This window comes from Capra hircus, chromosome 21, assembly GCF_001704415.2.
Source record: "Capra hircus breed San Clemente chromosome 21, ASM170441v1, whole genome shotgun sequence".
NCBI classification, from domain to species: domain Eukaryota; kingdom Metazoa; phylum Chordata; class Mammalia; order Artiodactyla; family Bovidae; genus Capra; species Capra hircus.
Window position 1 is genome coordinate 32,343,968 of NC_030828.1, and position 278,642 is coordinate 32,622,609.

Below are 278,642 nucleotides of genomic sequence, written 5' to 3' on the forward strand. Positions count from 1 at the left end.
GGGCTTAGGACTCCCCTGGGGGTCTAGAGCCCCGGCCATCCAGGCAAAGCTTGTGGTCACCGCTGGGCAGCTGTCCTGGGCTAATCCTCTGGAAGTCCATGTAGGTGGCCCACCCCTGGCATGCCCCCAACCCTGACCCCATGGAGATCGCTTAGGAGCCCTGCCCCCCACAGTGAGATAATAATGACCATAATGAGAACAGTCACCCACACATGTGCACAGCGCTTTACAGGTTACAAAGTGTTTCACATACATCATCTCATCAATTCCTCACAACAGCCCTGTGAGGTAGGCAGGGCGGGGAGTAGCGTTTCCATTTATACAGATGTGGCAGCTGAGGCCCAGAGAGGGCTGATGATCTGTTCGAGGCCACACAGCAAGTTGGCAATAGAGCTGGGACCAGAGTTAGGCCTCGGTGCCCGGCTCTCTCCACTGACTGTGTTATCCTCCAGAGGATCCCAGCCCCTGTCCAGAGTCTCAGCCACACCCGAGCCAGGCCCCCCTGCCCCCTGGCAGTAGTGCTGCCTGGCAGCTCAGCAGACAGGCCCTCATCCTCACTGGGCAGCCCTGTCCCCTCCACCCGCTCTCTGCAAACAGCCAGCCCAGAGCTGGGCCCAGACCCACCACCCAATCTGCTCCTGGTGACTGCCCTGGCAGGGTGAGCAGGCAGGCAGGTGGGGCTGGAACCTCCTTCCCTGTTTTCCTGAGTGATCCCTCCCCACAGGGGAAGAGAAGAGAAAGGAGGGAGAGGAGGAGGAGGAAGAGAAAAAACAAGAAATTGAGTTGGAAGAGGGCCCTGGAGCAATCAGGACGTCAAAAGTTTGCATTCCGACTAGCTATAGGAAATAGCTTTTTTTTTTCTCTTTTTATTATTTCAAGTTTTCATAAAAATCCATAATTATTGAAACCCAAGTTACAGAGGAAGTTCGTAACTTTTTTATTGAACTATTGACTGTGCCGCATGTTGGTTCGTCAGCTTCCGACTCCAGTCTGTCAACGAGTGCCCCTGTGTAGGTGGGGTCCCCAGGCCTGGACTTCTGAGGTCCTGGTAGGAAGAGGGCAGGCGGTGATGGCCGGCGGGGGCAGCAGGGGACGGGGTGGGAGGGAGAAAAAGTGTGTGTGCAGAGGGGTCGGGAGGAGGTGGGAAGGACTGGGGAGCCCGCGGAGGGCGGCCAGGCCCCTCCCCCTGCCCGGCGCGCCCGGGGGTCCCTGCCCCCCGCCCCGTCCTCATATCATCTTCATGTTGAACTTGCGAGGCGCGTCGGCGGAGCTGATGCCTGCGTCCGACTTGCGGGGCACGTACTCAATCTCGATGTTGTGCTTTGTGTTGCCCTTGCCCCGGCTCCAGAGAAACAGCAGCACCAGACAGAAGAGGACGACGCCCAGGAAAGAGATGAAGCCCATGGTGGTGGCGATGATGAGGGTCTTGATGTCGAAGGGGAAAGGCACGGTGGCGCGGGTGCTGTTGGCCTCTCCCTCGCCCGGCTGGTTGGAGATGAAGGCGAAGGTCTTGTTGGGCTGATGGGGCCAATCCGGCGAGTAGCTGCGCACATGCAGGTGGGCAGGCATGGAGTCGTTGCCGCCCGCGTTGGCCGCGATGCACAGGTACGTGCCGTTGTCCTGTACCTGGGCGTAGCGCACCTCCAGAGTGCCGTCGGGGAAGACCGTGAGCCGCCCGTTGCTCTTGGCCGAGACCAGGTGCTTGCGCGGCGAGAGCCAGAGGATGGCGGGCGGCGGGTCGCCATCGGCCCGGCACACGAACTGCACCGTGTGGCCCTCGTCCACGAACACCTGCTGGGCCTTGCGGTCCCGGATGCGGGCGCGGCGGCAGGTGAAGTAATTGGGCAGGAGCACGTCGGGGAAGTCCTTGAACTCCTTGCCCTGGACGAACTCGGGCGTGGCACACGTGGGCTGCTGCCGGTTGAAGTTGAGCCGCCAGCGGCGCCGGAACACCCACAGGAGCCGGCAGTCGCAGGCCAGCGGGTTGGAGTCCAGGATGAGGGTCTCCAGGTTGCCCACCGAGTGGAAAGCCGACTCCTCCAGCGTGGTCAGCTGGTTGCCGGAGACGTTGAGCACGCGCAGGTAGTTGAGGCCGCGGAAGGCGTAGGGCTCCACCACGGCCAGCTGCCCGCCCACCAGCTGGATCTCCTGCAGCCTGAGCAGCTCATGCAACATGGAGCCCTCGATGGTGCTGATGGGGTTGTAGGAGAGGTTGAGGAAGCGGAGATAGACCAGGTGGCGCACGGCCAGGTAGGGCACAGCGGTCAGGTTGCAGTGCGTGATGGACAGGGACGTCAGGTTGAGGCCGTAGAGACAGTTGGGAGTCATGGTGTCCAGGTAGGGCCAGTGCGAGATCTCCAACACCTTGAGGCGGTACAGCCTCTTGAAGGAATAGTCCCGGATGGCATTGATGTTGAGGTGCCGCAGCCGCAGGACGATGAGACCGTGCAGGTGGGACAGCGCCTCGGTGGGGATGGAGGTCAGATTGCATTTCTCCAGCGTCAGCTGCTCCAGGCTATTGAGGCCGCTGAAGGCTCGGTGGGAGATGTAGACGAGGTCGTTGTCGCCAACTTCCAGCGACTTGAGGTTGTACAGGTCCTGGAACATGTAGTCCAGCAGGATGACGATCTTGTTCTCGCTGATGTCCAGCTTGGTCAGGTTACTGAGGCCGGTGAAGACGCCCAGGGGGATGAGCTTCAGGCGGTTGCTGCGGAGCCCAAGCGTCCGGAGGTTGAAGAGGTTGTTGAAGGCGCCGGGCTCCACGGCGCTCACGATGTTCTCGTTGAGCTCCAGCTCCTCCAAGTGCGGGAAGCTGGCAAACTCGTCCTGGTTGAGCGTTTTGATGCGGTTCTTGCCCAGGTCCAGCAGGCGGGTCTCGGTGGGGATGCCTTCGGGCACCGCCACGAAGCGCTTCCGGTGGCAGAGCACCGCGCGGTCCTGGGCGGAGCACTCACAGCGGGGCGGGCAGCCCGTGGCCGAGCCTGACAGCACCGAGCCCAGCACCAGCAGGAGGATGGGCTGCCAGCAGGCCAGGAGGGGGCTGGGCATGCTCCTCGCGCCCCCCGCCAGCATCCTCTCGCTCACCTGCGGCCAGGAGCAAGCACAGGACAGAGGAGGTGGTTAGAGGACACTGTTCGTTGGTTCCCCGCCCGGCCGTGTGCCCCTGTGCCCTCCTTCCCCGTCAGGATGTCCCTGACCCAGAGAGAGAGGCAGGGGTCCAAAGTGGCATACAACACCTGTCGGGGTTGTCAACACAGTGAGGTCCAGATACCCAGGCCAGAGGAACTCCTGCTGTTCCCTCCTTGCCCCTTACCCTGCCCAGAGCCCTTCTAAAGGACTGTCCTACATCCCTGGGATCCAGTGGCTTCATGGAAGGGGTGAAGTCACTTCCGGTGATCCTGGAATTGGCACCCTAGGCTGTATCCACCTCCTTTTCATTTTACATTTATAGGCAATGGGACTCCCAGCATGCATCCCACCCCCTCACCTGGCACCCTGAGCTTCAGCCTCCCCTGGTGCTCATCAGAGATAAAGCTAGACCTGCTGAGCTGCCCTCAGGGCTCACAGAGGGGCTCAAAGGGGCTCAAAGGCTGAGCCCTTTAGGAATGGCCAACAGACCAGCACATCTGGGCCTCAGTTGGGAAAGGGCTTCTGAGGCTACTGGGGTCCACCCTCTTGGCCTTCAACCTGAGCATTTCCAGGCACAGAGACCATGGCCCCCTCCCTATCAACAATGTGCTGAGCCAGAAGCCAAGAACGCTGGGCAACCAGCATACCCAGTGGTTCCTGCCAGTGTCTGTGAGTCTGCTCCCCATGGGGTTTCTGAATCAGTGGAGGGCACCCCCTTCCAGAAAGCCAGGACCCAGCCCTGAGGCCTCCCCAGGGAACCTCTACAACTCTCAGTCCTCCAGGTCCCCATGGTGACCCACCCAGGCTCCTGAGCTCAGGATCCTGCTCTTCTTTCCTCCGGGAATGCCCCCACTCACGTGTGGAAGCCCCATTTTCAAGGCCTAACTCAGAGTCCACTGCTCTGAGAAGCTTTTTCTGATGCCCAGTTGGAAGTGTACTTCCCTCCAAAGAACACCACCCCCGCCCCCCCAACGAGGCTTCATCTGTCTGTCTCTCCAGGTTCCAATCACTGCCTTCCGAGTACCAGAGTCCTGTCTGATGGGGGGGCAGTCAGACCCCCAGAGCCCAGGACGGCGCAGGCAGCCCCACATTGTAGCACTGGGGATGGGAGGCTTCTTACAGTTGGGTCCTGAGGAATGTGCAGGACTTGGGTGGTGGTGACTAGGGAGATTCGCTTGAGGAGAGGCTGCAGGTGGTGTGAGTGAGGGTTGTGCGGGAACTCACCCCCCAGACACAATTACTCTCTCCTCGTGAGTTCAGAGGCCATTAGCTCCCACTTCTGCCCAGAAAGCTCTTCCCTCCTCTATCTCTGTTCCACCCCCTGGGAAATTGGCCCAGCAGAGTACTTAGGGGGTTGGGAGGACTAGTCTGGACTCTGAACAATAGAGGTTAGACCAGATGGTCTCTGGAGTCTGAGCTGAAGCCCTTTTGCTCATGGAGTGAAGATCCATCCCACCCAGCCTGGCACCCTCGGGGCTCTGCTGCCATCCACACAGCCCACACCCATGACCCGGAGGGGCCTCACTGCAGGAAGGGGATGCTCCGGCAAGCAGGGAGGATCCCATCTCTGCCCCAGCTCAGGGCCTCTCTCGTCCCTCTCCCTCCAAGCTCCTCCCCATGCCTGCCCACAGCCGCCACTTTTAAAGCTGCAGGTCTGCCACCCACGCTTCAACCCTTAAGGCAGCGGGGGCTTGGAGAGCTTGCGGCTGCCCCAGGACTCCCAGCCAGTTGAGGAGGCAGACTGGGGGCCAGGACTCTGCTCTGTCAGACTTCAATGACACCAGCCACTTCCCAGTGCTCCAGGGTCTCCCAGGACTGACAGGCGCTCCCTGGTTGTTGATAGACTAAGTGACTGATTAACCAGAGAGGGTTCCTGGTGTCACCGACATGTTATGAAATCTGCAAGGTTTTGTTATCCTCAAGGGCTTTGTCCACCGCCCCCACTTCCCTCATCCCCTCTCATTCTCTCTCCAGAGTTTTCTGTGGTTTGGCCTCCCCCACCCACTCCCATCAGGCCATTTTCCACAGTCACACACGCTCCAATGACCCACCAGCAAAGCAAACATCCTGGCAGACGATCAATAAGTAATTGGGATGGCAGCTGGGGCTGGCGTGGTGTGAGCCTGGGGACCAGGAGAGGTAAATAGGACTTTTAGCACCCGGCTCAGGCTCAGATGTGGGTGGGGTGGGGGCTGCTGGAGAGGATGCCAAAGAATGAGAATTGGGGCAGTGAGTGCACAGGGTACGTTGAGATGTTGCTAAGACCCTCATGACAGACAAGAATCTGGCATTGAAGACCCCACCGCCTTGTCTCAACCTACCCATCTCCCTCTTCTTCCACCATTCCCCCCAGTGAAGCCACCCAGGCATCCCAGCCTCATCCTGTGCATTCCTGCCTCTAAGCCAGCTCCTTTTGGAGATCTCTCCCAGCCTCCCAGCCCCAGCAGCCTTTGTGACATCCACCCCAAAGGCCACCTCCTCCATGAAGCCATCCTTGATCTACTCAATCAAAAATCATCTCTTGCCCACAACTCTGAAGCACCTTACATATATTAGTAATGACATTATTTAACTGATGTATAACACATCTCATTCTAAAAATGATTTGAGCCAATGGCCAGCAAAATGATATTACAAGATGATAAGAAAATAAAGCTAAAGGAGGCAAGCCAGTCAAGAAAGAATGCCACAAAATCCTGTGTAATGGTAAAAGGTTGGAGCTTCCTAGTGACCTGGGCAAAGAGGGAAATATGCTCCAAAGCTTCAGCACTTGACACCTCTCCTGTGTCATATGTTTAACACTGGGTCAAACCCGCATGGGTGCTTTTGTCCCACCTGCTAAGACTGTAAGGTGCCTGTGGGCAGATGGTGTGTCTGCAGCCTCAGGTCAAGGTGTGGCACAGAAAAGATTCCACTGAATGTTCTCTGGAGGGAAGTGTGTGTGCATGAGAGAGTTTTTGGAGGGGCTGAAGTCACTCTGATGAGGCTGACCCTGGAGCGGGTCCACTGAGCAAAGAGACACCTGGGGGATTCAAATATGTTGATAAAAAGCTGGTCAGCATTGCCCTGGGTGGCAGGCCTAGCAGTTACACCCACAAAGGAATGGACAGTTCCAGAAAGACAAATCCTCCGAATTGCCTCTTGCCTCACCTTTTGTGTGTGACTATACTGGAAGATGGGGACACTGAGGCCTAGAGGGGCTAAGATGGCTTCCCACGCTGGCACAGCACACTGGGCCTGGTCTCCCCATCTAACACCCCCGCGGGGTCCCTGTCGTCAAGGGATGCTGGCAGGCTGGTGTCTGAGGGGGTCACCAAACCTGCTGAGTGAGCAATACGCTGCTCCCGCCTGCCCTGGCACCATCAATCCTGCTGGTTACTCTTGCAGCGGCCCAGGAGAAGTGTTTTATACATTTTAATCAGTGTTTTATTTTGGATCCTTGCCCCCTGAGGGGCTTTCCACAAGGGCAAGAGTTTAAAAATTGGCCCAATAAATACAAAGGAAATGAACATGGAAGGCTGGCAGGTGGGCAGGCAGAGGAGAGCCGTGCCCGGGCCACAGCACACAGAGCCCACGGCAGCCTGTCTGTGTCCTCCCAACCCCGTCAGACCTGTGCTGCAGAGGGCCGCCTGCCACTCACGTCAGGGGCAGATGTGCCCTGGCCCTCTTGCTCCCCACACCAGCCACTCCACTGAGTGCCCTGGAAGACTCCTCCCCTCTCTGCCTTTTCCCCAGCTGTGCAGCACGGGGGTGGGGGGCGAGGCGTGGATGCCAGGGTTCCCTCACATAAGTTGGATCTTCTCCAGCTAGAAAGTCAACATCTTCAAACCCATGTAGGGAATGAAGAGCAGTAGGGGCTCAGACCCCAAAATGCAGCTCTATAGGGGCTGGAAGGATCTATCTGAGGGTGGCATCCCTAGCTGGGGCCTCCCATTGGGGCTGTTCCCCAAAGGCTCTGTGCTAGCTCAGCTGGTAAATACCCCATCTGCAGTGCAGGAGACCCCCGTTTGATTCCTGGGTAGGCAAGATCCCCTGGAGGAGGGCATGGCAACCCACTCTACTATTCTTGCCTGGAGAATCTGCATGGACAAAGGAGCCTGGCAGGCTACAGTCCATGGGGTCACAGAAAGTCAGACACAAGTGAGCAACCAAGCACACATCCCGGGGCTCAGGGTTGGAGGGAGCAGCTGCTGGAGACTGAAGTGGCATGGGATGACCCATGGGTGGACTTGGAAAACCCCCGAGGGAGGTCAGGGGTCATTCTGTCTCCTAAGGCAGCATCTGAGGCCCCTGGGGGTGTGGGCATGCCACTACCACACATGCAGCGTGACCCGTGGAAACTGATCAGACACCTGCACTTAGAGAAGGGGTGGGACTAGCAGCTGCAGGCCACCTGCTACAGGCCAGGTTTTAGGCTTTATCCACACCATCTTAGAAACCCTCCCCCAGCGTGCAAAGAGATGCCTCGTGTCCATTTTATAGATGAGAAAGGTGGAGGCTTCCAAAAGGGAATACATCTGACTCTGACTTGGCTCCAAAGCCAGGAGGCAGCAGAGCCTCCTGTTCCTGCGGGTCAGGCTGCCTGTGCCAAGTTACCATGAGTGAAACAGGAACTTCTTTCAGACACACAGGCCAGACCAGAGCAGGAGGAGGAGCGGGCGTGTCCCAGTGCAAGGCCAAGAGAAGGCACTGGAACTTAGGTAGCTGAATATAGGTACATCTGTGCCCATGTGTTGTGTGCTTACTCAGTTGTGTCAGACCCTTCACAACTCTGTAGACTGTAGCCTGCTGGGCTCCTCTTCCATGGGATATCCCAGGCAAGAATACTGGAGTGGGGATCTTCCCAACCCAGGGATCGAATCTGGGTCTCCTGCATTGCGTGGATTTTTTTTACCCGCTAACCCAGTGGGGTATGACCTTGCCCTTTAAATCAGACAAAGCCCTTTCCCCAACTTTCAGAAAATGGTATGTTGAACACACTGAATTTTTTCAGTGTTTCCCCACCATACCATTCTCCTTTGCCTGCTGCCACTGTCTATGCTAGAATCTCACCTAATTTGGGGTCGACTGCAGCACAGAAGGGAAGGTTCAGTTATTTTTGGTTTACGGTATCAATATTTCATGGTGTTCCCACTCAGTGTTCCTCAGGGACCGCAGGGAAATCCCCAGCACACGCAGACATGAGATCCCTCACCATGGAGGTGCCCACTGCCTCCCCAGGATGCGTGGCCCCCTGGGTCCTCAGCCTGGCTGTGTGACCCAGGGCAGCTGTGGCAAGTTGCTCCCTCACCACGGAATGAGGCTGTTATGTACCCTTTTGTCTTGTCCTGCCACCCTGCATTCCTCAGGCTGGGTCTGCAGCAGGAGGGAGGGAGGAGGGAGACAGACCTGGGACAGGAGACTGAGGGCTTCAGAGAGGCTGCCTTGGGCCCCGCTCAGCTCTACTCCCCTTTCCTGCGTGCGTGCTAAGTCATGTCCGACTCAGTACAACTTCATGGACTGTAGTCCGCCAGGCTCCTCTGTCCACATGATTGTCCAGGCAAGAGTACTAGAGTGGGTTGCCATGCCCTCCTCCAGGGGATCTTCCCCACTTGGGGATCGAACCTGCATTTCTTACATCTGCAGCATTAGCAGGCAGGTTCTTCCCTGGTGGCTCAGACGGTAAAGCGTCTGCCTATAATGTGGGAGACCCAGGTTCGATCCCTGGGTCGGGAAGATCTCCTGGAGAAGGAAATGGCAACCCACTGCAGTACTCTTGCCTGGAAAATTCCATGGACGGAGGAGCCTGGTAGGCTACAGTCCATGGGGTCACAAAGAGTCGGACACGACTGAGTGACTTCAATGTCAGTGTCAATGTCTTTACCACTAGCGCCACCTGGTCAAAAGTCCTGGGCCATGAGCACATCCTGTTTCCACCACCACAAGGTGGGTCAGTTACTCAGAAAGGGACTTATGCAGGGTCACTGAAGGTTGGAGGCAGGTCAAGGTCTAGCTTCTTCGTGACTTGCCCTGTCCCCAAATCCCTGCCTCTCTGAAGTCCCTTCTTTGCTTTCAGCTCCAGGACACAGAGTAGCTGGATCCATTTCATGAAATGATAGAGCACATTTGTGGTGAGTGTGCCCGTTCAGAGGCAGCCATGACCACGTAGCTGAAAGTAGGGTAATGTGGGGCTGGAGTGAGGCCGCACTGTCCTGGAGCCTTGTCCCACAGCCGTGGTAGACTGTCTGCCTATGCTTGGAGGTCTCCCGCTCAGCCTTCAGAATCCAGCTCAGGGTGTTTCACCCCAAGCCACTCTTTGCAAGTCCCCAGGAAGAAGGGATCACCTCCGGGAGGGGGGAGTCCCTCTGGATCTCGGGTGCCCCCCACCAGACCCTGCTGATGTGCCGACCTCTGTCCCTTTCTCCCTCTGCTGGAGCTTCTGCTGCACCCCCCCACTTCTGGGTCCCCCAGATGGACAGTCCACAGTGCAGGGCTGAGGCTGATACAGCTCAGGAGTGCCAGGCCCAGCTTCAAGGGACAGAGGACCTCCTGCCCCCACCACAGCTGCTGGGCCAGCTTCCCAGGACAGCTCCCAACTCCTGGTCTCGGCTCTTTATAGAGGCCTCAGGGAGGAGGTGTCAGGCTGAAACCCAGACACATTCCCACCGGCCAAGTCGGGGGCAGAAGGGGTGGCATTTTCAGCCAAGAGAACGGTGAGGGCAAAGATGTGCAGGGTGGAGGCAGCTGATGTCCTGGAACCTTTGAGAGCAACTGAGGGCTCCTAATTGCTTCTCTCCTACCCCAAATCCTGACCCAGGTCCCTGGACTCCTTTTAAAGATCCTCCATTCTGCCTTTCCAGGGCTAATCCCTGCTGAGGTGTGAATGGCTGATAATGGCTTAAGGTGTGAGCTGCTAATGGGGGGAACTAGGTCTTCCCTGGCCAATCTAATCCTGCAGGGCTCTGCTGAGAGCCAGGGGAGGGCAAGGGTTGCCTCCCGGCACAGGGGGGTAGGGACACAGGAAACTCTGAGAGGAGGGGTGAGCACCCAGGCTGAGCTCTGGCAGGAGAAATCAGGACCGACTGAGGCTGGCGGGCAGGCAGCTGAACCTCAGCTGTGCATCCGTCCATCTGTCTCCTCCCAGGCTGGGCAGCCCACCCTTTCCCTCTCCCTCTCCTCTTTCAGCTGCCACCCCCCTGGGAGAGAAAAATCAACCTGAAAGAAAATTGAGGTCATGTCCTTTGTCATGTATAATTCTTTATTTTCCTCTAGCTCTTGGTTCCAGCAAAGAGTTGCTGGGCCCCCAGTGTGTGTGTGTGTGTGTGTGTGTGTGTGTGTGTGTGTGTGTGTGTGTGTGTGTGTGTGTGTGTTTGTGCAGGCACCTGTGTGGCCTGTGTGGGTGTTTGGGCCTGTAGTCCCTCCTCCCGCCACTGCCACCAGCCCCATCTCCCAGGTACGCTCCCAAAGGTGCTCACCTGGCCTCTCAGCCACAGCCGGGCTGGAGGGTGCTGCCTGGGCACAGTGTGGCTGCCTGCCCATTTGCTAGGGCAGCTGCCCCTGTATGGCCCTGGGCAAACACTGTGCCACCTAAGGGAGGGACGCTCCTGCCCACCCCATCGCCTACCCCTCCAAGCACAGCTGGTCTCAAGAGCTGCCAGCCTTCCGGCCAGCTCACAACCCCAGGCCATTTGCGGGATAAATTATGAATTTTAATTGTCAGGGCATTTTAGTGTTTAAAGGCTTCTATATATAGGCTTTGCCATCCCGGAGCTGCTGGCTGGGTGGGGAGGAGCCAGGGTGAGGCAGGGCCACTTCTGGGTGGGCAATGGTCCTGGGCTCACAGGTCCCTAGCTGGGGCTCTGGCCAGGGCACCCTGCCCTACCGTGTGGTCTTAGGTGAGTCCTGGACCACTCTGGACTCCACCTATCCTTCCACAGGGTTGTTCGGAGGTGAGAGAGCCAGCCTGGGGGTGGCAGGAGGGAACCACTGATTCTGGGAAGCGTCCGTGTTGTCTGCTGCGGGCCTGCCTGAGTGGACAGCACTCGTGGTTGGCCCAGCACTATCCCAAAACTGAGGAGGGGCAGGCAAGCACCCATGTGGCGGCCTGATGGGGCCCAAAGAAAGTGCAGGTCATGCACCCCCAAACCTCCCTTCTCATCTCTCTCCAGGCCTGGATGCCCACTCAGACCTTTGGGGACAGGAAGGTGCCCCCGAAGGACCTGGGCCCCCTCCACCGCCCAGGCCAGGGGCCCCTTGGGAGGTGCTTAGCAGACACACCTCCAACCCGGCTGTGTGGGGCACCCAGGGCCCTCTCCCAGTGCTCCAGTCTTGGAGGTTTGTATACCTTGGGAACATCTCAGGCTGGCGCAGTTCAGGCATTGGAGGTCTGAAAATCAGACAGTCCCTCCCTGGGAGGGTCACCAGCCTTGCGTTTGAGAGAGTGGGGAGGTCACAGCCTGAGAAACCCAGGGTGGAGATGAGAGAGCTGAGGGAAGTGGTCGATCTAATGGTGGGGTCTGAAGGTCAGAGACCTCATAAAAATGATGATGACGACGACGACGACGACTAGAAAAGCCCAGCACACCAAAAGCCCTAAGAGAGGGCTGGGCATTATTCCAAGTACTTCACCTATGAAAATTAATTTCCCCTCACCACAACCTGCTGAGGTAGGTCCTGTTATTGTTCCCACTGTGCAGATGGAAAAGACAGAAGCACAAGGAAGCTGTGTAACTCGCTCAAGGTCACAAAGAGGTTCTGTTGGTCCTGACCATTCTCATATACTGCCTCTCTCCAAATCAGGTTCAGGGCTGCTGAGCTACACAGTCACGGGCAAGTGGCTTTATGTCTTGGGGCCCTAAACCCATTTAGAAAAGGGAAGGGCAGGGTTGAAACTGCTCTCACAGGACTGGGGGCAGAGACTTCGAGAAGGAAGGGAAGAGACCTTTATATGCAGCACAGCAACTACACGCTTTGCAGACTGACCCACCAACCCTCACCACATAGCCTATGATGGAAGTACCACTAGCCCCATTCTACTGATGAGGAAACTGAGGCTCCAGGACATTAATTCAGCTGCCAAAGGTCTCTGAGCTTGTCTAACTCAAGAGGCACGACAACTCTAGAGACCATCACTCAAGCGAGGAAACTGAGGCCTGAGAACATCACTGACTTGTCCAAGGTCCCACAGCACCTCAGGGTCAGGGTTAGGGAAGAGGCCCAGCCTCCTGACGACAGCCACCTTCTCTCCGCAACACCCTAGCCTCTCCATTCATGGTGTGGCCAGGTCAGGGACAGATGAAGTTTTGCGTTTATTCTGCCCTGGAAAAGACTTAAAAACCACCCCCCAGTACATCATAAACCAAGGTCCAGTGAGGTATTTATAACATGGGACAGGCAAACTATAAATAAAAACCCTTGCCTTTTCTTGGCACTGACTGTTCAAAGCCCTCTCTGTTCAACTGAATCTTGGCCAACCTCTTGCCAAAGTCTATTTTCCCAACCCAGTATATATACTAATTTCAGTATCAAGTTCTGCCCAGTCACAACTGATGCCATCACCTGGCTGTGTGTTCATGAGAAGCCCAAACTTGGGAGGGCCCGGGCATCTCTGCAAATCTCTCAGGTTGCAAAGCAAGAGGGTGCAAAGGGCCCAGTGCAGGCCCATAGGGCGGAGCCAAGACCCTGCGTGGAGTCAGAGAGGAGGGCCATTCAGTTCAGCGCATGCGCACTAGGCTGCTTCAGTCCTGTCCGACTCGTTGTGACCCTATGGACTGTAGCCCACCAGGTTCCTCTGTCCATGGGGATTCTCCAGACAAGAACACTGGAGTGGGTTGCCATGCCCTCGTCCAGGGGATCTTCCCAATCCAGAAATCGAACCCCTGTCTCCTGTGGCTCCTGCATCGCAGGCAGATTCTCTACCACTGAGCCACCGGGAAAGCCCCATTCAGCTCATCGCGGGCAGATTCTCTACCACTGAGCCACCGGGAAAGCCCCATTCAGCTCAGTACAACAAATCAAATGGAAGATCAGAAGGCTCAGCCTGGAAGATGTGCCTCGGTAGATAATGAGTGAGCAGACTGTCATGAGAGGTATGCAAGCAGAGACTGTGGACCAGAGGCACTGCAGGAAGTCTTCTCTGCTGGGCCCACACCTCAGCAGCCCCTCTTAGGTCTGAGATGCCCCCACCTTACACCCTAGTCAAGAGAGCTGACACGGCCAGGTCCCCAGCCTCATCTGCAGCCCCATGCTGGACCAGACAGAGGGAGCCTGCTGCCCAGGCCCCCACCCACTCCACTCCCAGAGCCATGAGCAGGTTCCCCGCAGAGGGAAGCAGAGGAGGTAGTAGAGAGAGACTAATTCCCCGAAATGGGAAAAAATAGAAAAACACACACACACCACACACCCTAATAACATGTAATAAGAGGTTGGAGACGAGGAACAATGCCCTGGTAATGTCACCCTGGCGGCAATCAATTTGGGTGTCACATGAAATAGGCATAATTATTCCGCCAGCCCCATTGCTTGTCTCTAACCAGCTCCAGGGGCCCAGGCCCAGGCGGGGAAAGCGGTGCGGAATCAATTGTTGGTGCACCAGGCTGGTAGAGGGAGCCGCTCCAAATTAGCTTGCCAGCCTCGCGCGGCTTAGCCCCTGAGGGCAGGCAGGGGCTTGGGGGCCTTGCAAACGCCCAGGAGCCACCTTGTTCAGCCATCCCTCACTTGCTCAGTGGGCAGGGGCAATCAGGGAGGACTTTCCAAGGAGGTGGGAACGGAGGAACACAGATACATGAGTTCGTTCCTCGGGTCACCAAACTCTTACTGAGCACTCAGCCAGGCCAAGCCCCACACCAGATGCCAGGGGTCTCTCAGGGTGCTCTGCATTGTTAAAATGATGAAGCAAACTCTCCCTCTGCCTCCCAAGCTGGGACCACCCTGCCCATCCGGTGGATGAACACAGTGCCGCCAGGATTCCTTTGGCTCTAAATCTGCAGCGACTTGAGCGCTCCCTGTTGCTCCTTCATTCTCACCCACTGGGGAGAACTCCCTGACTGTTCTTCCCCATCCCTGAGCTCAGGGTTTGTACGGACAACATCTCAATACCTGGGGAAACTGAGGTGCAAAGGGAATAACTGCTTAGTGAGCATCCATTACACACTGGCTGTTGCCTATCTCAACCCCCATTTCATACACTAGAAACTGTGAATTTCAGGAATGCAAATCAAGGCCGTAACATAAAATCATTTTACACTCATTCAATCAGTAAAATCCAAGATGTCTGGGACGTCCCTGTAAGAAGGCGTGTGCTCTGCAACAAGAGAAGCCGCCACAGTGAGAAGCCCTCGCGCTGCCACGAACAGCAGCCCCCACTCACCAAAACTAGAGAAAAGCCTGCACAAAAGCAATGAAGACCCAGCACAGCCAAAAATACATGAAAGATTTTTTTTTTTAAGATGTCTGGCCATATCGAGTGTGGGTGAGTGCAGGGAATAATGGGGATACTCATCTCCTGCTGGGGGAGGCATTAATGGCCCAACCAATTTCGGAAGCACTGCGGCACATTTCCTAGTAAAGCTGACAGTGAACACGACGTATAGCCCAGCAATTCTGCTCCTAGCTGTGTGCCCCCAGAGATGCCCTGCATGTTGTCTCAGGGAAGGGACCAGAAAGTTCACCGTGGTATTGTTTGTAAGAGCAAAAAGGGAAACAGCCCACGTGCCCATTAATAGAAGAAGGATAAATATACTGAAGAATAAATGCAAGCAACAGAACATTATGCACCAGTGAAAATGAATGAACTACATCTATCATTATTTGCAACAATATAGATGAAGCTTAGGCATACAACTCTGAAGAAACAAGCAGATTCCAGAGGATGGCACAGTTTCATGTTCCTTTTACAGAGCTCAAAAATAACTAAAATGGAACAATTTCTGTATATTAGACTATGATTTTTAAAAGGCAAGGGAATGCTAAATAGATCATTTAGGGTAGTGGTTACCAAGGGATGAGATGAGAAGAAACACAGCAGATGTATATTGTTACTAAAATGGTAGTGTTCAGGTTGGGAGGAGGGTCATGATATTCATTATATTAATAGTAGTAGTAATACTAAATATATTAACTAATTAACAGGCCATGCCTGCACCAGCGAGCAAGAGTCCCAGACCAGAGGTCAGGAAGAAGGCATTCTAGACTGAGCTCCATGCTTGTAAGCTGGGGATTTGGGGGCAAGTCATTCTGCCTCTCTGGCTCTCCATTTTTTCTTAGCTATAAAATCAAATCTCTGTACCACCTACAAGGTTAAGACAGAGAGTACATCACTGACACTAGGAGTAACTAGCAGTTCTGGAGAACTTACTGCATACTCTTCTAAATGCTTTGCACATATGAACACACATAGTTTTCATAATGGCTCTCTGTTATCCTCACTTTATGGATAAGGAGGCCAAGGCCCAAAAGATTAAGTATCAATAACTTGCTCAGAGTCATAGAGGTAGGCAGTGGGAGGGCTGAGATTTGAACCCAGGCATCTGCTTCCAGGGACCAAACTCAACAGCCTCACTCACGATAAAATGACATTGAAGGAACTGAACGCACACAAGGAGAGGACTGTTGTCAAAACAGCTCCACTGGGTCCACAGAGCCCAAGGATAGTCACTCAACACAGAAGCAAAGGGCAGCATGCTTCAAATGCATTTGGAAATGAACTTGCCTTCCCACACTCTTTCTACCAAAAAGCCGTTCCTGGTTCTAGAATCCTGCTCTTTATGTCTCTGCCAAATCTTCTACTGCCTCAAGAGACACCCAGCCCCTCTGTCTTCCTGGAGGACCCCTGACTGCCACGGCCCCCCAGGAACAAATTCCATGAGTACCCACATGTATTACTAAATGCCCTGCTGGGGCCTCCCCAGCCCTGCCTGGGGCATCCTTGACGTCCCCCACCTCTGCCCTGCCTGGGGCACCCTTGATGTCCCCCATCTCTGCCATCCACAGGCTGAAGATACTGTGTCTCCTTCGGGTGGTTTTGGCCACCAGAACCAGCTGCTCCCTGGTGCCTCCCAGAATCTTCCCTATCCTAGAGGCCAGGCAGGGGAGCCCTGGGGCTGGGTACAGGATTGCCCAGAATGTTCAAGGCAATCCATGGGGGCCATGGGAGGGTCTAGTCCAGAGCAGAGCAGGCATCTCAGCCGGGATGTGCAGAATAAATGTATGGATGAACTGGTGCAATATTAGGTGCAGACCAGGTACTGTGGGTGACTTGGGGAAGAGGGTCAGTGATGGGGAGCAGTCAGGGAGGCTTCCTAGAGGAGGGGCCGGGAAAAGAGAAGACCTTCTAGGTAGAAATGCTGAAGCAAGCCAGGTGATGGGGGGATATGTAAAGGGACGGGTGAGAATGGGACAGAGAGCCATCAGTAGGTAGCCATCAGGAGGCGGGAGGTCCCTGAGGCTGGAAGGCCACCAACCTTCCACAGACTGCTACACACTCGAGAGCTAAACTAAGAGACCCCAGCCAGCAAAACCAAGGCTCTGGCTCTGAAACCACCACCTATGGCCTCCCTTGCCCTTCTCTAGCCCCATAGGACCCACTTCCTCAACCCCATGTCTGACACACTGCCTCACGCTTCCTCGGGACCCTGTGCAAATCACTGCACTGTCTCATTTCTCAGCAGGAATGAATTTCCCCACCCTCCAGACCCAGTCATCACCCGCTCACCATTTGCTTCGGTGGCACCCAGAGAGCAGACCAGATGAACCATCACTGGTACCAGGGATCCTGTCTGGCTTTATGCTGAACAATGACCCACCTCACAAGACTTTTTTTTTTTTGGTATCCAGCTGGAATTTGGGTCTTAGAAAATAATATCTAGTATAGGAAAAATGGGTGCTCAGAGGCAGAGGATGGAGAAACTGATCCCTAGGATCAAAGAAGATTACTGCAAGGGTAGGGTGGTCTCTCTATTGCCCTCGGCCCACAGACTATGATGCCTTGGCCCTGAGCACCCAGCCATCCCCCCAAAACTGGCCCCTTGCATTGGAAACCCACTCTAACTCCAGGCACGGGGGAGTACTGCCGCCTTGACCAAGCCCTACCCAAAGCCCACCTTACACTTAAACTGGCAGGGAGTGGGAGAGGGGGCGGAGACAACAAGAATACCACAAGGAGCCCCAGGAGGGGCCGCTGGGTGCTGCCCAGTGCTCCTATCTGGGTTCTGAGGAGTTCTTAGCCTCACCCTCCTGCCCCCTAATCCCTGTTTCCCACCTCAGGCCGTGGGGAGAAGGCAGGAAGGGCAGGCAAGCTGTCCCAGCAGACTGGGTGCTGGTGTCTCCCCAGAGGTGTGAGCACTCAGCCCCTCCTGGCCACACAAGGACAAAGGGTCTGGGAGCAGCTGACCCTCCCTTCCCACACAGCACTCCTCGCTGGGTGTGGGGAAGCCTGGATGCCCGGACTTATTGCTCCCTGGGCATGGGAGGCACCGGTGCTGAAGCCATCGGCATAAGGACCAGCAGGGCTGAGCCGGAGCCACGGGCCAGGCAGGGCTGCGCACCCTCCGGCCCCGACAGCACAGGAGGGCTGAGGGAGGGCTGGCTGGCAGGGAAGGGGCTTGCCCAGATGGTACTGCCCCCACCTCAGGGCTTCCTGCTCTTCCACCCCTCCAGGGCAGAGCTGCTGCCAACCTCCCAGATGCCCCAACTCCCCCACCCCGACCCCAGGACCTCTGAGAACAAAGAGGAGATGCCGGTACAGCCAGGGCTGGATGGATCTGGGCTGAGACTCAGGGCAAGAGACAGGAGGGGACTGCCCACTGGGCCTGGCCCCACCCCTCCTCTACGTGGGATCCGCCTGGAGGTGCCAGGGGAGTAGGAAGCCCACAACCCACCTTACAGAGGAGGGGGGAGAGAAGGAGGCCCCTTCCTTCTCAGCCGGGTCCTACCTGCCACCAGCTGTGCTTCAGAATGAAAAGTGGGGCAGGGGGGAAGTGAGAAGCTGGGGCTGAAGACAAAGGGGAGGCCCCTCAATGGTTCCCAGGTCCCCCTCAACCCCAACACCCTCTCCTTCATTCCTCTAACCCCCGGTCTCCCCTCTCCTCCCCCTCTCTGGGCAGGAGCTGGAAAGGGGCTGCTCCTAACCATTAGGGGAGCCAGGTGGCGCCCAGCCCGGTACCGGTACCCGTGAAGAAACCTGGTCCCTGACCTGCATCCACCAGCATCCACAGGGGTGCCTGGAGCAGGTTCGGGCTGCCTGGGGGTGTCTGGGGTCTATGGCAAGAGGCAGTCACCCAATGCTGAGCAGGGGGCTTACCTTCCAGGACGCCCAGTGCTCAGGATGGGAGGAGGGACAGAGGACGAGCAGGACGGGGACCCCTCCCCAGCTCCGGGGTCCCAGCTAGCCAACCTGGAATCTGTTGCCTTGGGAGGAGCGGGAAAGCTTCATTTCTGAGGCTTCAGGGGTGCGGTCAGATCTGAGCCCCCGAAGCGGGTCTGGGAGACGCCGGGGTGCCCCAAAGACCCAAGAGGGCACAGCCCGGGCCGACGGCGGCCCCAGGGGCGCTCGCCGCGGGGCTGCCTACTCGGGGCTGGGCCTCGGCCGCCGGGCTCACCTGCATTTCGGGCGCGCCGTCCGTCCGCTCGGCTCGGTCACCAATCGCATGTCTTCCTCGCCGGGCCCCAGCCCCTGCCCAGCCCCCTCCTCCGTCTCCTCCTCCTCGCCCGACACCTCCGCCCGGCAGTCCACGCGCCCTCGTGGGGCTAGCCGTCCGTCTGTCTGCCCCACGCGGGCGGGAGCCAAGCCGGGGCCGGGCAAGGGCCCGGGAGTGGGGTGGCGGGAGGCCGCGGCCCCCGCGGGCGGAGGGGCGGGTGCGCTCAGAACGCGCGACGCGGGATCTACGAGTCTAGTTCTGCGCCCCGGGCCGGCCTGGAGCCGCCGCCGCCGCCGCCACCTCTGCCGCTGGGGCCGGGGTCGAGGCCGGGCGCGCTCCGCAGCGGGGCCGGGGCCAGGGCTGAGGCCGGCGGGCAGCGGCCGCGCATGCTGCTAGGAGCCCCGCGTCTGGAGAGGAACCGGAGCAGCGCGGGTGGGGACTCCGCGCGCTCCGGGACCGGGACCGGGACCACGACCCGCCGCCGCCGCCGTCGCCGCCTGCGCTGTCGCCGGCCGCCCGCTCCGGCTCCCGCGCCGGCTCCCGCCCGGGCTCCGCGCTCTGCCGCGGCGCGGGGAGGGAGCGCGAGCAGCGAGGAGCGAGCCAGGGAGGGAGGAGGGACCGAGGGAGGGAGAGAGCGAGCGAGCGGCGGGAGCCGGGCGGGGGAGGAGAAGGCGCGGCCGCAAAACCGAGGGAGGGGGGAGGTAAGGTGGGGAGCTCGGCTCCTTTCAGAGAAGGGGGCGGAGAGCGAGGAGCGCCCCGACCACCGCCCTGCTTGAATGGGGCAGCGAAACTGACAAGGGGGAGCGAGCTAGGGACGCGTCAGCCTTGGGCTGGGGGATGGGGGGGCGGGGGGGGGGCGAGTAGCGTCTCCGTGCTCCAGCCCAGCATACGGCCGCGCCCCTCCCGGTCCAGGCCAGCGGGGCCCCGGGGAGTCCCATCTGTGGTCCTCTTGGGTGTGTGTGCGCACCCTCGCGTGTGGCTACTTGCGTGTACGTGGGAGCGCGTGAGTGTGTTCACACGTGTTCACTGGGGTCACTGCACACTGCCATGGGGAACCGACACACGTACGTGAACCCGCAAGGTTCCCCCAGACCAGGGTTGTTTGGAGGACGGCGTGGGAAGGGTCAGGCCAGGAGCCTCAGTCCTGCCTGCGCCTTTTCCCCTCTTCTCGGAATTGTTTGCGCATCCCCGGAGAGCCTACATCCTGGCGGCCGGGAAGCTCCGGGAGACCCGGGAGAAGGCGTGCTAGCCCCGCGGCTCTACCCGGAGCTAGGTCTCGCGCCCTCTTTTGCAGCCTGGGTCCCCGCCCAGCCTGGCTTCCTGTCCAGCAGAGGGCAGCAGACCGCTAGGCCGCGGGCACTGCACCCAGAGACCAGCAGAGGGCAACGCAGAGCCTCAGGCTTCTCTTGGCTGTTCCCTGTACCGCTCCCCAAAGGTCCAGGGGATCCGGAGTTGAGGCGCATTCTAGAATAGGCCCAAGGAATGGGACCACTCCTCAAAGATCCAGGTCCTCCTCGACCGGCAGATACAGAGAATCGGCTGGTGGAGGTGTCTAGGGAAAGCCTGTAGAGTGGGCCACGACCCTTGGGACCTCACTTTCTTCCCCATGGATCCTGACATTCACTGAAGTTATCTGGCTAGCACGGTGGGGCCACCAGTGTCCCCCTACCCCCAGCACCATCTTGCTTCTCCACTGTTCAGCCTCACACACAGCCCAGAGAGTTGCACAGACCTGTTCTAGCTAAACAGAGTTTGGGTCCTTCTCAGGCCCATGGCCACACCACAGCTCTGAACAGTCCTGTCTGGAGAGCAATCTGCTGTATTCCGTGTCCATCCACATCCTAGGCCTAGCTGAAGCCCCTCCTAGCAAGTGAGGACGCTGTGCTGTGCACTCTGCGTTCATCCTCCAACAACCCTGGGAGGAGGCGCTGTGGTTCCCCCGTGACATAAAGAAGGAAACCCAGGCTCAGAGAGGTTCTGTCATTTCCGTGCGGTCGAACAGCTAGGAAAGCCCGGAAAGGGAATCTGAATCGCCTTCCGGGGCTCCGAGTAAACCAGCAGGGGGCAGGCTCCGCAGAGGGATCAACAAAAGGCGGGAGGGGAAGAGAGGAAGCGACACAGGAGTCGCCTTCCCTTCAACAGCCCAGCAGGCGACTCCCCGGCCCCTCGACTCCGTGCCGCCTGGACCCCCGTCCCAGGCTCCCCAGCTCCCCCACCCCGGCTGTTTGTGAGTTACCCGCGAGCTCCCGCCTCCCGCGCCGCCTCCTCCCACCAGCCCGACAGGAATAGACGCGCTCTAGCTCCTGCGTAAAGGCTCTGCCAGGCACCCGGCGGGCGCTCAGACCCGCTGCGGGGCGGGGGCGGGGGCGGGGGCTATTCCTGGTGCGGCGACTGACGCAGACACCGCGCGGCCAAGGCTTCTATCCGCCCCCGACTCACCTGCTCCCCGCCTCAGTGATCTCGACGGGGAAATGGGGGGGAGCCCACCGCTCCCGCCCCCACCCCCCAGGTGCTGGCTGAGGAAGTTGTGTCCTGGGATGAGGTCTTCTGGGGCCCACAGTTGTCCCTCTAAACCTTGGAGGCAGCAGGGACGACGAAAATGCTGTGTATATCCGAGAAACTGCCCCAGAGTCTTAGTTCTCCACGTGAACGGTATCCAAGCCATTTACCCCTCCGTTTCGCTAAAAGAAATGACCCCTCCCAGCACTCCTTACCTTATTCCACCAGTGGAAATGATGGAGAAGGGGAGGCTCTGGGGGGAAGTATTTAGAAAAAGACATTTTTGAAGGTCTAGCCTGGACCTGGTGAGAGTACACACCCCTGGCTTTGTCACCGGAGACCCCATGGGGTAGAGGGACTGTCACTGGGAACAGATATCTTTCCACTCCTATCTCGTGGGGTGATCCCCAACACAGTCCCCTTAAGGACACCAAGGCCAGGAAGAAGGTGGATTAGGAAGGCCCAGTCCAAGACCCAGAGACCATGCCCTGTAGCTTCAGCTGAAGAGTGTTCACTCACACCTCTGAGCCTTGGTCCTTACTGGTCCACCTGCTTAGCATGCCCCATCCCTGGTTCCCACCTGCACTGCAAGACCAAACTAAGACCATTTGCTTCAATTCCTCTACTCCTCTGGCTGAAATGCCCTTAGAGGCATGAGTCCAGTCCCCTCCCTCTCTGTCCTCGGACTAGGAGCTCCCAAGAGCAGGCCTGAGACAGCAGGTCTTACGGGTGGGCACACAGCAGATCTCAGCTTCAGGGTGAAAACTCGGCAAGTCCCAGTCACCCAGGAATTGATGGCTGGAAGGAGTCAGCCTGCTGATGCCTGAGTGCTCCCAGCAAAGTGGAGAAGATGGGGATTTGTCAGGGGACTCAGGGGGAGGGGCGGGGCCTCTAACATTTATAGAGCTCCTACTGTGAGCCAGGGTCTGCTGTACTTCATCTCACTTCAAGATGGAGATTGCTATCCCCATTGTACAGATGAAAAAACTGAGGCTCTGGGAGGGCTAATCACTCGTCCAGGTTTATTCTGTATAAGAAGTAGAGCTGGGCTTTGAAGCTTTGTGTGTGTGGTGTCAGAGCACAGCTCTACTCTCCCCACTCTGGGAAGCTGAGCGGACAGGACCTAGTGCCCCGTGGCACAGGCAGGAGTGGGTGGCACATATTGGCCTGCCAGCACGCCTGCTTTGTGCTGGTCCTGCCCACTTGCATCCCAGCAGCTCTCAGGGTTTTACGATGATGATTATTTCTGAAGGCACTTGAAATTAATGACAGCTCTAAAATGGCGGGGACAGTGGAGTCATTGCTGAGACCTCTAATTAGTAAGAAAAACGGAGGAGACCAGGAGCTGGGGAGGCAGGTGGGGGCTGGGCAAGTGGCACTGGGCATGAAGCAAGGCTGGGGAAGTGGGTTGGGGCCAGCACCTAGCCAGAGGTCCCTGTGGAGCAGGTGGACACTGTATCCCATTGGAGGCCACAAATTTGATTCTGAGCACTCATTCATTTGCTGGGTCACCTTGGAGGGAGTCACCGCCCTCTCTGGGTGCACGTCTCCCCAATTATGCAATAAGGAGTTGGCCTGGGGGGTCTCTAAGTTTGGGGGGTTCTATGGGGAGAGTGGAATGAAGCTGTAAGAGGGGGCTCCTTGAAAGAAGACCCTGAGTCCCTGGAAGGCTGAAGCCCAGAAGGTGAGGGGCAGGGCCCTGTAGCCTCCAGGAGCCACCTAGAAAGCCTTCCATGTTGGGGTTGCCAAGACTGCTGGTGTAATGAAGTCCTGAAGACTCAGGCTAGAGAGAAGTGGATCAGGAAGTGGCAGAAAATCCATAGGTCAGAGCCCTGTGCTGGCGCAGCAATGGAGGGGGTGAGGGGTGGGGTGACACCTGAGGGGGCTGGCAGGAAAGTTCTCTTTAGGAGGTAGGCCTGGAGCTGGGACCAGGGTTAACACCTTCCTGCTCTCTCCTCAGCCCTTCCCTAAGAGCCAGAAGGGACTCAGGGACTCCAGGGTCCCACCTAGACATGTAACAGAGGGTCTGGCTGAGGTACCTAAAAGGGAAAGGACTTACTCAAGGCCACTTGTCCAGGTGCGCCCTAGCTCTCTGTCCTGCCTGGGGCAGCTGGCACGCAGGGGACTTATTTATACAGCGGCTGGCTCAGTTGGATAAGGAGATGTGCTGGCTGACACGGAGGGACACCCACCATGGGTAGAGGCTGAGGCCAAGACTCCAAGGGCAGGAATGTGAAAAGCCCACCCTCCCTTCCTTGGGGCATCCTCTTATTTATCATTAACAGCTTTCTTAGATCCTTAGACATGAGACCCATTTCCTTGAATCCTTTCACCCACTCCCCTTCCAAGGCAGGGCACTGTGTGGCCCCCTCCTTCCAGAAGCCTGCTCTGAGCCCCTCTATCTCCCTCTCTGAGCTGGCCTTTGTATCCTTGGGCGCCTCTCTAAGCCTCAGTCCCTCCTCTGTAAGACTGGGCGGATCAGTAGGACCATTTCATGGGCTGGTGTGAGGATCTCACGACAATATGCAGATATCCAAATCCGCAGATGTCCAAGTCCCCTACAGCTGGCCTTCTGAGTCTGTGGATGTGACCTGTGGATATGGAGGACTGAATCTACGCCCTATACTTGCCTCTGGGCCTGGCACTCAGTAGGTGGTTGATAAACCTAGGTACTTTTGATAGTTATTATACATACTGTTATGGCTGCGCTTTGCCTCCTGACCCTGCAGCCCGTCCTCTGTAAAGACAGGGGTCTACCTTCCTCCTGACCCTTCAGCCCATCCTCTGTAAAGACTGGGGTCTACCCTAAGGTCCCTTTCACATTCCCATCAGGAGAAGCCTGGGCCGAGTTCCTTATTCTCCAAGAATCAGGAACACCCTGAAGGCAGAGATTGATCTTGTGTCTCCTCCAGTTTCCTCAGAGAGCCTGAAGCCCAGATTCCAGAGAGTCTGGGGTGTGCAAATTACACTCAGCTGAAATCCATTCATCAGGAAGAAGCCATGGGTTCCTCTGGAGAAGGGGGCCACGGCATGGAGGGGGGTGGGCATGGATACTCTTGAATCCCCAATTCTCACCTCCCCTCATCTCAGGGGCCTCCATCACCCACGCCTCCTTTGGAAATATTCCAGCATCACTGACATTCACTTATCTAGAAACAATGTGGGCAGCAGCCTCCACTAGTTGGAATTGCGCTGAGAATCGGGGGAGGCCAAAGCCTCCCGGAGAGCCCACGGCAGGAGCCTGCAGCACAGATGAGGTCCTGGGACTGCCCCTCCTCAGGCTGCCGAGCTTGGCGCCTGGCTGCTACATCCATAATGGCTGAGATGCAGGAAATCTGTCTGAGGCCAGTCAGTGACGGGGCTCGTCAGTTCACCCTGAAGTCCCTCCAGGGGAATAACTCATGTTCCTGACCTTGAAGTTAGCTCTCCTTGAGAACACAGGGAAGCTGTGCACTCCATTAAACACACACACACAAACACACACGCATGATATCCAAATGATTAAATTGAGAGCAAAAACAAAAAGCAAATATAAAAAGTAGTTTGTATAAAGGGACACTCCCTGGCTCTTTGGGAATCTAGGCTCCAGGCTTGGCAGAGCGACTTCTCCCAAGAGCCTGGGCTTGGCTGTCCCTGCGGATCATGTCAGGGGGAACTCGAGCTAATGTGTGTAAACAGACAGCACTATTAGCAAATCCATTTATTAAGCACTTGTCTTGAGTTCTGTTGTGCAGGAGACTTGTTTATTAACTTAAGTCGGAACCTGTTATTAACTTAAGCCAAAGGCAGCATGGCAGCTCGGAAAACGTTCAGCCCCAGAGCCAGGCAGCCTTGAGTTCGGGTCCTGGCTCTGTCTCTAATTGCTGTGTGATCCTGGGCAAGTCACTTCGCTTCTCTGAGCCTCAGCTGCCCTGTAATAGGCAGCTCCTAATGTCCCCCAGTGGTCCCTGTATTCTGGTATTCCCCAGTCCTGGTGCAGTCTCTTCCCCTCGATTGTGGGCTGGATTAACTGACCCACTTCTAGTGAACAGGATATGGCCAAAGGGATGGGATGTCACTTCTGAGATTAGGTTACAGAAAGGCTTCCATCTTGGGTACCCTCTCTCCATCACTTGCTTATTCACTATGGAAAAGGCCAGCTGCCATGTTACAGCTGCCCTGCTGAGAAGTGTAAATGGAAAGAAACTGATGTCTCTAACCTAACACTCCAGGAGGGCCTGAGACTTGCCAACAGCCACGCAAGTAAGCTGGAAAGCAGACCCTCCCCGAGTCCAGCCTTGAGATGACTGAGGCCCTGGTGGACACCTTGGCTGTATCCTTGTGAGAGACCTTGAGCCAGAGGTACCCAGCTAAGGCTCACCTGGATTCCTGACCTACAGAAACCATGAGAAAATAAATTGTTTGTTGTTTTAAACCTCTGTGTTTTGGAATGATTTGTTATGCAGCAAGTGGAGATAACTAATACATGCTTCATCTGTCAAGTGGGCATGCAAATTCCTTCCTCCCAGTATGGCTGGGGGCATTGAGATAATGCAGGAAAAGTGCCTGCTGCCAATCAAGGTGAAGGATGACACAGCATGAGGTGGTTATCTAATAAAGTTGAGGAGATGCGCATTCTATGACCCAACAATCCCCTCCTGGGTATACAGCCTGGAGAAGCACTTCCAAGGAAGACAAGCACAAGAAGGATCCTAAGGGTAGTGTTTGTAATAGTGAAAAATCGGGAATCCCCTAAAGGCCCATTAGAGGTAGAAGGCATGAACAGAGTGTGGTGTACCATGAATGGAACACTATGCAGCCTTCAAAATGGACAAGCTAGAGCCACACTCGTCAGTGTGGGTACGCTCACAAACAGAATATGGAGGAAAAAAATCAAAGATGGTGCCATTTCTAGAAGGTTTAAAAACAAGCCCCAAACCCTATAAATGATGTATGGATATCTCTATATATTTTTAAAAGCATAAACAGACACATAAGGATGATCAAGCCTGACTCCAGGGGAGTGTTACCTCCAGGGAGAAAGGCAGGGAAGGTGTAGAGTTGGCCTGAACCCCATGCTGACCATTTACCATGAGCACAGTGGATCTAAGTCACTCACTGAATCCTTTCCACAGCCCCATGGGGTCCATTCTATTATTCTTTCATCTTACAGAGGGGAACACGGAGGCACAAGGTCTTCAGGAGATTTTCCTGGAGTCCAGTGGGACACCAGGACTTGGTTCCTCACTTTGTCACTAAACGGAGGGAGGCCACATTACCTCTCAGGCCTCAGTCTGTTCTGTAGCTTGGGAGAGACTTGCCTCTGCCTCACCCTTCCCAGGTGTGGATTGGGATGCTGGGAAAGTCTTGATTAATCAATCTGAAATATTTGCAGAAGTCCCCATGAACCAAGTCTGGGGCTGGCTAGGAGAGACTAAAAACAAGGAGGTATGGATAAGAGGGGGCTTCCCAGGTGGCTCAGTGGTAAAGAATCCACCTGCCAGTGCAGGAGATGCAGGTTCGATCCCTGGGTCAGGAAGAGTCCCTGGAGTAGGAAATGGCAACCCACTCCAGTATCCTTGCCTGGAAAATTCCAAAAGCAGAGGCCCCCTAGCAGACCACAGTCCATGGAGTTGCAAAGAGTCGGATGTGACTAAGCATACATGTATGCACATGGACAAAAGGAGGTGTGAATAATATGGTTCCATTCAACACAATTCAGTTCAGTTCAATTTTGCACAGACTTCATTCACAGACAGTTGTTGAAGTTAAGGAATATTGCTTGAGCACCTACAATATGCTGGGCCCTATATTAGGTGCTTTCCTAAATTAGCTCCTGCAAGCCTCAACCACAATCCAGGAAGGTAGGAACTATCATCCCCATATAATCAAGGGGGTGAGCAACTTCCCCAGGTCACACAGTAGAACTGGGGTTGTCAGGATTTGCCCTCCCTCCACCCTTGACCTGCCCTCTGCTTGGTATTAAGGGCATAGATGGGAAGGGTACAGGCCTCACTGCCCTCTGGGGATTCCGGCCCAGACCAGGAGGGCCTGGAGGAGTTGGGAGGAGAAAGAGATGTGTGTGGCTGGAGCAATCAGGACAGGTTTCCTGGGAGAGGGAGGGGCAGTTGCTTCAGTGGGCTCATTAATGGTGAAGCAGGTGAAGGCATTCATGCGTCCATTCTCCCATTCATATCCTCAGTTAATGCTGCAGCTGTCTCTGCGCACCAGTGCCCATGATCTCCTGCACAAGACTGCACAGCGCCATCTAGACTGAGGTGGGGGATGCACGGGGTGGCATGCACACCCGAGCAGGGGCCAGGGAGATGGGACAGACAACCAGGAGGTGGTGAGGGCTGAGCTGAAACCAGAGTGAGTAAGGGGTCAACCAGCAGGCAGAAGGTGGGGGATGGGACTCCAGCAGAGAACACCAGGGGCAAAGGCAGGGCCCTGGGACGGTAGGGAAAGACAGCCGACCCCATGGAAGCCAACAATGACCAAGGCGGTTCCAGCTCAGCTGAGAAGAGGCTGGGGGCTGAGGCCGCCACCATCTCTCTACCAAGTAGGGAGAGTGTCCGCGTGCTGGGTTCTCTAACCAGCTGGCTCCCCATGCCAGCTCAGCCCTATTGGACAGGCAGGGCCCCTCTCCAGAGGGATTAAGAGCAGGCGAGTTCGAACCATAACGGCGCATGTAATTACGTGCAAAAATGAAGGAGAGCGTCTTAGTAATTGATGGTGGGAGACAGTAAATATCAGCAGAGGAACCCGGCTGTATCGCCGCCCGTCCCGTCTGGCTGGGACCCAGGGCAGCGCCTGGCCACTAATATGCCCATAAATTATTGAAGTTATAAAGAAGAAAGCAGGTGTCATGTCGCACCCATAAACAGCTTGTTAGTTAAGACTAACGAAGGGGCAGACTGCCGCTTGGCATTGTGTGGGCTCCCCCCACAGCCTCCCTGACTGCAGAGGGAAGATGGATGAGGGTGGGTGTGGAGAGAGAGGAGGAGAGACTGGCCGCCCCCTCCCTGCCCTATCCAGCATCCTGACCCACTGTGGAGTCAGGTGGTCCTGGGAAAGAGAAGAGGCCCACAGACGTAAAGAGCCCCCAGACGGGTTATGAACTCCCCTCACTGCAATGTACAAGCAGAGGCTGGACCAAATGTCCAGAGGACACAGAGGAGCCAGAAGAACTCTGAGGTCCTGCCCAGTCTGACACACTGAGGCTGACTGGGGTTACTGGGAAGAACTGGATGCTGGGGCCAGACACGCAGGGTGCACATCACAGGAGAGCCACCTGCCGGCTGTGTGACCTTGGGCAAGTCACCCACCCTCTCTGAGCCACTTCCCATTCACGCTACCTGGGCCTAGCCACGCCTGTCTTGGTGGTTTGTGGGGAGGATCCTAGGAGCATATGTATGCAATACTCTGGGTGCACACAGGACGCCCCCTCTACCTCCCTCGACCACCCCCACCCTGACAGGGGCTTCTAATTAGATCAGGCCTAATGAGGCTTCCCTCTGCCAGGCTCTGTTTATGCTTCATTTAAGGCCTGCAGGACATTAGGAGGAAGAGGGAGACAGCTGATGAGGGGAAAGGAGTCCAGCTGCCAGGGCTTGGCCACCCCAGGCTCCACCACACACAGGGCATCCCCACCCCAGGGAACAGAGGAAGAAGATGGGGGATACTCCGGGGCCAGAGAGAGAGAGGGAGAGACCTCGGGCGAGGTCGGGGGGGCAGTAGGAGGGTAGGAGGGCGGTTGGGAAGGCAAGCATTTTGGCTCCTGGATGATAAAGAGGTTGAACCTCACTGTCTCTCACGCTGGGAGGTCTGTGGTCTCCAGAATGCTTCCCTCCAGGGGGTGCAGCCAGTCAGCCTGAATGGGGCACTTGGGAGCCCACGTTGTGGTCAGCTCTGCTAAGGGCCACACAAGACAAGAGGGCCTCCTTCCTGGGCCTAGGGAGGGTACCCAGGAGAGGCAGCCAGATCCCCCTCCATAACCTGCATGAGAGCACACAGGGAGCTAAGGGCAGGCCTGACACCTGGGCTTGGCTTCCAGCAGCAGAAATACCCCCAGGAGAGCATTCCTTCTGTCACTGGTTTCCTTCTTCTGGAGGAAAGAAAGGAATCCTGAGAGTTTCTATCAGTTATGCTGTGGGCTGGGTCTCTCCTCCAGGGGTCCCCTCTGCACCCCATATCTTATCTGGTGCAGGACTGCTCCGTCCCACCATGGCCTGCTTTGCAGATGCAGAGAGAGGCATCGTCACTGCCCAAGGTCACACAGCAAGTCAATGCTGATGCCTAGAGCCAGGCCCTCCTGCCTCTTCCCACACCTGCTGGGCTTAGCCCTGGAGGAAGTGGGAGGCTTGCACTGTCACACTGGGTGCTGGGCACTGTGCTGTGACTGTTGGGATGCCAACACTCCGACAGCCATTGTGGTGTGGGGTTCCCAGGAGCACTCCTCCTGCCTGAGGACGCCCAGCCCCAGGCACCTGCTTATCTACCTACCACCTGCCCAGTGGGATGACAGCCAGCTGGCCTGGACAGAGAGGAATGGAGGCATTTTGGAGGGACGGCTCTTGGGGCTGGGTGCTCACTCAGAACCTAAGGACATCTGCCCCTACCCCAGGATCACAAAAGCCAGATGTGGGGGGAGCTGGAACATGTCTATCTGGTTTCAAAGTCTGCACCAAACTAAATAGGCAGAGCATATAGAAGGTGCATAGAGTGGTTACAGGCTGGTGTGCACTTTTGTTGGGTGGTGGGTTGATCAGGTCAGCCCCTCATGGCTCCTGGAGATCCGCACTGGTCCCTCCTTGACCGCTAGAGGGTCTGTTGCTCTATCTCTGTCTCTCCCTCCATCTCTCTGGCTTACTCTCCTTCTCTCAGAGGGTCAGGGAGAGAAAGGCAGGCCAGACTCCTGGGCCAGTGACAGGCGGACGTGACCATGCCCCCTGGTTGGTGCTGGGAGCTGAGGAGTGGGGAGTAGGGAGGTTGCCCGGTCTGGATTGGGGGGTGGGGCGGAGAATAGGGCTGTCCAGGGGGTCAGGGGAAACACAGGGTCCTGGCGGTAGGACTGAGGGCTGGGCCCGAAGGTGAGAAGGACCCTCTCTCCTGCCTTAGCTAGGTCAGACCTTGATAAGGACTGCTGGACTGTCAGCAATAGTCAGGTTACACGGAGGGGAAGAGAGGCTCACTGGGGAGGGTTGGAGGGTGGACACACAGGGAGGACAGGAGCCTCAGGTCTGCGGCACCTCCTCGGGTCTCTCCTGACAACGTGAGCTGCACGCCCTTCCCTGCCATTCTTGAGTGTGCTGTCCACCAGTCATAGCACTGACATCAGGGAGGCTGGGCCCATGGGAGGACGTACCCCAAGTACCATGGTTGAGTGTTTCCACCCTGAGAGGAGCCACAGCTCTGGCCCAGAGGCAGCTAGGACCAGAGGAAGATCACAGGTAGGGTGTGAGAAACCCAGGCATCCTTTCTGAGAGCCTGGACCACCCCCAGCAAGCCCCCTGGGCCTTTTGCCCTCTTATCTCCTCTCCCTCTAGAATGGGATTGGGGAAGGGGATGATATATCTGCAAAGAGGGATATGGGTGAATGTGATGAGTGGAATAACCTTCTGGAACAAGGAGCCCTCTGGGCAGAGCACTTAGGCAAGTCATTTCACCTGTTCCAAAGTATCGTGAGGATCAAATGACATAACCCATTCAGAGCCCCGGCATAGGACCCAGTGCCACGATCAGCCTTCAAGAGAGTGCACCGCTGTGATCATGAGTCTGGTTGGTGCGGCAATGTCTGCTGTGTGTGTATCCAGTCTTCTGGGCTGTGGTTTTATCATCATCATCATTACACCCGTGCTGTATTGCAGATCTGTTCGGTTTGTATCACTGTTGAATGTGGTGTGTCATTTCGGTTATGTATGTCAGGGTTAAGTGACCTGAACAGGACTTTTCTGCATCTCCCCATTTTCAAAGCCCCGTCAGTCCACAGATGGAAAACACAAGTCCCCATTCAGGGTTTCCGGCTGTGCTGGAGAGGAGGAGCAGAAACTGTGGTCTACACCTAGATCGTGCCCATCCTCTCGATCCCCTCTCTGCCCATGTTGTCCTAGAAGCCCACCTCCCACAGCTGGCTGACCAGAGCCTGAAGGGCGGGTGAGTGAGGGGCATATGCTGGTTCCGGGAGACCTGAGTGTCTATCTGCCCTTCCAGGCCTGCTCCCTAATGTGGCATTTCTACAACCAGGGAAATGAGGGTGGCACTGAACCTGTATGAATGACACCAGGAGGGCAAGAAAGAACCCAGCGCAGGAAATGGCCCCAAAGCAGGGCTGAGGCCTGGCTGACTTCTCACTGGTCACTCCTGAAGCTGGTGGACACAGTGCTGGATGGTACCCTCAATTCCTTCAGCAACATGTGCAGAGGGCATACTGTGCCCATTTCACAGATGGGGAAACTGAAGCTCAGAAACAGGAAGTGACTTGTCCTAGTCAGTGGAGCCAGGAGTAGCAGCCAGGTCTGGTGACAGTCACAGAGGTTTGGGAATGGAAGGAAGACACTCCAGTTGGAATCTTTTCCAAGGGGTAAATGATGTGGCTCAGGCGGCAGCCTGAGGTGGAGACATCTAGAAGGCCCCAGACAAAGGGGGGCCCCCACACTGAACCAAAGCATGGGCTCAGATGCAGTGTGTTCACACCACCTGCTGGGGTGTGAAAACCAGCCATAAATACCTGCATTGTCGTGGTGCTCATCAAGCAAGTGGGAAGAGAGGCCTGGTATGCCCTCAGGAAATTTCCCAGTGACTCACAGACTTGTGGACCCCCCTCCTTGGCACACCCAGACACTCCTTGCATAAGCACATCCCCTGAAACTGGCTTGGCGGGGAGCCTCCTTCCTCCCCCACCACCCACTTCGCAACTCAGGGGACTAAGGGGTCCACAGTAGGGTGAGCAGAGGGCTGACCCTGAGGCCTGATCTGTCTCACTGCCTCTCTCCCCAGAGACAGCCCAAGCAGCAGGTGGAGGTGGTGCTCATCACTACTCATCCCGCCAGTGCCCAGCTCTCTCTCCCCACCCTTGAACTTGGCAGGGACAGCTCCACATTTAGTTAACATGCTGGAGGAGTGTGTTGGGGTGGAGGGGTACCTGCACAGCTCATGGCTAAAGATAAATGCCAGCGAGCGTCTGAAGTGTGGGAAGCGCTGTGAACAATTTCAGGCCCTCCCATCCCCCTGGCAGGTTGGTCCCTCCAGCTGCCTCCCTGGCTTTGCCCACACCTGTGCTCACTACACAGCTTCCTGGCCCCCCAAGAGAGCAGGCTCCAGACCCACTTTAGAAGGGCCAGCAAGTCCTCCCTTAGCCATCAATTAGCTCTGGGAAATGGAGAGTGAAGAGAACAGTTCAACATCTTGCTGCTAATTCTCCCCTCGTAGCGGACATTAGCCTGTCCTCCTCAGTGGATCCCAGGAGCACAGGATCCCAAAGGGCCCCCTGACACTTCCTCTGCTGCAGGAGCCAGGAGGCCCCAGAAGAGCCTCAGCATGGCTGACGCACGAGTGCCTGAGCAAGCCTCAGTTTCCCCATCTACAGATTGGCATGGTACTGCCAAGCCTGCCTGCTTCATGGAGGGGACAGTGACACCAGAAGGGCCTTGGAGGTGTGACAGGGCAGACACCCACCTCCTGGAGGGGCAAACGCACCTACGCCCCCGGTAGTCAGTTAAGGCACAGCCGGTTCCTGTCTCTGCTTTAGCTACATGTCAGGGAAGCGTGTGTGAACCACGGACCCCACCCAAACACACGGCCCCCACCGCTACTCCAGCACATGCCCGTGTGCCGGCGGACCCAGGTGTGAGCACGACGGCACGCCCCCACCTCCACCCCTGGCATACATGCTGGCAAACTCTGGTTCTGCCCCCAAAAGGAGTCCTGCTTCCCAGCGCCCTGCTGTCATGGCAACCAAGAGAGCTGAGTCAGGGGCAGGGATGAGGAAACAGGAGCCTGGGGGAGCAGACTGGGCTGCAACTCACAATCCACTGAGAGGTCAAGGGCTCCTTCCCGCCTCTCGCCTCTCTCGCTGCTCCCAATACAGGCCACACAGCTCTGAGCACGTGGAGCCCAGGCAGGAACCTGCAGTTTCCCCCACACCGCGGTGGGCCAGAGCAGAGCCCCGCAGGCCATCTCTCCTGGAAACAGACCAGTAAAACCCACATTCAGGGCAGGGTCTGAGGGTCAGCCCCTGGCCCAGATATCTCCCCATGCTGAGCCTGCCATGACCCTTCTCCGTCTCCATCCCCACCGCCTGCAGTTCAAGCATCAGGTGTCTTCCCTGGGGTCTCTATCTCTGTCCTGGGAGCACCCCAGGAAGGGCAGGGACTTTGATAGTCACAAGAGATGGGGCTGGGATTGGCGGGCAGCCAGGTACGGTGTGCTCCTCTAAATGAGGCCCCAAAGAGAGGCAGGCCCCACCACAGATGGTGGAGAAGGATAGAAATGCCTAATACTTCCTGAGCGTTTACTCTGTGCCAGGCATCAGGGCCCTCCTGTAATCTAGGCATTCACTCATTTCCTACTCTCAACAGCTCCATGAGGAAGGTGTGCCGAGTAGCTCCGTCTTACAGGTGAAGACACAGAGGCACAGAGAAGCACAGCAATTTACCCAGTGTCGTAGGGAAGGAAGTGGCACCCCGGCACATTCCAGCACAGAGTGTGAAGACTGGAGAAGGCTCTCAGCTGGTTGGGTGTGTGGTGGGGGATCTAGAATTCATTTGTCTAACTGCCTATTTTACAGGTACTAATGCTGAAGCTGGGAGGAAGGTTTCTCTTGCAGCCTCCCTGGTGGGAGTCTAGGGCCAGGTAGGTGCCTGGCTGAGAATCAGGGCCCCTGGAGCCTCCCAGACCAGGCCTCTGCTATGCCCCCTGTGCTGTCTTGCCCCCCACAGAAGGCACTAGGCAGCCAGAGCTGAAAGGGTCCCAGTTTGTCTGCCAGGGCACAAGCCAGTGGAGAGGCAGGCCCAGCTCACGAGAGGGTCTGACACAAGATGAATAGTGATCAGAGCAGGAAGGGAGGAGAGAAGAACCCCAGGGAAGGGAGGAAATCCCAGGGGTCTCCCTGGAGGAGGTAGTCTTTCAGGAGTGGTAGGATCCTGACCTTCAGAGAATAGAACAGACATTCTAGGAGGAAGGAACAGTAGGTGCAAAGGTGTGAAGGTTGGACAGGGTGTACACAAGGCCCATGGAGTAGCCACAACTGTCCAGAATGGGGTCAGAGTCAGAATATGGTCAGAGGCTGAGTAGGAGCCTGAGAATTCTTCTCCAAGTCCTCCCTCCTCAGCACCGAGGGCAATGTTTAACCCATTGATGAGATGTGTCCTTTTCTAAAAGGCCAAGGGGCCCAAGGGGCTCCCTGAAATTGAGCAGGAAGACTCACCAAAAAATCCCAGTGTTAAAGATCAGAGATGGCTTCTTCCATTAGAGCCTGTGCTGGGGCGATGACAGCCTCGCTGAAGGACGTTCCAGGCAGCCTGAGACCAACACTGGCCAAGCCTTGATCCACTGTCTGCCGCCATGCCCCAAGCCCTCTCTCCTTTGTCTGTTTTGCCTACCACTCCCTTCCATCCCCCCTCCCTCCCTTCTTTCCTTGTGTCTTTCTATCATTGTTCCTTTATTTTATTTTCAGCCCTCAGCACTTTTCCTGAAAAAGAACAGCTGGGCTGCTGGAGTCACAGAGGAAATATTTTTTTGACTACTTTGCAGATTCCCCTTCTCTATGAAAACTGACGCCACCATTGCTAACTGACAGGTGGACGCTGAGATATTTATTTCCTTGTCTCCTTCTTTCCTTTCCCTCTCTGGGCTCTGTTCCGGGGTATCTGGGAAAGACAGGGCAGTCACACAGCAGTAGGAGGAAAAGGGTACTAAGGGGTAGAACTTTGGCATCGATGGGCAACTGGGGCCCTCAGTAGCATCATTAAACCCATTTTACAGGTGAGGAGACTGAGCCCCAAGACCACCCAGATACAACAGTAATTACAGTACCAACACTAAACACAGAGCTGGTATTTAAGGAGCACTCTCTGTGTGCCAGGTACTGTGGTAGACCTTTCACATGCAATGAACCAATGAGGCAGATACATTACCGAGCCCATTTTACAGAGGGGAAAACTGAGGCTCACAGGGAAGTCACTAGGCCAAGGCCACAGAGCTGGACCAGTAGAGTGGAATATCCCCCCATACAACCATGCCCATGTTCATTCTGCCAGCTGCAACCCCCGGCTGCCCTCCAGATGGCTGGTAATGGGAGAATCGAGATTTGAAACCACATTTGTCTATATTCTCATTCCAAAGCTGGACTCTACTCCATGCTGATTGCTGTTGCCAAGAAAACATTAGACAGCAGTTCTAATTAGAGAATGACCTGGCCTGATCCTGACCCCAATCTGATTCCTGAGGCTAAGGGGTCCAGACGTCCAGACCAAGCCTGGCTCAGCCTCTGACCTGCCCTCTCTGGACCTCAGAGACCCTGCTAAGCGGGGGAGCCTGGACAGACTGAGCCCTGGGTAGCAACACGGGAACTGGGGCCGAGGCCCCCCAGGACCATGCTGAGCAATGCATGCCTCCTTCCCAAGGGCCCTTTTGCTCTTCCTCTTCTCCAGGGCTGGAGAACACAAGCAGGCCCCTGCTCCTCTGGGATTCTAATCTGCTCCCTGTGGCCAAAAGACTCAAGGAGGGGACCACAGGAATCCTGGCCTGGGCCTCAAACCTGCTGGTACACAGCTCAGCAGCCATCAGAATCTTGCACACACATACCCTGGGGCACCCCCGTAAGGCCAGGAGCCCTTCAGCTCTGCATGTGTTACTGTGGGTCCTGATCTGCGTACCCTCGAGTCCAAACTTAGGGACAGTGCCTTTAAGACACATCCAAGGAATGACGATCAGTCCTGCAAGCTAAGAAAGGCTGTTTGGATCAGAGCTGGCAGTAATATAGGAGAGCAGCCTGTGTTATCTGCAAACCCGCAGCCCTCCTTGGCCGTCCAACATAAATGTGTTTAAATAGCAACACAGATGTACATGTCAATGGGAATGTTCTAAGCTAACGTGTGGCTGGTGTAAATGTTCATGACTTCAAAGTAAACATGATAGGTGGCAATGCTGTGTTCAGTGTACATATCCAGTCTTTGGTAAGAGAGAGGGCTTCGTGAAAAAAAACGTCTAGTTGATGTGAGATGCACACGTGGAACCAATGGTAATGCATGTGTTCACATAGATGGAAGGTTAAGGCAGATGGGACTGACTATCAGAGATGGAAATCATGGTAAGAAAGGGTGGTACAGTGAGAGCAAAGCCCCAGGGGCGCGATGTGGAAAGGAGAGAAGGATTCCAAGCGGGGCTGAGGGTGCAGAGAGAGGCAGGGGGCAGTGGACTGTAGCCCTGGGGTCAGGGTGGAGAGCCTGCTCAGCTGGGGTCCAGACATGGCTGGGGAAGGTCTCCAGCGGGAAGACAGAAGCCAAGGGACCAGAGTGCACTGAGGGGACCTTGGAATCCCGTGTGCCCGGGTGGATCCTGGACCCAGCCTGGGCTCCCACAGGCTGCCCCGCAGAGAAGAGCAATTCCCAAGACTGCTCATGACCAGGCAAGCAAGACCCTACTAAAGGGACAGTGGGGAGGATAAAAGGGGGGCATCCTTCCACGACCACCCCAACCCTATCATCCCAGGGGGTCGATGACAGAAAAATAAAACTAGACTGTCAAGAAGTCTTAGCTCCAGCCCTAGTCTACCACCAGGTAACACTGGTTAGTGGACCTAAGATCCCAAGCCTCAGTCTTCCCACATGAACAATGGAGGTTGACAATAATTTTAAATATCCAAAACAGGCAAATCTACAAAGCCAGAAATTAGATTAGTTATTGGTGAGAGACAGGGGTGTCAAGGGGAGTCAACAGATTTGTGGCTTCTTTTGCTGGGTGGGGTGGTCAAAGATGTTCTAAATTTAGTTTGTGGTGATGGTTGCCCAACTACACGCGATACTTAATTGTATACCTTAAATGGGTGAATTTTACAATATATGAATTATGTCTCCATAATTCACACACAGTAGTAAATAATTCACACCATAATTCACACACAGTAGTAAAGAATACGCCTGCCAGTACAGGAGACGCAAGAGACATGGGTTCAGTCCCCGGGTCAGGAAGATCTCCTGGAGAAGGAAATGGCAACCCAGTCCAGTATTTTTGCCTGGAAAAATGCCATGGACAGTGGAGCCTGGTGGGCTACTGTCCACGGGGTGGCGAAGAGCCCAACATGACTGAACATACACACACACACACACACAAAGATAGTTCAAAATTGATTGCATAAATAAATAAATGGACAAATTATTTCTAAAAACAATGTTATATATTGAACATATTTTGTAATAAATATACTAAAGAAAAAGAAAAACAATGGAGAGTGTACTAATACCACCTGTGTGGTTCCCACATGAGATAGGATGTGAAAGGGCTTTGCAAACTGTAAAGTGATGCGTAATGTGAGGTGGAGGAGTCCTGGGCCCTGGGGCTTTGCTGTTGATTGACAAGCCCCAGGGAGGCCAGTTTAATGTCTCCATGGTGTGTAAGCATGTGCACAGCATGTACATGCACGTGTGTTTGTATGTCTTTAAGACCTGAGGTTCTCTGAGACTCTGCCACAGGGTTTTGAAGTGAGGGGGAAGAGAAGGAAGTGAAATTTCAGGATAATCTTAAAAGCGGGAAAAAAAAATTATTACGTGTCAAAAGGAGTGGAGAGGCTTAAATGGCTCCCAGGTGGGACACAGAATAAAACAGTCTTTGCTTTTATTTTTCGATTGTCTCCACGCAGGGAAGACAGGCAGAGGGTCGTCATAGCAACCCTGGGCATCCGGCAGGGGGCAGCCTGGACGCTGCAGGTTTGTCTGGGTTGAACAGGGTGAATCAGCTCAGCAGACCCTGGAGGATGGGGCTGGGTCCAGCCCTGTACCTGTGTCCTGGAGGCCACCAGTTCCTCCTCTTCTGGGGGCCAGCACAATAGGAAAAGGACAGAAAGGAGATCCCTCATGGTAGGGCCAGTCCAGGTTAAGCCTGGGAGCTGAATCTGAAGGTGGAGAAGCCTCAGGATGGGGATGGGATGAGATGGGTGGCTGAAGGCTTGCCGGGGCAGTAAGGGAATCCTATGTGGTAGTTACAGAGGGGAGAGGCCATGCATGGCCAACAGATGATTGAACAAGGATTGGAATAAGTGTTGGAGGGTCCACCCTGGGTGCTGGAATGGACAGGGCATGGTGTGGAAGCTGGTGGCTCTCCCAACCACCCCTGAGCCTGTGTTAATGGAGAAGTTATCATTTTAGAGGCTAGGTCTAGAGTGAATTTGGCTCCAAAGGTAAGGGTCAGACAAGAGAGAAATGGGGAGAAGAAAAATCCTGATTGGAGGGACTTCCCTGGTAGTCCAGTGAATAAGACTCTGAACTCCTAATGCAGGGGGCCTGGGTTCGATCCCTGGTCGGAGAACTAGATCCCACATATACAGCAACTAAGACCCAGCGCAGCTAGATAAATTTTTTTCATTAAAAATTTAAAAACAATCCTGATTGGAAAAAAAAAAGTAGCTATGGAAGATTCATGCATCTGGGTACATACAGAGGCCACTTTTAATGGAAATTTGAATTGGGGGAAAGAAAGAGTCCTACATTTGTGAAAAATAGCTGGGAGTTCACTGCCCCTTTCACTGTGTATTCCTAGTGCTGACATTCAAGAAATACTTTTTTGAATAAGTGAATGAATGACAGAGGTCTGACTGAATGGTGTTCAGAACACTGCACGCAAGCTCTAAGGAGGCAGTTGACACCTTCTCTCTGATCATTTGCAGGCTGGTATTGAAAGTTAAGCAGCAAAAGAAACCAAGCTGACCTAAAAATGCAAATGAGGAGGTTGCTGGCCCAGGAAACCAAAGGAATCTGAGCATCACGTGGCCCAGGGCACACCCAGAGCATCTGGCAACCTAAACTGGGGAAAAGTGGTCACCATTCCTTCTTAACGCCAAATGATAAAAACCCACATTTGTATCAAGTGGTGATTGATAACAGTCCATTCCTACCAAGAAAGTACCACATTGTGCCAGGTGTTTAGGCTTCTTTAGGTCCTGCTTGGACTTCATAAACCACGGTTCTGATACACGTGCCAGTCTCACAGTCTGACATCCTGGAAGTTACACTTGCCAAACAGCTTCAAATGAAGAGCACACACATAGGCAGTGGGAAGCCTTTGATGGGTAAGTAACTCCAGTTAGTGGAAATGTAGATTCTGGGGGCATGGCCAGGGCGGACCCCTTCACCCAGTGACTTTTGCCGCAGTCTTGTTTCAAAGGAAAGAGGCTTTGCAATAGTTTGGGGCTTGGGATCTTTGGATCTCCAGGTTTGGTCAAGCCCTCAGGGACTCTCAACTGAAGGCTGAGCAAGGGTAGCCTTGGGAGAGAGTTCTTGGGAGACCAACAAGCCTTGAGAGACCTTTCGAGCCCAAGAAGTCAAGAAATGCCTCAGAACAAGAAACCTAGAACCCATTTCCCATTCATGACAGAACCCTGCTCCCTCTACTCACCAAGGAACCGTTCCCCCGGTGAAGGCCCACATGGCTTCTGAAAAGCAGGCATGGCATCAAAGGGCATGAGCACACCTCACGGACCCACCAACTTTGGCCAAAACTTGTTTTCTCTGTGAATCAGGGGATCAGTGGGACAAAGCATCCTTCAAAAAGCCACTGTGAGGACTGAATAAGACAATGAATACTCAAGAGCTTCATTCACAGTAATATGAACCAAAGAATTACTAGTATTCTTGTTGCTGTTATTGATTCACTGGGTAGAAGGGGGTCCCTTCCCACAGTCCCTGGAGATTCAGAAGCCTGTCTGGGCCTTCCAGCAGCATCCCTGTTCTGAACTATGAAATCTTGGCTGACAGCTCTTCTGTCTTCCTGAACAGCCCCAACATCTCTTGCCTGTGGCAGCAGCTGGGGAAATTGTGTGTGTGTTGCTAGAACATCGGGAAATCATGTTTCTCCATGCAAAGATATACTCCAGGTGACATCTGTCACTCACATCCATACCAGACGCACCCCACCTCTAAGCTACGTTCCTGCTGTTCTCCACCTAGAACCTGCTCCAGCTGAGTGGTTTGAGGTCCAGCTCCAATGCCTCTTTCATCAGGGAGTCCTCCTGGATTTCTCCCAGCCCAGCAGTGGTCAATGCCAGGATCTGGGAGGAGAGGACAAGAAATCAGGCTCAACCTATAGCCTGTCTGGTTGGTGCCATGACCGGTAACCAATGAGCCCCTGGAGGGAGTGTGCCTCTGCCACACCACCTGGTCTTTGCCCGCTTACCTGCCTGTCTCTCCCTCTGACTGTGAGCTCCTGCAGGGAGGGCAGGGTCTGACCTGCCCAGTGAATATAGGGTGAGGAGAAGGGGAAGGAAAAGCCCCCTCTTTCCCCAATATAGCAGGAAATGCTGGTTGGTAAAGAAGCTCTCAGAAACCGGATGTCAGAGGTAGGTGTGGGGACCTAAGACAATCCCTTCACTGGAGAAGACTCAGAGCCAAAATGAGAAAGGGACTTGCCTAAGGTCACACAGCCTTATGTGGCTGTGACTTAGGACCCAAGCCCAAGTCCTAAGTCACTGTGTATGCCTACTGTCCCCTACTTGCCCCCAGGCCTTGGACTCTAGGGCCTCCATCCAGGGAGGGTGGCACCTTCCTGTGTAATGAGGGAAGGTACTGAGTGAGAGGAGGGGTCCTTAGCTTGGTGGGCCACCCAGACCACCCCAGGCCTTCTCCATGTCAAATGCAACATTTGTTGAACAGAATTGAATTTACTGTTCGATTGTAGGAGATGTAATTTGATCTGGGTCTTATGAAGCCCTTAATAAAGTCAAGGTATTACTGTTATCTCCTAATTTTTTTTTTTTTCATGTGTTAAGAGCACTGGACATGAGCTTGAGCAAGCTCCAGGAGATAGTGAAGGACAGGGAAGCCTAGCGTGCTACAGTCCATGGGGTCACAAAGAGTCAGACATGACTGAGCAGCCAAACAACACAGCCTCTTCCTGCCAGCCCACTCTTCTTGATCCTGAGAGCCCCTCTATACACTGCTGCTTCTCCACAGCATGGCCACACTGGGTCAGGCCTCTGCTTGGGACAGGCCCTCTTCCAGGGTCGGGACCATATGAACTCATCCCTGTGTCCCCAGCAAATGCCAGGGATCACGTTCAGAATGACCACACCAGTGGCAGCTGCCTTTAATGAGATGTGCTCTAGCCCCTGGGCTATGTGCACATCACACAAATCCTACAGGGGAGGGATTATGAGCCCATTTTACAGAATGAGGAAACTGAGGTTCAAGAAGGCTCACTCAGCAGAGGTACTACAGGCAAGAAGAGTTGGATCTGGATTCACAGCCAGGTCCCCAAAGCCTGTATTCTTAACACATTCACCCCTCAATCCCTGACTAGATGGGTGGGTGGAAACCATCCTCTCCTTTCAGCTCCCCCAGCCCTCCCAAGCCTCATCTCCCACCTCCTACCTCTGCACCATTTCCTGTTCTCCAGGCAGCCCTCCACACTGCCCGGGCAGCGTGGAGTCCACCAACACCCAACGAGTCTGTGATGCACTCAGGTTAGACGGATGCCTGCCCCTGACCAGGCGTGGGGCCCGAGTCTTCTGCCCACGTCTGCCCCAGTGTACCTGTCCACATGGGAAGGCTCAGCAGACAGGGATAAGGGTGAGGAACCCAGAAAGGGCCCGAGTTGACCCGAAACCTCGAGCCGGGCACAGGGTTGCATGTTTTAAGGACAAGGTTTACCCAAGGCCTGCACAGGGGGTCAGAGGGCACGCCAGGCCTCCTGTGGCCCAGGGACGAGCTCTGCCAGGACACAGAACCCTGATCAACCCTCCGCATGAGCTCCCACCCTCTTGCTGCTGCCTCTGTCTTACTCCATCTCTCCCTCCTTGCCTTTCCCACCCCCTTCCCCTGCCCTTTTTCCCTTCCTAAAAAACACAGAAAAAAAATGGGATTCAGAAGCCTACACCGCCTGCAAAGTATGGTTCAGCCTCCCCAAAAGAGGAAATGCCAGCGTGCGGGTTCTCATGGCAACCCCAGCTCCTCCCCGCCCAGCCGCCCTGTGCCCATATGGTGAGATGCGCCATGGCGCTGACTCAGCCGGGCCTTGGGGTCCCGGGCCTAGGCCTCAATGTGGTCAGTGTTGGTCTATTTGGCTGCCTTGGCCACAACCTACCCTCCTGAGCAAACAAGACCACCTCCTATAGGGACTCTTTGGGGGTGCTAAGCCCTACCCAGGATGCAGGCAGGTGGGGGCAATATTCAGGAGCTGCTTCAGCCCGAGAATGGGAATTCTGTGATCTGATGCAGCCTTTGAATTCTGTTTTTCAACCGTCAAGGCAGAACAGAGTGGGCTGGTCAAACAGGGTCAGAGGGAGCTCCCCTGCCTCCCCCTTCCCTCTGCCTTTGCTCCCCTGGACATTAGAATTTCCATGTCAGGTGTGGAGGGATGCAGGAAGCAGGATGACCTGGAGAGGGTTTCCTTGGTCCTGGCAGCCGTGCCCCAGCTACTTGCCCCCACCCCATTCCAAGCCACAGCACGCCTGCTGGTCTTGGAGCTGTGGAATGAGGAATCAAGGCTTGGGCCCTTGCCATGGCTAAGCTGCCCCAGGGCTCTGTCTGCTCGTGTCTCTAACTGTTCCCCATGCCCAGAGCAGCTCCTACCAGCTTCCTGTGTGGACTCCTAGTTTTCCACGCCAGTTGGCATTTTCATGGCTAATGAAACGGAAGCTAGTGCCAGGCAGGCTTGGGGACAGCAGGGCTGGCGGCTGAGAAGCAAACCTTCCAGGGCCTGGCACCCACGCTGCTTCCTTTTCCAGGGCCCTGCAGGACCAGACAAGCACAGCGGGGCGGCGCAGGGATGTCCAAGTCCCTGGTACTGCCTGGATCCCCACCTGACTTGGAGCAGCTTCCCAGACCTCAGTCAGCCCTAGGTCACCTTCAAAGATCCACCCTGGCTGGGTTAGGTGTAGTGGGAGTCAACTGGGTGACCCAGGCCCCAAACCTGAGGGGAGTGAAGGCTGGGACCCGCTTAGTCTGGCTTCAGGTACATGGTTCCCTCTGCCACTGTGGGGCCATCCTCCCGGAAGCTCTAAACCCGAAACTTGCCTGTCTTGATCCTTCCTGTATCTTCTCATTTCTAATCTCTCTCCCCATGTCATACACATGTCTATGAGTGTCAGAGTCAGGACACTCAAAGGGGCTGCAGCTGACCCTTAGGTGCACACAGGTGGGGCCTAGAGAGGACCAGAAACCGCACAAGTTCACACAGCAAGTCTGAGGTCAAGTTAGCCCTGAAATAGGGCCCCTGCCTCCCTGCTCAGGGTCTCTTGGAGTATCAAACTGCTTTCTCTGATTCTCCCTCTTGGCTGATGGGAGGAAAGGGAGGAGGGAAGGACGATGGATGGATGGATGGATGGATGGATAGATGAGTAGATGGATGGGGGTGCTATGGGGAGTCGGGAGCAGGGATCCAGGAACAGATGGGCTTTGAGGCTCCTCCGCAGGGGCTTGGGGGAGGGGGAGGAGGCCTAGAGAACCTGGAACTGTTACAAAGTTGCGAGTTAAAACATTCTTCACACTCCCGCCTCCTTTACTGTTCTGATGCACCAAGACGTGACAAAAATGTGTCAGATTTTTTAAAAACCACACACATACACAAATGCCAGTCCCCATCTCTGCCGCCCGCCCAAGCTTGGGCCATCTGTTCCCCGGGGGTGGGAGGGGAGTGGAGCTTGGCAGTCGGTGTCAGCCCTCTGGCCACCCCCAGCCCTGGGTCTGGACCAACAGCCTGGCCCAGAAACGGCCCTCCGGTAATGGCGGGACGTCTAGGAAGGTGAGGGCTCGGACACTTGGCTCGTCCCCAGCTGTGCTGGCCCACCCTCCTGCCAGACCACTGCCACCTCTGCCCACCCTGGGGTCCAGTGCACGCACAGCCCCTCACTGAGCTGGGCACTGCCCCTCCTCTCCAATGCGCTATGTTTGTGTGCACAAGGTCTGGGAGACCCCCTCATGATGTATATAAGAAACTGAGGCCAGAGAGGAGGAGAGGCTTGCCCAGGTCCGAGTGCATCCCGTCATTCATTCATTCAATGAATGAATGTCTTCCAACAGAAGGGTGGTAAGGACAAGAAAACTGGTGGGCCTCCTGGCAACGGCTGGAGGTGAATCAGTGAGATCAACCATCGCGATGTGTTCTGGTTTTGGCACTAAAACTTCTGCATCCTGGAAATGCCTCGGTCCCAGGTAAACCGGGATGACTGGTCACCTGGTGGCCACTTTAAGATGGGCATACATGCGTGCAAGCATGCTCAGTCATGTCCGACTCTTTGTGACCCCCATGGACTGGGGCTCCTCCGCCAGGATCCTCTGTCCGTGGGGTTTCCCAGGCAAGAATACTAGAGTGGGTTGTCATTTCCTTCTCTAGGGGATCTTCCCCACCCAGAGATCAAACCTGTATCTCGTGTGTCTCTTGCAGTGGCAGCTAGATTTTTTACCACTAGCGCCACCTGGGAAGCGCTGGGCACGTATGCGCTGAGTGCAAACATAGGGACTCAGTGTGAGGGTCTGAGACTCTGAGAAAGAAGGGGCAGACTCTAGGGGGTGGGGGAGTAGGCCCTGGAAGGGAGTAGGGGTTTTACGTGGTCACAGAGTCAAATTTTACAGTGGCCATAGAGTCAAATTAGGGAGCAGTTGGTGCAAAGGTTATAGCCTGTACAGAATTTTTTTAAAAATTCATCAAAGGAGAATTCCCTGGTGGTCTGATGGTTAAGAATCTGCCTGCCAATGCAGGGGACACGGGTTCATTCCCTGGTCCAGGAAGATCCCCCATGTGGGGTGGGGGGCAACTCAGCCTGTGCACTGATAACCTGTGCTCCACAAGAGAGGCCACTGCAGTGACAAGCCTGCGCACCTCAACGAGGAGTGGCTCCCACCTAGAGAACGCCTGCATGCGGCAACAAAGACCCAGCGCAGCCAAAAATAAATAAATGTTTAAAAAATTCATCAAAGCTGGAGACACAGGCTCGGGTATGTGAAGCTGGCAGGGACTAGATCTTGCCAGGCCTCCGAAGCTTCCCGAGGGAGTGGGGACTTTAGCCAAAGAGCATCAGGGAGCCACTGAAGGGAATGAAAATGTGAAAAAATGTGTTAGTTGCTCAGTCATGTCCGACTCTATGTGACCCCATGGACTGTACCAGATTCCTCTGTCCATGGAATTCTCCAGGCAAGAATACTGACGTGGTAGCTGTTCCCTTCTCCAGGGGATCTTCCCAACCCAGGGATCAAACTCAAGTCTCTTGCATTGCAAGGTGGATTCTTTACCATCTGAGCTGCCACAGAAGGGTATAATGTGGGCTTACTGTGGTCAGATTTCCAGGTAAGAAGCCCAAAGGCCACAGTTGGTCAAGCCCCTGTGGAGGGCCCCAGAGCACCCCCCATTGCTGTGCCCACCCCCAAATGTAGGAGAGTCTGGCCATCCTTCAGGGCCCAGCCCAAATGCCAACTCCTCTGAGAAGCCTTCCCTGCTTGCCGAGAGAAGCAGGGGCAATCATGCCCTACTCTGGTCTCCTCCAATCTGAGCATCCCCAAGTCTGGGTCCCAAGGGAGCCCTCATCACGGTGGCTACCCTGCCAGCTCCCACACTTTGTCACACTAGATCCTCAAAACCACCTGACCAGATCCATTTCCAGGTGTGGCCAAGGAGGCTCAGAGAGGGGAAGTGGTTTGTTTAAGCCCATACAGCATTTGATGGTTGAGGTCAGTTCAGAACTATGTCACTTCTGTCTAAATTCAGAGTGCCCTGGGGCCCTGCCCACAGCAGTGTTGTTGGCAGGGGTGGGGGGCAGTGGGGAGTGAGAAACAGAGGATGATCAGCTATCTTCCCCTGGAGGAACACATGAGTGGTCATCACCAGGGTAAGCTGGATAGAATGGGCTGTGGGGCGTAGTATCTGGGTATATGGGAAAAGCTGGCCATGGCTGGGAGATTTATAATGGAAGTCTCCCAGATCAATTACTGAATTACCAGGCAATCTGACCTTGAAAGCTTGCAGGCAAGAAAGGCTGGAGTAAGGTAAGGAGGTAGCCTGGGAGCAAGTGCTCAGCCTCCTCCAATAGGGGAGGGGGTGCCCGGGAGAAACAGGAGACTGCCTGGTAGAGAGGGAGAGGGGTAGGGACTGAAATGCCACCACCGTCTCACACTCGTCTGTTGAAAGTGGTGAGGTCCTTGTCAGAATGCGATCAGCTCTCCTCGCCCCTCACTACAGAGCTCATCAGGGCATCCTTCTAGATAGGAGGAGTCCTCCCAGTAAGTTTCTCTTCTCAGAGCCTCTGTCCCCCCACCTACAGAATGGGGATCCTGTCCCAGCTCTACCCACCTTATAGGGTTTGTCTGAAGCTCATGTTAAAAAGTCCAGCTTATAGATGGGCTCTGGGGCACGTGCAGCCTACAGTAGAGTCAAGAGTGCAGCCATGGGAAACGTGGAGGGGTTCAGAGACGATAAAGGATGTTGCATTTGGCTTCTCAGGGGGGCCATGTGATGACCCTAGGCACCAAGGGCCTTTCTAAGGGGTGCCCTGAGGTTCCTGGGGGAACCTGCTGCCAATCCTGGAGCACCAGCCTCCCAGCATCTCCTGGGAGAACCCTGAGCCCCCAGGGAGCAACGGAGACTCTCTTGCCCTTGTAAGGTGACCCCAGGTGAATGCCTGACACAGTTTGCAGTGCAAACAATTGGACTCTCTTCTGTGTACTGAGTGGGAGGTAATCCCTGTACAATGGGGATGTACTGGTACTTCTCTGTATAACTGGATGGGGTTTGGAGGAGAGAGAGGTTTGCTCCCACTCCTTCATTCTCCTCCTGCCCCTCAACACTGTTCCCTTATCTTTCTACCAACAAGAAATTCATTTGGGTCAGTAGATTAATTATTAATAAATGGCTTTATACTGCTTTTTAATACTCATACAGTGTTAACAATAGTGCCTGACCCACAGTAAAAATTGAGTGTTAGTGATTATTATTGCTATTACTATTATTACAATTACTATAGTGCTCTACTGTTCAAATTCAAGAACCATAGGCAGGATAAACTGCTATCAGTCACTCACACCTTAGTATGAATTAGTTCAAAACCATCTTGCTTTCCTGCTCACCCATCTAAGATCAGCTTCTCTTAGGATGAGGATAAATTTGAAGCTTGTTGGGAGGGGGGCACATAATAAGAAACACCTGGGCCTTGAGCATCAGATTTCAAGGTGAAAATGCCCAGGTCTTCCTAGCCTGGCTAAGGGAAAAAAATTTGAGAGTGAGGGGTGAAAAGCTCTCAGGGGCTGAAGAGTGTCCCTAGTTCTCAAGTAAACAGGGCATCTGGTCTGGGATCAGGGAAACTCACAGAGGAAGGGGTGAAATGCTGCCCAGAGCACAGGTCTCCTCTCAAGACAGGCAGGGGGGAAGATGGGGGGCTCTGAGCTGTGCCCAAGCCTGGTTGCCTGCTCACCACCACTCTGGGCACTGCAGGGGGAGACTGGGGAGATGGCGATGGGATGGGGGGGGGTGATTACAGGCAAACAGAGTGGAAAATGAAGCCCTTCAGATGGCAAATGAGTTTAATAGAAATGAGATGGGCAGAGGCTGTGATAAGAATGGCAATGCTGGGCAAAGGTGAGCTGATTCTCAAACAGGTCCGGCTAGGAAAACGGAGGGTGGGGGAGGTGATCAGCTTCACCCTTTGCCCTGAGGGGCGGCCAGGCTGCAGGGGCCAGGGTGCACACCCCCACACTCACCTAGAACCAAGAAGGCATAGGGACCCACAAGTAGTGGGGTGAAGTTAAAACATGAGTGACTATGGTCAGACTTGCAGAAGAAGTTCTTGGCCAGCACAAGGCACCAACTGGGGAGTCTAGTGTCCTAAAGACAAGTGTCTGCCTCTCTCAGAGGAGCTGGTCCCAGCTCTGCCTCAAGGCATGAAGCAAAGCCCGCTTTGCTGAGAGTGTTAACCTGTGGGAGACCCCTCACCAGGAGCAGGTCTCTGTCCCCTATGGGCAGGCACTCCCCCTCCTTATCCACAGGTCTTGGGAAGGCTTCCTTTGGGCCTCAGTGTGTGCATCTGTGAAATGGGGATAACAGTGTCCACCCTGCCAGGCCGTGCGAGACTCCAAATGAGACACAGTGCAGGTCACTGTCCATTCCCAGCTGGGCTACCATCCGTGAGGGCAGGGTGGAGACAAGCCCTTCCGTGGCCCAGGGGCTTAGACATCGTTTGCCAGGTGAGCTGGTGGTCACACCTTCACACCTCTCTAGATCCTGCACCCACTTCCTGGCTGACTTCCCTACCCTCTGCTCCTTTCTTCCTCCCATCCTTCCTGAAGCAGGCTCAAAAAGCTGGCACAGGGCAGCCCTCACCACATCCGGGCACAAGTCAGCCCTCTGCCTTCACTGGGCCTCAGTTTCCATCTGTACATGCTGACCCAGAGGTTCCTGTAGACACTCCAAGGGCCAATGGCTCTGGACAGGGAGAGGTTGTCCCAGATTCTGCCTCAGTCTTCATGGGTCATTTCGACCCAGGACACCACACACTGCCCAGCTCTCCTCCCAGCCGGATTCTGCTTGGGCCTCTGAATGGAGGTGAGAGGAAGAAGGCTGCGGAGGACCAGGAGCTACTTCCAGCATGATAACTATTAACGGGGTTGGCAGATTGAATTATACCTTTTCCAGTTCCTTACCCTATTGATCCGAGAGGACTCACATGTGTGAGCGGGCATGTGCACCCAGCCCGTGGGGCTCTGGGGGCTCCAGTGCATGTGCGGAGTCAGTCAGCTTTGCAAATGGATGGTGTGCTGCCAGCTCGGACCCTCCAGGAGGGAGCTAACCTTGCCCCCAGTGCCCCAGCATGAGGGGTCCTGAGCATATGCTTGCTGCTTGGCCTGGCCAGGGCCACAGGGAGCAAGGGAAGGATGGGCTCCGGCATGGAAAGAAAGGAAGAGAGATGGGGCTGGCTGGGGCCCTTGGGAATGAAGGAGGAGGAAACTCTTCTCACAGTTTCTCAAGGAGGGGGCAGGCTGTCCAGGAGCCTAGATGAGGCCACAGGGACCCCAGTCTGAGAGAAAAAAAACAGTCCTGCTCTGGGGCCTATCTGAAGAGGCCGTGCAAAACCCTGCTCTTACCTCTACCTCTCAAACCCCTCTGCACTCCACCCTCTCTTCCCTGACCCTCCTTAACTCCACAGCCAGGCCAGTGTTCCCCTGAGTCCCCCTGCCTGGGAGTCTTCACTCCACAAGGGGCTGGTGAGTCAAGGGAGGCCGGCCACCCTCTCCATGGCCTCAAACACAACCCTTGGAGCTCCTAAAGATGGATGGTCTCTGGTTCCATATTTCAAAAGAGGTTCTAAGTCCATGAAGCAACTCCTGAGCCGTCCTGTGCACACACATCCAATACAACCACACCAGTGACACCAGCATTTCAACAGCCAGCCCCCACATGGGACATGTGTGTGCATGTGCGCTCAATGGCTTCAGTCATGTCTGACTCTTTCAAACCCCATGGACTGTAGGTTCATTTGTCCATGGGATTCTCCAGGCAAGAATACTGCAGTGGGTTGCCGTGCCCTCCTCCAGGGGATCGTTCCAACCCAGGGATGGAACCCGCATCTCTTATGTCTCCTGCATTGGCAGGCGGGTTCTTTAACACTAGCACCACTTGGGAAGCCCACATGGGACACACGTGTACACTCTGAAAAAGACAAGCAGTGTAGCGGGCTCTGGGCCTGGAGGCTCTCAGACGCGCTGAAGCCCCTGCAGGCAGGCTGCTTGCTCTCTCCCCACACCTGGTAGGTTAGGAACTGGCCTCAGCGGGAAGCTGGGGGTGGCTGGGGTCCCTCCTTCCACCTGACAGCCCTGTCGAGTGTCTCACCTGCGTATATGTCATATCCGGAGCCTAAGGCTGACCCAGGGGCATTAGGAAGTCCTTCCTCCATCTAGCCTAAATCAAATCAATTGTCTGTCCTTTCACTCAACAGATATTCTTGGGCAGGCACTGAGGACCCAGTGGTCACGCCCTGGCAGAAAGAAGGAAAAATCTCCCGGGTCACCTGAGAACTGTGTGCTGGGTGCAGTAAGGAGGAAGTGGCCTTGGTGTCTCCAGGGGTGGAGCGGGGAGAAGGTGTCCCGAGGCCCTGGGTGACTTAAACCATGGCAATTCCCCAGGATCCAGTTTTCCCAGCTGAGCAGGAAATCCCCCTCCATCACTCTGCCCCTAGTCCCAAGAATGTCTCTCTGACCTCAAAGGGTGTGGCAACTTAGGTCCTGTCTCAGACACTGACTAGCTGAGTCCATCCTGAAATGGCAGTAATATCCTTAGCCGTTTCTCTGTCCACTTTCTCTTGGAAACTCCTTTCTACCCCTGAGGCATCCTACTCAGACTCCAGATCCTGCAGATTGCCCCAAATTCTACCACTAGGGTCCCTCCTCTGTGTCAGGCATTCTTTACATGGGGTTGCGTGAGTCCTCAGTTGTGTCTGACTCTTTGCGACACCCTGGACTGTAGCCTGCCAGGCTCCTCTGTCCATGGAATTCTCCACGCAAGAATCCATTGCATGGTTGCCATTCCCTTCTCCAGGGGATCTTCCCAACCCAGGGATTGAACCCAAGTTTCTTGTGTCTCCTGCATTGGCAGGTGGATTCTTCACCACTAGTTACCTTGGAAGCCGCCTATATGGGGTTGCTATTAGATAAGCCCCAGCTCCAGCCAGGCCTCCCCGAACCACTCCTCCCCTCATCCCCAGACCCCAGGGGCTGAAGCTGGAGAGTCAGTGGGAGATTGCCTCCATGCAATCAGCAGAGGCTGACAAAAATGAACTGTGAGTCCCGGGGCCTGGCCGGGGAAACATGGAGGCTAGAATATGAGGTCACCTGGCAGGGAGACCCAGGGAAGGCCCACAGGGCCTCTGGGGCAGGACTGAAACAGGCCTCAGCCTTCAGACCACAGTCTGAGTTTGCAGTGCTGAGCATCTGCTGGGAAAGGTGGGGAGATGCCACGGAGCTCTCCCTGGGAGACTGACCCAGATTTCTCTCCCTCTCGCTCAGCCACACAGGAACACCGGGTATGAGCGTGTGTGTGTGTGTGTGTGTGTGTGTGTGTGTGTGTGTGATTCTCAGCTCTGGCAGGCAGAGGGGTGGGAAGGGAGGAAGCTTGTTGAAAGCTCTGCGAAATGAGAGAGAAATCCTCCCCAAATCCCTTGCTCTGTCACTAATAGCTAAAATATGCTCTTACAACAAGGTGCAAGGCCTAGAGGACTCCGGCCTGACCTTGCCCCCGGGAGCTGCTGGCGCCCCAGGCCTGGCTGTTGAGCTGGCGACCAGGCCTTGGGTGGTCACAGCTGAGCCTCCACGCCACCCTCTGGCCTTCCTTTCTGGGCGGTGTCCCACAGGTCCCACGGATGCTGCCCTGGAAGTTAGTGAGCTCCCCGCCATGGGGCCTGTACAAGCTGCAGCGGGCAGATACTTACCTGTCAGGAGCCCATGACAGGCACTTAGAGATGGGTGGGGAGGGAGCAAACACAAAAAAGAGCTGGATGGCCCCTCCCAGTCTGAGCTGTCCCCTTGATGCCACGCCTACTCACAGTGCCTGTCCCCAAGGGATTGGACCTTAGCACCTGGGGGTGGGCCCTGTGAGGGGGAGGGCCTTGTGAAGGGGCGGGCCTTGTGAGGGGGAGGGCCTTGTGGGGAGGGCCTTGTGAAGGGGGCGGGCCTTGTGAAGGGGCAGGCCTTGTAGAAGGAGGGCCTTGTGAAGGGGTGGGCCTTGTGAAGGGGCAGGCCTTGTAGAAGGAGGGCCTTGTGAAGGGGGCGGGCCTTGTGAAGGGGCAGGCCTTGTAGAGGGAGGGCCTTGTGAAGGGGTGGGCCTTGTGAGGGGAGGGCCTTGTGAACGGGGCGGGCCTTGTGAAGGGGAGAGCAGAGCCGCCCTAGGCCCCCGAGACCCAGCCCGGGCAGGTTGGGGAGCTTTCTGGCTCGGGAGTGAGGATGAGGGTCGTGGGGGGGCTGCTGGCTGTGGCCGGGGGCTCTGGTGCACACATACACAAAATTATCCTGCCAGGGTCACACTCCTTCAGACATACACACATGATGTACACAGAGACCTGAGTGTACACACAGAAGCAGGCTGTACACTCAAGCATGAGTTGCTAAACCCGTGGACCCACCAAGGATATGTTTGGTTCCCTCCTGGCTATGCTGGGCCCCCTGAGGCCTGTGAGAGAAAATTTCCCCAGAGACTACTAGGGGCTCAAGCTAAATCCTTGAAACCCTTTCCATGGTAAGACTCGAGACGGAGGCCTCCTCCTCAGCCACATTCTAGACTCCCTGCCTGACCTCTGACCTCCACAGGCCCTGCAGCATCTCCTCTCCAGCCAGGCCTTCTCTGCACCAAACAAGGCTCCATCCTGAGGGCCACCCTGGCTCCATCCTGAACCCTGAGAGCTGGGGTGTCTGTCCTTGCCAAGAACTCCAACATCCCACTGAAGCGTGTTATTGCTGTTCAGTTACTCAGTCGTGTCCGACTCTTTGCCACCCCATAGACTGCAGCACTCCATCCTTCACCATCTCCCAGAGTTTGCTCACACTCATGTTCATTGAGTCGGTGATGCTGAAGGGTGAGAGGAATGCTATGCTCACCTACTGCTTGTGTGAAACCCTGGGTGTGGCCTGCCACTGTCAGGCCTCAGTCTCCCTTCTGCCCATTAGGACTGACCAGCCTGGGGGTGCTGCTGGGAGGACTGGAGATGTGCAAGCGTGGATGCCTCCGTGGTCATGGGCACCCTCCAGGCCAGCCGCAGCCCAGAGCACCTAGTTCCTGAGCCCAAGACGACCTCCCCGCATGGTCAGGGGATCCTCTGTCCTCATACACACCCGCCATCCCCTCACCATACCTGTGTGCACCACCACCCCTGGATGCTGACCCGTCCACACCTCACCCTGCACCAAGAAGGAAAGGAGAAACGCTGAGCCTCCCTGAGGCTGGGACCATCTGCAGAAACCCTGGTCTCTGTCCTCACATGCCCTGCCATACATCTCTCCAGCATCTGCAGGGGAGACAGCGTGCACCCCCCTTCTGACAGAGAGCCCTCCCCCGTCTCCACAGCCAGGCCCACCCGGTATTTTGTAATTGAACTCCTCACCTTTTCCTGAATCTGCCCTCCTCTCTCAGACTCATAGCCTCCACACAGGCTGTTCCTTTGCTGTGATGACCTTCTCTCTCTGTCAGTCTGAAAATGCTTCCTTCTCCTTAATGAATCTTTTCAAATATTTCCTCCTCTGTGCAGCCTTCGTGCCTCAATGTACTTATACCCCCATGACACTCTGGCACTGCCTCCATGGGGCAAGTTTCACCTTGCACTGGTCAGATGTGCCTAAGCTCTTGTCCAGACCAGGCTGTAGGCACCCCAGGGCACAGCCGGGACCTGCACTCAGCATGTTTAAGGCCCTCCAAAGGGCCTGGCACTCAGTACCCAGGACTCAGCAAGTATTTATTGAATAAATGAATGGGCAATGTGAGCATGTGGACATCCTTGCCAAGGCCCAGCATAAGCTGAGACACAGCTTTGAAGGTCTCTTTTGAGGGGGGCAGATTACTTTAGGGAGTCTTGCAGTCAGACGCTGGTCCCTCATTCAGCAGACACCACCAGCAGGGCATACGATGCAGGAAGCTCCATCGTCAGAGAGTGCGCAGTGCCCTTGGGAGCGAGCCTTGGAGGGGAACCATCTGCCCGACGCAGAGTTCAGAAGAGCGTGTTGTTGCCACCACTACCCTCATTTGCCAACTATGAGCCCCTCCTGCAGGGAAGCTATGGCCCTGCCTGCCCTAAGCTCATGAAGGAGAGATGCAGGTAGAGGAAATGACTTGATGGGCTAAAACTCGAAGCAGGAGAGGGTGGCTTGGGAGCCACACATCCTGGTTCACACTGTCCACCACTTAGCAACCCCGTGATCTTGGGCAGCTAGCTTAATTGCCTTGCATCTCAGTTTTCCTCATCTGTAAATTGGGGATGCTATCTGTATTTATTCCATAGGGTTCCTATGAGGATCGAAAGCTTACAAGCTGCTTTTAACAGTGCCTGGAACAGAATAAGTACCCAAGGAACAAGAACAGCCACTATTATTTGTTTCATCATTAGTTAGATGGCAACCCACTCCGGTACTCTTGCCTGGAAAATCCCATGGATGGAGAAGTCTGGTAGGCTACAGTCCATGGGGTCGCAAAGAGTCAGACACAATTGAGCAACTTTACTTTCCCTTTTCACTTTCATCCGTTGGAAGCAGCCCCAGACTAGGGCTTCCCAGGTAGCGCAGTAGCAAAGAATCTGCCTGCCAGTACAAGAGACACACGACATGTGAGTTCAATCCCTGGGTCAGGAAGATCCCTGGAATAGGAAATGGCAACCCACTCCAGTATTCTTGCCTGAAAAATGCCATGGACAGAGGAGCCTGGTGAGCTACAGTCCATGGGGTCGCAAGAGTCGGACGCGACTGAGCATGCATGCAGACTAGGCATGCAGAGAACGGGCAGGCTGGCAGCAATGGAGTTGGAGAGATGTCTAGGGCTGAGGAAATCAATCTGTTCAGAGGATGTTTGGTGTGGCTTTCTCTGCTCAAGGAAGCAAAGGATCTAAAGAGATCTGGGCAGAGGGACCCTGAGGGAGGTAAAGAGGGGAAGGTGTCAGCGGATGGATAAGGAGGTTCCTAGGGGTCTGGGAGTCCTCATGTCAGCTCTTGTGTGACATACATAGATGAGAGGAAGTGTGCCAGGCCCTGCAGGAAGGGGTGGTGCACGCCTTGCCTAGGAGGCCAGCATAAACAGGGAGATGCAGATCTAAGTGTGGCAAGGCTCAGGGTGGGAGTAGGGGGCATTCTTCCACCTGGAGGAGAAGGGAGAGGGCTGAGGAGCTGCTCTCCCACCTCTGGCTACCTGGGAAGTCCTCCTGGAGGCTTCCTGAGCTGTGATGACATTAGGCTGAAGCTACAGGTAAAGGGTTCACACACAGAGAGGAGAAGCTAGTGATCTTGCTTGAAGCCCAGGTTCACTGTGCAACTTCAGACATATATATATATATATATATATATATACACATATATATATATATTTTTTTTTTTTTTGCCTCTCTGGACCTCAGCTTCCTCATCTGTCAAATGGGTACATTAATTTCCCAGGGGGTGTAAGCCACTATATCCTCCTAGCCATCCTGGTAGGACAGGGAGGGGCGGAGGGCCATGGGGTGAAGGGGGCAACCTGGAAAGTGAACTCTCTTGGGATATATAGGATGAGGAGTACTCTAACAATCTGTGCTCAAGGAGAACAAGTGCCTGGGGAGGAAAGAAGAGCTGTCGACCTTCTGCTCAGCCCCTCCCTTCTCCTTCTCCCTACCTAAGAGCCCGCTACACACCATCAGCCATGTCAGTGTGACATTAACTGGCTGATATTAATAAGCCGGAGCTCCTCCACTTGCCTGCCAGATTGAGCCTCAGCCGTGGAAGAATTGCTAATTACAGCCACAATAAAGAAATATCAATGACGGACATCAATATTATTGCCTCTTGTGTCCCTTCCTGTTGATTTGAGATGTCCAGGGCTGACAACATTGAATGATGACAGAGGGGAGGAGGACTCCACGTGGAGAAGGGAACACCCTCCAGTTTGATTCATTCATTAAACCAGGCTCTGTTTCCTCTGAGCAGGGTCCCCTTTACCAAGGGCTAGGGCCAAAACTGCAGGTAAAGGGTTCATACACAAGGAGGAGAAGCTAGTGATCTTACTTGAAGTCTGGGTTCACCAAGCAACGTTAGGTATGTCCTTTTGCCTCTCCAGACCTCAGTTTCTTCATCTGCCAAATGGGTACAATAATTCTAATCCTGCCTACCTTGTGCAATATCGAGGAGTGACTGAAGTGCAAAAGCAAGGGTTTAGAAAGGTGACCTTCAGTGCAAATACAGAGGCTTCATGGGCCAGAGGAGACAAGTGAGATGAGGGTTAGAGGCTCAGGGGCCCTAACAAAAAGACAGACGTGTCCCAGTTCAGTGAACTCTCAGAAGCAAAGGTGCTCCCCTGTGGCCTCACTCAGAACTCCAAACAAACAAGCCAGAGAAAAGAGAGGCAAAGCTTGACTCACATGTGCAGCACACCAGCTGCGACCTCTGAGCCCCTAAGCTTGGGAAGACTTCAACGCTTTCAGTCCAAACCCAAGACCCTGAAGACTCCCAAGGCGGGTCACAGACAGAAGTCACACACAGCGTGGACTTCCACCCACCAAGAGGGTCCCCTAGGCAGCCAGCCTGGAATCAGAGAACAAGGCACAGCAGAGAAGCACCTTCAGGGACAATCTGGACAGTGGTGTGAAACGCACTGTCTGTGCCAGGGTGCATCTCAGATACAGGCGTGTGTAAGCACACACACTCAGAACACACATGCACGACCAGGTTCACCAATGAATGTGCAGAGGCTAAACAGGCAAACACACTCCACGCACACCACAGAGACACATGCACGCAGCCTGTCTTAGGCCCAATGCCAAGCTTCTTCCTAGTCCATGGAAACCTCTCCCTGTAGAGAAGGAAATAAAAAGCCCCATGCGGCCTTCCAGGCTCATGTGGCCTCTCAAGCTGTGGCCCAGCCAAGCAGCAGCGATTAGGTGGCTGGGAAACGAAGCCCAGCATGGCCTGAATATTTCACGGGAGATTTTGCTTCACAGAAAATCCCTTCTTTGCTCCATGCATGTCAGGGTATAATTACCCATTAGGTAGTGGAGCAGAAACCTGGGAAGATGTGCGTGCAGCTCTGAATCTGGGTCCCTCGCTCTGCCTTGCCTGCGGGCCTGGTCCAGCCTGGTGGGGCCCAGCCTCCCTCTCACCCGCCCCTGAGGAATGCCATTTGGGACACAGGGTGTCCTGGCTCAAGGTCACCTCCATCCTATATTCTCAGCCTCTGTCCCTAGCTCACAAAGGGACAGATCCTTTTGCCCACACACTCCCCACCCCCGGCTCTCTCTGTAGGGGCTTAAAACTGTCTGGCTTATCTCACTCCCTCATCTTTCCCCTTCTCCTCTCAGTCCATCAAACTGTTTGCAGCTCCCTGGACAAACAGAAAAGACAGAAAGGAAAACGAAAACAGAAACAGAGAATGAGAGAGAGAAGATAGAGAGGAGGCACACACTAGAGGAAGAAGACAGGGCCCTCCAGCTGCTCCCCGGAGTGCTCATCCAGCCCCTACCTCACTAAGGCTCAGCCAACAGAGTGGAGAAAGGGGAGGGGGCTTCAAAACTCCATACTTTTGCTTCCCACAGGGAGCACTCTTCCTCACTCCTTTTCCCTAAAAAAAAAAGGTCCACTCAGCTTAAGTTAAACTCAGGTGGCATCTTCTCCAGGAAGCCCTCCAGATTCCTCCCCAGGTGAGGAGGCTTCCCTGGTTCCTACAGCCCCCTGTGTCTCTCCATCACTGTTCTGTAGTCAAGGGCTGGAAGCTTAGATGCCTACAGGGCCCAGAGAGGAAATAACAGTGAGCAAAGGGGTGTAAGTCATGCAGTCAGGAGCTGGGTTAAGACTTGAGAAGGAGAGAGCACGTGGCCTGCCTAAGGCATCAACACCAAGTCACTTTATGGCCCAGTGATTCCACTCCTGTGGAAAACCCAAGAGAATGGAAAACATGTCCCCACAAAGTCTATGACACAAATGTCCACAGTGCCAGTATTCCTAATTGCCGCAAAGTGGAAATATCTAAATGTCCATGAGCGAATGAACAAACACAATACGGAATATCCGTAGACTGGAATATTATTGGGCCATAAAAAGGACTGAAATACCGACACACGCTACAACATGGATCAACTGAAAACATTCAGTTATGGGCAAGAAGCTAGTCACAGAAAGCCATCTCTTGTATGATTCTATTTATATGAAATGTCCAGAATAGGCAAATCCATAGAGACAGACAGAAGCTTAGTGGTTGCCAGGGCTTGCCGGGTGGAGACAGGAGGAGTAACTGCTAATGGGTACAGGGTTTCCTTTTGGGGTGAGGAAAATGCTCCGGAATTAGACAGTGATGATGGTTGCATAATCTTGTGACTATACTAAAAAAGACTGAATTGTACACTTTAAAGTGGTCCGTTTTATGGTATGCGAATTATATCTCAATGAGAAAAAACAAATGGTTTAAAATGGAACAAAACACATCCATCAGCCACATCTCTGGCTGGGGCCTCCAGATTTCAACTTCTAGTTTATACATCTGTCTGCTCTGCAAGAATGGGGAGTCGGCCCTACCTGAGGCCGGCCCCTCAGTGGTCCCCAGAGCTGGCATCCCAGGGGCAGGCACTTGAGCCACAGCAGTGACCACAAGAGCATGTGAACGCAGGCCACACTTCATGTTTCACACAACCTCCCTCAGAGGGCCCTGGTCCAGTCACTCAGGCAAGGACCACTGAGGCCCAGATTCAGGGTCGACTAAACCAGGGTCACACGACAAGCTGGAGACAGAACTTTGAAGCCAGGCCTCCCAAGCCAGTGCAGGACGACCAGGGCCGCTGGTAACCAGCTTCTGGTGGACAGAGGAAGTTGGACACAAAAGCATGGGCATCTCTGCCGCTGCGTCCTGCCCAGGCCTCAGATTCAAGTTTAGCCGCCGGATCTGGGCACTGCGGTGAGCCCCCTGCTCCTCGCTCCTCTGTCGGCACCACCCCCCAGGAGCCCACAGCTACTTCCCACAAGTCCTAGGCACGGCCAGCACCGTGACCTAGACGTCCAGCCCTCAGAGGCCTGGACACGTAGGCTGCCAGGGGCAGAAGCTGAGCCTCTTGTAGAATGGCCTTCTGGTGTAGGATGACCAATGACTCCCAGACTGAGAAGTGCTAAACTGGACAGTCCTGGGTAAAATGGGACGGTTGGCCACAGTGCCTGAGAGGTCCATCTCCTTTCTCAGTCCCAGGGCGGGTCGCAGAGCATGGGGGCTCCTTTCTTCAGAAGCCTTTCTCCCCTTCCTCTCATGCTCACTTTCTCCTCATCTTGGCCATCCTCCCTTCCAGAACCATTCATCAGTAGAAAGGAGTCCTCTCTCTCAGCTTTCCCTTCAGGTCCCTCAAGGGCAGCAGGTTCCTGGCACTAGCCCCATGAGCCCGTGTGTTTGGGGAGATGCCCTGGGGGCCACTGGGTGGACAAGAGGAGAGGCTGGGGTGAGGCCGTTTACTCCTCCTTCAGTCATGGCCTCCCTGTGAATTGTCAGCTCCCAGAGGGCAGGAACCTTCCTCTTGTTCAGTTCACAGATGTGCCTAGTCTAGACAACTAGGTGCCCGCTTGCTGAGTGAACGACTGGGTCTGTCTTCCATTCCAGGCACTCCTACAGTAGATTTGAACCGCTAAAGAAGGCTTCAGGTGGCCATGAAGTCCTCCTCCTTCTGAGCCCTCATACCTCCCAGCCACCCCTTAACTCACTGACAGGCCCCACCCCTGGCACCTCCAGAGACCCCCAGCCTTCACTCCCATAGGGCACCATTCTGGAGTCTCTCTCAGGCCTGTTCTTGGGCACCAAGCTCATTGAAGTCTGCCTTCATCACTATCTGCCCCCTTCTGTGAGGCTCTCTCCCCAGCTGAGCCCTGGAACAACTTAGGAGGGGTGTGCAGCTGAGAAGGAGGGAAGAGCTAGGGATCGGCCCAACTGCAGGTTGCCCAGGACCTGGGTCATCCTCGAGATGGAAAGGGGTCCGGGTGTCTCAGGGTCTGTCTGCCAGCACCTGGGTGTGAGGCCAGGGCTGGCAGAGGAGAGGAGAGGAGGGGAGGGGAGGGAGGGAAAGGGAGAGAAGGGACAAGACAGGGAGGAACAGGGAGGATGAGGAAGGAGCTACTCTCAGCCCCGGAGTCCCAGGAAGGCCGAGTCAGAGTCCAGCACACTGATGAATGGGCGGGACAGCCGGTTACACTTTGACACAAACATCCCCCAAAGATGCAGATCACCGCCCTGCTGTTCAGAGTGAAGTAAAGGGGGAGAGAAGGTCCTCCCAACCCTGTTCATACAGTGACCTTGAGCCTGGTCACAGGGTGCCCACGCTGTTCACACAAGGAGCCCCAACTGTCCTCCCACACGAAGCCCAGGCCCTGGTCCTGTAACTCTCCTCACGCTCTGAGCCCGAAGCCTGCTCACACGCTGAGCCTCGACCCCCTCGCACACAGGGATCCTCCACCCTCCTCACACAAGGGGCACCAACCCTGGCCACACACTGAGCTTCGGCCCTCCTCTCACACTGAGCCCCGACATTCTTCAAGCGGAGAAACCAGACGCTGGCCACAAACGGAGCCCTGACTCGGGTCACACACTGGCCCTTGGCTTTCCTCAGGCATGGAGTCCTGATCCTGGTCACACAGGGATGTCCCACCCTCCTCACACAAGGGGCACCAGCCCTGGCCATGCGCGGAGCACAGCCCCTCACTACAAGCTGACCCCTGAGGTTGGAGCCCCGACCTCCTCATGCATGGAGCCCTGACCTTGATCACAAACTGAACTCTGTCCCTGGTCACACTCCAAGCTGACCGTCATCACGTGCTGAAGCCTCTACACAAACAGAGTCCCAACCCTCCTTACGCAAGGAGCACCAGCCCTGGCCACACAGGAGCCCAGACACCAGTTACAAATTGAGCCCTGAACCTCCTCACACATGGAGCCCAGACCTTGTCACACACGGAGCCCTGACCCAGAGGGCAGACTGACGCTCAAAGATGCGGAGGAGGTTCCAGCAGCATCAGCCATTCATCTCCCCCACTCCTCAGGCCTGGGTGACAGACATGGTGTCTGGGCATCTGAGACAGATCTCAGCTCTGAGTGACTGTTGGCAGCTGGTGCCCAAGGTGGCTCATGGTGGCTGATTTCTTGACCTTCTCAAGACCAAGACTGAGCAGGTGACAAGCTCCTCTGTGTCCAGGACACAGCATGTGTCTAGTAGATACCAGGTCCTCTAGGAGCCCCAGCCCCAGGCTTCCATGGCAAAGCTGCCATGCCCATCCCTTCCCCTCCCCAGCCCAGCAGAGCTTGCTCCCTTGCTCCTCCCCATCCCTTCCCCTCTCCACAAGGATCCAGCTCCACCTCCCTCTCTTCCAGGAAAAAGCTGTGAATTTCTAGGTACCTGTCCCTCTGCCTTCCCCCTTCCCTCTTCCCCTCTCCTGGCCTTCCCCAGCCCACATACACATGGAACAGGCCCCCATTCAATGTCCTCAGCTGACTGTCAGTTAATCCCTGCAGAGGTGTTAGCTGATAATTAAGACGTTAGCTGAGAACTTAACATGTGATTCCCTGCCAGGAGTATTTTGGTTTTAACAGGTTGCTCTTTGAAATGGGAAAACCTTCAAGACCCAGCCAAATGGCAGACGGGGGATGCTGGGGGGTTGGGGGGTGGATATTTTGTGCCTGGAGCCCTTCCAGCCTTCCTGAAACCCACTCTGTCTCACCTCCCCTGTCATGGGGTGGACAGAACTCAGGCATCGGAGCTGCCTCCCAGGCTTTCTCCACCTCCTTAGAGCTGATGCCACTGGACACGTGATGAAACCTCACTGAACCTCAGTTGCCTCATCCATAGATGGGTTTATAGAATACCAGCCGTGCAGGACTGTAACAGCACACAGGAGGCCCTCCACCCTCCAGAACCCACATCATCCCCAACTTCCCTTCGCTTCTCCCTTCCACACCTCTCACCTCCTCACACTCTAGCCCTAATCAACAGCCAAGGCTATTCTCTGAGCCCCTCACCATCTTTCCCCAGGCCACAATCAATGGAAGCAAACAGCAAGGCCTGGACAGACATGAGATTGTGGGGACATATGTCAGATGATGGGAAAGGAGCTTCAGAGCAAGGAGAAAGGACAGCTCACTCAGTAAACAGTGTCCAAACAACCGGCTAGTCATTTGGGGGAAACTGCTTAGATAGCTATTCTCCAACCACACCCATAGAAACATTCTGAATGAACCAGAAATTTAAATATTTTTAAATATTATGCGTGCTGCATGCTCAGTTGCTTCAGTCTTAACTGACTCTTTGCAACCCTGTGGACTGTAGCCCGCCGTGAGAGCTCTGTCCATGAGGTCCTCCAGGCAAGAATACTGGAGTGGTTGCCATGCCCTCCTCCAGGGGATCTTCCCGACCCAGGGATGGAACCCGCATCTCTTACATCTCCTGCATTGGCAGGCGGGTTCTTTACCACCAGCGCCACCTGGGAAGCCCCTTATATATCATAAAGAACTAGAAAACAACATAAGACAACTTTTCAAAACTTTTCGGTGAGTAATGCCAGAAACTCTAAAGGAAAATAGTGATGGACTTGACTGCAGGGCCATTTCAAACTTTTAAGGGGTTAAAATAAAGTTCCATAAATTGAAATGACCGAAAAACAGCCACAAAACTGTGAAAAAAAAATTGCAATATATGGCAGGTAAAGGGTTAAATCTCTCATCCTCTTATAAATCAATCTGCTCTTGCAGGTCAATAAGATGCATTTCACACACCCTCCCACCAAACAAGGTTGCCTGTGACCTCCCCACGGCTAATGCATGATCAATGTTCAGCCTGCATTGTCCTCGACCTCATGCTTGAAACATGTCCTGCCCCTGGCTTCCAGGATAGTATACCTGGCTCTCTTCCACCTCACTAATTGCACCTGCTTAGTCATCTTCTCGGTGCCTCCTCAGCTCCCTCGCTTCAGACCAAAGGAGGCTCCGGGACAGGGTCTCTGGTCCTTCTCGTTTGTACCTATGTGCTGTGCTTAGTCGCTCAGTTGTGTCCTCCTCTTTGCAACCCCAAGGACTGCAGCCTGCCAGGCTTCTCTGCCATGGGGATTCTCCAGGCAGGAATACTGGAGTGGGTTTCCATGGCCCCCTCCATGGGATCTTCTCAACCCAGGGATCGAATCTGGTCTCCCACATTGCAGGCGGATTCTTTACCATCTGAGCCACCAGGGAAGCCCAAGAATACTGGAGTGGGCAGTCTATCGCTTCTCCAGAGGATCTTCCCAACCCAGGAATCCAACCAGGGTCTCCTGCACTGCAGGCGGATTCTTTACCAGCTGAGCTACCAGGGAAGCCCTTTGCACCTACACTTACTCCCTTCATGCTCTTATCCAATTTCATGCTTTATGCTGATGACCATGTATTTGTATCTCCAGTTCAGACCTGGGCCCTGAACTTCACCCCCATATCCATTTCTACTCAGATGTCTACTAGCATCTCACACTTCACCTCTCCACAGGTGGGGCCCACCTGGGCAGTTGCACCAAGCCCCACACTCAGCAAGATCCCAGGCTTAGTTTAATGCTCTACTCTCAGCACTTTGAAATTCTTAATATTATTTTTTAAGCAAAAGGCCATACATTTCATTTAGTTCTGGCTCCCACACATCATGTAGCCAGTCCCGTCCATAGCTGAGCTCCTCTCCTCCCCTACATCAAACCCACTCTTCTCAATCAACTCACTCTGCTCTGTGGATGGCAGCAGTCCCATCCTTCTCCCTACTTGGGCCAAAACCTTTGGAGTCACTGTTATGCATTGAATGTTTGTGTCTCCCAAAATTCGTACATTGGAACCCCAACTCCCGCTGTGCTGGTGTTTGGAGGTGGGATGTAACATGGGTTAGATGAGGTCCTGAAGGCGGGGCCCTCATGATGGGACGGGTAACCTCATAAGAAGAGGAAGAGATACCAGGGCTCAGTCTCTCCGTGTGCACACAAAAAAGTCACATGAGCACACAGCGAGACGGTAGTCATCTACAAGCCAAGCAGAGGGTCCTCGCCAAGAACTGTGTCTGCCAGCACCTTGATCTTGGCCTTCCCAGTCTAAAGAAGTGTGAGAAATAACTGTGTGTTGTTTAAGCCACTCAGCCTATGGTATTTGGTTATGGCAGCTTAAAATGACTAAGTCAGTAATCTTTGGCTCTCTCTCTCTCTCTCTCTCACATACACACACACACCACCTCATCCAGTCTGCCAGCAAATGCTACTGGCTCTACCATTAACATGTACTCAGAATCTTTTCTCTTCTCCCCACTTCCATCAAGACCCCCTAGTTCAAACCCCACCATCCCTTCCCTGGATCATCACAACCATCTACCGCCTGATCTGCCTGCGTCCATTCTGGCCCCCTTCAGTAGCTGGAGTGATCTGGCTAAAATGAAATTCAGATTGTGTCATACCATGATTCAGAACCTTCCATGTCTCCCTGCTTTCCCCACTTCATTCCGAGGAAAAGCCCAGGCCTTAGGGTGCCCACAAGGCCCTGTGAGGTCTGGCTCTTGATCCCTCGCTGGTGGCACCCTCCACTCTCTCCCTCCCTCGCCCTGTTCCAGCCACACTGGCCTTCTCCCCGAGCCCTGAACAGGCCAGGCCTACCCCTAACTCAGGGACCCAGACATATGTGTGACTCATTCTCTCGCCTCCTACAGGTCTTTTCTTTACTGCCGTCTTCCAGCGAGGCCTTCCTGACTGCCATAACCAAGTGTCCCGACACTTCTCATCCCCACCCTGCTCACTTTTCTTCTCATTAGCACTTAGCACTCAGCACTCATACACACACTAGATTTCACTTGATTATCTGTTTTTCCTTGGCTGTCTCTCCTTCACAAGAGCTTAAGTTCCACGGAGCAGGGATTTTGTTTTGTCAGTTTCGTTCAGTTAGGTCCCTAAACAAAACAGTATCCAACACGTGGTAGATGCTCAATTAATGCTTACTGAATAAAGGGACAGATGAATAGAAGAATAAGCTGAGGATCTGACATGAATAGGCACTTGATAAACAGGCAAACAAATTGAAATGGCCAAAGAATACACACAAATATGCCCAATCTCATCGGTGATCAAAGAAATGTAAAATAAATCAGTTTTACCTACCAGGCTGGCAGGGATTTAAGTGAGTGATAATGTCAGGGTGGCAAGGGTGAAGGGACAAGGCCTCTTGTACATGGCAAGTCAGCACAAGTTTCTGGAGGTTGATCTGGCCTGTGGGTCAAACCTGGAAATGTGCGTGCCCTCTGACCCAGGCAGTCCACTTCCAGAAACACCCCCAAAGGACCCGAAGCACAAGTGTACACAGATGTAGGAATTGGGAGGTTCCCTAAGTGAAGTTTATAAATAACCAAACACCAGAAACAATCTAAATGGCCCCTGACAGGATTAATAATTGATAACATAACTTAAAGACTATCCATACAATGGGCGTAAAAGGAAGGGAAGAACACTAGAATGATCTAGACAATAATATTAAGTGAGAAATCAAGCGACAGGGCAGTGTAACTAGTATGATAGTTTTTCCTTTTAAAATATGTTTCTAAGCACATAGAAACAAGTCTGGAAGGATATGATATATGGAACTAGTTAGCAGTGGCTAGCCTTGGCAAGGAAGAGATTTTGGGAAGAGCGTGAACTGCGTGCTTTAGATACCTCCACAGGGACTTCCCTGGCGGTCCAGGGGCTAAGGCTTTGCCTTCCAATTCAGGGGATGTGGGTTTGATCCCTGGTCAGGGAGCTAAGATCCCCATGCCTCACAGCCATAAAGTAGAAAGAATACTGTAACAAATTAAATAAAGACTTTAAAAATGGTCCACATTAAAAAAAAATCTTTAAAAATTATCTACATTGTTAGATCAATAGGTAGATATAGGGAACATATTACCTTAATAGTTGGAAAAATTACTCCACCTAAGGAGAAAACACATCCCTTGTCTCCCCAGTGCTGAAGGATGCAGGAATAGGACATTCTAAGCCCTCATATCTGGCCCTGCCTCATCCCTGTTACCCCACCCACCTCCATCCCCACCCCCCAGCACTCTGGGTTCCAAGCTCACAAAACAATTTTCTATTCCTGGTTCCTCTCACAGCTCCACACCAGTCTCACAGCTCCGTTCACAGGCACAAAGGCCCAGCCAACCCCACCCAGTGACCTCCTCAGTCTGAATTCTGCTGTCAGAGAGCCAGAAGGGGGAAGACAAAGACCCCAAGAGCACCCTTCACAGCCAGCCCTGCAGCCTCTAGCAGAAACCCCAGGTCTCTGCCCCAGGGACTGTTTGCAGGACCTATTGACTGTGGCCTGAGCAGGCTTGACCGCCCCTGGCTCCAGGGCCCCCTCTGTAGGCCATGGACACAGCTGCTCTGAGGGTGTCACCATAGGCCCAGCAAAGCGGGGACTGAACAGAAGAGGGGGCTGGGGCTTCAATATGAATCAATAGAATCATAGGTCCCATGCAATATTTGGGACATACTTATGCTGAAAAATGATCTGTTGTCTTTCTGAAGTTCACATTGAGCTGGACATCCTGTATTTTTTCTGGCAAGCCTGGCTCCCACCGCATCCCAGCTCTTGATCCCAAGCAGAAAGCCTCTACTGGGGCACCCAGGAGCAACTGAGAAATATCCTTTCTTGGGCCCAACGCTGAGGGATTAAAAGTGATTAAAAGTGAGCAGGGCTGTTCTCGGTGCCAGAAACAGCGCCTCTGCCCTGGGGGTGTCCTGTAGACAGCAGGGACTCTCCGGAGTAAGAGCCCCCACTCACAGAAACACACACACCAGGCGAGTGAAGATAGCAGCTCCGGCAGGGAAAAGCCAGTGACAGCAATGAATGAGAAGCCTCAGAGGCAAAAGCTCCCACTGCCGAAAGAACTTGGCAGGTGTGTACCACGAAGGATCGATCCTTAGCCAGCTGCAGACAGCGATATGTGGGAGCCACACGGGGGCCTCTCCGTGTCTCGGGGACGAAGCCTGGCAAGCAGGGGTTGGTGCTGAGGTGGCCCGCCTCTTGGAGGTCTGGGAGCTCCTCTCCAGGGGGCCCTGCGGGGGTCTGGGGGGCTTCAAACCCCACTCCATGCGCCTCCCCCCCATCGCCCCGACAGGGGCTCATCCACCCAGTGCCAGGGGACCCTACTCTTAGAGTCCTCCCACCCGTGCAGAGACACAACAAGGGAGAGCCCACCTCCATCTACCCCTACCTGGGTCAGACGGCTCCGGGAGGCAAACAGCCTGGCCTCTGGGGGCCGGGGGCGTGGGAGGGGGAGCGGCGGCCTGTCCGTCTCGGTCCCAGCATGCACTGCGGGGAAGAGCAGGGAGGTGAGCGCGGACAAAGACTGGGCCTCTGCAACCCGGGGGTGCCCAGCTCAGCGTGCGCCCCTGCCCCCGAGCAGATCCTGACCCTCTGCCCCCGGGGGCTCAGCGCTGCCTCCCACTTCAGCGAGGGGCCTTCTGCCACCCGTCTCCCTGCTATCTCCCGGCTCCTTCGAATAGTCCCTGTCCAAACCCCTCGCTTCACATCTCACACTGTCTGCAGTAGGTCAGGCCCACCTCGGCAAGTTTTGTTCAAAACACACACACACACACACACACACATATACACACACACACGCAGTTCTACGTCATTTTTTCTGAGGTTCCCTCTGCTACCCACCAAGCCTGTCCCCTGCCTCCTGGAAGCTTCACCTCCATGTCTTCACCTCCAGCACCTCACCCCAGCATGGCTGGCCTCTGCCCCACCACTGCGCACAATACCCTCTGCCAGGATCCCCACTGCCCAGGCCAGTCCTCCTGTCCCAGCTGCTGGGCCCCTGGCCAACTGACCTCTCCCTCCTGTAAGAGGCTCCTGACCCACACTCCCCTCATTTTCACCACTCCTCCTCACACACGGCCCCCAGCTGCCATGTCCCGTCCTCCCCTCCATTCTCCTCCCTGGACCACCTTGTCCACACCAGTGTTTCAGTCACCCTCTGTCCATGCCCCCCAGGGGATTCCATCATGCCCAGAGGAGAGTCGAGGTCTCTGACCTGTGTCCCGCCCTCTCCTCCCTCCCTCAGCTCCAGCTGCAAGGCCTGCCCTGCAGCACACCCCGCTCCAGCTCCACAAAGGCCTGGCTCCTCCCCAGCCAGGTTCAGCTCAAGGCACCTCCTCAGACAGCCTTCCCTGACCACCCTGCACAGGAACCCCTCCTTCCCAGAGTCACACTACCCTGTGTGGCTGACGTGTCATTCGGTGTTCCCTGTCTCAACAATCCCACGGTGAGCTTTATTTCCAGTCAGGTTAATTGTGGTATAATTTACTTGAAGTAAAATTTACCCTTTTTTAGATAAAGAATTCTAGGGAGGATGTGGAGAAAGGGGAATCCTTGTGCACTGTTGGTGGGAATGGAAATTGGTGCAGCCACTATGGAAAACATTACCGAGGGTCCTCAAAAAATTAAAAATAGAACCACCATGTGATTCAGCAATTCCACTTCTGGGTATATAGCCAAAGGAAATGAAAACACTATCTCAAAAAGATAGATGCACTTCTGTGTTCACCGCAGCCTTATTTACAGCAGCCAGCACGTGGAGACAACATAAGTGTCCATCAGTGAATGAATGAATGAAGAAGGTATGAGATATATACATATACATCTAAATGATAGAATTATTCAGTCAGAAAAAATAAGGAAATCCATTTGTGACAGCACGGATGGACCTTGAAGGCATTATGCTAAGTGAAATAACTCAAAGACAAATACTGTACTGCAGAATCTAAAAAAATAGAAATAAAAAACTAAACTCTTAGGAAAAGAGATCACACTTATGGTTACCAGAACCAGAGGGTAGGAGGAGGAGGAATTGCAGGAAGGTGGTCAAAAGGGCTTCCCAAGTGGCACTAGTGGTAAAGAGCCTGTCTGCCAATGGAGGAGACAAAAGAGACTCTGGCTCGATCCCTGGGTTGGGAAGATAACCTGGAGGAAATGGCAACCCACTCCAGTACTCTTGCCTGGAGAACTCCATGGAAAGGGGAGCCTGGTGGGCTACAGTCCATGGGGTTGCACAGAGTCGGACACGCCTAAAGCAACTTAGCACGGCACAGCAGGGTCAAAAGGTACAAATGTCCAGTTACAAGATAAGTATGTGCCAGGGACAAGCACAGCATGATGACTGTAGTCAGCAGTCTGTTACACACGAAAGTTACTAAGAAAGTAGATCCTCAGAGTTCTTATTACAAGAAGAAAGCCTTTTTTCTTCTTTCTTTTCTTTCTATATATCTATATGAGATGATGGATATTGGGTGGTAATCATTTCACAATATATGAAAATTAAACCATCATACTGTACACCTTAAATGTCTACAGTGATATATATTGATTATTTCTAAATAAAACTGGAATAAACTTTACACTTTTTAGTGCACAGTTCTGAGCTTCGATGGCTGTATATAACATGTAACCACTACTGCAATTAAGATAAAGAACAATTCTATTAACCATCCATATCTGAAAGTCTCCATGAGTTGTCCCCTTTGTAGTCAATTCCCCCTATCCCTGCCTCTCATAACCACTGATCTGTTTTCTGTTTCTATAGTTTTGCCTTTTCCAGAATCTCATACAAATGGAATCATCCATATGTAACCTTTTGAGTCTGGCTTTGTTCCTTTATCAAATAATGCATTTGAGATTTACCTGTGTTGTTTCTTGTACCAGAATTTCATTCTTTTTTTATTGCTGAGTAGTATTCAATTGTTTATCCATTCAACAGCTGAAGGACATTTGGATTTTTTCCAATTCGGGGTGATTATGAATAAAACCACTATAAATATTCACATACAAGTTTTTTATGAACATAAGTTGTTATTTCTCTTGGGAAAATACCTAGCAGTAAGATTCCTTGGTTATACAGTAAGCATATTTTTAACTTTACAAAAAATAGCCAGACTTTTTTCCAAAGTGACTGTACCATTTTTCATTCCCACTAGCAACATATGAGAGTTTCAGTTACTCTGTACCCTCACAGGCAGTTACTGTTGTCAATTTTGTGAAAGTCAATGTTAGAGATAAGCAGTGGTATCTCATTTTTTTGGGTTGGGGGGTGGCTATCAAATCCAAGTTTATTGGGGGCATTTGTAGAATTGCTTTAACTCTCATTGTCATTTTGATTTGCATTTCCCTACTGACTCATGAAGATGAGTGGTTTTTTTTTAATGTACCTGACTTTTGTTTTAGTGCCATCACTATCTGAAAGTACATCTTGATTGAATTCTTTCTGTTTATTTTCCATTTCTCCCATCATATGTGAGAGCAGGGACCATGAGATTTACTCCTGCAGTATCTGGAACGGTACCTGGTGCTGGATAATGGTGGTGATGATGACGCGTTTACAAAGTCCTGATCACACGCCCAACACTACTCTGAGTGCTTGACAAATACTAACTCATTTAATCCTCACAGCCGCCCTAAGAGAGACAGATGCTATCCCCACTTTAAAGAGGAGAAAACAGAGGTAGAGAGAAGCAATTAACCCAGAGCTAACAAGCCGCTGAGCAGAGCTTCAATCTCCGGTGTGCTGGAGTCAAGAGTCTGGAGTCATGATCAGTACAAGAATATGGCCCATCGCAGTCACATTTGCTGAAGGAATGAAAATGTGGAAGAAAGACAACTTCAGTCCAGCGTTCCATAGCCTGAATATCTGTGTCCCTTTCAAAATTCATAGTTGAACCCTAATCCCCAATGTGATGGTATCTGGAGGTGCAGCTTTGGGGAGGTGATTAGGTCATGGGAGTGGAGCCCTCATGAACAGGATTAGTGCCCTTATAGAAGAGACCCCCGAGAGCTCTCTCGCCCCTTGTGCCATGTGGACACACAGTGAGAAGAGGGCATCTATGAACCAGGAAGCCGGCCCTCACCAGACGCTGAGTCTGCCAGCACCTTGATCTTGGACTTCCAGCCTGCAGACTGTAAGACGGCAACTACAGTTGTTTATAAGCCACCCAGTTTCTCTGGTATTTTGTTACGTAGCCCAAACAAAGACGCAGGGGCTTCTAGATGCTACCTCTTGGATATTTCCCCTCCAAAGCTGAATTCATTCTCACTCTCGATTCTACTTCTCCTCCTAAAAAATTCATTTTATGTTGGTATTGCAAGCAACCAATAGGGACAAGTGGGGTGAGGTTGAGTCAAACCTGGAGCCTGGTGGTGAAGGGCCCAGGCCTGCCAAGGGGCTTATTCCTTTACAGGGACCCCTCCTCAAAGCTTTTCCCACCGCTCCCTCCCACACACTTGGGGCCTCCCCAGGCGCAGAGAATGAACAGGAAGTCATGGCCTCGGCAATTCAGAAATCCTTGCTCTGAGAGCATCCCATAACATGAAACCTTTTGTCCAGACTTCACTTCTCACTGCTCACTGAATATCTGGCACATTTCCTCCATCCCCTCTCCCCAACAAAATGTCCCCACATTTCCTCAGCCCGTTTGCAGGTAGTTGAGACCATATGAGACGTTCTAGCCAGTGGGCTGTGAACAAAGATGACATGTCACCTCTGTGCCAATGCATTTAGGAGCCCGTGTGCACCTCTTCCATTTCCCCTCCTTTGCCACTGTGGTCAAAGAAGGCTGTGAGTTCCAGGGGGCAGCTACCACATGGTTGAGCTTCAGCCTGGGTCCCCGTGTGACTAAATGGACCAGCTTCTGCCACCCTCTCCGCTTCCCACATCGGTCATGTACTGTGAATTCATAGGCTAAAAGAAGGGAGCCTTGTCACATTAAATCAGGAGTCGCCAACCTCCAGGATCTAATGCCTGGTGATCTGAGTTGGAGCTGATGTAATAACAACAGAAAGAAAGTGAACAGTAAATGTAATGTGCTTGGATCATTCCCAAACCTTCCCCCCACCCTCACCCCGGTGGAAAAATTGTTTTCCATGAAACTGGTCCCTGGTGCCAGAAAGGTTGGGACTGTGGCATTAAATCACTGAGAGTTCAGAGAGAGCTTATTAGTGGAGCACTCCTCTACCCTCCCTACATCCCCACAGCCACATGGGGCATATGGTTTAAGAACACGTTTGGAGGACTTTCTGGGTGACAGAACTAAGCTCCATTTGGGAGCCCCAAAATAACTAGGATTCCCATGAGAGATGGAATGACTTCAGTTCCCAAGTTGAAGGGTTCCCTGTGTTTACAAGGGAAATGGGGGGGCAGTTCCTGGCCCTTCCACAGGATCCACTAGCAGGACAGTCCCCACCTGGAGAAGGGAGGTGGCAGCTGAGTCAACTGGGAGCATCTTTTTGACAGTGAGGGCCTTGGTCCACGTTCGAGGACTTGAACTTGACTTTAGAATAAAGGCTGGTACATCTTGAGTTTTATCTCTGACTCAGCTCCCAGAAAGGCCCCTGAACTCCAAGCTGATTGGTCCTGGATGGACAATTTGGGGTGGGGGAAAGTGCAGGAAAACTCAACCAGGGCCTTGAAGCCACAAGCAACAATGCGCTGCAGGTTTAATTGTAGATTTATGTTTTGAAATTATTGGAACTCTACTTTGGCAATTATCATCTTAAATGGTGTGTACTCCTGTGGGACAACACAGGGAACAGGGGGAGGAGGCAGCCCTTCAAGATGACGGCAGGAGGCCGGCAGAGGACCTAGGAGGAAATCCCTTAGTTTATATAGGGTCCCTATGACTTCTCCCCTTTTCCAAGAAGTAAGATCTGGCTGCCATAAAATACACTGCCTCTGCTACTCACACTCACCCCAAACTGGTACAATACAGCTTCTTTGAGGCCAGTAAAAGGACTCTTCTTGAGAATGAGTGCTGGGTGCTGGTGTCAGCACTTGAGTATGTGCACCCAAATGCCCGTGGTTTCAAACTGACGCCAGGGTAGATGCAAACTGCAGCACCGCATGGCACCCACAGAGGTGCTGGGGTGGGCTGGGGGTGGGGACTTGGGTCAGAGGCAGGGGTGGGGTTGTTTAAAGTGAAGAAGCCCCTGGAGCAAAGGCAGGCTCTGTGGACCCTGGGGACCTGGGGACTGGGGCTTCCAAAGCAGCGGTCATGAAGAATCCTCTCTTGGAGGCTTTGGGGTTGGGGGCCTGGAGTTTTTGGTGTAGCTGGTCTCTGAGAAAGACTGAAGTGAGTTTTGCCATCCCTTTCAGTTAAGAATAAAAGGGTGTGACTGATACAGTATAACTGAAAACTAAACCCTACAAAGAAACAGGTAATAACTGCTCCATTCTTTACCACAAGCGTTTATTTACTTGGGGGCTTATTTTGATGATGAGAAATTCATAATGATAAGTTCAGTGATTTCGGTGAGCTTTTTGGCTTAGGAGAAAATTTAAATTGGGTCCAGACCCAAGGTTTTACCCCAGTTTGCATACCTTGCCCCCACCCTGATGACCGCAGGATTTGCTTAGACATGCTAGCACTGAGGAACCATGCCCCAAATGTGCTGTGCTTTCTCCTTTTGTTTCCTGCGGGCAAGTTTCCTGACCAATGATGCTGAGAATTACTCATCCTGGGGTCAGGGCTCCAGTGACGGCTTGTGGTCAGAGTAGAGATTTGGCTGAGGTGGGGTCAGCTCAGCCCCCTGGCTCGAAAGCACACTCGAACATCCCCACTTGGGGACGAAGGGGTTTTAGGCTTGGACGTTATGGTCTGGTACCCAGGGACCCAGGCAATGTTGGGATGGATGCACTGGCTCATGGGAAATGCCTGACTAGAACTGCTTGGGGGAGGATTCCCTGAGCACAACATGAATCGTTTTCCCCTGAATGGTTTTTGCTGACTGACTGGGCTTTAATTCACTGTCTGCTAAGGGTTTGGGGGCTGAAAACAGAGGACGACGTTTCAAAGGCAAATAAGAGACGTTCCTGTGGGGAACGGGGGGAGAGCTGGCACACACGAGAGAGGTGGCAGGCAGAGGGAGGACGGGGGGGTGGGAGAGGGTAAAGGGCACGGACATCCCCATCTCGTCACCGTCACCACAGTCAGCGGCCCGGAGAGCTCAGCCCTCGCTGTGCTAGGTACTTCCCACTCGCTAACACATTCACTGCCCACCAGCAACCTAGGAGACGCGCACCGTCACTGTCTGCATTTCTTTCAGTAATTTAAAAAAAAAATTATTTATTTGGCTGCACCAGGTCTTAGTTGCAGCACGTGGGGTCTCCAATCTTTGTTGTGACATGCGGTATCTTTAGTTGAAGCATGTGGGATCTAGTTCCCTGACCAGGGATCGAACCTGGGCCCCCCTGCATTGGGAGTATGCGGTCTTAGCCACTGGATCACCAGAAAGTCCCACTGCCTGCATCTTCAGGATGGGGAAACCAAGGCACAGAGAGGGGCAGTAACCTGCCTCATTTGGAATGAGGCTATGTTTCAAACCCAGGCAGTCAGGCTGTAGCACTCATCCTAAGAGTCCCTGATGAAGCTGGGTTGGTCAGGTTAGACATGAATGAAAGGCGCCTCAGTGCCACTGGCAGGAATTCTGTCTGTGGGTGGTCGGATCCAAGTTGTCCAAAAAAATCCACTTTCTGCCACTAGTCCTGTGACCTTGAGTGAATTACTTACACTGAGACTGGCTCCTTACCTGTAAAGTGTATTTCATATGACAGTAGAGATTACAGAGCACGTGTGAGTGTGTGTGTGTCTGTGTGTGTCTGTATGTATGTGTGTTGCCCTTGTACAGTACTTGGTGAGAAAAAAACTTCACAAAAAGCAGACACCACCCCCCTACTCCCTGCCATGGAGCCAGAACACAGATATGCCCATCTTCAGAGCTTCTAAGCATGTACATGGGCATGCATGTACTCACATGTATACATGTGTGTATACTCATGTGCCCATGTGCCCCTGTTATGTGTGTACTCGTGTGCCCATGTGTCCCTGTCATGTGTGTACTCGTGTGCACGTGTCCCTGTCATGTATGTATACTCATGTGCACATGTGTCCCTGTCATGTATGTATACTTGTGTCCCCATGCACGCCTGTCGTGTGTGTACTCGTGTGCACACATGTCCCTGTCATGTATGTACTCATGTGCCCATGTGTCCCTGCCATGTGTGTACTCTTGTGCACATGTACCCCTGTCGTGTGTGTACTCATGTGCATGTGTGTCCTTGTCGTGTGTGTACTCGTGTGCCCATGTGCCCCATCATGTGCATATACTCGTGCCCCCATATGCCCGTCTTATATGTACTCATGTGCACGTGTCCCTGTCGTGTGTGTACTCGTATACCCACGTGCCCCTGTCATGTGTGTGTACTCATGTGCATGTATGTCCCTGTCATGTATGTACTCATGTGCCCATGTGTCCCTGCCATGTGTGTACTCGTGTGCCCATGTGACCCCTGTCGTGTGTGTACTCGTGCCCCCATGTGCCCCTGTCGTGTGTGTACTCGTGCCCCCACGTGACCCTGTCATGTGTGTATTCGTGTGCACATGTGCCCGTCGTGTGTGTACTCGTGTGCACATGTGCCCCTGTCATGTGCGTATACTCGTGTGCACACATGTCCCTGCCATGTATGTACTCATGTGCCCATGTGCCCCTATCGTGTGTGTACTCATGTGCCCGTGTGCCCCTATTGTGTGTGTACTCGTGCCCGTGTGCCCCTGTCGTGTGTGTACTCGTGTGCCCATGTGCCCCTGTCATGTGTGTACTTGTGTGCCCATGTGCCCCTGTCATGAGTGTACTCATGTGCACACGTGTCCCTGTTGTGTGTGTATTCGTGTGCACATGTGTCCCTGTTGTGTGTGTGCTCGTGTGCACACGTGTCCCTGTCATGTATGTACTCATGTGCCCATGTGCCCCTGTCGTGTGTGTACTCGTGTGCCCATGTGCCCCTGTCATGTGTGTACTTGTGTGCACACATGTCCCTGTCGTGTGTGTATTCGTGTGCACGTGTGTCCCTGTTGTGTGTGTACTCGTGTGCCTGTGTGCGTGCCCGTGTGCCCGTGTGCCCCTGTCGTATGTGTGTGCTCATGTGCACATGTGTCCTTGTCATGTGTGTACTCATGTGCACATGTGTTCCTGCCAAGGGGAGCACTCATGTGCATGTGCACACATTTCCCTTCCTCTCCCATCCTTAACTCAGGCTGGTGGTGGCATCAGCCACGTGGTCCCCAGCCAAATACCCAGACATCACTCGTGAGTCCCTTCTTTCCCTCTTCACCCTCACGTTCCCTCACCATGGTCAGCCAATGCCTGAATATTTCTCAATCGCATCTTCTCCCAGTTCTCCCTCACCCCCACCCCAGCCAGCATGCAGTCCCCACTCCACCCACCCTACACACAGTGGCAACTAGAATGACCTTTCCCAATCGCAAATTTTACCTCACCCGCATGCTGCTTAAAACCCTCCCAAGAAGCCTAACCAAGCAGGATGTAAAACTTCTGAGTTTCACATAAAGCCCTAAAGAGAAGCCTGACAGATTTGCCTGAATAAAGATCTAAAGCTTCTCTATGGCTGGAGATACCATAAACAAAGTTAGAAAGATAAATGGCGGACTAGGGGAAATATTTCCAACACACAGACAAAAGTTTTAAAATCCCTAATATACTAAAAGCTCCTTCATACCCATAAGAAAAAGGCAAAAAGAAAAGAAAAATAGGCAGCGGATATGAACAGTCAATTCACAGAGAAGAAAATACAAATGGCCAATAACCACATGAAAAGTTGCTCAGCCTCGCTGGGAAGAAGGAAAGTGTGTTGAAACCACAGTGAGATGTTTTCCTGGACTGGCGAAAATTAAAAAGCTTGATAATGTTCAGTGCAGAGGGCAGCTGGGTAAATGGCTCCCCGCAGATATCAAGGGTGGGAGCAAAAACTAGACCAACCTTTTGGAAGAGCAACGTGACAGTACCTATTAAAATTTAATAAGCATACCCTGCGCCAGGGCAACTCCACACCTAGAAGCCTATCCTACAGAAAGGCTTACACGTGTCAGCCAAGATATATATACGAGGATGTTCACTGAAGCATTATTTGCAAGAGTGAAAAATTGAAGGCAACCTAAATATCCATCAACCCAGGCCTAGTTACATAAATTTCATTATGGCCAAACAATGGAATATTAGGCGACGATTAAAAAGAACACGGGAGATCTGTATTCCGTGACACTGACAGATGCCCACAGCACCCTGGGAAATGAAAAATGGAAGTCGTAGAGTAATGTGCATAATATGATTCATTCCTTTTCTTTTTAAAAAGATAACACACAATAAATACGTTTATAAAGGCACAGAAAAAGTTCTAGAAGGAAGCACACCAGATCAACAACAGTGGGTCCTCGGCAGAATGAGATTTAAGGGCAAAGAAGGAAGTTTCTTAACAGGACGCACTTCTGTATTGTTTCAGTTTTTACATGAGCAGATATTGCTTTTGTGGTTAAAAAGGAAAAAGAAAAAAAATACCCCATCCATAGCCGCTCACTGGCTGTGAGACAAAGTCCAAACTCCCCAGGTGGCAGCTAAAGTCCAGGACACCGCCCCTGTGCGCCACCAGCCCAGGGTCTCCCACACTCCCTTTCAGGTCCCCAAGCCAAGCCTTGGTCCCTGCAGTGCTGTCTTCCCACAGCGTCCTTTCCTGCCTTCCACGTCTCATCTCTCAGGTGGCTCCTCACCTACCGCCACCTTCTGGAAGCTCTCCCTGAACACGCCCCACACCCTGCCTCCACTCTCCCGGCAACGGTGGCAGCCAGCATCCAGGGAGCATGTGTGCGTGTGTGTAGGGGCTGTGCTGTGTGCTTTACTCCGTATCGACTCCTTCAATCCTCACAGCAACCCTAGGAAGGTGTGTCATCACCTTAGTTAATGCATGAGGAATCTGAGGCACAGAGGGGTTAACCAACTTGCTCAAAGTCACACTGCCAGCAATCAACAGAGCCAGTGAGTGGCGGTGCCAGGCAGAGCATGCGTGAGGCCCTCTGCCCGCACTCAGCACCCAGGACCTATACCTTCCAGGCTCCCAGACTTGCCTAGGAGTCCCGAGTTGGTGGGTGGGTGAGGTGGGGGTTTGTCTTGTTCCTGCCCCCAGAACCCGGGCAGGTAAGCATACACAGGGAAGTCTGCTGGGGTGACAAGCCAGCTCCCAACATCAACCATCCATTGCTAAAGGAAGCAGCTGGTCTCCCCAGTGGGCTGGGACCAGCTCAGCTGGAGGCTAGCTGACCTGGGACTGCTGAGGAATGGCATGGTTTGTGGAGGTGCAGCCCCTCCCAGGACGAGGACCCAAGCTACTCCCTGCACACCTACTGTGTGCCAGGCCCTTAGGGCTTACGGGCCAGGGAAGCCAGGGGCCAGGAGACTGCTCTGCCCTCCACGTGCTGTGATGTCAGACACATGAGCCAGGAGCCAGAGAGGGGGACAGTGGGATGGTGCTCAGAGGAGCAGGGGCCTGGCTTCTGATCAGGACAAAGCAGACGGGGGTCTCTGTGAAGTGGCATCTGGGCCCAGCCCCAAAAGATGAAGGGGGATCTGGGCAGATGGAGCGGGGAAGGGAACTCCAGGGGGCTGGAACAGCTTAAGCAAGGGCTGGAGGTAGGCAAGTGTGGAGAGCTCTGGGGAAGAGTGACTGGTTTTGGCTGGAAAACAAGATAAGTAGGGAAGCAGCAGTGGATGTGGGGGTGCGAGATGCAAGGAGGGGCAATCTGAAGCACGTGGACTGCCTAGGACCGGAACCTGTCAGGCAAATCCACCTCCACTGTCAGCTCATGACAGTGGCCTAGTTCCCCACCTCGGTGCCCTCACCTATAGAAAATCATGCAACTTCCAGGACTGGTGAGAGAATTAAACTAGATGGTGGTTTGCAGCACCTTGAACCTGGGGAGGCGGGGGAGCACGTCTGGTGGCGGCACCGTGCTGGAGGAGACAGAGGCGGCTCGCCCGGGGCATCGGCCTTTGTGATGAGAACTGGTATGGGCATAGGCCCCTCAAGGCCCCCAGCCCAGCAAAAGTACTCAAATACTAGCCTTGTGTTTAAAGCACAAACTCCAGGCAATGTGATTTCAGACTCTCTTCTTTCTTAAAGAGACGTGAGAGGCAGAGCCTCACGATACTGAGCAGGTCTCTACCCCTCTCAGGGCCGTAGTCTCCCCGTGTGGAGGGTAGGTGACAGGTTGGGTGGTTTCTCTAGGCCTGGTTATTCAGAAGGGGCTGAGCCATGGAAGGAGGGAAATGGGCCAGGGTTGATGGCAAGGAGATGTGGAAACCCAGAGGGATGGGATTCAGAGACAGGAGGGTCGGGGATGAAGGAAGCAGAAGACACTCCTTCCTGGGCTAGTCCCCTAACCAGCCAAGGGCCTCCTCACACCCTCTACTCCACGGCCCACAGCCCCCATCAGAGCCCAGGGGGTATTCACTCACTTGGGGGTGAGGCTGGAAGAAGTGGAGCTCCATCCTACCAGGGCAAGTTCACTCCTGGGAACAGCAGAAACAGCGATGGGTGGGCCAGGAGGCAGGAAAGACCTGGGGTCATGCCCCACTGGGCTACTTCAGGCTGACTGCCACTAGGCAAGTCCCTGCCTGGTTCCATTTCCTCTTCTATGAGATGAATAAATATGCTTTCCTTGTAAGTAACATTATTACCCTGGGGCCCAGCACACCAGCAACCTTCCTCATAGGTGAGCTCTTTGGTTCACCAGAAGCTGAGCAGGACCTGGGGGAGTCTCAGCCAGCACTGGGAGTTGGGGGGAATCACTCACCCCCAGGCACCCCCAAGACCCCCATGGGTGCCATCCTCCTCATCGCTCACAGGGACCCCGTCTTAGCCTCCCCACTGGCCCACCTACAGCACTGCCGCTGCCCACCTGCTGCCAGAAGAACTCTCTAAGTGAGGCCCACCTCGACTCTGATCACTCAGCTGTCACTGTTTGCTTGTCGCTTCCCCCACCAGCCCTGTGGGCAGGAACTACATCTGATTCATCTTGGCCATCGCAGAGTGTGGGGTCTGGCACGAGAGTCCTGCCCACAGGCAGCAGAGCTCGCAGTGGGGATGAACAAGCAGGACCATTCACCCCTCCCACCCCAGCACCTGTTACTCTGTTGAACATTCATGACAGTGCTGGGTTCCACGTGGGGCTGGGGGCAGAGCTCAGTGTGGGACCATGATTCAGTCTGTCCGGGATCAGGGCTCAGTGGGGTCAAAGTTCAGTCTTCTAGGATCAGGGCTCAGTGAGGGGCTGGGGTCAGGGTGCAGTGAAAGACGTCTTCTGCCCTCTATCATGAAGGGCTCAGGACTTCTCCCAGCCTTACTCCCTGCTTTGAAAACAACTTCTGTCCCTGGAGTTCTGGGGCCTATCTTGAGTCCCCACCCTGCCCACGCTCTACCCAGGCTATGCTCTACTCCAGGCAGCCATGGAGTGGAGGCAACCCATACTCACTATGCCCAGCCACCACCTGACTCCCGCAGAAGGGGCTCAAGGTGGGAAGTGCTTCCTTGCATCCCTAACTGGCCTTCAGAAACGCAGCAAGGACAGTCAGCCTTCTGGCCTGAATGCATTCCCAAGCCAAGGAGAAGTAGTTTGGGGTTAGCTCAGGTTTTTCTATTAGCCACCCCACTGTCCCCACTCTATTAGCCTAGATGATCCAGTGCCAGTGGAGGTAAATCCAGGTCTGGCTGAACATGCAGGCAAAGGTGTTGGCTGGTACATGGCAACGAGATGTGCCATCCAAAGAGTTCCTCCTATCACAGTGCCTGAAATCCTTTGTGTTCCTTGCTTGAAGTCAGTCTTGTTGACCCTCCTCTGAAACCTCCATCCTGAATCAGTTTTTAGCTGGGCATGGGGACTGCCAGATCCCTCAGCCCTAGGTGACTCGGGTCTAACCCAGGCCTGGCACTCACAGGGCTCAGAAATGGGAGCTGAATCAGGGACTGGCCTGAGTGGGTGTCAGAGTTTGGCAGGAGGCTGCCCGCACCCCTCAGCACTCCCACCCACCCAGCCAAACCCTCCATTCCCTCTGCCTGCTACTCCCAAGCAGAGGGTCAAGTTGGTTTGCTGGAAAGACACATGGTTCTCATTTTAATTAATTAAAGAAAAATCTAATCACTGCATTAAACTTCTCATTACTCCACTTGAATACCCGTTAAGTAAATTTAATTACCAGAGGATTGGGTTTCCCAGCCTCTTTCATTAGCTTCTGATAAGATGGGGGAGTTGGGAGGGAAGGGGATGGGAAGCAGAACAATGGCATTCTCAACCCACAGAGGGCAAGGTGGGCAGTGTACTGGGGCTACTGTGGTCAGGCTTTGGTATCTCCCTGAGGACACGCTTGGTCCTGGGCGTGGGGAGACCCTCCTCCCAACTGACTCTAGAAAGGAAAAGGCCTAGAATTTGGATACAGTCAGCGCTGAATGCTTCATTTACAGCCACTCTTGGTTATTTATACCCCACCTCCTTCTAAAAGAGTTTGAGGTTGCTAAGAACAGCACAAGCTGAAAAATAACAGGAGAAATCAGAACAAGGGAAAGATGTGCGAGAGAAGAAGAGGAAGCCCAAGCCAAGGCTGCTGAGCTGCTACATGCCGCAGCATCCTGAGCACTTATCAGAAGGAAGCTGCAAACCAGCTACGAGCTTCCTAGCAGCCAAGACAAAGAGAGCAACACATTTAGGCACTAAGGTCGTAACCAACAGAGTATTCATAAGGAAATGCACACCAAACCGTGGTCTTTCCATCTATAAAAAGGGCGGAGCTTGAGCATGACTTAAAGGAAATGACCATTGGCGGAAGCAGTCAGCAAAGGTTTCCTAGAGCAGGAGGGATCTAAACTAGGCCTTGAAAAAGAGGATGGGGCAGACTCCATCTTTAGTAATCATTTATTATTTGCCTTCCCCAGTCGGAGGCATCTCCTTCCTGCCAGCAGGACTCTGAGTTTCCTTTGAGAAGCTCAAAGGAAGCTTCTCTCTCATTCCTGGTCACATGGTTGGGGAAGGACAGACCCTTACCCCAGCCCACCCTCATTTCCTATGTACGCAATTAAAGGATCAGGATTATCTTAACCTTGCCAATAGGGCCCAAGAGATTTATAGTCACGAGACTACAAATCCCAAGTCCCAACTCTAGGACTTTTGTTTGTTCTATCAGAAAAGCAGGTTTTGTCTCTAGCCGAGACTCCAGATTTCAACCTGGTAGCCAGTAGCCCCAGAAACTGCTGGCACATCTTATGATTACATCATGTGAAAAGCTACTAGGAGTGGAGCCATCACCAAAAGAAAGAAGCAGAGAATTACAGACAGAAAACAGCTCCTGGTCACATTGTTGAAGCAGCCGGATCAGGCCCTGCCTGAAGCCCAACTTACCCCCAGGCACTTCAGTTACATGAGTTGATAATCTCATTTTATTGGAAAAAGATTTTTGTTACTTGCAACCAAAGGGATCCTCATAGACACAGTGTTCGGAAAGGTATCCTTACAGTTCCAGAGATGGAGAAGGCTCTGGCATTCCCAGGAGCCAGGGAATGGGCAGGGTGGGTGTGCCACCTACCGTGACTGCCACTGTGCCCCGCTGAGTCCTGAAGCTTGAGGAGTCACTTCGGTGCAGGCTGGGGAGAGGAATAGGCTGGGGAGTGGGTCCAGGAGCTGGGCAGGGACAGAGCCCCGAAATGCTGGTAGGAAGCAGGCTCAAAGCAACCAGAACATGGCTGTGGAGTCCCTAGAAAAGAGGAAAAGCAAGAATGAGAAGTATGGTTCACATGGGGGACATAGGGGCACAGGGCATCAGGTGGACAGTGGTCACACCTTTACCGAGGTGAGGCCAGAGTCAGCCAAGTCTGTCCTCACTTCCTCACCTCTTGTATGTGGCCACTTGCCCCTTGACTGCGCCCTCACCCAGAGTACCTCCAGGCTGCGGAAGAGCATCTGCAGGAGCCCTTCCCTCTGAAAAGAAGGGAGGATGGGGGAGGGGTGTGCAGACATGGCTGGAATCCATGTGCTATCGCCAGAGTGTATGTGCCTGGTGGCAGGCGGAGGGCAGGGGAGCATCCCCCTCAAGACTGGACTCGTTTCTCACAGCTCCTCTTCCAGTGAGTGCCCAGAACCGGGCCCGGGGCCTGAGGCAGCCAGAGCAGGACAGAGGTGAGTGAGGCAGCTGTCTTCTTTGACCGCTGGTCTGGACTTCTAAGTGGCTTCCCTGGTGGCTCAGATAGTAATCTGCCTGCAATGCAGGAGAGCCAGGTTCAGTCCCTGGGTCGGGAAGATCCCCTGGAGAAGGGAATGGCAAATCACGCCAGCATTCTATGGGCTTCCCAGGTAGCACAGGTGGTAAAGAACCCACCGGTCAATGCAGAAGACATAGGAGACAAGGGTTCAATCCCTGGGTCGGGAAGATCCCCTGGAAGACAACATGGCAATCCACTCCAGCATTCTTGCCTGGAGTATCCCATGGACAGAGGAGCCTGGTGGGCTACAGTCCATGGGGTCACAAAGAGTCAGACATGGTGAGTCTGATTGAGGAGTCAGGTTGAAGCGACCTGGCACACTGGGCTGCTAAAAGAGTCCTAGGGAGGAGAGCGCTCAACCCAAGGGAATGAATGGCAGTGTTCCGGGCATAGGCAGAGAGCGACGTAGAGCCTCTGAGTGCCTTCCCGTCAGAAGAAGCGGAAACCATCTACTCTGCCTTCACACCGGCCTCCTTTGGGCACTGACCCAGCTTTGGGGGGCCGTCCCTCAAGGGGGTGATAAACACAGTCTTCCCCAGCTTCTCTGAGGCCAAGTGGCACCTTTGGGGAGGGACAAAGGGTGGAGATATTTCAGACTCAGGACACTGCCTGAGGTCCTGCCTGTTGGAAAGTCACTAATCCTCTTTATCCCTTCATGAGTCCTCTGATCTAAGGGATACTGGCTTGCTTCTTGGCTCCATAAAAAAGGCACAACAACCGAGATCCTGCGTCACAGAACATTCAGCCGACTGGGTCTCCAGAAACATCTCTAGACCAGTGCAGTGGAATTGAGCTTTCTGCAATGCTAGGTGTGTTCGATACCTGTGCTGCCTGATATGATAGCTGCTGGCCAAATGTGGATGTTGAAATGTGGATACTGACACTAAGAATCTGATTTTTTCTTTTCTTTTATTCATTTATATTTAAATCTAAATAGTTACATGTGGCTAGCTGCTACCATATTCGATAGTACATCTCTGGACCAACACTTGCCTAGCCCCTGGCCCCAGTGCTATGCGTGCTCAGTGGTGTTGGGCTCTTTGTGACCCCATGGACTATAGCCCGCCCAGCTCTTCTGTCCATGGAATTGTCCAGGTAAGAATACAGAAGCGGGTTGCCATTTCCAACCCAGGGGTAGAACCCGCGTCTCCTGCGGCTCCTGCATTGCAGGCAGAGTCTTTCCCTCTGAGCCCCTGAGGAAGCCCCGCTGGTCACAGTACCCAGAGAAAACTGAGGTCCAGAGGGGAGACAGGATTTGTCCAAGGTCACATAGAGAGTGGCAAAGGCAAAATCTAGAACCTAACTCTTTGGACTCCTAGCCCCAACTCTCGATAGCACCCACTGCCCTTCCCATGTTGGGCTCATGTTCTCCCATGCTGATCAGCCCCGTCACAGAGTCTTGCAATCCCACAAACCATGCTGCTGCTCCCAGGACAGGCAATCAGGCCACCTTTGAAGGGATCATCTCTCCCAGCCACTGCTGCTGGCCCATCCCTCAGGCCCCTAGTCAAGCAGCCCCAAAGAATATAGCTGGGGAGATCATTCATCAGAGAGGAAGTGCTCTGGGCACAGAGATGTTCACTGCAGGGTTATTAATAACAGCAAAATGCTGGAAGCTGCCTAAACATCCCACAATAGAGATGACGAAGTGCATCATGACACCGGTGCTTGATGGAATATTATACAACTGTTAAAAATGGTAAACACAGACTAGTAGCAGCACAGAGCAATGCTTACCTAACAATACTGAACAAGAAAACAGAAAGTGGATGAGGGTGGGGCGGGGTTGCCATGGTGTACAGGGCTCTGTGCTCACCGAGCCCACTTATATCTGTTATCCCAGCCTGCACTGCAGCATGACAACATCCAGAGTTCATACCCATTCTAGAGATGGAGGAGCTGAGGCTTCAGTAAGCCACCCACAGCCCTGGTGACGGGGGGAGGGAGGGCTTGAATAGGGCTTGAACTCTTGATTTCTGACTCTAAGGACAGACTTCCACAGCTGTTTCTTTGTGCCATGATGGGGACGTTAACTTCTGTCCTCTCCTTTTTATTTATTAACTCAGCTATTTAACAGATACATTCTAAGTGCCTTACAAACGTGGGCTCATGTGATCTCTACAGTAGCTATAAGAGGTAGCAATTGATACTCTTTTTTTTTTTTTTTAATCAGGAAACTAGGGCACAGAGGTCAAGGGTCACTTCTACTTCCCACATGTTCTACAAGGTTTCAGTGTTGTCTTCACAGGAGAAGGGCAAGGTGACAGGGAGGGAAGAGCTGTTGACTTGGAGCAGTAGAAACACAGGCGTATGTGTGCAAGCACAGGTGTATGTGTGCAAACACATGTGTGTGTGTGCAAGCACATGTGTGTGTGTGCATGTGTGACCTCCCTTTCTAATTGCATGGAAATTCTTTCTTGTAGCAATTGAAAGAAAAAAGTTCCAGAAATAAAATATTGTACCAAAAATTATTTACAAGCACAAACACAAAAATGAAAACCTACTCAAAATTAAAGCTACTGATACATCCAAGAGACTGTGAATGCAATCCAGCCCCTGGCAGCCAAGCTCATGTCTCCAGGCTTTCCTGCCAATTTCCTGACCCCGGACTCTTCCCTCCTGCCTGGGTGAGATCCTCACCTCAGAGGGCAGCGAGGAGCAGCCCTGTGTGCAGGTGGACTTCAATAAACACCTCCCAGAGCCCTCGGCACAACACAGCAGGCCAGCAGACAGACTTCAGAGCCCGAGCTGCCTGCGGCACTACTGTCACTGGCCAGGGCTGACCTCGAAAGGCCAAGTCATCCAGGCCTCTGCCTCCAGCCCCAGGCAGCCCCATTCCACAAGTGGAACAACCGAGGCCACCCAAAAGGTAAAAGACCTCATCAGAGGTCACACTGCTACTGAACAGGGGAACATGTGTGTCCACGTGCCTATGCGTGCATACAACCCACACGTACACATGTCTCCCGTGTTTGCTAAGTCACTTCAGTCATGTCCTACTCCTTGTGACCGCATGGACTGTAGCCCGCCAGCCTCCTCTGTCCATGGATTCTCCAGGCAAGAACACTGGAGTGGGTTGCCATGCTCTCCTCCAGGGCATTTTCCCCACCCAGGGACTGAACCCTTTTCTCTTAAGTCTCCTGCATTGGCAGGCGGGTTCTTTACCCCTAGCACCACCTGGGAAGCCCTGTGTATCTCCCATGTGTGCGTATAATTAAAATATCTGCTGATACTCAGCTTATACACATACCACACACAATGATGATTATGTTACTAACTGCTACCATATCCACAGTTGTGTTTCTATTTCTCCTTTACATTTTTCTGTTATTTTTCATTCTGTCACCAGATACTTACGAGCACTTACTATGTACCAACTATATTATAGGTGCTGGAGATTAATTGGGGTGCCCCTCACAGGGATGGGGTACAGACGATAAGCAAATAAAGAAACAAGATAGTTCCAAAGAGTGACAGGTGTGGTGAAGATAAGCCTGGGCACGTGAGAGAGAGTACCTGGGATGGGGCTCAAGGGTCCCTCGAGTGGGAGGATCCAAAGAGGCCTTTCTGCAGAGGCCACATCTGAATTTACACCTGGACAATAAGAACTCAGTCAACCTAGAGCAGCAGGAACAGGGCAACGAACAGAGTGGGGAAGGAGACTGGTGTTTCTGAGGAGCAACAAGCCGTTTGGCTCCTAGAATGAGATGGGCAGAGGTGGGGCATCTATGGAAAGGAGGCCACAGAGGGAGGCCGGGCCCTGAAGGCCAAGGTAAAGCTTCGGGCTTCATCCCTAGTGCAATGAAGAGTCACCTGGAAGCGCTGGGACGTCTTACTAGTTGTGAAAATTTCCTCCGGGCTGCCGACTACAGGCTGGATTGAAGGGGAGCAGGCCCAGGAGCAGGGGACCCGTGGGCTGGCTCTGGCAGTTGCCCAAGACAGGGAGATGTGCCTTGAGCCAGGGTGAGGGAGGGACTAGACAGCTTGAGGATATATGCTGCTGCAAACACAGCTCATCAGCAGTTGGTTGATGAGCTGGATGTGAGGAGGTGGGGGTAAGAAAAAGGAATCAAGGATGACTCCTAGATCCTCTAGCACGGACACAAACTGCTTTTACCACCAGACCCCCCCACGAAAAAATTTTAAATAACCGTTAAAAAATAACAGCAGATGAGCCACCATGAAGACCGCCACCCCACACACCCCGAGTCTCACACACCCCAGGGTGCAGCTTTCTTTCCAAGCCCCTGCTGTGTTTTCTGGTCCTGCATGTGGCACACAGGGTGGGGAAAGAGATTGGGTCCCACCCTCAGGCTGGCAGGAGACAAGATTATCCAAAAAGACAGGACAGGGCAGGACGGGGGAGGGGGTAGAGGGGACTGGTCCAGAGCAGGTTTTAAAGAACATGCTGGCTGAACCTGAGACGCTCTAGCATGGGGCATGGGACTGGGGAGGCAGGGTGCAGCATCTGGGAAAAGCATGAGTTTGAAGGCAAGACCATCCTGGGTTTAAGTCTCGGCTTCACCCTCAGCTCACTATGGAACCCTGAGTAAGTTCCTTTGCTTCTCAAGCCTCAGATCCCACAATCCTCCCACTCAAAGTTGTGATGAAGACTCAGTGAAGTGATATATGTCAAGAACTGACATTTATAAATATTAGCACCTTTCCCCTTTTGTTTAAAAAAGGGCTAAAGAAATCAATTTAAGCTTAGACAGGTAAACTTACATCTATCCCAATCAAGATTCTGGAAGTGCTGCTGAGAATGCCAGGAAAGACAATGGTAAGTGTCAGAATCTCATGACCAAAGAGTCTTGTGGGATAACTGCACGTCCTCTCTTGGCTGCTCAAAAGGGTGACACGCACCCCAGCCAGCCACAAGTGAGGCCCTCATACATCCTTGTCGATGAGACAGAAGACTATGGGCTGGGCTTCTCGGTGGTTAGCTATATAACCAGGTCCGACAATGTGGGGTAGTGAGGCGGACTGGCCCCTGGGATGGAATCTCAGTGGCATCAGCAGGGTTGTTCCTGGAACAACCTTTTTTGCCAGAGACTACAGACTAGGATGTGGGCTCCCCCAGTGGCTCAGTTGGTAAAGAACCTGCCTGCAAGGCCAGAGACCCGGGTTTGAGCTCAGGGTCAGGAAGATCCTCTGGAGCAGGGCATGGCAACCCACTCCAGAATTCTTGTCTGGAGAATCCCATGGACAGAGGAGCCTGGTGGACTACAGTCCGACTCACAAAGAGTCGGACACGACTGAGCGACTTTCAACTTCAGAGACTAGGATGGAGCTTCAAAGGGTAGCCTGGAAGGGTCAATTAAGTAGTCAGGATCCCCTGTTCAAAGCCCTCCACTTAGCCAGGAAGGGGTCAAAGTGGACAAGAGAGGGTTGCTAGGCCCTGGCTGAGTTCTGTGGGTAGCTCCAAGAATGGCCAGGGAGTTGTGGCCTCTGTGGATCCTGGTGGCCAGCACTCGTGGGGGCTGAGTAAGCCAATCACTCCAACTCTGGAGATGGTGCAGCCATGCTCCATCATGAATGTACCTGTCTAGATGATTTTGGATAAAGTTAGGTCTGTTCACAGGGGCCTGACAGGAAGACATGGGCCTGAAACCCATGTTCCCTGGGGAAGCCTCAAGGGCCTGGTCAGGACTTCAGGTCCCTGGCGCTGGCATTTCTGGGCGCAAACAGCAGTGCTAGGCCCAGTGAGGAAAGATTCCAGGAAGAGAGATCTCTCTTCAGCGTGAAGAGTAGTGACGTCTCTTTCCCTTGGGGCATGCAAGCAGAGGTCTGGAGAACATATATGCTGGGTAGGCATTTGCACTAAATGTGGGGGTTGCTTTCAGCCATGGGGTTCTTTAATTCTACTCACATGTGAATCAGGACTAGATTATGCGGATCAAAGAGGGTGTTACCGAGAGTGAAGGGAAGGCAAGATAATGCCCAGAATAATAGTTATTATTATTACTACATTATAGATCACCAAACATTCCCATCTATTCTCTAACTCCATCTTCTGCCCATCCCAGAGGCACAAAGGATGATTAACCCCATTTAGCAGATGTGGAAACTGAGGCCCAGAGAGGGAATGTGACCAGCCTGATGTCCAACAGCATGTCAGCCCTAGACTGAGGGGCCTTCCCCTCCTGAATTCCAGTGGTTATCTCACCACTCCTGCCGCAGAGGAGGAAGAAGGAATCTCCCCTCCAACCAGGGCTCCTGTCCATTTGCCAAGACTCCCCATCCCTGAAGGTTAGAGGCTCTCTTTGTGCACCCCCACAAAAGACCTTGGAAGGGAGTCCCAGCCCAGAAGGTGTCTCCTCCCAGGTTACATGTGTCCTGCTCCCCGCTCCTTTCCTCTCACTCCCCTATGGTCCTGCCACAGCCCTTTAGGTTGGTTTCTTCAGACCAGATAGAGGACCAGACACTAGGCTTTGCCCAGGAATGAACTCAAGGGGAAGTGTCCCTCCTGCTCAGCCTTGTTCTTCACCTCACACCTACACAGGCAGCTTGAGACGGGAGAACCAGAGTCCACCTTACCAGGTATCCCTCCAGAATACCGTCCCTTTTCCAAGCCAGAGGGTCAGAGAGAGGGCGTCTGGGCAGGAGACGTGACAGTGTCAGGGAGAGGGGAGACTGGGACCACCGAGGCAGGAAAGCTGCCACCCTCTGTACCACCTCATGCCACATCATACATCGAACCCCAGGGTACTCTTGTGAGCCAAGGAGCAGCATCTCACTTTACAGGTGATGGAATGAAGGCTCAGAGAGATTAAGAATCTGCTCTAATTCAAAATACTAAATTGAACAGAAACAGCCTGTAAGTTCTAGAGCCAGGATCTGAATCCAAGACTGGCTGATTCTAAATACCCTGTGCTTTCCCAGGCTCCCTGCTGCCTCCACAGAAGTGCAAGGAAGCTCAAATAGGCAGCCTGGTGAGCAGATGAAAGGGGGGCAATGGTGGCAGAGAGAGAAGACAAGACAAAGAAAACACAGAGATCAGCAGGGACAGACGAACTGACAAGAGGACCTGCAGGGGCCAGAAGGAGGCGACTACAGAAGCCCCCATCTTGATCAATGAAAGGCCCCCAAGTGCCACCTCTGCAGCCATCTGCTGCTCCAATTGAGCTACTGGTCTTCCCTAGGTCCTCCACAGGATGCCCAGGTCAGAGGAGCAGAAGAAACCTCCTGTCCTGGGAGCACCCCATCAGTGAGGGTGTCAGGTCAGATCCCTGGGTCAAGGAGGTGGGCAGAGAAAGAAAGGGGCCAGTCTGTCCCTGGGCAAGGCCCTCAGCCCAGCTTCTGTCTGCCCATGCCAGCCTGGAGGGTCCAACTGCCCCGACCTCCCAGTAGGTACAGCATTCCTGCCGGCCCCACGCGTCTGGAGGAGCATTCTGGGCTAGCCAGGTGTTCCCGAGTCCCGCTGGCAGCCGAGCACAATTGGTCTGTCCCCAGAGCATGCAGGGTTTAGCAACAGGCTCTCAACTGAATATTTAAGAAGAAAATTACCCCTCCTGTTTTTTTTTTGCTTTTTCCTTAAGAGAGAGAGAAAGGGAGGGAGCAGGAAGCCAGCAAAGGAGGGAGAGGGAAGGAGGGTGGGAGAAACCTACCGCATCTCTGCAGTCAAGGTCACAGGCATCGTTGTGGGGCAGTCGCGGGCAAGGAGCCTTTAATCTGGGAGTTCAGGCCGAGGAAACTAAACGCTGGAAGCTGGAGTACATTACTGCCCTGAATGATCTGTCGGCTTCTATTAGGCTAAATATCTCTGGATAATAGGGAATTATCCTCTGAAAAGGCAAACTGCCGGCCTCTCCAGGGAGGGGGCGCGGTGGGAACCTCTCATCGTGAGGGCTAGCCCACGGTGGTGGCGGGAGGAAAGAACAGGCCCAGCTAGGAAAGCCGCCCCCCATCCCACACCCCCTCCCGGAAAAGTCACAGTCACCAGCTATGCGAAGCTTGTGGCGGGTGCCAGCACCCCGCCCCCTCCTCCCCAGACTCTCCCTCCACTAAGGAGTCTGAAAAGATGCTAGACGTGGGGTCGAGGCCAGACAATGCTCCTGACACCGGGTGACCCTGGGTGAGTCCCTGAGCCCCTCTGAACCTCTGTTTCCCTGTCTGCTAGATGGAGCTAATAATACTCACCCGAAGGCTGTGCTGTGGGGAGGATGAAGCTGGCGCCCAGCCCGGCACAAAATGGGCACCCAGGACAATTCTGCTCACGCCGTTCTGCCCACTGGTGAGGACCTCCTCTTCCTCCCCCCCGCCTCATCCTCACTGGCCCCTGCAGGGCATCACCGCCTCCATCCCATTCTGCCCACTGTGAGGACCTCTTCATCTCCTCCTTCTCATCCTCACTGGCCCCCTGGGGCACCACTCCCTCCACCAGGAAACCCTCCCTGACCCTCACCCTTGGGAATCTCCTACAGCCAGAACCCCACCTCCTGGGGTTCTGGGCTCTGCCAGCTTCCAGTGGTGGTTCACATGTAGCCCTTCACCTTCAGGGGTTCCCTCTGAACAGGACAGTATTTCTGCCTTCCCATCCTCCCCAAGCCCTCTCACCCGCATGACTGGCACTCAGGACTCTGCTCAGATGTGCAAACTAGGGCTGGAGGAAACCAGGATCAGGCATGGACTGGGTCCATGGAAGGGCATCACTCGTGGAAACACATTCAGCACCAGAGAAGCTGAGCCAGGAAGCCAGAAATTCCAGAACATGAGTCTGCAATGGCAGCCAGACCATCTGCAGGCTGGCCAGGGCACAAGGCAGGGCTGGGCCAGGTCAGAGAAGCATAGCGGTGGGACTTAGTACTGGGTTCCTGGCACAGTACTGAGGCCCTGGAGGTGCTCAGGCCAGGAAGGGCCTTAGGTGTCAAGAGGAGCATGGCTGACCTGTGCGGGGAGAGGAGAGGGTCAAATGAGTAGCTGGGTGTGGAGCAGCGACATCCCGCTGAACATCATGGGTGCTCATGTCCAAACAACACTGTCCAACCTTGTCAGTTCAGTTCAGTTCAGTTCAGTCACTCAGTTGTGTCCAACTCTTTGTGACCCCATGGGCTGCAGCACGCCAGGCCTCCCTGTCCATCACCAACTCCCAAAGTTTATGAGTTGGCGAAACATGAGTTTCTGCCCATGAGTTTCACCAACTCATGTCCACTAAGTCAGGGATACCATCCAACCACCTCATCCTCTGTCAACCCCTTCTCCTCCCACCTTCAGTTTTTCCCAGCATCCAGCTTTGTAAAGTCCTTTAAACCCACTAGTCCTTTGATCTGCACAGCCTTCAGGTGAGGGGACAGATTGTGCGTGCATGCTAAGTTGCATCTAACTCTTTGTGACCCTATGGACTGTAGCCCACCAGGCTCCTCTGTCCATGGGAGTCTCCAGGCAAGTATACTGGAGTGGGTTGCCATGCTCTCCTCCAGGGGATCTTCCCGACCCAGGGATTGAACCCACGTCTCTTACATCTCCTGCTTTGGCAGGCGGGTTCTTTATCGCTAGCACCACCCGGGAAGCCCAAGGGGACAGTTCAGAGATCACTGTTAGTAGTTCCTTAGTTCCTTCATTCAACAAGAATTTGCAGAATGCCTTTGTTCCAGGCATTGTTCTGCCTCACTCAACAGAGGGGAAACTGAGGCCCAGAAGTGCTGCCCAGGTAGTTCCATGGCCCCATGGAGCAGGCTGAAGTCCAGGCTGCTGTCAGTCTCCATTAGCAAGAGGGGCCACAGGGCCTCTGCTATAGCCCCAGAGACTGCAGGAGTGGTCGGGGATGCCCATGGGCTGGGAGACCCAGAGAGCCTCTGGATATGGGGAAGGAAGCGGGCCAGACGCCAGACAGGAGCTGTGGAAAGGGGAAGCCCAATGGTGGGTGAAGGGGGATCATGGGTGGGAGCAGGGAGGGGCCTCAGTCTGGAGTGAAAGCACCTCTTCCTTCACGGTAGGGGTGGGAAGCCAGAAAGTGTGAGGGGAAGAAGGGAAGTTCACGGTGGAGGGTGCTGATCTCTGTGGGTAAAGGCTGGGGACAGGGCAGCAGAGGCACAGGCGAGGAATGACCAGGCCATCAGCCCCACCCGAGGAGAGGAAGCATCATGCAGGCAGGGCCAGAGGGTGGGGGTCAGGGGTCAGAGTGGGCCCATCAGGAGGACCTGGATCCTGGCTGGGTCCCCTAGATGTCTGAGCTCTAGGGTAGGAGCAGAGGGCAGGGAATCCCAGCAGGGAGAAGCAGTCCCCATGACCGCCCTAGTGGGTGCCCCACCCAGTAGCCTCAGGCTGCCCTGTGCTCCTAGGGGACTGAGAACCTCCCTGGGGTGTGGGCTCCCAAGGGCCCAGGCATGGGAAAAGCCCAGAGCAGGCTACATGCCTCCGGATTCTCCCTGCCATTGAAGGGAGTCCCGAGCCAGCTCAGGAATGGCTCTTCCCCCTCCGTTCCTCGAGCCAGCCCATCCGCTCTGAGCTGTCGCCAGCAGGCTCCCCACTGCCCTGGGCCTTCCTCTCCTCACGGGTAGACTGAGGCGGACCTCACTCTCAGTGGCCAGCCAGGTCAGGAGAGCACTGCCCAGTGCCCGGATGCACACACAGTAGGTGCGCACCGATGACTGGCCCTCCTGCAGTGGAGCCTCTTCTAGTCCTCATAGCACCCGCAGTGCCTCGCACGCACTTGCTCAGTTCACTCTCACTGCACTTTACAGCTAGCCGGCTGGTAGCGGTGGAAGGAGGTCAGAATTCTGCCCACTGGACGCCATGGGGAAAGGGCCGAGAGAAAGCAGGACAGCACGGGGGGACGTGGAGACGCCCCGGGGAGCAGACGTGGGGGTGCAGCAGAGGCTGAGGTCGCTGGGGCAGCATTAGCACTCCTTAATAATTCAGTAGGCAGGGGAGTGAGGGCGGCGGGGATGGGGTCCACCCAGGCGGAGGGCCCCAGGGCAAATGGGCCTCGCAGGCCCCAGGCCTCCTCATGGCCCCCAAGCCTTGTGAGCTGCTCCTCCAACTCACCCTCCCACCTCAGAAGCTACCCCACTGTGTGCCAGGCCCCACCCAACCAACAAGAGCATTGGAGAGAAACTGAGACAAGTCAGAAGGAAGACCCACTTCTGGGGAGGGGCAGAACCTGGAAGGCTTCCCAGAGGAGGTGGCTTTTCAACTGCTCTGGGTCTCACCTGGCTTTTCTGTGAAGTAGGACTGTATACTCCTCCCCCTCTTCTTACTACTACTATTGTAACTACTACTAATAAGTATCTGGGGCGCTCATTTCATGCTAGGCTCTGTGTGAACACTTTGTGCCCAGTGAGATTGAGGTGGAGCTGAGGCCAAGCCCACCCCCTCCTAGCCTCCCTTTGGCTGGACCAGCTGGTGGAGGGTTGTCTGAGGTCTGAGCCTTGAGTCAGCTGGAGGGAGGTCGGTAGGCAAGATGGGTGTCACTAGCGGCCAAGGTCTGTGAGTTGCCCCATGTTGTCAGCATAACTCCAAGTGAGTTGGGTTGGGGGGAGGGGGTGGGGGAGGGAAACTTCCAGAGCCAGGTCAGATGCAGCAAGTTCAGAGGTTACACAATGACCATAGTGGCAGTTCAGTTTGGCCCTCCCAGTGTTTAAAACACTGGTGCTGAGTACAGCCTATACCTGCCACTTCGGCCTAACCATCTCCCACAGGACCAATCTCACCTACATGCCAGCTTCCAGAAGTTCTCTGCTCTGAAGAGGCAGGGTGGGTAAACTGCACAACAATGCTAGGCAGTAGGTATTATTGTTCCCACTTGATGAGGAAACAGGTTCTGGGAGATTATGTCCCTTGCCCAAGGTCACAGAAGGGAATGGCCAACCTGGTACTCACACCTAGGACTATTTCTAATGAACAAGGAGATGCCAAAGGCTAAAAGGCTCATAGGGCTGAAGTCAGAGGGTGTCTCAAGCACAATCAGTAGGCCTGGGAGAGGCCTTTGAGGGGTGAAGTCTTCCTGGTTCCCCTCCCAGTGGCTTCAAGCTGTCCACAACCAGGACTCAGATGGTCTGGCAGTTTGAGAAGATGAGGAGCTAAGAGGCAGGGGATGGTGAAGGAGACCTCTCGTGGTGGCTTCCAGCAGCCATCTGCCTCACCCCAACCCTGCCTGAAACATCCATCTCCCTGGTGGCCTGATGTTGCCAAAAGGGCTTGAGAAGGACTTTTTTATGAGGCTGGGCTAGGGGGCAAAGTGTATGGTTAAAGAGAGATGAAACTCAGCCCAAAGATAGAACAAGATCACCAGTGGACTAAAGCTAGTAGCAGGGGATGGGAGGGGGTGGTCAGGAAGGCCCAAGGGAACAGGCCTCACGGTGCCTAGACTCCCACTATTAGAGCATACGTCCTTTGAGTTCCCAGGGGTGTTTGGTTTCCATAAGGATTTGAACCAGGGGGAGGCACCATCTAAGAATACCAGCAGTGCGGAGTAGGGCTCTGAGGTTATGGCCCCCCTCCTCTATTGACACACTGTGTTTCTTGGCACATGTGTCTTTCCCACTCTACTCCCCAGCTGCCCCATCTGTAAGATGCCCAGGCCTGAAGGCTGAGGGACACAGAAGGGGAGTGGAAACACCCAAGACCAGCAACCCCTCCCAATGCCTGTATCAACTAGACACAGGCTCCATACTCAACATAATCCTCTGTGGTCTTTCCTTAGCCTCTCAACAATATTACGACATAGATATCAGTACTCCCATTGTCTAGGGGAGCAAACTGAGGCTCACACAAGAGAAAGGACTCTCCGAGCCTTCAGGAAGAGCTTCAGACAGGTCCTACACGTGCTGTTTTGTTCAGCACCCTGAACAGCTCCCAGCCACTGCCTTCTTTCTGGGCCACCACCTGTCAGCCCCAACTCTCTCTCTCTCTCTCTCTCTCTCTCTCTCACACACACACACACACACACACACACACACACACGCACTCTTAGATATGTCTGCTTTTCCCAACTCCCTCATCCTATACAAACTTCACCTAGCGTTCCCTCACTGCTCCAGCCGCATTGATCTCTCCTGGGCTCCTGGCATGGCTGTGATTTGTGCAAACAGCATTAGGACCCAGGTCACTAGTTCTTGCTCCCTTTTACTTCTCTGACTTGAATCTCATAATCTCAGCAGCAACCTGAGGGCAAGGAACTATCTCCCTCTCTCCTTTCTTTGCCACAGTCTGGGCACACAGAGGGGACTTGTGGAAATCCACTGACTTTGGATCGGATGTGGGTGAGAATTGGCTGATAAACTCTAGGCTCATCATTTTACTTCATTTATTAAGTTTCAGGTTCCCCAGCTGGGAAGAGAGCTGATCCTGTCCATCTCACAAGCCTACTGTGGTTTACACAGAGAGTGCAGATAAGCCATGCGAGGAGCTGCTACCCCCATGACAGTGTGACTACCTGCTGACACTCTCTTAAATACCCTCCTGGGACCTCATTCAAGTTATGGACCACTTCCCCCCTTGAAATATTTCAAACGATTCACAAATAGATGGATTCTTATCACTGAGAAAAGTCTGAGCCTAGCAGACAGGTCAGGGAAGCCCAAAAGAAAACGGCTGGTCCGGTGCTCGGAGGTCCACTATTAGAACTGATGCCTTTGTGGGCTCATGAGTGTTCAATTGCCACAGTGGCTTTGAGCCTGAAAGCAGAAACGCCTAGGGATATTGACAGTGGAGGTGGGGTCCTGGGGTTCTGGTCCCTCTTCTTTACTAACACACTATTACTTAGTACAAGTGTCTTCTCCTCCCTGGCCTGCAGCATGAAGTATCCAGGCATACAGGAGGTGAGATGGCCCTCTCTGCATCACTTCCTGGAAGGACAGGAGGAAAATGCCTGTAGGAGTGATGTCAGAGTGCTGGGAAGGACCTTCCAAAGCTCTCAAATCCAGGACCATGATGCCCAAATGCCTCCACTAGGATTGCCACACTCCTTTATCCTCTAACAAAGACTGAAGTCAAACTCTTGGTCTCTAGGGGACCCAGTAGACAGATGCTACCCATTCCCAGGCCCAGTGAGGACAGGCCTGCCTGCATGCCTTGGACCTTGGAGAAGGGTCCCCTCATTTATCCTCAGGCCCAACTGACTTATCCAGGGAGCTTCAGCCTGAGAAAGGCTGAACTTACACCCTCAATCTAGGTGGAAAAGAGAATAAGAGTCCATGGGAGGCCTGGGCAGGAAGAGCTCTGCTGCGGCCCCTTCTCTGGACCAGGAAGGGATGCTGAGGGAAAGTGGCGGGGGGAGAACAAAGAGTTCTATCCTGGCTCCACCACTTAACTAGCTGGCTGACCCCAGGATGTTGCTTGACCTCTTTGAGTTCCACTTTTCTAATCTACAAAGTGGCGGAATAATCATACCATACAGTGTCCAGTAGTGGCAAGTTCTGGAGGAACTGTGACCAGATTCTTGGCCAGGGTTTTGGGTTTTCTCATATCAAAGCCCAGAGTGGGTGACATCAGCTATGGACACGTAAATAACATGCCCCATGGGGGAGATGAGTGCTGAAAGCTCAGAGGAAGTATGGATAAGATGGGTAACCAAACCCACCCCAGCAGGGTTCTCCCTAGAGAATCAATCTGAGTCCTGGCTCTGGACACACACTGGGCCCAACCCTGGTTACGCTGAGCCTTGAACCAGAAACCAGCCACTGCAGGCAGTCACCACCAGAGGCTAGTGCCATAGTTGGCCCTAGGGAGGGCTATCAGACCCCCATTTTCCTGTAGAAAAGCTGCTGATAATCTTCCGTCGAATAACCTGGCTCATCCCCAGTGGGGAGGGGGCAGGGGCCTGTGGGCTCAGTGTCTGTCCCTGGCCTTTTGCCCCTCTGTTCACATCGTCCTCACCCCTTTGCCCTATGCCACTGGCTTCTGTCTAAAGATGCACCCCACATACCCCAGACCTGTTTCCATCACCCTGGCCATGTTTCCTAGGCCCCCTGACCAGTTTTGTCCCCTGACCACAGCCCCACAACCCAAGCCCTTGGTATGTTTTGCCACTCTGACCTCAGATGGTGGAGATCCTGGGATGCTTGTGGGAAAAGGCCCCTGGTCTTATCCACTCACTGGACATCCTGTCCAGGTGGGGAAGCTGAGGTCACTGGGGGTGAATGGCAACCCCAGGATTTCCATCCTGGTCCAGCACTTTTTTACCTGGCCCTCTGGCTGCCAAAGGCCTTCCCTTCTCTCAGTGGCCCCCCACCCAGCCATCAGAGGAGGGGCCCCAGCAGATGGGGGTCAGGAAAACCCCAAGCCCCCTCCCACATCCAGGCAGGCAGCAGGAGGTGGCAAAGCATCACAAAGCCACCCTGTCCCGGGCTCCTCTGTCCTCAGAAAGCCCCAACTTGAGGTTTATTTTGGACATCCTCTCAGGCTGAACAATTGAAGAACTTTTCCAGATCCTCCCTGGCATAATGGGGCCACAGGGGTGAGTTGCCCCCACCCTTCCCAGGGCAGCTGAGGCCTCCTGGCCCACAACACTACAGTGTGATACTAGGCGGGACTATGCATCTGAGCGCAGACCTGGCCCCAGGGGAAGACCAAGGTGGCAGTGTGGGAAGACGACCTGCCCACCCAGGCTGACTCATCCTTTTGGGTAAAGCACTGCCCTACTCAAACACAAGACTAGGCAAGGGTGGGGGGTCCCCTCTAGTGGTGATGGCTCTGGGTTCCTATCCTGGCTCTGAGTACTACCAGCTGTGTGGCTCTCTGAGTTTCAGATCATTCATCTGTAAAATGGGGATGATAAGATGTCAGTCACTTGGCTGGTACCATGACGATCCTGACATCCTTGCCATCTCCCTCAGGATGTCCCACAAACCCCTCATCCTTCATCTTTCTCCAAGTCTGCTCCCCTACTCTTATGCTCTTGCCTCTGTGAATGTCTCACCATCCACCCAGCTGTGCATTCCAGAAACGTGGGAGCCCCTGTGACTCCTGCCTGACTCTCACCTCATCCCAGCCAGCACGAGTGCTCAATGGATCTCCAATCCAAACTCCTCTCTGCACCTCCATCCCAGGCCAAGCCCATCACTGTCTGCTGGGCAGCCACCCTTTGTCATTGTGCCTCTCCACTCTGCTCCCCATCTGCTCGCAGCCAGTAAGTTAGATTATGTCCTTTTCCTGCTTAAAACCCTCCAGCAGCTTCCACTTCCTCTTAGAACAAAATCTGCCCACCTTCCTGGCCATAGTCCACAGACTCTGCCTGACCTGCCCCTGCCCACCTACCCTGACCCACCTCCTCCAGCTTTCTTTCTCCTACCCCATAAGTTTCCTCCCAGCTTCTCAACACACCAAGGTCCCCCCACCTCCTGCCAGCATGGAAAGGTCTTCCCCGCTCCTTGCACACAGCCCCCTCCTCTTCATCCATCCAATTAAGGGGTGAGACACCTCCTAAAGAAGCCCTCCCAGATTACCCTGCCTCAGGGAGCCTGGAGCCTTCCCCACCTCCATATTCTCTATTATTCTCTTATACCACTTGTCACAATTTGCAATTATACATCTATGTGTTTGTTTACTTGTTTATTATCTGTCCCCACCCCAACAAAAGCTGTGAGCTTCACAAGGGAAGGGGCCAGAGCTGCCTTGCTCACCCCTGGATACCCAGAGTCTGGCCCTAGTTAGATGCCCGACAAATAGGAATCCCCCCTGAGGTCCATCACCCCAGAGCCAATCAAAGAGTCCACCCTCCCAGCTTCCTCAGCCAGTTCCCAAAGCCATATCTGGAGTCTCAGAAGAGGACTTGGCAGGCACAGACCCCCAGAAAGGCAGGATTCTGCCTCCCTGGCTGGTGCCCATGACTGCAGCTATGCCAAGACACCGTGAAGATCCCCTGCAGGGAACAGCGCAGTGAGGGACACAGCAGGGCAGGACCTGCGGCTGTTGAGACTGTGCCAGGGGCTGGGCATTCTCACAGCAAACCATCTCAGCAGGCAGCAAGCAGTGGGCGGGCATGTGCCCACATCTGATGCTCCAGGAAAGAGAGACGAAAAAATAATCCAAGCTCGCCCCTCTGACTGTGCTTTCTCAGTGTTGGGTCCTGGCAGGTCCCTGAGCCTGGCCCCACCCACAGCAGCCTCAGCCAGGTGAGCCTTCCGTGGAGCACACCCCCCGCAGCACCCAGGCTCAGGACAACTTGACCTGGGTTCGAGGCGAGGAGTGGCCACGTGTGATTGGGTCTCACACACAGGGTTCTCAGAACTCAAATCATGGAATTAGATCAATGTGACCTCTCCTGGAAGTGCTGGCAGGGCAGGGAGTAAATGGCATCTGTGCCCAGCATCTGGGGTCCAGGCATCTCCCTGATCCCTTCAACATCCTCCTACATGGGTCCTCCCCCAAATTCAGATTCCCGTCTTCCTGCCAGCAGGCCGTCCAGTCACACTTTCGCATCTTCCTTCTTCCTCATCTCTCTCTCCGGATCTCATCTTGATCAAGTCCCACTTCACACAGGAAGCACTCCTGGACCCCCCGGGCCCAGGGAACTCCTACAGAGGCAGCCCTCTGCTCCCATCACTGCTCCTGTAGGTGAAGGTTGGCACCCCTGGGAGACAGGGTGGAGACCCGGTGAGCAAGGTGGAGGCCCGGCAGCAAGCAGGGCCACGCGTGTGCTGTGAGTCCAGCTCCTCCTGCTCCTTAGCCAGTTGTGCCGTTCTGAAAGGAGAGGGGCGGGAGCAGGCAGGATCCCTGCCCCCAGGATGCGCTGGTCTGATGGAGACCTAGCTGCAAGGTCCAACCCTGCTGTCATTCAATCATTAAGCAAACCTACACCAGGCTCTGGGCACTTCTTGGGCGCTGGGGGTACCAAAGTGAATAAACCCAGCTCTGTTCCCTGGGCGACTACTGGCAGAGAGGACCACACAGTAACATTCCTGCACGCTAGCCTGTTCAGGGACCCCGAGGTCCTGGGTGGTGCACCAGCACGTGGAGTGAGCACTCTGTGGTTGGCAGTCCAGGATGCTGAGGGGGCCGCCTAGCCCAGACTGGGAGGGCTTAGGGATCTGGGAGACAGACGCCCTGGAGGAGGGTGTCTGTGCTGAGATGCAGAGTGTGACAGAGGCTAGGCAAGTGGTGCAGGGAGGGTCTCAGGCAGCTGTCTCTAAACCCCAGGAGCCTTGTCCTGGCACTCAGGGGCCTCCACACACAGACTCTACCCCCCAACTCCAGATCACCAGGCCTATGGGGGAGGGAATTTGGTCTCTTCAAAGCTGTCCTAACACTGGCGCAGCAGCTCCCCTCCCCAGAGAGCCACTGTGCCAGGCTCCACGGACGCCACTGACATTTCCACATGCCGCCATCTCCCGGCTGTGGCCCACCTAACTAGTCAGTGGGGACCAAGGCGGTCCCGGGAGACTCCCAGAAAGCTGAGAACTGAAAAGTTCAGGCTGACACAAAGCTCCATGGGGGGCAGGCATCTCCAGTGAAGGGCACCCTGATGGCCTCTCCCCCCCTCCCACTGCAGCTCCTCCAACATGGTGCCAACCTCAGGGCAGGGTGAGGCTGGAGAAGTGGCCCAGGCTGGGCCCAAAGCTCTGGCCTGGGCATGGCTGGGAGTGGGGGCCAGGAAAAGGGAAGAAAGCATCCCTGAAACCACCCCCAAACGCGCACACACACACCCCTGGGCTGCAGGTGTATGAGAGAGGAGAGCCACCCCCACCAGGACCACTGAGCGATGCGGCAGAGCCACTCTTTAAGTCAGCAGGGCGGCCACTCCGTCTGGCATTAAGCAGAGGAGAGAGAGAGAAGCCCCCACGCAGCCTCTTCTGGGGAGGGAAGCAGTGAGGATTCAGTCCCCACTACACACCAATGCCAGGCGTCCACATGGCCAGCCATGCCCATCTCACCACACCCTTAAGCAGAAACAGTGTTGACCATTCTGCAGGTGAAGAATTTAGCTCAGAAAGGTCATGTGACTTGCCCACCGTCACACAGCCAGGAAGAGAGGGGCTTAAAATTAGGTCAACATAAGCAGAAGGGGTTTTAGCCAGACACAGAAGAAAGTCCCCAACAGTTGGAGAAAATTTCATCCCAGGAAGATGGTCCCAGGAAGGCTGGAGCCCCTTCTCAGGAGGCTGCTGGGGAGGACTGGGCGAATGGCTGAGGGCAGGGTCCTATCCCAGTATTGACCTCAAGGGTTCCATTCCACAGTGATTTTCTTGGACCACCAGGCAAGTTTCATCAATCTCCTGGAGGGTAGGCTCAAGAAAAGCTGGGAAGCTCCTGAAAATGGCTGGGGGAGGCTCTAAGCACAAGGTACCCATCCAAAGCTGCCTCCCCAAGCCCTGGCCACTCTGCAGCTCTGCTCTCTCCATGGGGGGCTCTGACTCCCCTGAGGCCACCAACAGAGACAAGGGTGCCCAGATCCCAGAATAAGAGGGACCAGAAAGGATTAAATGGGGGAAAGGAGGAGCTCACCCCTAGTGGCCAAACCAGCCAGCGGTGAACCCTGTCGGGCCGTTTTGACAGTGCTGGGCACCAGCTCATCCAGAACCTCCTTCTTGTGCAACATAATTACAGTTCTCCCTCTGTAATGAGATGGTTCTTAAAGGCCGTTCAAAAGGAATTTCCTATAATGAGGTGAAGGGGTTTATAGTATTATACATCAAGGCGGCTGCTAATTGGTGGGACCTGGGCTATGTCCTGGAGTGCAGTGATGGGAGTTCCATGTCTAAAGACGAGGAGAGCAGGGGGAGGGACGCCAAACCCTGGGAGGCAAGACGGACACTTTCCTAGAAACATGCCTGCAACACCAACAGGTGTCCTAGAAGAGCAGACAAGAGCCCGGGAGGCTGACAGGGCTGCAGCTGGACAGGGGGGAATCTCTGGGGTAGGGTCACAAGGGTGGGTTCAGGAGAAGGAAAATGAAGGTCCTGGTTAAATTGTGTCCCAGATTCATGTCCATCTGGAACCTCAGAACATGGCTTTATCTGGAAACAGGGTAATTAGCCACTGCAGACGTAATTAGCTAAGATGAGGTCACACTGGATTACGGTAGGATCTTGCCCAGTGACTGGTGTCTTTATGAGAGGAGGGAATTTTGGACACAGACCCACAAACAGGAAGAATGCCCTGTGAAGATGGATGTAGAGACTGGAATGATTTTTATACAAGCCAAGCAATGCCAAACAACCACCAAAAGCTGGAAAAAAACAAGAAATTTCCATCCCTAGAACCTACAGAGGGAGCAGAGCCCTGCCAACGCCTTGATTTCAGACTTCCAGCCTCTCAGTTCAGTTCAGTTCAGTTCAGTCTCTCAGTCATGTCTGACTCTTTGCAACCCCATGAACTGTAGCACGCCAGGCCTCCCTGTCCATCACCAGCTCCCGGAGTCCACCCAAACCCATGAGTCAGTGATGGCATCCAACCATCTCATCCTCTGTCATCCCCTTCTCCTTCTGCCCTCAATCTTTCCCAGCACCAGAGTCTTTTCAAATGAGTCAGCTCTTCGCATCAGGTGGCCAAAGTATTGGAGTTTCAGCTTCAGCATCAGTCCTTCCAATGAACACCCAGGACTGATCTCCTTTAGGATGGACTGGTTGGCTCTCCTTGCAGTCTAAGGTATTCTCAACAGTCTTCCCCAGCACCACAGTTCAAAAGCATCAATTCTTCGGCGCTCAGCTTTCTTTATAGTCCAATTTTCAGAACTCAGAAAATAAGTTTCTGTTGTTTTAATCCACTAGGTTTGTGGTACTTTGTTATGGCAGCCCTAGGAAATTAATATAATGACCATTCTAATAACTGCAACTATCCAGCGATTTAAAAGGCAGCCTCAAAAGATGATGAGCACCCCGCCTCTAGAGGTGTGCAAGCCAAGCCAGGAGTGTCCCCATCTCCCCCTGCACTCTGAACAGATGCTGGGGCAGCTTCACATTTAGTCCCCCATCTGACCTCACTGTATGAAGTCCAGAGTGCTGGAGGAAAGAGCTCTCATTCCCATCCCCGGATTTGGAAACTGAGGCTGAGAGAAGGTAAACAACCTGCTCAGAAGCACAAGGTAGCCAGTCAGTGCTGACAACAGGCCTGGAATCCTGGAGTCCCCAGTGCCAGTCCTAGGCTCTTCCAGGCTCATGACCCTGAGTCTTCCTTCTGTGCCTCCCCTGTCTCTAGATTCAACTGCAGTTTAAAATCCTGAAAGGCAGAGAAAAACCCATGGTTTCCCAGGACCCAGGTGTTCCAGACTGAAAATGGAACACTGCTGAAAGCCTGGCCCAACTCTCAACAGAGGCTTCCAAGCAACACTGGCTGCCCACTGCGTCCTGGGGCAGTCACCAGCCCCTCACAGCATCTGGCTCAAGGAGGCGCTACCCTGGCCCACAGACCGTTACTGAGCACCTACTACATGCAAGGCCCTTGGCACAGTGTGGGGTGGGGGTGAAAACCAGGGAAGGCAGGATATTGCATCCCCTTGGGGACCCAGAGTTCACGTAGATCAGAACACCCAGCAAGATCTCACAGGGTGTCCCCAGACCAAGTGTGACCTCAGAGTGGACATCCTAGGCCCTCTCCTGGGGCCTCTGAAGAAGGCAGCTGAAGGATGGGAAGCGAGAGTGTGGCGTTCTCCAGCTTCTCCCAGGCTCCGAGCGCCGGCAGGCTGCACCGCACTCCCACCTGCGCCTGGCGCTTGGCTTGGCTCCGTTACCCCAGGAGCTAGAGAACGGCGCGGAGGCCCCCAGCTCTGGCACCAAATGGAACATGAGCGCAGCCAAGCTCACCAGCCAGGGTGGCCTGCTCTAAATGCTGGCTAATTGGCGCTGCACGGCGGAGGGACAGAAGGAGTGGGCTTTGAAGTCACCTGGTGTGACTTGCCCAGCGGGAACAATGGGCCACCCAGCCCGGTGAAGAGTCTCAGCTCTTTCTAATTAGGTGTCGCTTTGAACACGGAGGCCTCAGATTAATGAGGTTTACGGTGCTCAGTTTCACGGCGTGGCGGGCTGCCGCTGTTCTCTGATCGCAGTTTGATGCCAAAACCTTGTTCTCTAAATCAAAGCTTCTCCCAAAACTCTGCTTTCTGACGTGCCTCGGGTTTCTGCAGGGTGTCTCTGCCAGGGAGCTAAAAGCCTTCACCTCCATCACATCACTCCCAGTGCTGGCTTTTGTTTCGCTGAAGACTTCACAGGGCCGTGACACCTCCCACAGCCCACCTGGGAGGGTCAAGGAACGGCCGGGGCTAGCCCCGTTTTGCACCGCTGACTGGCCTGCACACCCCCAGGGGCCAAGAGCCCCTACTCCGGCCTGCAGGCCCCTCTGCCTCAGCTCTTGGCGGCTTCAGGCGTGCTGGGCCACAGAGAATCCACTGGCCAATTTCCCGCTGTTGGCATCTGTTCACAAGCCTCAGGGACATCTGGTTCACCAGTCTTGGAGAAGATTGAGACATCGTGGGAGCCGGCCTGCAAGGCCTCACCACCCCCCCCCCCACCACCCCCCACCTCTTCTGCTCTAGCAGAAGCCTCCTCCCCACCCCCGCTCTGGGCCTTTGCTCACAGCTCCTCTCCTCTCTCTCTCTGGGAAGGCCCCCCTCTCTCTAAACTCGTAGCACCCTTCAAATCCAAGCCCCGCCCCTTGCTCCTCCTTCACCACCACAGTCACCAGACCTTTCTTTCCCCTTCTGAGATCCTCCAGCCCCACATTCTCGTCACCCGGAGCAAGCGTTTCTTGCTGTGTATTCCATTGTTTAATGCTACTTCCTTGGCTCATGATTTTGTCCTGCCTCCCCTGTGACACTATAGCGTGGGGACAGGAACAGTGTCTATGTCACCTCGGTGTCCCCTCCACAGGAAAGACTGGCTGATAATAAAGAGCCTATCCTCCCTGGGTGCTCCAGAATGCACCTAAAGAAAAGATGCTATCCTGCCTCAGTTTCCCCATCTGCCAAATGGGAACAAGGCCCTCACCCTGCTTCCTTCTTGGGGCTGCTGGAGCATCCAGGCTGACCCTGACAGAACCATGTGTTTGGGGAAAGCGAGGCAGTGCAGTGGGTGGGGTATGCCTGGAGCAGGGGGACGGGATCTGGCAGGGATGCTAGGGACCCCTGGGGACTGGACAAGCCAGTTTCTCGCTCTGAGCCTCAGTTTCCCTAAATATTAACAAGGTTAGCTCCAGGACTCACATGATGCACATATTAACTCATTCAATCCTCATGACTACCTGTGAAATATATACTGTTATTAGCTCCATTTCACAAATGAAGCAAGGCCCAGAGAGGTTTAAAAAGCAGCTTACTGGTGGGAGGAGGCAGAAGAACTCAATTCTACGCAGCATGCTGGCTCCTGAACCTGCCTTCTTCACCACCGCACTGACTGTCAAGGAGGCTTCAGCTAAGCTTCCACAGAGCCCATCATTTCTGAACTTGCTTAACCTCTCAGGCCTCTGTTTTCCCATCTGAGGGATGGGTATACAGTGACATTTATAGATGGCTTCTGCTAGGCCATCTCTCTGCAGGCTGAAGTGCTCCCCACTCCTCTGAGCCCCTTCCAGACCTCAGCTCCAAACCTCTCCCACCTAGAATTTTCCTGCCCCTTGGATGCTTACCCTGTCAGACTGCCTCCACCATCGCCTCCTTCCACCTTCCTGGCCACTTCTCCTCATCTGCTGAGAGGCTCCCATCTTCCTCTGAACCTCAGCCCTTGTCATCCTCTAGGTGACCTCCCCATGCTAGGGATGACCAACGCTGAGGTTCCCTGTTCCCAGACTTCTTGCCTCCAGTGACCTTTGGCCTCCACATCTGCCAGCTCCCATCCTGGGCCACAGCCGGGCCCTTGCCTCCAACACAGCTTCCGGTCAAGCCTCCTTGCCCGGCCCACCCGTGCCTCTCCTTAGCCGTCTTGCCACCACTTTCCCATCACCCTGAGATCTTCACACCTCCCTCATTCTCTCACTGCACTTCTGTCCTCACCCTCTTTGTCTAGTTTGAGTTCCATGATCCATCAGTATAATAAATCCCTCAAACGCATTGCCTGCCTCTCTCCTTTGGCAGTACTTTCATGAAACCTGTATCTGGAGAAATCCAACTAGCACCTTCTGGGCACCTAACGCTGAAAAGCCAAATGTGTTTGGAGAACATGAGCCTGCCATGCACACTGTCCTCTCTGTGAGCTCAAAATCTCAGACCTCGAGTGGTCCCAGCACTGCCCAGCAGTCCCAGCTCATGTCCTGGGCTGGCTCTCCTGCTCTCCAACATGGCCACGTCTCCCCTTCCCCACTTGCCCCGTACCTCCCAGCTCTGTCTGACCTGTCATAAAGCACCAGGTGTGAACTCCCTCCCTGCCCACTGCAGATTCCAGAAGCCCACTTTCTCCTGCCTGTACCCCCTCTTCCTGCTTGAGGAGGGGCCATGCTGCCTGTCAAAGGTCCAGTGCTCCACTTGGACTCTGAGCCCATCACTTCTGGGCCCAGGAATTTGGCTCCCCGACTAAAGTGTCTCCTGGCATCACCCATCTTATTATCTATTGGATCCACCATCCTCCCCCATCAGCAGTCATGTTCTGCTATCTCTTGTCCTTTAAAAACCCCTTTCTTAATTATGCTGAGTTTTTTAAAAAATTCAATCTCAGACGATTCTATAGTGTATGATTCCATTTATATAACACTCGCGAAGTAACAAAACTACAGAGACGGAGGATAAAGTAGTGGGAGCTGCCGGGGAGGGACCGTGGGGAGGGGTGGGGTGGCCCAGGGAGCCTCATGGTGATGGAACAGTCTGAATCTTGACTGTGATGGTGGTTACAAAATTACACATGCACTGCAATCACACACTGCACTGTAATGTGTAACATCACGACGTGTAACTGATCAGTTACACAATTAATGTGTGACTGATGCGTGCATGTTCACACACATACACAGACAACTGGGAAATCTGAATGAGGTTTATGACTTGACCAATGTCAGTGACCTGGTTTGATATTTGCTGTGTATTAGAGTCACACGGAACACCACCACAGAGGGCAGTCCAGTGGAGGGGTAGCCAGGACTCACCTAGACATTCTTTGAATTTTCCTGTGACTCTCTCCTCTCCAGCCCCCACGCCATCCACTGTTTTCCCCCTCTTCACAACATTTCTAGGCAGAGCCAGCTACACTCTTTCTCCCTTCTCTCTCCAGCCATTATCTTCAACCTACTTGAAATTGGATGCATTCACCCCTTCATGACACTTCTCTCTTCCCATCCTGGCCTCCTTATTGTCAAAAGCAACAATCTCTCCATCTTACCCACCCTCACAGCACCCTCAACCATGGCTGTTTTCGTCCTTCTGTTTGGAACCCTCTCTTGGCTTCTGGGGCTTCCCTCATGGCTCAGCTGGTAAAGAATTCGCCTGCAATGTGGGAGACCTGGGTTCAGTCCCTGGGTTGGGAAGATCCCCTGAAGAAGGAAAAGGCTACCCACTTTGGTATCCTGGCCTGGAGAATTCCACAGACTGTATAGTCCATGGGGTCGCAAAGAGTTGGACACGACTGAGCGACTTTCACTTGGCTTCTGAGATGCCACCATCCTGGCTTTCCTTGCTCTCCAGCCCTGCCAGCCTCCTATGCTGACTCTTTCACCTCCACCCACTCTCCATGCAGGTGAGCCTAGGCCCCAGACCTGGGTCCTCTCTCTCCACCAGCCAGATCTCTTCCTGGGTGATCTGTGCCTTTGTCCACAAACTCCACCTATAGCCATTGGTCACCGGATCTCCACCTCCTGCTCAGTCCTCTCCCTGATCTCCAGCCTTGTGAACCCAACCATCAGTGGACAGTTCGGCTTCTGGAGGTAATCAAAATGAAACTTCCATCTGACTCCTGATCTCAAACCTCATCTGGTCCTCCCCATCTCACAAGTCACGAATCAAGGAGACCCCTTGCTTCCATCAGGTCTTTCTCCCAGTTCTGTGTTTTTTTTGGAGGAGAGACACCACATGTTCTGTCAGATCTTAGTTCCCCAACCAGGGATTGAACTGGGGTCCTCTGCAGTGAGAGTACAGAGTCCTTAACCACTGGACCAGGGAATTCTCCCAACTCTTAGTTCTGCCTCCACGATGAGTCTAAAATCATCTTCCTCTCTCCATCTCCATGGCTACCACCTTGGCCCAAGCCTCCATCACTTCCCTGCCTTACCCTCCTACAGCAGCCAGAAAGCGCTTTAAAAATCATAAATCAGATCTGTCACTCCCTGGCTTAACCCATCAGGAGCTAGCTGGTCATCGCCCCTTAGAAAACATGGCAGTTCCTCCACACAGCCAGGGTACCAGGCCAACACCCTCATGTGAGACCCCCTCCGTCCCACCACACAGCTGCCTCTTTCACACCTGAGAGGGGCCTGGGCCCTACCCCACAGGTGTCCCTATTCACCCCATCACTGCACCATCAGCGATTTCAGATCCCCTGTGTGCTTTTATTTTGTTAGCCTCTTCCTTTCCTGCCAGCATGAGAGAGTTTGTGCATGAGTACCTGGCGCATGGTAGGCGCTCAGTTGTGTTTGTCAAGTGAATGAGTGAGAGCTCCCCAGTCTCTGCGCCCCCGGCAGCATCCTCTCTCCCCTGATGAGGCTGCCTCGCCTGTGCATGGGGGAAGGTGCACGTGCCTATAATATCCACACGATCCACTCTCCCCAAAACAGTAACTGACATCCCGATGACTCGACAGGATAATTCCCCCACATCTTGCTGGAAGCTGCTTCCAGCGGTAAAAGTTTGCTGTTTTATGGCCCCTAGAAGACATCAGCGATAATGGGCTAAAATTATAACCTAGTACACTCATCTGTTTAAATACTCTTGGAAACTGAACACTCCAGGCTGAGCACTATTCTGGGTTGCCCTGGATGCTAATGGGGGGCCTGGCTGTGTGGGACACACAACGTCCAGGGCAGGGTATGAGCCTGTTCTACAGGGCGACTGTGGTCACAGGTGGAAGGCGGCGGTGCCGTGTACCACATCCGGTACACTGCAGGCACTCATTGTAGGGCCCTTCCCGTTACTTTCCCACGTCCGTGGGACACCGGGAGGAAACGGTGGAGCCTGCTCTGCGTGGGCCCACCAGGCAGGGCGGGGCTCAAGGGGTGCAGGGTGCCTGAGGGATGACATAGAGCAACTGGAGTTGGGCTGAGGCTGAGCACCACGATTAGAGTGAGTGGAACCCTGTGAAGAGGGCGTGAACTGTCCTGAAAGGCAGTGACCTCCTGTCACCGCCGGTGCCCAGCGGAGTAGGACACTGTAGGGGATGGTGTGGACCGGCTGCCTTTCTCCAGTCTTGCAGCGCTGGAACTGGAGCCCAAGCGGAGTAGCGCTCAGGATTAAACAGACACCTATTCAAATCCCACCTCTGCCACAGTTCGGGTGACCTGGGGCGAGTCCCGTCTCAGGGCTCAGACGCAGTTTCCTCATCTCCACAGAGAGGTAACATGCACAAGATGTCTGCAGGTAGTTAGCGCCTACTAAATGTTCGTCCTGCCCCTCCCTGCTTCCCTAGAATCAGTGTGAGCACAGCCATCTGGGCCCTGGGGCTCTCCAAATATTCTTCCTGCCCTGGCCCAGTAGGTGCTCAGGTCCACCCATATACCTGGATCCCTAGCATCTACCTGGGGAGAAGGCATTGGCACCCCACTCCAGTACTCTTGCCTGGAAAATCCCATGTGCGGAGGAGCCTGGTAGGCTGCAGTCCATGCAGTTGCGAAGAGTCGGACATGACTGAGCGACTTCCCTTTCACTTTTCACTTTCATGCATTGGAGAAGGAAATGGCAACCCACTCCAGTGTTCTTGCCTGGAGAATTCCAGGGATGGCAGAGCCTGGTGGGCTGCCATCTATGGGGTCGCACTGAGTCGGACACAACTGAAGCGACTTAGCAGCAGCAGCAGCAGCAGCATTTACCTGGACCCCAGCACTGGCACCACCTCCTCCAGGAAGCCGCCCCAGGCTGCTCTGATAGGTGCTGGGCTCCTCCCCACTTGCAGGCTGTGGTGCCCACTGGGTGTTGGAGGCAGGTGGGTCTGGGCACATGTGCCTGCTGCATCACTGGTATCTCATGGTCAGTGGGTTGGGGGAGGAGAGTGAGTTCTGGTTGTGTGTGTTAAACAATTACGACAGCAAACATTTATCAATACACTGCACTTAATATGTACCAGGCACTTTATAGGCAACTAACCCATTTAATCTGTACAACAAAGTTATGAAGGAAGCGCTATTTTATCTCTGTTTTACAGATTGGGGAACTGAAGCTCAGAGAGGTTCAGTGACCTATCCAAGGTCACACAGCACTGAATGACAAAGCCAGAATTGCACCCAGGCAGAGTCGGTGTGCCTAACCTCCGCCTGTACCATTCACCCTTGCAATGCAGATGTGGGTTCCCCGCTGTAGGTGCTTTCACAAGTCCTGCAGAGGGTCAGAAGCCATCCCAGGTGAACAGTGGTGGGGCCTCGTGACCCTGGAGGCCAGGACACATACATAAATACTCTCACACAGACTTCCATACGGATGCAGGCATTAGTGAACACGTGTATACTCATGCGCACAAAGGTGTGAAGAGCCATCCCTACCAGTCCCGTTGCCCAAGAGTCTCTCACCTCTCCTCTCCCCACGTCACCATGGGTGGGGCAGTCACAGGGGGAGTCGCAGACACTGCCCACCCATGGTGTCAAATCTATCCTCGATGTTAAAATCAAATCCTGCTTGGTCCCTATGGTGAGATTTATTTATATTGGTGGAAGCTGGAGGCTCAGAGAGGGTTGGACACTCCTTTTAGGTCACACAGCAAGTCAGGACAAAACTAGACTAGTGCCCAAGCCTAGAAAGCTCTCAACGAATGCATTTTCACACCATCCTGGGGTCCCCTCCACAATCTCTGATTCCAGACATCTCTATTTCTGCTTGCTTTGAACAGGACATAAATAATAGAAATGAAGAGAAGACAGAAGAGAAAGAGAGGAAACAGAGGCCAGAAGAGAGGAGAGGAGGGGAGCAGCAGGAAAGTCTGAGCAGTGAGCTGCAGGGGCCAGGCTCAGCTCCCCAGCCCTCTTCGCCCACCCGCCCGCCGCCTGAAGCTGCCTGCTTCCGAGAGGAGCGCAGCGAGGCGGGGGTTAACTCTCTGCCGTGGAGCAGAAAATGAGGTTCCAGTTATTAGTTGATTTATTGCTCTGTCCTCAATCTGCGCTCAGGTCCTGGAAGGAAATGTTCCACTCGAAAGCATTAAGCGTCTTCAAAGAGCAGAGGCATTAAAAATTGAAATCATAAAATAGACGCGTAAATACAGTGGAGGTGAGAGGGGGGCAGCCCCCTAGGCAGGCTGAGGTGGGGGTGGCAGGCCCAGGTCCCAGTAGGCCTGTGGGGCCACCACACTCAGGCAGGAGCCAAATGTGTTTACAGGGGCGAGGGGCTGTTCCTGCCCAGAAGGGGCGCCCCCGCCCTGGCTCACAATGCCTGAGACCCCTCCATTAGCATACCACGTCCTGTGTGGGGGGCAGGGAAATTGTCCTATCTTTGAAAACACATTCCCTCTCAGGAAGGGGACAGCCCCGAGGCCTGTCAGATAATACTGGGAGAGAGACAGGAGAGGGGAGGCAGTACTGAGCTGACTTTTATCATAGCCAGTGTGTTGGCAAAGGCAGGGGCAGCCCTGGGAGGCTGGGGCAATCGCAGCTCCTCTGGCACCTGGCTGCCCTGTGGGAAGGGAGCCCCAGCAGACAGGCCCCCCAGTCCCAGGCCCTCCTCCGTGTTGCTCAGACCCCACTGCACATCCAGGGCTTGGCTGGGCCATGTGGGGACCAGCCTACCCCCAGTCACGGCTGGGCCTCGGCAGGAATGGCCACGGAGGGTCCCTGCTCTGTCTTCAGCCCATCTGGGCAGCGGAGTCACCGGCCAGGTTATATAGCCCATGCTCTCTCCACAGAAGGGCAAGGGGGCCGGAGAGCCACAGCAGGATCTGAGCCCCACCTAGAAGGATAGCATCTCCAGTGTCCCCAGTGGGCCAGCTCCCGGCACGGTCCACAAACACATGTACACACGCACCACTGGGGCAGATTCTGCCACCGACAGCCTTTGTGATCCTGATCACAGAGGAATGGGAGGGGGCCCTTGATAGCAGAAATCTGAGTTCTGGGCTGGGGTCCTCCACGGACGTGCTGTGCGGCTCTGAGCCTGGCCTTGCTGTCTCTCAGCCTTGACTCCTCACCTCTGTTCTCCTGGTCCTATCTCACTCCCTTCCAGCTCAGCTTCCCTGGAGGTGAGAGACAGGTGTCACCCCCACCTCCACCTCTTCCTTCTCATCCTCTGTCCCTCCCTCACTTCATCTCTCAACCTTGTACATCAACAACCACCCCCATCTCATTAGGGACCCTCCCCGTGCCCCTTACCCTCCAGCTCACCCCACTTCCATACTCTCCCCACTCCCACCCACCAAGGCCAAGTGGGAGTCACCCCTCAGCTCACCCCTCAATTCTAGAACCACCCCTGGTCCAAGCACCTCTTTCCCCTATATATAATTTTTCTTAATTGGGAGCTCATCAATTATCCCTGTTTTCCCGAGGAAATAAACAGCAATTAGAGAAATAAGTGGTGTTTTTATTCTCCGGGATACTCAGCAGCACGAGGCCCCATCATCCCCACCCTAATGGCCAGCCCAGTCGCCTGCAAGGTCCACTCTCCCGCCCTTCCCCACATCCATCCCCACATGTGTGTGAGCAAAGGGCCTGCCACCGGGCCACCCGGCAGCAGGTTGCCTCTTGGAATCTGTGTGAAGAACCATAAATCGCTGAGAAAGGGCCTCTTTCCCCGTGCAACAGAAGGTTAGAGTGTTTAAAGAGAGCAGTGGAACTGTTTTTATTAATCAGAACTGCTATAAAGAAAGCATTTTAATTAACATAATTATCCCGATTGAGAAAAGCAGTCCTTACTCCATAGATACTTTTCAGACTAAAGATGCAAGCTGTCACAATCAGTCATAATTAAGTAAAGCGAGCCTTTTTTTTTTTTTTTTTCTCTCGCTCCCTTCCCCTCTTGGGCAACCGCTCCTCCCTAGGTTAGATCTCAAAGTAGAGACAAGGCAGGTGTCACGCCTTCCACGGGGTCATACTCTCACAGCCCGGCTGCCTCTGGAGTTGCATTTCAGAGAGGGTGCGCCCCTGGTCAGTGGGCCCTGCACCATGACCCCCTCTCATGCCTGACCTCAGAAGGTTCTCCCCACTTCCTTGGGAAGAAAGGAGACAGACCCATCTCCAGAGGCATCCACCTCAACACCCTGCTGGATGACAAGTCCTAGAGCATTGTTTCTCCCTGACACTTGCGGGGACTTTCCTGGGCCAGCTGACCCAGAAGGAATAATGGAGGAGGACAGACAGCCAGTGGGCACCCCAGACCGTCACCCTGGTCCAAGCCACCAGCTGCTCCCACCTGGATGCTCAGCCTTCACCTCCTACCTCTCTAATCTATTCTTGACTCAAATTCAGACCATTTCGCCACATAACAGCTAGAAATCTGTTCATACCACAAATCTAAGTGTATAACTCCTCATTCCAACTTAAACCCCTTCTTGGGGACTTCCCTGGTGGTCAGTGGCTAAGATTTCAAGCTCCCAATGCAGGGGGCCCGGGTTTGATTCCTGGTCAGGGAACTAGATCCTGCATGCCACAACAAAGAACTAAGATCTAAGACCCAGCGCAGCCAAACAAATAAACAATAAATATTTTTTTAAACATCTTCATGGACCTCACAGAGGCCTGGCCCTGCCCGCTTCAGCCACACCTCCCACCATACCTCCCCAGTGTTCTCCACTGCACCCACACTGGGCGTTTCCTCATCCTTCTCAGTTCACGTGCTATTCCCTCTGCTTGTTGCCCTCATCCCTCCAGCCAGCCCCGCCCACACTCTCAGCCCTCCTGTTCGTCCTGCAGTGCCTAGCTCACGTGTCACCCCCTCGGTGAAGCCCTCCTTGACCTCCAGACCTGATCCATCCCCTCTTAAACCCTCTCACAGCACTGCCTCCCCGCCCCTTGCTAGTGTGTGCGCGGTGGCCTTACAACAGTGCTGTGATTCTTTATTTAGCTTTAGTTTCCTCTGTTCAACTATAAACTTCAGAAAGCAGCCAGACACTTTATTGTTTTGCTTTGTTTGACAGTATTCCTGTTTGTTCACTGCTGTGTCCCCAGCGCCCATGACGGTGCTTGGCTTGTGGTAGGTACTTAAGAAATACTCATAGAAGCAAAGAAGGAAGAGAAGGAGAGGGAGGAGAAGCAAGTCCTGGCTCAGGGCACGCTCCGGTAGACTGTCACAGCCCCTGTCAGATGAGGGCATTTCAAGGAGGATGTAAGGACTGCTGAGGGCATTTTGAGGAGGTAAGGGGTCACTCCAACAAACTATGAAATGTCCTACGTCCCTCATCCCATCTCAGCATCACTGCCGTGCTGTGCTGTGTCACTCAGTCGTGTCTAACTCTGTGCGACCCCATGGACTGTAGCCCACCAGGCTCCTCTGTCCATGGGATTCTCCAGGCAAGAATACCGGAGTGGGTTGCCATGCCCTCCTCCAGGAGATCTTCCCAATTCAGGATCAAACCCAGGTCTCCCTCATTGCAGGTGGATTCCTTACCATCTAAGCCACCAGGGAAGCCCTTGAATGCTGGAGTGGGTAGCCTGTCCCATTTCCAGGGGAATCGTTCCGACCCAGGAATTGAACTGGGGTCTCCTACATTGCAGGAGGATTCTTTACCAGTTGAGCTACCAGGGAAGCCCCTCAGCATCATTATTCTCCTTTTACAGAACTGGACACTAAGGCCTAGAGAGGCAGGATCAAGGTTATGGTGAACCAGTGCAAGAGTCTGGGCCTGTCTCGGGCTCTGAGAATGTCTGTGGGTACAGTATTCCCCTCGGGCTTGAGGGACTGAGAACTGCTAGGAGCATGTCTTAGGATGTGTGATCTTGGACTTCTCAGCCCATGTGAGCCTTAGCTTCTCCATCTGTGAAATGGGCAGTCTAGAACACGTACCATCCTCTGCCTTCTACCCATGACCCCTACTCCCATTCAGCTGACATCTAACACCCCCAAAGCTTCAGACCCACCCTCCTCCTTCCCCTGAAGAGCCAGAGATACTGACAAACACACCTGCTCACCCAGGACGTGCCACCCTCCATGGCCACCCAGGGAGGGTGACGCTGGGACCCTGCTGCTACCCAAACCAACACCTGCAGTGTGACACGTGCGTAGTTGACACCACAGGCGTATTTTACCCAGACATGCTGCTGTTTCCTCCCTGAAAAGGTGCTTATTTTTTAGTACCTCTTAAATAGGAGACGCAAAGTGTATTGTCAGCGCTTTTTAAATGGCTTGTTAATGCCCCTGTAAAGCTCAGCGCTGGCCAGAGGAAACAGCTCACTCCTGGCCCCGGTGTGGCCTGAACTCCCTTGCAGTCTGCACTCTGAGTAGCACCCGTGCTGAGCCCTGCTCTGGCATTGCCAGGAACTAGACAATTCCCAACAAAAATATGCCCAGATCCCTACTAAGGCCACAAGATTCAGTAACCCTTTGGGAATGGCTGGGAGCAGACTTGGACCCTGACTGGTAGAAAAACAGTGGAATGAGCATGGGCTTTGTAGTCAGGTGTCCTGGGTTCAAGCTCCTTCTTGGTCACTTACCAGCTGTGTGACCTAAATCCAGTTACCAAATCTCTCTGAGCCCCAAGTTTCCTCACCTACAAAACGGCAACGCTAACTCCTGCCTCAGGGCTTTTTTGAGGAGCGAATCAGGTAATAAAAACCAAGTGCCGACTAACATAAGATTTTCAAGGTATAATGGCTTCCCTGGTGGCTCAGATGGTAAGGAATCTGCCTGCAATGCGGGAGACCCGGGCTTGATTCCTGGGTGGAGAAGAGCCCCTGGAGAAAGGAACAGCTACCCACTCCAGTGTTCTTGCCTGGAAAATCCCACGGACAGAGGAGCCTGGCAGGCTACAGTCCATGGGGTCGCAGAGTCAGACACGACTGAGTGACTAACACTGTCCCTTTCTTTCAATGGCATTATGGTTATGTTTTTTAAAGAGTCCTTACCTTTTAGAGATATACCCTGAAACATTTATGGATAAAATTATACGATGTCAAAATAACCTAGTGGTGGCGGGGAGTGGGTGGGTACGGAGGAAACCAGTCTGGTCCTGAGTCCACGCTCCCTGATGAGTATGTGGGGTTCAGTAGCCCCTCCACTTTCAGACAGGCTGACATTTTCACACGGAACCATCACATAGGCATCCAGCCAGCACGTGTTCATTAAATCCAGGGGCGTGCTCTCCCAGCCACTGAAGCCTTGGGCCCCTTGCAGAGCAAGGGCCAGCAAGACAACATAAAACACCAGGAAGGAGTGTGGGGTGGGAAGATGAACCTTCACAGGGGTATGCCCAGAGGCTCCTGCCATCCACAGAAGGGGAGACAGACAGGTGAGGGGTCCCAATAATCCAGAGACAGGATACCCTGGGAGTCAGGCAGCCTCTGTTTAAGGGACCCAGGGACCACGGCTTTCCCTCTCTAAGCTCCAGGTTCCCATCATCATAAGGGGGTGGTAACACCCCACCCCACTTGACCGGTCTGACCTGCCCAGGGTAGCAGGGGCCCAGCCTGAGGCAGGTGCTTAATCACTCTTGGACTGGCCCCGCCTTCCACAGTAAATTTAAATACAACCACCTTTAGCTACTGAAGCCTGGGGTGGGCAGGCCACCTTCCTACTGGGTACACTGATGCAGAACTGATAAGAGCCATCTCGCTCTCAGGAAGCTCCCAGGGATAATGTCATTTTGTAAACTACACTGCACCCTGCAAAGCCTCAGGAAATGGGGCAGAGATGACTCTAGGACTAGGGGAAAAAGGGACTTGGTGCAGGAAAAAGGCAATAGTAATACAGTAGTCATGTACCTATGTGAGAGCTGGATCATAAAGAAGGCTGAGTGCTACAGAATTGATGCTTTCAAACTGTGGTACCAGAGAAGACTCTTGAGAGTTCCTTGGACTGCAAGAAGAGCAAACCAGTGAATCCTAAAGGAAATCAGCCCTGAATGTTCATTGGAAGGACTGATGCTGAAGCTGAAGCTCCAATACTTCTGCCACCTGATGTGAAGAGCCGACTCATTGAAAAAGACCCTGATGCTGGGAAAGATTGAAAGCAGGAAGAGAAGGGGGTGACAGAGGATGAGATGGTTGGATGGCATCACCCACTCCACGAACATGAGTTTGAGCAAACTGGGAGATTGTGAAGGACGGGGAAACCTGGCATGCTGCAATCCATGGGGTGGCAAACAGTCCGACAGGACTTAGCGACTGAACAACACCAACAATAACAATAGCAGCAGCAACAATAGGGCCTGACTCACTGGCACCGGGTCACAGGCTTCACCTGCACCTCTCCGACCCGCCCCCCGCCCCGTACCATTCTCCCCACTGGAGCCGAGGAAATCGAGCTGTGGAAGATGTTACAGCAAGAGCGGGCCGAGCCAAGCCCGAACCTGCCACCCAAGCCCAAAGGCCAAGAGGGCGAGAAGACGCTGGGGACACGCGATCACCCCAACGGGCCATCAGCGAAAAGTGCCCAGGCCGGGAGCCTGTGGCCCCACTGAAGCCAGCCCTCTCCAGGCCTCCGTCTCTTCACCTGCGAAATGGGGCCAGGGAGACCCCAGCCCCACCTAGCGGGCACAAGGGGAAGGCGGCACGGGTTGGAGAGGAGGCCATATCTCGAAGGTTCCTGAGGGAGCCGAGGCGGCTGTGAGGTAAGTCGGGGCGCGGGGGCGGAAGGCGAGGGAACGAGACGGATCTCTCTCAGGCTCGGGCGCTGTGATATTTTCCCCGGGTTATATTTTTAGATGGACTACTTTCTGGCCCCTCCCCCTGCCTCAGTAGGAGGAAGAACACCGAAATAGCTGGGTGTGCGTGTCTGAGCAGCTATATATAGTGGGCACACACCCTCACCCAGGGCTTCTCCCACTCACTGCCCCCGGAGCCGGAGCCGGGCGGGGACGGTGCCCTCCTCTTGCCCAGGGTCCACGGAGTCTGCTCGACTGCCCTGGCTCCCTCCAGGCACACCCCTCACCCCGGGACACGCCTGCGCACGTGTACACACAGCCAGACACACATCCCCAGTGGCTGCCGGCTCGGACCCGTCTCAGGGGGTCATTGGAGAAGGCCCAGAGCAACTGGCAAGCCCCCTCCCTGGGAGGGTGGGTTGGATGAGAAGAGTAAGCAGATGATTTCCAAAAACCCAAGTGTAATTCTCTCGGCCTGGGGTTTGCTGGTCTACAGACCGCCATCAGGCTCCTTTCTTGGACTTGTCAAATCTTTAGACTCTGTCACTTAGCATCCTTAGCGGAAGATACATCTGAAGTCAAACACATTCCCCCAAACACGTCCATCTGAGTTCTCAAGTTTGGATGGGGAAACTGAGAGCTGAAGCTCACCAGCCAGTCAGAGCCACTAGCAAGCTTCAAGCTCACCTCTCTGAACTCAGCTGCATCATCAGTGGAGTGGGGCTACGGCAGGCTGGCTCCCACCTCATGGGCTACTGTGAGGCGTGAATGGAGTGAGGCACATGAAGCCACCATTCTATAATGAGAAAGGGGCCATGAGCTCCCAAGGGCCAGGAAGAAACCCACAGTCTCCCTTGGCCAGAGGCCCAGTGGGCCGGGCTCCAGCCTCATGGCCAGGGACTGGTCCATTCCCACCCCACATCCTAGCCTGGCAGGTCTCCACCTAGCCCACAGCAGGTGCTTCCCAGATGCACGTGGACCCGGTTACCACCTACCCTAGAAGAGCCTGAGATGGCATCCTGGCCTCCTCTCTGCCCTCCCACTGGTCACATAAGCCATGGTAGAGGGTCAGGGTAGGAGGATTCACCCTCAGGACCACCCCCCTCCAGATAGTGGGGCTCCTCCTCAGTGTCTGAGGCTGATTTGGGTGTACCCAGTCCAGAGGCAGGCCTCACTGGACTTAACTGATTTCTTGTGCCAGGACCTAAGCAGGACAAAGAGCCCTGGATGGGGAATTCAGTGACTGGAGGCTGAGTCCTGGATCAGCCATGTGCACTTGGGGGTATCAGATTCCCCATCTACACAGGGCAGGGAGTGGACTCGTGGCCTTTGGGAACCTTGGGATCACAGTCCACTCTGAGCACAACTGACTTCCCACAGAGAGACTTACAGCCATCATCTTGCTGAACCCTCAAAATTCCCCTAAGGGAAGGAAACAATGGTCATTTTTCAGATAAAGAAACTGAGGCCAGGGAGGGGAAAAGGCCTGGCTGGGTCACACAGAAAGCTGGTAGCTCCATGGGCAGCCTTATCAGAAGTGGAGCCTGCACCACCAAGCCTGGGGAAGCCAGGACACCTGGGATGCCTGTGCTAAACCACTGGCTAGCAAAATTCCCAACCATGTGCCAACGAGGGTGTGTGAGCCGGCTCCAGCATGGATGGCACTGCTACAATGTGTGTGAAAGTGCCCTGTCCCCTTCTTATACCCATCTTCTAGTCATTGTGCCCAGGTTCAGAACTTCATTCTTCTATCTCTAAGATTCCGTTTGGTTTGGTGGGTTTTTAGCCCAGAGCTTCCAAGGTGAGAATTGTCTTTTGCTGGCAAATGTGGGATTGTGTGCCTTCACTAAGTCATCAGAAGATTGGGGCAGAATGAGGCCAAGGCCCTAAATACCCCCCCGGGGACCTTCTTCCCACAAACCAATATCTGCCATGGACTCCTTGTGTCTCTGATCCTGTCCATTTCTCCTGAGTACACTGCGCCCATATCTGTCCCATCACAGAGCCCCAGAATTCACCCAGAGGCCCCAGCAGCCCTGGAGATGGGTGGGAAAGAAGCCTGCATCCCTGCAGGGACGCACACCACCCCAGTGGGGCCATGGGTACCTGCCCTGCCTAACTGGGCCTGGGTACAGCAGAACCCAAAGAGGTGAAGAGGAGGGACTCACGGCCAGGGCAACAGCCATCCCCCAGGTAGAAAGGACGTGGGTCTGATGGACCTGGATATATAGATATTGCATAGGAAAGAGTTAGCTTGCAGTTGCTTCATCCTGCATTAAGTTTCTGGATGGAAAGTGAAAGTGTTAGTTGCTCAGTCATGTCCAACACTTTGTAACCCCGCAGACCATAGCCCACCAGGCTCCTCTGTCCATGGGATTCTCCAGGCAAGAATATTGTAGTGGGTAGCCATTCCCTTCTCCAGGGGATCTTCATGACCCAAGGACTGAACCCAGGACTCCTGCGTTTCAGGCAGTTCTTTACCACCTGAGCCACCTGGATATCCACATGCAAAAAAAAAAAAAAAAATGAAGTTGGACCCTCAAGGTACACCATATACAAAAATTAACTCAAAGTGGATTAAAAATCTAAATGTAAGCCCTGAAACTATGAAACTCTAAGAGGAAAACATAAGGGGAAAGCTGTATAACATTGGACCTGGCAATGACTTCTTGAATATAACACCAAATGCACAGGCAACAGAAGTGAAAATAGACATATGAGGCTGCTTCAAACTTAAAAACTTCTGCATGTCAAAGGAAACAAAGTGAAAGGGCAACCTATTGAATGGGAGAGAACACTTACGTATTATATATCTGGTAAGGGGTTAAGATCTAGACTAAAGAATTCCCAGAACTCAACATCAAAAACCAAATAATCCAATCAAAAAGTGAGCAAAGGACTTGACTAGACATTTCTCCAAAGAAGATACACAGATGGGGAAATGAGGAGGCCCCTCAGACTGAGCCTCTTCAGAGATGACCCCCAGGGTCAAGGCCGTTTCTCCTCCCTCAGACTAGGCCCACTTCCCCTCTATCCCTGGCTGCCCCTCTCCATCCCAGTCCAGCCAGGCCTGGTGGTGATAGATTCTACCACAGTGCAAGCATTTCAGGCAGCTGCCTTCTCTCGCCCCCAGCAGTGTGATTAATGCTCAACCTGCCAAGAGCCCATTCATCACAGCCACGCCACAGCCCCACAAGCCCAGGGCAGGTGGGCTGCACTGGGGCCTGCCTGAGTCCTGACCCTCAGAGTTCCCAGCTTCTCCCCAGAGACCAAAGCCTCACTGAGGGCCAGGGCCTGAGTGATGGGCACATCTGGAGCTGGGCTTTCTACAGCCCTCACCACCTCACTCCTGCCCCTTCCTTTCAGCCTCCAGGGAGGGACGTCCAGCGGTGGCTCTAGGGGATCAGACGGAGCTAATAGGAACCTATCTTGTCTCCTCCCTCCCAGCTATGTGGCCTTGCAGGCCTCATCTTCTCTGAGGCCCTGTTTCTTCATGGGTAATATGAGTGTCACATTACTCCCTCACCAGCCCACCGGCTGGGTCAAATGCTTGGAATATAATGGAAGTGTAATAAACAGTGGGCCCCACCCCTGTCTCTTGAATCCAGAGCGCCTGAGTTCAAATCCCCATTTGGCCACTTATGAGTTGTGTTACACTGGGCAAGTTACTTAACCTTTCTGTTTTCATTTCTTCTTCTGTGAAACGGCCTCATGGGTTGTGGTGAGGATTAAATAAATAAAGATTTGTAAAATGCCTAGAACAGCGCCAGGCACACAGCGGGCACTTAGAAAGCATCACTCTGTAATTGGTATGCTGTCGGTGTCCTGTTTCACAGGCTGCTTTGCAGGGTTGGACATGGCTGAGTATAAGCAAGATTCTGCAAACTGGAGATCCCATCCTCTGTGACTGCTGAACATCCCTTCCCTTTAACCTTCCTTCCCTGCCCCACTTTATGGAGACGTCCATCCCTCAGGAGCCCAGGAAGCACTGGAAAGGTGGCAGGGAAGACTCTGTCCTGCCTCTGAGCACCTCAGGAGCCACTGATGAGGTGGGCATAGGGCAGCCCCAAGAGGCTGAGCAGGCTCAGGGCTGAGAGCCAGGAATCCAGGCATAGGGAACTGTGGCTGGTACTCAGGCAAGGAAGAGACACTGGAAGTTCTTGAGGCAGGCAGGCACAGGTGGCCTCAGACCCATTGTGTCCACGATCTAATGTGCCCAGAACCTTTTCTTCCTGTTGCATCCTATTTTTCCTGCCCTGGATTATGTCTCTTAGTATGCTTGGAAGCCTTCTCAAATATTTGATAGAATAAAGTGGGTATAAATATATAATAGGTAACACATAAATTGGGAAAAAAAAAAAACCTTTCTCCCATCACACCCACAGGTCCTCTTTGGGTCGTGGGAAACTCAGGGGCTGAAGTCTGGAGAAGGGGAGTTTGGGGATGGGGACTGGGGGTGGAAGTTGTGGCAGTCTCCAGCCCTGCCCCTCTTTGCTCTGGTCTCTAGTTGCACACAGGAGCTGGGAGGGTCCTGTTCTCATCCTAGAACATTCCACAGCCCTGCTAATAACCACATTGATATCTGTGACTGGAATTTGTTGAGCGCCTACTATGTGAAAAGCCTCACTCTTGGTGGCATGAGCACTCCAGTTGATCCTCCAACAGCTCTGCAAGTTGGGTTATACTATCATTCTCCCTTCTCCAGGTGAGAAGACTGAGGCACAGAGGGCTCAAGTAACATGTCAACAGTCACACAGCTGGTAAGTACCAGAGCTGGGATGCACAGCAGGCTTTCTGATGCCACAGCCCAGGTTGTTAACAATTACCTGTACTAAAAAGGCCATGTCACTGCAGCACTATTTACAATAGCCAGAACACAGAAGCAGCCTAAATGTCCATCAGCAGAGGAATGGATAAAGATGTGGAGCATATATACAGCTGAATACCACTCAGCCAAAAAACAAAAAGAGAAACTATGTCATTTGCAGAGATGTGGATGGGCCTTGAGTCTGTCATACATAGTGAAGTAAGTCAGAAAAAGAAGAACATTCTACATTAACACATATAGGTAGACTCTAGAAAAAATGGTCTGGATGATCTTATTTGCAAAGCGGAGGTAGAGTCACAGACACAGAGAACAAATGTGTGAACACCAAGGGGGAAGGGCTGGTGGGATGAACGGGGAGATTGGGATCGACAGAGAGGCACGGTGGCGTGCAAAATAGATGAGTAATGAGAGCCTACTGTATAGCGCGGGGAGCTCTACTCAGTGCTCTGTGACCTAAAAGGAAAGGAAATCCAAAAACAAGGGGATACATGCATTGTTGTTCAGCCGCTCAGTGGTGTCTGACTCTTTGTGACCCCATGGATGGTATACCTATAGATCGCACACAAATACCTTATAACCCCTTGGATACCTGTATATATATGGCTGATTTGCTTTGTCGTACAGAAGTGTAAAGCAACTATACTCCAAAAAATATTTTAAAAATAAAATGGTATAAATAAATAATAAAAAGGATATATGAATTCCCTGGTGGCCTAGTGGCTATGATTCAGTGTTTTCATTGCCATGGCCCAGGTTCAATCCCTGGTTGGGGAACTGAAATCCCACAAACCATGCGGTGGGGCAAAAAAAAAAAGGCTGAAAAAAGACATGAGACTGGGTGCGGTGCTGGGGGCTCAACAAGACGTCCCTGAGACCAAGAGTCCAGCCCCGGCCCCCCACCTACCCGTGCAGGGGCCGACCCTGCCTCCCTGACTTTCTGTGTCTGCACCGAACCAGGCTCTCTCCTCCCCTCCAGCTGTGTTAACAGGCATGAGCCTGGGGAGGGCGGCTAGGTTAGGATGCATTCCCTTCACAAGTAGCAGGGCAGGAGGTGAGCAGGCACTGTGAGGTAGCAAGCCGGGGGATAAAGGCCTGACTTTTCACCAGAGTGGCCTGAGCCCCTTCTGAGCCTCAGCTTCCACATCTGTAAGAACAGTCAGAACCTGCTGGCAGGCTAGTTGAGGTGGTGCGTATCAGAGGCCTCCCTGGGGCCTGGCCCAGAGGGCTGGGCAGGATCCTAACTCCCTAAGCTGTACAGGCTCTCCCAGGACTGCCCACGAGCAAAACCAGAGGTGGGCCCCACCAGGTCAGAACCTTACCCCACAACTGCCTAGTCACTACACCTTCTCTGCCTCAAATTCTTCAGCAGTAAAATGCATACAGTAGAATTATCACTAACCCAAGCCTGGAATACAACATCGCAGTCAGTAATTATTTTTATTATCCTGGGGTACCTCTAGTCCACGCTAGAAATCCCCTCTTCCTGGTTGAGGGATTGGACAGAGTCATGTGTAGAACAGGGTTATGTTTAGCCAGGCACCAGGCTCCAGTGCAGAAGCCGCCCCCCAGATGCCAATTCCACAGGAGGTGACAGAGGGCCACCCAGCTGCCCCAGTCTCCCAGAAGCATCCAGGCGAACAGGGAGGACATGGACACGTAGTCACACGTGCACACCCAGGACCACGCAGGACCACGCATGACCACTGCCCAGAACAGCCAGAGCCTGGCACAGCAACCCCACCGGGTCCTGGTGCCCTGCAGGCCCCCCAGGACATAGGCCACAGTGAGGTTCAATCCACCTCTGCCTCTTCTGTGACTTGGGTCAACTCACCCTCCCTATATGGGCCTCTGTTTTGCATATGGAAACAGAGCTAGCGATAGCCCTCTCTTCTATGAGGGCTGAACGAGGTTACGTGTGTGAAAACTGTGCCAGATGCCCGGCAGGTGGCATGTGCCAGTTCTTTCTCTTCCCCTCTCTCCTCCCTGCCTCCCACCTCCACCAGCCCTGCCTTTCAGGCCAGCCCTAGCATTACAGCTGCTGCCTCGCTGCACCCCGTTTAAAGCAGCCTCTCTATCTCCTCGCAACTCAATGTCACTCCTCTGTGCCCACCTCCACCCTAGCGGCTGAAAGCACCAATCACCAAAGCAGGGACAAACTCCCTTAAACCCAGCAGTGCCCCTGGCAGCCTTCAGTAATTGATACCCAGAGGAGGACAGCAGAGCCGCCTTCCCACCACCACAACCGCAGGGGCCAGAGTACAGAGACTCAAATACCACTGGCTTCAGCCGCAGCTGACTCAGCTGCCCACCCGCCCATAAGAGTTACCAGCCATCAATCCTGGCAATCCCAGTAGCTCCATGGACGGGGCCCTTGCCACGTGCCAGGCCATGTTTAAAAGCTTCTCACGCACCATCTTATCCAACATACCCACGAGGAAGTGGCTGTTGCGCCCGTGGTACAGATGAGGAAACTGAAGAACAGAGAAACTAGGAAACTTGCTCAAAGTCACACAGCTCACAAATAGTGACACTATGAACCCAGATGATCTGGCTTCGAACGTGGGCTCTTAACTCTATACTTTTCTGCTAAGTTTATCCCCAAGCACTGTAGAAATGCCCACGACTGAAGGCCTGGTGGGGAGAGGGGAGAGGGCCATGGGGTCTCCCTTCTGTGCTGAACTAACAGAGGTGAAAACGAAGGAAACAGAGACAATCTGACTTCTGAAAGCTGAAAATTACATCCCCAGGAATAGGATGTCAATTAGGGCACAGGCCTGACACCCAGCCCCATCAGTCCCCTGTTTTAGAAATGAGGGCAGTCACAGCTTGGGTCCACATCTCAGACCCACACCAAAAGCCAAGCCGGTGAATAATGGCAGGTGTGATGGAGATGGGGTGGGTGTATGGCAAGCCCACCTGTCCAGGCCAGAGCCTTTCCCTAGGCCTCCTGGGCTCTGCTGGGGGGACCCAGGCCCCTTCTGGAGCAGCCCTCACCTTTCTGGTCCCCTCAGATGCCCACATGTGGCTTCACGTGGGGCAGAGCACTGACTGAGGCTGGCCACCACCCGTGCCCAGCCTTGAGTGCAGATGGAGCCCGTGCCCGGGTGTGACCCGCGGCTCCCCCTTCTGCCCCTGGACAGATGCTGCTGTAACCGTGGCTCCCAGATTTGCATAATGCCTCCCTGCCAGGCTCCCCGTGCCCCGCCCCCCCATGTGGGCACTGTTCCAGCACAGGTTTCTTCTCTTCCAAAGATTCCTCAGGCCATGCCACGGGTCATAAATAGTCAACCGGCATCAGATGCCAGTTCCAGGTGTGCCGATGACATCCCTTCAGACTTCTGCAGTCAGCCCCGCGGGTCTGAACCTGCCCCTTCCCGATTCTACCCCTAAGCAGCATCCCTGTAGCTGAAGCCCATGTCTGAAACAAGCGCCTGGCTTGCTCTCACTCAAGCTGGAGCCCACTCAGCCACCCGGGGGATGGCGAACTGCAGAGAGCAGCTAAGGGCAGGGACTTGTGGGGTAGCTTCTAAGAGGGGCACACTCTAAGCAGAGAGGCTTAGTGTGCAGACACAGAGGAGAGGAAAGAGGGGTGTGCCCCAGAGAGGGAGCCCAAGAGACCAGTCAAGTGGCTTCATTGTGCAGCGCTGCTGACTGTGGCCCCCTGTTCCAGACGGGAGTTCAGCTCCCACACCAACATGTCATGGCTTCTCTGGAGGGCAGACCCCAGCTCCTGGGGACCTGGCCAGGAGGCATGGTGGCTGAGAGTGTGGCCTCCAACCATTCCTCTCCCCTTGGGAGGCCCCAAACTGGGAGGCAGTGTGTGGAGTAGTTGGGGGTGATGTGCAGACTGTAGAACTTGGAGAGAGAACCTGAGCCAGATCCTACTTTGGCCAACAGGGCCCTGTCCCCACCTCCCCACCTTGGCATTTCCACCTCTAGGAAGGGAACAAACTGCTCCTGCTCACAAGTTGTTGTTAAGATTAATGAGCTAATTAAAGTGTGAAAAATGTTTCTTGTAGACTTGAAAGAGGTGGCCAATCATGGCAAATTAATAACAATTAACACCCCTCCTCCAGGCAGTCTCCCTGGACTGGGTTCACTGGGCAGAGTTTTTCCTCGCAAGAACGGCAGAAAGTCTGCGCTGGCCTTTGCAGGGGTGTCCGAGTTCTCCTCTGTTCCCCAGAGTCCTGCAGACTCTTTCCAATAACCAGACCCACCCCTTGCCTGACCCTAGGCTCTGTGCTCACAGAACTCAGTCCTAGAGGCAAGAATAACTGATGTGCCTTTTAACATTTCCTGAGCATCAGCTGTGTTCTAGACTCTGTAGCAAGCCTTCTCTATACAACACAATGCCCTGAAGGATGCACTGTGGGGGGCCCCTTACACAGATGGGGAAATGCAGAAGAGTAACAGAGACAAGGGGGGGAGCCAGGATTCCAAATGGTTATCCCAGTGAACCCCCACCCTGTGCGTGCAGCAAGGCTAGACTGTCAGATGAGGGTAGAGGACCAGGGAACCCTACCCTCAAGTCCCCCACTGCTCCCCACTGGCTGCTGCTATTGCTGTGAAAGGTCTGTGGGGGATGGTGCCACCTCCCCCCCTTCACACTCCTCCGCTCCCTCCCTTGCATGGAGGCGAGACTGACTCAGCAGACACCCTGGGGCCCCTGACGCCAAATTAGAGCCAGAGCCCTCCTAGAAATCATCCACTCAGCAAAGCCTCCTTGGAGCTGAAGTCCGAGGAGACACAAGAAACTGGGGGGAGGGGAGGGAAAGCGTCTGCTCTACCCAGACTGTCCATGCAGCCCCTCATCAAACAGCATTCTCCAGGCCCCAGAATACTGTCCTCCAAATGCTTATTCATTGCAGAGCACAGCCAGGCCCCCAAAGCCTGAGCTCGACCACCCAGAGCACCCACAGCCTAACTCATGCCCTGGCTTGTCCCCCACAGGCAGGCCCACAGCCCTGCCCCCTGCTCAGTGAGGGACCTCCAGGGTCCCCGAGCCCCACTCCTGACTGGTTCCTAGGCCAGCAGCTCCCAAACCCCAGCAGCTGCTCCCCAGCATCAGTAAGCCTCACCCCATCCGACCTAGGAACCACTCTCCTCTCTTCTTCCCTGAAAGCTGATCCCAAACCCCTTCTGCATTCTGCAACTCAGAAGCACCCCCAGGATCATGGCTGGAGGAGGACAGGGGCTCCGGGAGATGGAAGAGGAGAAAGAAAGAAAAGACGGCAGAGAGGGCCAAGCAGAGGGAGACAAGGCCCCTGGAACCTGCTCCGCACACATTTCACCCTCTGGTCTTCCCCTCATCCACCACCCCAGACATCCACTGCTTACCTCTAGGGGGTGGAAGCAGGCGCAGGGACTCTTCAGAGGGACACCTGCAGAGAGACAGCAGAGAAGGGGTGAGAGCCCAGTCAGATGGAGACCTGCAGACTCTTCACCCACAGGACCCGTCTGGAGATCAATCCCACCAAGCCTCTGCCCACAGCCCAGGACAGAGGGAGCGGGAGACTGGGCAGCCCAGGGGTGCCAGACTCACTGCACAGAGTTAACAATGCCCTTTTCTGTAAGTCAAGTACCCTGCTGCAGCCGGCTGCGGAGGGGCCTCCAGAGAGACAGAGTTATCCCAGAGGGTTCCTGGTGCAGGCCCGAGCTCCACGTGGGCCCTGAGGGACGCACACGGAAGCAGAGAGCAGCTGTCCCCTCCTACCCGTACCTGTGGGTTTTCTGGCCCCTGGACACACAGGATTGAGCCTCAGATTCTCCCTCCTGGGGTCAGATGTGGTGGCCAGAGGGAGCACCCAAGCCCTTTCTTTCACCTCGAAGTGGGACCTTGACCTGGTCATCTCATCTTTGTCACCAGTTTACCCCACAACCCTGGGCAGTCCCACTCCCCTCACTGGGCCTTGACTTCCCCATTAATACCAGTCGGTGAATCGGAGTTGCCTGGAGGGCTTGTCAAAACACTATGTGCTGGGCCCCCACCCCCAGAGTTTCTGATTTCAGCAGGTCCAGGACGGGGCCTGAGAATCAGCATTTCCAAGGAGCTCCCAGGTGATGCTGATGCTGCCATTGGGGGATCACACTGAGAACTGCTCGTCTAGTTGTGTCTGGCCTGCAAAGTGCATAGTCCACACCCTCAAGGAGTTCACAGGCTAACCGAGACCACACGTATGTGCAGACACCACTGACTCAAGGAGTGTGGAAATGTGGCTTATAGGTCTACTAGGTTTGGGCTATGGGCCAGTGGAGTCATGTAAGGCTTCCTGGAGGAGAGAAAGGCCTAATTTACCTTTTCTTACATATTGTAGTCTTATTCCTGTACAAGTAATACAGGCATACCTTGTTTTATTGCACTTTACAGTTATTGTTTTTACAAATTAAAGGTTTGTGCCAACCCTGCATTGAGTAAGTCTATCAGCATCATTTTTCCAACAGCATTTGCTTGCTTCATGCCTCTGTGTCACTTTTTGATAATTCTTGCAATAGTTGAAACCCTCCACTAGCAAAAAGATTATGACTCACTGAAGGCTCAGATGATGGTTAAAATTTTTTTAGCAATGAACTATTTTTTAATTAAGGTATGTACCTGTTTTTTTTTCAGCCATAACGCTATTACTTAATAGACTGTAATATAGTGTAAACACAACTTTTATGTTCACTGGGAGACCAAAAACTGCATGTGCCTCACTTTATTGCAATATTCATTGTATTGTGGGGGTCTAGAACCAAACCCACAATATCTCTGGGGTGCGCCTGCACATGAAAGCTTTCTCTTGTTCAAGAGCTTCAGATACAGACGCTGCTGCTGTTGTTTAGTCGCTCAGTCGTGTCCGACTCTGTATGACCCCATGGACTGTAGCCCACCAGGCTCCTCTGTCCATGGGATTTCCCAGGCAAGAATACTGGAGTGGGTTACCATTTCCTTCTCCAGGGGATCTTCCCTACCATTTTCTTCTCCAGAGGATCTTCCAGGGGATTGAACCCACATCTCATGCATTGCAGGAGGATTCTTTACCGCTGAGCCACCAAGGAAACCCTTCAAATACAGATACCTATAGGGTAAACATATTCTCACTCACAACCACATCTCCAGAGGTCCTGACTGCCCATCTGGTATGAAACTTTCACTAAGCATTTGCACAGACATACTGAGAGGTGCACAAGTGTTTATATATAGAACAAACCCGCAGTTACACACCAGGAAAGTCTCTGTGCTGGTGTATAATCAGGTTCTTCACTGAACAGATTTTGGAGAACTTTCCCCATCTATATATAAAGATAATAATGATCACTGCTTGTTTTCACTGAGCACCTACTATGGGCCAGATACTGGGTTGAGCACCATATGTATTAACCCATTTAATTATCGTAACACTCCCCTCCCCAAGATGGGTGCTGCTGCTGCTAAGTCGCTTCAGTTGTGTCCGACTCTGTGCGACCGCACAGACGGCAGCCCACCAGGCTCCCCCGTCCCTGGGATTCTCCAAGCAAGGACACTGGAGTGGGTTGCCATTTCCTTCTCCAATGCATGAAAGTGAAAAGTGAAAGTGAAGTCACTCAGTCATGACGACTCTTAGCAACCCCATGGTCTGCAGCCCACCAGGCTCCTCTGTCCATGGGATTCTCCAGGCAAGAGTACTGGAGTGGGATGCCATTGCCTTCTCCGAGATGGGTGCTACTGTTAGCCTAATTTGTAGGGGAGAAAACCAAACTGCAGAGTAACCTGCCCAAGAACGTCCAGCCTAGGGAGTGGCTGAGCACATGAACACCAGTGTCTGTGCTCCAAACAGAGCCCCTCCCGCCTCATGCTCAGTGCTACATGGAGGAACTCCACTCAAGGACAAACTCTCACCTACTTAATCAGACCTCCCAGGATGAGTGCTTATGGGGTTCCAATCTTTTATTTCCATTGCTAGGAAAAAGCCTGCCTCTTTATACACATGCATTCCTAAAAAATAGGTCAAAAGGTGTACACATCTTACTTTTTTCTTGCAGGGGGAGTATTTCTTAGTTCCCCAATCAGGGATCAAATCCACGCTCCCTGCAGTGGAAGTGTGGAGTCCTAACCCCCGGACCACAGGGGTGAGATCTCAGGGTATACACATTTTAAATTTGGATACACCGCCAAATTGTCCTCCAAAAATGTCTGTGCCAACGCCAGGCTGACTATTTCCCCAGGTGAATGCCTACTGAAGAACAATTCCTATTTATTGAGTACATACTAGTTGCCAGATCCAGTAACATCTGGCATTCTATTTTGCATTCTATTTTGCAGATGTGCAATGGAGGCTCCGAGAGGTTAACTTTCTTGCCCAAGCTCACACATCTGATAAAGAACATATCGATTTTCTTTGATATTACGGAGGAAGAGAGAGAAGGAGGGAAAAAGGGAGGGCGAGAGGGAGAGACGTTCCTCAACCCACATGACCCACATGCCCTTCCATCTTCCTGCTCCCATTTATGGCAAAGGTCCCATTTAGAGCAGTCCCTACTCAGCGCCTCAGCCTCCACTCCCTCACTTCCAGCTCTCCCTCACTCCCTCTCCAGTTGTGCTTCCACTCCGTCACTCCACAAAACTGCTCTTCTCAAGGTCCCCAGAAACCTCTGTTTTGCCAAACCCAGCAGTCACCCTGATGCGGCTAACTGATTCCTCCGACAGGAAACACTTTATCTCTGAGCTCCCAGGGTTCAGCCTCTCCTGGTTGTGCTCCCAGGCTTTCCTCCCTTCTCACCCAAACTGCCTCCAAACATCCAAGGCCCCAGGGCTGGCAGGGCTCTCTGCTCTCTCCTGTCTACATTCCCTGCTCTCACCTGGTCTCTGTAGCTTTAAATCCAGCCACGCCCCCAGTCTCTCTCCAGCCCCAGCTCTCTCCTGAGCACCAGCTGCGTGTATCCACAGGCCTATTTGTCATCTCCACTTGCTCATCTAAGAGACCTGTCCAAAACAGAACTCTTAATTTTTATCCCCAAAATTACATCTCCCTCAAGCCTTGACTCCTCTCTGCCTCACCCCACACCCAAGGCATCAACACACCAGGTCAGTACCACCCCAGAAATACTTCCCAAACCTTCCTGCTTCCCCTGTTCCTCTGCTCTTGCCCTCATCAGCCCTTGCCTGGATAACTGCAGCACCCTCCTGCCTCTCCGGGTTCCCTGATCCCACCCTCGTCCCAAACTATCACAGCAGCCACATAACGATACAGACAGAATCCTTCGCTCTCCAGCCATATGCAAGGGGTTTCCATGGCAGAGGGAATCAAGTCCAGACTGTTCAAAGTCTGCCCACCACAGCTCAGAATTCACCTTGAACCACAATCTGGCCCCTTCCCACACCAGCCAGTTTCGGGGACCCTGTCATCGCTGCTCCTTCTGCCCAGAATGCTATTTCCTCAGACCTTCTTATCATCCTGTTCAAATGGGACCTCCTTTATCTTCCCTGATCACCCCCAGCCACCCCAACCTCTCCCATCGTTCATGGACTTTATCCCTGCTGCTGCTGTTTAGTCGCTTCAGTCATGTCTGACTCTTTGCAACCCCATGACTGCAGCCCGCCAGGCTCCTCTGTCCATAGGATTCTCCAGGCAAGAATACTGCAGTGGGTTGCCATGCCCTCCTCCAGGGGATCTTCCCAACCCAGGGATCAAACCCAGGTTTCCTGCATTGCAGGCAGATTCTTTACTGCTGAGCCTCCAGGGAAGCCCCAGACTTTATCCCTATCTGACATTATCTCGTTGATTTACTCTTTGTTGTTCATGCAGCTCCTCATCATAAGATGAACCCAGTAAGGCAGGGAGGGACCGTATGCATCTTACTCACCTCTACATCCACCTCTTATCATGTGCGGTACTCGACACAGAGCACTCAGTGGATACCTGATGAATGAATGAATGAATGAGTAGGCAGAGGCAGCTCTATCTGATTCCAAAGCCTGTGCTTCTGTTTCCTACACAACCTGCTCCCATATGAAGCAGGAAGGAGCCAGAAGGCAGACCCGGCAGGGCAGGACCCTCTGAGCAAAGGCAGGGAGGTGGGCGCAAAGCTGAGACAAAGCCAGCTGGAGTGGCGGATGCACGCTGGAGAGCAGCAGGGCCTGGGGCCTCCCTGGCATGCCAAGCCCAGCAGCCCCTGCCCCAGGGGGGAACTGAGGCCTCACACCTGCCAACCTGTCCCATTCAGGAGGGAGCCTTGGGGGGCGGCCGGCAACTGAGCGCGACTGGCGGGGGGCCAGGATGGCTGCCAACAGCTGGCGCTGCTGCCAGGCAGCCAAGTAATCGTGTTAGCCAGCGGAAATTGGTCCAGGGAGTTTTTTTCCTTCGCCTCCCGTTTTCTTTCTCTTCTCTTCCCCCTCGGAGCTGCAAGACTCGGAAGATTGATCTTTGCCTGAAACGGAGGAGATAACTCGATATAATGAACTCCACTGTCCTTCTTGCTGTTTGGAGCTTTTAAAAAATTTAAAAGGGCTGGGGACAAAAAAGCTCATCCTCAGGGTTCTCTGGGGCTGCTCATCCCCCCCTGGAAGCCCCCGCCTCTGTTCATGCCCCTCTCCCAATTCTCCATCTGCCTACTTCCCCCTTCTTTTTCCCTTGGGATGCCTTGATGGAACAAAGGTTAAAAATATCCCCTTTCTCTCTCAGGTTTTAAAAATAATTTCGTTGAGGTCAGGACTGGATCGGCCAATGGCCCTGCCTCCCACAGCCCCACACCCATGGCCGCCCCCACTCCCTAGAGTCACCAGCCAGCCTGGGGGTGACAAGTTGGCTCAGACCCCCTCTTCGCAAAGCATTTCCAAAGGGAGCCGCGAGGCCTAGCCCGCCCACTGAGGCGCTGCCAGAGACGACTTTTGTTCCGGCAAAGGGCTCTTTAAAGAGCCGCCTAAAGACGCACAAAAGAAGCCCAGCTCCAACTGGGACCCAGGTTTTGCCCCACCTCAATGGAGGTCCACGCCTCCCCATCCCGAGTCAACCCCACCCTCCTGCCTGAGACTCTTGGCTCTGTGCTGCGACATATGTCCACACAATCAATCAACATTTATTGAGCACCTACTCTGTGCCGAGCATTGGACTGGCAGCTGGGGACCCAAGGGACAACCAGTCCCTTCTGATTCCTGCCCTCAGTGGCCCAAAAGCCTTGTGAGCAATCAGTGGTCACACTGGTTGGGGCGGGGCAGGGCGGGGGCACTCTGAGAGCATAGACAGAGGTCAGGGGAGGCTTGCCTGAGATAGCATCCTTAGAGCAGAAATCTAAGGACAAGTAGAAGAGCAGAGGGTGTGGGTGGAGGGTTCCAGGCATTATCAGGAGGGTCTGCTCTCAGACCCAATGTTGGTGGTGGGGGCGGCTTCTTCCCTGGGCTCTCTACCTGCAAAGGGAGGCCAGATCCTGTAATTCCCTACCTGACAGTCAAGTCCCTTTCTAGCCAGGATTCTGACCCCAAGACTCCCCTCATCTCCAGCTCCTCCTTCAAAGTGAAAGTGAAAGTGAAGTCGCTCAGTCGTGTCCAACTCTTTGCGACCATGGACTGTAGCCCACCAGGTTCCTCTGTCCATGGGATTTTCCAGGCAACAGTCCTGGAGTGGATTGCCATTTCCTTCTCCAGGGGATCTTCCCAACCCAGGGATCGAACCCAGGTCTCCCGCATTGTAGACAGACGCTTTACCTTCTGAGCCACCAGGGAAGTCCAAATATTTATTTGAGCCACTGTTTGGGGGGCGGCGGGTGAAGGGGAGTGGCGGAAAGAATACTGGAGTGGGTTGCCGTTCCCTTCTCCAGGAGATCTCCCTGACCCAGGGATTGAACCCGGGTCTCCCACATTGTAGGCAGACGCCTTACCGTCTGAACCACCAGGGAAGTCCTCAAATGTTGCCTCATCAGCCCCTGGGCAGGGGCTCCTACCCCAGGGCCTCCCCACCCTGCCTGCGGGATTCTGCAGGCCCCCTGCTCACATGAGTCATGCTGAGCAGTCTCTGTGCAGCCAGAGCCCCACACATGGCCAACAGTGTGTGGCAAGTAGAAGGGAGCAACTGGGACACCATCAGAAGATCCGGCTCAGATCAGTGATGGCTGAAGGCATCAGAGAGAGCTTCCTGAAGAGGTGGATCAGGGCTCTGAATAAAGAAGAATGTGGACAATAGAAGCCAGGGCATGGGGGGTGGCAGGGATCCAGGGCAGCAGAGACAGAGCAGCTCAGGAAAGGCCCGAGGAGGCGGGCACCCCAAAGCCTAGGCTGATCACTAAGCTGTAGGCCTTAAGAAGTCACAATGGAAAAGGGGGAACTGAGGCTCAGAGAGCTTCTACGAAGCAACAGAGGCAGGTGGGATGCCGTCCAAAGGTCCTTAAGCAGTCATGGTCCGCCAGCACCCATTTCCAGTACTGTGCGTGCTAAGTCGCTTCAGTCATGTCCGACTCTTTGAGACTCTATGGGCCGTATCCCAGCAGGCTCCTCTGGCCATGGGATCCTTCAGGCAAGAATACTGGAGTGGGTTGCCATTTCCTTCTTCAGGGGATCTTCTCGACCCAGGGATTGAACCCATGTCTCTTAAGTCTCCTGCATTGGCAGGCGGGTTCCTTACCACTAGCGCCACCTGAGATGCCTCAAGCCCTATTAGAAGAGCTCACAGACCAGTAGGCAGGCAGGTCCCACACCATGTGGCCCGTGGATGGGGGATGGAAGCCTGGAGAGTCCAAACCTGAGCTAGGGAGGGAAGAGACAGCCAAAGAGGTTCTCTAAGGAGATGTTTGCTGGGCCAGGAAAGGCACTTCAGGCAGCAGGTCACCCCAGGTGAGGGAAGAACCTCCAGCAGGTCTGTTTCTTTGCCCCCACCTAGGGTTTCTGGCTTGGTCAGGCTCCTGGAAACACAGTCAGCCCACTCCATCCTGAACCTTGGAAAAAACCATCCCCTTACCCCCGTACCATATTGCCCTGAGAGGCTGTTCTGAAAAACCCCTGGCCAGTCTCAGGCTTTCTGTCCTTCACGTTGGGGCCCTGAGGTCCCAGCCTGCCGGGCCCAGGGACACAGTAGAGGTGAAGAGCTCTTATCCAGGAAGGCCCCTGAAACTGCCTGCTCTTCCCGCATCTCCCAGGCAGCCCTGGAAACCAAGCCTGGCCACCCAAGAGGGGCAGGCCACAGCTCCCACAGATGGTAGTGTGGCCAGCCTCTCTCCCCAGGGCCCACCCCTGCCAGGAAGAAACAGAACGGCCCAGCCTGACCTTGTGGTTCTACAGGCAAGTGGCTTCCCGCCTCAACTTCTCCAGCGCAGCCCCCTGGGGCTGCGGGCTCTGCGGGCACCAGGGCCGGCTGGAGGTACAGGAAGCTCAATGTAACCAGCCCGGCCTGCTGCTAGGGCCTGAAGCCTGGTCCCCACACATACCAGGGAAGCCTTGCCCAGAACGTCCAAACACAAGGCTTCCTAAGACCTCAGCTGAACCCAGAGAGGAGCAGGGCTGAGAGGAATCAGGGTTGAGACAGAGGGGGAGTCTGGTGGGAGAAGGGGCAGAGAGAGGCTCGGGCCATACTCAGTGGGCAGAGCCTGAATGCCAGGTGGATGGAAATATTGGGCATCACTGTCTGTGCCCAGTAGCTCATGGGCTGATCCAAGCAGAGGAGTGGGGCTCAGCCAGTTACTAGCAGATGTGAGGCCAAAACAGAGGGGCCGCTCCAGGGATGCTGATTGACCTGTCTGAGCCTCCCAGGCCCAGCTCTGGTCAGGCCAGAAAACCTGCCGTTGGGCATGTGTGGAGCTGAACACTTTTTCCTAAGCCTCTGAGGGGTGAGAAGGCCCAGGCTGGTCCCCCATCATGGTCTCCCAGCCAGTCCCACCAAAGTCGTCCCTGCCCATCACTGCACCTTCTGCCCGGGGCCTCTGGGGAACAGAGTCACAGCAAACGGGCTTGAGGAGGCACCACAGGGCAGGGGGGGCAGGGCCTGACACAGCAGCTCACCTTCCCTCCCAGCAGCCCTCTGAGGCAGGTGTGGGCATCCGCATTTCAGAGAGGAGAACAAGGTTGAGTCGAGGACACAGCATCTTGCTCCCAGTCCAACAATGAGAGACAACCAGGTGATGCACAGAATCATAACTTTTATCTAGCCCATCAGAGAGCTGAGGTCACGAGGCAAGCAGGGGAACCAAACTGCAGGCGTTGGCAGGTCTCTCCAAGGAGCGTGAGACACACACACACATGGTCTCACCCGGGGCAGAGAGGGGAGGAAAGGGCGCTGCCAGTCCAGCAGGTGAGCAGAAGACAGCTACAGGTGGACGAAGTCTCAGGGGCTGAGTGTGGGTCAGTATATGACCAAGCAGATCCCACGGTCCCAGGCACAACAGGGGTTGGCCTTCCCCACCAGCCTGTTTTCACGTGCTCCCACAACACCCGTGCGAAGGGGGGGGCGCACAGTGGGAGATGGAAGAAAGACCCCTCAGTGCACAGACAGGACACCTAGGCCACCTCTCCTTGGTGACCTGGCTGTCCCTGGAACTTCCCCAACCTCCCTACCAGCCTCCCCAGCCAGGAGGGTCTCGTTGGGGGATTTGGGCAACCCCTAATCCTCTCTGGCCTCCTTCTCTCATCAGTTGCACCCACGACCATCACCTTCACCAGGGCCCACAGGGTAGGGAGAGAGGGCTAGTGGGGAGCCCAGGAACAGGGCAGCAGACAGACAGCACCTTTCACATCTTCTCTGTGAAAGGGGGCACGTGACCCCAATACCCCAAGGTGGAGTTGAGGGGCTCAAAGGGCACAGATGACTGGGGGTGGCGGCAGAGCCGAGGCTTCCTGGGTCAGGCCTGTGCCCTGTGCCCTGCCTAAGGAGCCCCAGCCTAAACTGGGTTGTCAGGGTCTTCTCCAATCCTTCTGCAGACAGGCTTCTCTGGGCACGGGGTGGGATGTGATTCTCATCCCACCAAATTACAGTTCGATGTAAAAGCAGAGGCAAAGGCATCGACTTCAGGAGCTACTCTCTTGGTAAAGAGTAAGCGGGGAGGACAGAGGGAGGCAGGAGGGAGACTGAAGATTTGGGGTGACTGCAGGTGGGGGGCAGAGTAGAAGGAAAAAAACCCAGGCTGCTGCTGGGGGAGGCAAGCAGCAAGGCAGGGGGCCAGCTGGAGGGGTTGCTCCTGTGAGCCTGGGGGTGGGGGTCATTCCCTCCCAACCAAGCAGGAAAGGTGGGCTCTGAGGAGCTCAGGCAGTGAGCACTGTAGGCTCCGGGAGCAGGTGGGGGCCCACCCTACTTTCATTTATGCAGCCAGACAATCAACAAGTATTTCTTGAGCACCTGTTATGCGCCAGGCCCTGAGAGTCCTCAGTGAGTAAGACAGACAAGGTCCTTGAAAGGGAAGTGAATGTGCTATAGACTGGCTGGTCCAACACCTCCAGGCAGACTTCAACACTGGTTGCACACCAGACACGTCTGTGAGACACCGGGGAAGCCCACAGCAGAGGTGAGAGCAGAGGTTTGGAATTAAACAGGCCTTGGTATGAATCCTGGACCTTCATCATGAGCCATGTCCACAGGCAAGTCCCCCACTCTCTCTGAGCCTCAGTAACAAAAACAATAGCAGCTAACTTTTATTTAACAGTTACAACGCACTCAGGTTTGTTCTGTGACTTTACATGCACGCGTGCATGTGTGTGCGCTCAGGCCTTTCAGTCGTGTCTGACTCTGTGACACGATGGACCGGCAGCCCACCAGGCTCCTCTGTCCTTGGGGATTCTCCAGGCAAGAATACTGGTGTGGGTTGCCATGCCCTCCTCGAGGGGATCTTCCTAGGGACTGAACCTGCATCTCTTATGTCTTGTGCGTTGGCAGGTGGGTCCTTTACCACTAGTGCCACCTGGGAAGCCCCTTTACATGTATAAACTCATTTAATCAGTACAATAACACGATGAAGTAGGTATTCTCATTACCCGCCTTGTCTTGGAGGAAACCAAGGCACAGAGAAGTTGTGGAGATACTGTGTGAATGGAGACCAGTGTAGGGTCACCTAATGGTTCCTGAGACACCTGAGGACATAGAGTACCTGAGTTTGAAAGAGCAGATTACAAGAACTGGGTCAGGATAAGTCAGTCGGTCAGTAACACTCCTATGGGCCCTTCATAAGGAACATGGGTGCGAGTGAGGGACCTCCTCCACTTCGTGCCATGGTCTCCCATCCCTCACTCAACCCCAAGGCTGAAAGCACCTACTTGTCTCTCCACCTGTCCAATTCCTGCTCAGCTATTTTCTCAGGTCCAGAGTCAGCACTGCTACCACCTCCAAGAAGCCAGCCCAGATTGCCCAGCATCCTTTGGAGCACCTTGAACCTGCAGTCCAGTTGAGGACTAAAGCAGATCTAGAGGGCAGAGCTGCCCCGGTCCCTGAGGAAAGGGCCATCAGGTGTAGAAGCACGGCTGACTGGCGGGGAGGTGAGCCCTGCCTGGAGGATAACAAGGCACCCTACCCTGCAGGAAACTCAGGCAAGACGCCGCGCTCACTGGCAGCAAAGCCACCGTGATGGATGACACCATTCAGTAAGAAATAAATCCTGAGACCTGCACACCAGGTGAACTGGGGGGTGTATCCGTCTTAGAGATGCTTAATGACTGTGCCAGCCGCAGTGGATGGCAGCACATACATCTGCCTCCCACCCCTCTCCAGCTCCTTGTGCTCTGGGACCACCCTCATCCCCAAGCCTCAGGCTCAGCCCTTTCCTTAAGCTCTCCTAGAATCAGGGATGGAGGGTACAGGAGAGGTGCAGAGATTAGCTGGTCCGGACCAAAACTCCCATTGCACAGACTGGAAAACTGAGGCTCAGAGAGAGCAGCAACTTACCCAAGGTCACATATGAAGCCAAATGCAGAACCTAGACTAAAACCCAGGCCTCCAGCCAAAGCCCACATGTCCACTCCCTTAGACTCTACTCTCCAGGGGCCCCTCCAAACCCTCCCTGCCTTTAAGTTCTGCTGAGTTTGCCCCCATCCCCAGGCACAGGGCTCTCCAGAACACTAATCCTGTATCCTTCTGTTCCTCTGTTCCCCTCTCTAGCCACGACAAAATGGCCACACCATGGCAGGCACCCAGGGCTCGTGGTCACTGAGTGGACTGAGTGGTTCACAGTGAGTCCAAGTCGGAGAATAGGCAGCTCCTAAGGGTCCGGATTCATGACCAGATAAGATCCGTCCCTGGAGACCCTCCCAAGCACCAGACCTTCAGGCTCCCTCCCCGGGTTAATCACTCCTGCTGTGCGCCTGTTAATTATTCTTGGGCTGGTGACCCCTTACTTCCTGGAAGAGCAGAGGCCAGCCTGGCCCTGGCTGCCGCACAATGTCAACCAATTCCCAGGCCGGGCTTTCACCAAACTGATGGGCAAGTATGCTCGGAACAAATCCCTCAATCAAATTAACGAGATGCTGACCTGCCATGAACAGAGCGGAGGGAACCTCGGGGAAGGGGGTGGGGGCAGAGAAGGGCCGGAGAAGGAGCTGCATGCGACGGCACAGGAACCAGGCAAGCCCCCACCCCAGCATCTCCCCGCAGCTGCCACCACGCCTGAAATGTCACCATTAAAGGGAAACATCGTTCCTTTGGGGTTCAGAGGCATAAAAGTCTCCTATTAAAGTGAAAATATCTTGGAGAGAAATCACACCCTCAGTCATTATCCACCTCCACGCGTCAGCGCAGAAAGTGGGCAGAAGGAGGGGGAAGCATGGGGGAACCTACTGTGTGCCTGATGTTGGAGGCGACCCCGAGACTCGGGGGCCAAGTGGCTGGTCAGAGGTCACTCAGCCTATGGGTGAGGGTTTGAACCCTAGCCAAGCAGAGCTAGGGTTTGAACCCAGAGCCAAGCTTCCTCCTTCCATATGATCCCGAGAGGGGCTGTGGTTGCCTCCCTGAGCCTCCCCCTTGCAAGATGAGCTGCTGCCCACCACCATCAGCCCTGTGGGGCTTCAGGGCAGAGCTCCACTGGACCCCTGGGGGTGCTAAAACCGGGAATCAAATCCTAGGACAGGCACTCTGAGTTCTCCTAATGAGGCAGTACTTTCCACAGTATCCCACCCTCTAGACATCCCCTCCCCTCACCCCTGGAGCCACCAGTTTGCCACTGAGGAAAAGGAACTGTCCTTGGAATCAGATGACCTAAATGCTAATCATATCTCTTAACCTTCCTGGGCCTCAGTCTCCGCATCCATAAAATGGAGCGAGTCATACCCTCCCTGCAACATCACTGTAGGGATTCCCTGCAAGAAGATCTGAAAGAAGCCCCGGCCCTAGGGGGAGCCCCTCTACCTCCACATGGAGCCGCCCCCCTGGACCCCTGCAGAGCCCTGGAAATCCTGGGACCCTGAAGTGGCTGCCTCTAGAGGAGGGCTCAGGCCCAGTGAGCAGAGTCAGGAGGGCTGGGACCCTGCCACAGCCACAGTCCGATTCCTGCAGTGGTCCTGGAGAGAGGTCTGGGCCCACCATCATCTGCCCAGCCCAGTACAGGGCTCTTCTGAGGCCCCTGCCTTTCCTGACCATGGGAAGCCCTGCCAGGAAACAAGCACACCACCACCCCGGGGCAAGGCTCTGGGGAGCACCGCTCCACAGCCCTGTCTCTCTCTGGGCAAGTCTCCCTGCAGCTCTTCCTCTCACCCAGTTCTCCCACACCTGGCCTCATGGCCCAGAGGCAAAAAAAGGCTCAATGACGGCTGCTGGCTGCAGCTGGACAGGGCCCACAGCAGGGAAGGGTCTCTAACTCCAGACCTATGCCAGCCAGGCAGGGGTCCCTCCTTAGGAGTGGCTCGTCTTTGTCCCTTCCCACAGTCACTTCATAGGCCTCCTTGTTGCTGCCTAGTGAGGCCACTTCAGTGCCTCTGAGGTCCTCCCACAAGACCACCATCAACCCACCCCACTTCCCAGGCCTCCCCGCCATCACCAAGGGGTCTTCTGAAAAAAAGGGTCAGGACCCCAGCCACTTATTGGCTCTTGAGTTAGTTGATCACTTTCTCTCTGCTAATGAGTTGAGGGCTGTCTGGGAGCAGTCAGAGAGGTTGAAACACAGAAAAGTAACTAGCTTGGGGGTTGCTGAGGAGAGTAAGGAGGAGACAGGAACAGCATTAAGTAAGCACCAAGCTGTAGGGCAGGCTTGCTCTATTTCATGTAATCCTCCACACAGCCCCTCGCACTATGCCCACTTCACAGATGGAGAAAGTGAGTCTCTCTGAGGTGAAGGTGCATGGCTTAACTTTGATTTGAGCCTGGATCTATTAATACCTGACTCTCCATTGCTGCTTGACCCCACCCACCCCAGGTGCTGAACTGACATCGTCTCATGCACTAACTGCGCTGGTGACAGAGTTGGTGCCGCTTCCCAGATCCTCCTTGGGACAACCTTGCTAGTCACCCCTTCCTCCCTGCCCTCAGGGTCAACAGCCGGCCTAGCCAACCCGGGGCGGGAGGACGCCTGCTCCCTCCTGTGCGGCAGACACCCTCTCCCCTCTCTCTGCAGTCTCACTGGCAAATGAGTAAGAAGAATAGAATTACAGTTGGGCTACACGAGACACAGAATTAGCAGGATTAAATAAAAATAGCTATTAAAAGTGCCTTATAATTAAATTCATTTTCCAGTTATTTGTTTTACACACACACACCCGCCCACACTCGTGCACACACACACATTCTCCAGGCCGCAGCTCCACACCGAGCGGGTGTCAGGTCCCCAGCTGCCAACCAGCCTCCTCTTCACTGTCGCCTCTACTTTGGAGTTCCGGGGCCTGCCTCTCTTCCTCACCCCTCTCCCTGGCCCTGCTTTCAGTCCAACCAAGGAAACTACCGCTTACCACTATTCCCACGTGCTGAGCCTACTATGTATGCGGAGAAGGCAATGGCACCCCACTCCAGCACTCTTGCCTGGAGGATCCCATGGACGGATCCATGGGGCCGCAGTCCATGGGGTCGCTAAGAGTCAGACACAACTGAGCGACTTCACTTTCACTTTTCACTTTCATGCATTGAAAAAGGAAATGGCAACCCACTCCAGTGTTCTTGCCTGGAGAATCTCAGGGACGGGGGAGCCTCATGGGCTGCCGTCCGTGGGGTCGCACAGAGTCGGACACGACTGAAGCGACTTAGCAGTAGTAGCAGCAGCAGAGCCTACTATGAGCCAGACACCTGACACCATTCACTTCCTTTGTTCCAGACAAAGACATATTTTTCATTCAATAAATATCTGTTGAAAGCCAAGTACTTAACATGCATGATCTCACTTAATCCAAACAATGACACTCATTCCTTCATTAAACAAATATTAGTTCAACACCTACTACATGGCAGGATTGGGTAAGTGCTGGTAATACTTCAGCCAACAAGACCAGACCCTCTGTTCTTGTGGAGCCCATCCTGAAGAAAGCCCAGAGCCAGAGACCGGGCCAGGTGATGGGGAAGAGGCAGATGCCACCTGAGTCGGGCCAGGAGGAGGTTAGGTGGGATGGGGATGCGCCGAGAGGGGAGATTCTTCCCACTGAGAGCTCCTCGAGGGTGGGAGGGTGTCCCACCATCCTGTGTCTAGGGAAAGAGGCGGAGCACAGAGTGGGAACGTCATTATGATCGTCAGCCTGAACTGACCTACCAGGTGTGAGCTCGTCTGTGCCGCTTCTCAAGTTATGCTTCTAAATGCTTTTAGGATTACCATTATTATTCCTACGACACTGCTGTTACGGCTATCATCACACCTGTGGAGCTGATCAGTCATGAATATGTGGGGGGACCGCAGCCCCCAGCCTGGACTCTTAAGTGTGTCGTTGCTATTCAGTTAGAAAAAGCCTCACAGAGATGGGACAAATTATAAGACCTCTAACAGTGGGGGTGGTGAAGATGCCCTGGGAGAAGTACCGTGAAAGTCTATGTAGAGTGGGTCACACAGGCAAGGAAGATTTCCAGCTGATCCCTGGAGGACTTCCAGGAGGAGGGAGCCATTCTTTTGGCCTCCCCATCCCAGACCCCTCCCCTCTGCTCACTTGGTCTGATCTTTAACTCCTTCCCATGGGGCTGTGGGAGGACCCCAGCCCCAAGCCTGGACTCTGAGTGTGTCGTTGCTATTTAGTTGCAAAGTCATTGCCAACTCTGTGACCCCATGAACTGTATACAGCCTGCCAGGCTCCTTTGTCCATGGGGTTTCCCAGGCATCAATACTGGAGTGGGTTGCCATTTCCTTCTCCAGGGCATCTTCCCAACCCAGGAATCGAACCTGCATCTCCTGCATTGGCAGGCAGATTCTTTACCTCTGAGACACTGGGGAAGCCCACTCGAAGGGAGAGGGCACTTCAAAACCTTCAGCCTCTGAATTCAGCCAGTCAACCAGCCCCACTGTCTCCTAAGCCCTGGGAAAGGTACAAGAAGACTTCATCTTTCAAGCGATCAGAGAGCTGGGGGCAGGGTACACACGTCCAGGATGAACAAGGTCTAAGACAACACCAAAGCAAGGGCATGGCCCCACGCGGTGAGCCGCGAGGCCACCAACACTCCCTAAGTTCCTGCTGTGCATCCAGCATTCTCCATCTTTTCCCTGAGGCTGAACAGCCACCCTCTCACACCGCGGTGCAACCCTGGGCCCTTCTTCAGAGGAAGCAACTCAAAACCCAGAGAGCTCAGCAGTGACTTGCCCAAGGTCACAAGACCTGCAAGTGGCAGAGTTGGGGTTGGATGGACCCCAGATCCATCTGATCCAAGGCCTTTCCTTCCCCCATACTGACCCTGACCAGGAAGGCCCTGCTGGGGACCCAAAGGCCAAAGAGACAGCATTCCTGGAAAGTGTCCCCTGTGTGGGGCCCGCCTGCTTGGACTCTCTTGTCCTACCCTCTGTCCTCAAGGTCGACAGCCCACCCTCCTGACCCCCGCAGAGCCCCCACACTCAGCCAGCCCCAGGAGCCCATCAGTAAAGAATTTGTCCTCGAAGGAGGCAGCTGAGCTAATTAGCAGACTCCATCCTTTCCTCAGCGAGAACATTACTTCATTATCCGAAGCCAAACACAGCCCCACGGTGTCCGGCAAACACGCTCAGGCAGCTGGCAAAAGCAGTGCGAATCGATGGGCAGCAAGAGGCCCGCTCTGGCCCAGCCTCCCCACAGGGCTCTGGGACTCTGTCCCATCTTTCTGACAAATGCCGGGGAAGAGAAAGGGGAATGTGTTGGATGGGAAAGATTACAGCTGAGCAATAAGGCACAAAGACCCTGCAGACAACCCGGGCCTATTGTCACTTCCAGAGGAAATCGGCCAACCCCAGGTGAAGGAGGGGAGGACGAGGGGGGCGGGGTGGGGTGCTGGGAGCAGGCCAGGCTGCGGCACTGGAGAGCAGAATGGCAATCCCGCAGTGTCCATGGTGATGCACAGCCTTCCCTTGTGTCCACAGTGCAGAGACCAGCCCCCCAGTGGGGGCACAGCCTACTTTCCTAGACTCATCGCTGCCCCTGCCCTACCCCATTGCACGGGCTCCTCACCTCCCCACCCCCCCACACAGGTGGCCTCAGGCCTGCCTCCTGTTCAGTAACCACGCTGTTTCCCCCTTTTCTGCCTCTCCAGGCTTGGTGCCATCTCTTTCAGGGGCCTTTCTGATGTTCCACCCTGCAGGGACCTGGTCTGCCTCATGTCTAGAGCACTTTTCATAGGCCCCATAATCAGGCACCTGATTCTTTGCCTGCCATGCCCAGCTCTCGTTGTAGTCGTCATTGGTGATTTGTGGGTCCTCTTGTGGAGAGAACAGAGATCCGGCTGCCTCCAGCTTTCCTCCATCATTGAACTTGCTATAGAGACAGGCACACAGTTACTGCTTAATAAGTGTTTGTTGACTGAATACTGGGAAGGCCTCCTAAAGCCTCTAATGTGCTGCAACTGGGAACATTTGGAGAGTTCAGAGACCAGTGTTGTAGTCAACTCTCATGCTAAGCTTCTGTCTGCTCTTGGAGAAGTCACTGGCATTCTCTTGGCCTAAGTGCCCCGACCTGACAAAGCACGTTTTTATCGGAGCAACCAGTGGGGTGAGTTCAGCTGGGAGGAGATGGTGGGCCCCAGGATGAGCTGGGCGCTGTTTGTGGTGCTGAATCTGGGCGAGGCCCTCTCTGAAGCTGGTGGGTACAAAAACTGAATACAGCCAGAGACAGAGGACTGGAGGTGGCGGTGGGAGGGTGGGGGGCGGGGGGTGGAGAAGGAAGGCACAGCTGAGAGACAATTTATTTGGACTGCTGGTTCTGGGCATTGCCAGGGTCTGTCAGCATGGGGGCCACATGCTCAGGCTGGGGGAGGAGGTTCAGCTTCAGCCACTGGGGGACCAACTGTCTAGCCAAGGACCCAGAGTCTCACTAAGAACACAGTCTGATGGAGGAGAGGCTGGAAGCACACCCACACCACAGCCTGTGTGAACAACGCAAGCTTCGCGGGCATGAAATTCCCAGCCCAGAGTGCCCTCCCCGGCCCAGACACACTCGGTCCTCCCACAGCCAAGGAGGCCCAGGGCACCCTTGTGGACCCATTTAAAAGAAGAGGCAAGTCAGGCTCGGCTCCTGGATCATTCTCACTCCCGGAGAGTGAGAGGCTACTGCTGGGTCCCCTCCTCCTCCAGCGGTGCCAGGTGCCTCTCTTCGTGAGGGATGAGACAAAGAAGGCATTTGCTGTGGAAGAGCAGGCAGCAGGCCCGGAGCTGGGGGAGAACACACGAGCAGGGAGGGAGGGAGGGAGGGAGGGAGGCAGGGAAGGAAGACAGATTCCACTGCTGTTGAGGAGCAGATCTTGGCAGGGCTCTGTGCTGGCCCAGCCACCGTCCGCTTCGGAATAATTTCTCCGGCAGAAACTCCATAATTATGGGTAATAACAATCACTCTGATTTGCGTGTATTGAACACCTTTCAGCCTGAGATCTCCAAGTGCTTTGCCAACACTAATTAATTCATTAGGCACGCCCGCCTCCCTGGGACAGGGTGACATGACGCCCCACCCAGCGCAGCACAGCTGGCTCGGGTACTCAGCCGGTGGGTGCCAGTCCCAGTGGGGGCACAAGTTGGGCATCCTGGGGGGAGAGGCTCTGAGGAGGAGGAGATGGAAGAGCAGCCCATCTGGCCCCGCATCCTGGCTCAGTTGCCCCCTCAGAGGTTGGATCCACACCCCGAGGCACAGTCTCCCTGCCCCCAGCCTGTTAGAGGGCCAGGTGCAGAGAGTGGGTGGAGCCTCAACTGAGCCCTCACTCCCTGGGGACCTTAGGAAACTCACAAGCTTCCAGCAGACTGTTTCTTCACCTGTAAGAAAGGGGCCTGGGGTCTCCAGCTCCCAAGGTGGCTGTAGAGCTCACAGCATGTAGGTGGAAAGAATTTAGACCAGCTGGCCACAGATGGATGTACAAACCCTCCCTACTGGCTCGGACCCTCCTAGGACTATACATGGGTACTCAGTCCCTTTCAGAAGCAAGGAGATTCCCCTCACTCCAAGGGGTGCCCAGTCCTGCCCCGTTGCTCACCCTCTACTCCCAGTCCCACACTGGCCTCAGTGCCAGAGGCCCATGGATCTGATTGAGAAGGAAGTGGTTCCCTGAAGGCCAGGCTCAGAATCGAGGCCAAAAGAGAACTCAAGGGTCAGCAGGCTATAGCCCTGAAGCAAGGCACTCCCCAAACTCAAAGAGAGTGGCCAGATCAAGTCATCTCCTCCAGATTCTGACAGTGTAGACAGGAAAACCGAGGCTCAGAAAGGGGAGGAATACAAGCTTTGAAGTCCCACCTGGAATCGAAGCCTAGCACCACCAATTCTTGAGCAAGTCACTACCTCCCTGAGCCTCCATCTCCTCTGGAAGATAAAATGGTAAAATACCCTTGGCTAACAGTGCTGCCTACACTGTAGGTATTAATACTTAGCAAATGGAGCCAATGTCATTAATTACACTGCAGTTATGTTGTCTATTTAACAGCTTCCCTGAGGTCACAAAGGAAACTCCATAACTGGATCCCTGGTTTCATATCACAGCTCTTTACAGAGCATCTACTATGTGCCAGGCACACTGCCATCTACCTCTCCAGCTCCCTTCCTTTGTAAGCACCCTCTGCCCAGCTGGTTGGCCTCCTTCCTGGGGAGGCAAAGTCTCAACTACAAGGAACATGCAAGTGCACATTCACGCAGAAGACCTAGGACAGACCATTCCCTCTTCCTGCTACTGGCCGCCCCCTGCCCAGCTGAGCCCACTTTCTTCCTTGATGGGTTCTGATCTCTACATGGTTGTTGCTGTTCAGTCACTCAGTCATGTCTGACTCTTTGTGACCCCATGGACTGCAGCACACCAGGCTTCCCTGTCCTTCACCATCTCCCAGAGCTTGCTCACACTCATGTCCATTGAGTCGATGATGCCATCCAACCATCTCATCCTCTGTCGTCCCCTTCTCCTCCTGCCCTCAATCTTTCCCAGCATCAGGGTCTTTTCCAATGAGGCAGCTCTTCACAGCAGGTGGCCAAAGTATTGGAGCTTCAGCTTCAGCATCAGTCCTTCCAATGAATATGCAGGGTTGATTTCCTTTAGGATTGACTGGTTGGATCTCCTTGCAGCCCAAGGGACTCTCAAGAGTCCCCCAGCACCACAGTTCAAAGGCATCAATTCTTCAGCACTCAGCCTCCTTTATGGTCTAGCTCTCACATCCATGCATGACTACTGGAAAAACCATAGCTTTGACTAGATGGATCTTTGTTGGCAAAGTGATGTCTCTGCTTTTTAATATGCTGTCTAGGTTGGTCATAGCTTTTCTTCCAAGGAGCAAGCATCTTTTAATTTCATGGTTGCAGTCACCATCTGCAGTGATTTTAGAGGCCAAGAAAATAAAATCTGTCTGTTTCCACTTTTTTCCCCATCTATTTGCCACGAAGTGATGGGACCAGATGCCATGATCTTAGTTTTTTGAATGCTGTTTTAAACCAGATTTTTCACTCTCTTCTTTCACTTTCATCAAGAGGCTCTTTAGTTCCTCTTCAATTTCTGCCATTAGGGTGGCATCATCTGCATATCTAAGGTTATTGATATTTCTCCTGGCCATCTTGATTCCAGCTTGAGCTTCATCCAGCCCAGCATTTTGCATGATGTACTCTGCATATAAGTTATATAAGCAGGGTGACAATATATAGTCTTGACATACTCCTTTCTCGATTTGGAACTAATCTGTTGTTCCACATCTGGTTCTAACTGTTGCTTCTTAGCCTGCATACAGGTTTCTCAGGAGGCAGGTAAGGTGGTCTGGTATTCCCATCTCTTTAAGAATTTCCCACAGTTTGTTGTGATCCATACAATCAAAGGCTTTAGCATAGTCAATGAAGCAGATGTTTTTCCAGAATTCCCTTGCTTTTTTTGTGATCCAATGGATGTTGGCAATTTGATCTCTGATTCCTTTGCCTTTTCTAAGTCAGGCTTATACATCTGGAAGTTCTAGGTTCACTTACTGTTGAAGCCTAGCTTGAAGGATTTTGAGCATTATCTTGCTAGCATGTGAAATGACTGCATTTGTGGGTAGTTTGAGCATTCTTTGACATTGCCGTTCTTTGGGATTGGAATGAAAACTGACCTTTTCCAGTCCTGTGACCACTGCTGAGTTTTCCAAATTTGCTGGCATATTGAGTGCAGCACTTTCACAGCATCATCTTTTAGGATTTGAAATAGCTCAGCTGGAATTCCTTCACCTCCACTAGCTTTGTTTGTAGTGATGCTTCCTAAGGCCCACTTGACTTCACACTCCACGATGTCTGGCTCTAGGTGATCACACCATCATGGTTATCTGGGTCATGAAGATCTTTTTTGTACAGTTATGTGTATTCTTGCCCGCTCTTCTTAATCTCTTCTGCTTCTGGTTAGGTACATACTGTTTCTGCCCTTCATTGTGCCCATCTTTGCATGAAATATTTGCATTCTGTTTGCTCTCTACAGGGAGACCCCCTCATATGGTGACGGAAGATGACCCCTTGTGTGCAAAGAGAGCTTTACAGTTACAGAGCGCACAGTCCCCCTGGGGGCTGTGAGGAGCTCAGACACTTGATACCCACACTTGCAAGCCCAGTCCCACATGTACAGAGCACTAACAGTGATGCAGCCACACACACAATCACACAAAATACATGGTGACACGCAGCCATGGACACACACTCTCACACAGAGCTACACAACACATATACCAACACACAATGACAACCACACACCCATGAACACACACTACGAAGGGGAGGTCAAGCCAAGGCGTTGCCCCAGGTTCAGCACAGCTGATTGGTGAGTCAGTGAACGTATGACCATTTCCCTCCATCTGGGCATCTGACTGGCTTTCCCCTCCCTCTTCTGCACATTTTGATCACAGTCTTAAGAGCACTTGTGTCAACATGCTAACTTGAAAGGACAATCACAAAAGTGCCACTCTAAGTGAATGTGCTCAGGCACTCCTCTATTTCCACCCACACACCTTCCCCACAGGGGACTGGATGACTCCACACGTGTGCATGCACACCCAGGGCTCCACCACCTCTCACACACACTCATCCAGGCTCACATACACTGACCTCAGGGACACTTTGGGGCCCAGCCTGAGGGAATGGCCCCATTTCTGCTATGCAGGTCTCCCCACACATCCCTGCAGCCCCTGCACTGGTGAGTGAGCCAGAAACCCCAGGAGTCCCACCATCTTTGAATAACATGAGATGCTCAGGCCCTGGCTGCCTGCCTCCTTGGCCAAGCCACCCTCCCTTCCCCCTCCCCCACCAATGTCCCTGTCTCAGGGTCACCTCCTCCAGGAGGCCTCCCAGGTTCCCAGGAATCATCTTGGTTTGATGTTTGAGATGATGTCTTTGAGAAGGATCTTCTCAGGGAGTCTGCCACAGGGTCTTGGCTCTGGGCTGACACGACAGGAGGTCCAAGCCACCAGAACAAGAATGTTTGTGAACCACTCTTGTGGGATGGTAGGACACTTCCCCTGGCTTGGGGTCCCGCCTTGCATCCCCAGAATGGGTTCCTCAGGCATTGACTGACCATATGCTCATCAAGCATTGACTATGTGCGAGGGATTGACTCCAGGGACAAGGCATCACAGGGGAGGGGGGTCTAGTCATCCAGAGCAAATCGGAGGTGGGGATGGGAGCACCCATTGGCATAGGCTGCGTCCCCATAGACCTTAAGGAGGTCACTTTCCATCTTGGTGCCTCAGTTTCTTCATCCATCAGTGGGAATATTGTGAAGGCCAAGTCAAGGTGGTTATGATCTAAAAACGCCATGTAGGTGTGAGGGTCTCGGTGCTTTCCCGCAGGGTATCCTCAGGGACGTCTTCTATTCCCCTGACCACACAGGACCTTCAGTGGACCCTGAACCACAGAGAGGTCCGTTCAAGTCTTCAGAGGAGAAGAAAGACTGGAGAGAGGATAAGGAGAGCCAGCAAGGGGTGAGAGGCTGCCCTAAGGGACAGAGAGAAGGATGAAGAGGAGAAGAAAGGCAGCCATAGGTGTCTAAGAGCAAGAGCTGCCTGGAAATGCCCAGAACCCCCCACCCTGGCACAAGCCTCAGGGCACAGGGCCCCTGGTAAGAAGCCCAACCTTCAGCTCGTTAGCCAATACCTGCTCATTAATCACCACGGGCCGCCTCTCCTTGCCTTGGCTCTGTCAGGCCATAATAATATATGAAGAACATTCATTTATTCACCATCTTCCCACTCAGGGAAAGATATATGACGCTGTAGGAATGGATTTATCCTGACACCCAGCTTTCAGCAAAGTGAGGCTAATTTAAACATTTAAGTCAACAGCTCACCCCTCCCGTTGTCTCCCAATTTCTTTTTTAATGGTGGGAGGTGAAGAAGGGGAAGGAGGTTGAAAATGCACAAGCCTGCACGGTTGGAGGATTAGAGGTGATGGAGGGAGAGGAAAGGGAATCTCGGCCAGCTTTCTCTCTGGCCTCTCTCCCACCACCCATCCTGGCCCCACCTCTGAAAAAAAAAAAAAAAAGCAGGGCAACAAGTGGGTGTGGAGGAGTGAGCTCCAAACTTGGGGTCCAGAGTCCTGCTCCATCTCTAACTCATTGCACCCTGATAAGCCCCTCTCCATCTCCAGCCTCTATGCCTTTGTCTGTAGAGCAGCAGGTTGAAAAGACTAGACTCTGCCCAGGTCATCTCCAGCTTCTGGAGCTGGGTTCCTTTGTCTACATCTGGGCATCTCCTCACCCTTGTGGTCCACCTGAATGCTCCTGGGATACAGAGGGGAAGCAGGACTAGGCCCTGCCTAGAGATCTGTCAGGAAGGGCCAAGACGGCTGCCGTGCTAGGGAGAGTCAGCTGAACCTGACGGAGAGCAGAGCAGGCTGGGCAGTCAGGGCGCACTTCACGGAAGAGGCAAGACTTACATTCAGGACAAGGGAGCAGCCAGGTCTCCCTCTGTTTAACAGCACCGCCTCCAGGGGTAGATGTATACGTGTGCTAGGTCACTTCAGTCATATCCGACTGTGCAACCCTATGGACTGTAACCCACCAGGATCCCCTGTTCATGGGACTTTCCAGGCAAGAATACTGGAGAGGGTTGCCATGCCCTCCTCCAGGGGATCTTCCCAATCCAGGGACTGAACCTACATCTCTGATGTCTCCTGCATTGACAGGCAGGTTCTTTACCACTAGCACCACCTGGGAAGCCCCCAAGGCTAGAAGCTTGGACTCAAATCCCTCCTCCATGGCTTTAGCAGGCTACTGACCCTCTCAATGCCTCGGTTTTCTCGTCTGAAACCTGATGATGAGTGCCTACCCCACTGCATTCTTGAGAGGATCAGATGGGGCCACCATCCATGGGAAACCCCTGGTGCCATGCTCAGCACAGAGGAAGTGCCGAAGCAACACCATCATCAGGGGTGGGCCAGAAGGAGAGGGAGAAATAGCTGGGTGAGGTCGGTCTGGCCCGAGTCTCCTCACTTCAGCCCAGGCCCGTCTGGGCATGGTGTCCCAAGGTAGGGCGAGCTCCACTCAGCCCATCCAGAGCCCAGGAGGCCCCTGACCATGGCAGCAAGATTTCTCTTTGCTCCAGGCTGAGACCAAACCACCCCATCCTCCATGATCAGGAACTAAAATCAGGGCCTTCTCTGAAGCCCTGGAAAGCACTTACTAGCAGGGCAGTGGAGTAGGCAGCAGGGTACCCAGGGGGCGGGCCTGTGGCAGGAGTAAATGTGCTGCCCTCGTGTGTGTGTGTGCATGTGTGTGTGTGTGCTGTGTGTACAAGCACACACACAGGCACACACTAACTTTCCCATAGTTCCCTCTCCCTTCACTGGCCTCTGACCTGAGGTTCCGAGCCACCAGCTCCCCCCAGAGAATCCCTGGACCTGAGAGTGGGCTGGTGTAGAGGTGAAGTGCTCACCACAAAGTCCCCGTCCAGATGGAAGGCTGGAGTGCGGCTGGGAAGGAGAACAAGGACCCTCAAAGCCTGCTGATCCCCCACTGCCAGAGCCCACTTGGTTCAAATGGGCCCAGGGGCTGTGGCCAAGTCACTCTCAGAAACTCGGTTTCCTCACCTGAAAAAGATGGAGCTGATTTACACCAACTCCACGAGGCGGCTGTAAGGTTAAGCGAGGTCATATGTTGGGATGCCCAACCCTGGGCCGGGCACACAGTGGGTGCTCAGCGACTGAGCACCCCCTGCTGCCCCCCCAACATTTCAGGGGTGCTGTGAAAGCCGAGAGCAGATTTCCTCTCACACTCCACCTCCCCACCCCCCCACCCCCCGCCTGAACAGGAGACCCCGTTAGACAGTGACGGATGGGAGCCAGCGACTGGGGAAAAAGGTGTCAGCTTATGCGGGGGTGTCTGCCTCTCTGCAAGTCTCTAATTGAGTGTCCTATTAAAACACGCTGATTGGTAACACAGCCACTTTAATAAAAGAGTTCCTGTGTTATTTTTACAAGTCACCACCGAACAAACATGCCAAATCCTCCTCCCTGGCCACACCCGCAGGGAGCCTGGCATCTGAGCCACTTGTCATAAGCGGGATGCCACTGCCCACCTGGTGTCATAAGCAGGATGCCACTGCTCAGCAGTGTCCATGCCCCCCAAGGCCTGGAGGGTGGCCACGCCCCAAAAAGTGACAACCAGAACCACCTCCCCCGCCCCCCCCCCCCCAGCCCCTGGCAGGCTTGAGTGACGATTTTAACAAGGCAGCTTATTCTTCCTCCTCGAAAGGAAGCCTGCCGGTGACTCACGCCTCTTTCCCACAGCAGCCTACTTCTGTGTTGTCGTTGCTCAAACATACCTGACGGCTCCCTCCCCTGTGGGGGGTGGAGGGCACCCGGGGGTGGGGGAGGTGGCATTTGACAGCCCAGGCTGGGTGTGGAAAGGTTCGAGGAGGCGGAGTGAGCCTCACCACTGAGGGTGAGCTCAGCCCCGCCCAGCGGCTCCAGCCCACTGGGTCTGGGTGCCCATCTATAAAAGCAGAGGTTGGACCATACACAGGGGTTGCAACCTGGGCAACAGAATGCTTTGTTTGGACTGCTCAGTGGGTTTTAAAAGATTAGAGTCTGTTGCCAACTTTTATAAATCACGTAGAAATCTGGATTTCTCGTTCTTCTCCGAAAAATCTGATCTGGCCATCAACACCCTGCATTTCCACGTAGCAACAGTCAGTGCAGCTGACAATGGCTTTCCGGTTCCCCCCAGCCCCCAGGCAGCCTGCTTCGCTCACCATTCCCTGCCTGGCTCCTGGAACCTTTGAGTGTGAGACCCCTGGGCCTCCAGTTCTGAGGTTCAGAATCTCTACATCTGTATGAGCCCCCTGTGCTCTGCCTGGGGCTGGAAGAAATGAGGCCCAGAAGGAAAAAGGAGTTAACAGGACTCAGCCAGACCCAGACTGGGGATACAATCCAGGAACACACAAACCACAGAATTTATTGTGAAAAGTTTTCTTTTGTGTTGCTATTAATAAGTATCCATGGGTTAATTCACACCATTCTATGACACCAGACATTTGCTCTAGTGTATGGGACTGGATGGTGCTGGGACCTGCCACCCAACTGTGAGGGACCAGCCAGGACAGCCCAGTGCAGACACAGGATCACCATGATCAAAGGCTAGAACGACTTGCTGATAGCACAGAAAGTGAGATGGACATTCTCTTTTTTTTCAAATTTGGGGACATAAGAACCAGTTCAAAGGGTTCAGTTGTAATTGTGCAAATACACAGAACGAAGTATTTTCCACTATGGTTGTGCTCTTTCCAGTTAAAAATGCCTCAACTCTAGAAATACCACTAATCTGGGCCAGGTCAGATGTAGGACACTCCAGGTAAACAATCTGTCACGGGAATCAGGGGCTGGAAGGAGAGATTCCAACAGGAGTTCTCAGGAGGAAGGGCACCAAGGGCTGGGGAAGCCAGGCAGTTTTCTGGCCTCAGGCATGAAACCAAGTCCCCTCATGGCTGCCTGTAGCCCCAGGCCCAAGAATTCCCCTAGGGGAGTGATGTCAGAGGAGATGACCCAAGGGGTTCTTTGAGGCCCTGTCACATGCTTCCATCCTTGGCTCATGGCTTCTTTGAGCCTCAGTTCTCCTATCTATAAAGTGGACGTGAATGATGCACTGAGACTTGGCTGTGCAATGGTGTTCAGGCAACAGGCTTCTGCTTCCATCTCCCTTGTTCTCCCAAGAAAGGGCCCAAAAGCCAACTGCTATGCTACTGTGCTATGCTACTAACTCCTGGCTGTGTGACCCCAGGCCAGACCCTGACCTCTGGCCTCATGTCTTCCATCTGTAAAATGGAGCTTTATACCCTCTTGGGTATTTTGAGCCCTAGAACTTGAAGAAAAGAACCTGTCCTGAAATTACCTGGGCAGACTTTGCTGAAGCCAGAATAGCCTGTGGCTTCCTCGTACTGGGGGTGGAAGAGGACCCAAGGAGCAGGCTGGGCAGGTGCTGGGTGGTTCTTGCTGGGTGAAGGCAGAGCAGGTTGAGGGGCGGGTGAAAGGCAGTGACATGAGGACAGTGAGTGCAAGCCACTCTTTTAGGACCCTGGCTGTGGTAGTCAACCTTGGAGGGGACATGGGGCAATGGCATACACCAAGCACCTCATATGCTCAAAGACCAAAGTGTAAGGCAAGGTACAGTCTCACAGTCCCAGAGAAGCAGGCCTTAAGCAAGCCTCCTCCAGGAAGCCTACCCTGATCACCTTCCTCTCTGGGTCAGGACCTCACTCCCCTCAGGCCCACATCAACTCCTGATGAGGCCCCCAGGGTCCAGATGGAGGGAGGTAACCTGCCCAAAGCTGCACAAGCCTCCCAGCCTCCTGTGCGTCCCAGGCAGGAGATCTGGACTGGAATCTTGCGAACCAACATCAGAGAGGGAGAGCACCTTGGGGAAGCCACACAGCGGATGAGGCTTCAACCACCAGGTCTTTGCCCAAGCAGGGCCCTCCACCCAAACTCAGGTCTCTTGTCTACTTGGTGAACACTTTTCCGCTTTCCACACTCAGTCCACATGGCCCCTCCTCCTCGAAGCCTTCCCTTGACCCACCACCCAGGGGACACACCACTTCCTGCACTGGCCCACCCACCTGCCAAGCAGTCCCTCCCACTCTATGTCTGCCCCAGGGGCCCTCCCTGTGACATCTACTCACAGGGCTGCCTCCCCACAGAGCTGCCAGCTCCCCGCGGGAGGATTGGGTCTGACGGTTCTCTGTCATCCCAGTACCAGCTTCAGGACCCTGCTTGGCACACAGTAGGTGCTTAAGGAACGAATGGAGGCCCAAAGGTGAGAAGGCAGGAAAGAACTGCCCTGGAAAGAGAGGTGCCCGCCCACCCCTGCCCCCAGGCAGGCAGGCAGGCAGGCAGGCAGGCATGCCCCGCCCCACCCCGCCCTCGCCCAGTTGGCAAAAGCTGCAGAATTAAGCACAAGTTATAATTAAGACGGGATGTTTGAAGAGAAACATAATCTCCGTTTCCGTGGGATCCGCGGGCACAACAGTAATTAACGTCTCATTAACATTCGCCTAATTAAGCAGTTTATGAAAGTGTATGGATTTGCATACTGCCACGCCAGGCAAAATTAACCCCTCAGGTCCTGGGTGGGGCTGGGAGGCAGAGAGGGCTGGGTGAGGCCTGGGGAGGAGGCGGGGTGGAGTGCCACCTATCAGCAGAGGCTGGGGGAGGGGAGGGTCTTCGCCTACCCTCCCAGCTGCCGCCCCCAGCTGCACCTCACACGCCCCTCCACGGGCCTGAGGGCGGAAGTTCACTCCTCCCCTCTCCCCACTCCCTGGGCCAACATAATCTTCTCAAAAAGGATCTTTTTAAAAAGGAAAAGTAGGTCATCTGTTTCCTGCCCCCCTACTACGGACCAACCCTGAGGTTCTCCCTGGGAGCCCACTGCTCAGCAAAGCTCCTGGGTCTCCACCCTTCCCTGAGGCTCTCTGCAGGGAACAGACCTTCCACCTAAGAAAACCTTTTTAGCTTCAGGTGCTATTACCTGCCTCACTCAGCACCCCCAGTTCCCTGAGGACTGTGTGAGTCTCATCCCATTTAATCCCAAAGAAGAGGGGCTCAGGGAGATGTCGGTTCAGTTCAGTTGTGTCTGACTCTTTGCAACCGCATACACTGCTGTAGACCAGGCCTCCCTGTCCATCACCAGCTCCCAGAGCTCACTCAAACTCATGTCCATTGAGTCGGTGATGCCATCCAATCATCTCATCCTCTGTTGTCCACTTTTCTTCCTGGCTTTAATCTTTCCCAGAATCAGGGTCTTTTCCAATGAGTCAGTTCTTTGCATCAGATGGCCAAAGTATTGGAGTTTCAGCTTCAGCATCAGTCCTTCCAATGAATATTCAGGATGATTTCCTTTAGGATGGACTGGTTGGATCTCCTTGCAGTCCAAAGGACTCTCAAGTCTTCTCCAACACCATAGTTCAAAAGCATCAATTCTTTGGCGCTCAGCTTTCTTTATGGTCCAGCTCTCACATCCATACATGACTACTGGAAAACTCACAGCTTTGACTAGACAGATCTTTGTTGGCAGAGTAATGTCTCTGCTTTTTAATATGTTGTCTAGATTGGTCATAGCTTTTCTTCCAAGGAGCAAGCATCTTTTAATTTCATGGCTGCAGTCACCATCTGCAGTGATTTTGGAGCCCAAGAAAATAAAGTCTCTCACTGTTTCCATTTGCCGTTCATTTGCCATGAAGTGATGGGACCAGATGATCTTAGTTTTTTGAATGTTGAGTTTTAAGCCTGCTTTTTCACTCTCCTCTTTCACTTTCATCAAGAGACTCTTTAGTTCCTCTTCACTTTCTGCCATAAGGGTGGTGTCATCTGTATATCTGAGGTTATTGATATTTCTCCCGGCAATTTTGATTCCAGCTTGTGCTTCACCCAGGCTGGCATTTCATATCATGTACTCTGCATATAAGTTAAAAAAGCAGGGAGGTGTAGACCCCGCCCAAGATCACAGTGCTGGCAGTGGCAGGCTCCTGGGCCCCAAACCCTTCCCACTTCCTCAGGGGCTCAATCAGTGTGGGGGGTGGGGACACAAACTCTCCCCGCCAGCAATAGCAACACAAACTACACATTTGCAGGCCAGCCTTGGGAAAAGGCAGGCTGCTCCTTCTTGCCTTCTCTGGATACCTATTAACCAATCTCCTGCAGGCGTCTTCAACTCCCAGCCCAGCCACCACAGCTGGAGTCACCTGTGATGTAGCCATGGCAGGAGGCCTTGGTTCTCCAAAGGAGACAAAGAAAGTAGGCTTTTAGGACAGTGTCAAATATCAAGTAAAGTATTTCTCTCTGGAGCACTAAGAAGCCTTGAGCACTGAACACATTTTGGTGTTCATTAATTATTTTCTTCTTTTTTCTCTTTTTTTAAAATCTCTGGCCACACCGGATAGCACATGAGACCTTAGTTCCCCAGGGATCAAACCCGAACCCCCTGCATTGGAAGGCAGAGTCTTAACCACTGGACCACCAGGGAAGCCCCAATTATCCTCTTACTCTTTGATCTCTACTCCCACTGCAATGATGTCCACCATTCAGGACATCTGTCAACCCTCTCCATTCTGAGGACAGATTCAGACAACTTTTCTCAGTGAAAATTTAATTTAACAAGATTTAGCATGATCTTTGGGAAAAAAAAAAAAAAAAAAAAGCTCATTCCCAACAAGCTATAAAAAGCCTAAGCCATAAAGGTGAGAGGTTTGACTTTGTTACAATTTAAAGCGCCTGGGCAACCAAAGACTCACAGAGGGAAAAGGCAAGGCAGAGACAGGCCAGAGGCGCATGCCTGCAGCATAGACAGCCAACAACAGAAAGAAGTTTCCAGGCTATATAAAGAATTCTGCAAATCAATATGGAAAAAGACAAATTGCCCACATTTTGTAAAAGCCAAAACATATGAGTAGGCAACTGGCAGATGAGGAGACCCAAAGGGCCAAACACATGACAAGACTTGCCTCAGGGCAGCAGAGTTCCCAGCAATGCCAAGTAAAAGGAGATACAACACTGTACCCGTTAAGTTGGTGGGCATCTAATAAGTGCCAACTGTTGTTGGGGCTGTGAGACAACAGGACTGCTTGGACATTGCTGGTAGAAGCAGATGTTGCTACAAGCATTTGGTGAAACACTGTGGTCTTATCTTGTAAAGCTGAAGTTGCATATAGCTTCAGTTCAGTTCAGTTCAGTCGCTCAGTCGTGTCCGACTCTTTGCGACCCCATGAATTGCAGCACGCCAGGCCTCCCTGTCCATCACCAACTCCCGGAGTTCACTCACACTCACGTCTGTCGAGTGAGTGATGTCATCCAGCCATCTCATCCTCTGTTGTCCCCTTCTCCTCCCGCCCTCAATCTTTCCCAGCATCAGGGTCTTTTCCAATGAGTCAACTCTTCACATGAGGTGGCCAAAGTACTGGAGTTTCAGCTTCAACATCAGTCCTTCCAAAGAACACCGAGGACTGATCTCCTTTAGAATGGACTGCTTGGATCTCCCTGCAATCCAAGGGACTCTCAAGAGTCTTCTCCAACACCACAGTTCAAAAGCATCAGTTCTTTGGCGCTCAGCTTTCTTCACAGTCCAATTCTCACATCCATACATGACCACAGGAAAAACCATAGCCTTGACTAGACGGACCTTTGTTGGCAAAGTAATGTCTCTGCTTTTCAGTATGCTATCTAAGTTGGTCATAACTTTTCTTCCAAGGAGTAAGCGTCTTTTTATTTCATGGCCGCAATCACCATCTGCGGTGATTTTGGAGCCCCCAGAAATAAAATCTGACACTGTTTCCACTGTTTCCCCATCTATTTCCCATGAAGTGATGGGACCAGATGCCATGATCTTAGTTTTTTGAATGTTGAGCTTTAAGCCAACTTTTTCACTCTCCTCTTTCACTTTCATCAAGAGGCTTTTTAGTTCCTCTTCACTTTCTGCCATAAGGGTGGTGTCATCTGCATATCTGAGGTTATCGATATTTCTCCTGGCAATCTTGATTCCAGCTTGTGCTTCTTCCAGCCCGGGGTTTCTCATGATGTATTCTGCATAGAAGTTAAATAAGCAGGGTGACAATATACAGCCTTGATGCACTCCTTTTCCTATTTGGAACCAGTGTGTTGTTCCATGTCCAGTTCTAACTGTTGCTTCCTGACCTGCATATAGGGGTTTCTCAAGAGGCAGGTCAGGTAGTCTGGTATTCCCATCTCTTGAAGAATTTTCCACAGTTTATTGTGATTCACACAGTCAAAGGCTTTGGCATAGTCAATAAAGCAGAAATAGATGTTTTTCTGGAACTCTCTTGCTTTTTCCATGATCCAGTGGACGTTGGCAATTTGATCTCTGGTTCCTCTGCCTTTTCTAAAACCAGCTTGAACATCTGGAAGTTCACGGTTCACGTATTGCTGAAGCCTGGCTTGGAGAATTTTGAGCATTACCTTACTAGTGTGTGAGATGAGTGCAATTGTGCAGCAGTTTGAGCATTCTTTGGCATTGCCTTTCTTTGCCAGGTCCGATGCTGTAAAGAGCAATATTGCATAGGAACCTGGAATGTTAGGTCCATGAATCAAGGCAAATTGGAAGTGGTCAAACAGGAGATGGCAAGAGTGAACGTCAACATTCTAGGAATCAGCAAACTAAAATGGACTGGAATGGGTGAATTTAACTCAGATTACCATTATCTCTACTACTGCGGGCAGGAATCCCTTAGAAGAAATGGAGTAGCCATCAGGGTCAACAAAAGAGTCCAAAATGCAGTGCTTAGATGCAATCTCAAAAATGACAGAATGATCTCTGTTCGTTTCCAAGGCAAACCATTCAATATCACAGTAATCCAAGTCTATGCCCCAACCAGTAACGCTGAAGAAGCTGAAGTTGAACGGTTCTATGAAGACCTACAAGACCTTTTAGAACTAACACCCAAAAAAGATGTCCTTTTCATTATAGGGGACTGGAATGCAAAAGTAGGAAGTCAAGAAACACCTGGAGTAACAGGTAAATTTGGCCTTGGAATGTGGAATGAAGCAGGGCAAAGGCTAATAGAATGCACTGGTCATAGCATATAGCCTACCATCAAGCAATTCCACTTTAAGAAGAACGCCCACACACATACACACCAGGAGGATGTACGATGCTCATGCCAACCTTGTTTGAAAGAGTGAAAGGTCTTTTCGACCCCATAGACTGTAGCCCACCAGGCTCCTCTGTCCATGGAATTCTCCAGGCAAGAATACTGGAGCGGGTAGCCATTCCCATCTCTAGGGGATATTCCCAACCCAGGGATTAAACCTGGGTCTCCTGCACTGCAGCAGATTCTTTACCATCTGAGCCACCAGGGAAGCCCAGAGTGAAAGGGGCGACGCTCTAAATGTCTACCAGCAAGAGAACGGATCCGCTGCGGGATGTACAGATTAACTACCGTAGGTTGGACGCATGCATTCACTGCCACTCCTCTCTAAAACCCCATTACAACAATAAAGGATCTTTTTTGTACCTAAATCCACAAGGACAAAGATTGGAAGAGGAGAAAACAGCAACATAATTTTGGAAGTTGGAAAACAGATGGGTGAGCGGTAATTGATTTGGCAGAGCTGAGAAAGTGAGTCCCCATCCTATTACCTGGCAGAACCCACCAAAGGCTCAGTAACTGGTGGCCCCAGGCAGCCCTGGACATGGGGATGAAGGATTGGTTGGAAACAAGAAGCAGGTAGACCCCACGGAGCCCCCAGCTCTGCCCAGAGAAGACTGGGAGACACCAGGCCGTGGGGCTGGTGGCAGGGAACCCTTACTAGACACTGAAGGAGTAGGTGGATTTCAGGTCTCGACTCCAGCCTTCCTCCCTGACTCACTTCCAGGAGGCCTTGCCATCAGGGCTTCCAGTGAACCAGCACAGTGAAGCCACAGTTGGTGAGACTGCCCCCACGCGAGGGGCACCAATCAGCTTTTATTGTCCCAGTGCTAAATAAGAGCTACCAAACAAGCATCATCAGACACTTGAACGTCAGCTCCATCAGCTTGAGGACTTTTGACCATTTTGTTCAGGGCTGCAGAATGAAGCTGGTGCAGGGCAGTGACTCCAAAAATTTTGCCAAGTGAATTAACTGAGGAAATCTCTAATAGGAAAGACCAAGTCCCAAACAAGTAAAAATAAAAAAAAAACCAGAGAGAGAGTGAAAGAAAGCCAACTTGAAGGAAATCAGCAATGCAGATAGAAGGAAACTTTAAAAAGAGAGAGAACTATTATTATCCTTAGAAATAAAATATCCACAAAACAAGAGTTGGATGCAACATATTTTAAAGAGAACATTCAGCAAATAAAAGAGAATCTTTGAAATTTAAAATTTATACAGCAGAAATCAAAAACTCTATTAGAGAACTTCCCTGGTGGTCCAGCAATTAAGAATCAACCTGTCAATGCAGGGGATACAGGTTTGATCCCTGATCTCCAGACCAAGATCCTACATGCCACAGGGAAGCTAAGCCTGCACACCACAGCTACTGAGCCCGTGTGCCCTAGAGCTTGTGCTCTGCAGGAAGAGGAGACACGCCCATGCACAACAACTAGAGAGCAGCTCCCACCAGCCACAACTAGAGAAAGCCCATGTGTAGCAACAGACACCCAGCACTGCCCAAAATAAGTCAATAAATAAATGTTTTTTAAAAACCTTATTAGAAGGGTAGAACAACAACACAGAAGAGGTCTCCCAGAAACAGGGACAGAAGGGTAAAGCAATGTGTCCAAGGAAGGAAAAGGTGAGGAGGTTAGGGGTCCCTCTGGGAAACACAATGTGTGGCTGGGTGGAGTTCCAGAGAGAGAGAACAGAGAAAACAGAGGTCAGGCATAAAAGAGTAAATCAAAACCTTTTCTAGAACTGAAGAACACGAACTTCCAGCTTAAAACATCAGACCCTCACCAAGGCCTCGCACAGTGAGTTCTCAGAACGTGGAGGGAAAGAGAAGGCCCTACAGGCTTCTAGAAAGAAAATCTCAGGTAGGATGCTCAGAATGGACGCCAGAGCAGCCGTGGAAACCTCAACACCAGCACCGTAAGCAACATTAAAGCAACGATGTCAAAGGAAGGGCCCCCATTAAAATTCTGGGGATAAAGATCTCCATGTGGAATTCTATACCCAGTCAGACTATCAATCAAGATTTAGGCAGAAGAAGAGTTTTCAGATGTGCAAGGCCTCAAAACATATACTTCCAACCCACCTTTTCTGGAAGCTATTGGAGGACGCGTTCACCAAAATGAGAGTGTCAGCTAAGAAGGGAAGCAAGAGATCCAATCTGAGAGAGGTGAAAGGAATCTGAATTATGGAGAAGGGCCGTCCGGGTGTGCCTGAAGCACAACAGGCATCTAAATAAACCCTACTGGAGCAGGTGAGAAGGCTCAAGGAGAAATTTTTCCAAGAGGACGAAATTGATAGAGGACTTTACATGTTTTATTTATATTGAAAGGAGATTTACCCAACTGAGGGAGAGTTGGGAATTGAAAAAGTGGTAAGTATTTTAAAGAATAAAACCCTAATCCCTCCCACCCCTCCAACCCTGCAAGAAGATAGTTTTAAAACTCCAGGAAAAACAGAGCTGTCAAGAAATAAAAAGTAATCAGAGTATTCTGTGTGGCTCAGCTGGGAAGCTGGGGTGGAAGCAGGGGGATGGTGGTCAAAGGGAGCTAAATCCTCAGCTAGTAAAACTCACTAGGTGATGCCTGAAGCTAAACCAAGGAACAGCCATACAAGCCATTCTATAGAGGTAGGGGCATAAACACACAAACAACCCACGAAAGGGTTGGAAGGTTTGCTCCAGAGGTGTGGCAGATGGCTCAGGGAAGGGCAGAGGACTCCAGGGTTTATGACAGAGTAATACACGTGGCCTCACCCGCTGCCAGTGGGGCCACCTCTGGCCCTTAACAGCCTGAGCCCTGCCCCAGCCTGTGATTGTTCACTGTCCCGTGCACCCAACCTACCTGCACCCCACCCACCTGCACCCCAGCCTCCTGGACCACTCCTGCCTCCATCCCTGCTGGATTTCAACACCTGTCCCCCCACCCTCCCTCAAAGGGGTGGAAGCAGATTCCCAGGGGTACCCACTTCCTCTGTCTCCTCCTCTTCTCCCAGGCTGGGGGCTCCCTGAGCGTGGGGGTCTGCCTAAGCCAGCAGTCCACTGAGTTTTTCTTTCTACCTTTCATTTAACAAGTAGTCATTGAGCTCTGGAGACAGAGCTGTGAACAGGGGAGCAGCACATTAAACAAATGGGGCAATAAATACAAACGGTGGGGAAAGCCACGAAGGAGAACCAGGTCTGTGGAAGGAGAACTCAAGTCTTCATGGGGACAGTGAGGAGCAGGCTGGTCAGTGGCAGGGACACAAGCGTCCTATGTAGAAGGAAGGAGGGAAGGAGTAGGTGGGGGAAGGGGACTCTACCCCCATCCCACCTCCCCAGCTCTGTCCCATCCCTCCTCCTTTGCTCCCCACCCTGTTCCAGCCAAGACCAGGGCCAGTCTTGTCAGAGGACACCAGGAGAGAGAGAGATTCATGGCCCAGCCTTTTAATGGAAATTGATGCCCACCTCACCAGGGTGATCTACACCCTCGATTCATTCCTCACTCAGGTCAGATAGAGCACCGCAGCCAAGTAGGGAGGGCAGGGCAGCGGTGTGTGGGCACCGTTTTCCTCTGCCAGAGAATTCTCTCTGCCGGCTGCAGCCCCATCACTGCAGGTGTCTTCCTGCCCTGTCCCTCCTCCACAAACCCTGCTTTCATCCAGGCCTCAACTGCTCAAGATCCTTCCCTAGCTCCCAGTGCTCTCGGGGACAGTTTATGATCTCTGACCCAGGCCAGGCTCAGGGCCACAGAGCCGAGCTAGGGGCTGATGACCACTCAGCACCATCCTGGCAGGAACAGAGGAGGCTGTCCATGGCAGAGTGGTGCTCAGAGAAGGAAGTCCCCCACTCCCTCAACCCCAGCTGCCATAAACTCAGCAAAGGCCTCCAGAGGGACCACACTAAAGCCAGCCTTGGGATGAGCAGAAACGCGGCAAGAGCTCCAAGGGAGGCCAAAACCGCATGTAGCCCATTCCCACCTCCAGGGCTTCGCTCTCGCTGGACCACTTGCCAAAGGGTCCGCCCTCCCTTCTACCCAGTTACCACTTCAAGTCCCCCTGAGGCCGCTCTTTCAAGCAGGCTTCTGTGACCTCTCGGGCTCCCCCATGACTTGGGCCTCTCTCCTTCCTCTCCCTAGCTCATAGCACGTGTTTTGGGAGATCTGTTGGCCAACAAAAAGGCCAGGGTCAGCAAGCGGTCAAGGAGGAGTACCTTCCTGTGGGAGAAATCCCTCTCCTACCTCATCGTACCCCAGGCTTGGAATGGACAATGTCAAAGCCAACTATAGGCATGGAGGGAGGCAGGGAGATTGCCACAGCGGGAGAATCAGAAGCCAGGTCCTCAGCCCCTTCCCCACCCGTGGTGGGCAGCGACCACACCCAACAGTGTTGGACCACTGTCGTCCACTTGCCTTGTGCCCCCTCTCCACCTCACACCATGAGCAGAGATGGTCCCTGGGAAGAGGGGCCAGGGAGGAGCTGAAATAGCTACCATCACCCAGCACCTCCTATGTGCCAGGCACCTCACATAAAACCTGCCTTTCCTTACATGCTCACTCAGCACTCAGTGTGCAACATACATGAGCTCATTTAATTCCAAGGCCCTGATGGGCCCTATTTTCCAGGTGGAGACACTGAAGTTCACAGAGGTTAGTGACTTGTGCCCACAATCACACTCTGATTAATGGTAGGGCTGGGATCTGGGGTCAAATATGGCAACCTGAGGAGCTGAGTTCCTCCCAGGGACCTTCTGAGATAGGACTCTCTGGGATGGAGGGACATGCAACTTGGGGCCTGCATCCCAGGAAGCAAACAAGCCTTGGTGCTTCTCAGCTGGAGTGGGCGTGACCAGAAGGGCAGGTCATTGCTGCCATCTATCACTCCCCATAGATGGGGAAACTGAGGCTCTCAGAAGTCACACCCGGGATGGGTAGATTCAGATCCAAGCCTGACCTCAGACCCTGGAACTCTTCCCTAGGAACAAGTCATCCTCTTCACCTGGGCAGGAGGCAGCAGGCCCTTTCTGAGCCCCTAGACTAGCCAGGGACACAGGAGGCTGGAGCTCCCTGTCTGGCCCAGCAGACTGCCTCCCAGGGCCAGAGAGAACCCAGACACCCACCACCTTCCACCCTCTGCTTTTGCCATTCAGGGGAGTAGGCCCTGAAGAAAGGAGCTGGTCCCCCTTTTAGGCTCCCAGGTGAGGACTGTGACCCTTCCCTGGGCTCAAGTCACCCAGAGAGCTGAACCCCATCCCACCAGCAACAGAACACCTCCTCACCTGCAGGCACTTGGTGGGTGAGACAAGGTCAGAGAGAGGATGAGGCCAAATAGAGGTGGGTTGACAGCATCACAGCCCTAGGGAAGGAGAAACCCCCCTTCCAGAGTTGGGCCAGGGGCTCCTAGGATCCCCTCCAACCTCTTGACATTCAAGACCCAGGAACTCCAAAGGTTCCTGGGTTTAATTCCAAGACCCTGATGGGCCCTATTTTTCAGGTGGAGACATTGAAGATTCCAAGATCTCATGCTTCTGGAAACCTTACATCTGCCACCACTCTTGAGCACCAGCTAATTACAACACTATGCCTGCCTGCTCAGTTGCTCAGTTGTGTCCAACTCTTTGCGACCCCTTGGACTGTAGGCCGCCAGGTTCCTCTGTCCATGGGATTCTCTAGGCAAGCATACTGGAGTGTGTGGCCATTTCCTCCTCCAGGGGATCTTCCTGACCCAGGGATTGAAACTGCGTCTCCTGCATTTCCTGAATCGCAGGCGGATTCTTTGTGGCTGTATTTACCCCCTCCACCATCCCAGCAGGAGGAGGATTTTAACCCACTTTCTCCACTGGAAATGGGAACCTGTCCAAGGTCACCAGTGATGGAAGGCAGGTGGGGTCAGACTCTGGGCACTGAGTGGAGTCACTGTGTACTTAGCCCACAGCCCATGAATCCTCACAAATCCCACTGTCCCATATGAGGCAGGAGGGGAAGGCAGGGGGTCTGCAATAGATCCTCTGACCTAGAAAACAAAGAGTTGTGATTTCTTAGCCCTGGGCTTCTCCACTGACAGTTCTCAGAGGATAGAAAGGAAGCCCCAACCCTGCTCCACCCTCCAAGACCTTCTCCAGGCTCTAAAGACAAGAGCTAAGACCTCTGAGGAGGAGCTGAGGGGCTCGGTCTCAGGGCCCCAGAAGCTGGGCCAGGAGCCTTGGATTGCGGCCCAAGACGTCCAAGGGGCTGGCAGAGAGCCCAGAAGGCACTGCCACTCTTCTGCCTGCCTGTGAACAGGGTACTGTTGGGCCCATTCCACAGATGCAATAACTCAGGAAGGAAGATTATGGGCTCAACTCTGCATCCTGGTTACAGGGTGCCTGCTCCCATCCCAGCTCTGGCCCTGAAAAGCTGCGGAGGTCGGGCAGGCTGCCTGCCCTCTCTGGCCTTGAGTTTCTGTCTGTGCAGTAAACTGGATCATCCCCTCCAGCCAGGCTCCAAGATCTGGTGCCAGGATCCTCAGAGTAACCCCATACTCTGATTCAGGGGCCGCTGGAAAGATGGGCTGCCCACCTCTACTGCAGGCCCTGCCTCCAGACCTGCAAAGGTCACCATTCAGGTAGTATCCTCTGTGCAGAAAGAGGAGACTAGATCAGTTTGACCCCAGGTGCCCTGGAGAAGGCAATGGCAACCCACTCCTGTGTTCTTGCCTGGAGAATCCCAGGGACAGAGGAGCCTGGTAGGCTGCCGTCTATAGGGTCGCACAGAGTCGGACATGACTGAAGTGACTTAGCAGCAACAGCTGCCCAGTAGCCAGGAGGCTCTGCTAGCTTCTCCTACCTGCCCTCACTGTCTCTGGGAGTGACCTGGGCAGACAGCCCCACTCTGGCTGCACTGCCTCACCCCTTGAGTCAGACAGCAAGATGGAGTAGTAACAGTATGGAGTTTGGTGTCAGACAGCCCAGGTTCAAAGATCACTCACCAACCCCTGAAATTCCAGAGCAGTTTGGGGCAAGTCTTTTAACTTCTCTTGACCTCCTTGTCCTGATCTATAAATGGAGCCCACAAGCACGCCCCTTAGAAGCAGGGACAGATTTCCTTTTCTTGGGCTCTAAAATCACTGTGGACGGTGACTGAAGTCATGAAATTAGAAGATGACTGCTTCTTGGCAGGAAAGTTATGACAAACCTAGACAGTGTGTTAAAAAGCAAAGACATCACTTTGCTGACAAAGGTCCATACAGTCAAGGCTATGGTCTTTCCAGTAGTCATGTACAGATGTGAGAGCTGGACAAAAAAGAAGGCAGAGAGCTGAAGAATTGATGCTTTCAAACTGTGGTACTGGAAAAGACTCTTGAGAATCCCTTGGAAAGCAAGGAGATCAAACCAGTCAATCTTAAAGGAAATCAACCCTGGAATATTCTTTGGAAGGAGTGATGCTGAAGCTGAAGCTCCAATACTTCGGCCACCTGATGTGAAGAGACGAGTCATCGGAAAAGACCCTGATGCTGGGAAAGATTGTGGGCAAGAGGAGAAGAGGGCAACAGAGGATGAAATGGTTGGATGATATCACCAATTCGACGGACGTGAACTTGGGCAAGCTCCGGGAGATGGTGACGGACAGGGAAGCCTGGCAGGCTGCAGTCCATGGGGTTGCAAAGAGTCAGACACAACTTGGCGACTGAACAACAAAGCACACCCCTAACAGGAGAGGATGCACGTGAACAGGGGAGCCGGTGAGGCAGAATTGAGAGCCTCGGCCCAGGCCTCCCTGAACAGTCAGCCTGCCCCAGGTCCTGCCAACCTGACACCTCGGCTTCCACTTTCAATGCCTAAAAGCCACTGGTGAAGAGGAAAACCTGCCGTTTAAAATAAAGTGGAATTTGCCTCTCATTAAAATGAAGTTTGTCACTTCTATCATAAATTGTCCCTCTCAGCTGCAGAAAAGGTCCATTAACACATTATTTTTCCTTCTCCAAACGAGATGAGAGTGGGTAGGATTGAAAATCTCTGTGGACAGCAAAAAAAGCCAGAAAAGCCCTCTCCCCTACCACCTCCAGCTGCTCCCAAAAAGCCAAAAAATTCATTGTAATTATCTGTCTGGGAGCAGGCTAGGGGAGCGCCGTAGCATGGTTCATTAAGTTGCTAATTAGCAGGAACCAGTTTTGACTGTAGGGCTTGGGGGCCAGAGGAGTGGGTTTCGGTCTCTCCCTCCCCTCCTACTAGCCCCCAACCTTGTACCCACTCAGTCTCACCTGGTTCCTGGGCATTTGCTCTCAGAGCCCCGGTCTCTGTAGTAATCCTCTTCCTTTGAGGCCTCAGTCTCCACATCTGAGCTATAGGCTCATCCCTGTGACTACTGAGGACTCATGGAGCCCCGGACACTGTCCCTGGGAGGCTCTGGCACAGACAGAATGACAGCGCATGCAGGGGGCAGGCTGGTGGGGGCAAGGGGTTGCTTGGAGCTCTGAGCACTTCCGATGTTATAACAATGACGACCTACGTTTAATGAGCACATACTACATGCAGGGCTTGACAGAATGGACTCTTAATCTTGGCACAAGAGCCCCAAGAAGTCATCCTACCCAATGTCCTTTACAGGTGAGGAGGCTAGTCCCAACAAAGTTGAGTGACAGCTACTAGGTGAGATCTGAAAAGAGGCAAGCCAGACTGAGCCTGGTTTCCACCCACCCACCACCCGAGGAGCCTGTGCATCAGTCCCTGACTCTGTGCAGGAAGGACGTGCAATTCTCCAGCACCTTCCAGTACAAATGGCCGTAGGGGACTGAACTACTACTGTACCACGACACACAGGGTAAAGGCGTTTGTTTCGGGTCACGCAGACCAGGAGAATGAGGATTTTAAGAATATGGTCTCCTACCTTGCACTCCCACTCCTGGGCATATATCCAGAGAAAAACATGGTCCAAGAGGATTTGGGCATCCCAGAGTTCATTGTAGCACTATTCACAGAAGCAAAGACATGGAAGCACCCTAAACATCTATCAATAGAGGAATGGATAAAGATGTGATACATATATATATAATGGAATATTACTCAGTCATGAAAAAGAATGCCATTTGCTACAACCTGGATGGACCGAGAGACTGTCATACTGAGTGAAGTCAGTCAGACAAAGCAAGAGAAATATCGTTTGATATCACCTATATACAGAATCTTAAAAGAAATGATACAAATGAACTTGTTTACAAAACAGAAACAGGCTCAAAGACTTAGAGAACGAACTTACGGTTACCAAGGGTGAAGGATGGGGAGAAGAGATAGTTAGGGAGCTTGACATCAACATGTACACACTACTATATTTAAAATGGACAACCAACAAGGACCTCCTGTACAGCACATGGGCTCTGCTCAATGTTCTGCAGCAACCTGGATAGGAGGGGAGTTTGGGGAAGAATGGATACACGTATATGTATGACTGAGTCAGTTTGCTATGTACCTGAAACTATCACAGTACTGTTAATCAGCTATGCGTGCTAGATTGCTTCAGTCATGTCATTGCAACCTTATGGACTGCAACCCACCAGGCTCCTCTGTCCATAGGATTCTCCAGGCAAGAATACTGGAGTGGGATGCCATGCCTCCTCCAGGGGATCTTCCTGACCCAGGGATCGAACCAGAGTCTCTTACTTCTCCCACATTGGCAGGCGGGTTCTGTACCACTAGCACCACCTGGGAAGCCCTAATTGGCTATGCTGCGGTGCTGTGTTGCTCAGTCATGTCCAGCTCTTTGCCACCCCATAGCTATAGCCCATCAGGCTACTCTGTCCATGGGGATTCTCCAGGCAAGAATGCTGGAGCGGGTTGTCATCCTCCAGGGGATCTTCCCAACCCAGCGATCGAACCCACATTGCAGGTGGATTCTTTACCGTCTGAGCCACCAGGGAAGCCCAAGAATACTGGAGTGGGTAGCCTATCCCTTCGTCAGGGGAACTTCCTGACCCAGGAATTGAACCAGAGTCTCCTGCGCTGTAGGGGATTCTTTACCAGCTGAGCTACCAGGGAAGACCCTAGTTGGCTATACTCCAATATAAAAGATTAAAAAAAAAAAAGAATATGGGCTTCTGCCCCCACATCACAGTCCTGGAAACTCACTTGCAGCCACGCAGCCCCCCAGAAACCCTGCCCGGAGCAGAGCTCCCCTCCTTTACACTCACCCAGGAAACTGCCTGAGGCACATCTGCTCTCCCTGGGCTCAGAGACCCTGTCTGTCCTGCCTACACAGTTGTCTCCAGGCCCCACCAGCCCTCCCTTAAATTCTGAGAGCACCCCTCGGGTTCCTGCCAGCCCTCAGGCACAATATCCCTGCTCAAACCCACACCTCCACGGCTCCATGGGGGTCACTGGGTCATGAGCTCTGGGAGCGTCTCCAACCCCACGCGGAGCCCCGCCCACCCGGAGCCCCGCCTACCCGGAGCAGCTCTGCTTTCTGCCCCAGCAGATCCAAGGGCTGCAAGCTGGCCCACGCCCTTTCTTGGGGAGGATGGGCAAGGGGAGCTGGAGGCTGTGGAGGTGCAGTCTAGGAGGTGGTGAGAGTGTGCAGGGAGGGAGCCTCCATTTCCCAGAAAGTTTTCTTGGTTCCTCAAATGGGCAGGGAAGTGTGGGCCTTCACTCCCCTGAAACTATGGCTATGCCCAACAGGTCTTTCTCCCTTCCTCATGCCCACTCTGTCCCCAGCCAAACCCTCCAGCCCCCTGCCCACCTCACCCAGGGCCTGCTGTTCCTCAAGCACCTTCCAGTTTAGATGGAACCTCAGAATCAAGGAGAGCTGCTACCCGATTCTATTCACACCCCTGCGGATGCCAGAGATTGGGGGGCCTCCTGCAGGAGCCCAGCTCCCACTGTCCTCACCTAGTGCACACACACATCCACACACACACGCTCATACACACAGTCCCAGGAGCCAAAGGGTGAGCACCCACCACACACGCAGTCCATCTGCCACCCGTTCAGGCCTCTGGTATTGGGAATGAGAGCAGCGGGCCAACAGGTCAGGAGGCTGATGGCCACTCAGCAGCGGCAGATGAAAGGAAATTTCCTGACCCGGGCTGAGCCCTGACTCTGGTCACAAGGATCACCGATGGGCGCTCCTGGGATCCTGGCCTCCCCCTTGCCCTGGGTCCAGCTGTCTGCAAAGGAAAGTGGCCAACAGGGGCTAGCGTCAGTGCCTGGCATTGGGCCCTAAGGTTCTTCCTCAGCAGCTCCCAGCCCACAGCCTCAGTGCTCCTTGTCCCTGCCCAGAGAGGCCAAGGGCTCCATCTGAAGTCACAGAGCAAGTCAGAGACAAGCTGGCATTAGAACTCAGGCCTCCCATCACCTGGGCTGGGACTCAGGTGCGGTGTATGCTGTGAGAGAGGCAGAGCCACAGGCCCCACAGTCATCTCAGGGGCCATCTGATCTCCTAGAACCCAGGATGACTGTGCCTCGGGCCTAGAAGGACAAGCCTCTAACCCAACCCTTTCTCCATCAGGAACTCCTCCTTCACTCTCCTTGGCCATGGACATTAAGCCCCTGCTTGCACACTTCTGATGAGAGCAAACTCACTACCACCCAAAGAAGCCTGTCCACTTGAAGCTCTAATTGCTATCCCTCTCCCTGACCTGGCTCTCCATGGGGCAGTCCGTGGCCATTGCAGGTCAGGGTCCAGGGAAAAGGCTCTGGCCCCTCAGAGATTTCTGGACAGTCAGTGCAGCCCCTGAGCCTACCATCTTCCAGGTCCCAGTCCCTCCTTGCTTTCCACTTCCTGTTAGAGTCCCTGTGGGCCCAGGTGGAGACCCAGGCTGGAGCACCAGTGACTGGGTGGCTGAAGACTAAGTTCCTCACTCTCTCTGAAACAAGACAATTTAGGTAAATCCTTGGCCCTGGAAGCTCTGGCAGTGGGGACCCACCACACTCAGCCCTGAACAGGACACTCCATACCAGGCATGACCGAGCCTCCCCAGTCATCTCCTCCTTCACACCAGACTCCCTGCTTCCTGTGATATGCCCTCCCACAGCCTGAGCCGAGGCTCTCTAGCACTCTGCCCTATGTCTGTGCCCCTCCAGGCCTAGAACAACAATTGTGTGGCTGGTCTTCTGAGTGCCCATTGCTAAAAAGTAAGGGAAAGCCCCTGACTCTGAAAACATCTCCCTGCCAGCTTGGCCTGGCTCTGAGGTTGGTCCTGGGCCAGAAGCCAGAGGCTGGAGGGTCTCCCCCAAACTCTGGGCAGCAGCAGGCACCCATTGTCCCCCTGGACACCCAGTTCCAAGCCCCTATCCCTCCATCAGCATCCCCGCCATGCCCTCATTAGCACAGCCGGCTGTCCCCGAGCCCCAGGCTTGCTGAGTTACAGCCCATCCATCCCTCCCAATGTCCTTGCCACTGCCACCACGGGCCCATACTACGGCGTGCACATCTGTCAGCCTGTGGCCACCACTACCGCCACTGTTTCCAGGGAGACAGTCTCCATTTATGACATTATCAAAAAGTCTGGCCCCTCCCTCCCCCTCCCAACCCTTACCCCTGCCTCCCTTTATGGGGATGAAGATTTTGGCTGTAAATACCACCACATGTCTTCTCTGCAGAGTCTAACGAGGCCTGACTACGTAGGTGCTGCGGAGGAAGCCACAGCCACAGCACGCAGCCTCAGCGTGCTAGCCGGTACACTAAGGCCTCACTCTGGCTGCCTGGCCACCCTCCCTGCCCCACCCAAGGCCATCAGAGAGTACCCAGCCCACTGCTCATCCATGTACCCACTGCTGCCATATAAGCCCTGAGGCAGAATCTGCTTACAGTGGAGGCGGGCTGGGGATGGGTCACCAACCCAGGGCTTTGGGGGCAAGGAGGGTAGAGAGCTAGCCCTGGGAAGCCCTCAGCTTGGAGGCCCAACTAGCAGGCCCTTTACCCATCAGCTACCAAATCCTTCTCCCAGCAGTCCTGCAAGCAGCAGGTGTTAACAGGACAAAATCAAGCATCTAAAATCGCACAGCTGAGATGGGGGAGCTGAGATGGAACCCAGAACCAGGGACTGCAAAGCTCCTTCCACCACAGTCCTGACTGCCCCCACCTCCACCATGGCCTAAGGGTTAAGATCTGACATGTTCTAAGCATTTTACATGTTTACATGTATTAATAATAACTTAAGCCTCACAATGGTGGCTCAGACAATAAAAGAATCTGCCTGCAATATAGGAGACCTGGGTTTGATCTGGATCAGGAAGATCCCCTGAAGAAGAGAATGGCAATCCACTCCAGTATTCTTGCCTGGAAAATTCTATGGACAGAGGAGTCTAGCAGGCTACCATCCATGGGGCCACAAAGAGACAGGACTAAGCAACTAGCTGGACTTGACTGAGTGACTAACACTTTCACTTTCAAGCCTCACAATGACCCTATGAGGCCAGTACCACCAATATACCCATTTTTCAGACAGGACACTGAGGCAGAGCCAAGGCCACATGGCTTACAGGTGGAGGAGCCAGGATGCAAAGCCAGGCAAGCTGGCCCCAGAGCCGAGCTCTTAAGGCCTCTGCTCAGAGGAGCAATCTAGGCTAGCCAGGTGAGGGGTTCCCACCACCTTGGAGAGACTCAGTCCCTTCCCTGCACCCTCTCCACGGAGATGGGCCTTGTCACCTTTCTCTGAGATAACACAGAGGAACAAAGCCCAGGCTCTGGGCCTGACACATTGCAGGGATTCACCCCAGTCCTTCCCAACCCCCAGTCCAGTCTTGGTTGCAGAGGGATCATGAGGAGCAAATGTTCAAGATTTGCTCAGCTCTCAAGCGCCGGGAAAGTGGTACATGAAAATATTATCATCATTACTGTCAATGCGATCATCGCAGTGGAGATTTGACCCCATCACTGTGGGGTTTCTGACCTCACACCCCACAGGAGGGGACACACAGGACCCTGGAACACGGAGGGTGCTTCACAGACTCTCTAGGCCCGTTACAACTGTATTCATTTCCAAGGGCTGCTGCCACAAATTACCACAAACTTGGTGAATTAGAAATTTATTCTCACACAGTGCTGGAGGTCAGAATTCGAAAACTAGTTTCACTGGGTCAAAGTGAGGGTGTCAGCCGGGCTGGTCCTCTCCGAAGGCTGTAGGGGAGAATCCATAGCTGGCCTCTTCCAGCTTCTGGGGCCACTGGCATTCCTTGGCTTGTGGCCACATCACTCCAATTCTGCCTGTGTAGTCACACAGCCTTCCCCTCTCTGTAGTCAAACTTCCTTCTGCCTCCCCATTATAAGGACATCAGTGATTGCATTTGGGGCCCACCCAGACAATGCAGAATGATCTCTCCATCTGAAAATCTTTAATTTAATCACATATGCAAAGACGTTTTCCATATAAGCTAACTTCCACAAGTTTTAGGGATTAGGTCATGGATGTCTTTGGGAGCCATCATTTAGCCTAAAACAGTCACCAGCTACCAACTTGACACCCCTCCTAGACAATTAGCAGGTACATCAAATTTCACATGACCACAGTTGAGTGCCTTGTTTTACCCCAAGCCTGATCCTGCCCACATCCCCATTTCAAAAGTAGTTATACTCCCATATGCCCAGCTGTTGAGGCCAAAAACCATGGGGTCAACTCTCTTTTTTCTTCTTTTAATATGTATTTATTTGGCCACACTAGGTCTTAGTTGCAGTCCTCGGAATCTTTGATCTTGACTGTAGTATTCAGGATCTTTAGTTGCAGCATGTGGGATCTAGTTCCCTGACCGTGAATTGGCACTGGGAGCATGGAGTCCCAGCCACTAGACCACCAGGGAAGTCCCAATGGGGTCAACTGTTAGTTTCTCCCTTTCTTTGCCCCAGAATAACTGATCCACCATCTGAAAGTCTCACTGGATTTCCCTTCAAAATCGATCCAGGATCTGACCACTTCTCACCGTTTGCACAGCTGCCACTTGGCTCAAGACAGCACCCATCTCTCCTGGATTACTGAAGCAGCCTCCTCCCTGGGCACCCGCCTCCACAGTGTCCTCAACACAGCAGCCAGAGGGACCCTGAAAACCCAAGTCACACTGTCAAAATGCTGCAGTGGCTCCCATCTCACTCAGAGCAAAAGCCTTACAATAGACCGCAAGTTCTGGCCCCATTTGCTCTCAGACATCAATCCCCATACCCCTCTCTCCCTCTCCTGCCTCTCCTGCAGCTCAGGCTTCCTCCCTGTCCCTCTTACAGGCCAGGCAAGCGCTGGGGGTCCTTGTTCCCTCAGTCTTGATTGCTCTTCCCAAGTATCCACGCAGCTCCCTCACCTTCTTCAGGTCTTTACCAAAAATCATCTTCTCAATGGGACACCCTCACCACTAACATTTCCTTTTTCCCTCCTCCCTGGTTTGTTTTTTTCCCCTTGACTTTATCACGATCTAACGCAATATGTGTTTTGCTTATGCAGCTTGTATAATGTCTGTCTCCTCTGCTAGAATGTAACTTCTGTGGAGACAGCCTCCTAGGTCCTAAAAAGTGCCTCAACAAGTTCAGTTCAGTCCCTCAGTCATGTCTGACTTTTTGCAACCCATGGACTGCAGCACACCAGGTTTTCCTGTCTATCACCAACTCCCAGAGCTTGTTCAAACTCATGTCCATTGAGTCGGTGATGCCATCCCACCATCTCATCCTCTGTCGTCCCTGGGGTTAGGAAGTCAGAATATTAAGGCTCCTAAGCACTGGATCCCCACATCCCTATTCTGCTCGCGTCAAAGGTAACTCAGCCTGGTCTGGGCCAACCAGGAGTCAACATGCCAGGGCCTCCCCCAACTCAGGCTCCCACCCCTATGGGGGCTACCTACAAGTGGAGACCTGGGTTAGGCTCTGAATGACAGGATATGCAGAGAGAGAGAGAAGAGCTACAAATGAATATAGAGAAGGTCTACAAATGAATATACATTTTTATAAGACATGTTTAATTAAAGTAGATTAAAATTAATTTGCTTTAAGAAAATTAGAAGTGCCCTAGAGGATTTCAGAAGCAGGACAAAGTCCCTGAATCCAGAGGCTCCACAGAAGGGCCTGGAAGTGGGGTAAGAAGGAGGGGCACGCATGCCTTTCCCTGGTGGCTCAGATGGTAAAGAATCTACCTGCCAATGCAGGAGACACAGGAGACATGGGTTCGATCCCTGGATCAGGAAGATCCCCTGGAGAAGGGAATTGGCAACCCACTCCAGCATTCTTACCTGGAGAATCCCATGGACAGAGAAGCCTGGTGGGTTACAGCCCATAGGGTCACAAAGAGTCAGACGCAACTCAGTGACTAACACTCACTTACCCATTCTCTGCACAGGGCATCCTCAGAAGGATGTGCCTCCCACTTACACAGCACTCCGTACACCTCAAGATGTGGTCCGTGGGATAGCAGACCCATTCAGCCCCACTAAAACCAGGAGAAACTGAAGCCCAGAAAGGGCAGTGACTTGCCCAAGGTCACACAGCACACCTGTGGGAGGGGTCAATGGGGAGCTGGTCCCTTCCGCCAGCCCTGGATGTTTTGTTCAGCACCCCAAAAGCCCCCTATCCCACACACAACCCACCCCCTGACTGAGCTACTGCCCCCAGGATCCTCTCATCTGCAGGGCAGGGACTTTGGCTCAGTGACAGTCTGGCTCCTCTGAGGCCTGGCCCAAGGAAGGTGGAAGGAAGCAGCCTGGGGGTTGGGGACAGCAGGCAGAAAGGGAAAGGACCCGAAATCAACAAGCGTTCCAGAATTTTAAGCAGTTTTTGGAGGAAAATGAAGAGCAGGTTCAGCTGTAGCAATTTGCTCCAGGGGAAAATTATGTTCCCATGCTCTATTATACAGAACAGAAGGAACATTTGGTGGGTTGAATACTCGTTAATTTATTTCTCTGTTTGTTAATGGGCCTGACGCACGCGCATGCTCCTGTACACACACACACCCCCAGGCGTCAGCAGGAGATGGCGCCGGGCTCCCCGAGTTTTCCTGCCACCTTCCTTTGAAGCATCACTGCGATTCTTACACCCTCTTCTCAACGTGGATGCCAGGGGTCTAGAGGGAGGCAGTGTACAGTTCAGAGACAGAGGTGAGGTAAGAGCCCCTCAGTTTCCTCATCTGAAAATCGGACTTGGCAAATGGGATGATCCAATGTATTAGGGCAAAGCCTTTGACCTTGGAACAAGTGTAATAAGACATGTGAAGTCATTTTGAGAGCGCCAGGTCTAGAGACATGCAGGAGGTCCCAACAGAGCCCGAGGAAATGACCCTCCAGTGAATGGCTCCTTGACACCTCACACCAAGGAAGTCCAAATGAGGACCGTCACACTTCTGCTTGGCCCAGAATCCCATCTCAGAAAACATGGCCACTTAGGCCAGACTGACTTCCCCCAACCCAGACTCAGTCTTCCCACCGCAGGGCCCATCTCCAGCATCTCCCTCCTCCACCCATTTCTCACCATCCAGAGGCCACCCTCCTCCCTGCTGTGACCCCCTGGCTCTCCTCCAGATCCGGCACCAGTCTCCCCAGCAGGCTCCCTGCTTTCCCTGCCACTGGCTCTAATCCATTCTCTCCCCATGGGGGCCTGAAAAGCACAAACCAGATCCTGTCACTCTCCTGCTTTAGCGCTCTCAGAGCTTCCCCACCCTCCACTCCCCAGTTCTCCGAATAAAACTCACCTCTGCTGGGGCCTCCCCTCTCCCTCCTTCCCCATCCACCAGCGTGCTATCTTCCTCCTGGTCTGCAAACACATCCAGCTCCTCCCCATCTCCAGGCCTTGGTCTAGTCATTCAGCCACCCTAGAATGCCATTTCTTCTCAGACTTGAAATCACCTCTTCAGAAAGTCCTGCCTGGATCCCTTCCCCTCCAAAGTCACTTAGCCCGCCCCAGCCCTCCCTGTTTCTTGGCCCTGTTTACTTCCCTCCCAGTTTCATCACAGTCTGGCACTATTCAAATGATCTGAGGTTTGGGACTTCACTGGTGGTCCAGTGGTTAAGAATCCACCTGCCAGCGCAAAGGACACAGGTTTGATCCCTGGTCCCAGAAGATTCCACATGCCGCAGGGCAAACACCCTAGAGCCCAGACTCTGCAACAAGCAAAACCACTGCAATAAGAAGGCCGCGCGCTGCAATGGAGAGTAGCCCTCGCTCGCTGCAACTAGAGAAAGCCTGTGCACAGCAACAAAGACCCAGCACAGCCAACACATAAATACACAAAAATTTTTTTTTTTTTTAAAAGAGAGAGGATTGCCTCTGCCTAACGACAAGTGATGTGAGGTTTGGCTCACTGCCCCTCCCACAAGAATGGAAACTACGTGAGTGCAGGTGGAGTCTGTGTAACTCCCCTCTATCTGCAGAGCCTAGAAATAACACCCAGGACTTAGGAGGTATTTTATAAACACATGAGTGAGTGGATAAATGGATGAATGAAGAGACAGGGAAGCTCTAAGCCAGAGGGAGTAAGAAGTGGGCCAGGGCTCCTCGATCCCAGTGTCATCTGCCCCAGGCCCTGAAGGGTCTCAGCACCTCTTCTACTATGAAAAGGGAACAGGCAGGGATGAGATGTGTGGAGCAGCACCTATGATCTAGGACTGTTTCTCTAAACAATTCCATAATGCAGTTACAGATCTGAGACTAAGGCTGGAGTCCTGGCACTGCCACTCTGTGCACCTCACTTGACCTCTCTGAGCCTCAGTTTTCTCATCTGTGTAACGGGGATAATAACAGGACCCATCTCCCAGGACTGTTCTGTGGGTGAATAAGATCTTGTTTTCAAAAATATGAGATGATGAAGATGATACAAAGACCCCATCTCTTGTGAGGAAGCAGGAAAGGTTGTGGGAGTTGTCTGGGTCCCACACTGGAAAGTGGGAAGCTAGGACTAAATGCAGAATTGTGTGACTCAGAATCCAAGCTCGTTGCCCATGTGCTGGTCAGCCCCGGGCTGGGAGTGGGGAGTGGTGCATAGGAGGCCTGTCTGCCATCTGTGCATCAGTGGTCGTGCTCCCTTGATCCCCAGGTGAAGTGACTTAGGCGCCCCCCACAACCCAGTTCCTGCAGGTTCCTGCACAGAGATACTTTAGGAGGCGGGGAGCACTGGCCAAGGAGAACAACTCAGCTCCCACTTCCCCTGCCACCATGCCTGAGGCTAGGGAGCTGGGGAAGAGGCAGTGGCCCAAGCCCTAGACAGGTAAACTGAGGCAGCCTAAGAGTAAGTCTATGCAGAGACTCCCCAGGGTGGTCTAAGGTGGAGGAACGGGCAGGTCTGAGACTCAGGACGTCTGAGAAGAGGAGGTGGCCCCCACAGCAGGGGAGGAGGAACACCACTCAGCAAGCACACCCTTGTCCACCCCCCAACACACACACACGTGCGTATGCACCCTAGCCAAGGGCACAGAGCAGGGGAAGGCAGCAGGACTCCGAAGGCCCTGGGGTGGGGCATCTAAGGACAGATTCGGGGAGCACCCGCTCCCACTCAGACTGGCTTCTGGGGTTGGAAGGTCATCAGTGAAGGTCTAGAGACCTAGAGGTAAGGCCGCCCTGCTGAGATCCTGCTTAGGTCCAGCAAGTGAGGGACATGGCAGCCAGGGCCAAGGTGCCTTCAGCTGGTGGCTCGTGCACATTAAGAATTATTCCTCTCACCAGCAAACAATTTGTTACAATATCCATCCCGCACTTTCCCCAGCTGGGTGCCCTCCCATACATCCTGGATTAATCCCAGAAGTCACTCCATTCATTGAGGACATGCCTGAGTGTGCCTCCTCTTTTATCAGGGAAATTTTTCATTGTTTTGAAGCACTCATAGGTTTTAATCTGGGGTTGAGATTTTAAAGCCTCCTTCAGTGGTGAAGACATATGTATGAGGCAGAAAGATTACTTCTGACCTCCAACCTGAAAGGGCCCAGAAGGGGCCAACAGACCCTCTAGAGGAGGGGAACACAGCACCTCCTCTCCAAGGAGCCAGCGACTGCAGGCCTCAGTGCTGTGTGGCACTGAGACACACCCTTGACCTCTCTGAGTCTCCCCAAGAGAGGCAAATTTGAGGAAGACTGCATATTTGAGTGACCCTCTACTGAGCACACTCAGGAAAGTCTGGGAGATGCTCACCTTTAAATCCCACAGTCCTGGGGGGAAGTGGGGCCACATTAAAGGCTAAAAGTTGGGAGTTCCGATCTTAAATGACCTGAGACAGGTGAGTCATTAGCCTCTCTGACTAGGATGAGCTCAGTGCCACCCTAGGCTGCTGTGCAAGCCCAAGTTCAGAGTGGGTCTAACTGAGGGCCTGGCACATAGTGGGTACTCGGTAAAAGTGACTCTCCTGGTTGGGCCTTCCCGGCAGTCCAGTAGTTAAGACTCCGAGCTTCCAACACAAGGAGTGCAGGTTCGATCTCTGGTTGGCAAACTAAGATCCCACATGCGGCATGGTGCGGCCAAACTGAAAACCAGAGCGACTCTCCTGGCCTTCCCAGCCCACCACAGATCCCTTCCACTTCAGCTTTCAGTCTCTTGGCCCTCAAGAAGTCACACCCCCTGGTTCCTTAATCCAGGCTGCCCTCGGGGTGACACCACCTCCAGCCAGGGCCTCTCCACAGGCCTTGCCAGTCTGGGTAGCTGCCACCAGCCTCCTCCCAGGCCTTGCACAAGGCTGCCATACTTCCCACCAGAGGTCTGGGGAGTCCTGTCTGTGCACAGTGAACCCGTGCCCCCGCTCGTCCACAGGCACCATGCCAGGCTCTCTGCTGGGATCCAGGCTGCAGGCCTGCTGTCCCCCTGCCCCAAATCAGGAGACAACTGTCCCACTCCCACTTCCTAGTTCCCCACCCCCACCAGGGGTCCAGGGCTGGGGCTTCTCTGGGCTCTGAGTGCAACCCCTCACCGTCTCAATCCTAACCCCATTACCACTCCCTTCCTGGTTTTTGCTCACACTATTCCCAACCAGCCATACCGTCTCTACATTCCTCCTTGCCCTGCCTCCTTCCCCAAATCTTCCTTAACACTAAGGTCCACCTCTTCCAGGAAGCCCTCCCTGACTTCTCCAACCCTTCTCTCCTTCTCTTTCTCAGACTCCCAGCATTTCTCCTCAGTACCACTAACTTCACACTGCTACCCAAAAGGAGGAACCGTGTCACCTACTCATTTTGGGGCCACCAAGCCCAGTACCACTGGGTACTCGGAAGGATGGGATCATTAAATGATTCAGAGAGAAGGGGATAGAAGTCTCCTACTGATGAAGTAGACACCTCTGTGAAGAGCCATCATTATGCCCATTGTGCTGATGGAGAAACTGAGGTTAAGAGAAGTGAAGCACTTACCCAAGCAGCAGGGCTGGGATGTGAACCAGCCCCAGCAAATGGTGCTGTTAAGACACAGTCCAGGGAATTCCCTGGCAGCCCAGTGGTTAGGATGCTGTGCTTTCACTTGGGGTTCAATTTCTGCCTGATCAGGGAAATTAGATCCCACAAGCTGTGTGGCTTGGCCAAAAAAAACCCACAGTCCACAAATCCACATTCCATTGACATGACCTGCCAGCCCTGCAGTTCACACACGCTACCTCGTGTGAACCTCCGCCCCACTGGTACCTGTGCCACCGGGAGGCACAGTTATGGCTAGGCACAGATAGCCCCAAGAGGTGGGGTCACTTCTCAAGGCCACACACACAGCCGCAGCACTGGAGCTTGAATCCAAAGTCTCTCAATTCCCAACCTGGTCAAAGGGCCTGATCATGACCCCTGTGACAGGGTCTGTAGACGAGCGTGCCCACCCTGGTGCCCTCCCTCTCCAGGCTGTGGGATGGCCCTCCCTGTCCCCAGCTTGCGCATCACCTGCTCCCAATTATCGGCCGAAACCCAGCACACTGGGGAGCACACGCGCGGCCGGCTGGCCTTCTGGAGGGGCCCGGTCTCGCGGTTCCGGGGGTTGACACAGACAGCCTCGCCGCGATGGCTCCCAGAAAGTAGGACGCATCGGGGGAGGGCAGGGAAGCAGGTGTGGGCTGGAAACCCTCCCACCCCCCTCCTCACCGCCTGCACTGCGGGCCCACCGTGTAAGGGTCTCCTCGAATGACCTTGACAACTCCCGGAGGCGCACCCTGTGGGGCCTGGAGTAAAGGCCTGGACTACCCACTGAGGGGAGAGGCTTGCCCCGTGTCTCCTCCAGCTCGTCTTAGCTCAGTCACCCGGAGAGCCACGGGGGCTGTGGGAAGAGAAGCTCTTTGAGCAAAAACCCCTCTCTGCGTCTAGGGGTCGCTTCACTACTCCCTTATCTGTAAGTGGGGCTCAGGTAATGGAGGCTTTCACATTCCAGACACTCAGGGAGGCTAGCTTGGCTTATCCCGGCAGGATCCAAGGAGGCAGCTCTCCTGGGCCACCCAGCACACTCAGCCTCAAGCAGGACAGACCTAGCCTCCCAGGAAATCGGCTGGGTAGCCCTGAGTCCAGGGGCCAGGCTGGAAGGCAGATGGCCACGCCCACCCAATAGCTACAAAACCACACCCAGCACGTCACCAGGGAGCCTAGGGTCTCAGAAGCCAAGAGGTACTGCCCCCTATGCAGACTATGTGCTCCTGAGCACAAGCTCAGGCCATGTTCACGGTTACAAAGTGTCATCACCACATCCCAGCCTCCTCCCAGTTCCATCCTGGCCTGAGAGATGACGACAGAGGATTCCCGTAGAAGGCACCAGGGTGTGGGGTTCAGGCTGGAGCCAGAGGGGCTTAAAGGCTAACGGGGTGGAAGTAAAGACAGTTCCCTGCTCTTTGCCCTCCCCATGCCAACGCCCCCAACTGCTGAGCAGGAAGGAGGCGCAACCCGCCCCATCGCACACAACCATCATTCTCAGGGCTGTGGGCGCCCATCTTCAGCATCCCCACTCTCTTCTCTGCAGCTCAGGCTCCATTCTGTCTCTCTCCAAGCCCAGCTCAAGCACTTTTATTATTCAGAAGAGCCTCTTGATTGAAAAAGCCTCTGAGGCATCTCACAAATAAGAATCCTTTAATTGGGAAGTTGTTAACTTCTCAAAGAAGAATTTTAATTTTGCTTCCCCACCACCTTCTTTCCCCCTGAAACCTATGAAAACTATGGACTAGAAACAAAGTCAGATAAAGCCAAACACCCTGGGGCATGCCATCCCCAACAGTGCCAGCATCCAAGGCGGCAGAGACAGAAGTGGCAGCTGCCCCTTGCCAATTTGCACAGACACCACAGACCCCCACCTAAGAGGTATGAAGGCCTGTGTGAAGGCCTGGAACCTTTCCCTTTGGGTGTGCCTGCTCCATCCCCCCCTCACCACCCGCACAAAGGGTGGCAGATGGCTGAGGGGTTCAAGGGATGACAGGGCACCCAGACAGGGGGTGGACCACGTCTATTGGCTTTCCAGAGCCTGCCTCTTGATGCACATCTCCCCACCACCCTCGCTTTTATCCTCGGTCACACTGTACTACAGTGGACGACTACACTTAACTGAGCATTTACTATGTGCCAGACGTTGCTCTAAGCTTTTACGTGTGCTAACCAACTTAATCCACACAAGTTAATGCTGTTACATTCCATGTTTACTGAGAAAGAGACTGAGGCCCGGAGAGTGCAAGTAAATAGCCTGAATTTACATCATTAGTGAGAGGTAGGGAGAAGGCAGTGGCACCCCACTCCAGTACTTTTGTCTGGAAAATCCCATGGACAGAGGAGCCTGGTGGGCTGCAGTCCATGGGGTCGCCAAGAGTCGGACACGACTGAGCGACTTCACTTTCACTTTTCACTTTCATGCATTGGAAAAAGAAATGGCAACCCACTCCAGTGTTCTTGCCTGGAGAATCCTAGGGACGGTGGAGCCTGGTGGGCTGCTGTCTATGGGGTCGCACAGAGTCGGACACGACTGAAGCGACTTAGCAGCAGCAGCAGCAGCAGCAGCAGTGAGAGGCAGAGCTGGGACTGGACTCCAGGCAATCTGACCCCAGAGTGGGCATAATCCAAAGGGCCACCTTCACCCGCCGGCCCCCCTCCATGGCCTGTGTGCTCCTTGAGGATCAGGGCCATGACCAGCTCATCTCTGGGTCCCCTACCAAACAGCCCCAAACAGCCGCACTTAGGAAATGTCTGCAATGTGAACGATGAAAAGGAACAAAAGGAGTGGTTAAGAATCCGCCCTTCAGCTATGCCCATGCGCAGGAACTAGAGAGGAGCCTGGGAGCAGCAAGCAAAGATTATCCCAGGAGCCACACCCACAGGTCATCCACCCAGCATGTGAGCATTACTGGGGTGAACACACGTGAGGGAGGGGCAGGATGGGAGGGCCACCAGATGGGCCCAGAGGTCAGGGAGGCTTTCTGGAAGAGACACCTACACCCAGCCTCCTTCCCCTGGCTCTCCAAGGTCATGGGTCACCTACCACTCTCCACCTAGGTAGAGGCAGAAAGGACGCCTGTGTGACCAGTAGCACTGATTCAGGAGTCAGTAAGTGTCCAGAGTGGGGGTGTGTGCCCCTCCTGCAAGGAGACCTGGGCAGGGCTGGCCACAGAGAGAGAGGCTTGATTTAAATGCCATCAACCCCACCAGGAAGTGAGAAGTCAAAGGCCATGGCATCTGGGACCCCAAATTCACCTGCCCTTCCCCTACCCCATCAACCCACCCCCACCCCTCAGACCACAGGAGCGCTGGAGGAACAGGCGGGAGGAGGCAGGAAACAGCAAAGAAAGACCTGGGCTCCCTCCAGGGTTTGGCTGAGTCAAGTCTCAACTTCTCAGCAGGCCTCAAAGTCTTCCGGTGACCAGCCTGCACCGCACCCCCCCTACCTCCTGGTCACCTCATTCCACAAATACTCCAAAGTCTCTACCTCCATACCTCTGCTTAGCCTGGGCCCTCCCTCTTCCCCCAAACCTGTTCCACCCATCACAGCTCCACATATATCCTCTTGTTCACGCAGCATTATTTATGATGACACCCCAAGGAAAACAATCAAACCCTACCACAGAGAATTGGTTAAACACGCAAGGGCACACACAGGCTGGAACATTATGCTGCCATTAAAAATCACATTCCAGAACATTATTTAATGGTGGGAAAATGATCTTGGCATAGTATTAAGTGCAAAAGGCAGGTTAGAAAACAGTAAGTACAGTTTGATCCCGATTATGATATAAATACATATTTTGTAAAAGACTGACAGGCAAAACACCCAAGTGCTCACATTTTCTATGGAGAACACAGAGGCTTCTTTATTTATCAGAAAAATAGAACATTTTAAATGAATCCTACAGCCTTCGAGGCTCAGCTCGGGCACCCCTCAGCTCGGGCACCCCCCAGCCAAGAAGGCGGCCTCCATTCTACGTTAGTTCCCTGACTCCCTGCCCACTGAGCTTCCGGTGCTCATGCTGTTGCCTGAGCAGTTGGGAGGGCAGTGGGGGGCGGGGGGCTGCAGTGCTTCCCCCGCCATGAGGGTAGGGGCAGGGCCCAGCCACCGCCTCCCTGCTGCCCCTGCCCCCAGCCCTCCCATCACCCCAGGCTGCCTTGCAGAGAATCCTGATCACCTGCTCTCTCCACATCTCCCAGCAGCAATTACAGGTTAAACTGGAGGGCTAATTAGCTGCTCATTCCACCCAGGGCTGACTGATTAGCAGGAATATCTTGATGGAGGTAACTGGACTCCAAAACGAGGAGGGCCCAGGAAGGAGATCCTGCTGTCTGATGCCTGCCAAACCCTGCAGCTTCCTGAAGGGGAGGATGGCATCAGCTGAGCCTCAGCCACATCACAACTGTTCACCCAATCCTTCAAGAGAAGGGGCCGCTAGGTCTCCTTCCTCTGAAAAACTGGGTTAACGTTCCAGCCCAACCTACTGCCCCCAGCCCTCCCCTAGTGCGCCTTCTGTTTAGCAGACCTTCTCATGGGTCACGGAGGCCTGTCAAGAACAAAGCATTAGCCCAGAAAAAGAGTGGAAGTCACTTGTTCAAGGTCACAGGCAAGTCTAGCGAGGCAACAACCCAGGTCCCCCCTCCTCCCCATCAACACCCTCTTCGGGACTTGCTGTGGCTTCTCCACATTCCCTCATATGGGACTGGAGGGGGGGGGGGGCCTGTCACCTCCCACATTCTGGGTGTCCTGCTCCTCATGATAGAGTCCAAGAGGCCATCTGCTCCGCTCGCACAGACAGCCAAGGTCACCTGGCTACCAGTGCCTGTCACACGCACACACCTGGGGCTGAGCCTCTCCTGCCTTGAAGGTGTCAGGACTCACACGTTTACTCTGGCTCGGAGCCCCGTGAAATTCCCCACCTCGGAGCCGGTGCCAGCCTCCTGACAGTTCCTTGGACCCTGACTGTCTCGGTCCACACGTTCCCACTCCCGCCTGACCTGGAGTCATGCACACGTCTGGTCAACAGTGTGACAGGACCAAGGACAGAGCCTTTCAGCTCACCACGAGAGACCTCCCACACCACATGGGAACCCGAGAGCCGGCACGTCCAGGAAACCATGTCGCTCAGAAGAATGCCCCCGGCTTCTGAGCTGGCTGCTGGCGCCCTGCCACAGCCCAGACTAGCGGGACAGCCCCAGCCACAGCAACCCTCCTGGACTTGCGTTAGGCCGAGGTGGGAGATGGGAACCCCCCGCGATGGCCTCCCCACAGCCTCTCCCTCGGGGACACCACATCCACCCGCCATGGCCCACCCGCACCTCCCAGGCCCAGAGCAGCGTCTTACCTCAGGTCAGGCGGGCTTGTAGGGAGTGTAGCTGGGAGGGGGCCTGGCAATCTCTCTCTCTGCCTGTGGGCTCAGGGGCCTCAGGGCCTGTGAGGGCAGGAGGCTGTGGGAGAAAAAGTCAAACCATCAGCCAGAGCGGGGGCAGCACGGAACGGTTCTGGGGGGCAGTGGGGGGGAACTGTGTGCAACAAGTGCACACAGAGGGTCTGATCCCACTAGGCTGGGCAATTAACACTCATACATCTCACACCCAGACTCTCTCCCCCTCTTGTTGACACACTCACATACACTCGCACGTGTTCTCACTCCTTTGCACACTTGCGCTTACACACACACGTGCTTTCACCTGTACACATTTACATCTCACACCCAGACTCTCTCCCTCTTGTTGACACACTCACATACACACTCGTACGTGTTCTCACTCCTTTGCACACTTGCGCTTATACACACACATGCTTTCACCTGTACACATTGCACTCAGTCTCTGACACACTCACATGTCACTGGCACTCCTGCTCACTGGCACTCACATACCCTCCAGGCCACCAGCTCTGGCGGTGGGGCTCTGGGAGTGGCGGGGTTCCTGGCAGCAGGCAGAGAGGCGGGTGTGAGGATATGCCTCCCCCGCCCCCCGGCTCTGCGACCTGGGGAAAGTCAAGTCTCTGAGCCTCACTCCTTTCATCCATAAAATGGGCATACCATCTCTCCAGCCAGGGCTGCTGGGAAGATGAAAGGAGACAAGAGATGCACGAGCTGGGCCATGTAGGTGCCCAGCCGGTATCAGGGACTGCCTTCCTTCCCAGCCTGGCTCCAGGAGGCAGGCCCAGGTTAGTCCCTGAGAGCGGGTGCTACAGAGCCCCGGGGTGCCTCTCCGTGGGCCTGAGATCCGGCTTCCTGGTTCCCAAGGATGCCCTCTCCCTCCCTTCCTTCCCCTGCCTCTCCTGGTTTACTCCTTCACCAAATATTCTCCCAGGGCAGCTCGGGTCCCAGTCCCCCCACCCTCCATGAGTGGGGTCAACACTAGGGAGTCATATACTCTTGGCGAGGCCCCAAGACACAGGCCTGGGGCTGCAAGTCCAAGGAGAAAGGTTGGCTCCCAGCTCTCTCAGTCACTGCCTGCATGGCCCTGGGTCCAGCTCTCTCTCCCAGCCTTGGTTTCCTCAACCTCTCAGTCATTGTTCAGTCACTAAGACATATCCGACTCTGTGACCCCATGAACTGCAGCACACCAGTCCTCCCTGTCCCTCACTATCTCCCGGAGTTTGCCCAAGTTCATGTCCATTGAATCGGTGATGCTCTCTAACCATCCCATCCTTTAAGAAAAAGACCCAAGTCCCTTTCTGAGCTATTGCCAAGAGGTTCCAATCCAATCAGTGTTTCTCAAAGTGTGGGAGACGTGCCACAGGGGTGCATAAGGGGATTCTAGGTGGTATGCAAACAATTTTATTTTCATAGGTGTTTATTTTTCCAATGACAAGCATATCACAGCTGTGATTTTACGGATGTGTGGCGTGGGGAGCACTGGGTAATCCACCTTCAAATGTGAGTCAACACAAAGATAAGGACTAAGAAAATGCAAGCGCAGGTGGCACCCAGAGGTGGCTATAACTGCAGTGGTGACAGGGAAACACAGCCAGCCAGCATCTCACAGGGCCTGGCTGCCGGCAGCCCTCAGGAGGGTTAGCAGTTCCCTTCTTCTCTGACGGGCCAGGCCAGCCTCCCCTTTTCTTCTTAATTTCCCCGTATGGCACAGTACAACACAGGCCTGGACCCCCGGGGGACTCACAAGGCCTTCCAGACAGGATAGATGTAAGCGTGGATGAGTGCAACTCAGGGGTGGTTATCATAACGTGAGCAGAAGATGGCAAAGGCCTCTAAGTCCGTTCCAAAGTCAACATTCCATCAAGTCTAAGATGCAAAAGTGGAATTCCTAGCTACATGGTAGGTGAATATGGAGGAACTCTCTAGAGGCAAGCCTTCTTGTTTCCTGGGCTGCAAACGTCTCCTCCAAGAAGGAAGCAGAGAAATGGGCACTGAACAGGTTCCAGGGTCCACCTGGGCTTTCCCATCCTGACAACAGAACCACAGCAGTGTGAACCCAGTAAGAGAGGACCTGCCTAGCTCCACAGGTCACCAGCCCCAAATTACACTCCCTGCTGCCAGCAGATCCCAAGGGGCCTCCCAGTGGCTGCTGACCCTGCAGGACAGGACCAGATGTAGTGCTGCCAGCCCGGGTCAGAGGGCTGGCCAGAGGCTGGGCCATTCTTCAGGCCTGGGTCCTCCAAGCCAGGCCTATCCAGGCAGGGGCACCCTGAGTGGCTGCCCAAGCTGCCTCCCAGTAGATTGGCACAAGTCAGCAAGGCCCAGGCCAGCCTGGGCAGCCCCGTTCTGGGCAGGCCTCCAGACCACCTGGCTGGCAGCCCTGAGCCCAGCTCCACCTGAGCTGGCAGGGCAAACCATGCCCACAGCTCTGCTCCGAGCACCCAGCTGCCCCATTCCACAATAATGAATGGGCCTCCCGCTCCCTTCTCCCCAAATCTTCTGGAAGCTCCCACTCTCCTTGGTGGCATCACAAGGAGTTGCTATGGAAATGGGACCACAGGCAGAGTGTGACAATGATTTGGGGCAGGGGAGGACATGCAGTGGGAGCCAGAAGCTCTGCTGGACATGGGGGACAGGGGTGGGGGCTGCCTGTGTGCCAAGTCCTAGAAAGAACATGAGATCCCAGCTGCAGGCCTCAGAGCCACAGGGCGCGATGGGGACCACGGAAGAGGTCGAGGGTGGGGGGTGCTTCTGACCTGCCCTCCTGGCTCCTTGGCCCTTGAGTGGAGCCCAGGGAGCCCTGGAAATCAGATGCCTATGTGTCCAACAAAACTAACGCATGCCCTGAGCAACCTGAGAGTTTCATGCAAACAGCTACTTCAGGATGCTGCCAAAGTAGCTTCAGTACTGTGGGGGACTAGAACCCAGTAAGTGTTCAGTAAACACTGTGATCAAAGAGAATGATACTGGTGTGTGTATATGCATGTATGTGTGTGTGTAAGAGAGAGAGAGAGACATGTGACTGTACTGGTCAACCCAGTCACAGAATCACAGAGTTTGAAAGACCCACACCCATTGTACAGATGGGGAGACTGAGGTCCAATGAAGGTCAGGGTCAACCCAGCAAGTCAGCCAAAAAATTAGGCCCAGAACTCAGGTCTCCTCTTCCCCAGACCTAAACCCTCAACCCAATATCCCTGGGTTTTCTCTCATTCATTCATTCTGTTTTTGCTGAGCAGGTACTCCGTGCTTGGTGACTGGGATATAGAGATGTGAAGGATACTGCCCCCACCTGCCAGAAGCTCAGAGAGGAAACAGGCCATCATGGTCAGAGGGAGGGGGGTGGGACAGAGGTTCAAGGGACTGCAGGAGCCCAGGGAAGGTTATCGTGGGGGTTTGAGTTACGTGCTTCCGAGCCAGGCATCAGAGACCTCCGGCTGTCCCCAGCTTGTCTCCCAACTGCTCCCTCAGTGCGAGCCCCCCGACAGCTCCCACACAGAGGCCTCCAATGTGGGACAGTAGCGAGCCCACCTGGGGCCCTCACCTCCAGGAGGTCATAGGGTGTTCCCCATTAGCACATCCAATCCCCAGAGATGAGCAACCATGAGAAAAGCATGTTATTACACAGGAGGAGTTCAAAGAAAGCTGGTGCCCTGACTGCCCTCCTCCTGCCCCAGGCTCAGCCTCCTCTTGCATTGTCCACTCTTTCCTTGTTCATTCTTGCTTTCCTGGCACCTTGCATGAGCTGGCCATAACACTGGGCCTGGGTGGAGCAGAGAACAAGTGAGCCCTAGACACCAGCCATCACACTCGTAGATTTCAACTCTGTCAGTGCAGGCAGATTCTCTACTGCAGTGGGGTTTTTGGAGGGGGTAGTACTGAGAGACAAGAGGGGACACCTTCTAGAGTTTGGCTTGAAAGACCCACCAACTCTGCTGTATCCCCATGGGCCATGCCTCCCAGCAGCTGGTACACACTCCCATGACCAGTTCCAAACAGGTGGAAACCAAGACCCTGAGAGGTGGCCAGGTGGACCCCAGGTCGCTCAGTGCTGAGGAGGCAGGACATGGCAAGACAGAGGACAGTAAGAACAGAAGATAGGGGCCAGGCCCAGGGCTGTGGAAGGGGAGGAAGGAGGAGATATCTTGGAAGGCCTCCTGGTGGAGGAGGGATACGGGTTAGCTCAGAGCCTGCCCTCGGCCTCCCAACAGGAAAAGACTTTCTCCAAGAGAGAGAAATGGACCAGGGGTTGTCCTCCCAGCCCTTGTGACAGGGGGCTGGGCTGGCAGGTAGAAGATGAGAGGGACGCTTTCCTTAACAGCCATCATCCTGTCCCAACCCACTGAGGGCTGCCCCAGTGCCGTCTCACATCCCAATTCCCTCTGTTCAGTGGGGAACCAGCTGGGGATGGGAAAACAGTAGAGACACAGAAATGGGGTGGGGGCAGACACACAAGGAAATAGGGGTCTAAAGAAAGAGCAACTGTGACCCCAATGCCAGAGGGCAGAGGGGAGACAGAGAGATGAAATGCATGGGCAGAAGGGGCCATCCCTCCCTTCCCCAGAGCCAGAGCTGCAGCTGCCAGGAGAAGCCTATAAACCAGGGCTTTGCAAAGACTTCTCAGCAATAAAATTCTTATTTGAAATGAAATCTTATGCAGTGGGGGAAGCCTTCTATGCCAGACATTAAATCCAGAAGCCATAAAGTGAAAATTTTGATAAATCCAACTACATAAACATGTAAAAACATCTGTACAGCAAACACACTATAAACCAAGTTAAAAGGCACTGGGAGAAAATACCACTAATATACAAAGAGCCCCTACAAATCAATAAGAAAAAAGACAAAAGAAGAGGGAAATTGGCAGTGAATTAGAAACCCACAGAGGAAGAACTAAAATTGGCCAATAAACATATGAAAAGATGTTCTATCTCACTAGCAATCAGGGAAATGCAAATGAAAACGACATGATATCATTTTTTGGCCCCTCAGACTGGGAAAAATTAAAATGATTGATAACAACCAGTGCTGGCAAGGATGTGGAGAAATGAGCACTCATGGACCAGCTAAGGGAGGAGGATTTGGCTCAACCTTTGGAAGGGCAATTTGGGAAGACTGAATAACATTTTAAACCCACACACCCTACAACCTAGAAATCTCACTTCTAGGAGCTTCTCCTACAGAATTGATAGCATAGGCACTCATATATAAATATTCAAGGATGCTCATAGCAGCATTGCTGGTGAGAGTAAAAAAGAAATGGCCTAAATGTTTATCAGTAAGGGAATGTTTAAACAAAACACAGCACATCCATACTATGCAACACTCCGCAGCCACGCAGCCATTTGACAGAAGGAGGCACATCTATGTATAACAATATGAAAAAAAATCAAGCTGTACAATGCTATTTCAGAATGAGCCCATTTTTATAAATAGCAGATTGTTCGTTTATGCCCCAAAAGGCTGGAAGACAATATGCAGACAGTATAGGGATCACTTCTTAGCAGGGGCACAAGGGGGCTTTCACAGTCTCCATTGCCTACAAATGTGTCGTTGAATTTTCAATAAAGAGTTTGCTTAATCCTTCAAATCCTGCTAAGACTCCAGTATAAAATGCAGACCTGATCAGATTGGCTGTGGTTGAAAGGGGAGGGGCTTATGTAGCCCCACTCCCAGCCTCTGGTATGGGGTGGGAGTAGGGCTACATAGGACCAGTTTGAGGACCTCAGCTGGAGAATGTGAAGCCCATACCTCCACTGCCCCAAACCAAGGCCAATGGGGAGCCCTCCCTGGCCAGATGGCACTCATTGGCAGCAAAGCTGTTTGCAATGAGGCCTCAGTGGCCACTGGGCATCTCCAACCTGGACTGATTTCTCTGGGATGCAGTCACAGTCCGTGGCTGCGCAGGAGGGGTCGAGGGGCCCTTATGCCCAGGTGCCCCCACCCCCTCAAGCCCTATTCTGAGGACACAGCTCTGAGGCCAGCATGGGGTAGGGTCCAGCATCTCTGCCCAGGGCAAGGGGGCCCAACAAGCAATACAAACAGGTCGTGCTAAAGCCAAGGCCACTGGCTCCTCAGCAGCTCTCTGGCCCTCGTGGGCTGGGGTGGGAGTTTCCCCTAGGTGACCAGAAAGCCCTGGAACATCATGATCTTGATAACCCTAGTCTAAGGCTCAGGGAGCCTTAGGGAGTGAGGGCAACATGGGAGGGGCCTTTGCAGGTCCAGCCCTGAGCTCTCACAGAGCTCTTGTGCTAGGGAAGGAGGGAGGGGACAAAGAGAAGACAAAGCAACAGAGAAGCTGCGGTGCTTTCCTCTGTGCGGAGAGAGGCTGGGCGAGCCGGTGCTACAAGCAGAGGGCACTGGTGTGTGCAGGTGCGTGGTGCTCAGAGAGGGGCTTGTGTGCGTCTGCAAAGGTGAACTATGGACAGGGTGTTGAGTATTGCCATGTCTATATCTAGAGTCAGTGAATGTGTGTGTGTGTGTGTGTGTGTGTGTGTGTGTGTTAGGGTGTAAGGACAGCCAGTTGGCTTGTGGAAAGGCCAGGGGGTGGGGGGAGTGAAAAGTGAAAGTGTTAGTTACTCAGTCGTGTCCGACTCTTTGTGACCCCATGGACTGTATGTAGCCCACCAGGCTCCTCTGTCCATGGGATTCTCCAGGCAAGAATCCTGGAATGGGTTGCCACTTCCTTCTCCAGGGGATATTCCTGACCCAGGGATTGAACCCGGGTCTCCTGCCTCGCAGGCAGACTCCTTACCGACTGAGCCACCGGGGAAGATGGAGAGGCCAGGAGCAGGTGGCAAATCCGGAAACCCATCCCCCACTGGCCCTCAGCCTGACCCACTGCCCCCCAATACTATCCTCCCCTCCAGTCAGAGGAGATGTCAAGGACCAAAGTTTGTGGGAAGAATGAGAGGGTTATCACAAAGCTTAGCCCCCAGGCAGGCACAGGGTGGAGCAGAAAGAGCGTGGCCTGGGGACTCAGATACCTGGCTTCCCATCCTAGGGCAACTTGAGGGGTCACATTAACCATGTCCCCTGGGAATCGATGACAACAGAGATCTTCACCAGAGTCCCCAGAGACGGGGAATTTAGGAGGTCTGAGCATGGAAACTGCACAAAACTCGACGTGAGTTTACGCACGTGGTGTGGGGCGGGGAGAGCATGTCTGTTTCAGGTCTGGGGCCATGGCTTTCATCAGATTCCCCAAGGGACCCACAGACCAAAGAGACTCAGGACCATCAAGCAGGAGGGAGCAAGGCTGGGCCCCTGAAGGACAGAGGTCTCAGGGGCTCGGTGTCCACCTGTTCATTCATGGCTGGCAGGGCAGCCCGATTTGGAGGGCAGGGGCTAGGGCAGGTTCTGCAGCTCTAGGCCCCAAGCAGGGCACTGCCCACTCCAAGAGTCCCAAGGTGTAGACGCTGGTTCGAGCAGGGATGAGAGTTGTCCAAGGTGAGCAAGACTGCCCTGGCAGGAGGGGAGCACAGGCTGATGGGGACAGAGATGAGGGTGAGCGAGTGGTGACTCTGAGCCTTACTCTCAGACTCTCCGGGCCTCTGTGTACTCATCTTACCCCCCAGGCTACTCAAGGTAGACCCTGGGAGTCTATTCTGAGCGCATGAAAGGAAGGCCCAGGCCATGCAAGGGTGAGGCTCGGGCTTAGCACTGAGTGTGCTATGCCATGCTATGTCACTTCAGTTGTGTCTGACTCTATGTGACCCTATGGACTGTAGCCATCCAGGCTGCTCTGTCCATGGGATCCTCCAGGCAAGAATACCGGAGCGGGTCGCCATGCCCTCCTCCAGGGGATCTTCCTGACCCAGGGATTGAACCCAGGTCTCATGTCTCCTGCATTGGCAGGCAGGTTCTTTACCACTAGCACCCCCTGGGAAGCAGCACTGCGTGTGCACTCCTGCATTTGGGAGTCTTCCCACCTGTTGTTGGCCTGAGCCCCTCTTCCCTCCTGGGATAGGGAGCAGACTGCTCTGGCTGCCCAACACTGCTAACTAAGTCTGCAAAGCCCAAGCCCTTCTTGGATGTCACCACCTCCCAAATGACAGTGACCCCAGAAAGGAGAGGAATAAGAGGTTTCATTACAGTCCTGGACTGGAATCAAGGGAACCTAGGGGCTGCACAGAAGCCCTGAGCAGAGCTGGCAGGCTGGGGCATATGAGCTCAGGGGAGCCCCCTGAACTGTCTCAGATCCCTCCAGGGTCCTCTCTCAGCCTGACATGGGGAAACTGAGGCACAGAGCAAGCCCTCTATCCTGGGTCACACAGGGAGTTGGTGGCAGATCGGGGCCAGGATCCCAGGCCTCCCGCCCCTGGCTGGGTTTACTCTGGGCACAAACGCAGCTCACCCCCCTCAGGGGACTCAGTGCCCATCTCAGCACCCCTACTCCTGCCAGAAAGAGGCAGCTGGCACTGGGGACCCAACACACTGAGTCATATGCAGGCCTGCAGGGCCCCTGGATCCAGACACCCCGAGTCTCTGTTTCCTCCTCTCTAAAACAGAGGTACAGGACTTCCCTGGTGGCCCACTGATTAAGGATCTGCCTGCCAATGTAGGAGACATCGGTTTCACCCCTTTTTCTGGGAAGATTCCACACGCCACAAGGCAACTAAGCCCACGCGCCATGACTGCTGAAGCCTGAGCTCTAGAGCCCACGAACCACAATGAGAGAAGCCACCGCAAGGAGAAGCCTAGAGAAAGCCCACATGCGGCGATGAAGACCCAGTACAGCCAAAAAGAAATAAATGGATAAAATTAAGCAGCTATTATTTTACAAATAAATAAAAATAAGACAGGTGCAAAAACTCCTGGTATGAGGATCAGCGGAACAACAGAATGCTTAGAGCAAGACGGGAGCCCTCTCCACTGCCCCCACCCCCAGGTCTGGCCTCAGTTTCCCCACCTCTAAATGGGAAGCTTGCTCGAGCCTCTGAAACTCCTGGGAAACTTTCCTGGGTGCCCAGCCCATGCCAGTGTCTGTGGGGATACAGGTGGAGGCAGAGACTAGGGCCTGCCCTCGTGGAGTTCCCTGCAAGCAAGGACTGGCAAGTGTGGCTGTGGAACAGAGGCTACTCAGCAGAACTGGGTGCGAAAGCGCCCACAGCCGGGCTCCCGAACGCACAGCCACACTGCCACAGTCTCCACCTCTCCCCGCTGCTTCATCCCCAGCCGGTCCCACTCATTACCTGTCTGTCCCCTTTAGGCACTAGGTTTATACCCTTGCTCCAGGGGCCATGAGAACCTTGAACATAGAAAACTCAGTATGAGGCTTGGCAGTGACCAAGGAAGGCTTCCTAGAGGGGACAGGACAAATAGGGTCAAGTTCTCCCAGCGTGTGCGTATTCTCAGTCACTTCAGTCGTGTCCGACTCTTTGCGACCCCATGGACTGTAGCCTGCCAGGTTCTCTGTCCATGAGGATTCTCCAGGCAAGAATACTGGAGTGGGTTGCCATGCCCTCTTCCAGGGGATCTTCTTGACCCAGAGATCGAACCTATGTCTCTTGCGGCTCTTGCACTACAGGCGGATTCTTTACTGCTGAGCCATCAGAGAAGCCTGGTTCTCACAGCAGGCCTCGAATATCCAGATGAGGAATCCACTGGAGCCACTGGAAGTTTCATACAGGTCCCCTTGGCCTGGGCAGAGATGCTGGATCCCACCTTAGGCTGGCCTCAGTCAGAGCTGCGACCCCTGCAGGGGACTCAAGGGCGTGGGGGGAACCTGGGCACAAGCTGCCCGCTGCCCCTCCTCCACAGCCATGGACTGTGACTCCATCCCAGAGAAATCAGTCCTGGTCTGAGAAGCCCAGCGGCCACCGAGGCCGCATTGCCATCGGTGAGTGCCGTCTGGCCAGGGAGGGCTCCCCGACAGATTAAGAGCAGTGCCAGCCCGGACTCATTCATATTCCGGTCTGGCTGCCGGCTTCAATATGGCTGAGAGACGCGAGGGCAGAGGCGGCCCTCCGAGAATGCCTGGCGATGATTCCTCTCCGATTCCAATTTATTTTCTATCATTAATGCTTTTGAAAAGCCCCACATGCTCTGCAAACAGGGAAGGAGCATGGGGCTGGGGAGGGGAGGAGAAGAGAGGGCTGGGGGCGGATGGGGGCATGACAGAGGTGGTGCGGGCAGCAGGCGAGGGGCCCTGAGACCTAGGTTCAGATCTCCACCCTGTCTCCACCTGCCTGGAGACCCGGGGACAGACCTGGCCTCTCCTGGGCTGTGGGGAACAGCCCCCTGCTCTGCCCACTTTGGGGGACACTTTCCAAGATCTCCTGAGGGGTCAGAGGTGAGCAGGCTTTATACACAGTGAAGGGCTGTACACTTCGAGGAACCGAAAGCAAAGCAAGCCTGACTGACTGTGGCAACAGAGGCCTATGAACTGGACCCCTGCCTCCCCAGCTACACTGGCGGCCCCCCACCCAAGGCTCCAGGAAAGGCCTTGACTGCCTCTGACCAAAGCACAAGCAGAGGAGACAAGCACCAGGATTTGGACACCCCTACCCCTCACCCTACTCCCATCCCCTGCCTTTTCTGTCTCAGACTCACACTCCAGCCTCCCTTCCCCCACAGACTCACCAAGGATCAGCCTCCCAACCAGCATCCCTCCTACCCTACTACCATCTGCGTGGAGCTTGGAGTAGGGTTGGGGGATCATTCCCACACGTCCTCTGCTCAGAACCTTCCAGAGGTCCCCATCACCTAAGCCCAAACTCCCCACCTCCATGCAAAGCTCTCCCAGGCAATTCAGGCCCATCTGGGCAGCCCCAAGGGCTCCCTGGCCTGACCCCACCCTCAGCTCCAGCACTGACCACCCCTGGTCTGTGCACATGCTATTTCCAGTCTGAAACTCTCTCCTCCTCGGCTCCAGTTCACCTGTCAGACTCCTACCCCTTCTTCAAGATGCAGCCCAAGTTCTCCCCTGTGCAACTTCTCCCGACTCCCCTGGCCAGTCCTGCTCTGTGCTTCTAAGCATGCCGTATCCACCTTCTACGACTCCGTAATACGGTCACGATGTGTGTTTGGCAGCTCCCCTCCATTCAGTGAGCCCTGGTGGCCAGGGGCTGTGTCTGATTCATCCAGCGCATTCCTAGTGCTTGGCAAATTTCCTGGCTCACAGAGACTCACTGACCCAATCAGCTGGTCTTAACAGAGCACCTACCGGGTGTCAGACTCTGAGCTGGGTGCTGGGCATGCAGCAGCAAAGACAGAGTTGGTCCTTGCCCTCATGCTCTTCCAGAGGATGTGCTCAGGGAATGTCTGTTGAATGAATGAACATACGACCACCTTGCAAACGGAGAAACTGAGGCTCAGGGTGAAAACGCCCTGCCCGAGGGCACTCCCTGCCCACACCTCTTTCTACTCTGTTTCTCCCCTAGAACCTTAGCAGCAGTGAGGAGGAATTCAAAACGTAAGGTTAGCGTCAAAAAGGAAAAAAAAAGGAAAACGAGAATGTAGTGGATTTTCCCCCCTTTCTCCGTAATGTAAAGAAAATTGCTTTTGCCAACTATCACAGCTTAAAAGCAATTAGAGTTTTTGGAGGGGACTCTGGGCACGAGCAGAAGACACAGAGCGAGCGCCCCATGCAGAATTTCTCCAGCGTTAGTTTGTACCAAGCAAAACGCGGGTAGGGGGTTTGAGGGGAAGGGGATGTGTTAAAAGCAGCAATTTCCAGCAGCAGAGATGGTGGAGATAAAATATTTACAGCCTCCAAGGGAGGGGCCTGGGAGGGGCCTGGGAGGGCCAGAGACACCCCGCCCCCCTAGTCCTCATTCTGGAGGCAGGAAAAGGGAGGATAAAGAATGGGAGACAAGGAAAGCCACCTCCCTGCCACTCCTGCACTGATGGGCACTTGAGACAAGGAGGGGAGAAGCCCCCAGATGCCCCGGCTCTCTCACCACTCCCCCACCAGGCAGGACCCACAGCCACCACCCATCCCCCAGCCATCAGAGATCCACCCCTCCAATCATCAGTCCTGGCTCTGCTCAAAATCTGGAGAACATCACCACTCCAGGCTGGCATTCGAGGCGTGCACAGTCAGGCCCCTCTCCAGACTCATCCCCAGATGCTCCCAATGGGGCACGCAGCCCTGACCGTTTTCTGAGAGGCCTCCTTCGGTCCCACCTCCAGGCCTTACCCTGAGAAGGGGGTATAAGGAGTGTGCACACCTCCCCTCGGGGGGAGGTAAGGCAGGTTTGAGGGTGAAGACCCAGAGCAGATGACCGAGCCAAGGACACACACCCCTAAGCTGCACACTAGACTTCCAGAAATGCCTCTTCCACTGAACAGCCTCTTCCCCACCGGGACCCTTCACTTGACCCTTGGCCTCTTGCCTCCAAATACAGAGCAGCCACCAACAGCATCTTCCTGAATTCTAACTTCCTCCTTCCTAGTTGCAGCACAGACTCTCCTCATGTGGCACACAAATGACACAGCCTCCACTAGAAGCAGATGTTCCTAGGTTTGAATGCCAACCCCTCCACTAACTGTGTGACCTTTCCATGTCCCTTGATCTCTCTAAACCTCAGTTTTCTCATCTGTTAAATGGGAACAGTAGTAGTACAAATTTCATGGGGTTGTTTTTAGAGTTAAATGAGGTAATATATTTAAAGTACCTGGCACTATGACTAGTGGGTGTGCAGTGAACTCACCTCTGCCCTACTTCAACTCACTCCTCAAGGGTGACTCTCCAGGCCTCAAGTGGCCTGTGCCCATGCACACAGGCTCCCATGCCACCTTGCCATCCCCTGATAAAGGCACAGAAGGCACACACCAGCTGGGTGCAGAGGGTGAGAGGCACTGATGTGCTTTGCACACACACAGGGGCCTGATCCCTCCACACAGAGCCAGGGAGCCCTCGCTTTCTTGGCTTAGGAAGGATTCCTCCTTCCTAAGGAGGGGGGATGCCTCCATCGGAACCCTGAGAACCTGCCCAGCCAGGTGGAAGGAGTGACCAGAGGCTCAGCCTTCCCTCCAGTCTGTGGCTACGGCCCAGCCCTCAGGAATACTCACAGTCCTGCCTGACCCAGGGCCCAGAGAACAGCAGTTAGGGCAAAGCCCAGAGCAGAAACCAGGACTCAAAGACCGTGAGATCCAGCAAAGCTAGGTAGTTTTGGTTTCAAATCCCAGACCCACCACTGACCAACCAAGTGACCCCCCTGAGCCTCAGTTTCCTCCTCTGTACAATGGGGCCCATAATGGCCACCTCACTGCAGTGAGCACTAAGCTCTTCCGGTGCCTTGCCGGGGTTCCAGCACGCAGGCAGCCGGTGTGGGGGCCTGTGCTGGCTCTGGCCCACCTGCGCCCGGACTCTGGTGCAGGGAGAGCAGAAGGAAGGCCTGGAGACGGAGCAGCAAGGACCTGCTCTATTCCTACGACCCTTGCCAGCCCACTGCCCACCCAGCAGGTGACCAAAGGACCAGTCAACAGATGGGCCAGTGGCCATAGCCAATCCTGCCTACCCTTCTCACAGCAGAAGCGGTCCATTCCCTGCCTCACTTCATCCAGGAGAGGTGGTGACATGCCCCGGGTCCACAGCCCCCATCCAGCCACTTGGGGGAGGCTGGCTGTCTTCCTCTCCATCCCCACGTGCAGAGAATACACAGGCTTGATGTAGGGTCTGGCAGTGATGCAGGGCGTGGACGAGGAATCAGAAGGTGTTTTGACCTGTCTTCTCTTACTCTCCCTCCAGTCACCTTCCTCCCAGGGGACTCTCCTGCTCACTGCTCCTACTTCCGTCCTCCAGAAATAAGCCCAGCAGTAAGTGTGGCACAAACCAGGGTTCTCCTCACTGTGGGGGCAGCGATGGGAGCACAGGAAGACCGTTTCAGCCCTGGATGCCTGGGCCTCGGGCCACCCCGCTGAAGCCTCCTCCCCAACCTGCACACCCACACTCCCCACTGGTAAACAAGGTGTGTGTGTGCGTGTGTGTGCATGTGCATGTACAGAAGGCAGAGCAGCTCCTAGGAACCTGGGGCCAACCCCAGGATGACTGACAGCCCTTCCCCAGCTGGGCCCACCTCTGCCCCTTTGAACCAGAGGGAGCACTGGTCTGTCTGAACCACAGCCCCACAAGGGCCAGGAGCAGGGGATTCTGGGACTGAGAAACCAGACTCCTGACTTTTTGCCAAGGCTCTGCAATGCTTTTCTTTTTTTTTTTAACATTTATTTATATATATATTTATTTATTTATTTGACAGCATCAGGTTTTAGTTGCGGCATGCAGAATCTTCTATCTTTGTTGCAGCATGCAAGATCTTTAGTTGCAGCGTGTAGGATCTAGTTCCCTGACCAGAGATTAAACCCAGGCCCCCTGCATTGGGAGCTCCGAGTCTCAGCCACTGGACCACTGCAAGTACAAAAGCATTGTATTTGCAATGCTTTTCAATGTGACACTTGAGATGGGGTTGGCCACTCCCTGTGCCTCAGTTTCCCTACCTAAAAAGAATGAGATCATCTCCGAGGCTACCGTCTAGTTCCAACGTTCTCCAGTTCCATATCTGTGACCCCGGTGACCCTCACAGAATCAAGAGGTGCTCACAAGTCACCAAGGGCACTAAGGGCAGAAAAAGCATGTGTGGGTGCCAGGAGGGCAGAATCACCCTGACCCCAAGGAGACAAGGAAGCCCGGGGAGACTGGCACCTGCCCTAGGCTGGCAGGACACCCGGCCTCCCTCCTCAAAGAGAAATCTGGGCCCAGGCAGGAGAGTGAAGACAGCTCCTCCATGTGGCTAGAGGCAGCCAAAGCCCGCCCTCCTTTCTGCACCTGCCCCAGCCCATGCCTCGCTTCTCATCTCTGTTCTGAGGCTACCAAAGACTCAGCCCAGCCCAGATCTCAGGCGCAGCCCCCTACCTCCCCCCCACACACCCTCAGTTCTCCCAAAGCCCCTGGCTATCCAGGCTGGGCCCCTAAGCACCACCCCCGAACTCCAGGCAGCCCTCCCCTTGCCTTCCCTCCTGCCATCCAAAATGGCTGGTGCGGGCAGCCCTGCGCCTTGTGCCAGCAGAGGCTCCCCTGGCCCTGCATGGCCAGAGCCTGATAACAGTCTCCTAAATTAAACAATAAACAAGAAGTTGTTTTAGATTTTCCTGACGCTGCAGTTCCTGATTAATCCCCGCAGCAAACAAAAGGAAAAGAACCCCGGCTATCCTAAAAGAGACTCACTTCCTGTTTCCAGGCGGAACCTCCAGCCTGAGCCAGAGGAACCACCCTAGCAGCTTCCTACCCCAGCCACCTGCCCAGCTCCAGGCCGCCTCCGGCCTCCCCTCGCCCCCACAGTCTCGGGCAATCCTGGGCTGACACCTGTAGACAGCCTCCCAGATCCCACTCCTCTTCCCGCCCCCTCTGCGCTGTGTGACCGTGGACAGGCCAGGTTGTCTTTCAGGCCTTAGTCTCCGCATCTCTCAAGCATCCTCACTTCTCAAGGAGAAAATGAATTATGTGACCACTTGAGGTAAGACAAGCATTTTCTTATATTTTTTGGAGATGGATGCTGAAATATTTAGGGGTGAAATGTCATGATGTCTATAATTTACTCTAAACTACTCCAGAAAGAAAAAGATAAAGCAAAATATGGTAAAATGTCAACAACTGTTAAATCTGGGTGAGCGGGTATATGGGAGTTTGCTACACTACTCCCTCTATCTTTCTGTACCTTTGAAAATGTTCCTAACAAAAAGTAAAAAAAAAAAAAAAAAAAAAAAACACAACGCATTGGTCACATGAGCCAGGACCCCACAAATAATACCTCCTGCTCCTGGCAGGCCTGAAAGGCAGCTGGGTCTCTTAAGTAGGTTAAACATGCCCCCTGCCATCCCCTTTATGTGGTTTCCCTAGAAATCGCTTTTGCACAAATTCCACTGAGTCCTAGCTCCACATTTAGAAGCCTGAGCACATTCAGAAGCCAAACACAGCGCTTAATGAAGCAACTGTTTTCTTCTGACCAACCACCTTCCTCCCACCCACCACCTTCTTCCCACCCACTTTCTCCCTGCCCTTCTTCAAAATGACCCTGGATTAGACATCTTTTTTTTTAATATTCATTTTTATTTATTTTTTTGGCTGCTCCAGGTCTTAGTTGCAGCATGTGGGATCTAGTTCCCTGACCAGGGATCGAACCCTGGGCCTCCTGCATTGGGAGCAGAGAGTCTTAACCACTGGACCACCAGGGAAGCCCCTGGATTAGAGATCTGGATGCTGGCTCCATCCTCATATGGCCACTACCCTCTCTGAGCCTCAGGTTGCTGCTCCCCTGCCTCACCCTCATTAACCAGAAATAATGACAAGTCAGGGACTGCTTAGGCGTCTCATTCAAAGGCACAGTGTTACCCCACAGAGACTGAAATCCCCACTTAATAGATGGGAAAGCTGAGACCCAGGCCAGGAGAGACTGGAAGCAGAACACAGAAGAAGCCAACAAAGGGAGGTGAGAGTGAGCAAAAGCTCCCCTTCACCTCCTCCCTATCTCTCTACTCCAACCCTGGCAGTGCGAATCTAAGAGAGGATCACCAGCACCTCCCTTTCTCTTGTTCCTATTTACGAGCATCCTGGTCAGGAATAAATGACCATGATCGCAATCTCCCAGCCAGGCCCAGCTGACCCACACCAACGTTGGCCAGGCCCGCCTCCGCCAATCGATAATGGAAGAGTTATCAGTACCCCAAATAATCAATTGCTAATTGCTGGATGCCATGCAATTCATCGGGGAGAGTTATGTGTGGCCAGTGACTGGGCATCCCCGCCCTGGCCTGACGGAGCCTCCCAGGGGACAGAAGGCCTCATCTGTAGTGAGCATCTCAGCAGAAAAGCCGCCAGTAACTCGGAGCTTCTCAAAGAGATGTCCTGGGCTCAGCCAGAATCTCCAGACCCAAAAAGGAGGGGGAAGAGGCAGTGGCCACAGAGGCTCTGAGGGATGGGCCACATGCCCTGGTCAGCCCATCTGGTCCCAGATCCCTGGATCTGCCAGGTACCCAGGATGAATAAGCCCAGCCCTTGCCACCAAGGCATTCCCAGTCCATGAGGAGAGACCAACTGCCAGGTATCGCAGGCCTTGCACACAGTAGGCCTCACATACAGTAGGTGCACAGCAAGTGTTTGCAAAACGTAAAGCAGATACGCTGCTCTGAGTTCTGAGGAAGGAGAAGCTGCTCCCAGCTAGGGGGACCAGGAGGGATTTCTAAACACCACATTCAGGCTGAGTGTGGAAAAGCAGGTGGGATCTACGGGCAGAGATGGAGGAAGGACTCAGGCAGGGGGGTCAGTAGGGTGAACCCCTGGAGGAAGGAAAGCCACAGCACGTGAGAAGGAGAGAATGAGCGGCATTGGGCTGGAGCCTAACTGCACAGAGGACTATGGAACGAGATGGCTGGGTGCGGGGAGAATCGGACTCTGCAAAACACTGAGGGGTCCAGACGCCAGTCTGAGGAACAGGGAGCCCTTGGAGGATGCTGAGTGGGAGCGTGACAACCAGCATGTGTTTGGAAGGACCGTTAAATGCCACGGAGTCCACAGTTCCTGCCAGGTTCCGCCCCACGAGGGTGGGGGCTAGCCTTACTCATCTCTGTCCCCAGAGCAGCCAGCGCAGCCGGGCCCAGAGGAAACACCCAACAAGAGAACCGCTGAGTGATCACAGGACCCGCAGATGTAGGACGGGGACGCCTGGCCTCGCAGCTGTGGAAGATGATGTTTGTATCAAAACATGTATTTACAGTAGAGTCCCAAACACAGCCTTGGGAGGCAGGCAGGGAGGGGATTATCTTGCACTTACAAAGAGGGACGCTGAGGCTCAAAGAGGGACACACAGTGACCCAGCCAAAGCCACACAGCTGGGGGAGCCCAGTGTTCTCCCCAGAAGAGAGCCCCGAAGGCTGAGCCCTGCTTGCCTGGGCAGGGTCCAAGGGTGCCCAAGAGGTAAAGGCTCCCCCTCCCTCCCCAGACACACCCTGACACACACACACCTGTCCCCACCCCTACCCCATGTTGGACAGACATGTCATTGGAGAAATGCCCCAATCACTGCCTCACTGAGCATCCCCCACAGTAACCCCAGCTGGGATTGTCTGTCTGTCACCATGGCAGCCTGTCCCTGCACGTGTACCAGAGACAGGGCTAGGCAGAGACTCTCTAGAATCCCCAAGCTCGGTCTAGACAGACTTTGTTGAAGACAGACCCACTTCTCCCCAGCCTCTACTCCCCCGCAGTTTGGGACCCATATCAAGGCAGCAAGAGTCCTGGACCAGGAGTCCAAAGACAGGGTCAAGGCCAACTCACTGTGTGACTCTGGAGAATCGCTTGCAAGTTTCTTCATCTGTGAAATGGGACAGTGCTCTCTTCCTACTTTACAGCATGCCATGGGGACTAAATGAGGGATGGAGTATAAAAACTTACTTATAAAATTATAAACTGGGCTTCCTAGGTGGCATTAGCGGTAAAGAACCTGCTCGCCAGTGTAGGATATGCAGGAGACCTGGGTTTGGTCCCTAGGTCAAGAAGATCCTCTGAAATGGCAACCCGCTCCAGTATTCTTGCCTGGAAAATTCCATGGGCAGAGGAGCCTGGTGGGCCACAGTTCATGGGGTCACAAAGAGTCGGACACAACTAAGCATGCATGTACCACATTAAATTATAAAGCACATTTTTTCCTGAAAAATAAGGCTCCTCTTCAGCCTAGAGACTGAAACTCCAGCAGAACTCACTTCTCTCTCCCAGCAGAGGGCAAAACATGACTGACACTTACTGAGACTCTTCAGTGTATCAAGCTAGCGCATGCTCTGTGTGTATTATTTCAAAGTGTGTTAATGACACCCGGAGAAGGGGTTATCATTCTCACATAAGAGATGAAGAAACTGAGGCCAGAAAAGTGATTTGCCTGAGCCCATCCAGCTCAGAAGAGGCTGAGACAGAATTCAGACTCAGTTCCAGATGGCTCCCATGCCCAAGGCAAGCCCTTTTAATCACACCAGACTGATCTGAGGGGCCCATTTCCATACTCCAAAATCTCAAAACTACAGAATCAGTGATCAGGGTAAGGCTGCATGTCACACCTGAGCTGCGTGTCACACACATATACTCCACTCAAACCTGAGACCCTGACATCAGAGGCGCTGTGCCACCCCATGGCCTGTGGACCAGCAGGGCCAGAGGACTGGCATGGGGAATGGGGGTGGGGTGTCTGGCACAGTTGGTCCTGAGTTAATTGGATCAGTCCTGGGCATGGAGCCGCCTGTCCTGCTGCCCTGGCAGATGGGTGCTGAGACTGGGCCACCTGCCAAGGCCCAGCCTCCATGTCCAAACCAACCTAGACACTGAGGTTCCACTTTGGCCCCCTCCCACCCTGACCCTAGGGGTGGGCAGTGCCCTCATAGAGCAGAAGGCCAGAGTGGCAGCCGCTATCCCTCCTGGGTGGCGGGCTCCTCCCCTGATGTGGCCATATGGCCCCATACTCTCCCTGACAGCTGGACGGTTGAAGCAAGTGCCTGAGGAGGCCCTCTGCAAAGGCTCCAAGGCCCCGGGCACCCCACCCATCCCTGCCCTGCAGGCCGCAGGCACAGCCAGGAAAACCCCCAGCTGGAGCCTCTGCCCCCACCCAACTTGCTTTGTGACCTCGTGTGAGTCACTGGCCCTCTCTGGGCATCCAACTCTTCCTCTCTCAAATAGCGGTGATGACCCGCCCTCTACCGCTTCCCCTTGCATTCCACTTCCCAGGTCACTGCCTTCCACCCAAATTCACTCCAGGTCTCCAAGGAGACAAACTTATCCATTTTACAAACATGAAAACTGAGGCCCGAGAAACTTCAGGAACTTGCTCAAGTAAGCACAGGGGAAGGGCCAGTAATAAAGACTCATTTGTTGACACCAGGATGCCTGCCGACTCTGTAAGCCCAGGAGGTGGGAATGATGATGCCAGAGGCCCTGCCTCACTCTGACCGCCTGCATCACTCCACCTGACTCCCCACCCAGCCCAAATATCTTCCTCCTCCATCAGAAGGGGAACCATGCACAGCTCCTTGGCCATCCCAGCGAAAGCTGGCCAGGCGCCTGGCCCTGCTCTTGCCCCCACCACCAGCCTGCACTCCCAAAGCAGCTCTAGGACAGCGGCCCTGACTCCGGCTCTCCCAGCCAACCACTCCCACGACCACCAGAGGGAGCGGTTTAAATTGCAAATCTGATCGCGTCCCTCCAGAACTTCACCCGACAACCTCTGAATACAAAATCAGCCCACACTCCTCAGCTGGGCACTCAAGATCCTCCTCCGTCTTGTGCCAACCTGCTCTGTGCCTGCTGTGCCCCTGCAGGAACCACTCCACTGCAAACACGTTCCCCCTCCCGTGCCTGGCGCCTCCCACCGCCAAGCCTTTGCTAACACTATGCCATCTGCCTGGAAAGCCCTCACTCGGTCGCATCCTCCACTCATTCACTTATCCAGCACATTTCCTGAGCATCCACCAAGTGTCAGAAATATCTGAACAGGTCAGCCCTTCTGGGTCCATCTGAAACAGCCCGTTGCCAGCCTCCCTCCCCTGTACCTTGCGGGGCCTAGCCCAGGCTGCCTTATACCCAGGGGTGTGGGTCCATGTCTGTGACTCCTTTCAGAGCTCATCCAGGGATGGGCCCAGGTTTGTCATAAGTACCCTCAGTATGAGCTCCCAGGTCTCAAAGCAAGAGAGGCCCCCAATATGGAGTGATCCCCAAGTGGACAGTTCCAGGCAGTGAAGGGCAAGGCCAATTGGGACACGGTTCCTGGGAGCAGATATTGAGGCCTTCAGTTCAGTCAGTTCAGTTCAGTCTCTCAGTCGTGTCCGACTCTCTGCGACCCCATGAATCGCAGCATGCCAGGCCTCCCTGTCCATCACCATCTCCCAGAGTTCACTCAAATTCACATCCATCAAGTCGGTGATGCCATCCAGCCATCTCATCCTCTGTCGTCCCCTTCTCCTCCTGCCCCCAATCCCTCCCAGCATCAGAGTCTTTTCCAATGAGTCAACTCTATGCATGAGGTGGCCAAAGTACTGGAGTTTCACCTTTATCATCATTCGTTCCAAAGAACACCCAGGGCTGATCTCCTTTAGAATGGACTTGTTGGATCACCTTGCAGTCCAAGGGACTCTCAAGAGTTTTCTGCACCACCACAGTTCAAAAGCATCAATTCTTCGGTGCTCAGCTTTCTTCACAGTTCAACTCTCGAATCCATACATGACCACTGGAAAAACCATAGCCTTGACTAGACAGACCTTTGTTGGCAAAGTAATGTCTCTGATTTTCAATATGCTATAGGTTGGTCATAACTTTTCTTCCAAGGAGTAAGCGTCTTTTAATTTCATGGCTGCAGTCACCATCTGCAGTGATTTTGGACCCCCCCCAAAATAAAGTCTGACACTGTTTCCACTGTTTCCCCATCTATTTCCCATGAAGTGATGAGACCAGATGCCATGATCTTCGTTTTCTGAATGTTAAGCTTTAAGCCAACTGGAAACCCACAAAAGAAAATCTGGTTGGCCAGGGTGGCCCCCACTTCCCCATAAAGGAGGCCTGAGTGGTCAGGGGTAACTTTACCCCCTCAAGTTACCCCAAGGCCCAGACCAATCAACAACTTCTCACTGTGTGCTTAGTCGCTCAGTCGTGTCTCTTTGTGGATTGTAGCCTACCAGGCTCCCCTGTCCATGGGGAGTCTCCAGGCAAGAACACTGGAGTGGGTTGCCATGCCCTCCTCCAGGGGATCTTCCCAACCCAGGGATCAAACCCAGGTCTCCACATTGCAGGTGGATTCTTTACCATCTGAGCCACCAGGGAAACCGAAGAACGCTGGAGTGTAGCCCACCCCTTCTCCAAGGGATCCTCCCAACCCAGGAATCGAATCTGGGTCTCCAACACTGCAGGCGGATTCTTTACCAGCTGAGCTACCAGGGAAACCCACTTATCACTGAGTTTGTTATAATTTAAAACACAAACACAGCAGGGTCAGGGCAAGGAAATTAAGGGGACCACGCAGAGCAGGAATGGGCAAGGAAATTAAGGGGGCCACGCAGAGCAGGAATCCTTCCCAGTCAGGAGGTTTAGAGCAGGGAGTGGTCATCTTCCTAAAGGAGGCAGCCAGTGGGGGCTGGGAGCACCTGATGGGGGCTTTCATCCCTGACCCCCAGATCAGGGGCCAAAGAGGTACCATATTCTCTCTCTCTCCTTGGCTTGAGGCCCTATATTGAGGACTCACCCTGCTGGAATCAGTTGGGAATGGGTGATTGGGGTAGGGGTCAAAGAACCAGGGCAGTGTTCAAGCAGGTCTTGATGGCAGGGTGGGGCCAAGCAGACAGCTGGCTATGTTCCAGCCACTTGGGAACCAACCAGAGCATCAGTCAGGTCAACACAAAGGAGCAAATGACCAGAGCTCAGGGAGCCACAGGGGGACAAAGGGGTAAAGAGGTAGGGGGCAAGGGGTCAGGGGGCGGGGGAATGACAGCTAAGAAAGACCAAGTCAGCTCAAGCTGGAAGAAAGGAAGGGGCAGAGGCAGAGAGATGCTGCCCCAGAGTGAAGCCAGCAAAGTGGCCAAGGGAGCCACCAGAGAACCCAGCAGACCACCCCCACTACCCCCAGCACTCCCACACCCAGATGAGCTTTGGCCACTTCTGGGCAACAGCTCTTCCCCCCCTGAGGTCTTCAAGGGCCCGAGTGGCCCTGGGGATAAGTCCAGGGTATCATCAGGACTGGGCTGGGGAGAATGGGCACAGACACCTGCCTGGAGCTGAGAGCTACTCTAGCTACCTGTGTCTCGGGTGGGCCACTTGGGAAGGAAGTGGTCCCCATAACCATCAGGCCCTATCCCCACCCCCAGTGCACATTTAGACCTCTGTGTGGGGAGCCCATTCACATGAGGGTGAGCTCTTTGGCCCAGAAAGGGACTCCATGGGAGAGACCTCAGAATAGTAGGAGGGATTCCAGGATCCAAGCAGGAGGACAATGACAGGATCTAGAGTGTCAGGCTGGCGCTTGGATCCCCAGAATGACACTGACATCCCAGTGCCAAGGATTATAGGTTTGCAAACCATCAAACAGAGACCAGGGGGACTCTGGGGTCTGCCCAGATGAGGCTGGGATCAAACCAGGAGAATCAGGCTGACAGCGGCTGTGCCTACCTCCCTGACCATCTGGAGAGTGTGTTGGTCACAGCAGCAAGAGAGCTGTCCTGGGGAGACCCTCCAGCAGCAGATCCCCAGAGCCCAGGTCAATAAAGAAGGCTTCAGGGCCCTCCCTGCGCCCTCCCACCTCAGCAAAGATCAGGATTAAAGGATAACTTCACAGTGCAAGGGAATGACTGTCATTCCCCTAGCTCCATCTCTGCCTCAACATCCCCCTCTGAAATGGAGAGGAAACGTGGCCATGGCCCCTCCATTCTCACAAGGCAGCAGAGAGATCGCGGAGTGGCAGTGAAAGTGGAAGTCCGTCTAAGCCTGAGAACTGGTAGATATTACCATGCCCCTTAGACTCAGGGAGATACAGACTGGCCCAACATCACCACCCTCCACCCAGCATCGAGGCTGAGAACAAGACTTCTGACCCCATGGGCTCAGACACTGAGTGCCAGGGAGCGAGGCACATGGACAAGGGCGGCTGAGAAACTCAGCTGCTCCATCCCAGAATCCCAAGCTGAAAGGAAAGATGGGGAGCAATCAGAGAAGGCTTCCTAGAGGAGGAAGAAGCTGCTTGGAAGCAGGGAGAATTCAGTAAAGTGGAGAGGCCTTCAGGGAGCCTGAACTCTTTCCCTTTCTTGGGCATCTCCCTCCTGGGACACTGGCCTCCCACACCTCTCAGGGCACCATCCTGGACTACCCGACCATCTGATCTTCTACTGAAGAGGCAGGGCTGGCACTGGGGGCAGAGGGGGTAGGGGTAATTGGTAAGCTTCCTGAAGCTGTTAGCAAAGGACAAGAATGCCAGAAGATGGAGGTGAGGATGGGGGCACAGCACAATCGCAGCCTCATCAGTGAGGCAGCAGGAGCATGGTTCCAAGAAAAGCAGGGGAGGGGGAGGGGGAGGGGCGGGGCGGCACCCGGCTGGGAGCCTAGTGATTCCCCTTCCAATCCCTAGGCTCTTGGGAGCTCTTTGGGGGCCAGGACTGATGGGATGCACTTTCCTGGCAGTTCCCTTCTTCCAGCCGCCAGTCCTACGGAGCAGAGGAGCAGGGACACAAACACAGAGGCAAGTCTCCCAACTCCCAAACCTCAAACCCGCGTCCTCAGCCTGGCTGCAAAGATGACCTCCCGGCCCTGAGGCCGGGAAGCCGTCGCCCCGCGGTCCCATCTGACCCTGGCGGGGTCACGGGAATCCGGCGCCCCGGGCGCCTCCAGAGCGGCGCCGAGGGGCTGAACCGGTGTCCCCGAGAGCCGGCGGCTGCGCTGATAAAGTGGACGTTCCCCCTTGACCCGCCGGGCGGCACGGCACGCGGCCCATTCCTCCCTCGCGTTCTCTCCGAGAAAGGCCGGAGTTCCACCATTAAAGCGCCTCCATCCTCTGCTCCCACACGCAAAGTTGGTCCAAGTCGCCGGGGTTCCGATGGCAGGTAATGGTTAGGCGGGGCCGCGCAGCGGGCGAGAGCGCGGTCACGAACCGGGGTGCTGAGCGCGCTCCCCTTCAGCTCCACGCGTGCACCCACCCCCTCACAACGGGCGCGCACCCAACACCCCACCCCACAACCCGCTGCCCCTGAGGCTCCCGCCCAATCAGAGGCCGCGCACGCGGCGCTGCCGGCGGGCAGACACCCCAGCTCCCCGGCCTGCGCCCCCGCGGCCCCGGCCCCGCCACAGCATCCCTCCTGCCCAGCCACACTCACCGTCCCGGGCGCGCAGTCGGCGCGCAGCTCCGCTCCGGGGCCGCATTCCCCCGCTGGGCTCCTCTCTGGTTCCCGCTCCGGCTCGGGTTCCCGCTACGCAGGGCTCGGCTCTGAGATGGTGGCCGCGGCAACGAGCGAGGAAGGGAGGGCGTGTGCGCGAGTGTGTGTGTGTGTGTATGTGTGTGTGTGTGTGCGCGCGCGCGCGCGGTGAGTGTGCGTGTGCACGGGAGGGCCCCGCGCTCCCCTCCGCGCCCCGCTCCTGCCGCCAGTTCTCCACACTGCGATGCCAGCAGAATCCCTAACGCGCGCTCCCAACTGCCTGGGCGCTCACACTCGTGCACACACGCGCACACCTGGGCGCGCACACACCCCCGCCGCCGCACAACCGGCTCCGCACTCCCGACTCTTGCCCTCCTGGGGCGCTCACAAAGGCCCCGGCCCGCCGGGAGCCCCCGGAGCGCGGCCCGCGGAGCCTGCGGAGTGACCCTGCGGTCCTACCGGGCTGGCCCCGCCTTAGATCCTCCGGTGTTCCCAGAGGGGCCCCCTCTGGCGTCCCTGCTCCTTCACCCTGCCGGCCCGGCCGCGGCCGTGCTCTCCGCCTGATCCCCGGCCCCGGTGCCCGACTCCGGCTTCTGGTGCTCCCACCCAGAGGCGCGGGCTCCCTGCTCCTCGCCTGCGCCGCCGCCCGCAGCCGCGTGCTCTCCCGCTCCTTTCTTTCCCTCTTTTCTGTCGCTGCCTCTCCTTCTGTCTCGTTTCCCTTCTCCCACCTGCACCCGCCCGGATCCCGGTCCTCCGTCTCTCCGGCTGCCTCTCCGTCTATCTTGCCGACGCCCTCTCCCGCGCCGCCGCCTCCTCTCCACCGGCCTGCGCTGCCCTCACATTCTCCGCATTACTCTGGGGTGCCGCCCGCCACTCGCCGGGCCCAGGGTTCCGGCGCACAGTGGGCGGCGAGGGGACCCGCCGCGCCCGGGCCCCACCGCCCCCTCGGCTCTCCTCCCGCTCCGCGGCTCCGCGCTCCGGCCTGGCGGGCGGCGACGTCCCGCGCTAGCCTCTGCTGTCGCTGACAGCTCCCATCTCGCCCGGGCTTAAAGGGATAGCGCACCGGGCTCGACCTGCCCCACCCGGGGGCGCCGAGGAGGGCGGCCTCGTGCGCCGGCACAGTCCGGGGCGGTGATGCAGCCGGGGCCGTGCGGGCAGCACCCGGTCCGCCGAGGTTGAGCCCGGCCCTCCGGGGCTGGAGGTTGAGTCAAGGAGACCGGCGGTCGGGCTGGACCGCGCCATCCAGGGGGCGCTCAGTGCTGGTTGGCGGCTAAGCCTAGGGGCACGCGGGAGGTGTGGGGCGGTGCAGGCTGGGCGCCCGGCACTGCGGGGCGGGGGAGAGGAGGGATCAGGGAAGCAGCTGTCCGGATCTGGGCAGAGGGTGAGGACACCTGTCATGCCGAGAGGACAGGGCTCACAGGATGGCCTCCCACTCGGGCTGTGTGACCTTGGGCAAATGCCTGCCTCTCTCTGACCTCAGTTTACACTTCCTTGAAAGGACACTGAGTTCCATCATCTCTGGGGCTCTGATTTGGTAGTGTCAATAGGTCCCTCCTCCCTGTAAGAGCAGGAAGTGTGACGGAACTTTGCGGGGTGCAGGCGGTCCGGAGTTGACATTGAAGCTAGGTATTGAAGGATGAGTAGGAGTTGACTGGGCAGAAAAAGTATCCCATTTCAAGAGGATATGCAAAGACCTAGGTGTGGGAAGCAGGGAAAGATGCCGGGTATGATTCCTGGGTAGGGAAGATCCCCTGGAGAAGGGATAGGCTACCCATTCCAATATTCTTGGGCTTCCCTGGTGGCTCAGCTGGTAAAGAATCCACCTGCAATGCGGGAGACCTGGGTTTGATCCCTGGGTTGGGAAGATCCCTTGGAGGAGTGCATGGCAACCCACTCTAGTATTCTTGCTTGGAGAATCCCTATAAACAGAGGAGCCTGGCAGGCTACAGTCCATGTGGTTATAAAGAGTCAGACACGACTAAGTGGCTAAGCACAGCACAGCATATTGGGGCGGGGGGGGGGGGGGGGGTTTGAGGTGGTGGAGAGGCAAAGAGAAGCTATAATAGCCTTGAGTTGAAGAGTTTCGACTTTGTTCAGGGGTAATAGTGGGGATGACACAGTCTAGGGAGAAGCCCTGCTCATCCTTCAGCCATCACAGATGCTTTGCTAAGGGCTCCCCAAATCCAGGAGCCTTTGAAGGAGACCTCCTCTTTCCTGTTCCGAAGCCAAGTCCCAACCTCTGCTCCCAATCTCTCCAGCCAGGCGCAGCACAGCCTCCCCCTGCTGACCGGAGCTGGAAATGGAAGAAGCCCAGGCCTGGCTGCGGTGGTGCTGTGAGTCCTGGAAGGGTCAGACTTTAGCACCCACCCACCAAGGTGCCCTGCAAAGACCCCAGACTTAGTCGTCAAGTCTTGCCCAGTGCCAGTCCCAGCCTCAGTGTCCTCTTCTGTACAATGGGAATAAAAATACTGAGCCACCAAGGAGGTTGGCAAAGAATTCCTGAGGAACGACATACGAGCATGACCCTGCATACAGAAAGCATTCAGCAAATGTCCTTTTCCTTCCACACACCTGGCCTTGGCTCTGTGGACCATTCCCAAAGTGCTTGCTGCCTCCCTTTTCCCTCCTTCCCTGGCCATTTTCTTTCTGCCTTTCCGGGGGCCTCAAGGGAAATGAGCTCATGGCTGTTACCTGCTCTGGCTCAACACACCTCCTGAGGAGTCTTCCCAGGGCTTGCAGATGGACCCTAGGGAAGCCAACCAGAGACAAACAGCCTTTCCCCCAGAGTCCCTGACATCCAAGCAAAGTTGTGGTCTACAGCCCCTTCCATTTCTCCCACTCTCCTATGCTGGGAGCCACACAGCCTTTGCGTTTGTGCTTGGGAATTTATGTCCCCAGTTTTGCTGTGCAACATCAGGTAAGTAGCACACCCTCTCTGAACCTCAGGTTCTTTCCTAAGTATGGGGACAAGCTGGTGTGCCCGAAAGGGGCAATGAACATAAGTCTAAGTCATGTATTTTCCCTCAACAAGTCCAGGCCATGTCCCTTTATCCAGGAATTCTTCAGAGAGGCAGACAGATACAAAAGACTCTTGGGACTTTTGGATGTCCTGCCCTTGTGCTAGTGACCAGGAGCTGTTACTGCCTTTGCCTCCCAGCAGGCTTTACAGAAAGTCAAGGCATGAATATGAACAGACACATGGAGGAATCACTCCCCACTGCCACAGCAGCAAAGTTTAGGGGCCAGGCCAGTGTGGGCAGCTCCAGGAAGATGCTCCTTCATGCGATGCTAGGAACTAGCTGCTTCCTGCCACAAGAGCTAAGTCAGTGCCCCTACTAATGTTTGCTCACAGCTCCTCTGCTGTTTTCAGCTGGGTCCACAGGCCAGTGGGGGAGACCTTGGCTGAGCCCCAGACCCAGTCACTAAGTCAGGTCTAGCCAGGGGCTAAGTGGACTGCATGGAATCCCAGGAGACAGTGAGCATTTCCTGCCTGCCTTATCAGTCAATAACTGGCTTCCTGGATCAGGGTGGAAAATAGGGTCACTAAGAGAGAAATGTCCCGTGCAGTCAGGCTTTCTCCTTGCTGTCTCTCATCCCACCTCCAAGTCTTTTCCCACCTGTCCTACCACCTCTTGGCTTCCACACATTCGTCCACCTTTCAAGTCCTTCCATACCTAAACAGCTTCCCCTGAGTACTCCCTGCCCTCTCCAATCTCTCTCCTCCTTTGTACTCTTAACTACTGTGTGTCAGGAGTTTTCATTCATTGGTTCATCTTTACACTAATTCTGGTGTTATCATTCTCATTTCAGAGAAGAGGAAGCCGAAGTTTAGTGTGCACTTCCAGGATTTGAACTGAGGGCCGTTTTCTTCATTCTTTCCACAAACATTTGTTGAGGGCTTGCTCCATGCCAGGCTCTGGGCCAGGTGTAGGGAATACACATCAGAGGACCTAGAGTCTAGAGAAAGACAGAGAACACTTTTATATTGCAAAGAAACGTAAAATTACAACTAGGACAAGTGCCATGAAGCTCTGTGGAGCTATTTGGTTGAGGCACAGTCTGGTCTTGAGAGTCAGAAAAGGCTTCCTGCAGGATGTGACGTTTTAACATTTGACCTAGCGCCAGAAGGTTGGGTAGACATTAACTTGGAGCAGTCAGGAGCCCCAGAGAGAGGGAACAGCTTGTGTAAAGGCCCTGTGTTGAGAGGAAGGAGAGAAAGGCCATATGGCCAGAGCATAAGGAGAGGGGACTGGAGATGGGGCTGCATGGGGCCAGAGCAGCAGGTTCCAAGGGACCCCACAAGGAGTTGAATGTTTAGCCTGGTGGCTCTGGGCTGGCCCTGGAGGTTTGAAGCAGAGGACAGTGCCCATTTCTCCTCCAACTGCTCCCCAGTCCACCACTCAGCACCTTTGCACCCAGGGACCACTTCCACCCCTTTCTTCTGATGCCCCAGCCCTAGCACAAGGTGGGACATGCTGAGGCTCAGACTTGCAGCTGAACTGACAACTTGGTGAGCCAGGCCAGGGAGAGACAGGAGACAGGAGACCTTAGCTCAGCCTTCACCCGGCCTCTGGCGGAATGACTTTGGTCAGCTCCTACCTCTCTCTGACCCTCATAGCTGTAAGCCAAAGATTAGACTGATTCCTTTATCATCTCTGGTTGATCCTGGGGCATAGCCTGTAATAAGTGAATGGAAAAGACTCAACAGTCAAAATGATCCTGCCTGAGCCAGAGGATTCAGGCCTAGAGCCCTGCAGGGGTATGAAGTAGGGTGCTGCTTGGGGTCTGCCGCTGGCCTAGTGCTGTCCCATCTCGCCTCTCCTCCTGAGCTTATCTTCCCAAATGAAGCACTCCAAGGGGGCTTTCCTCCTCCCCTCCACCCCAGCATGGCCCATGCCCTCACCCACTTCTCCCCCATCAGATGTTTGGGAATCACTGTTTAGCCTGTAAGAGCTGAATTGGATTCCTTGCGCATTTGGTTTTCCCATCTGTAAAAGGGTGTCATCCTTTCCCCTCCTGTCTCCCTGGGAGGAGAGAGGATGAATAAATGGCTTATGGGTATAACCTCCACCTTCTCTACCAGGGGCACTGCTCCCTTGTCAAGTGTTCTCCTGGGACCTTGATGTCAACAGCACTGGGGGAAACAGACACACCAACTGACCCCTGATTTTTTAAAATATTTGTTTATTTATTTATTGATTGATTGATTTTTGGCTAGATGGGGTCTTAGTTGTGGCACACAGGCTTCTCTCCAATTGTGGTGCACGTGGCTCAGTAGTTGTGGTACTCGGGCTTAGTTGTCCCAGGACATGTGGGATCTTAATTCCCTGACCAGGTATCAAACCCAAATCCCCTGTGTTGAAAGGTAGATTCTTAACTACTGGACCACCAGGGAAGTCTCCCAGCTGACCTTTTAAAACCTCCCCCAGAAGACCATAGCCAGCTGCCCTCCCGAAGGACACCACACACCTCCCAATAGGAAGTCCACGGAAGGGTGACTCCTGGGGTGCCACCTTCCCTTTCCCAGTGCTCCTTTGTCAGTCCAGACAACAGCTGGAGGGGGGCTGCTTCAGAACTTGCTCCCTCTCTGGGCAGCAGTGCCCTCTGCCCTGTGGGAACCTCGCTCCTCTGAGTTGTACTTGCTGCTCTGATTGGCCTTATCTTTTTAAGGGTCCTTCATAAGGATGCTGCCCCCAGGTCCGCTGCAGCCCAGGCCAGGTCAGTTCACAGTTGTTTTCTATCAGCTTTTTCTATGACAATCACACCAACCTGTAAGTGGGGAAGCGCTCTGCTGTACACAAGTCTATCCCATGTGCCTTCTCCGCAAAGCCTCACTACAGCCCAGGAAGTAAGAACAAGGATTGGCCTTATTTACAGATAAAGAAACCGAATCGCAGGGTTGTGACCAGTACAGACTTTGGGGACCTGCAGTTCATCACAGTCACCTGGGGGCGGGGTGGCAGTCAGGAAAGGAGAATGCCTAGGGCAGCAGGAGTGGTGGTTGTTGGGGATCTGAATGGAGAGGTGACCCTGCCTATTACTGAGAGGTGGGATTGGAATTGCAGTTTGAGAGGCCAGTGAGGCAGGGGGGGATTAAGGACCTGAGAGTACTCCCAGTTCGGGGGACAGACCTACACTTCGGCTCCCACTCGCAGGGGACGTGTTCTGTGCCAGGCCCTGGGGGGCCCGGTCCTCAGGGATTTCACAGGCACATCCACAGAGGAAGGCCAAGGTTCCGAGTTCTGGAGTGGTAGGTACTGTGTCAAGGTGGCTGGCAGGATCACAGAACTAAGAGTCAGGAGCCCATGGCACCTGGCCCTGAGCCTCAGAAGAGATGAGGGGGCTTCCCACGCTCACCTGGGCTGATGTCCATAGGTAGGATCAGGCTCTCTCAGAAAGCCTGTGGATTGGCTGCCCTTGAAGGGTGCATAAGAATTCACTGGGCAGGGAAAGGGGGCCTGAGGAGGCGCGAGTGCAAGCAGAGGTCGCCTCTGAGTCCTCAGCACCCATCAGCCTGGGCCTGGCTACTGCAGGCATTTAGGGAACATGTGTTGGCCAGTTGGATGGTGTTTGAATGAAAGAAGGAAGCCAGGGAGGGAGAAAGGGAGTGAGGCCTGCTGAGAACAGACAGAAAAATAAGAAAGCACCCACACTGTCAAGGAAGGGGCAGGAAAGCAGATAGGGCAGGGCAGGGGATCAGAGCCAGGTCACAAAGGTCCTTGAATGTCATGGGGGTGATCACTGTACTTTGAAGGATTTTAAGGTGAGGCAGATGATGAGATCTGAATTTGTGGACACTCCCTCCAGCTCCTGTGTGGAAGATAGATGGAGGGGTGAAACTGGAGGTCAGAGCCTGGAGAGGCAGCCAATGGGGTCCTCTAGGTGAGGGGATGGGGTGGAATGGAAGGTAGATACTTAAGAATTCAAGAAGCAGGGCTTGATGAGTGTCTGAGTGTGGAGGTGAGGAAAGGAGGGGCCCCCCATGGCATTTCAACAGAGTTTCCTGTGAGCTGACCCCTGCCAGGCTTCACAACTTTGTTCCAGGGAACCCTCACACCCAACTCCCTGAGGGTCTACACTGTGTAGGGGGCACCACGGTGCACGGCTTGAACCCCCTTCGGGCTGAAGCACTCCTCCGTGTCACTGGGAGTGTTGAGGCTGGCTGGCCGGCCACAGATGAGCCCCTGCCCCTCAGCTGAAGAAAGAGGCTCCCTGCCCAGGGCCTTGCCCCTCTAGGGACAGCTGCATCCAACGAGTGACCCAAAATGAAAGTATTACTCACTCAACTGTGTCTGACTCTTTGCTACCCTATGGATTATATATAGCCCATGGGCTTCTCCAGGCAAGAATATTGGAGTAGGTTGCCATTTCCTTCTCCAGGGGATCTTCCTGACCCAGAGATCAAACCCAGGTCTTCTGCATTATAGGTATATTCTTTACCATCTGAGCCACCAGGGAAGCCCAAGGCAGGGGATAAAAGCCAAACCCTCCTGGCCCAACTCAGGACGAGCCCACGAAGAGAGCTCAGGTACAGACTCCCATTGCTCTGCGCTATGAATGCATCACAAACCATCTCCCCGCTCTGCTCCATCCTGCTTCCCTCACTCCCTCCCTGCCATGGGTCTCAATCCCAATAAATGTCCTGCATGCTAATCTTCCTCAGTGTGCTAGTATTAACATCCCCATTTCACCCCTAAGGAAATTTCAGCTCAGAGATGTTAAGTGACTTGCCCGTGGTTGCACAGCTGATAAGTGGCAGATCAGGGGCTGGCTAGGCCGAGATAACCACGATGGTGTGATCACTCACCTGGAGCCAGACATCCTGGAATGTGAAGTCAAGTGGGCCTTAGGAAGCATCACTACGAACAAAGCTAGTGGAGGTGATGGAATTCCAGTTGAGCTGTTTCAAATCCTGGAAGATGATGTTGTGAAAGTGCTGGACTCTATATGCCAGCAAGTTTGGAAAACTCAGCAGTGGCCACGGGACTGGAAAAGGTCAGTTTTCATTCCAATCCCAAAGAAAGGCAATGCCAAAGAATGCTCAAACTGCTGCACAATTGCACTCATCTCACACACTAGTAAAGTAATGCCCAAAATTCTCCAAGCTGGGCTTCAGCGATATATGAACCACGAACTTCCAGATGTTGAAGCTGGTTTTAGAAAAGGCAGAGGAACCAGAGATCAAATTGCCAACATCTGCTGGATCATGGAAAAAGCAAGAGAGTTCCAGAAAAACATCTATTTCTGCTTTATTGACTATGCCAAAGCCTTTGACTGTGTGGCTCACAATAAACTGCGGAAAATTCTGAGAGAGATGGGAATACCAGACCACCTAACCTGCCTCTTGAGAAATGTATATGCAGGTCAGGAAGCAACAGTTAGAACTGGACATGGAACAGACTGGAAAAGGAGTATGTCAAGGCTGTATATTGTCATCCTGCTTATTTAACTTCTATGCAGAGTACATCATGAGAAACCCTGGGCTGGAAGAAGCACAAGCTGGAATCAAGATTGCCAGGAGAAATATCAATGACCTCAGATATGCAGATGACACCACCCTTATGGCAGAAAGTGAAGAGGAACTAAAAAGCCTCTTGATGAAAGTGAGAGAGGAGAATGAAAAAGTTGACATAAAGCTCAACATTCAGAAAATGAAGATCATGGCATCTGGTCCCATCACTTCATGGGAAATAGATGGGGAAACAGTGGAAACAGTGTCAGACTTTATTTTGGGGGGGCTCCAAAATCACTGCAGATGGTGATTGCAGCCATGAAATTAAAAGATGCTTACTCCTTGGAAGAAAAGTTATGACCAACCTAGATAGCATATTGAAAAGCAGAGACATTACTTTGCCAACAAAGGTCCTTCTAGTCAAGGCTATGGTTTTTCTAGTGGTCATGTATGGATGTGAGAGTTGGACTGTGAAGAAAGCTGAGCACCAAAGAATTGATGCTTTTGAACTGTGATGTTGGAGAAGACTCGAGAGTCCCTTGGACTGCAAGGAGATCCAACCAGTCCATTCTGAAGGAGATTAGCCCTGGGATTTCTTTGGAGGGAATGATGCTGAAGCTGAAACTCCAGTACTTTGGCCACCTGATGCGAAGAGTTGACTCATTGGAAAAGACTCTGATGCTGGGAGGGATTGAAGGCAGGAGGAGAAGGGGACGACAGAGGATGAGATGGCTGGATGGCATCACTGACTTGATGGACGTGAGTCTGAGTGAACTCCGGGAGTTGGTGATGGACAGGGAGGCCTGGCATGCTGCGAATCATGGGGTCGCAGAGAGTCGGACACGACTGAGCGACTGAACTGAGGGAGGGAAGGGGCCAGGGGCCCTGGCTGGCTAATGCAGAGAGACAGAGGGAGAGTCAGTCTCCAGGGAAGGCCAGTCCAGCCTGTAGATCAGCACTGGAACCAGGAGGGATTTATTCCATCTTCCTCTCTCTCCCCATTCCACAGGTGGGGAAACTGAGATCAGAGAAGGGAATAAGATTGACCAGGCATATAACGTCAATTAATGATGGCCCTAGGAATGTTCCCTAAGGTTCTGCCTCCCAGACCAATACAGGCATTTCCTTTGGTTTATTTATTGATTGATTGATGGACTGGCTTTTCATTGCTGTGTCCAGGCTTTCTCTAGTTGTGGTCCAAGGGCTTCTCGTTGTGATAGCTACTCTTCTTGCAGAACATGGGCTCTAGGCATGCAGGCTTCAGTAGTTGTGGCTTGAGGGCTGTAGAGTGTGGGCTCAGAAGTTGTGGAACCTGGACTTAGTTGCTCGGCAGCAACTAAGTATGAGATCTTCCTGGACCAGGAATCGAACTGGTGTCCCCTGATTGGTAGGCGGATTCTTAACCACTGGACCACCAGGGAACTCCTGGGCATTTTCTTTGGACCAGACTGCTGTTCTCTTTCCACCGGCCCCTTTTCCAAGCCCAGCAGCAGGTCCCAGGCTCAGAGACATGTCAGGGTTGACCCTTACTCAATTCCCCCATGGCTGGAAAGAGGTGACTGTGATTTCTCCAGGCTTGCAGAGACCTTCGCAGCAGCCTGAGCTGCCCAGCACTGGTGTGAAGTTGGGATGAACTGGGCTGGGCAAGGCTAGATCTGACTGGCACAGCAGAGCAAACAGATGAAACAGACGGGAAGGAAATCAATTTGAGTGTTTGATTAATTTTAATTTTTAATTTGCGCGGAGAGTAGCACTCCCCATTTGATACCGCATGCTCACTGTGAGCTGCTGGCACTGGCCGTGGCTGCCACCGCTGCAGCTTGGTGTGCCCAGCGGCTCCCTGCCCTTCTGTCAGGCAAGCCAGTCTTTCACATGGCAGGCTGGCTTTCTGCAAAGCAGAGACGAAAGGGAGCTCTGCCCCTTCTGCCCAGGAGAGAAGAGTCTGTAAGTCCCCTCTGTGCCAAGTGGGAGGAGCCAAAGCAATGCTCCCTCCTAGGAGGACACCAGGCAGGCCATGTCTGCACATCCATCACGGTGGGTGAATGAACTCTCGGGCGTGGTGACAGATCAGTCTGGGGGGCAAGGGAGATTCTGGGTGCACATCAGTTCACGAGTGCTAATTAATTGCCCAGGCCATTTACATTTAAAAGCAACTATACCTGGAGTCAGATCTGTCATAAAACTAGGACAATCTCAGCTCTTGTGTTCTGAAACTTCGAGGGTCAAAGCTCTGCTCTTTGTTGATTTGGAATTTGACCATATACAGAATGGAGAAAGTTGGTCTGAACTGGAAGAGACTAAATCCATCATATGCACCCTCTAGCTCCCAGCCCTTTCTCCCCAACCCCCTCTCTACCAGGCCCCATACTCTGAGAGCATCAGCCTATGGGGTTGAGAACAGAGACCCTGGAAGGAGGCAGACATAGTTGGAATCCTGGCTCCACCACTTTCTAGCTGTGTGACCTTAAGCAAATCACATAATCTTTCTGAGCATGGCCTCAAGGACGCACCACTCAGTGGCCTCCTCCAGGAAGCCTTCCCTGATTAAAACTTCTGTCCTCACCACTACTATTCCCAAGTGCTGGCCCTGCCCTAAACACTTGCCCTCTCTGACCGTTCCTTGACCCTCAGTAACTTGACTGTGTGCACTACACACATTGCTGGGGGTGATGTGCTAAAAAGAAAATGACTTTCGGTGTAGACATCCCTGCTTCAAATTCAAGCTCACCTCCATGCTGGCCACTTAGGCCCGTCTCTTGAGCATCTCAGATTCAGTGGATCCAAACTGAACTCACCAACCCTCCTCAAACTCACCTTTGCCTCTTTTTCTTCCCCATCTCATTAAGCAATATCCCAATCTAGGAGGCAGAACCCTAGGGAACACTCCTAGGGTCATCATTAACTGACATTATGCACCTGGGAAATCTTATCCCTTCTCTGATCTCAGTTTCCCCATCTGTGGAATAGGGAGAGAGAGGCAGATGGAATAAATCTCTCCTGGTTCCAGTGCTGGTCTACAGGCTGGACCAGCCTTCCCTGGGGACTGACTCTCCCTCTGTCTCTCTGCGTCAGCCAGCCAGGGTCCCTGGCCTCTTCCCTCCCTAGCCAGCCCCTGATCTGTCACTTACCTGCCTGTGCAACCATGGACAAGTCACTTAACATCTCAAGCCAGTGGGCAAGGATCCACCGAAACTCCTCTATCTGCCTCACTCCCCATATCCTACCTGACCCAGGCCCTCTGTCCCCACCCTCTATTCCTACCCTCTGATAGCGCAGGCAGAGGGAGAGGGAGTCTCCGTTGCATTTACTCCACTACATGGCAGGGCTGGGGGAGCCTTCTGAGAACAGCCAGTCCTCCCCTCCATTCTACGAGATGAGGACCCTGAAACCCAAAAAGAGACAAAGACCTGCCCTGAGCCTGATGATCAGCTGCCCACAACAGAGCCACAGTGAGAAATCTGGTCTCCTCTGCAACCCAAGGGGGCATTGCAGGGAGGTCATGGTCAGCGCCAGGCCCTGGGACAGTGGTAGAAGGGAACCTGAAACCTCCAAAGTCCCAGCCCGCCTACCCTCATACCCAAATCGCAGAGAGTCTGCAGAGGAGGGGTGAGGGCTGGGCTGTGTTCAAGTTCCCAGGAAGAATGAGTAACCCACTACTGAGAAACTCACGAAAGCCACACATCACTCCATGCTGACTCCGCAGCCCAGCACCTCGCAGTCCTGCTTGGAAGTGGCCACAGCAGCAAGCGGGAAGGGGCCTCAGCTATGACTAGAGCCGGTGGGCATCCTCTTTGTTGCCCTCTCCCTACACCCAATTCCCATACTGCCTGGAATTCTATTGCCTGGCTCATATGCAAACTAATCCATTCTGGCCATTAGAAGAGTTGGTACAGGGTAGGTGAGAGGGTGTCAAGAGGAATTATCCCAGTTAGAAGTCCCAGAGAGAGACCTCAGGGTAGACCAGGCTGACCCCTTTTATTGAACACCTCCTGCGTGCCGGGCACTGAGCTAAGGGGGGCTTCACAAGCTTCCTTGCTGCTCCAAGGCCCCCTCCCTGTTACCCAAGCATCATTCAACTCCTCTTAGCCTCAGTTTCCTCTCCTGTAAAATAAAATTAGTATTAAGAGCTACCTCTAGACACTATTGGGTGATTAAATAGGAAAAGGTGTGTAAAGTGCTTCCTACAATGCTGGACACAAAATACATGCTAATTTAGTGCTCATTATAGATGAGATGATTTTTGTGATAAAGCCAAGAACGGATCCAGTTTAAGCTCATGCTTGTTAAATTTGAGCTGCTGGACTTGCCAAGTGGTCCAGTAGTTGAGAACCAGCCTGCCAACGCAGGGGGCATGGGCTTGATACCTGGTCCGGGAAGATCCCACATGCCACGGGGCAACTAAGCCCATGCACCACAATTACTGAGCCATGCTCTAGAGCCCGGGCCCCACGACAAGAGAAGACACCAAGGGGAGAAACAACTGGAGAAGAGCCCATGCTCCCCACAACTAAAAGCTCATGAGCAGCAGCAAAGACCCAGAGCAGCCATGAATAAATAAATAAATAAATAAATGTTTAAAAATCTGAGCTTCTAGCAAGATAAATGTTTCCCCACTTGCTGCTGGAATGGGGTAGAGCTGGGAGTGGAGAGGGGGTTCTGCCCAGGGCTATGGGACAAAGGGGTTGTCTAGAAACCCACAGCATTAATACTAAGACAAAGCATAGAGAAGGAATAAGGCCACAGGAAATGGGCCACAGGAAGCCAGAATCCACTATTATCTTTTAAAAGCCTCCCTCTCTGAGGTTTGGCTCTGGGTGGGCTGACCCCAAAGGTTCCTGTGTCTTTTGGATTGGACCAAGCCGGGCAGTCAAGGAGAAGGAATGAGAACTTCATCCAGTGGGAGGGAGATGGGAGTGGCAGAGACCCCAGTGAGACAGAAGTTAGGAAGATAGCCATGCGACAGCCACCAATACACAGCCCTGAAAGCACCTGTGTCTGTCCTTTGTCCGCATTTTCTCATCTCATCCTCTGAACAACCTTGCCAAGGGTATCGTTATGCCCATACACAGAGTGGGCCCCAAGAGGCCAATAATGACTTGCCCTTTGAGCCTAGATCTTTCTGTTTTCTAAAGACCAGGCCTGGAACCATATGAAGAAGGACCAAGGAGGAAGCTAGTGCCAGGGTCCGGCTTCTTCTCTGGGTTCCAAAGCCCCTGGTCCAGGGCAGTGGGGCCTTCCAGTTTCCAAACCAAGGCTTCTTCAGATATTCAACAGTTTAGAAGCCCAGAAAATGTCTGCCTCTTCCTAGCTTGACTCTGGAAGCAAGTAGAGGTTACTATGGGAAGAACCTGGCCAGGTACTGGAGGTCCTTGGAGTAGAGCTGGAGCAGAAATGCTTGAGGTTAAAAAATAATAACAGTTTCCTGCACTAACTACATACCAAGCACTGCTCTAAGTGCTTTATGTATTATGTTTCATTCTATAGCACCCTTTGAAAGTGAAAGTCGCTCAGTGGTGTCCGACTTTTTGCTACCCCATGGACAATACAGTCCATGGAATTCTACAAGCCAGAATACTGGAGTGGGTAGCCGTTCCCTTCTTCAAGGGATCGAACCCAGGTTTCCTGCATTGCAGGCAGATTCTTTATCAGCTGAGCTACCAGGGAAGCCCAAGAATACTGGAATGGGTAGCCTATCCCTTCTCCAGCAGGAATCAAACCGGGATCATCCCTATTTCACAGATGAGGAAACTGAAGCACAGAGAAGTTAAGTAATGCCTCCAAGTTCACACAGCCTGGAAGAGACCAAGCCAAGATTCAGTTTCAGGCAGTGATGTTGCACATGCCATGACTCTAACCATCTACCAAGCTGCCTATCAAAACAGCCAAGTACTGCCCCCAAAGACAAGAGCAACCCAGAATAGTGTTGGGGGTAGGATTCAACTTACAACACTCCTATTTGCACACACTTTTTAGAGTGCAGAAAGTGAGGTACCTGTGTCTTTGCAGGCTCGGCACAGAGAAGCCAGCTGGGCTGCCCCTGCTTTTGCTCTGTTCCAGAAGACGCAGGCACAGGCAGTCAGGCTGCATGGAAACATGAGGCCGCTGACTCGCTGAATAACTTGGGCAAGCCGGTGTTCACAGGGCTCCAGGCCCCAGGTCCCACCCATGTGATGATTTCCCAGGATGAGCCACTTCTGAAAAGCCCAGTTCGGCATTCCACCCACCTCTGGGGAGTTTGGGGCACTCTCCAGGGTCCTGAAATAGCTCTCCTGCCTGTAAGCAGGGAGTCTGGAGACCCCAAAGCAGCTGATTTGATTCTCTGGACATGTTTTTAAAAACAAGGAAGGTACATCAACATTTGAGACATGAACTATTACCCTAAGCACACGCGGGGAGCTATTGCTTAGATTCACCACCACCGTGACCAAGGACAATCCTTTTGTGAAATCAAGGAAGTGATGCTCCCTCCTCCCTGTGGGTGGCTGTTTCCATTTGAATTTTCAGGTAGAAGATGCACCTCAATGAGATGGGCTGGTCTGTAGCCCTAGAACTGAGGTGAGTGCATCATGAGGTGTTCAGCCCAGGTGCTCAGTAAATGTCATCGGCTGCCATCATCACCACCATAATCCTCATTATCCCTCATCATCCCTGGGCAGACCCCTCTTCTGGGATAGCAACACACCCAGATGTATACCCCCAGTTTGTGGCTCCAGAAGCACACATGGGGAGAAAGCAGTGGTCACCATTGCTATGTGCAACGGCCAGATGACAGTCTTTAGAAGGAGGAGGAAGAGGGCCTTCCTTTCAGAGGCTGCTCAGATCCACTCCATCCCAAAGTTCCCCCTTGGGGACCTGGAATATCCTTGTCCTACCTGTGCTTTCAAGTTTAGACTGAGTAAGGCTCTGAGAGTGTCTCCCTCAGTCTCCCACCCACCATTCACAAGTCCTAATGGGGAAACCCCATGAAGTGACTCCAGGACCAATTGATTATGGGGCCATCTTCTCCCTCCATAGCCTGCCTCTTCGGGCCCCCAGACTTCCCCATCTCAGTGGGAAACCAGGCAGCCAGATTCTAGTGATTGAAGAAAACAGGGGCCCTCCTGTTTAAGGAAAGGACTCCATATACCCTGGAAAAAACATAGTTCAAAAAGACACATATATCCCAATATTCATTTCAGCACTATTTACAATAACCAGGACATAGAAGCAACCTAAATGTCCATCAACAGATGAATGGCTAAAGAAGATGTATTATGGTACACATATATGGTGGGATATTACTCAGCCATAAAAAGGAATGAAATTGGGTCATTTGTAGTGATGTGGATGAACCTAGAGTCTGTCATACAGAGTGAAGTAAGTCAAGAAGAGAAAACAAATGCCATATATTAACACACATGAATGGAATCTAGAAAGATGGTTCAGATGCGCTTATTTGCAGGGCAGGGATAGAGACGCAGACATAGAAAACAGACGTAAGGACACAGAGTGGGCAGGGGAGGATGAGACAAACAGAGAATAAGATTGACATACTTACACTGCTGCTGCTGCTGAGTCGCTTCAGTCGTGTCCGACTCTGTGTGACCCCATATACCATGTGTAAAATAGATGGAACATGCTAGGTAGCACAGAGAGCTCAGCTCGGTGCTCGGTGATGACCTAGAGGGTGGAAGGTGGGAGTGGGACAGAGGTTCAAGAGAGAGGGGATATATGTATACATATAGCTGATTCACAGTATAAATAGAGCAGAAACTAATACAACGTTGCAAAGCAATTATATGCCAACAAAAATAAATAAATAAATGGAAGGGGCTCGAATGCTGGGGAAAGAGCTGTGTCCTCATTACAAGAGTGGGCAGTGGGGCAAGAGAAGAAGCTACACCTCTACCCTTTGCTCCCCACTCCCACGTTCTCCCAGGCACCCCAACTTGGAAGGGGCAAGGTCTCAAGGCAAAGGCCCCTGACTCTTGTCATCACTTTTAATCCCAGCTGGCCAGGACCCTGGTACTCGATCTCCATTGCAGAGCAACTCTACAGGCTCCACTGCTGGGCCTGAGAACCCTCAACTCTTTTCAGCACTTATTAAATACCTACTGTGTGCCTGCCCTGTGCCAGGCAATTCTCTTACTCTTGATCCCATATGATCCTATAAGAACTCTTAGGATCCTACATGATCCCATGGAAATATGTATTTAACAGATGAGAAAACTGAGGCTTAGAGAGGCTAAGTCATTTTCCCAAGGATACACAGCTGGGGAGCAGTGGGTCAGAAACAGCAGATTTTCCAGTCTGATGAGAGTGGCTCTCCCAGCCCTGCCCCAGGTTGATCCACAGAGCTGACTACAGCACAAGCCTTAGACCAGGTGAGCATCACCGAGGAGTCAAAGGAGAAAGCCCTGTCTAGCCTAGTTTACACCTGCTCTGGGAGAACCTGCCCAGCTGGCTCCCTGGGCCTTGGAAGGATACCCCATGGTATCCCCATGGGCGATGGTCAAGGTGATGGAGCAGGGAAAGTCATCACATCCCAGACTGAATGCCTTGCTTGCTCCCCACTTGGAGCTGCTGAAGCCGAGGGGCTGGAGGTGGGGCGCAGAGCGGGGTGTGCACAAGGAGACCCAGGAGGCAGATGTGCCCTCCTCCCCCGCCCAAACACAGCCCACTCACTTCTGTGGACCACTGCAGAAGACCCTTCTGAAATGCCAACATTTTCTGAAAGGGTTAGGGTTCTCTGCCCCCAAGGGGTCAGGCAGGTAACCAGAAACGGATCTGCTGAGGATGGACCAGGGAAGCACAGACTCTGCCTAAAAACCCCAACTACTCCATGTGGGCCTGTTGATTTTTCAAGAGAAGCCAAAAGTCAGACTTCTCTCAGAAGGCATCCATTTTTAAAATTTTGGCTACTATTTCAATTTTTTACAGTACCCAGTGGGTCAAACATTTGCCATCTCTGGCTCGTGCCCTTAGATGCTCCCATTGGCCAAGGCCCCAGTGAGACCAGCACAGCGTTTCCAGCAGTTCAGAGTGCACAGGGTCCCTGCGCATTCCCTGTCATCTGAGCCTCGGGGATCATGGTCCCCTTTTTAGAGCTGTAGAAACTGAGACTCAGAGGGACAGTCCTGGGGGAGTCCAGGCCCTGACCCCAGCCCAGGCCTCCTCGCGCTGACCCCTCACTGAAGCCCAGGGAACACAGACAGGCTCCTCTAGGGGAAGGGACCTGAACTCCAGCCAGACAGAACTGGCTGGAACACAGTTCCAGAACTCCTGTTCTGGAGCAGGAACACAGCCTGCTCATCAGGCTGCTCTCAGGAGCTTGGGGAAAAGGAGGCACAGATTTTATCCGGCCCTCCACTCTCAGTGGGCCCTTTTGACTGAAGTGCAGGAGCAGGGCCCCTGGGCCCAGAAGAGGTAAAACTGGGTGGCGAGAGGAAAAGAATCGGGGATTGGATTGGACTTTCTCCATTTGGAGGCGATGTTAGCTCCACTGTGGACTGCTCCCATCATTATTTTTTATCCAGAAGTTGATACACTGGCTGGAGTGGGGACTAGGTGGGGACTGAGTTCAGGAGCCTGGACCCCCAGGGAGCTAGCCAGGCTTTTCAAGGAGAGACCACAGCAGGCGGCGGGATGGTAGGGAGAGGAGGTGAGAAAATCCACAAATCAGACAAGGAAGCACTGATGCCCTTTCTCAGCTTTTTACACACATGCACACATGTGCCCAAGACTTATGCATGGAACCAACACATGTGTGTATATGGGCAGACAGACATGCAAACATTCTCACACATGCCGCCAAAGCCTTTGCTTACACTGTACTCCCCACCTAGGATACTCTTCCCTTGTCTCTGAGTCCTCTTGTTTCATTTCTTGGGCTGCCTCCATTCCTAGTGTCTGGAGCCAGAGAGGGGTGTTTGGATTAGGCCTGGGGATACTGGGCCCTGGGGGTGTGTGTGAGAGAAAGGAAGGGGGTCCTAGGGCAGAGTGGAGCTCAGGGATGCAGACCGTGCCAGGACTGGCAGTGGGGCTGGGAGGTGTCCCAACGCTGCCAGAAGGGAAGTGCAGGGGCTGCCGGCAGGGCACTGAGAAGGGTCTGCTGTTTGCAGAAAGGGACACCGAAGTTGGACCTGAAAATCTTCCTTCCGCCCCTCCCCCTCCGCACCCCCCCGCCCCGCCCCCGCGGTGGAAGTCTTCCAGGATCACCCCGGGTTGGGTGCTCTCTCCTCCCTTCTAGCTCCGAGAACGGTGATGGTGGGCTGAACCTACTGGATACTGCGCTCAAGAAATCTTAAATCCATCTCCCCGGAGCAGCTAACCTCCTGGATCAGCTCCAGACCTAGGACTGTACTTTTAAAACCCAAGCCCTTTGGCAGTGGGGAGGCAGCCTCCAGCACCTAGCAACGGAGAAACCAGGCCGAGTGTGATTGGTCAGTTCCAGCTCAAAGGAGGGACGTCGTGAACTGATTGGGTGGCAATGCTTTTAAAAGGGAGATGCCAGCAACCGCGAAGAAGCAAGTCCATGGGGCTCTGCTATCCTGAGAACCAGAGAACAAGAGAACTAGCCGGAAGGAGAAAGGACAGTCTGCAGTTCAGAATTCCCACTCCTGCCAGGGCAGGTCAGAGAGGAGCACTCCAGGTGGAGGTAGGTGTCCAGTTTCAGATCCTAACCTTGGTGTTCCAGGAAGATAGGATCAATTCTCAGTCTGCTCATGGAGGCAGCGCTATTGGCAATAAAACAGAAGTGTCTGGCACTCAAAGGGTTAAGCCTGAATTAACCAGAACAGCCCCAGAAGCATTCCCTGGGGACTTCCCTGGCAGTCCAGTGGCCCAATACAGGAGTTCAATCCCTGGTCAGGAAACTAGACCCTGCATGCTTCAACTAAGAGCCCACGTGCCCCTTCCTCAGGTTTTCCTAGCAGTTGCAGAGCCTTGAGATGGCTACCCTGAAGAGTTCTCATGCCTCAGCTGCACACCTCCAGGGAACATTACTCGTTGTTTTCCACTAATGCATGCCCCTGGAGCCCAACTCCACAGACTGTACATGAACGGTGCCCCCTGGAGCTGGGTGCCCCCTAGACCCCCCTAGTGGCTTTAGGTGCTCAGCGCAGCCCAGCTGATGGTGGGCTCCAGAGGGAGGCTTTAGTTTCAGCTGAGCAGTCTCCCTCCTGGCGGTCATGGGTGGGGGCTGACTAAAGACTGCCAGCTTACGTGCCTGTACAAGAGAGCCTGGACCCTGCCAGCCCCAAACCTCTCTTCCCAGCCTTTCCCCCTCAGCAGCCACCAGCCATCTGGCTGGACAGGCCCATGGATGGCGTGTCTGCAGCACCCTAGTGGCAGCCAGGTAGTTGATAACTGCAAGATGCCCATTTACTTCAGGGCAATATTTACATTTTCCAAAACCAGGCAAAGGGGTTTGTAATGTAACAATAAGGGGGGCATAGAGGCTATTCCATGTACTAGTGACACCATTTTAGGCGTACCCTCTGTGGGTCAGACACCATGTAGCATTTCTGATTCTCACAAAAATCTTGAGAAAGAAATATAAATTATTCCCATTTCACATATGAGGAAACTGAGGCTCCAAGAGGCTCAGGAACTTGCCAGGAACTGTGTCATAGCAGAACGGGATTGGAGGGTGTCCTGCCTGATACCAGGGCTTTCCACACGTCTTCTTCTAGCCCAGCCCCCAGTAACTTTCTGTCCTCAAGGGCTATAAAGGAGCAGTAACTTAGGTCAGAAGTAGCTTTGGCCAGTCCAGTGTGATGAGAGGGCTGCCCTGTAAGTGTCCCCTCCCTGAGGCTGTGGGCATCCTTTCCTGCAGCAGACAGGAGCTGCCTTTGTGACCCACACTTATGTGGCCGCCTGTACCTGTGACTGTATGTACGTGTGCTACACGAAACAGTCATTTGTCTCACTCATTCACACAGTAGCATGGCCCCTGGGGAGTTACGTCCCAGCTCTGCCACTTACCCCTTGTGTGACCTTGTGCTATGCTTAGTCACTCAGTCGTGTCCAACTCTTTGCAACCCCATGGACTGTAGCCCATGAAGCACCTCTGTCCATGGGATTCTCCAAGCAAGAATACTGGAGTGGGTTGCCATGCCCACCTCCAGGGGATCTTCCCAACCCATGGATCAAACCTAGGTTTCGCATATTGCAGGTGGGTTCTTTATCATCTGAGCCACGAGGGAAGCCAAAGAATACTGGAGTGGGTAGCCTAGCCCTTCTCCAGGGGATCTTCCCAACCCAGGAATCAAACCAGGGTCTCCTACATTGCAGGCAGATTCTTTATCAGCTGAGCTACCAGGGAAGCCCCCTGTGTGATCTTAGTGGGCTACTTAACCTCTCTGTGCCTCTGAGTCTCCATCTGTATAATAATAGCACCTTCAGAGGTAACCCTGGAGAAGGAAATGGCAACCCACTCCAGTAATCTTGCCTGGAGAATCCCATGGAGGAAGGAGCCTAGTAGGCTACTAGTCCATGGGGTCGCAAAGAGTCGGACACGACTGGGCGACTTCACTTCACTTCACTTCAGGGGTAAATGAGTCTAATGTAGTGGGGAGATAATAATAGCACCTTCAGAGGTAAATGAGTCTAATGTAGTGCATGGTGGATGCCATAAGGGTATTATCTAGTCTATTTTTCAGCAAAGGTTTACTGAATGCTTACTATGTGCCTGGGAGTCTGATAGGTGCTAGGACCACCCCCAGCTGCCTGCTCAACACCTGCACCTGGGTGTCCACCATGTTCAGATAACACATCGCCCTCCTCCCCGACCAGGTCTGCCTTTTTTCTGGGTGCCCATCTAAGAACCTAGCACCCCCAGCTATCCAGTCACCCAAACCAGTAACCTGGAAGCCCCCGTGTCACCTTGCTCTCCATCATCCCCTCATTCAGCTAAGTTCTGTCAACTCTATCTCCTAAATCACCATGAATCCATCCACTTCTCTGTAACCCACCAGACTCCCCCTCCCCCAGTAATAGTAATGGCTATAGTGCTATTTGTGCCTCACCCAGATCCCTTCCACCAGTGCATCCCCCCCCATCCCCACCCCTACCCCCCACCCTCTGAGCACTGCTGTGAGTGCTGGCTGTCAACAGCTCACAGCTGTCCTGCTCTGGAGCATTGCCCTCAGCCAAGGGAGACCGATCTTATCAGGAAATGCCTGAAGGTTTACAACCCACAGCCAATGGCTGACAGATCCAGGAACAAAAGCCCACCCCCCTGCCCCCAGCCCCTTTGCCTCCTGACAACTCTGATGCTATTCAAGCTCCAGGGCTCCCCTGGGATCAGGCAGAGAACAGACTTCAGCTGACCCCTCATCCTTGCCTAGCTTCCTTCCCATCCTATCCCACTCTCCTGTGGGCATCTCTTGAAAGCACTGGTTTAATAAACCTCTAGCCCTTGGATCTCCTTTTCCTGCTCTACTTTTCAGGAACCCTGTCTAAGAGACCCTCTCCCTTGCTGGGTTAGTCACAGTGACACGTTCTGGCCCTGGAGGAAAACCTGAAGGACAGGTGGGGGCCTGGCTGGGCAGGGGACAATGGGGTCCTGAGAAGGGAAAGCAGATAAGCTCTGGCCCTCCCCACCCATCCTGAATGGGCTGGCCTGAAGGAGTGGCCGGCACCCACCTGGCCCCCGAGATGCTGTGATTAACTTTTGTGCCAGAAGGAGAATGGAGACCTGGGGCTTTCCCTCCTCCTTTTTTTCTTTTTACTTCTCTTTCGCTTTCTTCAAAAGCTGAGCCCAAGTTAATCAGATAAATTCTTCGCCAGTCGCACCAGCCATTTTTCTAAGGTTCAGTCTCCCCAGAGCGACTCATAATTACTCCAGACTGAGATATTAAAGCAAAAGGGGAAAGAAGAGGGGGAGAAAAAGATGTTTTTAATTAAAAAATTAATTTTTCCAACAGACCCATGGATGGCTGCCTGGCTGTGGTGCTTCACTACCTCTGAGACAATCCCCTTCCATCCGTCTTTTCCTCATTAAATCTCAAGGAAGGGGAGGGGGGCCTGGAGAGGGCAGCCCCTCCCTGAACAAAGCTTTCTCTCCCTTCAGCAGAAGCATCCAACTCTCTGCCATCCTGAAAAGTAAGTGGTTAGACTGCAGGAATCTAGGTGAGAACAGCAGAGCGGGGTGCAAGCTTGGAGTCAGACAGACTCGGGCCCCTGTTCAGTCCCTTAAGACACGTGCAACGTGGCAGCGCTCCCAGGCACCTCCCTCCTCAAGTAAGGTCCTTCAACCAGTAGCATTGACATCACCTGTTAGAAACCAGAATCCTAGATCACCTGGATCCAGATCTGTGTTTTAGTAAGATCTCTGGTGACCCATGTGCACACTGCCTTTTAAGAAACACTGTTCAAGTGGCTCTGAGCCTCAGTCAGCTCCTCTGGAAAATGGGGAGAATAAGGACCTCTGCCTTGCAGTTTAGTTTGCAAGGATTATGAAGGTGTAGAAGAAAACAGTTCAGCAAACCATAAAGCGGGAACCTCAGAAAACATTCACTACTTATAACCCTGAGCCTTTTTGTTGTTAGGTGTCAAACCTCACATCTGGTAGCCTTTCAGGAACTTGATTTGGTGAGCCAGAGGCCTTCCCACTCACTCGGGTACTTCATTCCCTGTATCTGGGGCCCATCCAGGAGGTTCTTAAAGCAACGAAAGAGTTTGTAATCAGGGAACTCTTGACCAGAGGAAATAAAGTCACTCACTGCCTGAAGCATCGTCTAGGTACCTTCCCTGCTCATAGCAAGCTAGGAGCTACTGGGGGTGAGTAGGCTGGGGTGAGGGCAGCTCAAATCCCAATGTCACCAGGATGCAGGCACCCACTCTAGACAGACATCAATAGCCAGAGCCTCTGACTTTTATTAATTAAATTTTACTGGAGTATAGATTGTGCTTCCCTGGTGGCTCAGTAATAAAGAATCCTCCTGCAATGCAGGAGCTGCAGAAGTGGTTTGGACCCCTGGGTCGGGAAGATCCCCTGGAGGAGGGCATGGCAACCCACTCCAGTATTCTTGCCTGGAGAATCCCATGGACAAAGGAGCCTGGCAGGCTGCAGTCCCCTGGGTTGCAAGGAGTTGGACGTGACTGAAGCAACCATCCACTCATGCGCTGGAGTATAGTTGCTTTACAATGCTGTGTTAGTTCCTGCTGCACCGCAAAGTGAATCAGTTACACATATATATGTGTGTGTGTGTATACATATATGTATATATTATATATACATCCTCTTTTTCAGCTTTCCTCTCCATTTAGGTCACCACAGAGCAGCCAGTGGAGTTCCCTGTGCTATTATACAGTAGGTTCTCATTAGTTATCTATTTTATATGTAGTATCAATCGTGTATATATATTGATTTTTACTTTGTCATTCCCTTCCGGGGTCTTTCCTGAAGACATAATCTAAAGTGTGGACAAAGCCCTGGGTCATCAGGTTACCTCTTAATTAAGAGTGACTGGAAATAATACTGAAGGAAAGACTGAGTAAATGGTAGTAAGCACCTCTGAAATATTAAAGAACTATTAATGACGAGAAGACATGTTTATAATGTAATGTAGGATATAAAACAGCTATAAACATACCAGTGTTTTAAAAAATTGTTCATATGTTTGTGTGTGTGCAGGTGTGTGTGCCTAGGCTTCTGCAGACGATGCTATAGTTCTGGTTTCCAGGGCCTCTGTAAGTCCAAGTCCCCTAAGCCAGGGGATCCTGTGAGCAAGCCTCTGCCCCAGTAGAAGAGGACTGAGGGAGGAAGAGAAAATAATAGAGGAGAAGGATTGGGGCCACAGCAGACAGAGCCAGAGTTCAGGGCTCACCTCCAGCACCTGCAGAGTACTGCAGAGACCCAGAGAAGGAAATCGGAGAATGAGGCAGGCACGGACCACACTGCAGGGGTGTGCGGGAAGGCTGAAGCTCCAAGATGCAGCTCACTCTAAGCCATGGGATGCAGGGCAGAGCATCTCCAGGCCTGGATCCTGGAGCTAGAGCCAAACCTGCAGCATCAAGCCTGGAACTGACACCATGTCTCAATATCCAAAGGTCTTTGTTGGCTACATTTAGGGAGAAAGGTGCTAGAGTGGACCTTCAGTCAGGATGCTTCTCAAAACTCGTGCTCTGGGAGCCTACCACTAACTCCCTCCACGTTTATGCAAAACTTTAACAGTGACAGAGTAAACTTAAAAACAAAAAAATATAAAGAATGTACAACCCAGGGAAGCCAGAGGAAGCTGACCCAGCAAAGCCGCATGCTGGTTTAGGGACAGAATTCGCAATACCTACAAGATCACCAAGGGATAAGAGCCTTAAGCAGGATGTAAAAGAAGGGTAAAACCAACATTTCAGACAATAAGGAAAAAATAAGACCTGGTTTTGCACTCAGGACTTCGGGGGATTAAAGGAGCAACTACAAAACCAACAGTTGCAGGGAAAAAATACAGAGAAAAACTGTCCCCTCAGGATGTGCTTATAGAGCAAAATTTCAAAACGCATAAAGAACATTGATGTTAAAGCAAAATCAAGTTAGAAGATGAACTTATTGCAGACAAAATAACTAATAGAATGATCTTTAAATGGCTTAACACTGTTACAAATGGAACTTGGGGCAACTTGCCTGTTGCACAGTAAAGCCAGTCTACTGACACTAGGTTGTGGTGAAGGAAAATTTGACATTTATTGCAGGGACCAAGAAAGGAGGTTGCGCAGCTTGTGCTCAAAAGACCTGAACTCCTGGATGGCTTTCAGGGAGGGGCTTTTTAAGACAGTGCAAGGGAGAGTCACAGGGTGTGTGATGAACTCATGCGCAATTCTCTAATTGCTTGATGGTGAGGTGACAGGGTGACGTTTCTGGAATCTCAGTCATCATCCTTCTGGTTTCAACATACCTGGGTTCTAAATGCTGGTGGTCAGCGTACAATTAACTTCTTCCACCTGGGGGGTTTCATTTGCAAAATAAATTAAAGATATGGCTCAGAATGTTCATCTATAGCCCTGGGGAGGAACGCAAGGCGCTTGACTTTGTCTTGTGGCTTCACTAGTATTACTTTTGTCTTGCTTGACTGCTTTCCTTTGCTTCTGCATTTTCTCACTTTTCTGATTAAATTTTGTCTTTGAAACTCCATGAAGACGTAGGACGTGTATGTGTGCTAAGTAGCTTCAGTCGTGTCCGACTCTTTGCGACCCTGTGGATTGTAGCCCTCCAGGCTCCTCTGTCCATGGGATTTTCCAGGCAAGAAGACTAGAATGTGTTGTCATTTCCTCCTCCAGGGGATCTTCCTGACCCAGGGATCGAACCAGCATCTCATGAGTCTCCTGCATTGGCAGGTGGGTCCTTTACCACCAGGGCCACCTGGGAAGTGCTTGAAGACCTAGGAGCCTAAAGCTCTACCACAAACAAGAGGCAGGGAACACGATGAGGGAGGGGGTTTGTCCCCAAGAAGGCCACCACACAGGGTCCTGCTCAGTTTCAACAAAAGCCTGTTTAGAAACCTTTAAAAAATGGAAAAAAAGACAGCATCTGCCAAAAGGAACAAAAATTAAACAAAAATGAGCATAAATGTAACAAGAGTAGATATGTGGAAAATAACCCATTTAAAACCTTAGAAATGAAATGATATACTCTTTAGGGGAAAGCCCTCCAAACTTGGATATATTCTAAACTACGCACGGCCAAAGAGAAACTTAGTGAATTGGAAGCTAGTGCTAAGGAATTTAAGTAGAACTCAGCATAAAAAGATAAAGCTATAAACAGTCCGTTAAGAAAAATGGAAAGTAAATTGAGTTGTTGTTCAGTCGCTAAGTCATGTCCCACTCTTTGTAACCCCATGGACTGCAGCATGCCATTTGTTGGGAGGATCTAACAAATCCCTGATAGGAGAAGAGATCCAGGGATAGAAGAGAAGTAATAGTCAAAAATATAAAAACAGATTATTGCCTAGAATTAAAGGCAAAGATAAGTTCTCAGGGTGGGAGTAAACATGGAACGTCTGGCATCATAACTACAGCTAAGTCACAGCTAGACACACAGTAGTGCAACTGCAGAGCATCAAAAATAAGGATTAAAATGTAGAGGCTTCCCGAGAGAAAAGACCTTTCACCTATCAAAGTACTGACAACAAGACCTACAGACTTCTCATCAATAAGAGGCCAGAAATCCACGGAGCAAATGCTTCAAAGTACTGAGTATTAAAAAATGGAGGTTAAAATTCCATGTGCAGCTAAATAATCACTTGAGATTAAAACAAAACCTTTGTCAGACTTACAAAGACTAGAAAATTTATACCCAAGGACCTTCACTGAAAGAAGTCCTAAAGGATGTACTTCAGCAAAATGGTAAGTGAACCTAATGGAAAAGGTAGGGTGTGAAAACATAAGCATGAGTTCAACAATTAATATATATATGTATATATACACGTATACCTGTGCATACACATATGTATTAGGGTTTCCTGTGAGTAAGCACACACACATACATACATCTGCACTAACTGCAATGTTGACCATAAAGGCTTTCCCAGTGGCTCAGCAGTAAAGAATCCACCTGCAATGCAGGAGACACAGGTTCAGTCCCTGGGTTGGGAAGATCCCCTGCAGAAGGAAATGGCAACCCACTCCAATATTCTTGCCTAGAGAACCCCATGGACAGAGGAGCTTGGCAAGTTACAGTCCATGCTGCTGCTGCTGCTAAGTCGCTTCAGTCGTGTCCGACTCTGTGCGACCCCATAGACGGCAGCCCACCAGGCTCCCCCGTCCCTGGGGGGGGTCACAAAAAGAGTTGGACGTGACTGAGCAACTAAACAACAAAAATTGACCATAAAATGATAATAATAATAATAGCTACAGTTATCTTTTAAAAAAAAAGACATAATATTTTAGACAATGAAATTGAGTATTTGTCCAGAGGATAATAAGGATACTGAATAACCCATGAACTTTGTTTTAAAAAAAATAAGTAAATATGAATATTGAAAATGTTAGAGTGCCACTAAAGATTATAAATACAATGTATAGGTTGTGATATGCAACTAAAGCAATATTTAGAAGTAAATGTATAATATTAAATGAATTCATTAAAACATGGAAAAATTTTAAACACCTTAAGTTCTTAAATTCAGAAACAGAGGGGGAAAAAAAGTAAGTCCAAATAAAGTAAAAGGAAGAAGATAAAGAAAAGAGTTTTTTAAAATTATTTTAATAGGAAACAAAAGCAACAGAGAGATGCAGTCAAATTATTTCATCACATCTGCTCTGCAGAGTTACATCTTTACATGCTATAAAAACTTTCTAAATTTGTTTTTAAAAGTTATCACTTAGCTGGCTTAAAACTCAACATTTAAAAAACTAAGATCATGGCATCCAGTCCCATCACTTCATGGTGAACAGATGGGGGAAAAGTGGTAACAGTGACAGATTTTATTTTCCTGGGCTCCAAAATCACTGTGGACAGTGACTGCAGCCACAAAATTAAAAAACGCTTAGTCCTTGGAAGGAAAGCTATGACAAACTAGACAGTGTATTAAAAAACAGAGACATCACTTTGACAACAAAGGTCTGTATAGTCAAAGCTTTTTTTCCCGGTAGTCATGTATGGATATGAGAATTGACCCACAAAGAAGTCTGATGCTGCTAAGTCGCTTCAGTCATGTTCGACTATTCGCAACCCTATATACGGCAGCCCACCAGGCTCTCCTGTCCCTGGGATTCTCCAGACAAGAACACTGGAGTGGGTTGTCATTTCCTTCTCCAATGCATGAAAGTGAAAAGTGAAAGTGAAGTCCCTCAGTCGTGTCCGACTCTTAGCGACCCCATGGATTGCAGCCTACCAGGCTCCTCCATCCATGGGATTTTCCAGGCAAGAGTACTGGAGTAGGGTGCCATCGCCTTCTCTGCAAAGAAGTCTGAGCACCAAAGAATTGATGCCTTCAAGTTGTGGTCCTGGAGAAGACTCTTGAGAGTCCCTTGGACTGCAAGGAAATCAAACCAGGCAATCCTAAAGGAAATCAACCCTGAATATTCATTGGAAAGACTGATGCTGAAGCTGAAGCTCCAATACTTTGGCCACCTGATGTGAAGTGCCTCACTGGAAAAGGCCCTGATGCTGGGAAAGATAGAGGGCAGGAGGAGAAGAGGGCAAAAGAGGATGAAATGGTTGGATGGCATCACTGACTCAGTGGACATGAGTTTGAGCAAACTCCAAGAGATGGTGAAGGACAGGAAAGCCTGGTGTGTTGCAGTCCATGGGGTGGCAAAGAGGTCGACATGACTTAGCGACCAAACAACGGCAACATACAATTTGTTTGGGTAATCCCATTATATCTGATCTTTTTCTTTTCAGGTGGTTTGATAATGGACTTTAAATGCAGGCCTGAATGTTTTGACCAGGGAGTAGGGGTAGAAATCTTTGCCAAATACTTTCAGGCTTCCTACCTCATTTGCATCCCCTGAACACTCAGTGAGGTGGGGAGGGTGGGGCTGTCACTGAGGGTCAGAGAGGCAGAGACTGCGAACGGTGGTGAGTGGCACAGCCAGAAACAGAACCCACATCCCAACCCCACTCCCGCAACCCCATATTTTCCTGTCTCCCCAAGTCACCTCCTAATTGCAGAGGGACTGTGAAGTATCTTTCCTTGAAGCCTCGTCCCTGAGGCTGATTCAGACTAATCTTGTGCATATAACCTCATTCAAGATGCCAGAGGTGGGACTTCCCTGGTGGTCCAGTGATTAAGAATATGCCTTCCAATGCAGGGGATGTGGGTTTGAGCCCTGGTCAGGGAACTAAAGTCTCATATGCCAGGGGGCAACTAAGCCTGATTTAAAGAGATGCCCTAGTGCTATAAGGAAGACCCATCACAGCCAAAATAAAAGACAGATCAAAATTTTTTATATATTTTTTTAAATAGTAAAAGAAAAAAAATGATGCCAGAGATGAGAGAGAGCCAATGTCCCTGGGGAACACTGCCAAGCAGTCCAGGCTCCCCTCACTCTCCTTTGGGGAGAACAACAGATCTTAGAACATGAGGCTACGCATCTACAGAGCAGCCCCCAGCACTGGTGTTTGAGGTGCACCTTTGCAGATCCCCTGCAGAAGGCAATGGCATCTCACTCCAGTCCTCTTGCCTGGAAAATCCCATGGACGGAGGAGCCTGGTGGGCTGCAGTCCATGGGGTCGCAAAGAGTCGGACACGACTGAGCGACTTCACTTCTGCAGGCAGACAGTGAGGAGGAGGCTGCCTAACAAGACCAGAGCTGGTGTTTTCCAAGTGGGGAGAAAGAAGCTCTTGTGAAGAAAATTATCGTTCTTTGGATCTGCTTAAGATGGGGCCCAGCCGTTCTTTAGTTAATCTCTCCACATACTTAGAAAGAAAGTTAAATCACTGACGACTTCTCAGTAGAATGACTTGGCCCAATATTGCAGTTATAAAACTCTAGACTGGTTAATTTCCTCGTCTGTGAAATGTCCTTCCCCAGAGAGCTTCCGGAGCACAACAGACATGCAGCGATGTGAGAGTGGGCACAGTTAGATCCAGCCTGAGATGGGGGCCAGAGGTGGGCTCTGGGTTCCCTGCCCAGCCTGCTCAGCCACCCCTCTCCCTGGGTGGGCTGCTCCGTGTTTATTGCATCAAGATGGCATCTGGTTCTCCCACAAGCTCTGACCTAATGGGGGGACTCTAAGACAACCTTGGGGCGAGTCACCAGCCACTGGCCTGGCACTAGTACCAGGTTTCCCTGGAGGAGCAAGAGGATGTCCTCATTGCCCGGGGTTCCTGTGGAGTCAAGGAAAGACAGAAATTAGTATGCCCATCCAATTCCATCACACTGTAACTCTCTTGAAAGAAAATACTCTGCAATTTGCTTTGAAATCTTAGAAAGAAAAATACTAAGTCACAGAGTATTCAAGGCTGAAAGGAACCTCAGACAACAACTGGCCCAACCCCCTGACTGTTCAGAGAAGGAAAGTGAGGCCCAGGGTCACACGATGAGGATTCGGGGGGGGGGGCCTGAATCCGCAGCCCCCCAGGATCAGCCTCCGTGGCCTGCTGCCCTCACCCCAGGGCCCTTGCAGCAAGGGGGGCCAAATCTCCACTCCTCGGAGGGGCAGCCTGAGGAGCAAGAGAGAGAGGAAGCGACAGGGGCGGACAGAAGACAGGGTGGCAGGAGGCAGCGTGAATTTGCTCAGCCTAACTGTACTTGATCAATCGTCCGCGGGGCGTGCGGGAGCGGCTGCTGGAACCACAGCTCCCCGGAGCCCCATCACTCAGAGATATGGTAATAAAGTGGCCGGGGCTGGAAAAATGCTATGAGACTCCAGAGAGCTCAGTCTCATCCCGCCGGATTATAGCCCTGTTATCGACACCCCTGAGGCTTGTTCTGTCTCCTTCAGCACCAGCTCTGGAGATGAAAGCTCCAGCAGGATGCGGTCTGACCCAGGCATCCAGGGCTGGAAGCAAAAGGAGGTGGGTGGCAGGAAAGACTGACTCCTCCAGGGCCACACCTGCCATCGATGGCCCTTCTTCCTGAATCCCAACTCCTGTGTCCACTGAGGCCTCCGCAGGGCACTGGGCTGTGCGTGGGGGACAGAGGGAGGAGAAACTGGGGTCAGGCTTGAGGGCCCTAGAGTGCTGGAGGCACAGTCATCACCGGCCCAAAGGTTAGCAGATAACAGACTGTGCGGTTCAGCTGTTGATACTCTGAAGAACGACAGGGCCCTGGGGGTTTCAGAGGGGAAGACAAGCGTCCGGAGGGAGTTGCAGCTACATCGGGCTGCAAGGGCCATAATTCTACTCCTGAACGAACTATCACCACGGGCTCCTGCTGACCGCCACCCTCCTCCCCATCCTCCCGCACACGGGTCTGAGAGCATCCTGAACACCAGGCACTCGCTGTCATCCTACATAACTCTCCCCAGCATGGCAGTACTTCCAGGAGAAAGCCAAAATCCCACTGTGTCATAATAATATTCAGCCATGAACAGAAATGAAATTCTGATATGTGCTACGGCATGGACGAATCTTGAAATCATATGCCAGGTGAAAGAAGCCAGACACAAAAGGACAAATATTGTCTGATTCTACTTGTAAGTGGTACCTAGAATAGGCAAACTTGTAGAGACAGAAAGTAAAACTGTGGTTGTCAGGGGCTGGAGGTGGGGGAGAGGGGAGGGGAATTATTGCTCCAAGGGGACCGAGTTTCTGTTCGGGAAGATGACTTTCTTGAAATGGAGGTGGTGATGGTTGTACAACATTGCGAACGTGCCTAACGCCAATGAATTGTACACTAAAAATGGTGAAATGGCAAACGTCATGTTATGCATGTATTTTACTACAACTTCTTAGAAATTCTTACCCCTGAAACTAATGTTATCTGTCAATTATACCTCAATTTTTAAAACACCCATCACACGCTGCCGTGCAAGGCACCGCCGCTTCACCCTAGTCTCAAGAGGGCATGTCCCTAGAATGAGGGGAGAACCAGAAGTCTTGCTGAGCACAGGCAGGCGCATAGCTCATCCCCTGAATGACCTCTGCCCCGGCCTCTACAACCTGGTGCTGCCCCCTTTGGCCCCTGTGCCCTGTCCTGTCTCTGTGGCTTTGCACAGGCTGTTCCTTGGCTTGGAATTCCAGCCCCCACTTCACTCTGACTAATGCCAGCTGATCTTCAGGGCACCACGGGTGTGCCACCGTCTCTGTGAATTCTCCCCCACCAGCCACAAGCAGGGTTATAGCAGTCCTCCTCTGGGCAACCATATCTCCTTGGATGCCTGCATCAGGGAACCTCTGCTGCTGAATTTGTGGGCCCCCTGGGGCTTCCCAGGTTGCTCAGTGGTAAAGAATCCTCCTGCCAGTGCAGGAGACACAGGAGGTGCAGGTTCGATCCCTGGATCAGGAAGATCCCCTGGAGGAGGAAATGGCAACCCACTCCAGTGTTCTTGCCTGGGAAATCCCAAGGACAGGCTACAGTCCATGGGGTCGCAAAGAGCCAGACATGACCGAGCAGCTGAGCACGAGCAGGAAAATAATCCCATCCTCTTGAAGTGAAGCTGGACAAGGCAGCCCAAGACGTCACAGCAAACACCCCAGTGTCACTTCCTGTGGGGATTCTTAATTAAAGCAACAACAACAAGCCACATCACTGATCAGAGGTAGAATCTGGGTTACTTCCCCAGCATTTTCCATTTGAATGTAAGCCATGGGTCAAAAGCGGTAGAGCCATTGCTAGGGTCAAGCTTATTATTAACTTCCCAAGAGAATGTAGTGATATTTTGGTCCACCAGCAAGGGAGAATAGAATAAAAAAGAAGATAGGACTTAGAGAAAAATCAAAAGAGCAGCTAAAAGCTGGAGCTATCCATCTCTCTAGGAGAACTTTTAAGTGGCCCCCAACTAGACGAACTTAAAACATGGATATTAGCTTAAAACTTTTATGATCTATGAAAATGTTACTCTACCAATCAAGATTTGATTTCCTATTCTATCCTGGTACAGAGAATGCTGAATTTACTTAAATAAAATCACACTCGCTAGAGGGATAGACAATAGATACATACATACCTAGACAGACAGAGATGTGGAGACATAGAGCCGTAGACATAGGTGTAAATAAAAATACTTAGATTATTTGAATCCTTGTATTTATAAGAATTTACGATGTGACTTGTAAAGCAGCATGTCTTATACATCAGCAAGTCTAGTACTGTGTCTGTGTCCTCTGTTTCCTCATTTAGACTGTGAACTCTTTTTTTCTAATACTTATTTATTTATTATTTACTTGGCTGTGCTAGGTCTTACCTGGCTGTGTCATTGTAGCACGCGGGATCTTTAGTTGCAGCCTGCAAACTCTTAGTTGTGGCAAGCGGGATCTAGTTCCCCAAGCAGGGATCGAACCCAGGCATCCTGCATTGGGAGCATGGACTCTTAGCCATTGGACCACCAGGGAAGTCCCTAGACTGTGAACTCCTTGAGGACAGGTCTCTCTGGTTGTGGTCTCAGCCCAGCAGAGTTTGGCGCATAAACCAAAATAAATGTCTGCTTTGTAATTGAATGAGTTAGTCTCTATTTCTCCAGCACCCAGCACAGGACATGATTCTCAGCCAAAGCCTAGTATGTACTGGGGGGGAAAAAGGAATCAAGGACCTGACCACTGATACAATGTCCCCTGCTGTGGACTGACCTACCTCCCAACGTTAAGCGCTTGGAGAAGCAGAAGTGTCGCTGCAGACAGAGAGCCAGGTGGCCCTGCTCACTAGTCTGCCCCCGTGGGGAAGACGGCAGGAAGGCGAGGAGGCCCAGCGGAGTTGCCTCCATCACTGAGAGGCCAGACCGCGTGGGTTGTGGGGTCATGAAGGCTAAGGCAGGAGCTGCATGGAACTCTCCGTGAACTGCAAGTAGCTCAAAGTCCACAGTTTAGGATGATGAAATCCAAGCGAAATTTCAAGATGAGACTGTTCACTGTAGCAGCGTTTGTAATGGCAAAAAACAAAACAAACACAAATAAAAACTGAACAATCCAAATACCCTTTGAAAGGAAAATGGGTACGTGGGGATAGAATCACTCTATGAAACACTAAACTGTAATAAAATGGGAGAAGCCACAGCTACATACAGTCATATGAATAAATCTTAGCAACACTTAACAATGTTGAGTGAAGAAGTAAATCTCAGAAGATCACATATAACATGATGGATGCCTTTCTATAAGGTTCACAACTAAAATCAAAAGCATATTGCTCACTCATCCCAAGAAAAAAATGTCTATTTCTTTAATGTTGAAGCTATATGAGATGATGGATGTTCACTAAACCTACTGTGGTCATCATTTCATGATGTGAGTAAATCAAATCATCATGTTCTACACCTTAAACTTACATGGTGCTCTATGTCAATTATCTCTCAATAAAAACAAAAGAACAATGAAAACATATTATTTCAGTATCCACAGGTATGTGATTGTGGTATCCAAGCTCCAAGCTCAACAAAACTTTCAACTTTTCCTCCTTTATAGGTACCTGCCCTCTTGAAATTAGGGAGAGCCATGGGAAGAGCTTTGGCCAGTGAAATGTCACCAAAGTGTTCAATGTCAGTTTAGGGCAGAAACATCTAAGTATGGGGGCTTAGTTCTTACTCTCTTCCCCTGCCAAAGCAAACCCCAGATCTTAGTGTTGAAGAGCAGTCTCACAGGATGCTGGCTGCCCTGTGCCGGGGTCCACGTGTGCAATGTCCTTGGCTAATCTACATCGGCCATGTAGCATGACTGAAAAATAAAATTTTGTTGGGTAAAGCCACTGAGATGAGGGATTATTTGTTACTGCAGCATAATCTGGTTCATCCTGATTGATACAATAATAAAATTATATTTAAAGTCAAGATAGTGTTAAACACAAAATTGAGCATTGTGATTACACTCTGAGTGAGAGGCAGGGGAATAAGATAAGGAAGGAAGAAGCACAAGATTAGAGCAAATATTGTTAAAGCTATAGATCTTAGGTTGAGTTCTGAGTTCACACCTGTTCACTATATTATTGTAAACAAAAATAGGTCATTGTAAGACTTCCCTGGTAATGCAGTGGCTAACACTCCACACTCACAGTGCAGGGGGCCTGGGTTCAATCCCTGGTCAGGGAACTAGATCTCATATGCCACAAGTAAGAATTTCCATGCTGTAGCAAAAAATCCCACATGCCCCAACTAAAGATTCCATGTGCCATAATGAAGACTGAAGATCCCACGAGTGCAAATAAGACCCAGCACAGCCAGATAAATAAATAAATATATGTTTAAATAGAAAAGCTTTTTAAAAAAATAAACCATTGTAAACAAACTGCTTAATTAAAGGGGCCCTGTATAGGCCAATAAGGAGTGTGCCATAACCAGGGGTTGTGATTACCCAGCTCCGTGAATCTGAGGTCCATTTATAACTGAAAAGAAAAGACAGTGTCACTCAGATATGAGCCGGAAACCCAACCACTGTACCTGCCAAAGGGTGTTTGCATCTCACCTTGTAGAATATGTGTTAGTCACTCAGCCGTGTCCAACTCTTTGCAACCCCGTGGACTGTAGCCTGCCAGACTTCTCTGTCCATGGAATTCTCCAGGCAAGAATACTGAAGTGGATTGCCATTCCCTTTTCCAGAGGAACTTCCCAACCCAGGGATCGAACCCTCGTCTCCTGCATCGCAGGCAGATTCTTTACCACACCTTGTAGCATAACAACCAACAAAGTGTGGAAGGAGGGCAGGGAATGAGCTCAGGTGTGCGGTTTTTCCCCTAATTCCCTGAGGTCCAGGGCCTGAGATGTCACTCTCCACAACCCCTCTTCCAGACTCCCCCAATGAAACTGTCAGGCCAGCTGGTTGGGGAGGTGGGAGACAGGAGCATCACAGAACCTTTGTACCTGCCAGCTCCACAAACCAGCCCAAAGCCTCATTTCAATATATTTGCATGAAATGGTTTCATCCCAGAGTTGCTGCCTCCCTATCCCCATCCCCCACCCTGAAGTGCCTGCAGGCCCCTGGGCCAACCCCAGGCCCCTTTGGATGATGTCATATTTACCAGGAAGAATTTTTGCTTTTTCTGCACCCCAGATATCATAAATCTTACATAACTTTTTCTCCCTCAACCTTGATGCTAAATTCACTGCATTCGATGGGGAGTCACTGGGGAGTTTTCAGCCGGAGAGGGTGTGGTGGGATTTGCAACTTGAAAGCTGCTCTAGTTACCAGTGAGGGACAAGGGTGGAGGCAGGGGGACCGCTGGGGGAACAAGCAAGGCATCGGAACCTGGGGCGGGGCGAGGAGGCACAGCAGCGGGAGCCCCCTGGGCAGACCCCAGAGCCTCTCAGAGGGTGGGATCCAGAACTTGGCAGGGAGTCAGAGGGGCACAGCCTGACTCCATGGTCGCTGGGGAAGATAAGGGAGGGGACCTGCCACCCACCTGCTCCCGACACCACTCAGGGTGCAGAGAGGGAGAGAAATGTCCTGGGAAATGCCTGCGTGGGGCTGTGGCCTCTGGAGAAGCCTGGCTGGAAGTGGGGATGAAGCAGGGCCAGCCATTTATCTTTGAACTTTTAAAACTAGTCGCATATATTAATTTAACCAAACAAAATCAACTGAAAATATAAAGAGTCAGAATGCCTCAGTCACGTGTTCTTATCCACGCGAGCTTCCGGGAGTTCACAGCCCTAGAAATTATGCACCAACTTGAACAAGTGGGTGCAGGGTTTTTTTCTGAAAAAGAGTCTCTATATTTTATTGAATTCTCTAAAGAGCCTGTGACCTGGGAATACTAATGACCATTTATGTAACACCATACTTCGGGCCCTACACTATATATATGTATTCGTTTAATCTTCACAGCAGCCCTGTGACAGACAGTCTGTTGTCATCCCCATTTTACATTTGTAGGGACTGAGGCGCCAGAAGACAAAGCAAGATGCTGAAGTTTGCTCAGGTTAGTGAGATTGGAGTCTCCAGTGTGTCAGCCACTAACCTGGACCCGGTCTGGTTCAACTCTGAACCTGCCCAGATGGACAAGTCAGGCCCCAGGGCACAAAGGCCCCAGGTCCTGTGCACAGACAAAGCTGGGAAGCCAGGACGTGTGGACCTCTGTACTCACAGCCCTTCTCAGGATCAAGTTCACGAGAAATAGGACAGTGGACCCTCGCTGTCATCCTGGCCCACGGCAGGAAAGGCGGTTTCATGCCAGGGTCATCTCAGGAGCAGGCATGGGGGAGAGGAGCTCCCCAACCATCGCAGAGGCCAGCCCAGCCAATCAACCCCTTGCAGGGACAGGGACCCTCCTTCCCCCATAACCAAGCCCTGTATCTCCCTGGCCTGTCCTCACACTTCTGCCCGCAGCCCCACTTGCAGCTGAGGACAAGCACCACGCTATCCACGGTTAGGGGTGCAGCAGGGTACCTCCAGCCTCACTTTCCCTGTCTCTCCTCCCTGTTGTCCAGCCCCAGCAGGGGTCAGCCCCTGGGGCTTGTCCTCTGAAGCCTCGTCCTGGATCTAGCCCCACTCCCCTCAGCCAGGCTGGAGGCCGCCGCCCGGGAACTGTGGCAGAGGCAGGGCCCAGAGCACAGGCAGGGTGGGGCTATCCCAGGAGGTGGTGAGGGCCCTGCCCTCGCAGGCACGTGGGCAGAGGCTAGACACCCCACACACAATCGTCTCTGAGAGGCATCTGGACCAGCGGTCACACACACTTGGAGTGAACCCCAGATCTCCAGTTCTCCCATTCTAGGGCACCATGAGGGGGCATGGGGACAAGTACAGGATATCACAAAAGCAGGTACAATGGGCTCCAGCCAGCTGAACCTCAGAGCAGGGCTCTAGCTTGATTCTGCAGAGGGTCAGTGGCTTGTCCAAGGTGCCACAGCATCTTGAGGTGCCCTAGGGGAAGGGCAGCCCTGGAGGTGGAGGGATAGGCTGGGAGGAGGGGCTGGTGACAAGTAGGACGAGGTGAGTGGCCTCCTGGAGAATGGAAGACGTACACGAGGGTCCCTCAAGGTAGACAGGACATCTCTAGGCAAAGCAGGGGATGGATGGAGTCAGACATCCCCATTGCGGGGAGAGGTGTCTCAGGGGGACTTTGAGAATTTGAGCCCTAGGAGGAGAGGCCCCTGTTGACATCCCCCCTACCAGCCCACCTAGGACAGACGCATCCTGGTGCCCCACCTCAGCCTGACAGTGAGGGGGCAGGGGATACTAGGTTATCCTAACAGTGTGGCAGTTGGGCTGGCAGCCCAGGGCCTCCCCACACCCACCCTCAGTCAGGGGCCCTCAACTCAGAGCTCTCTCTGCTCCCCACTGTCTTCCCAGAGCAGGGCCCTGGCTCCCACCTGCCCCCACCACCTCCCCCCCGCACCTCTGGGCCCAACAGGCAGTGCCAACACGGGAAGGGTTGCCCCAGCCGCGGCTCCTGAGTGGATTTTCCTGGGTACCAGCATCAGGCGAGAGGGAGCGAGCTATTTTTAGCAGACTCTCCGCAACAGCAAGCAGCCTCAGAAGTGCCCGTGTGGCCGCTCCCACGCTGCTCTCAGGTTTAGCTCCTGCAGGCACTGATTCTTGCATCCAGCACGCTCCGATTACCAGGGTGACCTGAGCAGCTGCTGTGCGTCTCCTCATGAGCCGAGTCCACAGGCAGACGGTGTGAGAGGAGCCGGGGCAGGCCTCCCACCACCATCCCCATAGCACTGCCCCCGACCCTGTGTGCCCGCCTCAGGCACCCGTCACCTTCCAGGAACGTGGGCGCTGAGGGTGGACTTCACTAGACCTCGCTGACTTGATTTGCATAGCATACCTGGTGCTTCCCAGGATGTGAGGACCACTCCAGGAGCCCATCCTGCCTCCGTCCTTTGCAGAAAGACACGCCGTGGAGGGGGTGGACATAGGTCACCCCTGTGAAGAGGCACTCATTTGAAAAGGGGCCCCCCCTCCCCTTGATGGAGATCAGACACTGGAATGTTTTCAGTGGGGTTTCAGCAGGTACAGGAGTGAACCGATCTGCTTTGCATGTAAATGGTGCCTGCCATTCTTCAATTCCACAGCCGGTTAGATGCGCGCTGTGTTGATAGATCCCCTCGGTTTTGTTTTGTGTTTTTTTAAGAGAACTTTAAAATTCAGAATCTGTTGTGGAATCTCCCAGGTTTTAAATGTTGGCAACCAGGTCAAATCTTAAAAGAACACTGTGTGGTTTAAACAAAGCTCATTTCGGAACCACACCCGATTCACAGGCCAGGAGATGGGAGCGGTGTTAACAGTGAGGCCAGCTTTCCAAGTCCTACATTGCTCTGAGATGTCCGCATGGGAGGCCCCTCCGTACCAAAGGGGAGCAGACCTCAGGACCCCAGATCGTTAAGGACAGGGTACAATCCTTTAAGGCCCATCCAGCACTTTTCAAACTGCAGTGCAGCGAGGCTAATTCTTAGAGCTGTTCAAAGATGTTCCTTATTTATGAACAAACACTCTGGGAATCTCTGGCTTAAATAAAGCAAAACAGACTTCTTTACTACAGGACTTGTCTGAGGCTTTTAAGTGCAACAAAATGCCTTGTGCATTTTGAGGGGCCAGAACATAGGGAGAGCTTCTCAAAAGAGTTCCACATGGACCCCATTTTCAAGGCATACACATTAACTCCGGAAAGACACTATTGTTGCATGGAATGTGGTTCTAGAAGTAGGGCTCACCACATTAACCTATGCAGTCCACAAACCAACATCCCAGGGTGGCTACAGCCTGTGAAGGGGGTGGAGAGGGGCATCGGAGAAGCTGAGACCAGCAGCCAGTGGTCAGGAGTGTGGCTTTGTCCTCGGGATACAGAGCCACCAAAGGGTAATAGACAGACAGGGATGTGGTTGATGGCGTGCTCCCGTCGTGTGCAGACCAGACTGAAGAAGGGAGACTAGGCCGGAGGCAAGGAAGCTAGTGCAGAGGGGATGGGTCCCAGGGATGTTTCGCAAGTGGAACAAACGGTCAGGACGAGGTGGCTGAACGATGGAGAGTCCACCTGTCAATGCGGCAGACGCAAGAGACATCGCTTCGATCCCTGGGTCAGAAAGATCCCCTGGAGAAGGAAATGGCAACCTGTTCCTGTATTCTGGCCTGGAGAATTCCATGGACAGAGGAGCCTGGTGGGCTACAGTCTGTGGGGTCGCAGAGTTGGCCACAACTGAGCATGCACGCACACAGGTGCCTGAAAGGCCGTGGTGAGTGCTAGGGAGGGAGGAGGTGAAGACAGGGCCAGGAGGCAGGCTGAAAAGGCAGAGCCCAGACAGAGGCTGTGAGCCAAAGGAAGCGAGAAGCTCAGAGCCCAGGCTGGGAATAGGTCCCCTTGCTCTGCCTTGCCCATCTCTTAAGGAAGCCGGGTTCAGGTAAACCTCAGCCACCCGGGGTTCCCATGGCAACCTGGAGCCAAAATCAGCTGAGCACCTGGGCAAGCAGAAGGTGGAGAAGGGGTGGGGAGGAGCTGCTGACCTGATCAGTGTGCTGTGGGCTCCTGGGGTTCAGAACCTGGCCACCCGTTCCCCCAGGCAGCTGGAAGTGGCCAAGGGGTGGCCACGAAAGAAAGGCTCCTACCCCCCAAGGCTCCTGATCTGAGAGCCAAGTTAGGAGGGCTGCGCGGTTTCTTGCCGCTGCAGTAAACCCAGCCCCACTCTGGGTCCAGGCCTGTGTCCGTCATCTTCCAGCTGCCCTGGTCACTGCCTCTGAGAGAGAAGGCAGGGCGACTCCCATGACTGTGTCTCCTGCCACCCTCAGAGCCACAAGGCTAATTTTAGCCCTGACATCAGGCTGTAGCCAGGGTGTTGGGTGGAGAGGGCTGTGTGTCTGCCCAGTTCTAAATGCAGGCCCTGGGAGCCCAGCGGGAGGGCCTGATGGCTGGCCATCCCTACCTCCAAACAAGCAAAGCAGCTCAGCCCAACAAGCCCTTCTGACACTTCCACCCCACCCTCTCCACACCCTGGCCACACCCTGGCCACACCCTCAGCCCTCCAGGAGCTGACCTTGCCCACTCTGGGGTCAGCTCCCAAAGTCTGGGCTCTCTCACCAACCAAGTCAGACTGGTTCGCAGTCAGCTCCCCCACCCCCGCTCCCCCATGCAGAGCAGACATGCTACACCATGCTCCTTGTGGCGCTTGGACAAACTGTCTCCTACAGGAGACTTTCAGCCCCTGAGAGCAGGGACTGAGTCTTGTTCCTCTCTGCCCCACCTCCCCTGCCCCCCGTAAGCCCAGCATGGTGCTTGGCACACAGTAGGCATGGCTGGGACCAGATCAAGGAGGCCGGGGTGGGGCTACGAGTGTGGCCTCTGAGCCAGAGGGGACAAGGCTGAGCCCAGCTCAGACACTAGCTTGCCGGGTGGTCACGGTTCCCTGCCCCCACCCCCACCCTGTTCTAAGGAAGACAGCCCCACTCCCAGGTCCGTTCTGGGTCACCCTGGAGCAACCATGCCTATGAACATCAGACCTCCAAGGCCACACCGGGGGCTGACCATTGGCCTGGTGGGAAATGACTGGACCAGACTATCCCCCTAAGTAACTTGACCTGGGAACTTCCTCGCGTCTTAGTCCATCCACAGCAGAGGCAGAAGCAAAGAGAGTGTGTCTAGAGCAGCCAGGAGGCAGGTCCAGAGCCTTGGTGGAGATGCAGGAGGTAAAGGTGAACAGCGGGCAAGGAAGAGGAGGAACGCTTCTGCCCCAGGCTCAGCCTCAGCCCTCCCCCACAGGTGCCCCCACCCACCCGCTCAGTGGCACCTGGCCCCCCCCAACCCCTGCTCTTTGCTGAGGCCGCTCTGCCTGGCAGGCTGGCGATGCTGTTTCTGGTGCCTGCAAGCCCCATCAACAGGCTCTGCACGCAGCCCAGGTGGTGGGTGACTGCCCAGCTCCCTCTTGCCCAGGGTGGGAGGGGGGCTCTTGTTCAGGGCCGGGAAGCCTGACCTCGCCTCTCCCTGGAAGAAGAGGCTCAGGGACCCCGAAATGAGCGCAGCCCGGAGAACACTGTGCCCTCCCCTGGAGGTCAGTGGCTTCTCTGCTGTGGGGAAGTGGGCTCCCAAACACAGCTGTGGGCGCCAGCCCAAAGGAAAAGACACCCTCAGCTGTGCAGGCCTCAAGGCTCAGGGTCTCCAAGTCCATGTTCCCACTGTGGGAGGAGAGACAGGGAGGGGCCCCGGACCTCCACCTGCCAGCCCGGGGTCCAGACAAGGCCGCATCTGGCAAGGTCTATGATGTCTCCAGGGGGCGCCAGAGAGCTCCCAGTCCACCAGCAGTGGCCTCTGTGGTCCAAATCTGCAGCAAGGCCCCTGCTGTTTAGCTTCCTAGGCTGGGGGCCGTGGTCATGCAGGGCTAAGCCCGGATATGTGCAGCCACCACTGGCCACACATTCCTCTCTCTGGGCCTCAGTTGCCCCTTGTGCAAGGGCAGGACCCAAGGTGGCCCCTCTGTCTCCCAGTCTGGACACCCTCCCAGGCAGGTATGGAGCTTCTCCGAGTCCACCCAAGGGCACCAGGGCTGGGCACACACCAGGCCAGGCAGAGATGTGTCCCCTCCCTCCCCCCAAGCCCGGCAATGCTGGAGGAGGGGAAGGCCGAGAGGCCCAGAGGCCCGGAATGGAGCCAGCCCAGGAATGACCACCCCTGCCGTGCCCCACCCCCACCATGGGCAGCAATCCCCAAGGAGCCACTTCTGCAGGAGAAGGGACCCAGGTGGCAGCTGGCAGTCATAAAGCCATCTCAAAAAAGGCTCCTGGCAGCCAAGTGTAAGTGCCCGTGCCACGGTGAGTAGCAGGCGCCGGTAAATTACCACTGAGGGCTGCACACACACCCCCTCTGTATTTATATCTGCCTTGGTGCCTGAAAATGGATATTTATGCATTTTCAATATTCAGGGCAAACGCTCCATCACTCAGCGCTGCGTGGCTGCAGCACATTACACCGGCCCCGCCGAGATATTCCTCTTCCACCTGGCTTGCCAGCTCAGGAGCTTCCAGGTCGAGCCTGGACCCCAAGCCCTTGCAGAGTCCCCACCCCATCTGCAGGCCTGTGTGCCCCAAGGGGGAGTGGAGGGAACAAAGGGCCAAGCCAGCCTCTCCTGCAAGCCCCAGGGCTCACTTTACAGACAAGCAGCCAAAGCTCAGAGAGGTTGGGTGGCCTGGGCAAGGTCATACAGCATCCCCTCTAAGCTACGGTTACCATCCCCAGGTGGAATGACTCCCTCATCACCAAGGAAAGTGGCGGCACTGGGCTGTCTCTCCTGATCTCCCTATCTCTCTTTGCATCCTTTGCTTGAGGTCTGTCTCATCCTGGCTCTGATTCTCTCTCTAGATTCCACTGTATCTCTGCACCTGTCTGGCTCTCACCAGCTCGGTCTCAGCCTCTCTTGCATCTTTCTCTGACTCCTTTCTTAGTGTCTCCACCTCCGTCACCTCTGGTCCCTGTGTCTCTCTGTCTCATCCCCCACCCACACTCCACACACACCCCCTTTCTCTTCCTCAGAGCCTCTGTCTTTGTCCAGCCCTGCCTTCTCGACTTTGTCTTGGGCCTGAGATCAGGGCAACGGGGCAGGGAGCTGTCCTGTTGTCCAGGAGGGGCCCCCTTGGGGAGTCAGGTCTCCCCTACACTGGCCCTGTAAAGGCGAGCCCCACACCCCCTGAGCTGGAAGACCCACAGAGCAGAGTGGAGCTGTAGTGGGAGGTTCTGGAAGCGCAGATTGAGACTCACTGGAAACAAGAGAAAGATGGGGTGAATTCCCCATGTTGGGCTCTGCAAGATTTCTGATCTGCCATCCACTGTGACTTTAAAGGGCCCATCTAGTTTGTGACTGAGGTTGAGTGATGGGGTCCCTGGGCCTGCCCTTAGCTGAAAGGGTTAACGCACCTGCCCAGTGCCTCCCTTCCCCTTCACCCCACCAGCTGCTCCTTTTCTTTTCTCCCTCTCTTTCTCTCTCTCTCCATCCATCCATCCCTTTCTCTCTCTGTCAGAAATGATAAGAATTAATTAAATGTGTCCTCAGCTCCTGTCTCCTCACTTCCTTCAGGGAATTTAACCAGTCCCAGCACCTCAGGCCTTGTTAGATTCCAAGAAAAACATAACCAATGGTGTACTCTGTTGTTACACGTATGTGTGCACGTGGCTGTCCCTGCCCACAGACACGCACATGGGGGCACGCAGTGTGCTACTACATGTGTCAGCATGTCCGGCCTGCCGGTTCATCGACACGCACACGACTGTGTACAACTCCATATGCGCTCCTGAATCTGGAGACACACGTCAGGATGTTGGTGTGAATATACATACGAGTCTCTTGGTGTGGGCGTGGCACGCGCGCATCGTACGTCTTCACATTTAGGTCCACGCTGTTGAATCTATCCACTTGTGCTGTGAGTCTGGGTAGACCTCATTACCATGCAAGTCTGTTTGGAGGTAGGCACACATGCCCCTGTATTCTGGGTGAGGCTGTGTGTGTGCACACAAGCACGCATATCCCTATGTGTGCACGTCTAATGGTATGCGTGCACTTGCGCATGAGCATGTCTAGGGGCACGCGGGCTGTGCGTGTGCAGTGTCCACACACCCACACACCCTGGCTGCCCTGCACGCACGTCTCCTTCCTGGCTCCCTGGGGGCCGGCAGCCTTGTCCCCAGCAAGAGCCACTGTGCCGCGTCTCAGGGGTGATGTCGGTGGCAGTACGGGCGGCAGGAGCCCGAAGGTAGGAAGGTGGAAGTGGTGCAGGGGAAGGCGCTCGCTAATGAGGCCACCTTCCTTGCCAGCCTGGGAGCTGCTGCCACTAATTATCGCCTCAGTAAGCAGCTCCCCAGGGAAGGGCTGCTGACGGAGCCCTGCTCTCTCCCTCCCCCCGAGACCTCTTTCCCCACCTCCCAGCAGTCCTGAGATGCTGCAGGAGCCCTGGGCACCAAGAGGAAGGGCAGACAGAGGGGAGGGCCAGTGCTTCGTCCGCCAGGAGACCCAGGATGCCCGCCTGCCTGCCCATCAGCCTGCTGCCAGGAGCCCACATTCCAGGGTACTCCTCTGTGTTAGGGCCCGGTCACCAAAAGGCCTCTGGGAATCCAAATGTGCTCCTGGAGAAAGGAAAGCCTACACACCCTGACCCTCACAGACACCAAGCATGCCCCTGTAACACGAGCACTAGGCCGGGAGTCAACCAGGCCGGCTGATAACCCCGGTGCTGTGTGACTTTAGGTGAGCTCCCATGCCTCTCTGGGTCTTGGTTTCCTTGTCTGTAAAGTAGGGGAAGAAGACCTGCAATGCAGGGGACACGGGTTTGATCCCTGGTCAGGACCCCACATGCCACAGGGCAACTAAGCCCGCACTGGGCAACTAGGAGCCTGCGTGCTCTGGTGCCCTCATGCCACTACTGGAGAGTCCATGTGCCATAAGGAAAGATCCCGCGTGAGACCCGCATGCCGCAACGAGGATCCTGCATGCCACAACTAAGACCGACACAGCCAAATAAATAAATATTTTTAAAAAGAATGGCGAGACACAAGCCTGTTTCAGATAGTACGGAGATGGGCATCTGCTATGTGTTTATTTTCATGTGTATATTCTCATGCGTATGTGTGTGTTTGTGTGTACTTAGCACATCAGACCCCTGATTTCACAAATATTGCTTAAGAGAAGGCAGTGAGCCAGTTTAAAGAAAAATGTTCAGTAAATGAGAAGAAAACCTGGCATCTGAGTATGACAAAGTCCTGATGGAAGTTGACAAGTGACTGCAGCCCCAGGCCAGAGGGTCTCTGAGGCCCTTCCCTCTCCAAGAAGTGGTGGGTTCAGACGCCCAGGCCCCCTAGAACGAGAAATAGACAGACCGGGCCCTGGTTTCCACCTCGTCCTCATCAGCACCAAGATACACCATCACCAGGAGCGGCAGGAGAAGTTGCTACCTGGCCACAGGCCCCCATATGACCTCAGAGTTTCCACAAGCATGACCCCTAGTGTGATTCAGGCCAGATGCGGCCAGGGCACAGGATTGACCCAGACTGAAGGCAGATGTGGCCGGGGTCTTAACAGAGACGGTTAAGGCTGGGCCTGGCATGTCCGGGGGGTCAGCAGCCACACCTCCCTTAGAGGCTAGGGGGAGGTTCTGAGCCCCCTGGGCCGGTGAATAAGCTCTTCCACCTGTGCTGCCCAGGGGAGAGCCGCCTGTCCCGCGGCCCCAATGTCTCTGTCCTCCAAGTGGCCGAGTATGAATCACAGGGATTTACAGCTCAGCCTCGAGTGGGATTTATGGGTCTGTCTCAAGCCCGGCCAGCGGGGAGTGGCCGCCCGTCAGTCCCCCATTGCAGCTGATTGATGAGGATGTTTCCTGCCAAGAAAAATCCCCTCTGTGGCAGGCAGCCGAGAGCAAGGCTCCCAGGCCCAGGGGCCAGCCCCTCACCCCATACCTGTCCCCAGCCTGGTCCCTTCTCCTGTGCTTACAGCTCACACCTTCCCACGATTCCCCCAGCCCCACACGCTGACAGCCAAACAGTAGGTGCACCCAAGGGCCCCAGCTTCCAGGCTAGCACTCCACCTTCCCAGACCTGCCACTCGCTCATCCCTGGGAACAGCGCACTTCGAACAAATCCATCCCAGGCCTCGAGGCTGGACATGCCAAATTCCAGAATGAATTTCTGAAGGACTCCAGAACACACACACACACATACTTCACAGATGAAGAACCAGAAGTCCAGAGAGGGATGGACCTTGCCCAGAGTCACACAGCAGCACAACAGTGTAGCTGAGACCTGAGCCCACAAGACCCTGGACTAGTCAAGTCAGTGTCTGATCCCAGCTGATTGTCCTATAGCCTCAGGGATAGTTTTCACCTCCAGATAAGGGCTCCTCTTCTCCACAGAATTCACAGACCTGAGTTTGAATTCCTGCTGTATCACTTTGTATCTGAGAGTCACCACTTCTCTGTGCCTGCTTCCTCACCTGAAAAGTGAGGCTCAAAAATAGTCCGGACCTCTTGGGGTCATTATGAGGTTCAAGTGATACAATATAGGTGAAGTCCCAGGGCAGAGCTGGATTCCTGGCAGTGCTTGATAGGTGTTGGAAATTGTCCTCCTTCATCTCTGATGTCTCAAAATGCCCCCTGCTCCCTGATTTGTTAAGGGATGAAGGTAGGGCAGTTTAGGGCAGGTGGAGCAGGAGGAAAAGGAGAGGATATATGTAGGGCTGCAGAACAGGAGTGAGACCCCTTCCTGCTGAAGGAAATCCTGGAAGGCTGCCTGGAAGAGGTGACATCAAGCAGAGGAAGCAGAGCTCTACCTCTCTTGCTCTGAGGCTACCTGGGGACTTCCTGAACACCACAGGGCTAAGGGGAAGTACCCTGCCCTGAAAGACAATCCCAGCCCTAGACCAGCACCAGCACAAGCTGCTTCCCTGAGTGATCTGGGGGCGAGTCCCTCTCCTCTGCAGGCACCTGCAAAACAGGGCCAGGCAGGACCAGACCACACTCTCTGGAAGGCATCTTCCAGTTCTGAGCTTTAGACAAGCCCATCCAGACCCATCCCATGCAGTACCCAAATCTTACCACTGGGTGACAGCCGGGAGCAAAGCCAGAATCTGGCCTCCCGTGGCTGCTGCCGACCAGTCCCTCCCCGCAGCCCCAGATGTTCTTTGCTTCCCCACGCCCTCAACTGACTCTCCCGCGAACCGGAGCTGAGGGATCACCCGCATCCAGACATGCGCTGCAGAACAGCCTGCATTCTCTACTTCTCAGATGAGAAAACTGAGTCCAGAAGAGGGAAGCATCTGTTCAAGGTCACACATCACACACGGCAGAGCCTGGTCTCTAACCCTTTTCCCAGCCCCCGGACCCCTAGCAGAAGCCGTGTGAAGGGAGGACTGGAGTCAGGGAGTCTTGGGCTGGAACCCTGGTGCCCCCACCCGTAACTGTGCATTATCACGAGACAGGCTCCCCACCCTGTCTGATCCTCAGCTTAGTAGATGCGTGGTGCCTGGCAAGAACTGAACACACGAAGCTACTTCTTTGTTTCCAGTATATTTGACACCCTACAAGAGCAGACACGTGTCTATCTGACTCACCTTGGCATCCCCAGAGCCTAGGATGGGGAGGATGTTCAGAGAATAATAGCTGCCCAGAGGCTCTCTCCCTCCTGGCCCTGTCTGCCACTCAGTATAAGGGTTTCCCCCTCCTCGAGTCCCTTCTACCCTCTGGGAGATCAGTCCTTTCCCTTCCCCCTCCCCTTGGCAGCCCACACCCACCCAGGCCCTGAAGCGATGGTCCCTGGCCCCCCACCTTTTCTCCCCATGTCTCTCAGCCCCCACTGTTCTCTGTCCCTGCCTCTCCTCAGTCCCTCTCTCCTGCTGAGTCCCTGCTCTGCACCGTACACTGTGTTTACAAGAAAACCATGAGAGTTTTTTATTTCTCTCTTTTGTCTCCCGTCCTCCCCTGAAGGGAAACGTGTTTCCACTCTCCCAGGAAAAAATGAAGGCTCCAGAAGAGAAACGGCAAACAAAGGACAGTGGGCCCCGTGGGTGCCCCCCAGCCCCACCCGTGGGCCGCATGCACACACGCCTCCCCAGCCCTCCTCTTGTGCGGGCCTCCAAGGACGGCTCTGTTATTTTGGGGGTAATTGAAAGTGTCGATCTTTATTCTAGAGGATAAACTAGGCAGAGAGACGCGAGGAGCAAGAGGCAGAGAGAAGAGAGCAGAGGGAGGCAGAAAGACGGAGGGGAGAAGAGCCAGATGGAGAACGTGGACTCTGCAAGGAGAGAGGAGAAGCCGGAAGGAACAGGTCGGCAGCAGATTCTGCCTCCAGCGAACTTGGAGAGGCAGCTTCTGACCCCTCCGGGAAGCCAGGGGCATTTGTCCATCAACTAGCTTCCCGTCCCCACCCGGGCCAAGGACCAGGAACAGGAGGGGTGGGGGCAGGGAGAAGGAGTCTGACTTGTCTTGGTCAGTGAGGGCTCACCAATCAGGTGACTGGAGGGCTGAGCGCCAGGCAACAGCTCCTCAGCCCCCGACCCTGGGCTAGGAATCACGCCATCCTGAGCCCAGAGACCCTCCTGAGCTCCCTGCCTGCAGCCCACTCTACCCAATCTGCACCTGGGCATGTCAAGTGGCGGGGAGAGGGGGTTCTCATGGTGTCTCTGCTCTGATTCTCCGGGGCAGTGGGCTGCGAGGGAGCCTGGGGGCAGGTGAGTATGTGCATGAGATCAGGAGGTGCTTGGAGAGAGCAGGGTCTGGGATAGTGGACGTGCGTGTGTCTGGTGTGTGTGTGTCCGTGTGTGTGAGTGGGTTTGGTGTCGGGGCGTGTGTGTGAGTGGGTTTGGTGTCGGGGCATGTGTGTGAAGTAGGGTGTGTGGTCTGAGCATGTGTGTGCATGCGTGTGCACGTGCGAGCAGCGCTGTAAGGAGCGTCTGTGCTTTGTCCCCACGCATTTGTGGGTAAAGGACAAGTGTGTGTGCACGGCCCCTACCTGTGAGCCTGTGAGCGGTCTGGCAGTGTGTTCCCACCAGCAGGGCCCCTCTTTGACTCCTGGCTCAGGGCCACCATCCTCCCAACTCCTGGGAGCCAGAGTAACCTCTGGCCCTCAGGGTCCCTCCAGCAACAACAGAAGGGCGGCCACCTACCCACTCCCCCCCAACCTGGCCAGCGTCCAGGAGGGTCATGTGACTGCAGTTTCACCACCAAGCCCAGGCAGGGGTGGGCTCCCCCCACCCCCGGGAGAGATGGGCAGAAGCTCTGGTAGGCATCCTGCCGTGCACATGACTCTCACCTACCTTCCTATGTCTGCCCACACCGGGACAGCACTTTCTCATCCTCCCACCCAGCCACCCCCTGAACTCCTGGAAGGCGTGGCTGGGACTCTGAGGCACAGTCAGAGCTTGGCATAGGGCAGGAGCTCAGCAAATGTTTGCTGAATGGATGAATGACTGTGTCTGTGTGATCTGAGACCCGACTACCTGAGGGTACAGGCTGAAGTCCTGCATGGGTCAGACCAGGGCTTCTGGCCAGGTCAAGCGTGGCCCCCAAGTTGTTCAGAAGGGGTGCAGTCAGCGCCCAGACAGGCCTGAGAGGCCATGCCCACTGACCTTCTCCAGGTCCTCTACCTGGTCACCACCACAGGGGAGGCAAGGCCAAGAGCTGGGGACTGCTTTGTCGAAAGGTTTGTCTCAAGCTAAATGACCCTCTCACTTTGTGGGCTGAGGCACCAGGGAGGCCCCATTTACTTACTCTGGAGGCCACAGCCCATTATTGGCAGGGCCATCTCTCTTTCGAACATCTTCACCCCCCTGGGGCTTCCCTGGCAGTCCAGTGGTTAAGACTGTGTTGCCAATGCAGGGGGCACAGCTTCAATCCCCTGGCCAGGGAACTAGGATCCTACATGCTGCATGGTGCAGCCAAAAAATAGAAGGAAAAAGTCTACCTGCGCCAAAGATTCATCCTGAATCCTCCAGCCTGCTATCCTTCCTTGGGAACCACAAACCAAGGGTTAGTTCTAGCTCTGGGGCGAACACCCAGCCCCGGCCCATCCTTATCTGGTAACAGCTGGGGCCACGAGGCTGCAGGTCTGCCCCAGACCGAGCCACAGAGGCAAAAACTAACATTTAGTCCTAATATAATATATTAAGACTGCTGCTGCTGCTGCTGCTAAGTCGCATCAGTTGTGTCCGACTCTGTGCGACCCCATAGACGGCAGCCCACCAGGCTCCTCTGTCCCTGGGATTCTCAAGGCAAGAACACTGGAGTGGGTTGCCATTTCCTTCTCCAAAGCATGAAAGTGAAAAGTGAAAGTGAAGTCGCTTAGTCATGTCTGACTCTTAGCGACCCCATGGACTATAGCCTACCAGGCTCCTCCATCCATGGGATTCTCCAGGCAAGAGTACTAGAGTAGGTTGCCATTGCCTTCTCCATATTAAGACTATATAAGTCCTAAAATAACCCACCCCAAACTGAGCCCTGACTCTGCTTACCAAACCCGATCACACTCTGAGTCCTGACCCCGTCACACATTGAGCCCTGGCCCTGATCACATACTGCGCCCTGATCCTGGTCACACACTGCGCCCTGACCTTGGTCATGAACTGAGCCTGGACCTTTATTTAGAGACAGGCCATTATTTTGTCATCTGGCCAAAGCTATTTCCCTGGCTCTGGGCCTCAGTTTTCTTCTTTTTTCTAATGGAGGGCCTTGGGATAAACTGATCATTAAATCAGAAAACTCCTACTCAGAGGTTGGCTTGTAGTTTCCCCGACCTGGTGACAGTGGAGAGCATCAGCCACTGCCACCTGCCAGCCCCCACCCCCAACCAACACATTCAGCCCAAGCATCACTAATTTTTGCAGCCACCATGATAAATGGCATTGTCGGCAGAACGACGTCTTTCTAATCTGCTGCAAGACAGATGGGTCCCTGAGCTCTCTGGCTGTCTCTTGAGCCTGCCCAGACCAGACTTGTGGAGGAGTACGGAGGACAGGACCGACACAATACCCCAGGCCTGCATGCTGGGGTGGGAAGGGGAGGACATTTCAGCCCCAGAGTCAGGAACGACCCCACTGGGGTTTTCTACAAGCCCCCCTTTTAAAATATTCAGTTGTTTGTTTCTTTTTAATATTCCAAAGATAGTCTCTGCTCCTTTCTACCTAAAGTTAGTTCTTCAATACCATTTTCATTTTCAGTTAAAATGAAATTGGATATTGGACTTCCCTGGTGGATCAATGGTAAAGAATCCTCCTGCCAACTCAGGAGACGCAGGTTCGATCCCTGGTATGGGAAGATTCCACATGCTGCAGAGCGACTAAGCCTGTGCACATCAACTACTGAGCCATACTCTAGGGTCCAAGACCTACTGAGCCCACGTGCCGTGACCAATGAACCCATGTGCCCTGGAGCCCGTGCTCCAGGACAGTGGAAGCCACCGCAGTGAGAAGCCGGTGCACCGCGACTAAGGGGCAGCCCCCACTCGCGGCAGCTAGAGAAAAGAGCCCACACAGCAACAAGGACCCAGCACGGCCAAAAGTGAGTGAGAAAATTTTAAAGCAAAGATAAAACCTGAATACTGCTCAAATTCACAAGGGTGAACCATCAGACACTGGTTCCTAGTGGCCCCTTCCTCCTGCCTCCTGCTTCGGGGACAGAGGCTGCGGAGGAACATGCCTCTGCCTGAGCCATCAGGTCTGGGGCAGATTCAGCCTCCTCTCGTGCTTCCCTGAACCCCTCTCCCTCAACAGTTCCTGCTCCCCTTCCTCACTTCCAGGGGCTGCAGAGCAGTGCTCCCCCACATCTCCTGTGGCCAGCGGAGCTAGGAGAGGGGCTTGCCCCAGGAGTGAGGGCGATCAGAACAGGGGATCTGGATACCAAGAATTAGGGAAGGACGAACATCAGCCCCCAAGACCCCAGCCTCCCCAGAGACCAGCAGGAGAGCGGGCACCAGGCAGTTCAAAAGCAGCCAGGCCAGAAGGGGTGGGAGCTCTGGGCACTGCCCGGACTCATGAGTGAGGCAACACTGCCCCCTACCGGTTATTCACAGCTCTCTCCTCTCCTCTGCCACCAGACGCTAGAGGGCTAACCGGTTGCGGTGGGGACACACAGGTGACTCTCCAAAGACAGCATGTGACATACAGACCCTCCTCCCAGCAGCTCCCTTCCCCTTTCCGTCCCCCCTACGCTGATCCCTAGCTTCCAGGCTCTGACTGTCTTGCCCAACCTGCTCTCACTGCCCAAGGAATTCTGAATAGACCACATCTCCTCCAGCCCCATCACCCTGAGGACAAACCCTGAGTCCCCTTCAAGCTGCCCACTATCTGGTCTCAGGCCAGCCTCCAAGAGCCTAGGTGCCCGCCCTCTGCGTCTGCCCTGGTTCCCTACTCTTGTACCCTTTGGTCCCACCTGTGTGCCGTCCTCTTCATCTCTACCTCCACCGAGAATACCCTCCATGCTACTCACTGTCTCTGCTCATTCCTGGGGCTCCTCCCCCAGGAAAACTGCCCTCCTCCATCCCCAACCCGCATGGCCCCTGTTTCCTGTGCTCACATGCACTCACCCTGCTCCTCACTCCTCTCTCGGATGCTGGCCACCATCAGGGATCAGAATCAAACAGTTCAGGAGCTGGAGGGAAACTGGCCATCTTCTAGGTGCCTCCTCCCCCTTCACTGAGGCCCAAAGAGTTGTGGGAGCACACAAGGCCACACAGCACACTCAGGGCAGACGCGGGGCTGGAACTCAGCTCCCCGGAGCCTCCACCCGGGGCTCCCTGGAGGACACAGAGCTGCCTCCCCTGGTGAGCCACAGCAGAACATCTCCTGGACAAGGACCCCTCCCACACCTCGCAGTATCCCCAGCTGCTCAACCAGGGCAGGGCCCAAAGAAAGCAGCTGTGTTTGCAAAACCGAGGAATAAATAAATGAAAATATTTATCTAACGCCTTCTATGTGCTGGACACAGCAGGCACCAGCTCTGCTACTTAAAATCTGGGTAAGTCGCTCAATTCGGTACAGAAAAATGACTTCCGGGGACAGGGTGGTGGGGGAGTGCACCAGGAGGGGCCTCAGTCACGAATGTCGATGACCAGCGGGCACAGGCGGGGCGAGTGCTTGATGCCCATGGTGAAGGCGGGCGGGCGGGGCTTGTGTGCCGTGACCTGCTGGACGTTGTGGGAGCCGGGGCCAGGCCGAGGTGTGTGGTCCACCGGGTAGCCAAAGCGCTTGGCCATGCTGTAGACGGGGCTGCGGTTCTGATAGACGGACGGCTCTGGCCGGGGGTGTGCGGCCGGTCCGGGGCCTCTTGACATATTCTTGTAGAACCAGTTCTTGTCCAAGTGGGCCAAGCTATAGCAAGGAGCAGCTTTGTTGGCAGGGAGGTTGGGCCCCAGCAGGAGTGGCATCTGGTACCGGCTGGGGCCCGGATTGGGGTCCCTCACTCGGTATGGGCACCGGAAGCCAAATGAGTACTCAGGAGCCCTGCGTTCCCCAGGCGGGTGGGTCTTCTCCAGGCGGTAATGGCAGGGGGCCGGGGTGGGGCTCAGACCTGAATGTAGGTGAATGAAAGGGAGGGGTCTCAGGGCTGGAACCAGGCTGAATCTCCTGGTGACCAACTAACGAGTCTAGGGAAGGGCAAGGCCTTGGTGAGCCGGGTGTGACTTCCCTATAACCATCTTAGCATTGGGCGGGGACACCACCTCCTTGCATGGGGCTCTGGGACGAGGGTGGGTAGGGACTTCGCCATCCTGGCATCAGGATTGTGACACTGTCTTCATAATATAAAAACCCCAAGCATCATCAGAACATCACCCTTGGCTGTCATTGTCCCTGTGACAGCACCAAGAAAACGTGCTGGAATCAGTAGTCTGTGAGCTCATTAGCATAACACGAGCCCTGTGATATTTTTACCATATCACCCTGCAACATACATGAAACATTGGCCTCCAGACATTAAGTACTGTGACCAGACACGGTGACATGGGTGTCTTGAAGTGACCTTGCAGGGAGAGGCCAGCATCTGCAGACACACCTGGAGAAGGGACTCATGCATGACCCCTTTGCTCCTGCCTGGGTCCTAAGTGTGGACCCCCACCCCCGACCTCCCACCCCCCGACCTCCCACCCTCGACCTCCCACCCCCGACCTCCCACCCCTGACCTCCCACCCCCCCGACCTCCCACCCCCAACCTCCCACCCCCGACCTCCCTCTTCTGGCCCGTCTTACGCGGGTTAGAGATGTGCTCTGCCATGGGAACTTGAGGACAGCTGGCCATCCCAAACCGAGTTAACTTAGGATCCAAGAAATAGCGAGGCCCGGGGCTACGTATGTCCACAATCACTGCAAGGCAGCCAAGGAAAGGGCCGGTCACCCCAGAGGCCGCCCCAGGTTGAGTCTGGCCTCTGTCTCCTGGCAAGATCCCCCTCCCCAAGAAAAGGACCAAGGGCACCTTCCTAATGCCTTGGGCTCTTGGGGATTTGGGGAGCCTTTATTTCCTCATCTGTAAAATGGATCTTTTAACACATGACCTAACATTTCTCTAGAACTTGTTCAGAGGAACAGATAAAGTAACAGCTGCCAGGGACTGGTGCCAAGGGGACAATAATAGGCGTGTGTGTGTGTGTGTGTGTGTGTGTGTGTGTGTGTTAAGTCGCTTCAGTCATGTCCAACTCTTTGCGACCCCATGGACTGTAGCCCGCCAGGCTTCTCTGTCCATGGGATTCTCCAGGCAAGAATACTGAAGTGGGTTGCCATACCCTCCTCCAGGGGATCTTCCCGACCCAGGGATCGAACCCAGGTCTCCTGCGGCTCCTGCATTGCAGGTAGAATCTTTGCTGCTGAGCCACCAGGAAAGCCCGTAGTGGCTATTATTAGCATGAAGAAAGGATCCAGCCCCAGAAAGGGGGGTTCCCCTGCTGAGAAGGGTGTGTTACCCCAGCAAGGTGCCTGGATATCAGACCCCCAGATACACACCGCGGCCCACCCTCTCACCAGCTGTGGCCATCGGCCCCAGCTTCTCACCGGCCCTCGGCTCCCTGTCTTCCAGGGGGTCCTAAGCCACCTGGGAGGCCCTGAGTCCACCACCACCACCCCCTTCCCTCCACCCCATCCCCGTTATTCCTGCCCAACTGCTTTGGCAAGTGAACCCACAGCAGTCAAAGCTGAAGGGTGCCAGCCAAAGACCAGTCAGAAAGGAGACCCTGCTAGCTGGATGCAACAGGTCACTTCACAGCTCCTTCAGGAGGGCCAGCTGGGAGGTGCCTTCAGAGGGACAGGTAACTTGGCCCCTTGCCGACGTCCTTCCGAACCTAGCAGGCCACCTGGGTGTCCCACTCAAGGCAGGCCTGGGCTCCCAGGGGCCTGTGGCTACAGGTAATGACTCCTCCCCTCTCACACCGCCCCAGACATCCAATAGTAGTAACCCTACGCCCGCGGGGACAACGGGTGTGGCAAGCACTCACGCTTCTCCGAGTGCCGGGCATGCAGGGTATAGGCCGGCTCCTGGAACATGGAGACATCGTGGTCTATATAGCCCGTGCAGGATGGCCGGAGGTACTGGGCAGGCCCCGGACCTGTGAGCACGGAGAGAGAAGCCCTCAGCCTGGGCCTGCGAGATCAGAGGCAGGGAAAGCCCTGAATAAAGTGTGCTTAAGACCACTGCAGGAACTTCCCTGGTGGTCCGGTGGCTAAGACTCTGGGCGCCCAATGCAGGGGGCCTGGGTTCAATTCCTGCTCAGGGAGCTAGATCCCACATACTGCAACCAAGAGTTCACAAGCAGCAACTAAATATCTCATGTGCCATTACTAAGACCTGGTGCCGCCAAATAAATTAATATTAAAAAAAAAAAAGAACACTGGGGTCTTTGCTCCTGCTAATGTCACACTGCCACAAATCCCACTATTGAGACACTTCCTTTGGGGAAAGTCAATGTTCCTAGACAAAATGCAATTTCTCTTGGACAGGCAATGCATAATAAGAAAAGTAATAGTTACAAGTAACTGAGAACTTATTCTGTGCCGAGCACCATGCTAAGCATTTTCTACGGGTTATCTCAGTTAACCCTCTTAAGAACTCTGTGAGATACATATTCTTGTTTTTCCCATCTTACAGATGTTCAGCCTCTAACTGAGGCTTAGAAATAGCAATTCACACAAAGTCACACAAGCTGGTACTGTGAAAATTCTAAGACAGTAGCCAACAGAGCCCACACATTTAATCACATACTAAACAACCCCTATGTACAGCAACACTCAGTCATCAACAATGTAGTAAGAATTTGTTTGTCTGCTTTCAGTTGAGAGTAAGATTCAAGGGAAGTGAGGAAAGCTGATATGGACTAAAGATGCCATTGAATCCCTAGTCTTTTTCCAAAACTGGCCTCACTTCAAACCCCTTCCCACCACCCTCCCCAAATTCCCAGCAGTTAATTCTGCTTGTGGAGTTTAGGTTAGAAGTGCAGATCTTCTGTGGTGTTGAGAAGAGCCTGAAGGGGTTTTGCGGGAGGCAGGGCTTCAAGGTTAGCACACCTTCAGCCTCTCTTCAGGGAGACGAATGAGCCCAAGCCCGGGTCAGGGGCCTGCTCTCACCTTTGAGCATCGCCAGGACCACAGGGGTCTGCTTTATCTCGTGCCCTGAGGACACTGGCACCTTTTTCTCTGGCTGCTGCCCATAAAACACAGGGTTCTTGACACCCTTGGGCACTCTCATGTCTGGGGCCAAGCGGCGGGCAGAGCAGCTGCTGAGAGACGTGGAGCACCAGGCGAGGAGCTGGGCCTGGGTGAGACCTGTTCCGGGCACCCCTGCCCAGGCCCTTGTGTTCACTCTCTCTCCCCAACGCCACAGGCGGCGTGAGGGCTGAGAAGCAGAGCAATCCTCCTACTTGAGCAGCTGAGGCTGTCTGGGGTGCAGCCAGCTGCAGGGCCCCGCAGGCAGGAGCTAAGGATGACATCACTGCAGAACTTGGACTGTGAAACCCAGAGTGTTTATTTCCTCCAGTTGCCGTGGCGCCTGGACTGCGGTGTAGAAATTCTACGCTGGCAGCTCAGCTGTGGAACCCTGAGAACTCAACCCCACTGCTCCCCGCTCCCAACCTGGCTAAGTAGCCTGAGGGGCCCCAGGACCCTGGATCAAGAAGCAGAAAGGGAGAAGTGGAGTGACAGGCCCAGCTCTTCACTCCGGCTTTGCTGTTCAGTCGCTCAGTTGTGTCCGACTGTTTGCAACTCCGTGCACTGCAGCACACCGGCCTCTCTGTCCTTTACTCTCTCCCGGAGCTTGCTCAGACTCAGGTCCATCGAGTCGGTGCTGCCATCCAGCCATCTCATCCTCTGGCGTCCCCTTCCCCTCCTGCCCTCAATCTTTCCCAGCATCAGGGTCTTTTCCAATGAGTCAGCTCTTCACGTCAAGTGGCCAAAGTATTGGAACTTGAGCTTCAGCATCAGTCCTTCCAATGAATACTCAGGGTTGATTTTCTTTAGGATGGACTCGTTTGATCTCCTTGCACTCCAAGGGACTCTCACTCCTGGTGGGTGCCCTGGAGGTGGTGAAAGAGTGGACAGGTCACGGGTGAAGGATTCTTGCTACCTGCACAGCCCCCTGGAGTGGTCGTCTATGCTCCGCCCCTCCCACCTATCCCCCAGATTCTGGACATGCCCCCCTCTTCTATAGCAGTCTATTTTTTCTCCGGAAAGTATCAAGCCAATTATTTCACAGTAAGGTGTGACTGTCTGATAACTTCTCAGATTCCTATGCCAGGGATGGTGTCTTTAGAGATCCATGTCTAGGAATATTTGACTGCTGCTGACATCTCGGGCAGGGGATGGGTGCAAATAAAGGAGGGTGGAGGCTGGGGCTGAGGCCTCAAGAAGCTGCTTCCTGGGGCTTCCCTGGTGGCCCAGTGATAAAGAATCCGCCTGCCAATGCAGGAGATGCGGGTTTGATCCCTGGTCCGGGAAGATGCCACACACCTCAAAACAACTAAGCCCATGCACCACAACTATTGAGCCCGTGCCCTAGAGCGTGGGAACTACAGCTATTGAGCCCACGTGCCGCAGCCACTGAAGCCCAGGCACCCTAGAGCCTGTGCTGCACAGCAAGGGAAGCCATCGCCACGGGAAGCCCGCACACTGCAGCTACAGAGTAAGCCCCACACGCTGCAACTGGAGGAAAGCTCGCGTGCTTCAGTGCATGCATAGCCAAAAATAAATAAAATTACTTTTTTAAAAAAGAAGAAGCTACTTCCTGTGCTTGTGGTCAAGAGCATCCCCTGAGTGGTGGGAGTGTAAGAGAAAACACTGAAGAATTGGGAGGATGTTTAGCTGCTCTATGATTGATGGATGAGCCCCGGGGCTGAGGAAATGCTCGACACCCCCTCACCCCAAAAAAACAGGCGGCTCAGGGACCCTGGGGCCTGCTTCACCTACCAGTTCATAGCTCAGACCAGGGATATGATCTAGAGTGGTTTCCATCTTGGGCACAGATGACCACTGGCTTTAGAGAGGGTGTCTGTCAGAGCCCCGGTACACAGATAACACAGCTGAGGACTCAAAAGGGCCCAAGACTTGCCCAAAGCTTCCCATCACATTAGTAGCAGAGACGGAACCAGAACCCAGAACTCTCTTTGGATCACAGCTTCTGATCTAATGGAAACCAAACCACACTCTGAACTCATTCCAACCAGCAGGCACAATGAGGACTCAGAGCAGACCAGCCAGGTATGCTGCGTGCTTCAGCCCCCGACTTGTGGGGCTGAAGGCTTGAAACAGAGGACAGGGTGCCCACACCCCGCACAGCAGTTCCTTCCTGTGTCTTTCTCATCACCCGAGGGGCAGCAAAGCCTTTGATTTCTGGAAGGGGAGGGCTGGGCAAGGCTGGGATTGGCCCAGCCTCAGCTGGCCCCGGGCCACGGGCGGTGCCGCCTCCTCACCCTCATCCTTGCCAGCTTTTCCTGTTGGAAGTTGCGGCCTTCTGGGCCCAAGTCCTGATGGTCCCCTCGTACTGATAGCGGCCAGATGTTGGGCTGCAGCCTTCACCATCCTGGGCTGGTGGAGAGTGGTGGTCTCCAAGCGTCTCAGGCCCAAGGAGCCTTTCTGACCCCACTACACATGCTGCTGCTATCTGCCATCCTTGTGCCTGGTTCTTTTAGGGAAACTGAGACACTCTCCACCCTGGAAGGTCACCCCATTTCTGCTCCAAAGGCTCCCTTCCCTCCAACTTTAACTGAAATTTAGTTGACCCTGGAGACAGCCTTCGGTTCTCTCCAAAGCTACTGCTCTGTCCCTCCGAGCTCAAGGTGGAGCAGGGGGCTGGTCTCCTTGGTATCCACCCAGGCAGTGTCCCCTCCCTAACAAGGGCATGGCTCCGTGAAGACCCCAGTATCCAGGGTGCCCCTCCTCATCTCTCAGGATTGGCATCTGTCCTGACTTACAAACCTGGCAGCCTTGGTTCATGGTCTTCTTCCCCATTCCCAACTCCTGCATTATCCTGGTCACTTAGGCCTCCCCAGGGACCGCTGACCACTCCCTGGGCTTCCCAGTTCCCAGACCTCCTTCTCCCAGAGTCTCCAAATGCCTTCTCTCCACTCCCTCCCAGCCACCCTCCCCAGCGCATTCTGGGTTTCTCACCGTCCTATCAGGAACACCATCCCTTGTTCTCACCATTCCACTTCTGACACTGCACAGACTGTCTTCTATCACCAAGACCCCATCAGTGACCCAGCACCTCCCCCTGCCCATCTTTCAGGCTGCCCACCTTTTCCAACTCCTTTGCTGAGAAGTCCCAGCCCTGAGTTACCACATCTGACCTGTCCTCCTGCAAGACCTGCTGGGAACAGACTCATGGCCCCCAGACCCTGGACTTGAGTCCATTCCACCCAGCCACCCACCTCCGTGCTGGTCAGCTTGCTCTCTCCCTCTCCCCAGAGACCATTTCAAACATGGCTTATTGCCCTCCTGGTACCTGGCCCTTCCCCCAGCCCTCTGCTCTGCGTCTTGCTCACAGAGCGCACAGAGGCCGTTAGACTGACCTTGACTCAAAGCCTCCCTTCCACACTGTCAGAACCACCAGCTTCCACTGGTACCTGCTCCCGCTTCCCTCCTGGGGCTTAGGAGGGAAGACCTTCTCCCATCTCCTCTGCATCTCGAGAATATTTCACTGTCTGCTGCCATCCTCTCCTTGCTTTAACCCCTCATCTGGCCCTTCCCATCACGTTCTATATACTCTGCATCTCTCCCATCTATTAAAAACCATCTAGCACAGGGAGCTATATTCAATATCCTATGATAAACCACAGCAGAAAAAATTAAACAACAAAAAAAGAATGTCTATTTGTGTATAACTGTGTCACTTTGCTCTACAGCAGAGACTGGTACACATTGTAAATCAACCACACTTGAATAAAAAAAATTTTTTTAATTAATGCTACAGACAAAAAGATAAATTTTTTATAAGAAAAAAGATAATTAAAAAAATAAAAAGTATCTCCTTGGTCACACACACCTCTCCCCAGTCAACTTGCCCTAAGAGGTGTTTTCCCTGCTGCCTCATTCTCACCTCCCTTTAACACTGACTCCCTACAAGCTGGCTTCAGACCCACCGCTCCACCTCAACTGTGACCTGCATGTGGAAGCTGCCGCCAGTGGTCGCTTCTCAGCCTCGTCAGATTGGCCTCCCAGGAGCACTGGACCACAGTGGCCCACCACTCCCTCCTTCTTGCAATGCCTCTTCCTGGTTCCAAGATGTTCTGGTCTTCCTCCCATACCCCCACGGCCCCTTCACAATCTCTGGCTCTTCTTCCTCAGCCTGACTTTTCAGTGCTGGCACACGCTCATTAATTGCAAAGGGAAAAATAAGAAAATACAGGGAGAATCCTGGCAGGCATCACCTCAACCAAGTGTTGTAAGTTAACATCATCGACAATGGGACAAAATAGGTGCTGTGTACCTCGCGAGGATGCACTGAGAAGGACGCAGAATCAGAACTTCCCTGGTGGTCCAGTGGCTAAGATCCCACACTCCCAATGCAAGGGGCCCGGGTTCCATCCCTGGTCAGGGAACTAGATTCCATGCGCCACAGCTGAGAGTTTGCATGTCGCAACTAAAGCTCCTTCATGCCACAACAAATACCCGGCACAACCAAATAAAACGCTTTTTAAAAAAGGACATAGGGTCACTTCTGGGGTGTTCCCACCGGAGGTACATAACCTGAATCTACAAAGAAAACAGATAAACTCAAATCAACTTTCGTGTTACAAAATAACAGGTCTATCAGTTCAGTTCAGTCCCTCAGTCGAGTCCGACTCTTTGCGATCCCATGAATTGCAGCACGCCAGGCCTCTCCGTCCATCACCAACTCCCAGAGTTCACTCAGACTCATGTCCATCGAGTCAGTGATGCCATGCAGCCATCTCATCCTCTGTTGTCCCCTTCTCCTCCTGCCCTCAATCCCTCCCAGCATCAGAGTCTTTTCCAATGAGTCAACTCTTTGCATGAGGTGGCCAAAGTACTGGAGTTTCAGCTTTAGCATCATTCCTTCCAAAGAAATCCCAGGGTTGATCTCCTTCAGAATGGACTTGTTGGATCTCTTTGTAGTCCAAGGGACTCTCAAGAGTCTTCTCCAACACCACAGTTCAAAAGCATCAATTCTTTGGCGCTCAGCCTTCTTCACAGTCCAACTCTCACATCCATACATGACCACAGGAAAAACCATAGCCTTGACTAGACGGACGTTAGTTGGCAAAGTAATGTCTCTGCTTTTGAATATGCTATCTAGGTTGGTCATAACTTTTCTTCCAAGGAGTAAGCGTCTTTTAATTCTATGGCTGCAGTCACCATCCGCAGTGATTTTGGGGCCCCCCAAAATAAAGTCTGACACTGTTTCCACTGTTTCCCTATCTATTTCCCATGAAGTGATGGGACCAGATACTTGCCCAAAATGACAATATCATGATAGACAAAGAAATACTGAATAGCTTTTCTAAAATAATGGAAACTCAAGAAACAGGACAACTAAGTGTAATGCAGGAGCCAGGATTTTGTTTTGCTGTCAAGGATATTATTGGGGAATTGACAAAACCAGAAAAAGTCTGGCTAGTTTAAAGTATAATACCAACCTTAATTTCCTGATTTGGGTCATTGCACTCTGGTTCGGAAAGAGAAGGTCCTTGTTCCCAGGAAATACACAGTGAAGCATTTAAGGATAAGTAGCATTATGTCTGTGACTTACTCTCAAAAAATTCTTATAGGCAACAAATATGTCTATACATAGAAAATAATTTAAAATGTGATAAAATATTACCATTTGGGAAATCTTGCTGAAGATATGTGGGAAATATTTGTAATAGCCTTCCTACTTTTCTCTAAGTCTGAAATAATATATAAAAAAATTTTTTTTTAGAAAAAAATGTTGGTGTCTCAGAGTTCAGTCTTGGGAACTTCCTCTCCCTTCCCACCATTCTCCTCTTTCTGGGAACTCTCATCTCCTCTGTTACTTCATTCCCATTATCTGTATCCCAACAATTCTCAAATATATATATACCTCCGGTTCAGCCCTTCTTAGGAGTTTAAATCCATGTATCTGACAGCCTGCACAGCATCACTGGAAATTCTCAAAACATCTAAAAATTACCATGCTCAGAGCTCTTCTCATGAGATGCCCCCTGACCCCATTTATCTCAATGAATGATGCCATAACCCATCTAAGTATCCAAGCAAGAAATCTGGGCTCATCCTGGACATCTCCCTTGTCCTTACTCCCCACATCCAATAATCCTCAAGTCACTTAGGGAGACTATGAGTTCCCAAAGGCAGGGCTCCTATTACTTACCCTTGTGCTCCAGTCCCCAACAAAGTGTCCTGACATATTGTAAGTGCTTAAGAAATGTCTGTGGAATAAATGAATGAGTTGATCCCTTGATTGATCAAGAAAAAGATCACTCCTCACGGGAACAGAGTTCTACTTTCTGAACCCAGACACAGGCCCAGTCTTGCTGACTAGACTACAATTTACATTCATGGAAGTTTGTATCAGTTATCTCTTGCTGTGTAACAAATTATACTCAAAGCTTAAGAACTTAAAAGAGTGATACACATTTATCATCACACACAGTTTCTGTGGGTCAGGAGTTTAGAAGTGGCTTAGCTGAATGGTTCTGGCTCCAGATGTCTCCAGAAGTGGCAGTCAGGAGCTACAGTCATCTGAAAGTGTGACTGGGGCTGGCAGATACACTTCCAAGATGGCTCACTCACATTGAATGGTGAGTCGGTGCTGACCTTTGATAAAAGGCCTCAGTTCTTCTCCATAGGAGCTCTCTTCAGGCTGCTCAACTGTCCTCACGTCATGGTGGCTGGCTTTCCCAAGAGCAAGTAATCAGAAGAGAACAAGGCAGAGGCTGCCATCTCTTTTGTGACTTATCCTGGAAATCATACTCCATCATTTCTGCAAAGCCCTGTTGGCCATTCCCTGGTAGCTCACATGGTAAAGAATCCACCTACAATGCAAGAGACCTCGGTTTGATTCCTGGGTCCGGAAGATTCCTTGGAGAAGGGAATGGAAATCCACTCCAGTATTATCACCTGGAAAATCCCAAGGACAGAGGAGCCTGGGGGCTATATAGTCCAGGCAGTCGCAAAGAGTAGGACACGACTGAGCAATTGACACATTCATTGGCTATTCAGGTCAGCCCTATTCAGTGTGGACGGTGACTCCACAGGGTTGCGAATGTCAGAAGATGAGGGCCATCTTGGAGGCTGGCTTCCACAGAGTTGTCACTGTACAAGGACCCCAAGCTAAGGGGACCAACAGGGGCTGAAATCCAAGCTATACACCCTTAGATGAAGTGGGGCATGCACTAAACCCCACCCAGGCTGCAGACAGCCCTGTCAGCTCGCTCCAGCCGCCTCTTGGTTGTGAGTCTTATCTCTCCTTCAAAGGTTTCCTGGGAGATGTGCAGAGAACACAACCCTGGCATCATGAGTTTCCCTCATCATAGCCAACAGGTGCTGCCCCTCACAGTTTATAACGCCCCTGCGCCTCTGTTGGAGGGCGTCATCCAAGCACCATAGCGGTTCTAGTTCACAGATGAGGGTGTAGGTGCTGAGAGGTGAAGTGACTCGCCTGAGGCCACACAGAAAAGGCTTGGCAGGACCAGACCTCTGGCTCCTAACCCCACATTCTTTCCACTGCCCTGCCCAGCTGCCAGCTCAGACCCATGTCTCCTAACACCCACTGAAGCCTCATCCCCGGTCCTAAGCAGGTATTTCTCACCCTTCTTTTGGGAGCCCCACCCCAGCCCCCAAAAGGATCTGCCCCACACTAGACCCTGAGCAAATATGTTCATGAATATTTTCCATCCAAACGAAGACTCCCAGAGGCTCTCTCTGCAGCCAAGCTGAATATCCACGGATGGAGCAGAGCAGGGGTTAACAGCCTGAGCCAA

General features: G+C 53.5%; 2 protein-coding genes across 10 annotated transcripts; both read right to left on the minus strand.

Annotated features, from left to right (window-relative positions):
- On the minus strand, positions 203–214,100 carry LINGO1 (leucine rich repeat and Ig domain containing 1). Of its 8 annotated transcripts, none has more exons than XM_018066524.1 (4): positions 177,180–177,199; positions 129,112–129,155; positions 82,566–82,733; positions 203–3,084 (listed from the first exon to the last, which is right to left on the minus strand). In XM_018066524.1, the coding sequence occupies exon 4, from the start codon at positions 3,070–3,072 to the stop codon at positions 1,228–1,230; it is 1,845 nt and encodes a 614-aa protein (XP_017922013.1). In that variant the 5' UTR covers positions 3,073–3,084; positions 82,566–82,733; positions 129,112–129,155; positions 177,180–177,199; the 3' UTR covers positions 203–1,227. The 8 variants fall into 8 exon arrangements, 5 of the variants coding, with proteins under 5 accessions (XP_017922013.1, XP_017922009.1, XP_017922011.1 ...); XM_018066520.1 differs by lacking the exon at positions 177,180–177,199 and adding an exon at positions 133,597–133,615; XR_001919928.1 differs by lacking the exons at positions 203–3,084; positions 177,180–177,199 and adding exons at positions 188,927–189,029; positions 213,797–214,100 and having other exon boundaries at positions 82,696–82,733.
- On the minus strand, positions 267,131–271,218 carry ODF3L1 (outer dense fiber of sperm tails 3 like 1). 2 transcript variants are annotated; one of them, XM_018065965.1, is made up of 4 exons: positions 270,799–271,218; positions 269,673–269,783; positions 268,438–268,551; positions 267,131–267,561 (listed from the first exon to the last, which is right to left on the minus strand). In XM_018065965.1, exons 1-4 carry the CDS (start codon positions 270,917–270,919, stop codon positions 267,218–267,220), a joined length of 690 nt encoding a protein of 229 aa, XP_017921454.1. In that variant the 5' UTR covers positions 270,920–271,218; the 3' UTR covers positions 267,131–267,217. The 2 variants fall into 2 exon arrangements, with proteins under 2 accessions (XP_017921454.1, XP_005695175.2); XM_005695118.2 differs by having other exon boundaries at positions 267,212–267,760; positions 270,799–270,919.

What these genes read in the sequence shown, in the direction of transcription:
- ODF3L1 (XM_005695118.2), bottom strand. Translation starts at nt 270,919, where the DNA reads ATGAGAGTGCCCAAGGGTGTCAAGAACCCTGTGTTTTATGGGCAGCAG. An exon ending in GGTCCTGGCGATGCTCAAAG is followed by an intron (nt 269,784 to 270,798) that starts GTGAGAGCAGGC and finishes CCGTGCTCACAG; the next exon opens with GTCCGGGGCCTGCCCAGTAC. An exon ending in AGAGCACATCTCTAACCCGC is followed by an intron (nt 267,761 to 268,437) that starts GTAAGACGGGCC and finishes ACCTACATTCAG; the next exon opens with GTCTGAGCCCCACCCCGGCC.